Source organism: Pezoporus flaviventris, unplaced genomic scaffold (genome assembly GCF_033815535.1).
Source record: "Pezoporus flaviventris isolate CSIRO_AGI_PZ_B2104156 unplaced genomic scaffold, CSIRO_AGI_Pfla_v1 ptg000010l, whole genome shotgun sequence".
NCBI classification, from domain to species: Eukaryota; Metazoa; Chordata; class Aves; order Psittaciformes; family Psittacidae; genus Pezoporus; species Pezoporus flaviventris.
Genome location: NW_026892558.1, coordinates 2,530,001 through 2,759,664, shown reverse-complemented (window position 1 = coordinate 2,759,664; position 229,664 = coordinate 2,530,001). Strand labels below are relative to the sequence as shown.

General features: G+C 42.0%; 7 protein-coding genes and 1 long non-coding RNA gene across 37 annotated transcripts in view; 2 read left to right on the top strand and 6 right to left on the bottom strand.

Annotated features, from left to right (window-relative positions):
* Nucleotides 1–6,438: 6,438 nt before the first annotated feature.
* ST8SIA5 (ST8 alpha-N-acetyl-neuraminide alpha-2,8-sialyltransferase 5) lies at nucleotides 6,439–86,858 on the bottom strand. Of its 8 annotated transcripts, none has more exons than XM_061450560.1 (12): nucleotides 86,709–86,858; nucleotides 86,136–86,222; nucleotides 83,156–83,321; nucleotides 80,066–80,148; nucleotides 51,584–52,289; nucleotides 37,691–37,798; nucleotides 26,106–26,198; nucleotides 22,987–23,073; nucleotides 20,853–20,997; nucleotides 18,472–18,584; nucleotides 14,547–14,639; nucleotides 6,439–13,541 (listed from the first exon to the last, which is right to left on the bottom strand). In XM_061450560.1, the coding sequence occupies exons 5-12, from the start codon at nucleotides 51,712–51,714 to the stop codon at nucleotides 13,073–13,075; spliced, it is 1,239 nt and encodes a 412-aa protein (XP_061306544.1). In that variant the 5' UTR covers nucleotides 51,715–52,289; nucleotides 80,066–80,148; nucleotides 83,156–83,321; nucleotides 86,136–86,222; nucleotides 86,709–86,858; the 3' UTR covers nucleotides 6,439–13,072. The 8 variants fall into 8 exon arrangements, with proteins under 8 accessions (XP_061306544.1, XP_061306546.1, XP_061306542.1 ...); XM_061450562.1 differs by lacking the exon at nucleotides 86,709–86,858 and adding an exon at nucleotides 86,332–86,487; XM_061450558.1 differs by lacking the exon at nucleotides 83,156–83,321.
* Nucleotides 86,859–92,337: 5,479 nt separating this feature from the next.
* Nucleotides 92,338–97,963, top strand: LOC133267861 (elongation factor 2-like). Of its 3 annotated transcripts, XR_009742895.1 has the most exons (4): nucleotides 92,338–93,142; nucleotides 93,578–93,778; nucleotides 96,986–97,173; nucleotides 97,732–97,963. XR_009742895.1 is itself a non-coding variant. In XM_061450537.1 (3 exons), the coding sequence occupies exons 1-3, from the start codon at nucleotides 93,065–93,067 to the stop codon at nucleotides 97,879–97,881; spliced, it is 429 nt and encodes a 142-aa protein (XP_061306521.1). In that variant the 5' UTR covers nucleotides 92,338–93,064; the 3' UTR covers nucleotides 97,882–97,963. The 3 variants fall into 3 exon arrangements, 1 of the variants encoding a protein (XP_061306521.1); XM_061450537.1 differs by lacking the exon at nucleotides 96,986–97,173; XR_009742894.1 differs by lacking the exon at nucleotides 93,578–93,778 and having other exon boundaries at nucleotides 92,613–93,142.
* A 6,752-nt stretch (nucleotides 97,964–104,715) lies between these two features.
* On the bottom strand, nucleotides 104,716–137,449 carry PIAS2 (protein inhibitor of activated STAT 2). Of its 5 annotated transcripts, none has more exons than XM_061450531.1 (14): nucleotides 137,327–137,447; nucleotides 125,270–125,735; nucleotides 122,474–122,558; nucleotides 121,805–121,855; nucleotides 121,594–121,684; nucleotides 117,245–117,379; nucleotides 114,347–114,452; nucleotides 113,688–113,761; nucleotides 112,382–112,542; nucleotides 111,641–111,774; nucleotides 111,044–111,212; nucleotides 108,755–108,894; nucleotides 106,931–106,968; nucleotides 104,716–105,529 (listed from the first exon to the last, which is right to left on the bottom strand). In XM_061450531.1, exons 1-14 carry the CDS (start codon nucleotides 137,348–137,350, stop codon nucleotides 105,359–105,361), a joined length of 1,845 nt encoding a protein of 614 aa, XP_061306515.1. In that variant the 5' UTR covers nucleotides 137,351–137,447; the 3' UTR covers nucleotides 104,716–105,358. The 5 variants fall into 5 exon arrangements, with proteins under 5 accessions (XP_061306515.1, XP_061306516.1, XP_061306517.1 ...); XM_061450532.1 differs by having other exon boundaries at nucleotides 111,086–111,212; XM_061450534.1 differs by lacking the exons at nucleotides 104,716–105,529; nucleotides 106,931–106,968 and adding exons at nucleotides 106,989–107,453; nucleotides 108,225–108,280 and having other exon boundaries at nucleotides 137,327–137,448.
* A 3,616-nt stretch (nucleotides 137,450–141,065) lies between these two features.
* On the top strand, nucleotides 141,066–172,474 carry KATNAL2 (katanin catalytic subunit A1 like 2). Of its 16 annotated transcripts, none has more exons than XM_061450519.1 (17): nucleotides 141,066–141,265; nucleotides 148,410–148,480; nucleotides 149,079–149,245; nucleotides 150,610–150,652; nucleotides 151,061–151,184; nucleotides 152,227–152,322; nucleotides 152,819–152,917; nucleotides 153,565–153,642; nucleotides 155,825–155,923; nucleotides 156,406–156,469; nucleotides 157,757–157,875; nucleotides 160,803–160,894; nucleotides 162,746–162,856; nucleotides 166,522–166,671; nucleotides 169,518–169,680; nucleotides 170,801–170,903; nucleotides 172,188–172,474. In XM_061450519.1, exons 1-17 carry the CDS (start codon nucleotides 141,215–141,217, stop codon nucleotides 172,325–172,327), a joined length of 1,770 nt encoding a protein of 589 aa, XP_061306503.1. In that variant the 5' UTR covers nucleotides 141,066–141,214; the 3' UTR covers nucleotides 172,328–172,474. The 16 variants fall into 16 exon arrangements, 15 of the variants coding, with proteins under 15 accessions (XP_061306503.1, XP_061306502.1, XP_061306514.1 ...); XM_061450518.1 differs by having other exon boundaries at nucleotides 152,227–152,337; XM_061450522.1 differs by having other exon boundaries at nucleotides 141,113–141,265; nucleotides 148,337–148,480; nucleotides 152,227–152,337.
* Nucleotides 172,475–173,451: 977 nt separating this feature from the next.
* Nucleotides 173,452–183,920, bottom strand: HDHD2 (haloacid dehalogenase like hydrolase domain containing 2). Its single transcript, XM_061450513.1, has 7 exons — nucleotides 183,785–183,920; nucleotides 183,039–183,143; nucleotides 179,891–180,099; nucleotides 177,906–177,990; nucleotides 176,279–176,495; nucleotides 175,899–175,962; nucleotides 173,452–174,841 (listed from the first exon to the last, which is right to left on the bottom strand). Exons 2-7 carry the CDS (start codon nucleotides 183,137–183,139, stop codon nucleotides 174,738–174,740), a joined length of 780 nt encoding a protein of 259 aa, XP_061306497.1. The 5' UTR covers nucleotides 183,140–183,143; nucleotides 183,785–183,920; the 3' UTR covers nucleotides 173,452–174,737.
* Nucleotides 183,921–187,678: 3,758 nt separating this feature from the next.
* IER3IP1 (immediate early response 3 interacting protein 1) lies at nucleotides 187,679–191,722 on the bottom strand. The gene is made up of 3 exons (XM_061450512.1): nucleotides 191,570–191,722; nucleotides 189,731–189,832; nucleotides 187,679–188,880 (listed from the first exon to the last, which is right to left on the bottom strand). Exons 1-3 carry the CDS (start codon nucleotides 191,658–191,660, stop codon nucleotides 188,825–188,827), a joined length of 249 nt encoding a protein of 82 aa, XP_061306496.1. The 5' UTR covers nucleotides 191,661–191,722; the 3' UTR covers nucleotides 187,679–188,824.
* Nucleotides 191,723–198,409: 6,687 nt separating this feature from the next.
* On the bottom strand, nucleotides 198,410–199,918 carry LOC133267856 (uncharacterized). The gene is made up of 3 exons (XR_009742892.1): nucleotides 199,828–199,918; nucleotides 198,923–199,117; nucleotides 198,410–198,834 (listed from the first exon to the last, which is right to left on the bottom strand). It is a non-coding gene; the product is annotated as an uncharacterized LOC133267856 (long non-coding RNA).
* Nucleotides 199,919–209,103: 9,185 nt separating this feature from the next.
* SKOR2 (SKI family transcriptional corepressor 2) overlaps nucleotides 209,104–229,664 on the bottom strand; it is a 33,895-nt gene continuing 13,334 nt past the window's right edge. For both annotated transcript variants that reach the window (XM_061450511.1, XM_061450510.1), the window contains exons 5-9: nucleotides 224,824–224,889; nucleotides 224,335–224,433; nucleotides 218,958–219,025; nucleotides 211,319–211,383; nucleotides 209,104–209,391 (exon numbers count right to left, since the gene is read on the bottom strand). In XM_061450511.1, the coding sequence (XP_061306495.1) occupies nucleotides 211,321–211,383; nucleotides 218,958–219,025; nucleotides 224,335–224,433; nucleotides 224,824–224,889 (296 nt within the window). In that variant the 3' untranslated portion in view covers nucleotides 209,104–209,391; nucleotides 211,319–211,320. The remainder of the gene's footprint in view (nucleotides 209,392–211,318; nucleotides 211,384–218,957; nucleotides 219,026–224,334; nucleotides 224,434–224,823; nucleotides 224,890–229,664) is intronic.

Below are 229,664 nucleotides of genomic sequence, written 5' to 3'. Positions count from 1 at the left end.
GTCAGTCTGAGTTAGATACTAGAGTTTAATAAAGAATATGATATATAGCAACATGGATTTTTTAAACAGGGAGGATGCATGACTAACCTGAATTCTCTCCCTGATCATTGTCTACTTTTGAAGAAGAGGAAATGTGCCAGCTTTCTTATATTTGTAAATTAGTCTGTTATGGAATAATCTGCAAAGTGGAAAATTATTTGATTCAGCTACAGAAGGTGTGTTCTAATTCAAATATTGTTGAGTAGTGAAGAGGAGACATAAGGAGAATAAATGAGCTGAAGTTTATCAAATGGAAAACAGCGTTTACGTGTGTATGTGAATGAGAGGCATGAACCTAATTAATTTTCCTTCTATGAAGGAAAAGGTCTTTTCATTCCTATGGATGAAAATATGCTCCAAGCACATGGGGCAAGCTCCCAGCACCAGCCCGCCCACCTCATCCTTCTCACCCTGGGCTTCTTGTATATGGCTGACCATTGGATTGGGCTTGTTTGTATTTATAGGTGTTTTTTGTATCAGTCCAACTGAATGTGATAATGAGAAGGAACATGCTACTCAGATGCTGCATTAATATCTTCACTGAATAATACAATTAATGCTTGGGAAATTCCTAAAGTTTTAAATGTGGTTCATTTGGCATCCCTTTGATCTATCAACAGCTACCCCTCCTAGATATATATATAGGCACCAGCAGAGGAAACTCCCCAAAACCACGTAAATGTGGAAAAGTGTGTGGACTACCCTCATTTAAGCCAGAGAGCAAGATAAAAGTGGGGTGAAGATGTTTCCTCACACCAACAGCAAGGCCATTGCAATCTTGAGCTGTTGAATTCAGCAAAGAGCAGAGGAACTCTGCTGCACCACCCTCATTTATACCGAGCACCCACCTAAATCACAGAATAGAATCCCAGATGGGTTTGAGTTGGAAGGAACCTTAAAGCTCATCCAGTTCCAATCCCCTACCACAGGGAAGGACACTTTCCACTAGAGCAGGTTGCTTCAAGCCCCGTCCAACCTGCCAGTACAAACACAGTAAAACTGACTGGCTTGGGGAGAATATCTTAGATGTTAGCTGGATTTTAAGCTAATGAAGTTCCTACACTTCCTCCCAGGCCATTCCAGACTGTAATTTCACTTTGAAAGAAATCAGACTATCTGAAATCCCACACCAACATTTTTCTGCAGGGTGGTATTTATATATATATATATGTGATTTCTGGACTGTGGGTTGCAAAGGTATTAACCTACTCTACTGAGAGTTCGAAGACTAATGTTGCCTCCGTCACTGTTGATCTCATCAACTTTGGGGTGTGTGTCTTGCTCTGTCTTCCCTTCAAACCCTTCTCCTGAAGAAATACGTAGGAAACACTTCAGATACATCTCTGTGTTATAAATCAAGCAGCAATATTAACACTCAAAGTACTTAATAATCATGTATCAAGATATGGCAATAAAGTAAATTAACTCCAAAGTCCTGATTTGAATCTCACATTGGTGTTACAGCACTAAAACTATTAGTTTCAGTTGGGTCATTTACAGACAAGTAACAGGTTAGACTGACCTTGCATTGCCCTAATAAATACGTTACAGTAACAACAGATCTGGAGTCAAAAGGAGTTTGCCACTGGTTACAACAGTAGCATAGTGTAAATAATACATGGATATCAGAAAAGCAATTACATCCCAATATCAGAGCTCATATGAGCACAAACTGCTCTGCAACACAAGCTGGCTCTGTTGGGATGAATGACCTTTCTTAATTACAGTGTTACAGCTAGATATTCACTTTGTTCCTGTAGTTATGCAAAACGGGAGACTGTTCCATGTTCAAGGTCAGACCAATTTGACTTCGGTTTTTCTCTTTAAAGATAGCAGTTCATATTTCGGAGAAAACAGAACTTAACCTTGGCCTTGGACAGGGGCTGGATGACATTTCCTTTTAGCTCTAGTCCTTCCAGGGTGCTGCGGAGCGGGGAGAAGAAAGACAGGATGTGGCATGCTCAGGAAATCCATAATCAGTGTGATGACATTTTGGACGAACAAAATCAACACTTGGCCTAAGCTGGCAAATTAAGGGCACGTTTCTACAAAGAGAGCCTTGGCAAGGAGCTCACCTGTAGGCTTTACACTGAAGATGCCTAAAATTAGTAAAAATGAATTTCATACTAAGTATTGCTGGTTTGTATTTGCAGGAGGTGCAGACTCAACATTTCTCTGTCTGTTTTTCCATTTTAAACTGAGAATATGAATAATATTCAGCTAAGTTCATTAATGCTACTCAGACTGCTGGAAATCAATGGCCAGTCAATCACCTCTTCATTTATCAGGGTCTTAACACATTGGGGTTGTATCTCAAACTGTCAACAAGCAAAACCTTGACCTCAGGTCTGGATAAAACCATTTTCTGCTAGGCTGAGATCCCATTTGTCACTTAAAAATGATGAAACTTAACAATGAGATGAGCCACATTCAGTTTTCTTATGCAGAGTATGGTTGGATTTAAAAAAGATGGTCAAGGCTAACAACCCAACCAGACCCATCTAAGTCTTTATGATTTATGGATGGATGAAGACAGCCTTTAACAAATAACTGTCTTCCATAGCAAGCCACTTGAAACAGCCATAATCATGGTATAAAATTAGGTAACAGAAAATAGTATTTTTAAGTTAAAATAATATTGGCTAAGGTAAGGGGATGGGGCTAAACTACTTTAATGTCCTTTGAAGCATCCACTGTAAAAACATCTATTTGACTGCTCAGCGAATGAATCTTGTTTTATTTTCTTGCTGGTTATTAGTATAACATCAAAAATCAAAAGACTAATAGATGAAAATGAGTTGTTAAGGCATAGGTTAATTAATCACCAGAAATTAAATCTTTTGTTCAAGCAGCTACAAAGTTTGCTAATTACAAAAATACATTTTTCAAGCAAAAGCTTAGCAATACTAAAAATCTGCATTAGGGAAAGACAAAAATCCTCAACACGGAAGATGAGAATGAGCTGTGCCACAAAGCCCCACTGCTGATGAGACCCCTGCAGAGGACAGTCAGCATCTGGTGAGCTGATTGAAAACTCACCCCAAAACTTTAATGATAAGAGCTTATAAAGATGCAAATGCTTGCTACTTTTCCAAGAGAGTCACTGAGTTAATTTATATGTGTCTTATCAGCCTCTTCCCTGTGACAAACAGTTTAGCATCAGCTTGGAAAAGTGTCTGCAAATCTACTAGGATAAAAAAAAGTATTAACAGAGCAGTTATTGGGCAAGTACTTACTATTTGGGGTCAAGAATGTCTGTTGACGTGATGTCTTATAGAAAGGGCTGTGTAAGCCCCTGCCTGTTGTCTCTCAGTCCCTCCCTTCTGCCTTACAACTCCCGCATTAAGTTTCAGTCAAGGCTGAGAGCAAGTGAGTGCTCCCACAGACAATCTCTTCCTAGAAGGTTTCTGGAACTTTTTAAAGAAATAAAGAGCTATCATGGATCACAGAATCACCGACTGGTTTGGGTTGGAAGGGACCTTAAAGCTCATCCAGTTCCAAACCCCTGACATGGGCCCAGACACCATCGTTCAAAGGGCTTACTTCATCAGTGTCCACACAGTGAGATACTGAAATCCACCACTGTTGCTTAACCTTTACCAAATGCAGTTTCTGAAAGGCTCATTAAAGATGTTATTTGGGAGATACTTCTGAAACAAAATAAAAAACAAACCCAAAACATTCCCAGCACACATTACTTCATGAAACACCCATACAGGAAGTTGAAAATGCTATTGATCTTTTCAAGTGAAAGAGATTCATATTCCATATTTATCGTCCTGTGCCACATGCTCATGGAAACATTCAAAGAGCACAGCATTACAGACTCAAGTATTCCACTATATCACCCAAAGGCATTTGCACTGAGCAGCAAAGATGGTAAATAATTTGCAAAATTATCGGACTCCCTCAGTGCCTCAGAGCTTCTCAAGGGAAATAAGGTGCCTAGAAACACAGATGTTACCAAGATTAACTTCCACTGCCTGAAAGGCATTTGCCCACCTGACCTGACTGCAGCATAGAGTTTATCAACTGCCACTAAGCAAACAAGCTGTGAGATGAAACGCTCCCGTGAAGCTCCAGGCATCATTTCATTCACCTCATCTGGGGAAAGGATGAACTTCATTTTCCAAAAGCTGACTCTAAGTCCAGCAAGGCAGAAAGAGTGTAACAACAGACAGCGTGACAGCCTGGGCTGTTAGTACATCTGATGAGGTTGATTCCATGCAAAAATAAACAAAAGATGCCCTGTAAAGGAAAACAGTGGATTTTAGCCCATATTGTTTAAAGTGACAGAGAGTAGATTAGATTACATATTAGGTAGAAGCTCTTCAGCGCCTTCCCTGTGAGGATGGTGAGGTCCTGGCCCAGGTTGACCAGAGAAGCTCCATCCCTGGAGCTCTGTTTTGCATCTCTGCCTTTCTACCTACAGATGTCTACAGAGGTTTATCACAGTTACTAGCAGACATCTAGTGAGATGCCCTCATGTAGTATTTGTGTGGATTCAGTGGTAGAATTTGAGGTCAATACGATTGTCTCCAAGGTCTACACAAACATCTGCTTCTTCAACAGAACACTCATGCTCCCAATTATTGGTTAAGACCTGAACTTGCTAACTCATTGTTTTCAGGTGTAGGAAAGAATTAATGAGATCTGAACTTCTACACTTAGGAAGCTTTGGCATTGGCATCCTTACTACTAGGGTGTCTTCTCCATTCAAAAAAGTGGCAGCAATAATACACACTTATTGGGATATTTTCATAAAATCATAGAATGGTTTGGGTTGGCTGGGACCTTCAAGATCATCTAGTTCCTACCACTGTCACTGGCAGGAACACCTTCCATTGGTCTCCTCTGCTATTGGTAATAGCTCCTTTATGGATTTAAATCTTTTATTCCTCTAGTCAGACACACTAGGAGAGCTTAGAGATGACTGAAGCCTTAGAGCAAGGAACTAAATGATAAAAATTACCTGACTGCTAGCACTTCATCACCTGGGAGTAGATTATAGTTAGCAGTGCTCACCACAGCTCTAGAGCTGGATGGGAAAAAAAAGGGGAGAGATAAATAGAGACTCATATAGCTTTTACTCCAAGAGGTAATGTCTGTAGTGGAAGAAGGGAGGCCAGTATCTGCCCTGGCTTCATCTAAGCAGGTCCCACAACACAAAGACAACTTGCTGGGTGCCCTCAGAAGAACGCAGCAGCTCACAAAAGCAAAAGGAACCACTTATTCACACAAGCACAGAGCTAAAGTCTGATCCTTGGTACCGTATCACATTGTTGTGGCCAAAAATACAAACTGGCAAATACCTCTCTGAGGGAACGCCAGCAGAAGGGTCATTTATTACTTTCCCTATTTCTCCTGCTCTTTCCTCTAACCACCCACCCCTGGGCAGTCTCAGAGAGAGACTGTGGTAAAACAACCCTGTAATTCACTATGGTTTCTTGCTGAGACTTTCTCAGAAGAAAGGCTGCAAACGCCACTAAGGAAAATGACAGATGCTGCAGTCTTTAGGAAATGAACCATTCTTTGATTGCTTGCTTAGCTGAACAATTTGCAATGTGATAGACAGCAATTATGCCATCCAGTGTCAGTTTGTCTATTCATTTTTCCCTCTCCACGTTTCCTCTTCTTGATTGAATAATCACTAACAATAATCACAAGCAGCTGGGGGAAGGAAGTACACCCACCAGTTTAAATGTCAGCAAGAATGAGAACTGATTCCTCCAGCATTCACCACAGCTTTCCCTCTTCAAAGTCATTCACGTTTTACATTTTCCCTATACCAGTGCTAATATCAAGATAGTATTATTTCTATTACCTACTCCTATTTGAGCTTATAATCTAGGAACAATAGGAATGCCATAGGAATATACCCAGTTTCAAAAAATATATGGTTGTTCCATCTGCTATTTTATATCCCTATAAATATTCTTACATTTATAATTTAATTCTCCTGATGCTGAGAATATTGATGGAAGTCTAAGCTTGTATGACTGCAGCTCAGTAAGACAGACCAGACCCAAGGAAGTTAGTAAATGGTAAGCAGGCAAAACCCAGGGATTGCACAGGGTTCTCAAAGGTTGTCTGTGCACAGACTGCTACTTCCAATAATAAATTACTCTCTTCTGCCCATACATATTTTAGGCTACAATCCAGGAATGTACATTGTATGTCCAGTGATAAAAACACCAGATTCTGAATTTATACAATTGTATAGCCCTACATAGATTTTTATATATCTGTAAACATATATGATGTTATATCATCTTCTCTACTTACATGAACCAATTTCTATCAGCTGAGCTTCCAGCTCTCTGTTCAAACACACAAAACAGCAGAATATACAAAATGAGTTTGAAGGCACAAAAAGTGATGCAAAGATTTTCTTTCCCATAAAACTGTTAAAGTGGTTTATTCAATAGAATTAAATCAGCTTTCAAACACAGTGACACAGACCAAAAAAATACCCTGATTACTGCTTTAGTTATGGCTTACATCAACTGATAGGCTTTCTATTACAACCACAATACAGCTACACAAACAATAGGCAAAAACTACAGGGTAGTAGGCTGGAAGAAAAAGGTGAGTGTATGGACATGAGGGATTAACATCAACATGAAACAACCATGACTCTGCTTGGATTTCTCCATCCCCACCATCACCGCCTTAAAGGAATAATAAACATGAAATAAGCTTTAAATTTGTAATAGCCACAAGCTCCTCTGGCATGAAGACACACAGTTTTGCTTCAGTATTTCCATGGTAAGCATTTGTTTTCCACTAGGGGATACATTCAACAGGCAGCAGCTGTCCAACACAACTTACATGGGCTGAATGCAGAGGTTTGCCCTGGGACCTCATGGTTGTCGATAAGGAGGACCCAGAAATGAAGCAGTATCCCCATGTCCTGTCCCACAAAGAGCAGGCACAGGCAGTTTTCCTTGTCTCTAAGGGGACAGCTTTAGTGTCACACCTAAGTGTGTGATCAATTGACCAATACATGGTTAAAAAACAGAGATTAATTCAACTCTGCTTCCTCCCCATTGATAAAATAGGTAATAACCAGAGTCTTCATAAGCCATATGGAGCACTGGAGAGACCTCAGTGTCTTGGTCCATCAGACAGTTTCAGACAGAACAGACATTTCCAGAACTAGCCAACGCAGCATCTGGTTGCGCTGGCTTAATTTGTCACCATTTTACATGCTAACACATTTTACAGTGATTAGTACAGTTAAAAATGTACATCAATTTACCCAAAGATCAAACACCAAGAACATTTAAGGTTTCTAAATGGAAAGTCAGACATGTCAGTAACATATTTACAGCTTTCAATCCTTGAAGCACTGAGGCAGTTTTACCTTTCTTCAAGTTTCCCACTGTGGCCCAGTCCCTCTTTTCTCATGTTTCACAGATGCTCAGGGCTCTGGGGAGTGTTGGAGGTGCTGCTGGCCTGGGGCCCAAGCTCCCTCACTTTAACACTTAGCATAAATTTAGATTTCCTTTAACTTCATTTAAAAGAAGCTCTTAAGTACAACTGTTGATTCTGAATACCATGGACACAACACAGGGATGCCCAACAGCCTCACCCACATTAGACAGGATGATCACAAGACATAAAATGATAATATTCTGGGAGGCATTCTGGGGAGATGCAGGTTATTGACTTTACTTACAGGCACTGGACCCGATGTTTTTTATCTATTGAAGCCAAATGTGAATGTTGTGGTTTCAAAGGGGATGGGATGAATCCTGCCTTGAACACATTCACATCACTGATGAATTCCATGCTGGTATTTGAAAGTAAGCAGAAAAACCTCTTTTCTCAAGGCATGTGATGTGCATACATACAGTCATGTACAGAGGGTTCATTTCTGATTTCATATGGTGATTTACACTATCACGATGAGATGCTTTGCATAGATGAGTTTGAAAAGATGAAAAGTGCTATAATCTGGAAAGGAGAGTGATAGTTACAACATTTCTGCTTCCAGATATATTTGTTCTTTACACACACCATTAAAAACACAGTATTACTACTGCACAGTATCTACAATATATTAAAAACCATATCTGAAATCAAGTGAGTTATGAAAAAAGAGGCTGATCTTCCTGACCATGTTTAGCGTGTTTTCCAGAGGCTTGCTCTGAACTTTCCACAGGCTCCACTGGATTTTGGAAAAAGCCCAAAGCATAAATGCTGACTCTTTTATTCCTGAAAACCCAGCTCACTCCAGAATTTCCAGGGAATTTGGCCCTTAGGGACTGCTGAATTTGCTGTTTCCTTCTTCATACACTTGTCAAAGCTCCAAAGTTCTCTGCAAACTTGGATGCAAGCGAGATAGGGCTAAAGGGACACTTCAGAGCTCTCCATCTTCACTGCTCAAGTTTGTGCTCTCTACACCAGAGCTTTGCTGAGGAGCCACCAGCCCTCAGAAGATGAAAAAGGACAGATTCCCTCTCACTCCATATCTCAGTGTGTTACCCACCTTGGTTTCCCTCACATGCAAACCAGAGATTGCTCTTTGGAGAGCCAAGAACAAGCAGCACACCCACAGAGCTGTGTCACCACCGGCGTTTTTGCCTTCAAGGTCTGAGCAACATTTCCACTGATTCACCAAACCCCCACAGAGTGGACTATTCCTAGAGTCGATTTCCTTCAGTCTACTACATTTAACCATCCCAAGTGAGCATAACCTTTAATTTATCATCAGTCGAGGCTGTGGGGGGCAGCTTTTGTCAGAGACCAAAATAGCTATTCCTGACTGTTGCAAGCTTGAAACTTCATCTATCATCTCTGTGGTGTTACTCCACAGTGCTAAAGGCTCTGGAATCTCCTGTACCCCCTTTACATCTCTTTTCCAGGAAACCATGGTGTCTCTCCTCTCTGGAGCCGCAGCAGGAGGAGCTGCCAAGGCATGTCTCTCCTTTTGCAATTCATGAGCTGTCTGTGACAATTTTGTTGCAATCACAGAAAATATGCTAAATTATAATGGCCCTTTCTCTATTTAATCCATTCTGTCCATCAGCAAAGTTGGATTTCAGAAATCAAAAGCAAGCAGCTAAACTATATCAACTAAATACTTCCTTCCCTGTGATGACAGCACTGGAAGATTCATAAGCCTCCTCATGTGACCTGACAATAAAGGAGAAGCATTTCTGCTCTAAAAAATCCAAGAATTTGGATTTTCCAACTCAATTTGCATTGCCAGTGTATGCAGATCTCAGGAATTTCCTAAGAGATTCTTTTAAATAATATGAGGAGTTGGAGATTAAACCATGACATTATAATTTTCTCTCTCCCTCTCTCAGATTTAATATCCTCAGCAAGAAAGCCATGATTACACCTTGAGCTCAGGATGTCATACCAGACAGCTGACTGCATTTCTTCTTGGATGGATCAGATTTTTGTACTGAGGGATACCTCTGGAGTCTGCAGCCTTTTCTGTGGGAAAGCACAATATGCTATGCATGCCCTTTACCTGTCATAAGAGTGTGCAGCAAACACACCCGGCCTCCTTACAGTCATTTCTTATCACTCATGTATCCCATTGTTAAAAGAAGGTTAAGATTGGACATTTGGAGTTTTGACGGCATGGGAGAAGGAAAACCAAAATAGCCCCAAATTCAGATATATTCTTGATGTCAGAAGAGTATTTTCATATGCTCATCACACAAAAGAGTGATGGCAGAAAAAAAGGAGGGTCCTTCTTTCTGCAACAGCCCTTCTTTTCACCCGTTTAAAGAGGACAGGCAGAAGCTCAGGCTGGTCAAAGGTGGCTCACACACCCCACAGTGACATGGCACAGGTAGTGACCTCTGAGTAGCTAAAATCTCCCAGGCAGTATTTATCTACTACCCATGGAGAAGAGAGCAGCTGGTAGGGTCCATCCACAGACCCTCAGACCACACTGTTTCCACTCGGCCCCACAGATGCTGCAGTACAGCAGCAGAAACCTGATTTTCCATCACCCAGTGCAAAGTAAAGAGGCCAAAAAGTATCCGAAAGCTTCTGCCTGTGGCATTTCTGACAAATGCCACACTTTTTCAATCATCTTTTAAGTAAAACCTGAAAAAAACAATCAGAAAGTAAACATGCTGCAACATGCATTTCATCTCAAGGAATATTTTATATATATCTCTTTCTGCCCTGCAAGTCATTCCTTACACCTAATCATACACCTATGTACACTTTCATAGACATGTCTGGGCCTGTTTCTGCAGTCCCTACACAAATAAAATACTCACCCACTTGAATGGGAGCTCTTTTCTAATAAATGTGGCAAGATCGTGCCTTTGTTGCATATGTGCATGTATCCTGCACACACATTTTAAAATCATTAAAAAAATATAGTAGCTATAGATTTACTACCAATCAAAATCTAAACACGGTAAACCTGCACTTACTATGGTGTAGCCTAGGTGAACTTACATTGCTCATTTATATGAAGCAAATAAATAAAAGGAAGTGTCAGTGACCTTGTAATTAGAGTTTTGCTTACCCTTTTGCCTGGCCAAAAAGCCCAAAAGGATTTTTGCAACTACAAAACAGGGATTTGAGCAATTTCTTTCCAACATACGGATACTTCTCAAGTGCCTTCCAGTATTTTCTGAAGTATCTTTCACAACATACCAAACTCCTTTCTGCTGTTTTTCTTCACTTCGACCACCATAGTAAAAAAAAAATCCTGTACTAAAGAAGGTAACCTTAGCAAAGCAGCAGCAGCAAAGCAATAACTGAAGTCACTACTAGTCCCATACTCAGGCAGAATAAGGAGTAAGGGCTCTAGGTATCAGCTCCAGCATCATTACTGTTATCATAAAGCTTAATGCACAGCAAGATGGCCAACCCTTAGGGTCACATTGCTCTCTAAATACCACTTTCATTACAGCACTTCATTATCAAAGCCCTTTGCACATAAATGTACAAAACACAGCAAAGACAAAGATCTCTCTTATATATAAATCAAGGAAGCCATTTCCTCTACAAGTTCATTCTTAGCAGGCTGCATATTTCACAGCTAGCCAATACAAGGTGGTGTTCAGTAACACACAGTATACCTCTAAGACCAAAAGCACAACACCACAAATATATAAAGCTTAAGCACAGGTCCTTCACCTACCCCTGGCTGCTATTTCTCAAGTGAGTTCTAACACCTTTATCAAGGATATGGGTTGCTTTTAACATAATCAGACCTCTGGAGTGTTGTGTAAAGTTAAGGAAATACACTCTCACATACCATCCAGGTCACTGCTGGTCAGCAGGAACTTCTGAAACGGTGACCATCGTGCTTCACTTCCTTTCTGATCATTTTATCTGTAACGTGAGCAACATTCACAGCTCTCAGCACAGCACAAAGGCTTTTACAAGAAGCTTTGTGAATTCATGCATTACAAAATCAAAATTCAAGTTTAGCTCTGGATTTATACCCTCTTCTCTCCCCGCCCCCCCACCCCAAAAAAAAAAAAAAAAAAGCATCCCTCATATAGAACTAGTACTTTAAACTCCCAAATCCTTGATCAAAGATCTTGTAATCTAAGACATGACAAGGCACTGGACAACAGCCCAAGTGCTTCACACTAAGAACATACAAGAGGAAACTCTGTTCATTTAACTATGCCAGCAGAGCTGAAACAGCAAACCTCACCCTTGTGTGTAGGCAGTCATACCAGTATGAAAAAGGATATACCAGCAGCCTACAACACCATGGCTTGGCAGCCAAAATAAAATCCAGCAATATGTGGCATCTTTTCTGCATCAGGATTTTGCCAGTTTAACTGCTTCAGATGGAAAATTAAGCTTGGCAAAACTGGCAGAGTAACTTTCTCAAGAATACACCAGCCCTTTTACTATCCTAATAACATTCTTAACATAAGGAACTGCCACGTTAAGACAACTAACAACTTGAGATAATTTTAAAATAAGCATCATAATCTAAACCACAAAGTATTTTCACTATATTTTAACTTCATTTCCTGAACAGATACCTGAAAGTGTCTAACTTGACCTGCACATCAGCAAGTCAACTTTCGCATACTCATGAAAGTCTTTAACAAAAATCAATGAGAAAATGCTTCTTTCTATCTTGTATTGTGATACCTGAACCAAAGAAATCAGCTCAGAAAACATAACTACATAATCTCGTTGCTATTTAGCCTGAGAAAAGCACACAGAAGTGTGAAGGAGCACGTTTCGTCAACAAGAACTACATTCTGAAGCTGAGATAGTCACTGCAGAAGGAAGAACACACATGGTGCGTATGTTAGCTAGAAGGAAAGCATCACAGGCAATGAAAAAGGAAACATGATCTGCAAAGGAGACCAGAAATACAAGACACAGGGAGGATGAAGAAACTCTACAACAATTACACACCATGGTCAACAGAGTTACCTGTTGCAGTGAATGGGAATTTAATTCTCTTCTATCCTCGCTGAAAATATGCATAAAGTGATCTTGTTTATTCCTATCAATCACATCTATATGCTAGTTTTCACCAATATTTTGTGACATTACGGAAGAAAGACCTCAAGCTATAAACTTCCCCTTAAAACTACAATGCTAAACAGTATTTTCAAAAAACCCAAATGACAGAGAACAGTGTTTTCAATAAAATCTGGCAATGCCCCAGGATACTCGATTCAGAAACCTATGTAAAATCATTCAGTTTACACCAAAATTCTCGATCACTGATTCTCCTCAAAAGTTTGGTTCTTTTCTTCTTAGTGAAATGATAAATATATCAATGTGCTCTGTTTATCCCTAAACCTATTTGGGAATGTGCTTTTTATCTGATTTGCTTTTCAGGGCAGTGTATACCCTGGTGCAGAAGAGTTTTGCTTCTCCTAAACTATTACGGACCCAACTCTGCTAGCAGGAAAGATGCTGGTATCCTAGATCCTATGGGATGCAATGCCTTGAATTTTTATCAAACAATTATTGCATAATCTCAGGGTGTAATAAAATATTCTACACCATACATAGGCATCAAGTTATTGTTAATTTTATGTCAAAATAAGAAATGCCTCCATCAACAGCAGCTGCAGGTGCCAGTATGCACCCGCAGGATCCCCTTGCTGTGCATGTGGAGAAAGTTGAAGATTTCTGAGGGCATAGCATGAAAACCAGGGCGAGGTTTCACGTTGTCATAGTAGTGATGAGTTATAAAAATCCCTGAGGGGTTCATGGGGAAAGCCCAAAAGCCAAAGAGGTGGACCTCTTCACAGAGCTCCAGGGCAGCAGTTACCAAGATCAGTCCAGTGCTAATCCGCTTGGCCCGCACCCCTTGGCCAAGCCAGTAGCGTGAGACATTGATGAGATACTGGGGATGAAAGTAGTAAACAGCTTGCTGAGATTCAAAATCGTCTAGGACATATTTGACCCGGATTGAAACATCCGTGTTGCGAGTGTTGTAGAAAGCTGGCAGCAGCACAGAAGCGTTCTCATAGACCTGGAGCACGTTGTAGAAGGGTTTCCTCCATTTTTCCAGCTTATGAAATCTAAAGGGAAAAGGATGCATGAGATTGTGAGACCAGCATGGACTCAGTCTGTATCTAGTAGACAAGAAACCTCCAGTTTTACTGAAATATTTTACTGAAATATTTCTGATGAAGAGATAATTCTGACAAAGAGATGATGTTTCAGCTTTAACAAGAGGAATATATTTAGATTTCTAGCTAAAACATCAGTGTCAAAAATAGTGCAAAAATGTAGGGTATAAAAAAATACATATTCTTCTCCTTGCAATATATTCATTAACAGTTGACAAACCTTGGAAACATTTCTGATCATGTCTCATTTCTTGTTTTATTATGAGAAGGATGTAAACTGCAGCTGTATACTGCACTATGCAGTGCAGAACTCTATTAGAAAGCAGCAAACACCAAAGCAGAGTAAAAGACTAAAATGTTTAACTGTAGCATTTAAAAGAAATCCAAAATGCAAGCGAATTATTTTAGGTGGCTTGAGAAAAGCAGCACGTTCCCCCAGCAATAAAAGAAGGCACTAATAAGTCCCATGATCTCAGACCTGTCAGCAAGGTATCATTAAGGCCTTAACAAATTTAAAATCACCCAGACAATCCTGTCTATGAAGCTTAACCGGCTTTTTTAAAAAGCACAGGACAATGTGCATTACTTTATTTAAACATTTAGGGTGAGATTCAGTTGCTTCCACCCTGAATGTTTCTGAGACATTTGCCAGAGGCTTGCAAGCACGGCACAAACCTTCCAGGGGAAGGATGGCTCTGCTGTTCCAATTTTAGCTCATCGGCTTCCCACTTTCTATCACCAATGTGCAAGTTGAAGTGTGTAACAAATTTCTGTCAGTTGTTACTGATTCCATATACCAATTCAGCATGAAATGTATGATTCCTTGTGTTAGTTGAAAGTAATATTGGGGGGAAGAAAAATCTGTAACAGACAGAGTTAAGTGAAAAGTAGATTCGGAAAAACAATAGAGACAGAAAAAAAAACAAACAACCCACCAAACCAAAACAGAAATACCTCTCAGTAATTATACTGGGATTGACAGTCACAACGTCCGTCTTCACTCCAACATCTGTTAAGTATTTCTCAGATATAGGAGGCAAATTGCATCTATAAAGGAAAGAAATTAGTAAGAAAGTTAGAAAATTCCTTGCACCTTTTCAGGACTAGAAAGTAGAGTTGATGCAAGCATTTCTTCCAAGCAACAGATCTAGAAACAGACTAAGAATTTAAAAGTGTATCAAACCACCTTGATGCCCAAACTGTTCATTAAGGTAACAAGTTAGATGGAGCTAAGATCTCTCATCTTCCCTGAGTCTTTTTGAAGATGTAGTGATAGGACAAGGGGTAACGGGTTAAAACTTAAACAGGGGAAGTTTAGATTGCATATAAGGAGGAAGTTCTTTACCGTTAGGGTGGTGAGGCACTGGAATGGGTTGCCCAAGAAAGTTGTGAATGCTCCATCCCTGGTGGTGTTCCAGGCCAGGTTGGACAGAGCCTTGGGTGAGATGGTTTAGTGTGAGGTGTCCATGGCAGGGGGCTTGGAAGTAGATGATCTTAAGGTCCTTTCCAACCCTTACTATTCTATGATTTTATGATTCTATGTAGCCAGTGCTCACCCATTTTAATTCCTTAACTATATATTTATGCTATTTATTTTGACAATTTAGGATGAGAAATGTGTGAAGCCTCAAGGATAATCACCCTATAAAATCAAAGACTTCCTCAGCAGCAGCTGAGCTGTATTCAATAATTAATAGACAAACCATAACATTGCCTTTAACATGCTTTACTTCATACCCAACAGAATTTAGAAGAAATGCTCCACAAATCAGTCCAGTCCTAATTAACCCAAAACTATTGGCTTTCCTTCCTTTTCCCTATATAAGCATCTCCCAATGCAGTGTAAAAGTAGCAATTCAGACTCTACAGATTCACCAGAGGATGTAAAAGCTAATAGGAGCAAACTTGTGAATATTTGCAAACCTTGAATTTGCCCAACCTCCACTCAGCTTGGCCTTGACCTAGATTCATCATACACAATTTAGAGCATCCCTCAGGAGATGCTGCAGTTACTGAAACACACACATGTACACACAACCTATCACAGAAGCTTCACTTCTATAGGAAACCCAAATTAAAAAAAAAACCTTCAGTGTGTTTTATCAGAGGCAACATAAGTGGCTTTGCTACTAGTTTTACACTCATGTTAAGCCAGTTAGATACTTGCTGGCATTTTGAAAACTTCTGATCTACAAGCCTCTATAAAAGCCATCACTGTTAAAATCACCACATATCAAAAATACTGCTGTGCCTAATTCCCAAACATGTCCATATTTCTGAAGATCAAAGCTGAACAGGAGAAACCCGTGAAGGCATTTAGGGTAACAGATGCTCAGTGTTTTCACAATAGCACTATTCAGCTGTCAGCATCACTTCTTACTCACAGGGACAAGGTGAGTGGGGAGGACAAGAAAGCACAAAAATCCTCCAAAGTCCTCCTCAGACTCAGCAGGTTCCCATCTACTTTCCAGAGAGTCCCTCTTTATCAGGTCAGATAATTTTTTTTAGCCACCTCATCCTTCTCATCCTTCTTATAGGCAATGCTATTTCCAGTACTCTTCTCTCCTAGGTCATGCAACATCCTTCTTAAGTCCTCTAGCATCCCCAGTTCCACCTAGGAATGTGCACTGTGTTCACTAAATTATATTTGGAATAGGTTTTCAAATACTTCGCTTCAATATTTTTGAACCGTAAACTCTGCCCCATCTCTGGCAATGTTCAAGGCCAGGCTGGATAGGGCTAGGAGCAACCTACTCTAAGTGGAAGGTGTCCCTGCCCATGGCAGGGGGTTGAAAGTGGATGAGCTGTAAGGTCCCTTCAAAGATAAACCAGTCTGGGTTTCTATGATTAAAAAGACTGAATTTGTTCAAAGTGATAATTCCTCACAAAAATGATACAATCTTCATAAACAGCACTTTTGTCCTAGGACCAAAAATTCATCCCCGCATAGAGGATCTCTAAATGCACCCAGCGTTCCACCACAGATCTCTACTCTGGCCAGTAGATGGAGATAGACAATAACAACCGGTAAATGCAGCTCATGCGTGCGCAGTTTATCTATTCCATTGTACTATAATTAATTGCTATCAGAATTTATTTCATAGAAAAATACTGTTTGTATCCTTCTGGCCACGATCTTCTGGACTACAGAAGACTTTTGCAGGTGTCCTGAAGTTATCACCAAATGTTAGCAGTGCCCCATGGGCTGTTTTTGAAATCTTTCAAATAATTATTTCACTGGTGACCAAGATAGTGATTCCTGACAGTTCGGTGGACTGGTTTTAGACTGGAAGGTAAATGTGTACAGACCTAACATTAAACACAGGCCTTGCTTTAAAACTGATGTCAGCAGACCTTAGGCTTTTAAACACAAGCATGTCTTTGTGTACAATGCTGATTCCATGCGTTTTGGAGATGGGGAACCAGGGATTTCTTTTGCATAAGTCTGGATGTATTTATTAATATTTCAGTTCTACTTAAGCCTCTGTTTAGTTAGTCACTAGTACCAACAGCAATCCGATTTCTAAGTAAGTTCTATAGTGATTCGATCAGCTCTTTTTTAATCTGGTTTTGGTACAGTTTTAGGAAGAGTAACAGTGGTAAAAAGGGACCTCCACTGAATGTTCTTATACAGGAATTATGACATTTGCTGCCCACATTTCCACTTCTAATCAGCTTGTCATTTCCATGTGTAACATGTACCACTCCTTTCAACCATACTGATAGCTGTGTGCCAATACCATAGAAGGGAGTCTACAATAATTATGTGATGTATATGGGGTATACTAGGCTTTTAAGAAGCAAGTTACGTAAAGCCTGGACTGTTTCACAGATTAAAACTACAACAATAGCTCCATATAAAGTAATCACAAGAGGAAATCACAAGGGTCTGAAAACAATGAATAGTGAAGGGAAGACCTGTACAATTCTATTTATCATTTGATGCCAAATTAAATTAAGAATGCAATGAGCCAAAATATGTCCTAATTTTTGCCGGTATGAAATCAGATAAATTCACTAATTTATGCACGGTTATTCTAAACTAACAGCAACATAACGAAGATCAGAAAATAGGCCAATATTATTCTCTTCTACAGAACAGGTCATGAATCTGTGATCTATCTGTCATATGGCATGACCCAGGCAAAGAGCTAAACAGGATTTAGAGATGGATTAGTCATGACTATGAATAATTAAAACATCTTTCCCATATATATTAAGGATGATAAAAGTGCTGCTGAACTCTGCTATCCAGGGACATATTGTAGGACATCCTAGTTTATGCAAAACCTGGATAACTCCACATATCTTGGGGAGCACAATACAAAGACACAGCCTTCAAAGTTATTCAGGCATCCCTGCACACCCTGGAGACTCCAGTTACTGAAACACCCATTATCCAGCTCCACTCCAGTGGAGCTCTGCACCACCTCAGAAGCACAACTCTGAGACATGTGAGATGCTCAGCATGGAGCAATTTGACCAAGATGTTATGTGCTTGTCACGTAACAGGGGTTGTGCCTCTGGTTTAGCACTGCACAATAAAACCATCATGTCCACAGGATGTTGCTTACAGGCTGAAGTCCATGGAAGGATAAATCATAACCTGAGCACAGGGGATGTTCCAAAAGAGGATATCATGCTTTATCAATAAACCAGTGATTAACCATACGGAATCAGGGAGAAATACTTCCTCAAATTTTAAAATAAATATTATACAGTAGGTGGGTTTTTTTTGAAACATTACTTTTTGTGCAAAAAGCAGGCTTGATACTGCCAGTCTGGCAAATCTCATGTTTCCATGTGAGAGAGAATAACTTTTCAGTCCTTTATTTGTCATTGAAACAGGCAAAAATGAAATTGGTGCTGTGGTGATTACCGAAACACGAAGTCTGCACTGTCAATCTCCCGGCCACATCCACTGTTCTTTAGAATTCCTCCATTCCCAACCACTGCACATTTCTTAAACTGGGACCGGTGGTACGGCATATCCTGCAAGATCACAGCAAGGAATCAGTTAAATATCCCAGAACATGGAGGCAATGAGTTTCTGTTTTACTTCTTCCTTTTTTTTTTTGGTGCAGCTGCATCTTGCTGCAGACACACTAATCACAGGAAGTTGACACTGGTTCTGTCCCACAATATTCCCATGATGTACATATGAATAGGATTGTTTTCTCTGCAATTAGATATAGTATAGGCAAATAACTCAGAGGGGGGAAAAAACAATAACCTGATTTTGTCCAGACTTAATAATGGATGGAGTAATTTTAGAAACTTGCTTTCCCTTTTGATTTCCACATGAGGGCATGAACCATAAAATCAGCGTACCACAGGAACTGCCTTCTGAGCTGCCTACAAATTGCTAGCTCCTCGGGCTCTGATGTCCTGCTTTTGAGACATCTGTTCACTCCAGACCAGCTAGTAAAGCCCAAGAACACTGTCAGACAGCAGGCCACACCTATTTATCAGAACCTAGACCAGATTTCAGTGTTTGCTAGAACTAAGTGTCCTAATAGTACCCATGATTATTAATCAGCACTTGTACTACCAGCAGTGCCTATAGCCCAAAATCAGGCACCTTTCTGGACTTGTGTAGGATGCATCCTTCTGTAATCTTCAAGCAAAATTCTGTCTTCATACGCAGACATGCAGCTGCTGCTGAAGCCAGAGAGAGTGAAAATCACATCTCTGAGAAGTGGGCCGTTAGGGTGAGAGGGCTGTGACGCAGAATCGAGCCATGCTACACCTTATGAATATGTAGAGATGTGCTTATGTAAGCATGAGAGCACTTGTTTCAGTACATACATATTTTATCAGTAATTTCATACCACAAACTACAGAGAGATGCGATAGTGGGATGACATTTCTGGGTGCATATTCCCAGTATCTTTCCACAGCATTCATAAGCCATGAGGCAAAAGGGCATGCAATTACACCTGTCTGAGAAAAGCAGCAGCTGCCTCACAGAGAGGAAATATAGAGTTGCTTCTGCTTTATCCGGGGATTTCTTAACACAAAATGCCTTTGCAGTACTGAAAAAGAGGTCAGAAGCTCAGTCTCTGCACTAAGCACAAGGCTCTTGCCTTTAAAGTCTTGCTCCTGTCCTTTCAGCCCTTCATCTCCTACATTTACCATGCTACAGCCATGCTCCTACACAGAGGAAGGCTTTAGCTACATAGGAGCTGCCCAGGGAATCCCAAAGGTAGTTCGGCCCATGGTAGCACCTTCAAAGCACCCTGAAGGCATACCTGGTTAAATATAACTGCAGCTGTAAGAGTCCTAACAAAAAGTGTAGGCAGGTATGTAGGCTTTCATGCATTCATCTGTGCAGTCAGGCAGGGTTTTGTGGATAATACTCCTAGACTTAGATGTATCCATTCTTTGCATGTTTTCAGATGCTAAAGTGCTTTCCTGGATATAGGCCTGTTCCCTGCTCTGCTCCAGTCCCCCACATGTACATTTAGATAACAGCACTACCCTACCTATTCATAGTCCTCAAAAAGCAAATGGATTAGAAGTGGTTAGACCCTGAAGGACAACTTTAATGGCACAAATTGAAGTACTTAACTTGAATATTTTTCTGACTTTCTGAAAAGAATAAATTTCAGCTGTCCCCTCCAAATATGCCATTTTAAATTCATGAGGTGTGCCCCATGGTAAATCAGCAGTCACATAAACCCATTTCTGCGTATCAGTCACTATGTGTAACGGGAATTGCCACATGCTTATAATTTTGAATGGCCCTAATTTCAAAGATTATTTGATGAAAAAATTTTGAATAATCATAATGATGAATATATTTAAAAATTGTGCAGCCTGTTCACAGATAAACTAGAAACAGAAATAAGTATAAAAATAGTCTGTCTTTGTGAATATGAACTATAAAATAATCATGCCCTCAAAAAAGCAGGTCTACCCCAAATGTTGGATTTACTGTACATGAATATTACCCTTTAAAAAGTTGTGATCAATAAGTGCCTCTTTTATTCAGCTTTCTTAACTTATTTCATTAGCCATTTTGCTACTAGGTCAGTAATATACTGCAGGAAAATATATCTATATTGCATACTAGAGCAGTTGACAAATAGACAATAGGATAATCAACTAAAATATCATATAAAAAATAAACATTTTCAAAGTAAAAGCAATGAAGTCTGTAGAAATGTCAGCCAGCCAACTGCTAAATGCTTGGCTATAGTATCTAATGCAGCAAGTAGAGTGAAGTTGATTCTTCAAATGGGCAGAAGAATGAGGCACCTTCGGAAACATTTTGAAGATCTCCTGGTTGATGTGGAAGATTCCACTAGTATCCACCTCATACTTCAGTTTAGTTCCCAAGGGAGTATTTTTCTGGGTGGTGAACAGAAAGGCAGGGGCATTGCAACACTTTGACAAAGTAGACCTGTAAAATTAAAGAGAGAAATAAGATCAAGGATGATTTAGGATTTGCAATTACTACTACTCCTAACAAGGCTGAGAAAGTTGGGGCTGTTCATCCTGGAGAAGAGAAGGCTGCATGGAGACCTCATAGCAGTCTTCCAGTATCTGAAGGGGGGCTATAGGGTTGCTGGGGAGGAACACTTAATTAGGGACTGTAGTGATAGGACAAGGGGTAACGGATTCAAACTTAAACAGGGGAAGTTTAGATTGGATATAAGGACAAATTTCTTTACTGTGAGGGTGGTGAGGCACTGGAATGGGTTGCCCAGGGAAGTTGTGAAAGCTCCATCCCTGGCTAGTTTGCTAGATTTTCCTTTAGAAAATTTCAGATTCCGTGACATTTTCCCTGAGAAAGTAATTTATGGGAAAAAAAAAAAAAAAAAAAAAGAAAAGGAGAAATGAGATCTCTATACCTGCCTTTTCTAGACTGAAGGAAATACATGTGCAAATTATGCCCTGCTCCAGACCTGGAAGCTGAGCTTCTGCCTCTACAAACCATCCTAATGAATTAGTCCCTCTCTGCTTTAGAGGTCTTTCACCTCTTGTAAACTATTTACTCATCACTGGGCAGCAAACGTAGGGGTTAAAGTATTCATCTGGGAATGTGGAAAACTTGGCAAGGCAGGGACTTAAACACAGCAGTACCTAAAGACACTACCCCATTTACCAGACAACTGTGAGTTACAAAAACTGTGATTATAAAAAAACTTTAAAGTTCTTAGTTTTGCCTTTGACCTTGTATATACGCATCAGGAATATGATGTGGCCCCAACAGATGGATGCTAAGCAGACAAGTCTCAATGCACTGTATAGGATGTATAGCACAATGCACCCTGCCTAATGTGCTAGTGCTAGTGGCCTGAGACAGAACGATGGTCCTCCTTAGATAGTCCTCTTTGACTGTCCCTACCTCTGCAGTGGCCGCCTTATTTCAATGTGCTCCTCTCCACACTTTAATATGCTTCATTCTGGGTACAATCAGTAGTTCCCTTACTCCAAACAGTCTTCAAGATGGTAGGCTCTAATCCTGAATGGCTCCTGTCTTCAATACGGGCTCTGATAATTGCCCATCAAATCACTTCCAGAAAAAAAAAGTATACTAAAAACCCTAAAAAAACTCCTGTGTGGCGCTCACGTTGGAAAAACTGTTATGAGCCTGGGACTAACAATTAGTTATTTTTAAAGATGTTAATGACTAACTCAGGACATGCATTTTCACATTCTCTCATTAACTCATGACAGCTAGTTCCTGGAATCATGTAAGACAATTCAGAAGAAAATTGTGGGGCCTTATTCTAAACAACAGCACTGGATCTTGCCAGTGACTTAACCAGTCTATATTCCACTTACTCTGAAATAATGTGTTTTCTCTAGATCTGCTCAAATTTGGCCTCAAATATATCAACATTCAGCATTCAAATATGGGTTTGGCTTCATTCTACTATTGCTTTCACAACTCCAGTTTCAAAAGTTGTATTTTGAAAGCACCATGGTGGATCTTCAGCAAAGAGGAAGTCACATGAAGGAAGACAGAGTGCTACAGTAATTGGCCACAGAGGTCTCCAAAGACCAGTTAACATATCTAGACAGTCAGGGAGTAACAGCTTTTAATAAAAAAATAAATTAAAAAAGTCACAAACAGTGTCTGACAGTATCTAAACCACAACAGGAAAATCCCATTTGAGTATTTTTAGGGACAAATTAGATGTCTTGCCAATGATGTTATCAATTTTACACCACCAGAGAGTTAGGCTGATGCATTAGGCGCAGCCATTAAGGCTTGGCTTCTTCCTCACTTCTGCCTGAATCATACCTGGAAGTCTTTCCTATACCAAATTCCCTGCCTCTCCTGGTAACACTGATCCACATGCCACACAAAGGTATGGGTAGCTACAGGAAGCTAAACTTAAAGTAAATCTTACTCAGCCTTATTAATGTGGACAATTCTTACTTTAATAAATTAGCTTCTGTGACATTCATCTCCCATTTGCACATCTGTAGGTTCTTCCACCTGTCAAACAATTCAGTCTGTTTCACCCTAAAATATAAACAGAAAGAAAATTAAATTACAAAGGCTTCATTTCCTAAAACAGCTGCAGCCAGGGGACCATGCTTTTGAAAGTGTAGTGAAAGCAACATCTTAGTATTTTTATTTCCTCTTCTGCTCAGATGTAGTATGAATGAAAAACCATGAAAACACAAGTATAGATGGACCTCTTCAGATATTTGGGCCTGGTTTCTATTCCCTGACAGGCACTCTTCATTTCTTCAGGATAAAAAAAGCAATATAAAGCAAGAAGCATCTAATGCATGTCTGTCCACAGTCTGCTGGGAAGCTAATGAGTGTCTGGCAACTACAGCAGCTTTGGGAAGGAAAGTTGCACCTAGCAGATGGGTCCAGCAGAGGAGGTACTGGAAAAGAGGATACTTCAGATAATTTGGCCAACTACCATTACATTTTGGTGAGGTTATCTTAATCTGTGAGATGCTACAGAACAGCACAGTTGCTAAATCCATTTTATAAACTGCAAGAGTACACATGTAGGGATAAGCATCTGTGACCGCAAGAGGACATGAAAAGCTCTTTACATAAGGATCTCTCCCTCCCTCTCTGTTAGCAAACATACTTTTAATTATATCCAAAAAATGACATTCCTATGTCTACTAGGCTGATATGACATATTTTTGGTGATATCATCAATTCCAACCACTTCAACCTTAGAGTTCATATATGTATTTAGACAACAGGGATAATGAAGGCCTTGGAAATATCTAGAGTTAGGGAGCAATTTCATAATCAGGCTAGGAAATTCTGAAGTCTGAAATTACTTTAAGACTGATAGGTCTTAATGAGTTGTCTTCTGGGAGGGCTTTGGATGTTTGAATAAAGCAAACACTTTTAAGATAATTATATATTTAAAGTGAGTAGAACTTAGGAATTCCCAGGAATTAGGTCATACTGTACTTTCTGTAGCCCACCAGAGCACATTAACTTGGAAATCTTCCATTACTGTGAGGACTGAGTTAGGAAATGTAGCACATTAGAAGCAGGCACATCAGAAGAACCAAGCATAGTAAAAAAGCTTAATGTCAAATGGCATCTCCATAAAAGCAAGGCTAACTATAGCTGAGCAGGAGTGTACTACCTTCTATGTGCCAGTGGATAAAATGAAGAAGAAAAATTAGTAATTACTGTACCATCTGATAAGTATGCAGAAAAACAATTAAAAACTCCCCATCTTCAGCAAAACACTGGCAGAAGTGTGACATTCTCATTCTTTCTATTTATGTTTAAGTACTGCAAGTCAGCAAGCAGTGCAAATTTGTTAGTTGTGTATTCCCTCCATCCAGTACCAAATGCAGAAGATAAGGACATAACCTACATTTTTCTGTGCATGAAATCAGTGAGGGAAACATGTTCTAAATCATGCACACCTGGAGAAACAAATTGATTTTCTGTAGCCTCCGTTGCTTAATGCTATGCACTTGCATAGCTGCATTTTCAGCTGAGATTCTCAGTGTGTTTTACAGAACTTAATAAAGTTTGTAGATTGTAAGATTACTAACCCAGTGGTTTTAGATATGTAAGGGATTAGGTATAATTCCAGCACCTAAACTCAGTGCAATGCTGAAAATACAAAAGGACAACATAAAAAATACTTTGCTATGCTCTGCCCAATGAGTTTCATTGGCAACCTCACTTTTTGGCCCTATTCCATCACTATGGCTTCATGGATGCATCTCATTCAACTCATTAGTTTCCTGATGAACAGACCACAAAAGACAAATTCCAGGTATTTTGTTGTTTGTGTTAATTACATTTTCATCATTTTTACTGAGTGTTATTAAGTTGTGGAACTCATTGCTGGTCGAGGCGGTCAAAAGTACAAATGGCCTCAGAAAAGATCTAAACAAATTAACAGAGAAGTCTATTGTCTGCTCTGATTACTGTAGTCTAGTCACGATCTACCACCCAGCAAGTCCCCATGACGCTATATGTTATCAGGTACAGCTAACCTTTTCATTTAATTTCATAGCCTTTGCTACTGGCCATTGTCCTTGATAGAGCTATGAGTCATTCTGGCTGTTCTTACTCTTGCTGTGAGTCATTCTGGCTGTTCTTATTCTTTAATCACCTGGTATTGAGTATTACACTGGTTTTTATTCCAAAGAATGATAACGGGCCTGATTAAAATGCCTCAATGTATGTGAAAAGCCTCCTTTTTTTTTAAATGGACCTCAGGTCAAACTTTGATGTCACTACTTGTACATATAAGATAACCTCAGGAATTTCTGATGCAATACCTATTGATGGGATCTCTTGAGCCTTGTATGTTTTGACAATGTCATTGTAAGTTATAATTTTCATCCTACCTGAAAAGTAACCTTTGCATTTGGGTCATGACAACCCCATTCAATGCTCCAGGCTTGGAGAAAAGTGGCTGGAAAGCTGCTCATGGAAAAAGACACAGGGATGCTGACTGACAGAGCTGAACATGAGCAGCTTGTGTCCAGGCAGTCAAGAATGCCAGCAGCATCCTGGCCTGTATCAGCAACAGTATGGCAGCAGAGCCAGGGCAGTGATCATCCCCCTGTACTGGGCACTGGTGAGGCTGCTCCTCAAATCCTGTGCTCAGTTCTGAGCCGCTCACTACAAGAGAGATATTGAGGTGCTGGAGAGGGGCCAGAGAAGGGCAATGGAGCTGGAGCAGGGCCTGGAGCACAAGTGTGATGGGGAACGGCTGAGGGACCTGGGGGGTTCAGTCTGGAGAAGAGAAGGCTCAGGGGGGACCTGATGGCTCCCTACAACTGCCTGACAGGAGGATGGAGCCAGGAGGGGCTGGGCTCTGCTCCCAAGGAACAAGGGATGGGACAAGAGGAAACGGCCTCAAGCTGCACCAGGGCAAGTTTAGACTGGAGTTTGGAAAAATTTCTTCATAGAGCAAGTAATCACGCATTGGAACAGGCTGCCCAGGGCAATGGTGGACCTGATGATCTTCAAGGTCTTTTCCAAACAAGGTGATTCTAAGATTCTATGATTCTTTTTAGCAAGCATTCATTCATACTTACATAGATAAAACCTTCACCTCAATGATGTCATGCCGTAATTCCAAGCATTTAGTAGAGTTGTATTCCAAAGGTCCTTCATAAAACTCAAAATACCTGAAGAAGAACAAGAAGAAAGATTGCAAATAGGGCTTAGACTAGCATACTTCTTTACCCATCAACAACAGTTTGCTTAACGTTGTTAGTTATGATTTTTGCCTAACTTTACACTATGCTATCTGGCCCATAGGCACGTTATTACTTCACATTGAAACACAGATGTCATTGCTGATGGCAGAACAGCCACCCATGTATGTCCACTTTGGCCATCTCTACAGGAGTTCATCTCTTTTATAGGCACCAACAAGGATCAAATACCTTTCCAGCAGTCAGCATGTGACAGTTGCCACTGCAAGTCAGGGAAAAGCACCGAGGACCCGAGGAACACTGCTCCCATCATCCTTTGGTGTCTGAATATGCTGAAAAGAGTACCTTAAAGTTTGCTCCTGGGTAGAAAGCAAAGTGCTGGAGGTTGCATCTTGTCTGTGGAGACTTGCATAGCTCTATGCATTTGAGAATTTAATTGGGATTTACTCGTTTGGTATATTTGGAGGGGATGGGAACCTGGGATTTTCTTCTCCAAAAAACTGAGTTGGCTTTGAGAATAAAAGGATTTGAATGCTCAGAACAAATGACAGTGCTATTCTTAATTAAAGTATTGACATTTTTTTTGTTGTTGTTGTTAAATTCCTCTACCTTAGCCATCAGACTGGAGTGAAGAGGAAACAAAACACAGTGGTAGCTACTCATGTTTAGGGGACAGAGAAAGCCCAGGCTGTGCAGTGAATTCAAAGAGATTGTATTCAAATGACAAAAAATATTTAGGGTTTAAACCAAGCTCTGTATCAGTTTCACCATTTATCATTAGAAGTCTGTATTAAAACCTAATACCTAAAACCTGTGCATACCCACATAGCAGTTGTGAGCATAATGAAGAAATACAAGGAAACAACCTGGAGGAGTAGGTATTATGATAAAGGTTAGAGCAAGTTATTTTGATGAATCCTTTAAATTCTCAGAATTCATGAGGCTGTAACTCCAAACTATGCTTTGGATTTTCAATATGAAAGAAAAACACAAGATTCCTGGAAGAGCTTTATTTAAACTATCACTGGAAATGTAATATTTTGGGTTTCTGTCATTTTAAAATAATACCATGTTTGACCCAAATGTCTGTTCAGTTCTGAATATATGATCCCTAAGTAGGAAAGACTTTTTAGCTTCCTTATTAGTTCATGTTTGTAGTTAAGATCAAAATTTCGGGGAATTCAAAATTGATCTGTTCTGGAGAAGTGTAAAGCACTTACACACCCCCCAGGAACTGTAGGAAGGGAGAGTGTCCAGAAAACATCTCCAGGTATCTGCAACAGGGCATCCAAAGGCCAGAAGCATCTAAAAGCAAGCAGCTTCTGAATTTTGCCCTCTAAGTACATCCAGACACCAATGTGATAAAGCAGGGAAGAGAGAAGCCCATAAAAGGGAGAAAGGGACTATAGTATTTGACTGGAAGAAGTCAAAGAGCCTCCCAAAGCAATCTGCTACCAACTAGGAACATCTCTGTCTTGTCAGAGGCTGCTTTAGGAAGTGTCTCCCTCACCTCTTCCTGAGGTTTTCACCACCTCAGCTTTTAAAAATCCCAAACCAACCATTTCTGTGATCCAGTGAGGGGCAAAAACCTTGAGACTGAAAGGAGGAAGCCTATGCCTAGAATCTGGCAGGAGGAGAACATCATAGATTCCTAATAAAGAGATAATCTGATTACTGTCAGAAAAAGAAAAAAACCAAACCAAATAGCTCAGCAATCTTTAAAAGACGTGACTATTTGGAAATTTGTTGGCATATTCTTCAAGGCAATGAAGCTGTGGCTGCCCCATCTCTGGCAGTGTTCAAGGCCAGGTTGGATGGGGCTTGGAGAAACCTACTCTAGTGGAAGGTGTCCCTGTCCACGGCACGGGCTTGTAGCTAGATGAGATTTAAGGTTCCTTCCAACCCAAACCCATTCCATGATTCTATGAAATTATAGTACTTATAGCACTCCACAAAAGTGACAAATCTGTGAGAAGACTTCCAGAGCCTCCAGAAAGGAGATACAGTTCACGTAACATGAACCTTCATCTGGACTCTCACCAAAAGGCTTGGGTTCTTCTTCCAACTCAATCATTCACCTGGGCATTCAGCCTTCACTAAAGAGTAGCTGAGACCCATTGCACTGGCACATGTTCTGTGTGCATGGCTTGTTGAGCTGGACTTGAGCAACCTCTGTACTCGAAAGCTGCTCCAACTGAGATTAGATTAAAAACTCACCAGGCTGCACCAGGCCAAAGCCTTGTGTGGATGTACTCCAGATAAAATTAACAGAATAAACTAAACTGAAATCTCTCTCTCAGGAGCCAACACCACAGGACTTATTCCTGGTCACAGAATTATACAGCGGTGAAGGAGTCCCCTCTGGCTACTAGTCCAGACAAACTTTTTTGTCCTTCTGCAATACTGTTTTCCTACTGTATTTTGGCGTAACCATTCTTTATTTCTTTCAGTCAGACAAGGCTGGGACCCTGAATGTGCATGTTCTACATGTTAGCTAGTGGCAGATATACATCCAAATGCAACACTCAGCACATTACACACCACTCCTACCTCTTGGGACATAAGCAATATCTGTCAGCCTTGACTTTGCCCTTCCACATACCTCTGGATTTCAGAACCTGTTTGTGTCTAAGGACAGGTAAGAATGGAAGAAATCTAGATTAATGTGTATTTTTATCTTTCCTGCGCAATTCTTGCTCTGCTGCTTAGAGAACTGCAGCTCAGATACTAGACAGCACATGCTATCATATGGGAATGCTGCAGCAGGGGAAAGCTGGCTTCAGGCCGTGGTACTGGAGACAAAGATGTCATTTTATGGAACAGAGATGAAATTTCCTGAGTCCCAGGCATTCCCTTTGATCACTGCCTGTATACCCAAGCCACAAACTGAAAATAGAAATGAGAAAAGACATGTTACCACAGAGGCAGAAGGGTAACGATGAAAGTACAAGGTAAAAATAAATCACTTCTGGGTCTGAAAGGAAATCTACAAGGCAGCATTACACTTGTAGGAGAGTTATTCCATTACGCTACAGCTTCAAAAAGCACAGAACTGTCCTGCAAGTCTCTAACTCTCACAGTAGCTCCAGCTTTTCCAGCAGAGTCATTGGGAGTGTCAAATTGACCATTTGCCACATTAGGGAAGTGCAGGAGGATCCATGAAACAGGCCAGATGACACACTGCCAATGGGACACGTGCTTCCTGCAGCTGCACTGAGTGCGGAGAAGATGCTACTGGCCACAGGGTAAGCTCAACTGAAAATAACTCAGTGTGCCTAAGCCATTGAATAATCATCATCTGAGCTGTCATTCATAAGCCCCAAAACCACATCTGAAGCAGACAGTCAGGCACTACGCCTCCTTAGTGTTAACGCTACTGATGCTGCAGCACCAAGGTTGCCACCATTAATGATGCTACATCAGCATCAAGGAATTCGCAAGACAGTATCTGGTCAACAGACTATTAGAAAAAGGTTATTTTCTTTCTCCTAAGAGAGCTGTCCATGTATTTATTTGCTTCACAGCAATCCCCCCTCTCGCTACAGACACTGAAGCAAACTAGTAGAGGTAGGTTCCTGGAGCACTGGCCAACCTTTTCCAGCAGAAGTGCTTCATGTTGCACTTCTCCAGAACACAGCTTTTGCACACCAGGTTCTAGCACAAGGAACACGGGTTCCCTCAGCCCCTGCGGATGTCCTTTAAACACAGCTCCTCCACTCAGCAGGGTCTGGTCCTGCTGGGAGTGTTTGGGGACCAGCCCCACATGCTCTCCCAGAGGAAGCATCAGTCTCACCCACTCCCTAGGCTCTGAGTGCTGCTTCTGCTTATTAACTCCCACTCTAAACCATGTAGCTCCCTGTGAAAGTAGTTGCCTGTCAGAAAGCTTAATTAGCACAAATGGGAACTGTCCTCCTCATCATCTTCCTCAGCGTGATATCCACCTAAGATATAAGGGTGTAGTGCAGTTTATTTTGACTTATGCTCTTGAGTAGTGACAAGTGACAAACCTGACTACACTACTCCTTGTGCTACAGAAAAGGGCTGTGTTTCACTTTTATCACAGTCATGTTTTATATCCATAAAACAGAGTTGATGCGTCTCCAGCAAAATATCCTGTCGCTGCACTGCCTTCACTTCCCCCGCTGAGATCTAAACTGCTTTTACCCATAGAAGGTCATAAGCCTACTGGAAAACCAACACAATAATCCATGATTCTTCATAATAGGGAATCGCAGCAAATAGCACAGTTGCATGTGGGACTGCGTTTTCCCATGGCTCACTGCTCTGTGTCCATGCAAGTCATTTGTTGCTTTCAAATCCACATTAAATCCAAGCATCAGATGCTCTATCTGAACACCACACAAGCTGCAAGTGCTCAGAGAGGACACCAGTTTTTTATGGCTCTCAGCACTGAATGCCCAGAAATGAGATGCTATTCACTCTGTAATTTTCCTTTTTTTGACTGAGCCTTACTTCTTTTCCAACCTTCATGTCTCCCATTGCAACCTCACTTCCAGCTGAGCAGCTTACTGAGCTTGCTAGCGAAAGACATATTTGGTTTCCCAGTACACCAGCTAACTCTTAAGTCTTTGATCATCTCCAGCTGGGTTACTCCTGCTTTGATCAAAAGTAAGCTTTTCTTGATCATGGCTACATGAACTTAAAAGCCTGGGACTTCAATCCTGCCTTAAAGTGACACTTGGATTGAGGCACTGATTTGTCTGATATATTGAACAAAGGTTTTAAAATACAATTGGGTGTTAAGCATCTTTTAAACAAGAGCATTTTCTCCTGCACAAGCTGCCTTTCCATTTTGTTCATTCCTGCAGTACTAGTTCTGCACGGTTTGCAGTGAGGCTGCAGCACTTATGCTGCAAGAGAACAGAGTGTAACAGGAAGGATTCCACCTACCCTGCAGGAAAAACAAAGATCTTTCCAAAAATATACATTATCCAGTGACTAAGAGATGAGAATAAATGAACCAAGTCGTGCAGGCTTCTGCTAAATACTAAGAGTACTGTCCAATTAGCAATGCCTGCGCTCATCAGTCTGGGCAGATCCATGGCCAGCCGCAGGTCTAGTTTCACCGCCACTACTCAGGTACATAGCAAGTGTTCCAGAGCACATTCCCCAAAGCACATGGGGATTCACATTCATCTGACTAGGCTACAATGGGATCTTCAAACTGCTGTAGCTGAGGTGGAGCATATCATCACTATAAGGGCTCTGGAAAACTCATCCAGAGCAAAGCAAATTAGGCATTGAAATCAGTTCATCAGAGAGCACATTGTGACTAAATCACTTTGCTTCTACTAATATTTCTATGTAACAACTTCAAAACCTACAAGATTTAGTCAAAAGGTTTAAGGGTCTGACATCAATATAGTGAGCTTTCTCCCCTCAAAGAATGGATCCTACCACTTCACATGGCATATTCTCCTAAGATTACTTTGACCTCGTTTGGAAGGCACAATCCCAGTTTGGTAGATAAAGAAGTTGATGTAGAGGCTCTCGAAGGTCCTTTCTGACCTAAATGATTCTGTGAGCGGCAGGTAAGTCCATGGCAGGCAGAAACAGGGACCTTGGGCTCTGCTCTCATAGATGCTGCACAGTGTCTATGACTACCACCAAGAACAAGAGCAGTCTCTGAAGTTGATGGAACTCATAACAACCTTTCATACTGTACCTTGCAAAAGAAAACACCTGGGCATACCGATGTTAAATGAGATCCCCCTGCTCTCACAGTTGGCAAGTGAAGCAGAAATGTTCTATGTCCTTAGATTAATTTTCACTTCACTCGGGCTGCAGCACAAAAAAATCACACTGCTGCATGTGTGTTTCTGCCATTTGAGAGTTGTGTTGACTGGTCCACTACAAGATGGTGCTTGAAAGACAGAGCTGAAAGAGAAGGTGCGGTGGGCACAAAGAAAGAGGGAGAAGCAACAAGTGTTCTGTTACGTAGGTTCGTTAAATTATTAGACTACCTCCTTGGCGACAACAAACACAAAAAAAAGATGGTTTTCACTTCTCCTGGTGACCAGCCGTTGATGCCAATGTCACTGGAATTAAGTGGTTTAAACCACTTTACCATCTTCATCTATAATGCTACCTGATGTAGTAGATGTCTAACTGATCATGAACTTTCAGTATATGGTTGCAGTTGTGAATAAAATGTGTCACTATAAACTGTCATGTAAAAAAAATAAAATATAAGCAAGAGAAAATGGTCATACATCTTTGTATGCACTATGTGGTAATGGCTCTTCTGAATTACTGCATCCGGTTCTGATATTTCATCTCTGAGGGTTTGAGATGTTGGTGGGAGTTACAAAAGGACCTGCAGAAATTAGTTGGGTTCTAAAAAGTATGAGAGGCGTATGAAGCTTAATCTAAACATATGGTGACTGAGTAGGGCAACACTGTACCAGGAAGCAATTAGTAGCGACAGGAAGCTTTTTAATACAGTATAGCGAGGAAAAATAAAATCCAGTGGCTGGAAGCTAAAGACAGAAATGGCATTTCTAATGCAAGGCTGGTTTTCTTTCTAGAAGAACCAGAGTAATGAAAAAAAAATAAAATCAAGAGCTGTAATTCTTGTACAAGAGCTCATGTATCCCGGGAGATTCAAGCAATTGAGGTTAAAAGCTATTAACCCATGAACCTCCTGATTATCCACCTAGGATATTTTGAAAGGCTTGGCTAGATTTGTTTCTTTACAGTGTGACAAATCTGTCTGGATTTTCATAATAAACAGCATCAGAAATGTCCATCCACCAAGACAAAGTCAGCTTCCCAAGATAGCCTGCTTATCTTCCAAATTGAAGATTTTTAATTAGAAAAAACAAAACAACAAAAGTGTTTCCATGAACCAGCCCTAAATTCGTGTGATCTTCCAGAGAAGAGGAGTGGCTTTCATATTTCTGTCCTTTAAAAGCAGTTCATTGATACCTACATGTACCTCACAAGTAACCTTAGAAAAGTGTATTCACCCATCTGTCAAATCTCAGAGGTGCTCCATTTCTAGATTTCCTGTTTGATCTGCTCCCCTAACTTCACAGACAGTTTACATGTTTGTACAGTTGACCATAGCTGTGATACCCTGAGGATATGTTTTTCATAATGACTTTGACAGCTCCTGGCAAAGTGGCACTGACATTCTGATCTTGATCTGTCTTCACATCTCAACACACAGATCACAGAATTAACAGAGTGGTTTGAGTTCAAGGGGATCTTTAAGCTCATCCAGTTCCAACCCCTGCCACGGGCACGGACACCTTCCACTAGAGCAGCTTGCTCCAAGCCCCTGTGTCCAACCTGGCCTTGAACACTGCCAGGGATGGGGCAGCCACAGCTTCTCTGGGCACCCTGTGCCAGCGCCTCAGCACCCTCACAGCAAAGAGCTTCTGCCTAAGAGCTCATCTCAGTCTCCCCTCTGGCAGGTTAAAGCCATTCCCCTTGGCCTGTCCCTACAGGCCCTTGTCCAAAGCCCCTCTCCCTTTGTAGACCCCCTTCAGGTACTGGAAGCTGCTCTTAGGTGTTCCCAGAGCCTTTTCTTTATCATTTGAGGATTGTTTGGCTCTGCTACCCAATACCACAACAGCAGTATGAATTGAGCAAACAGCCACTCCAGCTAATCAGCTAATGCTAACGCTGTTCCCTTCTCATCTGTCCTCTTACTCTCTCTACAACTGGTCTCATATACTACCCAATACAGCTCTGCTGCAACAGCTGCAGGTGTAACAGCAGGAGCTAAAGCAGAAACAGCCCTAAATGACATAGCAAAATCCAGGGTACATCTGCAGGCTGCTCACCCACATCTGATAAGCCCACCTTGCAGACCATACTTCCAAATCAACACCACTACCCCCTGTGCTTTCTAGGTCATCTCTCCCACAGATTGCCATGCATCTTTGTTTAGAGGTTTTCCTACTGTAAAATGTGTCACCTAGAATGATTTATTGGAGAGTATACCGAATTCTTGTTTTAGGTACACTTTGGTGTTTTTTATTTTCACAGTAGCTGTATCAAAACATGACCAGTTGCTGACAAGCAGCAGTGGGTACATTTTCAGCTGCTGTCCTGGCCAATGAGGTCTGATGGCCCAAGGCCTTACTGAAAAATGCGATTTTGTCTGAAAAATGTGATTTTGATGAATCCAACTGATTAGACATCTATTTTGTAGCCACTGGGGACAAAGCTCCAGATTTGTCATACTGAAGAACTCACTGTACAAATTGACAGGCCCAAAAGCATAAAGCTCATGTCTTCTCTCACCTGTGAAAGGCTTCTGTGGTGTCAACACCTAAGTCTTACATTGAAATCTTCAACTCGGACCAGTGGCAGAGAACATCATAACCCAACCAATATAACAGAAAGATCATCATATCACTAAGACAGCTTCTTGGCAGCAGAAAATGCTTTAAGCATGAAGACTCAAAACCCCAGTAAATTGTAAAACATTAAAAAGACAACAGAGGAATCAAGGCTCTAGGACTGCACCAGGTAGAACGTTTTACCTGATTTCCCATGTCCTGGGTTCAGCAGAACTAACCAAAAAAGTATTCCATTCCACAGCACGTCATGCCCAGTATATAAACTGGGGGCAGTTACCCACAAGGGCTAGATCACTGCTTGGGTCGGGCTGGGTATCAGTCGGTGGGTGGCGAGCTATTGTATTCTTTTCCCTCATTATTTCCCTTATCATTACTATTATTGGTGGTAGCAGCAGTGGTTTGTGTTATACATGCTACTGGACTGTTCTTATCTCAACCCATTGGAGTTACATTATTTCAATTCTCCTTCCCATCCCTTCGGGACTGGGGGGAAGAAGACGGGGAGTGAGCAAACGGCTGCATGTTTTCTGGGTTGCCAGCTGGGCTTAAATCATGACACCCCACAAGAATGTTGTAAGATTTGTAATACATAGTGAAAGATAAAAAGCAAAAGGTATTTTTGCTTGAGCAATGGCTCAAGCAAATGGCACAAAAAAATGGCTCATTTTCTGAAGCTGTGTAATGAACTCCCCTGCACAGTAAACACATTCCAACTGCAAGCCACTCTTTAACTTTGTACATCAGTTAAGGTCTGAATTAGCTTATCTTGAGATCAATAACATGACATTCTTTGTTTCTTTCCTACTTACAATTTTCATGCGACGTTTAATCTTTACTGTTCTGATATGGACACTACTCTTGTGAAGACCGGCTATCTTGTAATTCTAATGCACTTTTATTCTCTCAGTGTGCTTTTGCTTTCAAAGTCCTTCATTTTTATCCAACAAATCACTCCTACAGAATGAGTTGTCAGTGTCTCTACACTATATATTAAGTTACATAATTAAAACATAAAGAGTAGTTGTAGAATATACATGGGTTAATACCACAGACGTATAAATAGTTTTGTGCACTTTAGACATCTCTCTGGAGACCTATAAATATATACAAGTAAAATCAGGTCAGTAAAATGCAGTCTGCAAGTTTTCCATTTGGTTGAAAGAATTATTCATCACAGGAAGGCTTGTTTTCAATTCATTTCAACAGCCTGAAGTGGGGTGTCAGATTAAGACCCTCAGAGGATGTCTAGTGATGACACAGCAAGAAAGGTGATTAAAGGTAAATAGTAAACAATTTATGACACAGTACTCACCACACTCTCACCTCCAGTTCTAATATATATATTATATATATATAAAATTATATATATAATATATATAATACAGTTCTATTTTATTTTATTATATTCTTGGCTTTCAGACAGTAGGCAAATGTATAAATAAAATCCACAACACACTTATGTGCAATGTGTGTTGCAGCCTTTAACTCAAAATCCCCCTCTTTCAGATCCATAGTCATTAACACGACATAGACTTTGAAACTGACATCTTTTATTGATGTTATAACCTTTGAAATTTTTGTCTAACTTGTGCAGCTTGAGCCTGTTTGTATAAAAAAAACACCTGCATCCTGAACCTCTTTGTCTGTCAAGAGGCTAAACATATTAAGAATAGTAGTGGCATTCAGTGCCTTGCACATAGTATGTATTTTGCAGTCAAGAGTTTTGCTTCCCTATCCTGCAAGCAATGATGCTTCACTGTTTCTGACAAGAAAGAGTATATAGAGGGGGAAATCTATACTTATTAATATTCTCACATCTTTATGCTACATTCACTTCTTTTATATGCCAAGGGCCTAAACTGGAGACTTTACAGACTACACAAAGAAGGCAACAAAAGGATAGATGATAGATAGATAGATGATAGATAGATAGATAGATAGATAGATAGATAGATAGATAGATAGCAACATACATAGATAATTAACCATTTTTCCCTTCCTCTGAGTGAAAAATTGCAGCCTACTTTGGTTCATTTTCTAAAGAACCTTAACTAGTTAAATCAGCAAGTACTGTTCATACAGGATCAGGTTACAGCAACAGGAATTGCAGCATTGCTGTGATTCAGTGACACTGGATGGGTTTTGGCAGGTCAGGCTTTGCACTTCTGCTTGCCTTTGAAATGCTATCAACTCCACAGCTACAGTGGTGTACAGTTAACACAATGAAGGTTTTTTAAACAAAATATGTCATTTAACCAGGGAGTGTTTTATTTACACATAGGTATTAATTGTAAACTTATTTTAATTCATTTTATTTGTTCTTTCACCTACAGTCTTTCTAAAATATCCCTGCTACTTACTGAACTTGATACTATACATGACTTAGGACTTTTAACTTCTACAACTGAGGTTCCAGGAAGATACCCCAATTATTCACCCTGTACCTGTACCTGTATTTATGCAGATGGCCTGTGATAGCTATGGAGCTCTTGAGGCACGACTATAGCCAGTTTCCTCACTATGCACATGGCTCTCCATGACCCTTCAGATACATGCCAGTCAAAAGGATCCTGCCACAAATCAGTACAAAAAGTTCAACAGCACATCAGTGCTTCTCAGATTTTAAAAGCAGTGTCAATAAAGGAAATACTACAGTCTTATCTATATAGAACATTTTTCTCTACTAGGCCCTGGAAGGATTTCAATTTAAACTATGGGTATTTTAGAATACATATTCTCTTATAAAGGAAGCCTTGGGCCAGTGTCCTCTGTGTGCATCAATACTGTCATGTTGGGACATTCTTCACCCAAGTCCCACCCTCCCAAACTGTCACTGTCACATTGACACATAGCATTGGTGGGAGAACAGAAATAGGAGAGACCAGGACATGGAAGTCCCCATCCTGTGTACTGCACAGGTGAATATGGCATATTACAAAATGGCCCCAAAGCCTTGAAGGGGTTAAACAGCACAGCGTGTGTGTATCCCTGGCATCTTCTGTGCCATGGGGAGTAGTACCAAGCAGCCAAAGAAGGTTGCAAATCTCATTTTTCATACAGCCTGCACTCAAGTTATGCTTTATACAAACAGAGAGAGGTCTCTTTAGTCATTCCCTCGGGTGTTGGTACCTGGTGCCTGTGTCACTGCCACTCTTCACTGCTCCGTCATCCGTGAAATTAAAGGTGCCGGTCCAATTTGCCAATTCCTCACCATTCTGCCAGCTAAACTGCAGTCCTCTAACAAGAAAACGAGGCAGTTTATATTTGATATCATTCATTAAGTCTATCAGCATGAGTTCTCAATGTCCTTTTTCTTAACACAGAAATGCGACTATGACACATTCATCAAAACCAATAACATATCAAGAACCAAAAGACATCATCTCAAGGTGGAAAGAACCAATTTTCCCCTCCCATAGACTTTACAAGTCATTGGCTGAAAACAATACCAGACTCCCCAGCCAAACTGGGAGGCCAGTAATCATCTGTGCTCATAAACAACATACATACGCATGGAGTGGAGGAAGGTGCAAAAAGCTGGAGACATGGAAAACTGCAGGGCCAAAGAACTAAACCTTCCAAACTTCAATTTTACAACTACAGTAGTTAAATGTGGTGGGCACTGGGCCATTCCTCTGACTTTTTGGCCATGCTAGCAAAGGAATTTTCATTTGACGTCTTCTCTGAGTCACAGTATATTGCTTCTCTTCTTTGGGAAGATGACATTTTTAAGTCAATGCATATCACAATCATCATCTGTTTTCCAAACTTTCACAAATTCATTCCAAGACCCATGATGCCTATAGTCATCTGGAAACTACACCTAGAGTTGGGAGGAAATTTCACATGAATTTAAAAGGCTGAGTCTGAAGAAACATTTGACAACACAAGTCAAGTCTTTCCCTTAGCTTAGAAGTCAACGAAAAAGAATCCTGCAGATTGTTATTTTTAATCTTCTCCTTTTTAACCCAATTTCATGATTTCAGAAGCCTGGCAGCTGAGTTGTGAACATTTGGTGCTGCCAATACTGAAAGTTAACTTCCCGGTTGGGCTCTGCAGGGACAGCCAGGAAGCAATCTGCCAGCCTGCTTTGCCCACATGAAAGGGCATTCAGTAGGACCCCATTAGTTTTCATGGTCCACAGGCTTATTACAATGGCTGGAAAATTTCTCAGACCACATCCATCCTCCAGGCCAATTGGCAGCAGTTACAAACACAGAAAATTAAGACGGGACAACAACATGAGGTGTGAAAATAATGACTCCTGGCTTCCTGCAGCAGAGAAGTGGAGCGGCTCTAAACAGCTCCAAAAACATATAGTAGGAGTTCATTTGTTCTGTATTGTGGAAATGTATGCATGTAACTTCTGGTTGTCAGCTAGTTTAAGACAACCTTGTCTAAATATCTGCAGTGCGGGCATTTTCACATGACCTAGTTGAACTGGTTCTTAAAAATCACAGAATCACAGACTGGTTTGGGTTGAAAGGACACTAAAGCTCATCCCTGCCACGGGCAGGGACACCTTCCACTATGAACTGGTTCTTAAAAATCACAGAATCACAAACTGGTTTGGGTTGAAGGGACACTAAAGCTCATCCCTGCCACGGGCAGGGACACCTTCCATTAGAGCAGCTTGCTCCAAGCCTCTGTGTCCAACCTGGCCTTGAACACTGCCAGGGATGGGGCAGCCACAGCTTCTCTGGGCACCCTGTGCCAGCGCCTCAGCACCCTCACAGGGAAGAGCTTCTGCCTAAGAGTTCATCTCAATCTCCCCTCTGGCAGGTTAAAGAGCCATCCTAAGCTGTTCCCCTCCCTTCTCAAGCTGCCTCCCACAAAAAAAGGTAGGAGAGAAGCACTATGAAAATCTTAAAAAAGCTTCCTCTGACTCTTCCAAATGCATTTTCATTTCTTGCATGTTCTCCTGTAATCTAATTTTGCTTTTAAGTGTAAAAAAGGAATATTTCAAATTACAGAAGCCAAATTTTTGCTCATGGGAGATCCATTCTTATTACTTCTTACTTAAATACATTAATGCAATTTTCCTGTTTTCCAAGAAAATCAAAACAAGCCAAAGAGACTGTGCTGATCCCCATAAGAAAAATGAGATGATATTGCATACTTACACCTTCACTTTTAGGCTTGTTGAAATAAACACTTGTGATTATCTACCATGTACCACAGTCTAACACATTTTTTTGCCATACTGGAACTGGTATGGAAAAATATTTTTTTGAATGTGCATGTCTCTTTAAAAGGCATCTATATATATGGCCTTAAAAATATGTTTTAATTGCTAAGGCAGCACTGAATAATACATGGGGAGAAAGGGTAGAAGTGTGGGAAAAACAAGCTGGAATTGCACTTTTTAATTGGTTTTAAACTAGATATTTTGGGCTTAGATATGAAACTGTATTAATCTAGATTAATAGCTGGTGTCGTTGTATCCTTCAGAGGTGAACTTTCCTAAAGCATAGCTAACATCCTGGCAAATAACAGCAGGAGGTAAAGCTCCAGGGAGGGGGGTGAATCTGTCCATAAAGCAAAAGAGATGATAAAACCACTCTATTGCCTTCCTCTCATCAAGCCTTTTTTGGGAACAGGGCGTACTGCAGCTGAGGCTTCAAGTTTAAAGGAGGACATGCACATTTTGGGTAATATCCAAGAGGAGATCAGGAAGACTAACACTGAGGAATGGTAGGTATGTCTTATGATGAACAGCTTAAAATACTTAGCTTTGAAATGGCAGAATACGGGATCCAATTGAGGTACAAAAATATTTAACACAGGCAAGAAAGGGTTGAGGTATGACTCTTCAACATGGTAAGCACAAAGCACAAAGTGCTGAGCTGAGGTTAGGGTCAGGAGTAAGCCAAGTGTCTGCCCCTGAATGTGACAGGGAAAGGGGTCCACAGGGTGCTCTTCTTTCAACTCCAGATACTCCAGAGGTTAAGAACACATAGACTTGAGTACACACAAAACGCACTACCAAAGAAGCATTACACAGCTTATAGGACTGAGGCTGAGACCAAGCTGCTGCTCTGCTTTTTCTGGCATGGTGGAACAATAAACTTCTTCCTCCTAGTAAGAACAACTTCCATGAATAATGGTTTGTAGTATACAGACTAAGTAGAAATCAAGAATGAGACATTTAAAAAGCACTGACCTGAGTTAATTCTGTTTCTAACAAGATTACTGAGAGTTCTACCATTGATTTCAATCAGCCTTGAGCTGGGAGATTTCAATTTAAAAGTATAAAGTTTTGTAATCCTCTCAGCTGTCAGTAGTAAATGTTCATAAAAGCTGTCTGGCCAAATCTGCAACAGCCTGAGAAAGTAGGAAACAGACTTCAACTGCTCCATCAGTATATTTCTTTGGCATATTACTGTAGTTAAATTCACTCTCAGCAGTAACTGCATTTAAATAGGTAAACAAAGAAGAGGTGAATTAAACTGTGAATCAGAATTGCATTAGGAAAGCACATGCAGGATGGAAACAGAAAAGGAAAAGAAAAAGCAGCAGAACAAATAAAAGAAGGAAAGCAGAGGAAATTACTTAGACATAGATGTCTCCCATGTAATTTAGACAGTGCATGTCAAAGAGTTTAAAAAACAGAAAAGCTAATTTTAAACGTGGGATCATTACCAATGATTACCAGTGATGGAACTTCGCCATTTGCTCAATTTGCCCTAATGCTATTTCCTTCTAAAATTAGTACATTTCCCCAATGTGTGATGATGATGATGACAAGGAAAGGCTTTTTAAAAAATGCAATAACCAGAAACACTCTTACTGCAGAGATGCTATGTCCTGCCCAGTCACTGTAAGCAAATTTCTCATTAAGGTTTATGGGCATCACTAAGCACAGGACTTACCCCCAACAAATAAGAGTATGAGTAATGTGCCTTACATTAGAGAAACTCTGTGAAGTGGGATGTCTTAGCAACAAAGACCTTAAGTTTCAGGTAAATGTCAAAGCAATATTTTGATCCTAATTAGGAATGGTAAATGTTGAATCAGTATGTGGTCAAATAAACACTGGCGCAATGTAAGTGTAGCAGGAGAGGGTGAAAAAAAACAGAAAATTAACAAAACAGCAGTAATTCTGAAGTGCTTGTCAAGACCAGCTGTCAAGAAGCAGCAGGAAGCAAAGCAAAAAGCCTGTTGCCACAATTCAAACAAGAGACAACTCCTGCAGAAGCGGAGATTTTAATAGCAGAGGATATCAAGCAATTATGAGTCTTTTGAACTGTAAGGCAAGAATGAACAAGTGGATAGATTGCAGCATGAAGACTCATATCCATGCTGCCATCCCACTGAGATCCCACCTCAGGGTTGTCTCACCACCTTTCTAAAGCACGGAGGGAAGGTGACAATTCAGCTCAGACAAGAAGCAAGGCTTTTAAAAGGGAGCTATTCTACAGTTAACAAAGGGGGAAGACCCAACAGACTTCAAGCTCAGCTGGCAGTCCTGTCTGGGCTTTAACCAGAGAGCAGGCCATGAGTATGCAGCAGAATTTTTTCAAGAGAGACCCACTTGCTTGGAAGGTATAAGAGCAGTTTGGTGGACACGGCTGAGTAATTAAGTGATCAACATCTGTGGGTAACAAGGACCCAGTGACAACAAGGGCATTACACAAGTGGTGCAAGGAGAGGGCATGGAAAAGTACCCCTGCCACTCCAGTGCCAACACATTCCCCAAAAACCACCAGCTCATCTCATATAATCCCAGCCAGCAAGCTCTTTCCACTCATCTTTGAAGGTGACAGATACCACTACCCCCATCCTGCATCTGCCAGAGGAAGACTAAAACCAGAAGCAAGCAAAACCAGATAGAAAATAATGTCATTTTATATTGGTGAAATTAAGCCAAAATCTGACTCAGCTTGCTTGACTACCACAGATGGTCAAGCAAGGGGAAGCAGAGGAGTCTACAGACTCCTTCTCTGGAAAAGTGAAAGGAAGATATAAATGTCCCCAAGAGAAAGACAAATTACTTAATTTTCTTTCTGAGCTCCATCTCTTACTTGCCTTCACTAGTCCTACTCTTTATTTCTAGCAATTCTCATATTCCTTCTCTATATACAGTCTTCCTATCAAAAAAGCCTTTAGGAGGTGACAGCAAGCCCAGTATTTTTGACGCCAGCTCCTACTTCAGTTAAAAGCTAATAAAATACAGATTGATTCTGTATATACCATTATACTGTAATAATTACATTTCTATAGGCCTGGTCATGTTGTTGCATTACAGGGTTTCGAACTACCCAAACACAGGAAACACAGACAGTCCAGGTCATGCATAGGCTCCCTAGAGTCAATGGAAAATCACTTCCTTTTCACAGTATCTCAGTTTCCCTGTTTCATAATTCTCATGCCCTTAAGAGGAGGAACTGAAGACTTCAGTGTTAAATGATCATACTACTCTCTTTGCAAATGGAAAGCAATGCCTCTAGCCTGTTAACAGCTAGGTATTAGAAAGTCAGGCGGTTAATTTTGCTGAAGATCCAGTTCCTTCTGCGAAATAAGGAAACTATGACTCACTGTGCCCATGGGGTGTATGGAAAATAAAATGAAAACAGTGGTATGCATGACTGACCTGCAGATGAGCATAATTGAAAACACTCACTAAAATGGATCAGAGAACAAGAGGAAATTGGATAAGAAATGGGAATATCAGGAGTCTCCAATGTGAGAGACTACTGTGCACAAGTGAAGAGAAGCATAATGGCCAACAGAGATAATAATAATCATAGAATTATAGAATGGTTTTTATTGGAAAGGACGTTAAAGCTCATCCAGCTCCAACCCCTGCCACGGGCACGGACACCTTCCACTAGAGCAGCTTGCTCCAAGCCCCATCCAGCTTGGCCTTGAACACTGCCAGGGATGGGGCAGCCACAGCTTCTCTGGGCACCCTGTGCCAGCGCCTCAGCACCCTCACAGGGAAGAGCTTCTGCCTAAGAGCTCATCTCAGTCTCCCCTCGGGCAGGTTAAAGCCATTCCCCTTGGCTTGTCCCTACATCCCATGTCCCAAGCCCCTCTCCAGCTTTCCTGCAGCCCCCTTAGGCACTGGAGCTGCTCTAAGGTCTTCCCTTCAGGAGCCTTCTCCAGGCTGAACCAGCCCAGCTCTCTCAGCCTGGCTCCAGAGCAGAGCTGCTCCAGCCCTTGCAGCATCTCTGTGGCCTCCTCTGGCCTTGCTGCAGCAGCTCCACATCCCTCCTGCGTTGTTGCCCCATAGCTGGATGCAGGACTGCAGGGGGGCGGGTCTCATGAAAATATGTGGCAGAGAAGGAATGATATATTCACTGAAAAGAAAGAAATCCAATAATATAGGTCCCATGAGAAGAAAAATATGGATAGAGAATGTTGGAAACAGGTACATCTGATTACATCACACATTTGGCCATATTATATCAGGGACAAGCTTGGCTCTGCATGTTACAGGAAAATGATAGTATTAAAGTGGTGGAGGAGTATATTTTGACTAGCACGAAGAGCAGATTTGGAAACATAGGTGGGAAGCTTCTGGATTCTAACCACTATTATAAAGAAAAGGGGTTTGTTTCATGTAGCACTTTTCACGTTTGGGTTAAATTTTGAATCAGATATCCACATCCAACATCTGAAAAACCTGATATAAAATCACTTCCTAAGAAAGATGAAACACACACAATGGCAAAACTCAAGTGGTCTGCTTAAAATGGGACACAGTGTTGACAAGGACATCCAGGACATCAAAGGATACCTTTCAAAATAATATGATCTTTCAGTTTCTCCTCTATGGCTGGAAGATAAACATCCAATGAGTAACAGATTATCTGCATCAATTTTATTTGTAAGAATTATTCATGATTAAAACATTATTTGTAATAATTAGGGGCAACTCAAATGCCACAACAGAATGATATGACAGCGAGGCAGATTGTTTTCTTTACAATGAAAAAATGACAATCAAGCCAAACATTTTAAGATAGATACCAGCAAATTCTGACATTTGGGATCACAGCTCACTCCAAAGATAACCTGATGCATCATCGGTACCACAAGCAGTCTCACCACAGCATTAGCAATCTGACTGAGCTAATCACTTTGCATCTCACTTTTCCAGAACTAATATGTTCAGTATCAGGGCAAATGCCCCTAAACTGCAGTATATTCTTCAGCATACCCACAGTGCCCCATTTGCACTAAGGGCTCATGCTGAAGATGATGAACAAAATGCCATTTAGAGTTGATGTGCCTGTACCCAGCATCAGTCACAGGGGTAGGTAGTGCTCCCTCTCTCCGTGGACAGAAGCGAATGGCTCAATCTCCTCCTACCTCCAAACTGCTGACTGCACAAGATTTTCAGCTAGGACAATGAAAAGCCTAGCTTTGGCTGTGGTTGTTCTTATGGAGAATGCCATGAAACTACCAGTGACAGAGACTGCTTTTAAGGTTTTCATCGTGAGCATTAAAGCATAGAAGTAGCTAAATAAAGAGAACGTAGCAGGACAGTGACTATCTGCGGGACTGATGAAAAAGCAAAATGGATGCAAGCAACAGAGGGCAAGGATGCCTCAAAGAAATGAGAGGTTAAGTTCACAGTTTGCCTGAGGGAGGAATGGACTGCTGAGCAATGAATACACTTGAATTAAAGAATGAGAAATGAAACGAAAAAGCTATCAAGGGTAAGAATGAGGAACAGCGAAAAGTAAGAAAATGCAAAGCTTTGCACAGTGTTTATGTCTAAACCAAATCCAGCAAGTGAAAGATCAGGACACTCCAATCAGGTCAAAAATAAAAAACTGGATTACCAGGAGGTCTGCAACACCGGCCGTGGAGGTCAGTGATTGAGGATGTGATCATGCACAGGCTGGTGGGACATAGGTTAACACAGCTCAAATCACAAAGAATGGGTTCTGGGCTTGGCTTTCTGCGTGTGTAGCTGAGATTGAACTTTGTACCTGCCCATACACAGAGAGAGAGAAGAAGCAGCTAGTTTTCCCAAAATTATGGCATGTTGTAACAGATGGTTTTGAAGGAAATGTCACAGGGTTTAAACCACTTTGGATGACAGGCTTTGATTTACAGGTGTTGAATGCTAAGGCATTCGCATAACTCAACCATTACCTTGTCATACAGAGGCAACAGATCTGGGTCAAGAGCAGAAAGCAGATTTGGCCTAGATATTCAGCCAAATATTAAGAAGAAGCTGTTCCCATGGACAGAAGTAGGCCTAGATCCCCGCACAACAAAGTTGAAGAAAGCTGTCATGGGGTATTATATGAATTAGAATTAGGATTTACTTTTCTCTGTATTAATCAGTAAGCCGCATTTTGGCTGGTAAATGGGGCACCTGTAATTCACTGCTCCAGGTCAAGAAGCTTCTGTAGAGCTCCTAAAGCCCAGTAAAAACTCATATAACCACAGACTGATTTGGGTTGGAAGTGACCTTAAGGCTCATCCAGTTCCAAGACCCCCCGACACGGGCAGGGAGACATTCCACTAGACCCGGCTGCTCCAAGCCCTGTCCAACCTGGCCCTGAGCACTGCCAGGGGTGGGGAATAAGCACTAGAATGCTTCCATGGTTAGAACTGGATGAGTTTTAAGGTTCCTTCCAACTCAAAACATTACTGTGATTTTATGATCTTAATGGCAGAGGTGCAACACAACAGTGCTAGAATAAAGCAAATCTAGAAGGAACAGGCGCACAAACCCTGCCTGTTTTCTGCATCAGAGCCAGGGAACACAAGAGAGGAAGTAACATACTTTCATGCTCTGGTACTAAAACTTCAGCCGCTTGATGCTTTTCTTTAAAAGTGTTTAATACTACACATCAGGAAAAAAACCTCCAAGTATCATATGACAAAATTTTGGCTTTGGAACAGTTTTCACAATGAAAGCCTCTGTTGCAGCCTGTGGTAGAGTTGTGATTGTTTACAAATTTTGTCAGAGCTTTAACTCAGAGCTCACGTCTTGTGATCTCTTTTGCTGTAAGGAGACAGGAGCTTTACATAAAGCAATCAATAGCAGCAATGAGAAAGGAAAGGGGATGACTAGAGGGGATGACTTTGCAGACAGCTGAGTTAATCTATCAGCTCCCTGTTCATTCTGCCCTCTTCATCCCATTGCTGCCTCTCCTCTGAGCTCTCCCCAAGCACGGCCTCCAGTGCTCCTCATATCTCTCAGAAAGCTGATTCAGTTCCTGGTCTTGGCAAGGTCAGTTACGCAGGATGGGGATGCCAGCACCCTGTGCCCCATCCCCTTGAAATGCTCTTGGGAATACCCTGTAGTAAGAAAAGCATGGCTGGAATCTCAGCTTCTCCAGTCACTTTATGGTGATGACCATATCCAACAGATATACATATTGGTGTATACAGCCTCAAGGATTTACTGTCTCCTGAAGTTTCCAGCGCTCTTTTCCTCTAAAGAAAACCAACCAAAACCAAGACCTGCTCTGCAGCCCCATCAGGGATTCATAGAAGTGACTCACGGGTATCATGGTATTTTGCTGGGATAATATTTCACTCTGGTGAGACATGGAAAGGGTCACAGAGCTGTATGTTGAGAGATGACTCACAATGTCACCTTCAGCTTACGCTGCCTGGGAAAGATGCTTTAATGGAAAGAGACTTTAAACACTGGAATAGATCGTCTTAGGACATGGTTAGCATCTTCACAGGGTGTTATGAACAGGTCAGAGGAACACACACCAGGTATGGGGCAAGATATGGCTGTAGTTCCTCAAGAGCCCAGCTCAGGACAAAATACAACTTAGACCACATGCAGCCTCCATGTCCACACTGCAGCTACTGCTGTCACATGATCGTGCCTTACAGCATGGCACAGAATAAATGATCTCTCAAGTCACAGCCCAGGTTTATTTTCTGTGGGTTTATTCTTTACTTTCCTACTCTGTGCAAAAGAAAAAGAAAAAAAAAGCTATCTTTCTTGCGTGGGTAAGGAAAAGGGTAAAGATGTCTGAGGATTGATTTAAAACTGTTGAAAAAAATCTGCTCCAGAAATACCAAAATGGCGGTATAACCTCAAGTTATGAGCAGCTGATATTAATTACAGGGTACACACGCATAAGAGAGATGTTTTATTCTCATTTAAAAGATGTAAGGCTTTTAACTAACGCAGGCTGCCTGCATAGGAAGGCTTGCTGTTTCTTCCTGTGTGATTCTTTGAGTTATTGTACATGCCCCCTTTGACAGACCTTAGGGTAATCTCTGTTTAAAGTCTTTAATAGCTTTGAAAATGTGTTCTCCTCACTTGGCTGGGAAAAAAAAGAAAAGCAGTTTTGAACAGGCAGATTCCCTTCTTCAGCTGACTCTCACCCTGTGCAGAAGTTAGGCTGTTAAAAAAAACAGCATTCAGTGAATTTCCCACCAATAGAATATCAGTATATAACGAAGTATTGCTCTGATACTTTTCCCCTGCCAAAGCAGTCAAAGGACTGTCCTATTGATATCTCCTATGCTACAGGTTGGGAGATGAAGATATGGACCCTTTCAACATTTTTTACTGTAGAGGCATTTTCCTGATGTAATCCAGGATTACTCCCTGCTGGCCAAATATGAGCCCACAAAAAAAAAGGCCAGCAAGCCCTCAGCTGAGCATCTGATTCAAAAGGAAATTCAGCTGAAAGCTGAGCATTGGAAAGATGAGTCAATACAAAAGCAAGCGGCAGCTCTGGATTTAAGCAGAAGTCCACAGCATTTAACCTACTTTAGCAGATCAATGCAGCGGATTTTTAATCATCACATTAATCCTAAAATAAAAATAATTACCCCAGAGATCCGTATTAAAGTCCCTTAATTATATCTCATTTCACCATCCTTTTTACTCAGGATCAGGGGCTACAGAGACCAGAGCTTTCCAATGCCACTCTCCAGCTTGTAATTTAACTCTCTCATTAGGATACAGTGATAAGGCACTGGCCTTGCTGAGAGCATCCACATCCATCCCACTTGGGGGACAACTGAAAAAGGGGAAAAAAACATGGGAAAGATTCTGCTTCTAATGGCATAGTACCAAACAGCAGGGGAAGGAGCAGAGAACATTATATGGAGGGTGAAAAATATGTGAATACTCAGAAATTCAATCCCTACGTTCTCCTTCCAGCAATGCCAAGAACTCATTAATAGCTCATTAAGGGGAAAGAGAAGACTTGAGAAGAGGCTGGGCCCCTTATCAGTTTTCACGGAGCAGAGTTTATGTCTTGCAGCATCCCTCTCCTGTCTGCAGTCCTGCCACCCCCACAGCCAGGTTTGGGAGCATGGCAAACACAGGACCACAAGCCTCCATGGCATCCTCCATGGGGAGCTTCAGGTGGGTTTTTATATCAATAAAACCAGGCAGTTCCACGCTTGCAAGGACAAGTGTCATAGCACAGCTTACACCTATGTAGTGTTAATTTTTCCATCTTTCTCCGAGAAAAGGGTGGCTTTGTCCACACAGTTTACTGGGACCATTCCCTAGTCTATACTGTCCACTGCTTGTTTTAGGTCATATTCCCACTGCTTTGCTGGCCTTTAACCATTTCCATCATGTTCTTGCAGAGAAACAAGCTATCCCTGTGTTAGGCTGGACAATTTTCATGTTTCTCTAAATATACTGGGGAATTTCTTCCCACTGCCTTGGGAAGAGGCCTGTTATCATTGCAGATGTCGGGATATAAGCAAAGGGTATCATAAAACCGGCAGCATGTTGAATTCTAGTGAGTAAATAGCTTTAGGTTTAGGCAACGTCCCCACGCTCCAGCTTGGCCAGAGGCACCAAAGCTATAAATATCCCACTTCCCCTCTGCAAGAATGCTCTCCAAAACCACCAGCTCTACTGTGGCCCCTGGAGGTACAAGCTATAATGTGTCCAAGGAACGTCACAACTGGCATCAGCTTCTAGCAGGGGACTTAACACCGGAGGTTTGTGAAAGGAAAGAGTAATTCAAAGGTTACAGCTACCTCTGCATGGAGTAGACTGGCAATCAAACTGCCCGGGAATGGTCACCATCATGTACTGCAGGGCATGAGATTGAGAGAGGGAAAGAGAAAGCAGAAAAGTACCTTTGTGATAATATTATGGTAATGATGTAGGCTGCTGTGTAAATCTCCTTTCTGTCATTAATAACTGACAACCCAAGACTGCCACATCCTGCATTTTTATTTCCATGAAAGATGAGAACTACCACTTCGAAGAAGAAAGGAGATAAAGTGCTTTTTTCCCTGCACTGAGCGGGGTGGGAAACCTCTTTAAGACTCTTTCATCTGATAAAAAAAGAGGAAAAGAAACAATTATAAGCTGGAATCAAAATAAAATTAAATACAATTAAATAAATAGTGTTTTCCATTCAAAGTGACAAAATGTATGCACATCTCCCTGCTCGAGCACTCTTGATGGCAGAGTGCTCAGAATCAGACTGGGAACTGGACATCACCCTTTCTTCATTTCCTGCAGCCCACTGACAACAGGAGAGGCTCCCAGGGCATGAGGCAGGACAGAGACCGGCCACAGAGGTCACCCACTGGAATAGTTTTAGTTGCATCTTCTCATAATTTTACCTTTTCCATTTTTCATTTCAGTCTATACTTTGTCACTACTCCAATCCTGCTGCAGTCATTTTGACTTAGAAAAGCAAGTGTTGATAGGGCTGCAAGACCTCCAGGTCAAATGGAAAAAACTGAGAAAATAAGGCAACTGGTCATAAAGTCATTGTCTCAACACCCAGGAAGATCAGTATTATCTACCTAACAGGTTCCTGACGCCCCCAAAGATGAAGATTTTGTAACTCCTGGGTAGCCATTTTCTTTAGAAGTTTCCATTCATGGTTAGATTCCTTCCTGCTGCAACTTAAGTCCATGGCTTCTTATCATGTGGTGAGTCTTTACAGAGATGGGTTTAATATCTTCTTCTTCATAGAAATAGTTTGGGTATTTCAAGACAATTATATCCCCCCTCAGTTTTCTCTGAGCCAAACAAACAAGTTTTCTACACTTCTGTTCATTCTTGTTCCTTCCAACTGAGTCACACCTTTCTGCAAGTGAGGTGCCCAAAAAAAGCGTCCCCCAGCCAAGGCTTCACTTCTATGCAAGGCACACAAATTGTTTTGTGGATAACTACAACACTCCTGTCTATACATATTAATATTATGCTTGCTGTTCCCTCCCAGCAAGAAACATTTGCTGATTTGTCAGCATTTTGCTTGCTCCTGGCACAAGGCAAACAAGTGCATCAGTTGAAACCCAAGCGAGAATCAAACCATTGATCTCTCCTGGCATAAAAAGCAGCTAAAATCCAGTAAAAAATTCCACAGCAGCTGCCTACGCTACTGAAACCCACTTACCTCAAAGCATGTGAAAGAAACATTCGCTTTTATAAAACTGTACAAGCCGTAACAACTCAGACTAGATTTAAGTAAAATACACTCTGCATGGGTCAAGGTTAAACACTTGAAGATCCCCACCGGTGTTTGCTGTAAAAACAGCAGCATCACTTTTAGATCAAAGACCGATGTGCTTTACAGCAAGGCAGTCTCAGCAGTAATTCATGAGAACACAGCAGTGAAAAATAAAGTGCTCCCACTGTTACCTGGAACATTAATATCACCACTTTGATTTTAGGAATCACATCCACGTTTGTTTCTACAGACATGAAAGTTCAGGCAATGAGCAGGCTACCTTAACCTCTCAAGCCATTTCAGCCTAAACTTATATAGGGTGAAAAGCCTCTGTGTCAGGGTCTGATCAGGGGCAAACACTCAGGTGGTGCAAGTCAATCTAGTTTAAGTTAAGTAAAACCTGGACTTTTACAACAGCTGAGGGTTCAAACACAATCTAAGAAACACAGAAATCACTATATTCTCCCCATCATTTTACTTCATTAATAATCTAACAGACATTACAGATGCCTGATGCAGTGACAAGATATTGTCAGCACAACACCCAGAAGTGATCTGAACTGTTATAATAGTGCTGCTGGATCTCTATCTCAGCTCAGTCCAGTCAGACAACTTTTCCTATTCCATAAAATCCCCCCCTTACCTTTTGAGATAGTTTCTCCCATAGAGGATCTGCTGCAGCAAGGTGACCACGGCAAAGGCGCAGATGAATATGAAGAACAAAGTTCTGTTTCCCAGCAAATCCCTGCTTGACGAAGGGTCAGAGTATCCCATCCTTAAAAGCCACTGAAGTGTTACTGGGGAAAATTCAGTTCATTGTCACCTTCATGCCCTTTTTGCTGGGAAGCGGAGAGGAATGCTTCCTGGCTTTTCTGTGAGCAATACAAGGACGAGGTGTCCCATTGTTTAGCCCCGATGCCCCTTCCTTGCCCCTTTGGATGTTTACTTCAGGACTGTGCGTAATGGCTTGCTTCCATGGTAAAGTTTCCAGGAGATTCAGATGTGGGTAAAATCTGAAATCGTCTCTCAGTGCTCTTTCAGCACAAGCAGCCTGTGCTGTGCAAGAGGCATTCTGTTCCCTCTAAGCCTCTCTTGAAAACCCGCTGCTAGCAATTATCTACTTCAATCCCATTTTCAAATTCCAGATGGGGGAAGCTGCAAATAAACCAGGGAACTACAGCCAATGGCAAGCACAGGGCTCCGGCAACCTGCGTTGGAAGCACATAGTCGTCAGCTCTTCTTTGCTTCTGCTCAGTGATTCCAACAAAATGTGCTCGCAAGGAGACGTGACTGGGGTGTGCTATTATTGAACAGGCATGTAACGATCATGAGGATTTCGTTCAGTCTTCCTGCAAAAGAAACAAAAGCAGCAATCTGGTCAGGCTAGCAGGAAAGCTGCAGTTTGTGTAGCAGCGTGCTGTTCGTGCCATCCCTTCGGTACTGTAGCATTTATATGCAGAATGCACTGCCTTTAGTCCTACACCGCTCACTATTTGGGCTGCCGTGTTTCCGCGGGTTATTCCTTCAGAGTAAGCACAAGCAAGGTCACTATGCATCTCTTCAAGGACAGAGATCTCAGCTCCTGCATGCTGATTTACTGGAGGCTCCGACTAGCCTCACAGCCGCAGAGAGGGAGCCTGCCTCTCAGTGCAGGCTCTGAGAACCATTCATTTAAAGAGACAATTATTCTGATTGTTCCTCCATCAGAAACAGTCCTCTTTTGAAAGCACAAAGCAACAAGACCTTGTCCACAACCACCGTAACTCCTCTAAAAATTTCCCCATTGTGAGGAGAGGCTCAATACAGCTCACGGGGAAATCAATGGGAGTTTTGTTGCTGATTTCACTGGGAGCAAAATCTGGCCCCAACCCTTAGCTTCTTTACAACAAGTTCCAATGAAAGCTTTATCCATGAATGAAACACCCTGGCTAGGAGGTTGTTTTGCCCCAATAACAGATGAGAAAAGGATTTTGACAAAATTGGGGGGGGGGGGGGCGGGCGAGGGGGAATCCTTTGTCTATGAGAATGGGAAGATTTTCGTATGAATAAATTTTCCAACAGTTAAATGTTGCAGCATGCCAGCAGCCCAGCTTCTGGACTTTGCTGTAATTGGTGCTGCATGGCAAGAATCACAGAATGGTTTGAGCTCGAAATGACATTAAGTTCATCTAGTTCCAACCTTCCTGCCATGGGTGCAGATGCCTCACCCTAGACCATGCTGCCCAAAGAGGGGACAAAGGTAACTTTGTACAACCCTTTCATCACGGTTCTTGAAGCCAAGGCTAGTCCTCAGCATGACTTACAGCCATTCAGGGAAGACAAGTAAGGGCTAAAGCAAGCTTTGCCTTACCTAATTTTAGGCAGCAAAAGTAACAAAAGTGTTTAAGGTAAGCACATGGTCACCCTGAACTCCTGCAGACAGGAACCCCCAGGGGAGAACAGCCCTTTAGACACCCTTAACTTTAAGGGAAGGTTAGGGATCCAGCCTCTGATAGATCCTTCTTCAGTCCCTTCTGAAGGTCCCACACACGCATTTAGAACCCTGCTAAATGCTTCAATTATCACCTGTGCATATAAAAAGAGTGGTTATACTGGGTCAGGTCAAAGATTATCCAGCCCAGTGCCTTGTGTCTGACAGTGGCTACAGGGAAGTAAGTGGAAGAAGAGAGCAAGGACAGAGAATCACAGAATCATAGACTTGTCTGGGTTGGAAAAGACCTTAAGATCACTCAGTTCTAACCCCCAGGCATGGGCAGGGACACCTCACACTAGACCATGTCACCCAAGGCTCTGTCCAGCCTGGTCCTGAAGACTGCCAGGAATGGAGCAGCCACAGCTTCTCTGGGCACCCTGCCCCAGCACCTCAGCACCCTCACAGGCAAGTTCTTTGTTATATCTAACCTAAACTTCCCTTGTTTTAGTTTAAACCCATCACCCCTTGTCCTATTGCTACAGTCCCTGAATACTGAAACTTCCTTGGGAACACTCTTACCATTCTGTGGTTCAGCATCTTCTTCTATCAATGAAAGAAACACAGTATCTTGGTTAGAAAAACAACAAGAGTTGGATGCACTCATTTGTACTGTACTGGGAATAATACACATACCAGGGGACTGCAAATTAAATAGCAGAAGCAGTTTCATTGCCTCTTGTAAGAGTCATCAGCCATAAGGCCAAATATGTTTCTTGCAACAATCAGTTCATGTAAGCCCACATAATATGAGCTTGTTTCTATATAAGAACTGTACCATTTGGACGGATCTAACCACATACCCTTCTCTGTAACAGAAAAAGCAGTATGGCCATCAGAAGTCACAGACTGGGACCCCACAGGATGCTATACAGGCAGATTTGTATGGAGAAACTGAGAGGTGAGGTCAGTAGGGCAGACATGAATGTAAAGGTCCTTAGGACTTTGATTTCTTAGATTTTCACTGAAGCCTTTGAATATCCTCTCCAATAAATTTGTCTCAGTTGCTCCAGGAGTTATTTTACAATAACAGCAAAGTATTAGCAGAATCTGGCTTCTTAGGACCTTCTAAGGGTGTGATGAAGTTTTGCAGATTTTAGTATCACCTAGGTTTTGGTGAAAATTCAGCCTTTCTTCCTCCATTTCCCTCTTTTTTTCTGGAGCTCTCTGTGCTGTAGTATGCCAAACTCGTAAGCCTAGCAGCTATTCGTTCTCCTGGTGTGATGGTCAGCCTGAGCTGCATTAAACAGCCTGGAAGCACCACGCATTCTCAGTCAGTCTTTGATTTGCTGTGTTCTCTCATCCTTCTCTGCTGTATCAGAGCTGGCTAGAAGATACAGCACCTGAGAGGCCTATGTGTAGGAGAGCTGCAAGCCTAAAGCAAAAAGCAGAGAGGCTTTTCTGTGCCAGATCTTGCACAGACACCGTTCCTCATGTCATATGTAAAACAAATCTGTTTTCTGCCTTCAGCCCAGTCCTACAGTGACACTGCAGAGCTGGAAGCAGAGCAGCTCTGCGCAAGCATAAAGAAAGAGGATGTCTACCAACAGATTTTCAAAGGATACTCAAGGTTGCCTACAATATTTGTTGTGAGTGAAAACAGTCACACAGTGCATGCAGAAGGGCTGAATAAGCAATGCCAGCACTCATTCCCAGGGGCCCTTTGAGAGCTTGACTTACCAACTACAGGCCTTCTGAAAAGCATCATGCCTCTGCAGAGATTTTACAGCCTGCACTTAAGGGCAACAAAAGAGCCCCTCCAGAGTTTGAGAAGGGTTTGGGGAAAAGGACATTAAGATGTGTGGCAAACATGTTTGTTGGACATGACTGGGGCCCAGATGCCGTGTACACTACTGAGCACTAGTCATGTAGGCATTGACCCTGAAACTGGCAATGTAGCTACAATGGCACTAGTAACATTTATAGAGTGCAGGCCACATCACACTAAACTCCAGTTAGCACCATGCCAGAACACAAGAACCCAGTAAATAAGATCTCTCTTCCATCACCAAAGGATCAAGTATCACTTATATCAGCCACTCAAAACATCTCTTATGAGATGTTGAAAGGGAGACGGATAATCTTCATGACAGGCACAAGCTCAGAAAGGGTATTCCTATATTTTTTCTTGGAGCATAGACCTCAGAGGCTAAGGCAAAAGTGGCAAAATGGAACTGCTCACAGCCTATTGTAATATGAAACTGCCAGAAGCAGTAAGTCTTACACATTGCTGGCCTTTATTTGTTGTATGTGAGCTGCTTACTAAATATCGTCAGAGATAATCTATCACAAGAAAACTCCTCCAGCTGAGCAGTGAGACTCTGAGTCTTCTAAGACAAACATGAACATGTTTGTCTATGATTCTATGAACATGTTCCAGAGAGTCATAGCCTCCAATGGGACTTCATTGTTTGCTCTTAAATAAAAATGAAGCAGAATTTTTTTTTTTTTTTTTTTTGAGAAGTTAATATTGAATCTCAAAAAGCAAGATATCTTGGCCAAGGACCAAGACACACAAAGAAAGCTGAATTACCAAAGGCACAAAAACTGTTAGGAGTAAGACTGTTTCTCTTGTGCAGGGAACAACCACATCTCTGCTGGAAGGACAATATGCAGCCCTTAATTCTAAGCTGCAGTTTATGTTCTAATGCAAATAAAACAGGTAACTTAATTTCTGATGGACAGGTCTGACGGGGAATTTCCTTTCACTGAACCTCTCATTTGAATAAGTGTTTGACTGATTATGCACTCTAATTCCACCTGAAGGCAAGGTCATTTAGTAACTCGGATAGCAGGATTCTCTGTTGGTTGTTTAAACCACTGAACAATTTAAACTCACAGTATTTTACAGGTTCAGAGTAAAGCAAAATGTGTTTCACATTCCTCTTCAGAGTTTTTTCTCTCCCTGCTCAGCCACTCTCCATTCCTCTTCATGTCTGTTATGCAAATTAAAGAACTTCACACACAGCATAGCAGAATAATACAGGCTGTAAGTGACTTTAGTAGAACACTTTTTACATCTCATTCTTTCCCCTAAATTAAAATCAAATCAAGTCAATTTACAGTTTCTATGATGCTTGTGTCAACTGCTAGATGCTAGATTTTTCAAAGCACTGGCACATAGGTATATGCCTGAAAGGGTCTGCTGAATATGAAACTCATAAACATATGCTTATCAATATTAATTCTTATGCAGATATAAAACATGAATTCATTAGCATAATCTAGTGCTTAACACAATGTCTAGTCCCCCCTCACGGCCACAAATCCATATGTCTTAAAGTGAAGGAAGCTGAAAGGATTCAGCTAAGATGTAAATATTTATTTCCTTCTGAGTTGGACTAAGCCATGAGGAGATGACAACAGCTAATTTGGCACCAGGTCTCCTACCTGTGGAGCTGCCTGAATTGGAGGAAGTGTTCTGAAGATAACATATGGTCTGTACACTGAATACACATTACATCATCTATTGAATAGTGACCACTCTCCTTCCAATTACGGATCGCATAGGCTCTGGAGGAGAAATGGCCCAGTGCATAATATATCTCTTTTTTACACTGCTGACACCACCTCTGTAGGAAAAGGAATGGGGTCTTCCTCTTACTGGTAGGAAGCTCTGATGAAGGGCTGCCACAGCTAGAGAGCTGTTTAACTTTTAAAAGTTCCTTATAGCAGAGCTTGCTAAAACATACAGCAAAATGCAAAATTAAGCCAGGCTCAATGATAGAGACAGCTTTGTTTTCCCAGTGGTGTTTCCAGATTCCTAGAAAACATAGGAAGCTTAGTGTGATTGTTATGATCTTGTACAGGCTCACAACAACCCTGCAAATAACTGAGGGCAATGGAAGCTCAGTTTCTCTGTAGGGAAAAAGAAACAGGACCAAATTGCTTTTACAGGAGTCATCTGCTAAAAGCATTAGTTTGATTTCCGAGCACTGCATGGAAGCCCAGGATTTAGCACCAAATCAACAGGACTGAGATGTTGGCAGAATCATGTAGGGTTCAGAGTGTTTTCAGAGCCAACACTTGCTCTCATAACAGGAATGTGATCTTGCTTCTGTCCCACGCAAGTTGTAACTCCCACCTACTTCATCAAAAACACACTTAGAGCCTTCTAGTGAAAGCCTGGAAAGTGCTGGACTCAGGGGCACTCACTTCACAACTTTGATGGCAGATGAAAACTTTGATACTTCTTTTTTGCTGAAAATACTCTAACATTAACACCACAGTGAACAAATATTTCCGATAGTAAAAATAAGGATCACACATTACCTAATGCTGCCCATTAATAACTATTTCACTATTTTAACAATGCATTTTTATGGCAAAAATAAAAACTTAATCTGAGATACTGAAAAAAAATGTAATAAGGTATATGAAATTAGATTTAATTCAGAGAGACAATGAATCTGATATTGGAGTATGTTTTGCTCTGTCAATAGTACTAATCAAAATGGGGGTAAATACAAAGAAGAAAAATATTCCTCTGAATAATGAGTTAATTAATTACTTCAAAAAGTTTCTGTTATGCTTAAAATCAAGATGTAGAATAGACTTATTACAGAAAATGATTTAGAAAAAGTTACCTTTGCCTTTTTACCATAGTACTGCATTGATTTTGCATTTGAAGGAATAAAATATATTCCTCTTGAATTAACCATCAGCTCCAATTCATATGAACTTTCAAACAGCCCAGACATCCATCTTTCAAATCGCTCTTCATCATGTCCTCCTGCAACATTACCAGCTGCACACCTGTAGGCAACAAGTCTTATCTTGGATAGACTACCGTTTACCTGAGTGACTCTTCTAGGCAAAGCCAGTATGTTTTCAGAAACACCATGATTTTTAAATAGCCCATGGTGGTCCATGCTTAGCTCAGTGTGTAACAAAAATTAAAAATTTCAAAAATAATACTACAGCTGCTTTCTGCATTCTTCAAAAATCCCCCCTCTTCCTGAAATAGATTTTGTTTCACAATTCTGGCCCTGTGGAAGTGCTCACTGGGAATCTGGTCAACTAAACCTAGAGAAAGAAATCTCTATCCCTACAGTACTGTGCCCAGGCACAACTTTCTGCTCCTCCTGTGATAGTGTAGACTCAGCTTTTAAGCTCTGCAGTGTCCAGTCTGACCTGCATGTGGTTACAGAGATGGCTATTAATAAAAGTTCTGACCTTTCCAAATTCCTTCCTCTAGATCTGTGATCTGCCATGAATTCTGGGTCATGCTTATCAGTATTAGGGTAGCAGAGACCACTCCTGGAACAGGACTGTTCGGTACTGCAGCTGGGTGGAGTACATTCACTTGGTTGTGTTTTTCATTTAAAAACCTAAAATGGGAAGACAGAGTGGTAGTTTGTCCACAGCCTATTATTAATCTCCAACAGATGGAGTTGCAATAGCATCTGGCCTACAGGACCCAGTACTTTACATGAAAACATTAAGGAAATGCTTTTGAGGAGAGACATCCCCAGGAGAGCTCTCCTCTGAGGAGAGGGAAGCACAGCATGGCATTTAGACATAACAGGGGCATTTTTTCATAACATTCCCATCATCCTCACCTTTAATTAGACTTCACTTGCAATCAGCTTTTTTACTGTTTTCCATGTGTGCCCAGAAGTTCCTCTGGAGCTAAGAAGTTTGTGTGTGGGGCTTTTTTCTTGCAGTGTGGGTAGGAAGATATGTGGGAACTGTAATTCAGTCACTTTTAATCACATGAAGATGAAGCTTGAAAGGAAAAAAATAATAATAAATGGTTGAGATTGTCAGGCTCAGTGCAATTCTCAATCAATTAAAGCTTATTTTAGCATCAGGGCAGTTTATTTTTAAAAAGTTCTCCTGGCACTTTGATGCTTTCATATTACTCTGCAGCTAAAAAGGTCTTGCTGGGAACAAATTACTCTTGGGAAAGCATTTTCTGAACTGCAGCTTTAGTTTCTGTCAAATGAAAATAAGTAAGATTCACATGAGCAAACAACAGCAAGAAAATAGCTAGTGGCAGTGAGAGAGTTAGGCTTTGGACCTGGGTAAAGGAGGAAAATCAGCCTGGAGCTCAAGCACAGTAAAAACATGGTGGTCTGGGCTCAGAATCTACAAATGTATTCAACAAATCTGACTTTCAAATGTGATTCAGTATGTGGGGACATTAACAGCAAAAAGTCACTAATGAAGATGTTCTGTATCAGATAGCTGCTTTTTTCATAATCAGTTTAAATACTGTATCTGCATTTTGCATCCTCATTTTGTGACGTTATCTTGGTTACCATCTCACAGATGTGAGGACACAGGAACAACCAAATCATTGTTCCTCTTTTGCAGTCCATGCAGCACTGAAGAAAGTGAACCATGGTGTCAGATTCACAGAGAAAGATTCAAAGGTCCAAAAGTTGGAAAATCAATGAGGAAAACACTTCCTTGATGGTGATAACAAAAATCATTAACTAGTACTGTCTGTGGGTCCTTGCAGTCTATGACAGCAGCTGGCAAATAACAGATACGCTGTTAATTCAGCTGTGCTGGATTCAGAGACAAAGTATTCGCTGTAGAAAAGGGGCAATAACCATGATAAATTCTCCATTATTTTCTCCTGTGACAAAACCAAAGAGATTATGGAGGATAAATGCTATATGGTTGCATACTGTCATTATTAACTTGATTAAACTTTTGCTCTAAAGCTTAAAAGACAAGGAAATTAAAATAAAAGTATAAAGGCTGTATGAAGACTGCCCCTTAGCCCTTTTTAATTTACAGCTTTCTACCCTCCACCTTTCTCTTGCTTCTCCTCCTTCGGGCCTGGAGCCATCTCTCACAATACACTGTCCTGGGTAGAGTTTTTCCACTTTGCTCATCTGGAAGAATGCACCATTTCAAATACAAACCAACAGGTAACTTAAGGCCTTTCAGCATGGCAGGGAACTATGGTACTGTCATCGATTCCCCTGTGACAGCTTATGTTCAGGTGCTATCCCCCTCACCTGGGATACATACCACTACAGGTTTGGCTTGGGATTCCAAGAGAGCTGTAGTTCAGGTCTACACATATAGGATCGATCTCTGGGTGAAGGAAAGACATGCCTTTTCCTCAGCATTGGTCCTTCCAGTTGATGAAGTAGAGGAATTGACTAGCACTGCAAAAATCATTGCTTTCACAATAAACACTGTGCTGTGACACATCATCTTCATTTCAACAGCCACCAGCTTACCAAGAATATGTACCTTGCTCTAGGCCACACACATGGTAAATCGCTGCAAGCTCTGACAGGCCCTACACAGAGCACAGCTTGACTTCGGAATGTTAAATACATACCTGAATTCATCAGCCACTGCCAGGAACAAGCACAGCACCCTTCCCTGAAATACGCAGGGAAGCCACTAAGTCCACATTTCACGTCTCTTGCCCTTCTTTGCAATCCCCACTCTTCCATTAAGGCATGTCTTTGCTCCCGTTAAACGTGTTCTCTTCCCAGCAACTATTAAAAAGGTACAGAGCTACAGAAGAGCTACAGTTCAACAATACCCATACAATCTGACTCCAAACATGAGCCCCAAGTGTTTCATACCCCATTCACTGTAATACGTTATTAATATTAAAATATATTAAATTAAAAAATCATTAACTATTTTGCTATTTTTGCTGAATATATAGCCCTTTTTTTAACATCAAACCCTAACTTCCTTCTAGCAAGCCAAAAGCTGAGTTCATCCTTATCCTCATGCCACGGGGAAACAACAGCCCTAACCTAACTAACGTTTGCTAGTTAGGAGGAAGCTCGGGCTCAGCTCCATATTTTAGCAGGCTTTCTGGTGCAGATGAGTATCTTTACCCTCCTCAGCATCTCTTCCCTCACTTCTGAACTACCAACCATAGCATTTCTTGGCCTTGCAGGTGTATTGGAGGAGTAACAAGGACAACTGTATGAAGATTTCCAAAGGCAAAATAACCCTCTCTTCCCTTTTAACATATGACTTAAGTCATTCTGAGGACTGCAAGAGCACCTGCCTGTGCACAGGATTCAGTTCCCTAAGCACACCATGCTCGACTACCTGACATGCCCCAGGATATTCTTGTTAAGACAAGCAGATATCATACGCACCTCATGGGAATCAGGAAATCTAGGTACTAATAGCACTAAACTTAGATGTATGTGCCTATAAGCCTACTGAAAACCTCCATGCAGTTATTAGCTTAGATCTAGTCAATATGCTCCGTGGAGACCAACAGTTCTTTTCACCCTGAAGTAAATTTCTAAGCTATGTCAAGTGACTCACATCCTAAAAATACTTTTGTTTTTCCTCACTATAATGAGAACTTGAGATGACCAGCTCAGTTGCAGGTATCTGGAGTTGTTATTTATGTGCCATGAGATGGCTGAGTTCGAGATCCTCAGGACAGTGAGAAGCAAGCTCACTGCCCTGGACTTCAAGAGAGCAGACTTTGGCCTCTTCAGAAACCTGCTTAGTAAGGTTGCATGGGATATAGCCCTAGAGGGCAGGGGGGCCCAAGACTCTTGGTTGATACTCAAGGATCACCTGCTACAAGTGTTGCGTCCCAACTAGAAGGAAGTGCAGCAGGAGGGCCAGGAGACCTCCATGGCTGGATAATATGATGCTGAGGAAACTCGGAGGGAAAAAAAGAGGCTTATAAAAGGTGGAAGCAAGGACAGGCAGCCTGGGAAGAATACAGGGATGTTGTCTGGGAAGCTAGGGACCAGGTCAGAAAAGCTAAGGCCCAGTTAGAAGTAAACTTGGCTACAGATGGGAAAGATAACAGGAAGGGATCTCTAGGTACATTGCAAGTAAAAGACAGACGAGGCACAACGAGAGCCCTCTCCTGAAGCTATTCAGGAGAACTGGCTAACCTGGATTTGGAGAAGGCTGAGGTTCTTAATGACTACTTCTCAGTCTTCACTGGCAAGTGCTCTGACCACACCACCCAAGTCTTGGAAGGCAGACGCAGGAACTGTGAGAATGAAGATCTTAGGCCCACTGTAGGAGAGGATCGGGTCTGAGACCATCTTAAGAAATTGAATGCGCACAAGTCCATGGGACCTGATGAAATCCATCCATCGGTCCTGAAGGAGCTGGCGAATGAAGTTGCTAAGCCACTGTCCATCATGTTTGAAAAATCATGGCAGTCAGGTGAAGTTCCCGACGACTGGAAAAAGGGAAATATAACCCCCACTTTCAAGAAGGGGAAAAGGGATGACCCAGGGAACTACAGAGCAGTCAGTCTCAGCTCTGTGCCTGGCAAAATCTTGGAGCAGATTCTCCTGGATGGCATGGTAAGGCACATGAAAAACAACAAGGTGCTTGGTGACAGCCAGCAGGGCTTCACTAAGGGGAAATCCTGCCTGACCAATTTGGTGGCCTTCTATGATGGGGCTACAGAACTGATGGACAGGGGTAGAGCAGTTGATGGCATCTACCTCGACTTGTGCAAAGCTTTTGACACTGTCTTACACGACATCCTTGTCTCTAAATTGGAGAGGCATCAATTTGATGGATGGACCACTCGGTGGATAAAGAACTGGCTGGATGGCTGCACGCAAAGAGTTGTGGTCAATGGCTCAGTGTCCGGCTGGAGACCAGTAACGAGTGGTGTCCCTCAGGTATCGGTGTTGGGACCAGTCTTGTTCAACATCTTCATCGCTGACATGGACAGTGGGATTGAGTGCGCCCTCAGCAAGTTTGCCAACGACACCAGGCTGTGTGGTTTGGTTGAGGGAAGGAATGCCATCCAGAGGGACCCTGACATGCTTGTGAGGTGGGCTGATGCCAACCTTATGAAGTTTAACCATGACAAGTGCAAGGTCCTACACCTGGGTCGGAGCAATCCCAGGCACAGCTACAGGCTGGGCAGAGAAGAGATTCAGAGCAGTCCTGTGGAGAAGGACTTGCGGGTGTTGGTCGATGAGAAACTGAACATGAGCCGGCTTCAGTGTGCGCTTGCAGCTCAGAAAGCAACCGTATCCTGGGCTGCATCAAAAGGAGCGTGACCAGCAGGTTGAAGGAGGTGACCCTGCCCCTCTACTCCGCTCTTGTGAGACCTCACTTGAAGTACTGTGTGCAGTTCTGGTGTCCTCAACATAAAAAGGACATGGAACTGTTGGAACAAGTCCAGAAGAGGGCTATGAGGATGATCAGGGGACTGAAGCACTTCCCGCATGAAGATAGGCTGAGGAAGTTGGGGCTGTGCAGCCTGGAGAAGGCTACGTGGAGACCTCATAGCAGCCTTCCAGTATCTGAAGGGGGGCTATAGGGATGCTGGGGTGAGACTCTTCATTAGGAACTGTAGTGACAGGACAAGGGTAATGGGTTAAAACTTAAACAGGGCAAGTTTAAATTGCATATAAGGAAGAAGTTCTTCACTGTAAGGGTGGTGAGGCACTGGAATAGGTTGTCCAGGGAAGCTGTGAATGCTCCATCCCTGGCAGTGTTCAAGGCCAGGTTGGACAAAGCCTTGGGTTACATGGTTTAGTGTGAGGTGTCCCTGCCCATGGCAGTGGGGTTGGAACTAGATGATCTTAAGGTCCTTTCTAACCCTAACTATTCTATGATTCTATGATTCTGTCTGTGTAGTGGATGCCAAAATGCTCGTGAGAGAGCCAAGTATAAAAAGAGCATGAAAACAAGTTGAAGTTAATGTCAAGTAAATAACATAAGGAAGTGAGCTATGAATGTTTTTTTCCCCCTTCATATTTAGTCCACTGAAACAGCCAATATTATAGAATCATAGAATCATATAATAGTTAGGGTTGGAAAGGACCTTAAGATCATCTAGTTCCAACCCTCCTGCCGTGGGCAGGGACACCTTACGCTAAATCACATCACCCAAGGCCTTGTCCAACCTGGTCTTGAACATTGCGAGGGATGGAGCATTCACAACCTCCCTGGGCAACCTATTCCAGTGCCTCACCACCCTATTAATTCCAGTGGAACTGTCACAGAAACTCACATTTCCAGCAGCCACCTACCATTGAAGGGGAACAAAGCCACAGAATTTCACCTACATTCCTAGTAATATTCTGCTCCTCTTTTTTCTCTCTCTCAAAGCTACTGTTGATCATCAGAAATGAATAAAATACACTTTCATGAAACAACATTAGCCAATTTTGCTGCTAGTGTTGTTTCCCCATGACTAGCACTACTCTTTGTAAACCTTCCTTCCACTTCTACTACTAACCCTCCTTTCACAGTGAAAAAGAAAGCAAGCCAAATCTGGAAGTCATGGTATTTCCTCACCCCCAGTAACATTCAAAAATGGCCTGGGATGAGGAGAGGGGGGAGTTACACTTCCAGACAATAGACGAAAATCAGATACTTTAAAATACCATTTCTTCTAGAACTGAAAGAATTTAAAAAGCAACAAAAATGAAATAATTTGAAATTAAAAGGAAATGTGCAGTTATATAGCACGTAGGTTTTGGAACTCTCTGAGCTTATTGAGACTCAAAACTCCTTTGATGACGCATGGAAAGGCTAAGAGCATTGACACATTATAGAGTCATAGAATCACAGCCTGGTTTGGGCTGGAAGGGACCATAAAGCTCATCCAGTTCGAACCCCCTGCCATGGGCAGGGACACCTTCCACGAGAGCAGCTTGCTCCAAGCTCCATCCAGCCTGTCCGTGAACACTGCCAGGGATGGGACAGCCACATAGATTGCATACTAACACCCCAGAATCACTGTGTAAGCTGTTCAGAACTTCCTCAGCTAGGCTATTCTGTAATCGTCTGTCAGGAAGGTGGGAGATAGGAACAGCTTGAGTGACTTGAAGCATTTATCAGTCAAAATTCCCTTATTTTCATGACCCTCACCAAGATGCCTGGCTTCCAGGCTCCCCCACAGGGATGGCAAGAAATAGTAATGGGAATATAAAATGAAAAAATACTCATGTTTGAATAATTCAGCCCCAGGATGAAATATAAGAGTGAAATCAGAGAAGCTAAAGACTGTGAAGAGAATCTACCCTGGTTTTTAGGTTACATTCATTGTTCGGTCATCTCACTTGGCTGCAGTTTAAAAACCTTCTATGGTAATGACAAATATAGTTTACCAGGGTTACCGTTCCTGGTACACTGCTTCATGTGCTATGAACATGTCAGGAAAAGCAATTAAAGTGCCTGCAAAAGAAATCTTCACTTGCTGCACCATTTGAAGGTTAGGAAAGAAACCCTCAAACAAGAAGCAGCTAACAACTGGGTAAATGCCAGATTTCACTGAGTTGTGCCAGGGATGTATTTGGCCATGTATTTTCATTTGTACATCCCCCATAAAGTTGACTCATCAAGCAAATTTTGCTTAATCAGAACCTAACACAGTACATGCTTAAATCAATAGGAGGCAAACTTGATTTCCAAGGGAGGAAGCAGAATCTAAATCATTTTATTATCAATTCTGACATATCTTTTTGTTGTTCTTCTCACAGCAAAATCTACTGTGCAAGTGGTTTTAACCTACTGCTAACATTGGTAATAGACATCCTTAATCCAGCAACTGGTTGAGTATACATGAGCTCTTTTAAAGCCCCAAGGAAAGCTTAGATCAAGGAAACATCCATCATCATACCAGACTGATATGTAGAACAGCAATTTCAGGCTTTTTTTTTTTTTTTTTTTCCCTATTTGTTACCACACTGGATAAAAAAAGGCATTAACTAATTATTTTAATTGCACTTTTTGTAGTATTTCTCATGGGACCTGGACTGCAGCTGCTTCAGTTTTATCCCATCTGGCTGGGGGATGGGAAGCCATTATAGAAATGTGTTTTTCCCAGCGTGAATAGGACTGTTTCCCACAGATGTCCTTTATGGAGGTGGGGAAGCTATTGGAAACAGGTGTATTGCACATAAGCACTTCCTGCCTTGACACTATCTAATAGATTCCGGCAGGAAAACCTCAGTCAACTCCACAGGATCAAATCCAGCCTAACTCCCACCCCCAACCCCCCTTTTTTGCAGAGAGGAAAGCACACAATGATTACTTTTAAAAGAACAAATACCTCTGTGGTCTGATGTCTTGAAAAGCTATTTATGGCTTTCCAACAAGAATTTTATTTATTTATGAGGGCAAAATATTGCAACTTTTTGGAACAGTCATGATCTTGCAGGAGATGAATTATCTGCAAGAATATTAAGATCACTTATGGAAAAATATGCTGCTAGGAATGAAGGAAAACACCCCCACAGAAACCTGATTAATCAAGTACAATTGGCAGCAAGCATAGAAAAGAAACTGTGTTCTTTAGGAGACATCTTTTAGTGCAGATGAGTTTTTGCTTGGCTTCAAGTGCCACTGCCATGTTTTCCTTGCTTCCATTCCTGTTTCAGCCCTTGTCAAAGGCTCAGTTGATATCCTAAGCCCTACATTGTCCTGACTCATTTGTTTGGGCATCATTTCCAGATACTTGGTGACAAGTAAAAGGAAAGGTAACTGGGATCTTCATTGGTTCCAGGCTATTACTGCTAAAAATCTGTATTTCTCCCTGAAAATCCTGCTTATGTTAAAGGTGAGCTATACTGGTATAACAGGCACTGAGCCAAGTATAAGGCAATCCCAGGAGCTGGTCAGACCCTTTTCTCCAGAGGATCCATGATAACATAACCTCCTGAACATGCTACTGGGAACCCATTTGTTCCCAACTCTTTTTGGGTGGGCTAGAGGATGAAGGTTCTCCCTCACAGCTGGAATTCGATAGCCAGAAGTAGGTATCGCTCCTTCTCCATGTTTGAAGTTAGGGAGTTAACTTTTTCCTCCAACTGTGTTATTCTAGCTCCTTCTCTGAACATATAACAGATGTGCCCAGAGCTCTGGAAAAGAGCTTTGGGAAATATTTCTGTTTATTCACTAAACAAATTCTGACAAGTCGAACATCCAAAGTACAACATCTCTCTTCCCCTCTCTGACCTCTGTCAAGGCCTCTTCTCCTCTCCTCACATTTGCTGTGTCCACAGCCTGCTCTGTGCACTGTATTTCCGCTCACTTACTACTCTGGAGTGACAAAGCATCTTCTGGCTCTGGAAGAGACTAAGTTATACCAATTTGGGTACAGAAAGGGTTGTCTTCACTTCTCTTACATCTGCACAGTTGCTTAATGAAAGTGCAGCGTCTGGTGCAAGAAGCCCTAATTTAAAAAAAGGGAAATATATATCATTTTCATAGACATTTCCAACTAGCTGTTCCAGACTACATTATTCTATGGAAATGTTCGTGATGTGCCAAGACAGAATTTTTTACAGTATTAACAAGTACTATGACCTGGCCTAAGCTGGTATTAACCAATGCAAAACATGAACCTGTCCTACCCTTGGCTACCTGTCTTTGCTGTTGCACTGCTCCTTCTCTTGCACAGCATTAGTGTTTGCATGGATGCATCCTGATTACCAGAGAGGTCATCCAGTGTAGACTAAAACCAAACAGAAAAATAACTTAATTTAAAAGGTTAGTTTTCAGGGGAACTGAAAGGGTGATAAGCACAGACTCTGGCAGCTGTGCTGGCTTTTGTCAGCTGCAAGTGTTTGCAGAATGATTGCCTGAATAAGTGACCTGTGGCATTTGCAAGAAAGCCCTGCTGAAATCTTTGGACATCATATCATGTCCTTATTTTTGCACATCACAGGCTGATCTTCCAGGAAAACCAGTCTGTTCAAGTAGGCAGAAGGATAAAGAAGTGTCACACAAGTGGCCAAGACAGAAAGCCACATGGAGATGGAGGATTTTAACTGCAGGAGGCTACAACCTCACTATGTAAACCTGAGAGGTGCTTGGCCTCACTTTGCCTTAGCTGGAAAGCTGGCAGGGAGGAATATGTGGGTGCATAGGCCTGACAATGTGACACTGAGGCTGAGCTAGATGTTGTGTAGCTGAACTTGATGTTGCATAGCTGCTCATGGTCAATTATGTACAAAATCATTACAGTGATGCTAGAAAGCTCCAGTCATCTTCACCAGCCTTTGCTGGCCATTAACCCAGCAGAAGCCTGCTAACGGCATCTGGCCACTTTCTTTGTGCTACTGCCACTCTGAAGGACACAAACTGTTCTGTATTTTACAGTGTGAGATTCAGGCAAAATAACCATGGGTTTCAGAGAAGGAGTTCTCAAAGTGACAAGAAACTAATGAGATGTGAATTTTATTTTTAAATCTCTAGCCATGAACTGAAAAGGAAAAAACTCTTGAAAAGCAACTCCCTCTGATGATAAATTAAATATCACCTAGTGAGAGCAGATGAAGAATTCATCCATGACACCTACATTACTCCTTTAGAACAACGCTCTGATTATGAACCCCATCCACTACAAAGCTCTACTACACTGCAATTCCTGTGTGTCCCCCTGGCATCACTGCACAAGGAGAAGAGCACACCATACACAGGGGAGTTCACAACATACCAGCGTGCAGCAGAGATTTTCAATAGGGATGAATCAACACAGGAGAATGAGCAGCCAGCAGCATCCTTCACATCATCCATGAACAGAGAGGAACAGACCTGCCATCTCCAGCTGGGCAAACTTTCAACTTACCAACACCAGGAGCTGGTATCAAGCTTACCTCTTTCAGTCCAGCCTTTGAATGATGACTTGTAGTGTGGTTATGCAATGGCCAAAACTGGATATGGCAGTTTATTACAATTTCTTCCTTTGCAGCAAAGATAACACACATATAATTCATCATCTGAATTTAAAAGAATTCACACAGCAACCTAGAGCCACTCAGTTCGACTACTGCTCAAGTGCTGGCCTAGTATCAGACAGTAACAGCTCTTTTTCAGAGTCTGGAGAGTCAACTATCACGTGCAGAAAGAGCAAAACTAGTGCCAAGCTGCTGAGAGAGGCGAGGACTATGCCTACCTTGACACCTGTGCAGCTCCTTTTAGCCTTTCTGGCTCAGAAAGGATGGTGAGCTTCACTACAGGGGTTCGATAGCACAAAGATGCAACTTCCCCTTAACTAAGACAATGATGACAAAATTGTGTCACTTAGCATGTATACCACTGCCTGGCTTCCAGTTTTTCTCCAGGAGAGATTAAGCTAGAAAACCAGTGTGATCCCTTCTGCCTTGCATAAGGAAAACTGAGGGAGTAAGGGAAAGAAGCCAGACTGAAAAATCCCCCATGCTATGAAACAGCTCCAATACAGGACTAGGTTAGGAACAATGACTCAGCCCTGTCCAGACCTCTTAAAAACACATTGAAAACAAATTCTAAAGCACCTAAAAATTGTGGTTTGGGTTTTTCCATTACAGACTAGTGAATGTCCAGAGGGAAAACAAATCAGCTTGAGTAGTGAGTCAAACAAACGCAATTTTTCATTTGGCTGGCAGTCAAAGGAAGATCCAAGTGATCCTACCTTCCCAAATACAGAGGACAGCAGTGTAGCTGAGAGCAAAATTTGACTGTAATTAAAGGAGTGAATTGGCCATTTCAATCACTGCTGTAAGCACTCCTGATTAACCACAGATGATAGTTTTAGAAGAGTAGGTCTGAGGATTAAAGTATTATGCAGGCTGAAAACACCACGTCACATCTCCAAAATTACTTTGCTTTGTATCATTTTGTTTCATACTCTTAGAATCAATTCTCAGGTCCTTATTCACTAATGGGAACCTTTACCTCAAATCTAGTTAATACTTAGGGTTACTCATTCCCTCTTAGTGGCTTTTATAAGAGATTTTGCCTCCAACTCTGCTTCATCATATTTTTACTTTTGTACCTGTCAAATCCTACCTTAATGGTTTCCCTGGGAACTAATGAATGTCACACACGTAGATTAAGAAGAAGTACAAGCCGTATTTTTAACTTACATGGATAATTCTTAAACCAAAAGTAATGCAATGTCCATTCACTTAAAATCTTAACTGTAAATAATATACTAGACTGTGAGACTACCTTCTGGAAAAAAAACCTGCACAAAAATGTACCTAGCTCCTAAAGTTCATGATCCAAATGTTCACTTTTTACATGTCCAAATTCCAGAGTTCAGGCAATGGACTGCTTTTCCTGTGGGTCTTTGCTCTGTTTACTGCAAATAATGTTTTATTCTTCTTTTCTGGGTGTCACAGTATATGAAAGAGAAAAAAAACCAAACATGTTATATTAGAATTGGCAAATAAAAAGTCTGATTAATGCTTAATACTGATAGAATTACATATACATCTAAGTATATACTGTACTGCTTCTGAACTGTAATCTCAAAAAAATTAAATCCAACTTTCCTTCTGAAGGAAACGTGAGCTGGCTTTTGCTATGGACCTGCTCAGAGTATGTGTGTGGTGTGTAAAATGCAGAATTAACTTGATTGAATGTTAGCTCTCTGAGTGATAGATGTCTAGAAGAGCTGCTCATCAAACTCCTGCTACAGACAGCAGATAAAAACTGGCATCTCCAGAAATGCTGTATTGCTTTTTAAGACAGACAGGCTAACCAGCCATTTAGGTGTGCCTCTCTCTACCCAGTGACTACAAAAGTGCTTAAATGACTAGGTTAGTTGAGAGCTTCGTTACAACTACAGTTGAGATGTATCACAGAATCATACAGCGGTCTGGGTTGGAAGGGACCTTCAAAGATCATCCAGTTCCAACCCCCTGCCATGGGTTCATACACCTTCCACTAGATCAGGCTGCTTGGAGCCCCATCCAGCCTGACCCTGAATGTTTCCCTGGATGGGGCATCTACCACCTTTCTGGACAACCTGTGCCAGGGACTCATCACTTTCATCTTAAAGAATTTAATCCTTATATCTAGTTTAAATCTACCACTGTTTTAGTTTAAAACCATCAACCCCTGTCCTGTTGTAACAGGCCATGCTAAAGGTTGCCCCCATCTTTCTTCTAAGCCACCTTTAAGTACTCAAGGGCCACAGTAAGGTCTCTCCTTAAGGAGCCTTCTCTTCTCCAGGCTGAACCGGCCCAGCTCTCTCAGCCTGGCTCCAGAGCAGAGCTGCTTCAGCCCTGGCAGCATCTCCCTGGGCTCCTCTGGACTTGCTCCCACAGCTCCATGTCCCTCTCATTTTGCTGTCCCAGAGCTGGATCAGGACTGTAGGGGGGTCTCCCTAGAGCACAGCAGGGGGGTGCAGCTCAGCACACAGGGTGGGGTCTGGGGTCAAGTGCACACTGAAGCCAGATCATCTCCAGCACTCCATTCATCCACCAGAACTCCAAGTCCTTCTTGAGAGAGCTGCTCTCACTCCCTTCATCATCAATACCTGATTTCACCTCCTCTTTGGGAGGGGATCTTGACATTCATCCCCCAGACCCTACTGATAACAGGGGTTGCCTCAGCCCATGTGCAGGACCTTGCGCTTGACCTTGTTAAATTTCATGCAGTTCACATGGACTCACTTCTAGAGCTGGTCCAGGTCCCTCTGGATGGTATCCCACTCCTCAGGTGTGTCAACCACAGCACTCAGCCTGGGGTCATCTTCAAACTTGCTTAAGGTGCACTCAATCCCACCACAGGAGCTCCTGGCTCATCTTAAGACTTCAAGTGTGCTCCAGTGTAGCTAGAATGTCTCGTAGCAACAAGCTGAGTGCACACCCTAGCCAGCACCTCTTCCCTCTCTCTGATCTTGGTGTGCCAGCCCCCACCTCGTCATGGGCAAGCCTGATATTATCCCCCTCTTGAGCTCTGGTTCTTTTTATTACTGAGAGGTGAATAAAGACTCATTCATTTCTTTTTAAAGCCCTGTATCAACTTTGACTCCTGCTCAACATCAAAATGAGGCACTATGAGTTTACACAATAATGCAGGAAAGCATATGTGTGTGTGTGTGTGTGTGTGTGTGTGTGTGTGTGTGTGTGTGTATACAACTGTAGGAAACAAATTGCAGCCTCCTAAATTGCTATGTACCAGGGTTCACTTCAGCCTTCCTCCACCTTTGTAGCCTGGTGGCTGGGCTGAGCTCAGCCCTCTTCGAAGTGAACTCCCACATTCCTGAATTCCAAGCTGGTTGATAGTCATAGCATAGATTTAATCGTAGAAAGCTTTGCTCCCAAGCCATAGGCAGGAAAAGGCATCCAAAGATAGTGACTTGCTCAAGACCCCACAATATGGAAGTGGCAGAGCCAAGATTACAATACCTAACATGCATTAAACCCAGTGTACAGATGACATTGTCACCCATACAAACCACCTACCTTCCTTCATATATTTCTGGTTTCATCTCTTTCCTCTTTAAAAAAGTATTCTAGTTCTTCTTGGTAGTGAGAGAAACCAAGAAAATAGGATCGTTTCTTTTAAATGTGATAATTTAATTTAAATGTCATCATTTAAAATTTCATCCTCACCCAAAAATTCCTGGAAGAAAGAAGAAGTATCAAGCCGGAGAAGTTTCATGGATAAATCATGAACACAGGAAGACAGACTAGGAGCATCAATACTGGCCAAACACTCACTGAATATGAAATGTGAATGAGGATCACGGTGACACATCCACTCAGCTAAAAGTAGGAGATTCTATGGCTAAACTGGGATTGAACTCTCACACTAGTAGAGCCAAAATCTCATATGACTGGAGCACCTCCCATATGAAGACAGGCTAAGAAAGCTGGGGCTGTTCAGCCTGGAGAAGAGAAGACTGCGTGGAGACCTCAGAGCAGCCTTCCAGTATCTGAAGAGGGCCTATAGGGATGCTGGGGACGGACTCTTCATTAGGGACTGTAGTGATAGGACAAGGGTAATGGGTTAAAACTTAAACAGGGGAAGTTTAGATTGGATATAAGGAGGAAATCCTTTCCTGTGAGGGTGGTGAGGCACTGGAATAGGTTGCCCAGGGAGGTTGTGAATGCTCCATCCCTGGCAGTGTTCAAGACCAGGTCGGACGAGGCCTTGGGTGATATGGTTTAGTGTGAGGTGTCCCTGCCCAAGCCACAGGGGTTGGAACTTTATGATCTTAAGGTCCTTTCCAACCCTAACTATTCTATGATTCTATGATTCTATGATCACAGATTACTTTATGGAAGTAGGAACTTTGGTAGGCACTCTAGTCCAGTGTGCTACTCAGAGCAAGGCCTACTCTGAAACTGTGACAGGTTGCTCGGGATCTTCTCCAGTGAAGTTCTGAGTACCTCCAAAGATGGAGATTCCACAGTCTTTCCTAGGAGCCTCTTGCAATGTTTGAATGAATGCTCCCAGTAGTCCGCTTAATAAATCTGCTTTGAAACTCTACAAAATAGTTCTTCTCACGACAGATTTTCTTCCCTATCTATCTAAGCAGCGCTGCCAGGAATTAACCTACAGTGAAAAAAAGCATGTAAGAAATAACTTGCTACATGACCCAGAAAATATGATGAGTTTTGAGGTCTAGGACCAGAAGCAATTTGCTTTCACCTCTAACTGAACCTCTGGTTTTGGTGGTTTGTTTTTTTTTGTTAGATAATGAAAAGCACTACAAATGGGATTAATTTACCTAACTAATAATACTTCTCGTTTTCTTCTAAGCCTTAACAGATGTCAAAAGCTTAGATGAAAAGCAAAAGGAGCCATGCCACTTTAGCTGAGCAAAAATTATTTTGCAAGAAACAATATTCCTGGTTTTCTGATGATTTTAATTCCAGAGCATAGGTCTCTGAAAGCTGTGGATTATGGCAACATAGACATCAGCAGTGTTTTGGAGTTTCATCATAAAGAATATAAACTTCTTGCACTGAGGTATGAAGGGGACAGATATCTACTGTACCTTGAATCTGCTCTTTGAAACTGGTATTTTCATTATTTTTGTTATTAGCTGTCTATCTGTGAAGTGGATCAATTGCAGCTGCAGGTCTAGTAAGCTGCCCATGCTAAGAAAATCCCACTGGTCTTACCACCAAAAATTAGATATCCATTGAATTAGTGGTTCTTACTGTTATCTTCACATCAATAAGTGCAAGCACAGACATACACTAAAATTTGATAGCTGCTTTTCTTTTCAGAACAGAATGTTACATTCTAGAAATGTCATAAACTACATGACTAGCAAGGAAAAATTTATAGATAAAAGCCCCTCACTAGGATACTGAAAAATATATCAGAATTGAAATATTAAAAGTAATAGAATTTTTAAATTAACTGTAAAATAAATATGATTGTAAAGTAAGAAATTGCTTTAAAAGAGGACATAGCAGCTTATGATTCAGGAACACTGAATGAGAAAACACTCAATGCTTGCCAAAATCACACAGAATCATAGAATCACAGAACAGTTTGGGTTGGAAGGGACCTTTAAGCTCGTGAGAGTTCCAATCTCCCTTCCACTAGACCAGGTTTCTCCAAGCCCCATCCAGCCTGGCCTTGGAACATGGAACATAGAGTCCCTCCAGCAAAGATCATCACACAGAATTTTTATATGTAAAATAGCTTATGGGGTATTGGCAGGAGCAGCAGCAGAACAGGACTTGTAACTGAGCATATAGTTCTCACATTGCCAGCAAAAACAGGCCAACAGCTATTTCCTTCTCAGATCTCAAGTCAGGATATATATAACTGAGTTCACAAATTGGAATTGCTGATTTGCCCAGTGTTATAGGTCCAAAAAGAGGCACTTTCCTCAAACCACACAAGTAGCTAAGTATGCAGAAACACTGTCAGTGTTTAAACTTGTCACACAGAAAGATGCTCTTCTAACTTAGCATTGAAGGGCAAAAACAGTAGGGTGCGATTTTATTTCAGAGGTTGTACTTCTCCTTCTGTCTTGAAAAAGAGAACTAAGAGCTCCTCAGGGGGTCTACATCCTCACTGGTGAGACCTAGAGAGACCCAGTGAGATTTTTAGTAAGCTATTTCTCTTGTACTAATTAAAGATAATTTTCCTACCAGAGACTGTATTGACGGTTATAAGCAATAAATTTAAGTATTTTACAACAATCCTTTGCATATCTTAATATCCAAATAGAAAGAATCGCACTATTGAGAGTTTTGTAAGGCAAATGCTTCCCAGTTCTTTAGGGAATCACTGGAAAGTTGGTAAATGAACACTAAGGGTTACAACTGATGATGATGAGCAAATGCAGTAAGAAGTCATCTTCTTGGTGTGTGACTGAGTGCCATTACAGCAATTCACCTGATCTGCAACAGCTCCTCTGGTACCCTCTTTCTCAAAAATGAGCTATTGATTACATCCCCAGTCTGTCACTTTCAGTGACCTAATACGCCTTCCACATCTCGATTTAAAAATAATTTCCAAGTAAAAGCTGAAAAAAGGAAAAAGGAGCTAGAGGTAAAATCAACAAAGTGTCACTCCCTGAATTCAGTAAAAAGGTCCTGTTCTAATTAAATCTTAAACCAATACTGTCTGTAGTGCTAAAGCGGTATTGATCCAATTGTCCACACAGACTTGAACTCTAAAAGCTGTCTGGAAACTTTGCAACAACTTAAGGTTGTCCCTTCCCTTATGCATGGTTGCCCAGCTATCACCCACAGCATAGCATGTTTATGGGTCAGAAAATGGACAGCTGACCTGTTTAATGACACAGGTGGTTTCCAATTTTCCCAATTTTCCATTCCTGTCTAAATCCTAGAGATCAGTCGCCTGGCTGTATCTTTGTCAGCACAGTCAGTGTAGTCAGCAAAAGATCTGCAAATACCACACAATCTTTCAATGAAAATTCCCTGAAGCTTGGTCAACTTGCTACTTTCAAAGTACTTCTACAGACTATAGATCAGATAATAGGAAGTTCTCCCCTGTGATGGTGGTGAGGCCCTGACACAGGGTGCCCAGAGGAGCTGTGGCTGCCCCATCCCTGGCAGTGTTCAAGGCCAGGTTGGACACAGGGGCTCGGAGCAAGCTGCTCTAGTGGAAGGTGTCCCTGAGGACATCAGGGAAGTGGAAGGCAGGGGATTGGAACTGCATGAACTTTAAGGTCCCTTCAATCCAAACCATCCAGTGATTCTATGATACCACATACTTCAGTATGCTGGCCTCCTGCCCAGAAACAAGGTGCCAGACAGTGCTGAGCACAGGGCTAAATGCATGGCTGGAGAGTCACTGAGTTCTCCAAAGTAAAGCTGTTGTAGGACATGGGTGATGAATCATCCCTGTGTAGTGCATTTAATTGCAATTACTGCAGCCTGTGTTTGTGGTTTCTGCATTCCTACAGGAATAACTAAGTATTTTTTTCTTTTTGCTCATGAATCAAGCTGTATTTTCTCTATTGGAGTTATTCTTGTAAGTCCCGGTCCACCATTTTTTGAAATCTTGGCTTTTATCTTTTTCTCTTTTCTGTGATGTTTCAGCACTCTTAGAAACCTTGCATGTAATTAGAGCATGTAATGTCAGAGAAGTGCTGTTCTGCTAGCAGCCTCCCTGGATTTGATGGAAAAATTCATTACTGCAATCTCTCAGCATATTGGCTGATAGTGAATACTGGATTGTGGATAAAAGATTTACTTGGAAACAGGAAGTAAAATCTTCAAGCAGAGCCAGTGTCACCTTTGTAAGGTCAGATGCTAAAATTCAGTTCTTGTCTTCTCCTATTCACATCCACACACTGGATGATCTGCACTAGTTTAACAGGATCCCATACGACCTACAGCCTCAGCAAATGCCCTGATCACTCATCCCTAAAACTCATGCTTGTGCTCAAATGATTGTTCATTTGATTAACCTGGCAGCATCTGCACAATGTTCAAATACTATTTAGGCAGCATAGGAAAAAACATCCTGCAACTCCACAGAAGTCAAGTTGAGGCAAATCATATCTGAGTCAGATTTAATAGGACTTAATTTAACTTCTGATTTGTTTACACTTCATCACACAGCCATTTTCAATTATGATCCCTCTTTATTTCCTACCTCTATAATTTCACACCATTCTCTTAATGTACAAAACTACTATTAGTTAAATTCTCTTAAGATTTTTTGGCAATTGTATGTTCAGTGCGGGTGTTAACAGCTTGCTAACACATCTAAAGGAAGCAAGCGAAAGCACAGGTGAGGTTCAGCAGCTAACTGCAAGTCATCTTTAGCCTGCAATCCCCCCTCCCATAACACACATGCATCTTACAGATGTGCCAGTACCTGCCTCTGAACTCTTACTTACTTCCATACAAATGTATCTTACTTAAAAAGAAAACAAAATAAATGCTTGAAAAACAAAAATTATTTTCTGTTTGGAGTTGATGCAAAGCTTACCACTATGGAGCTAGATTTCCTATGAAGGTTTGCATAAATGCATCAGAAATGTGCTGTAGTGAGAACAGCACATACCATCTCTAAGAAGTACAGCCAGGCCAGGAGAGCAGCAGCAACCAGGCATTTTTCAAACAAATCACTTCCTATTTTACTCTGATTACTTATTTGCCTTCTCTACGTGCTGTGGCTGCCCTCTTATTATGCCAGATTACCCATTTCTCTCAGTTTGTCCTCCACTGCCACACATGGACTCCTTCTTTTGCTCTTTCAATCACTCCCTCCTTCACATTCCCCAAGCGTCTAGCTTGATCCAGCCTTCACCTCTGCATCACAGCGGGCTTCCACCAATGATGGGTTTCAGCTTCCTCCTGATGTCAAATTTCAGCCCAGCCTACAAAACCCACCCCCTGCCTCGGCTCCAGCATCTCTAGCTGGAAAGCCCTCCTGCGATCAAGACTTCGTGAGGGATGTTTGCAGGGAGCAGCATTTTTATTCACTCTGTACTTTATTTCCTGTTGCAGCTTTTCTCTCTTACGTGACAAGAAACAGCTGTTTGTGTTAGGGGAAGCCTCACTCTTGAGCTAGATGCCTGATTTTAAAAAGCTCTTTCAGATGTGCCAGTGGCACTGAAATCCCCTGCAGCCAATAGAACTTCTCTAAGAAGCATTTCTGCTATCAAGCTGTCTTTGAAGAGGTAAATCTCTTAAAATGTGAACAAGGTTCTAAATCTAAAAGAGTAAATCAGTGCAACTTTTTACAGCTATGACTGCTAAAAAGGGCAGAAAATTTATTTCCTGCATAATTTTGAGTTAAATGCTGAATCTACAGGTTAATTCTGCAAACACTCTCACAAGTAACTTGACTCAAACACTGGCCTGTTTGGGGCCACTCACATGAGTAGAGTGGTAACATGAAATAGGTTGAAATTTGCAGAATCTGGGCTATTAGATTAATAGCTAATTGAGGCCAGCACTGCCTACTAGTGTTTTAACACATAGCACAAAGCAGCTCTGCTCCTGCTAAATGCCTCCAGGTAGATCTCCAGTAAGACTGAACTGTAACAGCAGACTGCAAATGACATCTGGAGCAATGTCCCTGCCTTATCAACTCTCCATCACATTTTACACCTCAAATCAGTTTTGAAGTTTTAAAGCTGGATGAATGTATGAGCTTGGTTAGATCACTCACATAAATATGCTAACACGCAAGAAGTTACACCGCAGGACTTCTCCATTTCTGGTACAATTTGCAATCTCTGTATTCTAAAGCTGCATGTTTACTTGACACTGTCACTTAGAAAGTGCTCTCCCCAAGCTCTGGGAAACTCATTCTGTTTAAAACACATCCCCACTAAATCTGGACTCTTAATACAGTGAAATTAATGACCATTCCCTACAGCAACTTTCCTACTGGTAGATTAAAACTTCCAAATCAGGCAAATTTGCAGGATTGCCTGAGAGAAGAGGGAATAGGAGGGATAAAATGTTTCTCTGCCACCCATGTATGTACTTGATGGAGAAGAGCTGGTGTCCATAAGGAGCTCCCTTTGGCCCCATAATAAGTTTACCTTAGAATAAAGGCAACCTCAGAACTCCACAGTTTATGGGAATATTTCTCAACATTTCTCATTAAAAAGTTGGGGCTTATCAGAATTGTGAAGGTTTGCTATGTATGTTTCTCCCTGTGCTTCTACTCCTTAATGTGTTTATACTTACAAAAACATACAGCTCCAGGATGACCTTAGAGCAGCTCCCAGTGCCTAAAGGGGCCACAAGAAACCTGGAGAGGGGCTTTGGACAAGGGCCTCTAGGGACAGGACAAGAGGGAATGGCTTTAATCTGCCAGAGGGGAGAAAGAGATGAGCTCTTAGGCAGAAGTTCTTCCCTGTGAGGGTGCTGAGGCGCTGGCACAGGGTGCCCAGAGAAGCTGTGGCTGCCCCATCCCTGGCAGTGTTCAAGGCCAAGCTGGATGGGGCTTGGAGCAACCTGCTCTCATGGAAGGTGTCCCTGCCTGTGGCAGGGGATTGTAAATGGATGAGTTTTAAAGTCCCTTCCAACACAAACCAGTCTGTGATTCTATGTGTCTGAAGCTTTTCACTGGATTCCACAAAAATGAAGACCCTGGGTATGCGAAGCTTGCTGTGTATTCCTAGACATGGCTGGCCAAGCATGGAAGAAAGAGCAGGATGATAGGAACTCAGGTTTTGCTAATGCTTCTGCAGCATCATGCCCTGAAAAGTGCACTGAAAAGCTTAAAACAATAAATAATAAATTCTGACATTCAACACTTTCCACACAGTCACCTACAAGGCTACGAAAGAAGCCCTGAGACCAAACCAGCTGAGCTCAGCATTACTGCAGGGGGAGAAAAAATTGGCTGAAGACCAGCACTATTTTCCTTTGGAGCAGCTACTGCTTTAAGATGGGGAGAGATTCCTTCTCCTGGAATTTCAGCATCCTAACATCTCCATTCAGGCAACTGAAATCCAAGCTTCCGTAACCTCTTCTACATTGCAATGGCGGTTCAGACAATTAGCGAGGAAATTTTTCATACCTTTTCTGTGTTTCTTCCAGAGTTCTCTCTGAAGTGGGACCTGATCTAACACATAGTTTTGAAGATGGAGGAGCACTCTATTCCTACCACAAGCAGAATAGTTGAATATATATTAGAATGACTTCCCAGAGAAGACAAAAGAAGGAAAATTTACCGTCAGAGGTGCAATATTATTGCACCATACGCTTTTCAAAAGCCAAGCACAACAGGGCCTCTCCAAAATCCTTGCCTTAATGCACCCTGTTGTATTTCCACCTGGAAAGACATATGGCAGTGCCTAAAAGAGAAATTCTGCCTTTTTCTTTTTTTTTCTCTGATGTTAATGTAATTTCCCAGCTTTAAAGGAACATTTGATTATGAAACACAGTCAGGCCAAGGATAAAAAACCAGTTCCTGTCTGTTCCACCTAATGACAAAAACAGGTACATGAACTGCTGGCATTCTGACCAAATGGAAACTTGAAAGAATGGCTTGGATGCTACTTTGTCTCATGCATCACTGACAGAACTGCTCTGCAGAAACATGATGCATCACAGCTACATCAAAGACACTGAAGAGTTTATTTTTCAGCTTTCAAGGGAGCACGGGGTGGGGGGGGAGAGAGACATTATAAAAACCCCCCTTCTGCTTGTAAAATGAAAAATACTGTTTTGTAAGGAACTGACCATGAAAAAATGTTCAGGACCACAACAGACGCTTTTACCCCTGATTACAGTCAGTTTTTATAATGCCATTTATTACTGTGAACACATTTAGCATTACAGTATCTGCTCATGTCTGCTGCTGCATGAGGGAAGAAGTAGTTATAAGATGGGAGTCCCCGGAAGAATCAAAGATTACACAAAAAGCTCTTTAACTATCCTATCAGATAAGCAGAAATATTTAACAGTGATGTTATTGTAGCAGTAATGCTTTTCCCTTCCCGACAGTAGGTCTGTGACAGTTATCTTGGCTCTATTCTGCTCTAGTCAGTTTTTCCCAAAAAAAAGTGAATAAAGCTGATTATTACAAGACTCACTGCAGTTATGCTATGAGAGGAAGATGGTGAAACTCTCAATTTGCTTCACCAGCCTGGATTAATAATGGTTTCATAGCATGGTTTGTGTTGGAAGGGACCTCAACACCCATCCAGTTCCAAACCCCTGCCACGGGCAGGGAGCTATTCCACTACAGGAGGTTGCTCCAAGTCCAATCCAACCAAGTCACTGTGGTCATTGTTCCACCCCCTTTAGTGAGACCGCCCTTCCTCCAGCCATCACACTGCGCCTTAGACCAGTGATAGCCATTGTCTGAAAGAGGCACATCTGCCTTGGCAGGCTGTAACCAGAGATGTAGTCTGAATGCCCCAAGGGGCTGATACAACTGGGCTTTGAAATGACAACTTCCCCATTCCAGTACTGAAAGTGCTCACAGTGGCTTTATCAAGGCACATGGATGCTGAGTTTGGCTCAAGCTGGGAGCTTTCAGTCTTAATCTGTTTGCTGAGTAATATATATTATATCTGCGTAATAAAGATCTAGAAATTCCTTAGAGACTTCAAACCATGTACACGTGGGTTCACTGAGACTGCTCATTCCTGACAGAGCTTCTTGAAATTGTATTTACTTCTGCACTGGGTTTGCTCAGGGCACTGCTATTGCATTGCCACTTGGCTTATACCTTTCTTTTCAATCAATTACGGAACATACCTTGCTCCAGATAAACAGATGTGACCTTTTCAGTGCAATTTGGCAGACGTTCTGAATGTAGCAAAATTATCAGGAAGCTGAGTGGTATCCCTTATTTAATTCACTGTATAAAGCCTGCCTGTATTCTTCCTGAAGCACAGAAACACTTCCTTCCTTTCATGCTATTTTATAACGAGAACTGAATGAACACTACAGAGTCTCTGATAAAACATCACTGCTTCTACACCCATATCACTGTATTCAATATTATTATTTAGCATAGCTGTACTTAATTATAAGATGCATCATAATAATGAATTATGATAAGGTAGGTAAGCAGTATCATTCACTTCCCAAACCAATAGCAATAGGTGCTCTATTTAGGAGACCAACTTTCAACTCAAATTAACTTGGTTCAGTCATGTTCTTGCTCATTTGGTGCAAGTACACAGGCAAGTATGTTTCACTAGCACAAATTATCACATGATCCATTCCAAATTTACACATAGTGATCTTTGCAGAAAAATCATTTTTACAACTTGGGTTTTCAAGAACAGTCATTTGGGCACAAACTATTTCAAACCAATGATAACCTCAGTCTCACTGATCTAAGGAGAACAGAATAAATGCAACACAAAGACAGTGCTTTTGAAAATCACGTGCTGCTTTTATGTGTTAGTATCAATATTGTGTATCCTTGCAAACTATTCACTGAAGGAGCAGAAGTAATACCATGTGGCATATTCTACTAGTCATTCAGCCACAACAAATCATAGGCAAACAAAAAGCTGAAATGCCCTCCTGAAGCGCCTGTCTCTTTCCATCACTAGGCAGGCCCTGCAACTCTGTTAAAAGTCTAATATTTTGTGAGACTGAACCAGGCATTTCTGGGGTGCAGACAAAATCTGAAGAGACTGCTTGACTACAGACAATGCATAATCGAAGGAAAAAAAGTAGCAAAAGAACGCATCAGCTTGCTGATTGATATTTTTAAATAAGTTGCATGCTGTTAGGAAAAACCCTATAAGGAAAATAAGTTAAAGTAATACTTAATATATAATATATAACCATGTACCCTTGGTTACCTAAGTTTCAGGATGAAATTCAGTTTAGTGGGATAGTCAAAAGTTCAAACCCACAGGCTGCTTGACATGAAAGGTTAGTAAGTCAAAAAAACCTACGGCAACAGATTAAGAAAACTTTCTGCTTTAAAAGCAGAGCTACCCTGGAAAATCCCCAAAACTTGTGGTGAAATTATTCTCTGCCTTTCAAGATTATTATATACCATTCAACTTCAACTTGCAACTAATAGGATTTTCTTTTCACAGTCCTAAAAATCAAATATTTTAGACTTTTTATGCTCTTTACAAGGTTTACTGGGCATCAGTTTCACATAAGTTCTAACACTCTATTGGCCAGGTACCTTTTTGCTGTCACAAGCACATCCATCAGAGGCTTTTAGCCATACAGAAATACTGCAAAGCAGAATATTCACAGTAGTATTTTGAGGAAATGGTCAACTGCTTCCTTGATGAAAAATCTGCAGGACTGGTCCCTGTTAGTGGTCCAAAAATGCTGTGAATCATCAGCTGTAAAGAGCGAGCTGTAAACCTCATCAGGCACCTTACAACAGTGAAAGCATTCCTTTTAGATTGGCTTAATAATAAAGTTGCGGTTTTGTTTTGCTTATGCATCATTACTAGAAATTGGATCCAAATAGGTAATATACTGAAACACGGATAAACCTGCTGCCTTCAGAGGATCTCCTCAGTGGTATTGATGGTTTGGTTTAGAGAAGTGCAATTTTAAATAAAATGGGCTACCACTCGATCTGAATTAACTGCAGTTTCTTAAGTGTACTAATACTGTGAATGAAAAAATATTTCAGTCAACACATTTGAATAACACACAAATAAGACCCTGGATTTACTCAACAAGCTAAGTTGTTGGTTAAGGTGGATAAGGTAAGATTCTTATCCAAAAAAGGTTCAAATTTGAACTGTTCTGGAAGAAAATCCTATATACAAGCAGGCAAAGGCAGACTTGAGCTCTTCAGATGCACTCAGAACTCCCAAGATCTGAGGCAATACCAGTGTGAAAGCTATACAGTAATGATAATAGAGTGCCACCCTGAGAAAAGAGGGACATTACTGGCTCAAAACCAGAGCAGATAGGCCGTGTGCCTTTACGTCAGAGCTGCCTTCTGCTTGGCTAACCTGGATGCAAGAGTAGGTCCTGCCTGCCCACACAAGTCTATGCACAAGTAACCTTTGGTAACATCCATCTTCTAAACTACTGAAAGTTACCAAAATTCATTTGTATAGACATTCTCAGTTACAGCCATGGAAAACCAAGTACTCCACGCACTACAAAGAAAACCAACTGAACAGAAAGCAGAATCTAGACCAAAGTGCATCAGGCACTACATACGAAGAACTTATGCAACATGTATGAAAAAGAGAGGACCCACAGCAAAACAGGTAAGCAAAAATGGACTAAAAACTCTAAAGAAACACTGGAAGTAGAAAACGGCTCCTCCTGTTCCATCATGACTGCTCCTGCTGCACAGATATAAAGGTATAAAGCCACAAAGCATCTTTTTCCTACTATACTGAATAAAGACGCTGCCTCTTTGTACCATTAATACAATGGTGAAGCAATAATGAGTGCATCTGGAGCAACTTCTTTTCATGAAGCTACAGCTTTTACAAACCTCTCTTTTCAGAGTTTTCCAAACCTCCACAATTTTCTACAGTCTACTGTTATTTACACCTCTCTAAATACAGAGCAATTATTATTAAGGAAATGATTTTAGATTCTCTAAGGCACATCACAACATATTAAAAAAAAATCAAGTTGGAATGCAGAAGCCAGGCAGAACAATAATGTATTGCTTCAATTCTACTTATGCCCTTAAAATTTGCACTGAATAGCAAGCAGCCAGCTATCTCTATAGGCACAACTTTAATTCTTCAGGCACTATTTAGCTGACTCTGTTGACTGGTTTTACTGCAGATACAATCAGACGAGGTCTAGTACAGCACTCTCTATATCCATGGCTGAAGGTGATGCTGTGAAGGTGAAAATAAGTAATTGCTCCAGAAATAAAAAAAGGAGGCTGTGTTCTTGGGAAAAACAAATGTGGGAAAAGGAAGGGCTGGCACCTATAAGAAGATTCTTTGGGTAGTGTACAGGCTGAAAAGTACTTTGTGTACGAGTTCTCATTTTTAAATGGAAAGGAGGTCATATACAGAATAAAATACCCATGAAGATGCCAAGCCAGTAAACACTGAGGGCCTGAGGTTTTAATTTTTTCAGGGAGACTCTTATATTGGAAACTTTTCAACTACTCTGAAAGCTTTGTTTTCTTGCAGAATTTGGCATAAATTGGAATGCAGTAAAAGATAAAGGAAAATGAAGCTAATTTCAATCCTATTTATAGGGTCACGGTTAAACACCAGCTGTGAAAATGGCCCTAAAATAGCGTGTATGCATGCACACAGGCACAAGGAAAATGTGGTTCTGTGATGAGCCCTCAAGTCTTCAGAAAGAACTGTACATGTTGACAGAGAACTGTCCACAGAGCTCAGTCTGCATATGGAAGCCCATGTAAGTGCTACCCAGATCTTCAGAACAAAACAACAGTGCTTTTCCTCTGCTGTGATACAACCTGATTCATTACAGGAGGACCTCTGACATCTGCTTCACAGTCCCTGGAAGATATGCTAAAAGAAAAATGAACCTTTGGGTAGAAAAAGCTTACCAGCAAAGTATCTGGTAAATATTTCTTGTTCAAGAGAAAGAGAGGAGTAGAACAGCAGTGTAAAGTCACAGGAGATGAATGGGAAGAATCATATAATCACAGACTGGTTTGTGGGAAGGGATCTTAAGGCTCAGCCATTTCCAACCCCCTGCCACAGGCAGGGACACCTTCCACTAGAGCAGCTTGCTCCAAGCCCCTGTGTCCAACCTGGCCTTGAACACTGCCAGGGATGGGGCAGCCACAGCTTCTCTGGGCACCCTGTGCCAGCGCCTCAGCACCCTCACAGGGAAGAGCTTCTGCCTAAGAGCTCATCTCAGTCTCCCCTCTGGCAGGTTAAAGCCATTCCCCTTGGCCTGGCCCTACAGGTCCTGATGAATTATTCATTTGATGAATTTGGTAATCATCATTATTCATTTGATGAATATGGTAATATGCTTACATAACAGTTTGGTTCTACAGCCTTATCTTCACTTAGGAAGTATTATTTTATAGATTTTCCCTTAGTTTGATCCCAGAAGTTGGTGCTTTCAGTGAAGGTATTCTTGTGCTCACCCAGTGCTTGACAGTTTAATTATCCAACACTTCCAAGAGACATTTGTGACTAAACGTCTGTGTTAAAAACGTGAAGCTCTGTTATTACCTCAGCGTCTTCCATGACAGGAAGTTATTTTTAAAGGCACGCTATGTCACCTTCACGTTTCAGCAGCGAACCCATCAGTCATTTAACCTATTTTTAAAAGAGACTAATGAGGGGTTACGGCACCGAAGCCTGCTCAAAGCAAGACAATCAAACCTGCCGCTCCGACACTATAAACATCCGGAGAGGAAAAACCCACCGCAGCGGCCGAGCGGAGAACCACCATAGCCGCCTGGGCTGAAGGAAAGGAAAGAAAGGGAAGGGGCTCCACCTAACGTTTACCCGAGAGCTGACAAGAGCCCGCACGCACTAGCGCGATGGTGGCAATCGGGGCTTTCCTCCACCTCCCCGCAGCCACCGGGCTACCAACGAGCCCCGGGCAGCCATAACCCGCTGTGTGGCAGCTCTGCCTGGTACGCCGTGCCGCCCCTTCACGGTACCCCGGGAGCCGGCCCCCGTGTGAGGGAGCGAGAGACCCTCGAGGGTCATGGCGGCGTGAGGGTCAAAGGGACACCGTTGGAAGGGAGCTCCGAGGAAAAGCGGCCGGGAGGCTCGCAGCGGGAGCGGGCAGCTCACCTCCGGGGAAGATCACAGCGGGAGCAGGCGGCGGCAGAGCGGGACAGGCGCCCGTGAGGGGAGAGAGCCCGCCCTTCGGCACACCCCGAGCGCTCGGCGGGGGGAAGCGGGATCCTCGGGCTCGTTCCCTCCTCCCGGCTGAGGCGGCGGCGGCCGGTGGCATCCGGAGCCATCCGCTGCGACGGTGAGTGAGAGCTCCAGGGTGGGGGGGGGAGGCCAAGACACTGCTCACAGAGGTGCTGCGAGGCTGCCCGACGGGGCCACGGCCGCCATGTTTCCCACCGCGCCAGTCCAGTGCAGCCAGTCAGGCACGGCGGGCTGGTAAAGGGCAGCCGGGCAGAGCACCCCCGCTTGACCCTCGCAGGGGCACGGTACTTGTCAAGAGCTCTCCCTCCTTCCGCCTCAGTGCCGGGCTCCGGCTTAGGAGCGGGGAAGGCGGCTCCCGCCCTCTGCCGGTATTGACGGGAGTGCGGGCGGTAGCGCTGAGGTGGCCCTGACCGTGCTGTGGGACCGCTGAGATTATTTATTCGTTCTTGTCATACTCATGTTCTTTTGTTAGGGCGTACAGCTTTGTAACGTTTACAGCGGTAGGAGGACTGGGAAAAGGCCATGCATACCATAGAATTACAGAGTGGGTTGAAAGGGACCTTACGAGTTCCACCCCCTACCACAGGCAGGGACACCTTCCGCTGGGGCTGGTTGCTCAAGTATGTGTGAATACATGTATTACACTGCATTTATCTCTAGGTAGAATGGTCTGACCTGAATCAGATTAGCAGTTTCTCAGAGAAATCAGTCACTTTTAGAAAGACTGCAGGGTGAGTTGTTCTAGTTTTTAAATGTATTTTCCCCCTTAGCAAGCCTGCCCCATTATTTTAAATCACCACGGCTCTGATAGTGCGTTTCACACGTTTCAACTGGTTTGAGCCTTTTTTTTTTTTCTGATGAATCAGAATTTACCACCCTGTTTCTGTGATAAACAGATGCGTGTACATTTTTGCGTTTCTTGATAACGCCATTGGAACTCCTTCCTCCTTTTTTTTAAGTTCGTGTAATTTTTCACTGTATATGTATTACTGTTTCGTTTTTCTTTAGTTTTAGAATATGTGTCTATGAATTGAAGCCATGTAATGGTTTGTTACAGTACGAATTTGAACATCTTTAAGAGCAAGAGATGCCTTGGAGGAGAGAAAGGGAGTTACTCTGGAGCTGTTACTGATAGCGAGGGATAAGCAGCACAGTTTAGGCTACCTAAATGATGTAATGCAGTATTTAAAAAGAGCAAAGTCATTTTCAGGTTGTAGTGGCCATGAGACTTGAGGGTTTAGGCAGAAGTGATGTTCTGTTTATAATGAAGCAGTGAAGTTTCTACCTTCTAAAAACGTTGCTTTCATCTCCTTCATGTTTTTGTCCCTGGCTATTGCACACAGAAGAGCTTAGCCTGGTAGCAAGAATTTCACAGCAAGGTAACTTTGATCTGGTTGCTGACTGTCACAGCAGGGCAGAAACTCTGTAACAGCTCTTTAATGAAAAACATTTAAGATTAAAATAGCTATTAATTTTTAATGGGCCTTTGTGTTTTCAGTTCCATTTATGACCCAAAAAAATGTGATGCCAGTGCCTCTCTCTTAAAGAACAGCACATATGGTAAACTCTAGTTTGGCATTTATGTAAATGAAGTGGTAAGTAAAATGTTTGGAAGAGGATAGCATTTATTAATACATAATCCCAAAGTTCCTGCAAGAAGGTCTGGTAAGACATTAATATTAATGCTTGATTGAACTCTTTATCTTTTCTAATACAGTATATTTTATTAACAAGCTAATTAGCAGAAACTTAAAGAGGGTTCACCCAGTTATATTAACAAGAACAGCTACTGTGATATAACAAAGTGAATTAAAAGCGCGCTAGCTCTTAAAAATACTCATTTAGGCCAAGGGATGAACCAAGAAATAATAAAGGAGTGACACTTAGCTAAGTGTGGTTCTCAGTATTAACTTCTTACAGGCTGAAAGTGTAATGCCCATGTATGATATATTGTCATAGACCTGGCAAAAAGTACTAATGCAGCAGTATCTAAGACACTAGACCTTCAGTTTCTGGGAAGAGATGCAGTCTTGTGATTGAGGTGGAAAGTTGGAAATGAAAATAAGTTCATGTTGTTGGCATTGACCTGCCATGAGACTTACCAGAAGAAGCTTTGAGGTCACTTATGGAGGCCTGCCTCTTTACTTCCTTGACTGTGGTGATTTCTGCTTAGTTGTAATACTGTGGAGCTTTAGGTCCCACAGTCCATCTAACCCCTTAAACTTCGTTGTAGATTCCCCTTGTCTTTCTCTTCCCACCCAGCACTGTCTTACCCTGCTCTAGAGCTTTTAATCTCTCTTTCCCATCACCATGACGTAGCGATTCTTTTCCATCTAAAACCCATGTTACTCCAGTCCCATCACAATGTAATATTTTAATGACTTCTTGAAACACCGAGCAACTAAAGTGCAAAACTAACATTTTCCATCCATGTCTTGTATTACAGAACCTCTGTGTATGTCTTTTCATTCTACTTTTGTAACATTGAGAGAGAATTAATCCAGATGGAGAGCTCCATCATTTTTAGACACAATTCAAGGTTTTACAAACCTGATACCCTCCTTTCTCAGATTATATTAATTGCATAAATAGTCTGTAGGAGAACATCCAGTTCTGTTGAAGGAACATGTGTGTGATGTTTACATCTAGAATTAAAATACATGGTCATGCGTAGGAGGCCTCTGTGCTTAAACTGTGAGGAAGAAATGAACCATTTTGGTCATCTCTGCTCCATACCCCAAAAGAAAACTGCAGTGTAGCCTGTGTATATAAATGTGCTGGGAGACAATGAAAAAAATACAGGTTTCAGTTCAATATGTGGTATCTGTGCTAGTTAAGCATTTACCAAAAGTAAACTTCACTTGATCCATTAAATATGTAATTAGCAAATACAAAGAGGAGGTATACACAGGCATACTTCTTATACTGAAGTGTTTATTTACATTATGAATTAAATGTATATGGTGCTTCTCTAGCACTGAATTGTCACTAAAAATACTGGGTATTTTTAGCACAGCACAATTTAAAACAGGAAAGGTGATGAAAGTAGAAAATAAAAGTAGTGGTGCTGTTTAAATAGAAAAGAAAGAGAAGAAAGGAAAAGCAAGATGTATTTCCAGGTATCAGAAAAAATATGTAAATTTTGCTGGGAATGAGACTTTGGATGCCAGGACACACCTGAAGATTCTAGAAAAAGAAATATCAGTGGCAGATTAAAGCTAGAAATTAATTTCCTTCATTTGAGGTAGATCACTGACAAAACCATAAGCATACTCTTAAAAATTATGTTTGTACTAAATTTTTTTTAGCAGAAAAAAGATGGGGGTGGGTTGGTTGTTTTCTCCGTTGCAGACTTGGAGATAGGAAGGAAATTGTAAATGTAGGGAAGAGCAGTGAAATAATACGTTTTGGGGGGAAGAGGCCAGGCTGCTGCTTATTTTGGATATTTCTCACCTCTAAAAGAAACTTGGCTATCTTAATGTAATTTTAATTGAAGTATTCATTTTCTTAATAAGAACAATTTTCTTGAGAAAACATATAATGAAAAAATCGAACCTAAGATCCAAAGTTAGTATGAGATTATGCAGTAATATGATATATATCAGAATTGCATCTGTTCATGCAAAAAAACAAAAAAAAAAAACAAACTTGTTTTGTCTCCTACATATATTTTGAGTAGGGCTGAATTGTTGGGACTTTCTGGGTTTTTTTTTAATTAACCTCTTATCCTTGCAGGAAGACAAGTTCTCTGTGTTCAGATGCACTTAGTAATACCCAGACTGTGTTGAAAACCTTTGTTCGTGTTATTTCTCTGTCATTTGCAACTCCAGCACAGATGAGGAGCCTGTTTAAGTCTTTTTTACAGTACAAATTTCTTACTTGAGCAATTAGTATAAACGACTGAGGTGGCATAATGACATCTGGTTTTGTTTATTTAACTTTCCCCTTCATTTTCTCCTCCCAGTTCTGTCTTTTTCCGTGTTCTATGAAGGACTTCATACATTAAAGGGACTGGCAAGAATAACCACATTAACTGTACTCCTGTGACCTACAGGTGACTCATTACAGAATGAGGCAGACCGAGATTAGTACGATCTCATCTTACTTTGCTAAGTTGTCATTCTGCTCAATAGATAATTACCAATGCTTCTGAAGGTCAAGATGTTCTTTCCTGCAAATTGAAGGAGAATTGTTCTTAGTACAGAGATAGAACAATAGAACGATTACAGAAATAAGAAAAAGTTCTTTCTGGGTTATCATCTGTGAGAGGAGCTCTACAAATTTTGCACTTGGATAATAGAAGTCTTAAAGGTTTTTTACTTCAGTTTCTAGAGTATATTGGCTACAGAAGGAGAAAACCCAGCCTCTTCCCGAAACCAGGAAGAGTAGATCACCTGGAAAACCATGGGAGATGGAGGGCAGATGTGTAGGATTTCTGATGAGAGCTGCAGCTTGCAGCTGTGTGTGCTAACCGGCGTGTACCATTTGGTAGGGATGAGCTGTTCTCTCTTCGCAGGTGGATTCTTCGGTTTTGTGATGGTTGACATTTTGTGATACAAAATCTGAGCTGTGTTTTAAGTTATGCCTCCACACTTCATACTTACAAAAACATGCCAAAAATGTGAACAGCTATTTATAATAGTAAGCTTTAAAGTATGAGTAACTTCATTTCTTCTTTGAATTTAGAATTTAATAACAAATAGTAAAAGTTTAAAATTACACATAAACGTGTATAGATTTTAACAAGAAACAGTAGCTGATTTTGTTGTTGTTTTTTTTCTCCCACATCCAGGTGAATTTCACAATAGACCAGATGCTACCAATCCTGGATAAGGCCAAGATCAGGAATATATGGGTGGTTGCTCATGCTAATCATGGCAAATCAGCCTTGACAGACTCCTCGGTGTGTAAAGCAGGCACCATTGCATCAGACAAAGCCAAAGAAACATGGTTCACAGACACACAGGAAAATGAGCAAGAAAGATCACAATCAAGTCTACATAAGAATTTTCTTTCTTCCTCCCTCTCTCCTTCCCTCCCTCTCTCTCTCCCTTCCTCCTTCTCTTTCCCCCTTCCTCCGTCTCTTTCCCCCCCTTCCTCCCTCTCTCTCTCTCTCCCTTTCTTCCTTTCCCTCTCTCAATCCCTCCCTTCCCTCCCTTCCCTTCCTTCACTCCCTTCCCTTCCTTCCCTTCCTTCCCTTCCTCCCTTCCTTCCCTTCCTCCCTTCCTTCCCTTCCTCCCTTCCTTCCCTTTCTTCCTTCTCTTCCTTCCCTTCCTTCCCTTCCTCCCTTCCTTTCCTTCTTTCCCTTCCTTCCTCCCTTCCTTCCTCCCTTCCTTCCTCCCTTCCTTCCTCCCTTCCTTCCTTCCTCCCTTCCTTCCTTCCTTTCCATCCTTCCTCCCTCCTTCCCTTTTCTCTCTTTCTTTCACTTTCTTCCTTTTGCTTGCTTTCTTCCTCTATCTTTCTCTGTCTTTCTTTCTCTCTCACTTTCTGTCTTTCTCTTGCTTTCTCTGGGTTTCACTCACTTTCTCTTTAATGGGAAGACAAAAAAATAGTTTGCTCAAAGCATTACATCTTATCAGGTCTTTCTTAAGTTGACATGTAAATCGAGCTGTGCATTACAGAAGTTCACAGTCTTTGGAGTGCAATCTGTCCACTGTTGGAGTAGAGCTTTTAAGTGATACCTAGCAAACCTTCTTACCTGCTTCTGACTATGGAGAAGGGTGCTTTCAGAAAGTTTCTTAGTAGTAACCTTTTTTATTTTTACTTTGTTTTATTGGTTTGCTTACAGGCCAGCACCCTGCCCCCCAAGCCACTGCAGTGGGCTCTGTTATTATGACTCTGAAGTCTGCAACTGCAAAGTTAAGAAGTTGCGAAGTGATTTAGAGCGTGACTTTACAAGTGTCTGAAAGTGGTATTATTCTGTGAGTACCATCTCGAGGTGCTGATTTTGAGTAAGAGTAAAACCTACTTAAACCCAAAGCAGAATTTTAGATCCTAAAATCTTTAGAAATGGAAATATTGGAGTCCTGTAGTTATTCCTGTAAATATGTCAAAAAATATTTGGACTGTAACAGAGCAGGTTTGTTTGCCTGACCAATGCAGATTTTAAAATCAGCAAATTATGAAACCTTATTAAATTATTAAAATTAATTGTCTTCTCTTACAGGGCGATTTCTATGTGTTATGAACTCTCAAACAACAACTTGGCCTTCATCAAACAGTGTAGGATGGTTCAGGTTATCTCATTAATTTAATTGGCTCCCCTGGACATGTTTGTTTTTCCTCTGAAGTTACAGCAGCTTTCCATGCCATTAATGATGTCCTTGATGTGGCTGACTGTGTTTCAGGTAAGCATACTCTTCTAATTAGAAAGGCCTCAGTGTATTTTCTTCCCCTTAAAAAAAAATAAGAATTGTGAGTGATGAAAGAAGCTTCTTTCTCTGAAAGTTTAACTTCTAATGGTATGAATTCTGATTTGCAGTCTTAGCCCATGGCCCTTCCTGTACCTTGGAGGATTATATTCACTTCCTATCATGCTTGTGGGTTGTATGCAGAGTAACTGCATTTCAGTAAAATCTTAGGTACTGGAGCTGCCTGTCATTCTTTCCCTCCTTCAGCTAGAAAATTGAGCGATACAACTGTGTAACAACCGTTTCAGGGAGCACTGAGACAACCACCATATTCCCAGTCTGAGTTTCCCAGTCACCACTATACAAAGTACAGTGAGACCTTGGCCATATATATAGTTAATGTTTTAGTTGTGCTTACATATTTTTTTTAAGGGTTTGTGTACAGGCAGAGGCTGTTCTGCAGAGACTGTTGCAGAATGTATCAAACCAATACTGATGATGGACAAAAATGGATCGTGCTTTGCTGGAATTGCTGCTGGAGCTGCAATGAGAAAATTTAGCAAGACGTTTCAGTGTGTTGTGGAAATTGTCAGTGTCATCATTTCCACCTACAGAGAGGGTGAAACTGGACCAGTGAGTAAAATTATGGTAAAGAAAACTAAAACTTTGCTGTGGTTGAAGTCATATTTTGGAGAATACCAGTCTTGATATGAAACAAGTGTGAACATTTATGCCAACCCGAAGGAGCTGTTCCTCAGTCGCCTTTCACCCCCAGTGTTTCATTCCTTTTCTTCTGGGAACATATTTCAGACCAAGGAATAGGGCAGCAAAAGCAACTAGGAGAGAGAATTCATAAAGCAGAACATCCTGAAAGTAATGTTACTTTCTCAGTAACAAAACATGTAACCTGAAGCTATTGCTCAGTGTCATTCAAACATCAAGTGTCAGACATTTGCCTGGGGCAAACTGCTAAAGGGAAGGAATGATTTGAAGTTCAAGGCAAAGGATTAAAAGCCTAAGATTATCTTTCTGTGCCTGAGTTTGCTGCTTCTGTCACTTACACGACAAGAAGCACGGCCTTTCTGCTATTCCTGACTGGTAAGACATTTAATTTGCTCTTTTTCTGATCTAAAGATGTAGGTCTCTGTTACTCTACCATTAATTATGTCATAGTGTGCTGGATATGCACATGATAAAGGGGGTAGAAGCAGATAATCTTTCCAAGATTTGGTCCTTTCCAACCCAAACTATTCTGTGATTCTATGGTATCTCTGAAAGGATGGTTTTAAAATAGAAAGACAAATACTATTTCCTATATCATAGCTGAGAATTGTAAATTAAAGTCAACTGTAAGTCTTCTTTTGGTGGTCCAGCTGTTAGACTAAGGAATTGTCAGAATCAAGGAGCTTCAGATATTACTTTTTCCACAAAATAGTTATAAAATTTCTCATCAGAGTTTTCAGACCCTTTGTTTAAAGATCACCATCCTGCACGAGCTTGTTTTATGGCTAAAATTGTCTGCAGCTTAATCATTGAATCATAGAATAGTTAGGGTTAGAAAGGACCTTAAGATCATCTAGTTCCAACCCCCCTGCCATGGGCAGGGACACCTCACACTAAACCATGTCACCCAGGGCTCTGTCCAACCTGGCCTTGAACACCACCATAGATGGAGCATTCACAACTTCCTTGGGCAACCCATTCCAGTGCCTCACCACCTTCACAGTAAAGAACTTCTTCCTTATATCCAGTCTAAACTTCCCCTATTCAAGTTTTAACATGTTGCCCCTTGTCCTATCACTACAGTCCTTAATGAAGTGTCCCTCATCATCATCCTTATAAGCCCCCTTCAGATACTGGAAGGCTGCTATGAGGTCTCCACGCAGCCTTCTCTTCTCCAGCCTGAACAGCCCCAACATTCTCAGCCTGTCTTCATACGGGAGGTGCTCCAGCCCCCTGATCATCCTTGTGGCCCTCCTCTGGACTTGTTCCAACAGTTCCATGTCCTTTTTATGTTGAGGACACCAGAACTGCACACAATGCTCCAGGTGAGGTCTCACATGAGCAGAGTAGAGGGGCAGGATCACCTCCTTTGACCTGCTGGTCACGCTCCTTTTGATGCAGCCCAGGATACGGTTGCTTTCTGGGCTGTGAGCGCACACTGAAGCCAGCTCATGTTCATTTTCTCATCAAGCAACACCCCCAAGTCCTTCTCCGCAGAGCTGCTCTGAATCTCTTCTCTGCCCAACCTGTAGCTGTGCTTAGGATTGCTCTGACTCAGGTGTAGGACCTTGCACTTGGCATGGTTAAACTTCATGAGGTTGGCATCAGCCCACCTCACAAGCGTGTCGAGGTCCCTCTGGATGGCATTCCTTCCCTCCAGGGTATCAACCGAACCACACAGCTTGGTGTCATCGGCAAACTGGCTGAGGGTGCACTCAATCCCACTGTCCATGTCAGCGACAAAGATGTTGAACAAGACCGGTCCCAACACCGATCCCTGAGGGACCCCACTCGTTACTGGTCTCCAGCCGGACATTGAGCCACTGACCACAACTCTTTGCGTGCAGCCATCCAGCCAGTTCTTTATCCACTGAGTGTTACATCTGTCAAATTGATGTCTCTCCAATTTAGAGACAAGGAAAATCTAGTTGCTGAAACAAAGGACTCTCAGCTACGATTGTATTATATTTCTATTCCATTCTTAAATCAGAGCCGATTTATCTGTGTGGCAGGAATAAGCCAACTAGATTTTAATTTCCAGAGAATGTTCTCTTAACATTTCAGTCAATATGATAGACTTATAGAATCCCAGAGTGGTTTCGGTTGGAAGGGGTCATAAAGCTCATCCAGTTCAAATCCCCTGCCGCGGGCAGGGACACCTTCCACTAGAGCAGCTTGCTCCAAGCCCTGTCCAACCTGGCCTTGAACACTGCCAGGGATGGGGCAGCCACAGCTTCTCTGGGCACCCTGTGCCAGCACCTCAGCACCTTCACAAGAAAGAACTTCTGCCTAAGAGCTCATCTCAGTCTCCCCTCTGTCAATTTAAAATCAGTAGGTGTGTCTGAGATCATGACTAGATAAAGAGCACGTAGCTGAATCTGATACAGGGCTGTTAGTTTGATATTGATAGGGAGGAGTTAAGTTTTGAAGAATTCATCTGTACTCTAATCATCTGTAATCATCAACTTGAGTATTTTCAAGAGGATTTACTCTTTTTACTTGTGTAAATTTGTCACTTCCCTCAGAAATCAACAAATGTTGAAATAAATCATATTTGAAGTAATTTTCAAGTCCAGTATTGTCAAAAGAGAAGCTGATCTGTGATGGCACATGCGTTTAGTCCTCCAATAAACTAATACCTTTTTACGGCAAAACCAGAGTAGGATTTATGGTTAGAGATCCTGCTTCTGACCATGTCTTCCATATGATCGCTGAGGACACAAAATACTTCTAGTGCTGTATTTTGTGTTCTAGATTCTAATGGATTCCAGAGAATCTTTAAATCCCGCTGTGCAAAACTTCTCCTGGTACTAGTTCATATTAGGAGAGATGTACTGATACCATGGATGCTACCAGAAGAGAGGAGCATGGGGGAGCAGGGAACATGTACTAAAACAAAGGTCTCAGTATTGAAAGAAAGAACAGTGGTGATGATTCACAATGAATCATTGATAACTACCATAGCTGTAACACATCTGTCCACACACATTTGTCCTTTACTGACTTAGAGAGGAGCTGTTAGTAAGTTTCACTGAGTTTTGGAATAATTTGTATATAGTTCTAAGTTTTGATGTCTCACAGAAAATATGTCTGATACAAGTACATATTTTATTGCAGGTCTCAAAAACTGTGATGCCAAAGGCCCTCTGATGATATGTATTTCCAAAATGATCCCCACATCTGCCAAGGGGTGCCTTTGGGTGAGTATTCTCTGGTATCACTTCTACTCGACAGAAAGGTCAAATTATGGGACCAGATTACACACCTGGCAAGAAAGAAGATCATTACCTAAAATCCATTCAAAGGTAGATGGAAATAGAGTATTTCTTTTGAAGAGCAATACATGCAAAAGCAAATACTTGCATTTAGTTTTTGGAATCTTAATGAAATGAAAATACTGTTTCTTTGTAAAAGTCTTCTCTTCCTGTTTAATAAAATCAGTAATCCAGAGGGATTATAGGCAAATAATAGGCAATTTGGCTTTGTGTGAAAAAGCTTACCATTTTGGAAATACTGAGCATATACAGTTGCTCATCCTCTGGTTTTTTTTAGAAACATTCTGATGTTTGAATAGGAAGATCCTGAGGAAAAACACAGCAGCAGCACTGGGTTTTTGAGCAGTACCTTTTCTTCTGCTTTTTTTAATGCTACTTCAGTAGAAACTGTTTAGTGTGAGAGTACCCAGTTTTGTTGGTGAGGAGATTCCTTCTGGAGCATTCCTGGAAACCATGTAGAGGTGATAATCTGTTAAATTTTGAATACTTGGGGCTGAGCTCTTTTGCAATCTGACATTTTTCTGATTTAGTCTGTGTTTCTGTTAATAAATTCTTAAAAGGTTTACTCCCTACCATTTCTTCTTTTAGTGCAATATTGAAGAGTTTTGTGAACACATCATTGCTGGAGAACGGGCTCTGCATCCAGAAATCTGCCTTAAAGATCTGGAAGATCATGCTTGTATTCCAGTGAAGGTACTCAAGGATTTTTGTGGACCACAGTGTATAGAATACGACTAAGTATTAACCTTTGAAAATATCATCTTAATATGCTGTTGCTGGTTTCCTTAGAGCATCTTCCTTAAAGCAATTTGAAACCTTTTAGGAATTTGACCAATTAAATAATATAAGAAATCTTTTACATTCAAAGACCTTAGAATTAAGACAGAGATGTGAAGAAAACCCAGTGAACCCAAAAAATAACTTGAACAACAGTGGTAACCACAAACATGTTGTTGAAAATGTTTCTCTTGATAAAGCTAGCAGAGCATGCCTGGATGACTGAGTGAACCTGCCATTAACACACTGCCTTAGGAGGAGAAGCTGCAGTTTATTGAATGGCATTGGATTGGTGTTTGGAAATGATCAGCTTTATGCTTGGTATGGTTTTGTCTTTGATCTGCTTGACAGAAATGAGACCCAGTTGTGTCATGTTTACATGAGGCTGTTGGTGCTGAGTCAAGCCAGGAGTGCTCATCTATATCTCCGAACACAAAGGCTGCATACGAAGGCTGGACCTTTTCCTGATGGCCTGGCAGAGGGTGCAGGCAAAGAGGAAGTCGGTTACTCTCAAGAACTGGAGCAGCATACACATTACCTGGCAGAGAAATCAAGTGGGATGTGTCTGAGACATGTCAGATTTGGTGCTTTAGACTTGACGGTACTGGTCCAGACATCCTAGTTGACATCACAGAAGGAATCTAGTATCCAAATGAAATCAAAGCCAGTGCTGTTGCTAATTCCCAGTGGGCTACAAAAGAGGCAAGTGTAGTTCTGTGTATTGTACTTGTATCGTGTGTTACTGAAACACATCGGAGCAGTATTCATGTGAAGCCTTTAGAAACTGTTGATAACTGGTAAGAGCAGGGTAGTGGGCTGGTTGGGATAAGTCCACACTGAACAATGCGTCACTCAACCTGTGTAATGAACATAGTGTTGTCTGAGGTGGTGTGAGGCCATTCACTCACTCTCCCATGGTGGGATGTGTGAAAGAATCAGAAAAGTGAGAAAAAAATGTGGGTTGAGATAAAGGCACTTTAAGAGGGAAAACAAAAGCTGTGCACACAAGCAAAGCAAACCAAGGAATTCATTCACCGCTTCCCATGGTCAGGCAGGTGTCCTTCCTTCTTTCTGACAGCTTTACATGCTGAGCAGAGGTAATACGGTCTGGAATATCCTTTGGTCAGTTGGGGTCAGTTATCCTGCAGTGTCCCCTCCCAGCTTCTTGTGCACTAGCAGTAACTAAAACATCCCTAAAATTACCAGTACTGTTTCCAGCACAAATCCAAAACATAGCACTATACTAGCTACTGTGAAGAAAATTAACTCTGCCCCAGCCACAGCCAGCGCAGTGAGTACCTTAAATGTTTGTTCCACGTGTGAGTTCTCAGATGCTGTTTTTCCTGGAAGGACTTTGCTGTGTGTATAGCATACACTGCCTTGGTCCAAATCTAACTGTTAAGCATCGGCAGGAGTGACTTAAATCAGGCCAGAATCCCCGTAACTGAAGATCAGTGTCTGAAATTCCTGAGGAGTATCACCCCTTTGATTTTTCCTGCAGGGTGTCCTGTGTGAGGACAACACGAGAAGTGCATTGATAACCCATGATCTCACTCTGCATGATGATGCTATTTAGTGTGGTAGTGGGCAAATTGTTCCTGCTGCAAGGAGGGTTATGCATGTCTCTAAACAGCATAAACCAGGCTTATGGAGGTAATCTGTCTGGTAGAAAGAAATACAGGTATGCAACAAGGTGTTGTTATATATGAGATCACAGAATCATTCCGGCTGTAAAAGACCCTTAAAATCATCAAGGGTCTTTTACATCCAGCTGTAAACTGGACACTGCCAACAGCAGAGATGCAACAGGTAGATACATAATCATGTTTCCACAATTACTTCCAGTAAACCGTGACGGCTCTGTTCCATGTCCATTAGATCAGTGGTGGCAAAGAGTGTTTGGGAAGGGGTTTTTCATTCCAGAGTTAAGAGACAATTAACTAGAACCAGCAAAATGTAGGTGGGGAGGTTAGTTATGCTGTTCTGTATGAATTGCCTGTACCTTTGGGGGGAAAGTTATGATTTGTGAGGGTAGTGTTTCCCCTTCTTCCTTTCTGTGGCTGTAAACATTCAGGGGAACAAACAAAGGGTATCCTAAATAACCAGAAAAAGCAGCAAGGATTTTTTAATTTTTAGAAATAAGCTTTTACTTTTTTTTTTTTTTTAGCTATTTAGACATTAACTTCTGTGCTTTGAACAACTGTTTTTCTTGGTAAATTAAATTCTTCTGTGAAAAAGCTTGGAAAATACTTTCCATGCTAAAAGTATTTATCACCCAATACAGCTGTTCACATACCAGTTTGTCTTCAAAACAATTGCAAGATTTAAAACTTGCTTTAAAAATAATTCCAGACTACAGTGCTGGGTGGTGGGCAGGAAATCTAGCAGCTCAGTTACTAAAAACATGACTTGGCCATGAGGGCTGAAGAAGACAAGAACAAGAAAGGACGAAACAGCAGAATGGAGAGAGCCTTTTCACTTTGCTGGCATGTGAGACCTATGGTGACAAAGCAGGAGAGCTTTGGAGCCTCACTAGTATGGTTGTAAGAAAATGCGGGAGTTTTTAAGAACAGTTTTCACTGGATTCCTTGTCAGCCACATTTGAAGTTCTAATGGAAGGTACAGTGAGATCCCGTTTGTGTAAAACTTGCATCCTGTAGTAAATGCATTTACTACAAAGCACTAGAGGACTCTACTTGCTTTCCCAAAGACTGCTGAAGGTATTCACTGAGCATATGCACTTTTGTCTCACTTTGTGTATATAAGCTGCAGTCTGGTACTTGGAAACTTCACTGTCACATGAGGCAGAGAAGGCAGGCTGAGCTCCTGAAAGAGATCTTGGAAGCAAGAATGAAGGCACTTGTTACACAGGAGAGAAATTTGTGAGGAGCCACCATGAGAAAAATATCAAGAAGAGCCGTCTGGAGGGGTTGTCTAATGCTGCCTGGCTGTATTTTAATGACTGGTGATCTCTTCCTTTTATGTAACTTGACTTTTTTTTTCTTATAGTGCCCAGAACTAGTGGCTAGTGGGCTGAACACAAAAATGGGACGTGTTTCTGAAGAATCCCAAGTGGCAGAATCTCCAGCATTTGTGGTCAAGGCATTATCTACCTGTAAATGAGTCATTTGGTAGGTATCTTGTTACCCACATGCAATTAAAGACCTTGGCAGCATCAGAGACTGAAGAGTTCCTGTTTTATTAACTCCAAGATTGTTCCTATTGTCCCTTTCACATCTTCAGAACAAAGAGTTTACTCCTTATTTTCCTGCTGCCTCCTTTATTGGGTTTCTGTGCCAGCAGAAGGTGCCAAAAAATGTTAATGTTTTTCTGCATATTAAGACTTTCCAGTCTACACCAGATTCAGTTTCCATAATTATAAATCAAGGTCTTCCTTTGAAAGCCTGAAGAATTCATCTTCAGTGGCAGCAGGATAGAAAATTTGGTACCAATTTGAGTCTTTTAAGAGAAGAGCACCAGCCTGAGTATCATAAATGTCATCACCCCCTCTTGCTAATCTGTCTTTCAAATGATAAGTCTGATCCTTCTTATGCTGTACTGAAACTTCTAACATCTCAGCATGGTACAGAGCCCTTAGTCTCGTGTTGTGGTTTGTATATTCCCTTTCCCTTTTCCCCACTCAAAATGCTGTTCAGGAGTATCCTGTGACCTTGTGACAGACATTTGCCAGTTTCATGAGATGAGTTTGGAACTCCTTGCCCATAAACGGTAATGCTGTTTTATTTTGGAGGAGGTTTCTTTGTCAAAGGACATAAGTGTGCTAACTGCTGAAATCATTTACACGTGTTTGTGTAAATGTTTTTATTTGGGTTTTGAGTATTTTGGGGTTTTTTTCCATTCTCCAGGTTTCCTTAGAGCTTAAAACAACTTCATCAAGAGACCCATTTTCCAAACATGGAAAAACAGTGTTACAGCTCAGCCTTGGTGGGATGTTCGTTACGCTGGGCTTGCAGTCTGAGTTTACATAGCATAGTAACATCCACATTTCTTGAAATCTGCCTTTTTAGTGCTTTGCCAAATTGATTCTTGCTAAATCAGCAATCTAAAGACACAGGAAAGTATCAATATTCCTATAGACTCATGGTTAAACATGGGTCTACAGTAGCAAAGCCTCAAGTCACAGCAGCAGCTCTTCACAGGACTGAACACTCAGGACAAGGGGATGACACTGCATGCAGATGAGGAAATGGCACAGGAAACACCTAGAGTTAAATATGATGGTCATTTAGTGTCAGACTAAATGCTAAGTTAGCCCAGCATCTTGTTCATGGCAGTGACTAAAGTGGAAAATGCCCAAATTCTTGCTGCTGGATGTGTGCAGGACACCCTGGGGCTGTACTGTTGGACAGCAAGGTCCTGCCCGTGTGGCTCTTGAACGTTTCAGACCTATGTGACCTGGAAGGAGGAAAATCAGCAGCTGGCTCAGGCTGACAGGCCTACAGGTATACAGTTCCAGCCTTTATGTAACCAGGATTTAGCAGCCAGCTCACTGCCAGAAAATGCAGGAATAGAGGCAGCAAATGGATGGGTGAGGGAAAGAAAAAAGGCCAGCTCTTGCGGCATGCCGCTCATTTACTTCCCTTCTGCAGATGGTCAGAAAGGCTATTTGCTATAGTTCATTACTGTGAGGGTGGTGAGGCACTGGAATGGGTTGCCCAAGGAAGTTGTGAATGCTCCATCCCTGGTGGTGGTCAAGGCCAGGTTGGACAGAGCCTTGGTGGCATGGTTTAGGATTAGGTGTCCTTGGCCATGGCTGGAAGATTGGAACTAGATGATCTTAAGGTCCTTTCCAACCCTAACTATTCTATGATTCAAAGCAGTAACCAGATGGAAAAAAAAAAAAGAGGTAAGACAGTCATTGAACCTGATGCACTTTAGAACCTACTGAAAGAAAAACAGACCAAAAAAATCATCTAGCTGTAATGGACAGGTTTGTTCAGAGTTGGGCTAATGGGGTACAGACTTGATTAAGTCGCACCCCCTGGTCCCCTGCGTAAATTCCTGGTTGTGACATGGCTGCACTGGAGTACTCCAACCCTCGATACAACCTCAAGTGAATGAAAGCATTTAGGGCTACCCAAGCCTTGTAATCACCTACTGCATGTACATCAGCACTGCAGGAAAACAGCATTGTTCACCTCAATGTCTTGCACCACAACCTAGGACAGGATAGCACTCCTCTGAATGGACAAGGCTCAAACGGCTGGAGTTTGCATTTGACATTGCTGTCATGGCACTAGAAGGTTTAAAGATAAATGTAGCTGCAAAGTTCCTACACAACCCTGCCTTAGCCATGAGAAGTAACTGCTACACAGGGCATAACAATTACTAACATTACAGCCGTATTTCCAATACCCACTGTCTACAGCACATGTCCTACAAATGGCACTTGCCCTTATTGAGCAGCTGAATGCTTCAGTTGGACATTAGGAGCACAATTAACATCTTCCACAGTAGAAATCAGTTTGAAACATATTATTCAGAATGAATGTGGAACCTCTTTCCATACTGTAATAGTTCAAGTCACTGTGCAACTGGGATGCAGAAAGCACTGATACACCACCAGCCATAAGCAGAAAAAAAAAAAGCTTCATGAGCAGCATGGCTTTACTAGAAACAAATCATGCTAGAAACTGATTTGTAACAGGTGCAAAAAATTCAGCAGATAAGGAAAGAATCAAAACCATAGGCAATATTAAGACCAACATGTCAACTGAAGGCTGCTGTGGAAGATCATAAACCAAAAAGCAACAAAAAGCCCCAAGACAAAGACAAACTATAATGCACTGTTAAAGGCACGACTACAGGGCAGACAACAATTACAATAGATCCTGCTTCAATGTTTCTTATCCATGTACTTCAGATACTGGAATAGTAATAGAAGGCAAAAAGCACCAGACATCTGACTAAAGAAATAAAACAGGAACACAAAATTAGGGAAAACTGAAAGCTGGCCATTACAGAAGGAATAATCTCAAATATGATTACTCTGCAGAAACACACACTTGGAAAAGCTGCTATGTCAGCCTACACAAACAATACTACTATTCCAGCTCTGTGAATACAACTTGGTTTTCCTGGAACCTGTTCTGCATACAGCACTTCTGAGGCTATCGTGAGAGGGGCATGGGGAGACACACAGCAAAGCAGCCCATTTGCAGAGGAGTAAAACAGGAGGACGGTGTTCCCACTGAATTATAAAAGCCATGATAGAAGGCTGTGTAAAGTGGGAAAAAGTGGCACTGCACTGTAACAACAGTTTCAGTCAGATGGGAATATTGTGCATCTATGAACAGCTTTTATCTTCCTCCTAAAACCCAAGCCTCCACAATGGCAAGCAGGAGTGTGGTGTTCCCAAACAGCATACAGCAGTTCCTGCAGTGACCAGAAACCATGAGAGCAAGAGATCCTAGAAAATACTCCTGCACTGGATAATGGAATTCCAGCTTTGCCTCCTTAGAGTTCTAGAGGAAGCATGCACTTCCCTTGGTCATCTGGTATGGGGCAGCAACTTCAGAAAGGGCCACCGAGGACCTCATTATCTAAAATGGCATTTAAAGGTGGGTTTTTGTGTTTTAGGTTGTTTTTCTTTTTTACTATCACCTCTTAAATTTAATCAAGCCAGAAATTCAACTATAGCTCAATGGTACACAGTTTGGAGATTTTGGTGGTGGGCAGGTGGCCCAATTCTGACAATGCAGTGCAGAGGTCACATAAAGCAGAGTTTGCATAGTCTATCCCCTCCCCAGCCCAAAGAACAGTACAAGGAGAAGCCACAGCTTAGGATTTTATTACTTTTATGAAAAACATGGAATCAGGAGCAAAAAAGGAGAAACAAATCTCTTTTACAGAGGCTTCCCCTATATCCCCAAGTTAAGGGGGAAGCCAGGAACAAGAGACATACAATTCAAGGCATGGCTATTTCACAGAGCTCCACTGTCTGAAATTTATTACAGGGGCCAGTGAAAATACTAGAAGTTCACTAACACATACACTTGTGCACTTAAGTCCAGGTCATGGTGGTTGTTACAGAGTGGTTAAGTGCCTTTTCATATATATATTAAAAAATGTTTGTTTTTACATTATTGCTGTCTTTTACAACAAAATTGAAAAACATTTGTTAAATCCACCCAGCAACAAGTCATCAGTTTCCCCAGAACAAGCCAGAAGCATGAAAGCATGATCAGAAGGTACCTTTTCTATACCAACTATTCAGTGGGCAACAGGAAAACTAAGAAAAGATCTATCACTTATGGTCCTAATGGAGGTGAATTTATTCCATTCCCCACAAGGCAAATCCTTTCAATAAATATCAGAGTAACCTGCCAGGTGCTGAAGTTCCAGAGAGAGAGAGAGAGCAGCAGCAGCAGCTCTGTGCAGTGCATCCATCCCACAGTCCAGCATGCTGTTCCTTGCCTCAATCCAGCGAGATGATGTCAGGAGCACTGGTTATCACTCCTTCCTCGCTCCTGCTGGAAGAGCTAACCTGCGTGCTGCTGTCGTGGTGACTGGTCGATGTGATGATGCTGCCAGGTGTGCTGCTTGTTAAGGTTGAGGAAAGAGTATCCAAAAACATAGGACGACAGTACTGCTTGAAACAAGCAATGAAGAATTAGGATACTAACTGCAATAGGGAAATGCATGCTCTAAAGATACATCTTCCCTACAACAGGCACAAAACGCATTACATAACACATGCACAGCAAGGACCAGAGTTCTGCAAAACCAGCAAGTGAGCAAGCAGACTGTGGCCATGACTTCTCCCTCTTCCTCCTCTTTTTGGTTTTCCCTTACTAACTGGTTAGCTTGAGCACTTACTAACATGTTAAAAAACACTGCCACATCCACAAGAAAAACAAACTATTATTTGGAAAATGTTCTCTGCCCACAGCTACTGGGCACAACCACCTGTGCCTGCTCCTTTCATTATGAAAGGCAGCAGAGTGCTTTTTGCTACTTCAGTGGAGGTCAGAGTAATTTCCTTCCCCTCGGGGCAGCAGCTGCATTTTCAAAGTCTATGCCATGATGATGTGTTCAGGTCTCTAAACATTTTAGTTGTGATAAATGAGCCCTGATCAAGTCTGATTCAGAAAAATTACTAAGTTGGTTTAACCTCCCTGAGGTGGAAAACAAGCCTCCTGAAAGCACAGCTGAACATCCTGAGCACTCAGAAACACAAGGCTGCCAGGTGTCAAAGAGGAGGGCAGTGTAAGGCACCCCCTGCGTGCACACACACAGGCTTGTCACATCTCACTTTCTCCTAACCCTGTGGGTTCCAACTGGGGGCATATGCATGGAACTGAGCCTGAACGGTTTGAACTGTCCGAAGTGGACACTTCATGGCAGCGTATCTGCTTCCAGCCTCCCACGTTACTCCCACATTTGGCAGTTCAGATCTCAAGGTGAGGCACAGAGCATTGCAAGATGCAGTTAAGTGGGAAGGAGGAAGTTCAGCCTTTGTTTATAAAGGCACAAGTAAGTCCTACTGCTGTTGTGTTCTAGGGACAAAGATAAAGCAGAAGGTCTGCTTCAGATCCAAAGCCAACAGATCGGGTTTGAGTGTTAAATACAGGGATTATTATAAAAGTGTGCAGTCATGTGCCCATCAAATTAATGAAGATATTTTCTTTAGAACTTCCTCTCCTACTATTATCAAAACTAACAGCTGGTGAAGTATATCTGCAAGCTCCATCTGGCCTACAGATGCACAGTAGGAACTAAGAGTATGTGATGGGTGTATTCAAATCAGTTTCCACTTTAGAAGGGCAAACTATTGATAGAGTTTTGATGTCTGGATTTATCACACTACAGCTAAACAGAATCCTCCTATGATGTGTCCTCATTACCACCTCTTGGACTGTCCTGGGTTGTGGTTAGGTCTAGGCAAGTGGTCTCAAACATGGTATGGACAGTGACTGTACCCTGAGAATTACTTGAAAAGTATGTCACAAAACCCAGAAATTAAACCCCCAGCAGTTCAGAAACATACCTGAGAATCTACTGGCATAAGCGAAAGAAAATCCAAACCTAGAAAACAGAAAAGGATAATAAGTGGATGAGCCTTTTATTTATAAACCACAAATTTAAGGAACTGTCTATTCTTTGTGGTCATAGAACAGATTTTGTTACAGTTTCTATATGGAATATACCACTGTGACACCACTCTCAACGACTACTTCAGGCAGCAGCAAAACGAGTTATCTAGTACAAAGTGGCTCTTTTTAAGAATGAGAATGACATAATGATGTATTATTCACTGGATATTGCAGGGTGGTTCAATGTGGTTGCTTAGATGGAGGTTGCCATTTGGAGCTGTTGGTTCATAATGCAAGTTTCACTGCATATTGTACCTGACTTGGCCAAACTGGGACATGAAGAGTGTCATCACATTAAGGATGCTGGAATGAAGTAAAGTCACAACATGCACAAGTCCAAAAACAAGCAGCAGGTCTCTTCCTCCACCCACGGGCAGCCAATAAGGAAACATTTCTAATATCATCCCCGTTTTGTGTCTAGACAAATAAAAGGAATGAAGAAGAGGAAACTACAAGTAGTTCAAGGTATATCCTCCAAGAGCAGTGACAGCTAGCGTCCATCTTATACACCATTAGCGTGTAAGCATTTAGGGCAAGATGTTTAAAATTACTAAATCAATGAGAAATTACAGCCTTTTTTGTTTTATTTCTAAATATTGGCCTTGTGTTTGCTATGTCAACAGAAAGACATGGGAAACTTACTCCCTCCCTCTCCCTTCACCTCCAAATCTGTTCAGACTAGTGGCATCTCTCCTCCTCTTCTCCAGTAGAGAAAAAAAAGTCATAAAGGAGGTTTAAGCTCAGCTACTTTTGCAGAATTGGCAGCGTCTTTTATTCTTGCACATTCTAGGGTTTCAATTGGCAGAGATGGGCAACAGTTCTAGACTCCCATTCTCTCAGCTTACTCTGCAACTTGGGAAGACAGCCGAATTCTTAACAAGGGAGAAGTGGAGGGAGGGAGCAGTAAGGGAACCAAAATGGACAGAGAAACAAGGGGAATTACATCCATCCCACTGCCAAACTGGTGCTGAAAGAAGAGGAAAAAACCCAGAGATGTTGCAGGGGAGAAATGGAGACAGGCAATGAAGGGAAGAGAGGGAAGTACAGGAGGCCAACGTGACACCTGTCACCACAAGTCACCATTTCCTTGGCTCTGGGTTCATACAGCCAGCAAACAGAACCCCCAGAGTCCCTCATATACAGTGTTCTTTTCAAAGAGCCACAATAGAAAACAATCAGTATCCCCACCTTGTCTGATATTTAGCAGCAGTGTTGAAGAATACATCATAGGCATTTAGGTTTGTCTAGATAAAGAAAGTCAATAGAGGTCAGCTTACATATTGTAGCTCACCTTAACCTTTTTCATACAGTCTAGACAGAGCACCATTAGAATCAGTTAACAGAACTATCTCTATGTCTAGAATTGGGATGAGTCAGTGCCATCACACGTCTATAACTTAAATAAGCACCTACTCTCCCTTTCATCTACAGTACGTAATATCAGGATGTTTACTCAAAGTCTAACTGAATACAGCAAGAGCATTTCCGGCTGCTGTTCCACAGCGCCGATTTGTACCCCAGAAGTAATGTTTTTCATATCAATGTTGCCAAGTGCAATCCGAAACTGGAAAAAACAGCCTCTACTGGACTGTCTTACACATCACATCAGCACAATACTGCATATTGTCTTGTTCCATTAAAGAAGAAACCAGTAAGTATTAATTCTCCAATTTCCACCCACCCCACAAACTCAAACATTATAAACAGCCACCACCTACTTGGCAGATCTGATGAAATATTGGAAATTCGTGGATGATGGAATGGTACCGGACAGTCTGTTAATGAAGGAGGAATAGCAGCAGTATTCACCGTTGTCACGCTGGGCACTCTGACCGTAGATGGCTGGTACATGAGCACCCTGTTTTAAACAGCATGGGAAATAACAAACAACCTGGCCGTTAGTTACAGAGCAGAAAGCACACGCTCTTACTCACAAAAATCACTCTGTGATAACACAGCACGGCTACTCACTACACAGTATTCCACTCCAATTTCCTTTTTCATAACAGTCTTCATAATAACATAACTGTATCTTGGATCTCAACAGCAGCTGTGACATAAGAGCAAGCTGGCATTAAAACAAAGTACAGTGCTGGAGTCATGTAGAGCAGTCTACCATTCAGACACAGAACTGGGTATCTGTATCTGAGGAGCACCCTTGGAGGGATTTGCAGGTAGACAGAGCCAGCAGCAGACTTCTCATGTCAATTTCTCCCCACGAGTGTTCCTTGGTGCTATCCCATCCCACCAAGGGCATGACTGGGCATTGTTCAGCCCCTGGAGCACAGATCAGAGTTAACCACCAAACCCACCTTTACTCAGAGGCTAAGCCCAAGCTAAGTTCAGCTCTCCAGGAGCTTGCAACCAGTTTAAACCCTTCTGCATCCCCACCTTCAGCCCGATTACTTTGCAGCACTGTTAAAGACAACACACTCATTCAGCCACATGCATAGAGTATTTCATAAGCTCCAAGTCACGTAGAAACACCCAGAGTCTTACTCCTGGCTGCTCCACTCTAGCTGTGAGTATTACTCACGTTCTCCTCCCCACACTGCTGCATTGGTATATTTATGCTGCTTCTGATTTCAGAAGCTTGGATTTCAGACCCTCCTTCTCAAGCACCTCTTACACTTCAGCCTACATTGCTTCTGCCTACACGAATGCATCCCACAGTTTTGCCAAAACCAGCATTCAGGCAACCCTGTTCACAGGAGATAAGCTATTTCCCAAAAGCCTGGCTTTGACTTGGATTTGAAGAATGAAAACATGCCATTTCCATACCCAAACAGCAAGGAAAATACATCGGTCACAGACACAAGAAAACTCAGTCCTCCCACAATTATGGTTGCAGGTAGCCATCTCAAATACAAGAGCATGGAAGAAAGTCTTGATGCCTTCTGAAACTTCATTAAGAGATGTGTTTGTAGCTATTTTGTTCTTAGAAAATAAAGCCTTTTGCAGAAGGACTACTCCACAATCCTCACAAAAAGCAACAGCATGTCAGCATTACTGCTGAAAGTTGTTGATGACCAGCTATTTGCTCACCAAAGACCACACATTCTTGCAGACTAGAAACACAGCACACCTGCTAATTACTTCAAGAGCTAGCAAAACAGAAGGGGTTTGGGTTTTATTACTATTATTTTAGTACAAGACATAAGCCACTATGCTGCGAGACGCAGACACACACCTCATGCAGGCAGCAACACTAACTACTAAGCCATGACTAGCACCGCCTCATGGAGCGGTGACTGCTGGTGAGCCTAACCAGTGCCCCTCTCTCCCTGCAGGTCTCCTGCACCCAAAAGGCCAAGAGCAAGAATGTTATGGAAACCACAAACCAACTGCATCCAAGTTGCACAGACTGCGACAAGACAGAGGGCAGCACAACAGCAAAGAAGCTAGTTAAACCTGACCCTGAAGTCTGGCACATCCACAGAGACAGATCAGTTGACAGGGGACTTGAAGCTGTTGACTGTGCTGAGATGCAGGACTGACTGATAACCACAGCCAACAGCATCCACAACATACCAGATTTTAACAGAGGGATGGAGGAAAAACTTGTCTTAATTCAAAACAGCAAAGCGCCTCCCTTCCAAGACCAACAGGATGGATGAAACACACAATGCAGCCTCGTTTCCTGGGCACCACAGCAGATTCAAGGGTGTAACAGACAGCAAAAGAAAAGCTTTCAAGATGACACTAACTTAGCAAGAATGCACAAAACTCCTCCACTTGGCATAATCTGCTTTCTCAGGAGAATCTCTTTTTCTATGGAGAAATATCCCTGCAAACACAGCAATAGTCAGCGCAAGTCTTGATAGTGTTTCACCTGTACAAAGGTACTGTATCAGAGGTACTGTATCTTCTACAAGGAGAGGCCTAGAAATTCTCCTCTGGAAGTGTGGAGCTGGATCCCGAACAGAGATTGCAAGTCTGCCTGTCTATGCATCAGTTTATCTGAGACATTACAGAGTTACAACTATCTATCTTTAAAATTGACAAACCCTCTGGCTTGGCTTCCACGTGATCCGGACTTATAAGCGCACTTCCTTTTGGGAGGAGCATCGTCTTCATCAGAAGAGCTTTCTTTTGTCAAGTCAATAACATCAGCTTGCTTCTTGTTTGCCTCACTGGCAATTGTCGCAGAACACTGTTTGCTAACAACACTGGAACCTAAACGAGAAAATAAAGTATCACTGTTGTTTTAAAGGCTGTTGACATTAGCAGTTTCTATCTGCAGACCAGAAATGCAAATCCTGTTTTAGCTCATCTTCCTGGCTACTGCAGAGAATGTTATGTCCCAGGAACTGTTTTATTAGTATTCTGTACCATGCTGAGATTATTAAAGCACAAACTGTCATCTTCTTTTATCAGTGTAAGGACCTTAAATAAGGGAAACCTTCCGTTCTCTTAACGGCTATTATGAAGAGCAAAGACCCAAAATGCACATTGTTTGAGAAGCAACCCTTTCTTTTTTGTTTCAATGGCAAGAAGTATTAAGCCCTCCACAAAACAAAACGCCAGCATCCATAAGAATTATACAGGATGCAATTAAGTCTCCAGGACTTTTGTCAGTACATACAGTCACCAGATGTACATACTGTCTATGTTAGTGCACTGTGGACCTGAGACTTTCACACCATCCGTCTTTGGCCTCATGGGGCACCAAGAGCCATCTTCTTGGAATTTAATCTCGTCCACATCAGAACACTCATTAAGGATTTCCATGAAGAGCCTGAAATATAAAGGTGAATGGTTTTATTTTTTGACTCCAGGTAAGTTTTTTTATCGTAAGTGAAAAGGAGGCACAGTTGAAAAGCTAATTATGATCACACCTTCAACCCACTGCATGTACTTTCTCCTTAGTTAATCTTACCTGAAAGCCTGTAATTACAGCTGTCACAGACAAAGCCTAGAAGAGCAACCTGACCTACCAATATTCCACTCTGACACTACTGCAATTCACAGAATTCATAAAAAAACAGAAGTTGCCATCCTCTGAATCAAGTTTGATACTTGTTTGTGAGTTTAAGTTAAAATTTAAAGTTAACAGCTTAAGAGTAATGGTTATGTAAAAAGGAGATCAATCCTTAGATGTCACATTTGGGTTTCTCCAGAAGAAATACACTGAGGATCAGGAGTTTGATGATGCAGTCTGGAGATAAATTTCTGTAGTTTGTTACATGGGAATAGAAACATAGTTTAATGATACCTCCCAAGCCAAAATATTTTGATGAAAAAAAATGGTATGAAATGGCTAAAACTCACAAAAGCTGCAAAAGTAGCCATCACGTGCAGAACGAAAAAAATTAACTGTGTAATCCCCAAGCCCAGTCTCTTACCCATCCAAGATCAGGCTCTCATAGGCTGCCTTTTTGTCACAGACAGGGCAGATCCAGGTGGGTTTCTTCTCATTCATTTGAAGATAAAGAGCAGCATCAAAACATTGCAGATGAGTGCAAGTAACAGCCCGACATGGGATTGTCAGTCTCATTTTTCCCAGCTGCAGGAGAGGCATTTAAAGAATGTCAGAACAGAAGGCAGTGAAGTAGATCTGGATGGCTAACAAAGTCAGAGGCACAGAATCATGGAATAGTTTGGATTGAAAGGGACCTTCATAGGTCATCTAGTCTAACATCTCTGCAATGAGCAGGAACATCTTCAGCCAGGTTGCTCCAAGCCCTGTCCAACCAGGCACGGAACATCTCCAGGGCTGGAACATTCACCACCTCTGGGCAACCCATACCAGTGCCTCATCACCCTCACAGTAAAGAATTTTTTCCTCACATCCAGCCTGAATCTCCCCCTTTTAGTTTAAACCCACCACCCCTCACTCTACCACAACAGGCCCTCCTAAAAAGTCTCTCCCCATCTTTCTTAATAGGCCCCTTTTATAGGCAATCCGTGTGTCTCTTTTCTCCACAGAGGTGCCCAGTGCTAAGGATACTGCAGGCAAATCCACCCTTCATTGTTCTTAAACAGTAAAGCCATCCTCAAAGGCTTCACTGAACTGAAAACAGCCAGAAACATTCCTAATGGATCTGCTAATAACTAATGCCCTTCCAATAACTAATGTGAATAAAAACTGAATCCTGGAAATAAAAAAAACCTACTGAAGTTCCCACTTTTGGAATACTTGGCTAAAAAATGGCAAAGGGGAGTTTGAGTTCAGGTTACATTAGAATGGCATAATACCTATTTTAACATTTAGTTTAACAGACCAGTCACAAACACAAGGCCAGTTATTACCCAAGAAAAGAAACCCCAAGGCAGCATTACCCGTTACACAGTGATCATTCTGTCTGTCATAGCAGCTGACAGTATAAGCAATACCACCAAGATGAGGGTATCAGAAGTTTTATTTATCACCAAATCCTTTAATTATTGTCACCCTACCCAATTAAGTCTCAACACCTCAATATGCAAGATTACATCTTCTACAGGCCTCATTACACACAAGAAGCAATTTGATTCTACTTGTATTACACCAGCTGCATTCAGTTGTTTGAATACTGCTATAATCAGGTGCTTATAGATGCACTCTTCTCCCCAGTGCTTTATTTAATGAAGCAGTATATAAAAAAGTGGGGCTGCTTTTAGAAAGATGAAAATACAGATCTGCATATGGTAACTTCCAGCCATACTTACAGGACACATCAGAGACACACGCAGACTGGTGGTGGCAATCTCACTATCGGGGTCCGCAGTTAATTTTTCTTTAACTATGAAAGAAGTTACAACAGACATTATTTAAACTGCTAATCTTGATTTGCCAGTACTTGTACTTTATTTCAAGCTATCTAAAAAAATTAAGCACCTAGGAAACTAGATCATAGCAATATCAAACCACCAACAGTTTCACTATTTATAAGCAACTGGCAAACACTGTTCATTGCAAGACTGTTTGATGTGCAGCAGATGCATTAACAGCCACAACAGTTAGTAGAGCAAACTCAGCCCAGCATACAAAGATGAATAAAACAATCACCAGTGAGTGAGGGACAAAGACAATCAGCAAAACATGCAAGTGAAGAGAGTTTAGAATATCTGCACCTCACAACCCACCTCAATAAGGGCTGCTCATAGAATTCTCATAAGAACATTTTGGACAGGATCTTTAGATGTGCTCCCAATCAGCACAGCTACCCTCACTGAAAGCATGCATAATGCCCCAGCAATAGCAAAGGGAAATTTGATAATCCAGGCATGGACTTCTTTCAGAATGCTGCAAATCCCCTAAGGATTAACAGTTAAAGAGCCACCAACCACCCTCAAGAAGTACAGACAGGCAAATTAATATAACTTACTTAGTGCTCTGGAATGATCAGGGTTCCTGATGCCTTTAATTTTTAGTCTCTGCAACAGCATTGCTGAAGTGAGCTGGCGGACAAGATATACAGACATGGAGTAATTCTACAAAGAGAGTGATGAAAGATTAGTTTCATACAGTACTTTCACCATGACAACAGATCAGTGTTTACACTAGTTGTAGCATACAGAAAAAAAACAAAAACTTGCCCATTTTGGGCTTCACAGTTATGAAAGCCTTAAAGGATGACTTCAGTACTGTGAAAGAGTCCAATACTCTGCCAGAACTCTCCTGTCAATCCAGTCTGGGCTCTTTCCTTGGAAAGATGATTTAGAGTGAAACACACCTGCCCATGCATGCAGCCTTTGAGAACTTCTCACACCTGTCTCCTAAATCCTTCCCTTTTTTCAGTGTCAATCTGTTATGGGGAGCTCAAAGTGACAAAAGATGAATGGTCTTTCAGGTACAACCACAACACCTTCACATGGCATGCAGCTGCACCAACTTCTTTGCACCTGTTCTTCAGCTTGCTCTGTACTGTTAAGTCAAGCCTCATTACTCCATACCTACTCCTCCTAGGCTGGCTACATTCCCTAGCATTCACTTCTCTTCCCTAATTCACACCACTTGCCAGCTTCTTTTGTTCGGTCTCCCTTCAAGGTCACTAGGGAAAATTCTTCCAAGTCCCACTGCTGCAGAATAATAATGATTTCAACAGTATAACAAACACAACCTGTGATCTCTTATTATCACTCCCTGCCAGCCATCTTCTTATATTTTCTGGTACCACACTACTCCTCCTTTACCACCCAGAGGAAAACAAGCGCTTACCCAGATGAGCAAATAAAGTAATCTAAACACATGGGAAACCTCCAAAACAAACTGATAATTTTTTTTCATCCTTAAAGAATGACCATACACTGCACTGTTTACCGCCCACAGAAAGAATTTTATCAGCTCAAGGCTGACCACCTCTGTGGGGTTAATGTCTTCTTTGATCAGAAGCCCTCCACTATCAGACAACAACACATCCACAAGTCCACTCCAAACTGTTCCTGGGGGTTTTATTTATGAGGATGAATCCTGACAACTCCCTTGTAAGTTCTAATACTTACAGCAAAGCACCAACAACCCAAAGAACTCACTCTACCTCTCAGTGCAAAGGGAGATGCAGGGACAACCTCCAATTCATCTCCTTCCAAGACAGTATTGTTTTGCAATACAGAGGGGAGAAAGAAAGCAGGGATCAGCAGGACAGGCCAAGACCACACAATGCTGCTGTCATTTCCAGATCCTTGTGCTTTATGACTGGAAAACAATGGCATAGATCTTTCCCTCCACCTCTGAGAAATGAAACCTTTGCCGTTTCCTTCACCTGCTTCCTGAACATTAGCTTTCTCTCCAGTTTCTTTTTGAAATAGTATTTAGCGTATAAAAGCTTATACTGGAGTGTCACTTTGAAATGTGGCATGTCTCCAGTCCACAGGCTTTGATTTTGAAGAAAAAAAGAAGTAAACTGCTTTGATAACTGAATGCAGATGGATTTACACTAGTCACAGACAGAGCTGGAAGTAGTTTTTGACTTACCAACAGCTGAAATGCTGCTGCAACAGCCACCCATACCTAGGAGGAACTCAGAAATTCTTCACATTCTCCCTTCCTTTCCTTACTAAATCCATAGGAGGATTTCTAAACAGACACACAGTCGTTTTGAAGGCTAATCCCTTTTCAATTATGACTAATGACTGCAGGCACTAGGAAGCAACAGGTATGTTTCAGTCACCATCGCCTTTATCTCCTGCTACCTCAAGTCTAGCATGCTTCCCCTCACTGCAGCTTTCCATGAAGTTTAGAACTCTATGAAGAAGCTTCAATTTTCATTTCTTCCCCTCCAACTCTGCATCCCTCCCCACATTGAGTCACTTCTCCCTCAGGTCACCCAAACTTCCAGAATACTCTTCATTGGAAAGAACACACATGATGTATGGTCATTTCTTAAGGAACATACTGCTCAAACATCCTTCTTTAGAAACACACACCTGCACAAGTAGGGTCCAACAAAGCATGTCTGAAACCCATCAAGTCCAGAAACAGCTTGGCACCTCCCCAGGAAACCCTGCCTGCCTGTAAATTCCACCCCTTTTTTGGTATATTTGCAAGTTCAATTTTAAACTGACTCAGAGAGAAACCATTTTCATGTACAAAAAAAAAGGGAATCTCAGAAGAACAGAGATGGAAACATCCATTGAGCAGTTCTTCCTATGAAATAAAAATTGCTTCAGTGAAGCTACTTATTACTTGGTTAGAAAATACAAAGCCCTCAAAAGCAAATGCATGCTTCCACTCTCATGGCCTTGGCACATCCACAGTTTAAAAAGCCTTCTTTCTCTGGCTTTTTAATGGACAGATATTGTGAAACATGCCTTAGAATACAGAATCCCAGACTGGTCTGGGTTGGAAAGGACCTCAAAGCTCCTCCAGTTCCAACCGCTTAGACCAAGTTGCTCAAAGCCATTTTTTACACTGTGAGGCTACAAGGAGGAAAGCAGGTTTTCCTTTTGTTATTTTGTCATGTCTGAACTGTTTTGTACTGTTCACGCCACAAGTAGCTTCAGGTAGTTTTGACACACATTTCAGGCAGCCCCTAACAGCTGGCCTTCTAATGTGTATTCCATAAGGAGGTCATTGCCACGTGTATGTGAATCTTATATATGTTACTGTAAACTACCATACTTCTAAAGCAAATCTTCCCTGACACTTATTCTAAGTTCAGCCACCTAATACTAAACACTTGCTGGTGTACACCTGGCCAGCAATACTGAGTTTTCCTTCTCAGGTTATTATTAAATGAGGTTATTTAGACAACTTCCCACATCCTACAGAACATACAGTTTACCTTCCCAATTTCAGAAGCCCAGGAAATGGAAATCTGGTTTGGCACAGCTGATGAGAGCCTAACTAGAGATGTTATGTTCAAGGGACGTCCAGGTCGCTTCTGTTCAATCCCGTTTTTTGGTGGTGGAGCATATCCCTGTGGAAAGGACAGACAATAAGAGTTACCAAGTTTTCCCACTGTACTCTGAAACCTGATGAAGCAGGCTTGTTAGTTTTAAACAGATCTATGGGAAGCAAGTAAACCTAGAGGCTCTCCAGGCTGGAGTCCAAATTCAACACTTACTCTGAGAAATCCTAGCCTTTGAAGTCTTAATGCCACAAGTCAACCATAATTTTAAAGCATTGTTTTGTTCTAAAGTGGTTTTAGGGACATGCTAAAGAAGTGGGAGAGAATGCAATTTAAGGCCAGGTGTAAGTTTACTAGAAGAGTAAAAAGTAATGTTGATGCTTTCTGTGCTTTTTTTTTTTCACCCCACTGAAAGAGGAGAACAACACAAGGACACAGCCTTTAGTGACAAATATAGCAAGTAATGAGGAGTTAATTTAGTGTTTCACACCCAGTAAATACCTCAATTATTTAAGAAACAAAGTCTTGTTCCAAGAGCTCCAAATCTCCTCAATGTGTGCTTTCAGGAGCACTCCTCAATGTGCACCAGCTACACCTAGCCTCAGTAGTGATAGGTTGTACTCTACCAAAGGCCCTGAAGAAGAGCTCTACACAGAATATCAGCTCTAAGAGCTAATAGGCTTAGCTGTTGTCTGCAGGAACCAAAAAAACTAGATTTTATTTGCTCAGCTTTGATGATGATTTTCAGAACCTGGATGACTTCTCTGTAGTTTTATTTCCTTTATGATGTTTGCAAATTAAATCACAGAATAGAATCTTAGAATACCAGGTTGCAAGGGACCCTCAAGGGTCAGGAGCCAGTCGGTTCCCTTTGCTTCTAGGCAAGCACACACTCTCCAGCATATCACAGACAGGAAGTACCCATGCTCTGTGATGAAGCACACAGCTCATTCATCTCATCCTACATCTGTCACTGTGAAACAAGCCAGTCTGCAGCAGGAAATCTGGGAATCTGTTCTGAGCTCACACAGCCAGCCTGCAGTCCACTCCTCAACAACCCATCCCGCACCAGAAGGATGCCACCAAAAGATTGCAGCCCTTTGTCTCTGACAGAACTGACTGCCAGATCTCATTTAGTTCAAGAGAAATTTTTCCATACAAGAAACTCTCCCAGTAGGGATGTGCCAGAAAACACACACACATACATTTCTTTTACCCAGAGAAACACACAGCCTGGTGCTTGGAAAAAAATTAGTTACTCTGAGAGATGCTCAGTCTGAAAATAAACAGAAATAAGTAGCCTCTGCACTCCCTCAACCAAGTGTACCAAAGAACGCTCACTGCTTTTAATCCAAGGAGGATGACAGTGGTCATAATTTCCTAGGTTTCCAAACCTGCTCTATTACTAATCCACATGTCTCACCTGACAACCAAGCCCTGACTGTGCCTCCCCACTGCCCTTTACAAATGTTAGGCAGGACTCTTCCTTGCAGTGACAGCACAGGGACATGGAGCTTCTACAAGCAGGTCTGCGAGGCCAGAGCAATAGACAGCAATTGCTGAAGGACCCTCCCTGAAATGGTTCTCACCCGAGAAAAGTGACCAGGAGTTACGAGGAACCTCGCTGTGTATGCCTTATTGCAGAACAGAGGGAGCAGATGTATGGGGACTTAAAAGAATGACTGATTTGCCATTTCTTTAATCAAACAGAACAGCTGCAGTCATTTATAGACTATATATCCCAAATGTTTTGCTATAGAAGGCCTTTCTTTACTATGGTGACTTTATAATGAGTTCAAGTGGATAAACACACTATCCCTGCAATACTTAGGAGATTATTTCCACACATACTGTACCAGCCACAAACCTGCTGGTCTCCAACCTCAAATGAGGCCATCTTGTTTTCAAGAGAGGAAAGATGCAAGTTCTCTTATATTTCTTTTCTTTTTTAGAGACAGATTCTGCTGCACATATGCTTCATTTCAGTCAAGCTTTTGATGTGCTCTTCCATAGAGCAACAACCCTGTGATAAGATTCAATCCTGTACTCCTAAAACACTTTAAACGTTCCCTTTCTAGTCTTCCAAGACTTAAGTAAAGAGCACTTTACCTGCCTATCACAACCAGCACTGTTTAATCAGACTGCCAGTTGTAGTGGCTAGCAAGTGGCAACATTATCTGGGTCTTCAAGTCTCCCATGCTTCTTGTAAGAACCATCAGTCAAAGCAGGTGGAATCTGCTGTAACCAGGAAAACTGATCAACAGGAAGCAGAACTGCTCTCCTACTTGGCCTTTCCAGCCTGCCCTGACATATTTGATTCTGTCCTTTGAAAGAGATGTACAGTGGTCTGTGGCAGTCACCTGAGAAGAAAAGCAATTTACCTTTTTGAACTTGCACATTTTGTCCTGCCTACAAAAGAAGTCAGAAGAACCACCTGCTGTAGTGCATTATGTGTAAAATCCTTGTTACTTGCCAAGACACCAGCAGGTAAGGTTCTGCATTTACTCCTTTTAAATCAGAACCAACACTGAAAAAGGAGGAAGCAGACAGCTGTAGGAATACAGGAAAACACCGTGTTAACATGGGTTGGCATGACCTGAAGCAGTGCTGGCAGCATTTCACTGAAGTTTCTGGTACATATTGCAGCCAACAAGATGACAAAGAATAATATGCAGACACCTGCAGTGGCATGAAATGCTATATCAGGGAACAGTACTTACTCATGTAAGTACAGACCAGTTACTGTTAAAACAGAGCAGTTCTTACTTCAGAATTGTGTAAGTTGGCAATTGAGGCTGGCAGCACTGATTAATTACCTAACACCAACACTACCGAGCTGGACAATAGTGGTCTTTGAGGCAAAGAAGTTACCTTACATTTTCTGCAACAAAAAGGAAACACGAGAGGGATGCAGACATCGACCAAATCTACAAAAAAAAAATGCTTGCAGGAGCACTAAGACTGAGACTACATTTGCCATTCAGCTCACAGTGAAGGAGAGAAAACAAAGTTACTAAGACAATTGTCATTTATTCACTTTCTCACCTGAAGTTTCTCTCTGACAGATTAAGGAATCATCTTACGATGTGCAAGAAGAACTTACAGGATTTATATCAAAAGCAAAGCAACAATCCACGATTACAAACTATTTTTGCCATGACTGACATGTTATGCATAGAGGATGTAAACTTTCTTAGCAAGACTGAGAATCATCAGACATTGATGTCCACAAGATAACATTAGACCCAATTCTTCTTGGTGGGTAGCTTATAGGAAGAGAATCTAAAGAAGGAAGGAGAAAATCCTCAATTTTATCACAGAGAACGTAACTGGCACTTGCAGGAAATACCCAAAAACACTGAAAAGAAATCCTTTTACACGCTGAAGACAGATGGAAGAATAGCGATGCAATTGCTGAAGTAGGGGGAAGAGAAGCTAGAGAGTCTCATTTAAGCTGAGTAGAGGCAAAAAAGCAGTCATGGTTGCATATGTCATGATATAGGACAACATATCTGACACCAATAAGGTGATAAACATTTGGAAAAAGTTTGTCACACCTCCTTTCTTTATACAGCATTTTTCAAAACCCAGTGCTGAAAATAAGCCTCTGTACTACTACTTTTTCCATTTTCTATAGCTTCCAGAATGAGTCATGTAAGTTTCTCTGTTCTTTTGAGAGATACCCATTTCAGAGATCCTCCAAGAAAGCTGAGAGTGTTTTTCCCTTTTTCTAGAATATTCAAGCCTTGAGGTGACCCTGCTCACATACTTTTACAACATCAGATGCCACTGAAGTGTAGCGCTATCAACACTGCTCTGTTCCAGTACCATCAAATACTAGGAACCATCAGATGTGTCTGTTCTTCATCCCCACAATGAATTCCACTCTAACCAGACAGATGCTGAGCAGCATAGAAACATGTACTCAAGAGGGTGATGACCATTCCCTCGTAACAAGGAGGAACTCAAGCTAATCATCAAGGTCTCCTACCAGTCAAGTCAAGACTTCTGATGAGGACTCCCCATGCAGACACTGGTTTCTTTTTGACATATTTTGTTGTGTTAACTGCAACAGATGACGTTTGCTGTAGGTGGCTAAAACACAATTAATCCGTGTAGTGGCTGTAGCAAGATTAATAACAGTAATGTCTATCTCACACAGCATATGCCTAACATTAGTAACTTGAGAAATTTGTGTGATAACAATAAACAGCTTATTGTTTTAGCAAAATACATACACCACAGGTCATAAAGCAGCCACAAATACGTACAAACAAGCTTACCAGCAATGGAAACAGCTTCCCATTTACTTTAATACACAAACTACTAGGGTAATTATCTTCTTGAGGGCAGCTTGTCTCTGCTAGACAAAACCTACATCCCAAAAAAGAAAACATCATTTTCAAGTGTCACCACATTGATATACCCACACAAACATCTAGACTTCTGTTACATTAGCTAATTATAATTAAGGGAGCACTATCAAAAAAATACCTTAGCTGAACTTGGACTGTGTAATCTCTCCTGCCCGCTGGCATGAAGTCCCTGTGACAAAGAGAAGTACCTATTTAGACAGCAAAACTTACATTCCAGTTGTACGCAAAAAGAACTGGCACACCTGCCCCAACATCATTAAACTTTGCTTTTATTCTTTTATTAAGCTGTGAACAGACCTTATAAGCAATCTGTTACAGATGTGTTATAAGCACCTCTGTTTAGCTACTGCAATTTCAGCAGAACTTCAGGATCAGCACCCTCTGTCAAGAGTTTATAGTGACAATGAAATATGATGTTGCCAGAGAACAAAATACTCTTTGAATTCTCTTGGCTTACACCATAGGTCTTGCAACAACATGAAACCCAGGATAAAAGATAAAAGCAGTGTTCCATTCCTGCAGCCAGGAAACATGCAGGGAAGAAAAGCTTAGCACCCCTCTAAACAGTCACAATATTATTTGGAACCAAGTAATTGCTATCGCTTTAGTGGCATAGGATTTCTCCCTGATGCACATAAACTCTGTGCACAGTAATTCCTGATGAAAACAGAACATACAATCCTCTCCAAAGTTATACTGACTTTATTACTTTATCTCTGAGCTTATGTGATGCATTAATGGACCAAAAATCCACACTTTCTCCTTACCATGACATACTCTTACTTACCTGGAAAGACAGATCTCTCTGACCTGCTGAGGTGTTAAAGCAAAGATGAAAAACTTCTCTTGGAACCTCTGAATACTGCTGTGTACTAGAAAACACAAAAAAGAGAGATTTAAGCATGGTGATTAAAGTCATTAATTAAAACAGGATCTGCAATTGAGTTTTTTTTCTGGAAAAAGGCATAAGTCATTTAATACAATCAAATTGTGGTTAAACTGCATGTAACTGTCAAGACGAAAGCAACGGAACAAATAATTCATTCAACCATATTCAGGTGGCTTAATATCACATTACACTTCAGTACTAAAGCAGTTTGGCAACCCACATTATAATCCCTTTTCCCAAAGGAGAAAGGTTCAAACAAACATGTAACAAATGTAATACTGAATACCTGACAAAACATAGAAGATGTTTGTTTTTATGTACTACAAGAATGTGCACCAGAACTTATAAATGAGCAGCTGGAAAATTACTCAATTCAGAAACAGCTAAAGCCTTTGGGGAGGAAGGGGAAGAGCACAACCCCTATTGCCAGAGAAGCCAGCTAGACTTCATGTCTGGGACTTACCCCTCAGAAACATTTGGCAATAAAAAAAATTAACTAAATACAACTTTTATATCAGAATCCTACTTGTCTGTCATTGATGGGAAGCAGAAATACTTTATTATTAAGAGTCCACAGGATGCAGATGTTACTTTTCTACTCTGTTCCGACTTGAGAAGTTAGAGATCTTGACCTGAAATAAAGGCAGATTGGACTTGTCCAACAGTTTAAAGTAACCAGCAAGGAGGATGAACACAGGCATAGCACAACTAAGCCAGGAACATTTGGAAGAGCCAGACTGCCCTGTACACTGTGACATTTTGAAAACAAGGTCTCTACGCCCAGAACACACACACAAAAGGAACACAAACATGAAACAGGACCCAGGTGCAGCAAATACACACCAAGTTCCTCAAACAATTCAAAACAGCAACATTGTGCACAGACACACACACACACCACAGACAGCATTTTCTATTTTAAAATATTACTTGAGCACACGCAAGAAAGATCATGGAAATATTCTGGTACTGAATTGAGTGTGGGTTAAAAGTAAACCCCACACCTACACCTGGTCTTGTGTTCTGATGTTAACATAAAAGAATAGCTACACTCATCCCTTTTAAAGAGTCGCAGTGAAGCAGACCACACTCCTAGCTCTCTGATCTACCTATTTGGTTTCTGAAACTTTCATTCGCAGACACATTATAACATGGTGATACTCCCAAGGAAGTCTTCTCTCAGAAAAGGAAATTACTCTTTTCAGATGATTTCCAAAGTTAGGAAAACAGCTGTTAGAGAGATTTCTAACCACCTCTACAAATCACTGACCAGGAAACAAAAGATAACTGCACAGCACACAGCAGAAATATAATGTGCGGCATATGCTGCATTATATAGAATGGAGTGACTACGTGGCCGGCAACCAGTCCAGTTAATTATAAGCCAGCAGCTGTCCCACAGCACAGAATAATTCAGGAGGCTAATTCAGATACTCTGCTACTGCGCACAGCGAACGCAAGCAGGAGTTAGCCAGGGCACTGTGACACTGACACATTATCTCTGTAAAGGTTGAAGCAGCATGAGCTGTCCAACACCAAAGCAGTGATTGTACTGATACACAGGTACAATACAAACTCTTAACAGGGTGTCAGAACTCACAAGGAGAATTGACAGCAGGCATTGTACATAATGTTAGTAATGTTTGCTGCTTAGGTACTGGGGGTGACCAGTGATCAGAGTATACCTCACTGAGGTACAAATCACAGCTAAAAGACTATCAGATAAGAAACTAAAATGTTTAAAAGAATGAAGACAGCTTACAAAATGCTGAAGTGTTTCTAAACTACATTACTAAATAGGTAGGCAACCATGGAATGTAAGAAAGGTTGAATTTCAAGACAAAACATAATTCTAAAGAATTATGCTTGAGTGAAGTATTTAAGAAAGCTAAACTGAGACTCCTGTTTATTCAGAAGACAAAGGTCCACTCTGCCTTTTAGCACACAGTACAGCAACAACCTGTAGGCTGAGGAACTTCCAGCCTGTGCTGAGCAAGGTACTAAACTTTGCTGCGCTATTTCAGTGCCACACACCAGAACCTGCAGAACTGTCACAGTGATCTGCATGTAATGTGCATGCAGTATGTGCAGATACTACATTAACAAACCACTGAACTTGTTCTCATTATGTTATTGCAATTCGTTAATTACTAGCAATTACTGAAATCCTTTTCATTTGGCCCCGACAGTTATTCCTCGCTTGTACCAGGCAGAAACTTAATGTCCAGATCTTTCAGCCAACAGTGGAGGTTCAGGCTAGACACTACAAAGCATCTTTACTGAGAGGGTGGTCAAACACTGGAACAGGCTTCCTAGAGAGACAGTCAATGCTGCAAGCATGTCAGTGTTTAAGAGGCATTTGAACAGTGCTCTTAAGTTTTACTCTTTAACTTTTGCTCAGCCAGTTAGACGACCACTGTAGGTACCTTCTAACTAAACTATCCTCCTCTATTACTTAATATTCAAAAAGACAAAGATCTTTAATCATCTAGTATTTAAAAAAGAGCACACTATTTTCTGAAGCATGGCTTGGCACTTTCAGGAACAAGTGTTGAGGAGAAAGCAAGGCTAAAGAGGAGAAGGGAGTTTCCCCTTATCCGTGGCTGCAAAAGCCATTTAAGCCTGGAGTTAGTGCTGTCACAAGCAAGACCTATTCCATTAATTAAGCAACACACAGAGCCAACAAACACTTACCCAGACTTGTAGGTTTTATGAGCACATCGAGCACATCGTAAAAAGGTAGGCTTTTCAGCTGGACGTCGGGATGAACAGGTGGAATCGGAGAGGATGGCCGCTGCATGTGGGATTTAGTGTTTCGGAGGAGCACAGGACTGACAGGTGAGGAAGGAGACTGAGATGCAACTGAAGTAGAAGGGAGCGGGTGAATGGCGGCAGCACCCAGCTCAGGCTCGACAGAGGTACTGCTATCCAGACTGAAAACAGCAGGTCTTATAGCCGATGAATCCGGAAGACCTTCAATTGTCCTTGGGTACCTACGTCTGTAGAGTTCTTTGATTTTTATCTGAACTGCTGGGCTGCAGCCGCTCTTCAGTAAGTGCAGTGCTCTCATCAGGAGGTCATGTTTCCGCCCACTTTTATTACGTCCAGCAAACCCCAACAATACTTGTAGTTCAGAAACACGAAAACTTGATACCATATTCTATAAAAAGAGGAATAAGCAGAAGTGAACAAACGGTACCCTGAGCAGAACACTTTGAGGACCACAGTGAAGCACCTGAGCTTCCATCATTCTAGTTTCACACTTGGTATAGGATAGTACCTGAGATAACATCTCCCAGAACAAAAATACAGTTAGTTTAAAACACAGAAATAAAGTTTCCAGGCTGAAAGTTGAGTTTGGTTTTATTAAATTACATTTTGTTGTATTTCAAAGACTTCTAATTGTCTCCACTCTCAAGCAAGAGCAACAAAACCTTAATGCAACCCAGGCAGTGCTACTTTAAATTCACAGGCAAGAAATATAAGCTCTAACACAAAATATTTCACTCCATTAAATAAAGAAAAACCAAAATTATCAGCATTATCACCACTTTCCCACATTTTAAGAAACAAGGAAGTATTTAAGTACTGCCTAGTTAATTTTTTATTTTGGGCAATGTGTTGAACACATGCTCGAACAGAGACAGGCACATCAGTTCTCATTCCTGAAAGGATGCCAAAAACAAGGTGGACAGTTTTTAAGAGGTACATATCACATTAAAAAACTGCTTAACCAACATAATTAATTTTTCCAGAAAGTCACAGTAAGCTTCTTGTCCTTTTCATACCACATTCTGGTATTGTGGAACACAAAGATCTCTTCAAAATAAAACAATACTATTTACTTTATCAGAGTTTGTTGTGGAAGACTGAGGATTGATCTATAAAGTTGATAAACAGAAATATTCTCATTTAAAAACAAAATAAATTAAAAAGCAAACTCAGAGAAGGTGATTTTCTACCCCCATTACTACAAACAAGTAATTTGGTACAGGCACATGATCTCACATTTTTGTGAGACGGCTCTCTTCAGAGGTGTAACATTATCCAGAATTCTTCTAATCCATCCACCTTCTTATTTCTGTGTGACATTTCCACTATAACCAGGAGATGACGTTTTAAAGATTAAGGAACATCCAACCTTAATCTATACTGCTGTACTGTACCAGCTCCACATTCAAGGACTGGCATATTAAGACCTTAACAGAGAAGGCAGGCATTAGCAGACATCTGGCATGGTAAAAGATACTTTTACAAACAGCTCAGAAGTGCATTGTTAATTTTTAAACTGTAGTCCAATGCAAAATATTTAAAGCTTTGGGCGCTGATTTCAGAAGGAATACATCTCACAGTGGAATGTTTAGCGTTTACCTTCCCTAACCCTTACTATACTACTGTAATGTTTACAGCCATGTATTCCAACATAAATGGGATGTCAGCTGAAGTTGTAACACAACCATGCAGTCAGATACCAAAGAGTCAGAACTCCCCCTGTGCCCTCAGCTGCTTGCTCCCTTTTTTCTCCTTAATGTTGAGAGAAGTGATCCTGCCCCTCTACTCTGCTCTCCTGAGACCTCACTTGGAGCATTGTGTGCAGTTCTGGTGTCCTCAACATAAAAAGGACATGGAACTGTTGGAACAAGTCCAGAGGAGGCCATGAGGATGATCAGGGGACTGGAGCACCTCCTGTATGAAGACAGGCTGAGGAAGTTGGGGCTGTTCAGCCTGGAGAAGGCTGCATGGAGACCTCACAGCAGCCTACCAGTATCTGAAGGGGGCCTACAAGGATGCTGAGGAGGCACTCTTCCCTAGGGACTGTAGTGATAGGACAAGGGGCAAAGGGTTAAAACTTAAACAGGGGAAGTTCAGATTGGATAAGGACGAAGATCTTTACTGCAAGGGTGGTGAGGCACTGGAATGGGTTGCCCAAGGAAGTTGTGAATGCTCCATCTCTGGCAGTGTTCAAAGCCAGGTTGGACAGAGCCTTGGGTGGCATGGTTTAGTGTGAGGTGTCCCTGCCCACAGCAGGGGGGTTGGAACTTGATCTTAAGGTCCTTTGCAACCCTAACTATTCTATGATTCTAACTGATTTTACAGAAAGACAGATCAGAGAACTGAGCCAGATGAAAAATGAACTTCAAATCATATAATCACTGATGTTGGAAAAGATCTATAAGATCATCAAGTCCAACCGTTGCCCAGCACCACCAAGGACTCCACTAAGCCATACCATTAACGGCTTCACCTACACAGTTTTAAATACCACCAAGGATGATACACTCCTCTGCTGTCCTGCACAGCCTGTTCCAGGGCTTCAAAACCCTGTCAGGAAAGGATTTCTCCTGATACCTTGTCTAAACCTCCCCTGGTGCAGCTCAAGGCCACTACATCTTGTCCTATCACTTGCTACTGACTCCATATCGCTACAACCTCCTTTCTGGTAGCTGTTGATTCGGAAAGACAGCCTCCTTGTCTCAATGCAGAGAGCAATAAGGTCTCCCCCGAGCCTTCTCTTCTCCAGACTAAATCACTCCAGGTCCCTCAGCCACTCCCCATCACACTTGTGCTCCAGGCCTGCACCAGCTCCACTGGCCTTCTCTGGACCCGCTCTAGCACATCAATGTCTCTCTTGTAGCCCAGCACTGAACAGGATTTCAGGTACAGCCTCACCAGTGCCCAGTACAGGGGGGATGACCACTGCCCTGGCCCTGTGGCCACACTATTGCTGCTACAGGCCAGGATGCTGCTGGCATTCTTGGCTGCCTGGACACAAGCTGCTCATGTTCAGCTCTGTCAATCAGCACCCCCAGGTCCTTTTCCATGAGCAGCTTTCCAGCCACTCTTCTCCAAGCCTGGAGCGCTGCATGGGGTTGTTGTGGCTCAGGTGCAAGACCCGACACTTTGCCTTGTTTAACCTCCTACGATCACCCACAGCCCATCTATCCAGCCTGTCCAGAACTTCTTGTGCCATTACCAGACAGCAGGAGCAAGCAGCCTTCTCAAGGGCCACATTACTCATGCAAATCAAGACCACCACCTAAAATACTATGTCAGTACTCTTAAGACACGCACCCTTTCCTTATTGCTGATGGGATGAGGTTTATCCTATTTCAACATTTCTAGACAGCCAGTCTGGGAACTGTGATGCTTCTATCAAGTAGCTATCAGGGAGCTATCCCAGCAGTCTGGTATTCCCCCTTATGTATAAATGCACCACAGATGCAATTATCAGTGAAAGCAGCATCTCATGAGTGTTGAGTGGTTCACCTCAAGAACAGGCCAACAGCAGATGTCACCTTAATTTCATCTCAGCAGCTTCTCTCAACAGCACAATACAAGAAAACAGGAGAGAGAAACGGAACTCAATTCAGTTTGCAAGCTGCTGGAGAAGGCTACTTTCCACCTGGCAATCCCCTGCCAATTTTCCTTAGTTTCACAGTCAAACAGGGTGAAGAAAATTAAGTGTTTCAGTATTCATAAAAAAATAGCTTAAAGTACTTTAACAGCTTTATAGTCATGCCACATAAGAAATTGTGTTAAAAGACAATCCTGAAATTCAAGAATTTACTGAGAAGTTCATGTTACCTGCTTTGACAGCATAAGCTTGATAGCAACATCACCCCCTTTATTTCAGAGGCAGGCAGTAAGCATGATTCTGGATTCCATAATCAGAATGCATATGAATAAAATCATCCTTTACACTGAGATTAAGGGAAATAGCATGTACTGCAAAATACTGCCTCTTACCCTGCCTGCTACCTTCTGTGCATTCCTGCAAGTTAATCAAGGTGAAATGTGCAGTCAATCATGCCTTGAAACAGCTAACATTTTATGCTGAAACCCCACAAATTAGCATTTCATTAGAAGATGGATTTTATTTTATTAGAAGACACAGGCTGGCTTCAATACCAGAGTCAGCAAGATTTTAAATTAACACCTTCATTAAAAATGAAGAGTATAAATAAGGATATAAGAGTATAGAAGATATAAGTATCTTATATAGGTATACTTATCTTCTATAAAATAAGTATAAAATATGTAAGAGTATAAAAAAAACACAGTTTTGTCCATTAATGCAAAAATCTTATACATGCTTTTGGAAGAAGTCTTACAAGAGTGAGTTTTACTGAAGTTACTAAACAACAGCTTCTGCAGCATTTTCTCCTGAAGCTGACAGTATATTCCCTTTAAGGCAACCACCACATGCATGAAAACACAGCTAATCTGACCTACGAATCACACATGACCAATTTGGTGGCCTTCTATGAAAGGGTTATGGCATTTGTGCACAAGGGAAGAACAACTAACACCATCTACCTGGACTCCATTTATTTCCTTGTCTCTAAATTGGAGAGAAACTCCAATTTGATGGACAGGCCACTCAGAGGGTAAGGTAGTCAAGGGCTTCATGCTCAAGTGGAGACCAGTGACAAGTGATGTTCCTCATGGGTTGGTGTTGAGACCAGCACTGTTTAACATCTTTGTCAGCGACATGAACAGTGGGATCGAGTGCACCCTCAGCACATTTGCTGTTGACACTGAGCTGTATGGTGCTATTGACTGGTTGGAGGGAAGAGGTGGGATCCAGAGGGACCTGGACAGGCTGGAGAGGTGAGACCATATGAACCTCATGGAGTTCAACAAGGATAAATGCAAGGTCCTGCATATGGGCCAGAGGAATTCCAAGCACAAACACAAGCAGAGGGAGACCACATGGTGCAGCCCTGAGAAAGAGTCTGGGGGTTTGGCTGATGAGCTCCCAATGACTTGGCCACATGCACTTGAGGCCAGAAACCCCCTGTGTGCTGGGCTGCACCCCAGAACATGAGCAGCAGGCCTGGAGACATGGAGATCCTGCAAGGGCTGGAGCAGCTCTGCTCTGGAGCCAGGCTGAGAGAGCTGGGCTGGGTCAGCCTGGAGAAGAGAAGGCTCCTGAAGGGGAGACCTGAGAGCAGCTCCAGTGCCTGAAGGGGCTACAAGAAACCTGGAGAGGGGCTTTGGACAAGGGCCTGTAGGGACAGGCCAAGGGGAACGGCTTTAACCTGCCAGAGGGGAGACTGAGATGAGATCTTAGGAGGAAGTTCTCCCCTGCAAGGGTGGTGAAGTGATGGCACAGGGTGCCCAGAGAAGCTGTGGCTGCCCTGTCCTTGGCAGTGTTCAAGGCCAGGCTGGACAGGACTTGGAGCAACCTGGTCTAGTGGAAGCTGCCCCTGCCTGTGGCAACAGATTGGAACTGGATGAGTTTAAAGGTCCCTTCCAACTCAAACCATCCTATGATTCTTTACACATTTTAGCTTATTACTCCACTTACAGATACATCAAAGTGGGCATTTGTTACGATCAACATTCTTTCATGGAGACATAGCATATGTTTAAGAGCATTTCTGATCATGGTGAAAGACAGATAATACTTCAAACAAACGCTACCAAGTTACTTTCTTTTGGGAGTTCCAGCAATATTGTAAAAGACTGCAGCCTAGCTATTAGCATGCTTTTCACACCACTGAATTAAGATTAGACACTCAAGTTGTGTCATGTAAAAGCCATCAATTTTCTCTTGAGAAGTTCTTTACAGCTGTGCAGCCCAATAAAAAGCTTTTTTAACACAGCTTTAATACAGAAGACCAGAGCCATTTCATTTTTAATGTTCCTCCATGAACACAAAGAGTAGTTTCACAGAACTTTAAGGAAGGAAATCAAACTAGATAATTCTTCCATATTCCAGAAACATTTTTTCCCCTCAAATTGGTACTTGAAGGTCATAAGAATTTTCACAGGGCTTTTTTTGTTTGTTTGTTTCTTACTGCTAAAGTATAGCAGGCATGATTCATAAGCAGAAATATTTCTCTAAAGCATTAAGCCATAGGTTTATGTAGAATGGCATTCATTTCTCAGGGGTGATGTTAAGGAGTCCAGGAAACACTGACATGCCACCGAAATCAAGGGCAATCACGTTCCAGAGCACAGTAAAAGAACAAAAGTCTCTCTCAAGAGATACACAATTCTCCACACTCCCCCTGCAAAACTACCTGAAACAGCCACTGTACTTACATATATGAATGACAGGTAACCAAGAGTGTCTGTTAAATTCTTGACATGTCTACAGTAAACAACAACTGTTGCTTCTAGGGCAACAGCAACTGCTCAAGTACTGAACCCTATACTTGAACCAGCAGAAGCAATTCAAGAGTTCTCATCAGTCTCCCCTAAGAGCTCTGCTTCAGCCCCAGCAACTTCCAGACGTTTTCTGCAGAGTATGAAGGCTATATCGAAAGAACATAAAAAAGTCCAACCCCACAAATCCTCAGTCCTGGCTTTGAGACCTTTTGTGGACACTCAGCAGAGAACTGTATTTGTGACATCTTTTGCAACAGATTTACATACATGCTTATTTACAGTGGGCTAGAGATGTCTAATAACAGTAAGAAAGAACAACTTCTGTCTTGAGGTGGTCCTCAGTATTGTAGGGATTTTTCTTTGAACTACCTCTAGCCTGGCTCCTGAATTAGCCATTAATTTTTCAAGCTGTATGTACTTAATGTAACAGGGAAATCCTAAATCAAATGTTTATATTCATTTCACATTAGACACTCCAAACAAAGCCTGACCCATTCCACTGCAGACTCATTTTTTTTTTAAGTACAATAAGCTACATTAACTCCTTCCTCACCCCATCATTGTGTCTCAGCAAAATCATTAATTTTTAATTATTCTAGATACAACAAACTTTAAGGTACCACTCACTGCAGCCTCACTGGTCTGAAAAAGTGACTGTGCATTCTAGGAGGAACAGGAGAACTATGTATAGATACAAAATAACAATATCTTCTCATAGGTTATTAACCGTATTTTATCACAGGATATCTTATTTAATACATGCAACATTAACTGCAACTATATCACTACATCACCAACAGAAACTAGGTATCTATTCTATCCATTTTTAAGTTCGCCTCAAACCAACAAAAGATATTTGATTTTTACATCAAATGAAATGCATATGCAATACAATGTTATTAACACAGCTAAAACAAAACAATACAATAGAGGGTCTGGCAATGAAATCTGAAAAGGACACAAGAAAACTGATTTATTGTTTACCAATTTAGCACTAAGCACTGCTTCACCTGGTAAACGGGCAAATACTGTCTTTTCAGACTGGAAAAACAAAGCAAGAGGAGCAGAAAGCTACCAAGTCTTGTATGAAAAGATCCAATACACAAGAAGGAAATTTCAATTTCTGTATTTTAATATGGCATTCAAACCATATAGCTCTTCACATTTGAATCTCATGACTTCAGTACTGGCTGTGCAAGAGCAAAAATTAAAAGTAGGACTTCTTTTCACCATATATAAACCCTGATTTCCAGAAAATTCTGTATAATCTCCCCTTTTGCACAGGAAATATGAGCACACATCCATCTCTTCTCACTGATGTTTTCTTCCCACAGTGGCCCTGAAACTGATTGCCAGGGTCACAGAAATTAGATTTGGCACTGTTGTTGTTTAAACCCAGCACCACATAGCCTCTCGCTTACTCTCCCCCTTTCCCTTCCCACACAGGGGAAGAGAATCAAAAGAATGTGAAGTCAACAGGCTGAGATTAGAACAGTTTAATAACAAAGTAAAATACAGTTAGAAAAAAAAAAACAACAGTAATGACAAGAGGGAGCAGTAGGAAAAGAAATGAAAGCTATGAACACAAGTGATACACAATGCAACTGCTCAGCACAGGCTGATACCCAGATCGATCAGAGCAGCAATCTGCCCTTCTGGGTAACTGCTCCCAGTTCACATACTGGGCACGACAAGCCATGGTACGGAATATACCTTTGGTACTGGGAGCTAAGTAGCTATAGTGTGTTGCAGGGGTTGAAGCAGCCAAATTCCTTGTCAATAGAGTTCTGGTCCTTTTTCTCCTTTGAGCCACAGCGCTTTTCAGGCAGGTTGGAGCTGCCACATGTAGCTTTTAGCCCTAAGCAAGATATGAACCATATTCAACAACATATCAACACCTAGCAATAGGGCCAGGCTGGTTTCAGCATCCCAAGAACATTCAAAAGTTTTCAAACTTCTAAACACTGCTCTAAATATCCTAGTGGGGGAGATGGGGGGGAATATCTCCTTGATGAGAAAAAGGAAGAGGTATGATTATTAATAGTTCCCATTAGATGCTCATAAAGTATAGAGGTGGTGGCAATGCTGGGAACAAACCACTATTTTAAAGTGCAACAAAATACCTTAGCCCAAGCCCCAACAGCAATAAACACCAAAACAGGGAATGCATACTGCAAGCAAGATATGACATAATGCCACTTTGAGACCAATACACTGGGTGTGACATGCTGTAGTATGGAATACCCCTTTGGCTAGTTTGGGTTAGGGGTCGTGCCTCTGCTTCCTCCTGGCTTCTGGTGCCCCTCCTCACTGGCAGAGCATTCAACGCTGGAAAGTCCTTTATCAGAGTAAGTGCTACTGAGCAACAATTAAAACATCCTTGCATTATCAGCATTATTTTCAGGCTAAAGCCAAACCACACCACTGCATCAGCTACTAGGAAAATTAACTATTACAGCTGAAAGCAGGACACACAAGCGTATTTGTTTGCGTATAAAGAGATTCTTTTTGTCCATAAAGATGAAACTAACATATTACTTCAAAACCCAACTAAACACAAACTATTAGACTGAAGTTCTTATCTTCTAAACTAGGGATCTGCAATGTTTCAAGGATAACATATTATCTGTTTCCAAATTAGAGTCAGGATGTCAGCAGAAACTTACAGGACCCAAGAAACTGTCTTTCTCTCCGAGCAATAAATACAACCTATCTTCTTAACAGCAGTATTTTGCTGTGATGCAAACTGTAGCTTCAAGCCAAATCTTGATCAGAATTTGCTTGGAGCTGGAATTGTTGTCTCACAGATGGCTCTCACAAGGAGCTGTAGTTCCCCTCTCCTGGGCCAATTCTGTTCAAAATTTGTGTTCACATGCCAAATCTGGCCTCCACACCATACTACTGACTTCTGTTCCATGTCTGCCTATGCCCATGTAACCCCTTTGACATCCACTGGGCTGCCCATGAGTGCAAATTATGGATAAAGTTAAGAGCCACGTTTAAGAACACAGCTGTGAACAGAAGGTCTGGTAACTGTACCTTAAAAATACAAGAAAGCTACAGTTGTGCTCACCAACGCTTCTCAGCTACTCACTAATATTCCAGAAACCAGTAAGCTACAGAATTCAATAAGCATTACTAATTAATCAGCAGTTAATCTGAAGGTCTGGAGGGGTAAACCTTATAATAGACATTTTCAGCAATAGCGTGAGAAGCGGTGACTGTGGTTACAGCTGCTTCCGAATCCTTTAAGAAAACTTAAGATTGTCAAAAGGCACAATGTAACAGCAGGTTCCTTTGAGTCTAGTTTCTTTCACTGCAGTCTCTCAGTAATAAACTTTTAGTCACAGTTCCCCAGAACTTTTACTCTGAAGACCCAGACTATAGCAATATTCTAACAAGTACTAAAACAATCCCTTGTCCTGAGAGCAGAAAAATGCTGCCCCTACAAGTTTCCCTCATAAACAGGATTTAAGAGACAACTCTCACCTCCTGCCTTCAGTCCTTAACAATATACTAAAATAAATTCAACTGTTTGAATTGCCCCAGTGGCTTTTTACAAGGCAGGTAAAACTCGCATACGAAAGGAAGTTACAATCAACAATAGAGCAGCAAACAATACTGCCATAAAAACGTCCCGTACCTTAACCTATAAAGCAGCAGTTTAAATCATTTCAAAAGGTCAATTAATGAAATCTATTGGTGGGGGAGGGAAGAGTGTCTCTTCTTTGGCCAAAAGCAGAAATAATTGGCACTATGGAAAAAAAAAAACCCAAACCAAAAAACACAACAAAAAAAAAACCACCCGAGCCCTTAAATCTGCAGACCAAGTGCCTGGTATTCAAACAGACACATTCTTCCTTAAAAAGAAAAAATAATGGCAGTAAAGACCTTGAAGACGTGAGGCAGTCTACTATATTCTCTTCCAAAAACATCTAGAACTTTCCCAAAATGGACCATGAATTATTATCAGCTAGATGTTGAAGCTTAGAGGGGCTCCAGGCTAACATTCATTTCACAGGCACCCTAGTTCACAAGTAAGATGAATAGGAACACCAAGAGACACTTATCCAGACTAGTATCTTTAACTACTAATACCTGGGGTTTTTTTTGAATGATGAAAGGGCACTCCTGTAGTTGGCCTGAAATCCTCTTTTCCCTCCATACTTTCTCTGTTACTTCTAGCAAGCAACTCAGGTGTATATATAATTTCAAAGGTATTTTAGGTACCCAATTCTCAACCAGAGTCCACCAGTACTATCAGTACTCAGTACTCTAGATAGTACTACCAGTACTATCTAGATAAGTGATCACAGCACCTGGAAAATGTGGATCACTGCTCTAGCTCAAGCCTGGAGAAGAGGAGACACATCAAAAAGAGTTATCCCTGCTACAAAGCTTACACCAGGATTTTAGCCACCTGCATAGCTAAAACCCTTTGAGAGACCTTGGAACGTAGCTGAAAATGAGTGAGAACACTAAACAAGAAGATGTACAAACATAAAAAAGTTTTTTAAAAAAAGTTTAAGATAAAATAAGCCAACCCTCCTTAAAACTGAGTTAGAGAACTAATCAAATAAAGAAACTCAATTCTTTCCATCAGATTTTTATAACCAAGCTCCCAAGCTACATTACAGCCACTTCAACCCAAGCAGTGCAAGTGCTGGAACAAGGCTTAAGTGTAAGCGATTCTCTGGCAATTGTGTATTTCCCACTGTTGGCCAGACTACAGTCAACTCAGCCATGAGACCTCCCTTTGCACTGAAGCCTCGCTCACAGCCGTTCCTATTTAGCTGACTTTTATTCCTTCTGTAGGGAAGTCCAGCTCGGGGCAGGGGGGTGTGTTCAGTGTGCATGCAGCATCCCCTCGGCAGCACTTCTGCAGGTGTGGGTGCTGCAGAAGGACAACCTGCTCCTTCTGAACAAAGATAATCACAGATTGCTCACGAAACACGAGGAAAGGCAGAAACGATGCAGTCAGCTCTTTGTGCACACATCTTAAAATACGAAAGGCCACCACACACACACAGAGAAAAAGCTACTACATAAAAGTCCACGACTGAAATATAAAGCCATTGAACTGCAGATAAAACAGGTCTGGAAAAGGAATACAAGATTTTACGCTTCACAGGCGCAGCTCTCCCGGTTAGAAAGCGGTTAATGAATTTTAAAAAACTCAGTAATCATTAGCATGTTCAAGGATCCGGTAATTATTCAGCATTCTCCCTTCGGTTCGCCCCGCTGCGCCCTCCTGAGGCCGCGAGAGCCCGGCCCGTCGCCATGCGAGCCCCAGTACCGGATCAGGGCCCGGCTTCCCGGGCGGTTGGGCCGCATGGAACAGCTTTTAAGATGTCGGGAGCGGGATTGGGGGGGGGGGGCAGAACGGCACCGACACCACACGGCGGGAACGGAGAGCGGGCTGGCCGGGGTCCCCCAGAGGGGTGCCGAGGGGGGGGCGCAGTCCGAGGGTTTCCTCAGACAGCGGTTCCTCCCCGGGGAAGGGCCCCGGTGTTTCCCGGCCGGGCTCACCGCTCCTCCTCAGGCACGCACCCAGGGATGAGGAAAGGCCGAGGGACCGGGGGTGGTAGGACCTCAACCCGCGCCGCCGCCACCGCCGCCTCTCCCCCTCCTCACCCGCAGCTCCTCGAAATCCGCCATTTTCTACCCGCTGCTGCTGCTGCTGCCGCCGCCGTCGCCGGGCCCCGCCGCCACCATCGTGCACCCGGTGCGCGCCCCCGGCACGTGACGGCGGAGGGCGGCTCCGGCGAGAAGCGGGGAAGGGGTGGGACACGGAGGGGGCTCCGTGCCTCCGAGCGGCGGGGCGGCCCTGGAGGGGGTCGGGGGAGAGGGATCGTGAGGTAAAACCCGCCGTTTTCTGTACGTACACACACACCGCGTACCGAGCCGGGCCGCTCGGACCCCGCGGGGCTGAGGTGAAGCGGCGGCTCAGGTATGCAGCGGACCCCGGAGGGGCGTGAAGGCGAGCGGGCCTGCGCCCCTTCAGGGCCGCCGCGCTCCCTCCCGTCATGGGTAACAGCGAGGAGGACGTACTCAGCCGTTAAACATTATTATTATATTCATTTAAAAAGAAGGAAAAACAAATAATATAGCCTCGCTACTGCATTGCGTGAAATGGAAAGGTCAAACTTGCTGCGGTTTTATAGCTTTCTTAGCTTTATCCATCTCATCAAGAACGTTCTCATAATTTGCATTATAACGGTGATGTGACACGTTTTATTAATAAAAAATGAAGCGAAAATGTCACTGGCTGTAAGCTTCAGAACTTGGATAATGGGTTTCCTGCTGTAAGGGAAATGTTGAGACATTTACAGAAAAATAAACATTGAGGTGCAGCTGAGAATATTATTTTCAAAAGCAGCGAGAGATCATTATCTAGTCACAATAATTACCTAGTCACAATATTCAGTTTCATTGGCAACAGTGCCATTAAACCAAACAACCGGTTTATTGCAATAAAATAGAAATGAAAAAGTAAAAACTGAGCCAACAAACAGGCAAACAGCCAAACCAGCCCAAACACAAAGCTGAAGAGACCTTTGGGGGGAAGAGAGGGAGAAGATCTGAAATGCAAAATGTATTTGCCCATATTAACCAAAAGGCAGCAATTTTTGCACAGTCGATGGATTTGGAGTGACACCTACAGCCATAGGACAAGTCAGAGCAAATGTGAGGATGCTACACAAGTTTCTTCATGGGCCAGGGGAGAGGACACATTGGCAGAGTGCTGTGCTAGAGAGGGATTTGGGCAAGCAATGCTAGGAACAACTAACTGAGCTTGTCTAGAGGGTACTAGCACCCACCTAACACAGTGGCTATGGTCATTCAACATCACTACAAGATCTGGAAATGTAAGAACTAGATAATTAACATAATTAGTAGTAATTTTGCAATGGCCTTCCTTCTCATTTACTACCAGCTAGTCCAAGATAAACCCTTATTTCTGCTAGCCATAACCACAGAGAGCTAGTCCTTCTTTGCATAAACTGATTCTATGCTTGGTCTTGCAGCAGCCATTTCTTTGAAAATTTAAACATAGGGAATTTGCTCATTTTAGACCCCCTTTGTGAGGCATCTGCAGCCTAACAAAGCATGCTGTCTGCAACACCACTGCAGAAGTTGAGCTCTTAAGTCCATCAGATGCGTCTTTTTGACTGCAATTCAGTACCAGACCAAAGGGGCAAGCTGCAGGTGAGGATCTCTTTGATCATTAAAGCATATACCAGCACAGGCTGGACAAAAGCCTTCTCTGAACACACCTTCACATGTTTCTTTCTTCAAATACATTGAGACAGCCATCAAGTGTTCAGGCTCATGCCAGAGCTTGGCGTTTCTTCCTTACGTACACTCACTTCATAACGTCTTTCAACTTTCCCATTCATCTCATCCCAAACATCCACTAGCATAAAACAGACCATACTTTGTATTTTAACACCTCACATGTGCAAGATGAATTTACATATTATCCTAATTCCTATGCTTGACAGTCCTCTCTTCATCATATTTTGTTCTCCCATAGTTTTCCCTTGCAGCCTGCCTTCTACTCAACACTGGGGACATGCCCACAAAAAAAAACAAGTACTCAATACTTACATTCCTCCCCAAGCTTTTTCCTGGGTCCTATCCACAAAAGCTCAGGCCTAGCCTCTCCCACTCCATTAACTTATCTCCACACCAAGATTTCGTCCAAGTCTCCCTCCTTTATTCTTTTCAGTACTTACAGTCAGTCTCTCCTTTTGTTCTAGTTCTTCAAAATCTCACTGTTTTTTCCAAGAGTCTTCACACACGTCAACTCCAGACTTACACTCCTCAGTTAACCACACCATTTTAGCAGCTTACCAAACTTTCAACCTCTCCAAAAATATCTCTTCCTACCAAACTTTCAAAAGACTTACCTCCAGTATTGGCACTTCAATGGTCCATACTTCTGCTGCTTCTTCTTACTCCCCTGCTTGCTGTAATTCTTCCTTTCTCTACACTCCATCTCAGAATCCTCTGTTGCAGCTCCTGCAGCATTTCCCACTCCCTCATTTTCCTGGTTTACAGGACAAGCATCAACATCCAACCCAGAACTAGCCATTGTAGGAACAGACAACTTGTTTTCAAAGCAGTCATGCTTTTATGTGAGAGGCTGTTACTGCAGCTATTCCTGTGCTTAATTTTATCCCATTAGGCCCTAGTTAGGGTAACAAGGGAGCCTATAGGTGCTAATCACTCTGCTCCCTAAATTGAGTTAGGCTTGTTGGGGAAAGAAAACCCACCCAGAACATCTGATCTTCTAAATAAACTCTCCCTACTTCCCACAAAACATGCAACAGTTAAAAAAAAAAAAACACAAAACAAAACCAAACAAACCAAAAAAGCCTAACAACCCATCCTATAACTGCTCTCAGCATTGCAACAATTACACTCATCAGCATTACACCTCAGCAACCTCCTGTGCTGCTAATGGACAACTGGATATGATTTGCAAGCAGTGAGAAAACTGGAGGGGATCAGCTGAGATGAGTAGATTTTATTTGTGTATATGTGCACTGTTTTAAGGAAGGAACTTTACAAGGTCAGCTGGAGGCCAGCCTTAGGCTTCTCCATCATCTTTCCTAACCCAGAGCCATTTACTTTTTAATGTAACACTACAGGAAGTGGATGGCAAAAATGTGAAGGGGTGGTGCTGAGTGCCATGCTCTCTAGAGCCGTCACAGAATCTTGGAATCGTGTAATTGCTTAGGTTGGAAAAGACCTTTAAGATCAAGTCCAACTGTTCCCCAGCACTGCCAAGGCTACTACTGAACCACGGGGGTTGGAACTAGATGATCTTAAGGTCCTTTCCAACCCTAGCTATTCTATGATTCTGTGTTACTAAGGGCCTCGTACATGGTTTGTGAACATGTCTTGTCTACATGGTTTGATTCCACCACTGTCCTGGGCAGCCTCTTCCAATGTCTGATCACCCTTTCAGGGGAGAATTTTTTCACTTGTGCAGCTTGAGGCCGTTTCCTCTTGTCCCATCCCTTGTTCCTTGGGAGCAGAGCCCAGCCCCTCCTGGCTCCATCCTCCTGTCAGGCAGTTGTAGGCAGCCATCAGGTCCCTCCTGAGCCTTCTCTTCTCCAGGCTGAACCCCCCAGGTCCCTCAGCCGTTCCCCATCACACTTGTGCTCCAGGCCCTGCTCCAGCTCCATTGCCCTTCTCTGGCCCCGCTCCAGCACCTCAATGTCTCTCTTGCAGTGAGAGGCGCAGCACCGGACATAGCCCCCGGTTCCCCTCTACCCTGCTTGCCCCAGCTGTTAAACGGCGACCCTCTGCCACTCATGATTGGGCAGTTCCTCGGCAACTTTCACCCCTCCGCCTCTCGATTGGCTGGCTGAGGGCTGTAGGGCGGGCCTCTGCGTCACGGCGCCCGCTGCCCTCCGCCGGGTGCGGGACCGGCCGCTATCCGGAGCTCGCCGTGACTTTCCCCGTTGGCTGCTGCTGCCGTGGCCGGGCTCTGGCCCGTTGCCTACCCCGATGGAGCTCTCCTGCGAGACGCTGAGAACCACCTACGAGGCGAGGGAAGCGGTAAGCACCGGTGGGCCGCGCGTTACTGTTGCTATAGAAACGGCGGGGGGGGGGGGGGGGCGGTGGAGGGAGGGAGGAGTGGCGTAGCACTTTCGCGCATGCGCTGCAGGGGAGTTGGTTGTATCATGGCGGCCCGCGTGAGGTCGGCCTGGAGTTGGACGTGGGGCGTGGAGGTCTCGGAGTCACCGGGATGATGTCGGTCCTGCCTCTTAAGGGTGGGCACATGCAACTTCCATTTCTGGTTTCCCTTCCCTTTGCAGGATGGAAGTGCTTTTGTCCTGTTCGCCTCTCAGCGCAGGGCCTCTTGCTGCCCCCAGGTCTTGTATTTGCATGGTTATAGTAGGAGCACATACAGCGAAAGGGGACAAGTCCATGTTCCTTCCCCCTTCAGCTTCTTTTCCCACAAGTTAAGGCTGTACTGCCTCGCCATGCTTTTATCCAACGGATCCAGGAAGCCCAGAAGCAGCAGTTTTCTGACTTTCTTAACCTGTTCTTTTGCTTCCATCTGCTGGTCAAATATAGCCAGAGTAAGACAGACTGCAAGACTGTTGAAAACCTGTCCCACAAAGGTGTTGGGTGCTTTGAATGCATACAGTAAATCCACGTTCCTGCTGTGTATGAATGGGACAGGATCGGTTAGTTTGGGGAGGGGGTCCTAGGCTGAGTTTTAGGTTATGCCGGACTCTTAGATTAATAGGTTATAGATATACCTGAGAACAGGAGCCTACAGCAGTATCCTTCTGAGCCCTAAAGTAGGTTCAGATCACAGCCACTGAGAATGGTGATCTAAGGTGTGGTATTGAAATCGTGTTAATGTGCAGAAGGAAAATGAGAAAAACGGGACTGATTAGTAACTTCACCAATGGTGATTTGGCTGGCCCTGGTCCCAAGGATGGTTTTGACTGCTAAATGCAGAAACATTTTTGAGACTAGAACCTGGCGCTCAAGAATCCTTCCCTGTGAGTTCTCTCACTGGATATGGGTTGGTTTGCTTTGTAGTCTGGCTTCTCTGTAGGCTTTTGGCAGGACGGATGTGAAGATCAGAGTTTATATTTGGGGTACAGAGTACAGGGAGTTATTCGCAGAGAGGCAGAAGTTTGGAGCCTGCTTTTTTAAAGTCAGTCAGTGTCTAAGGAACAGCCTGAAACTACAAAGAGGTTACTTTAATTATTGCTCTAAGGTTCTTGACTTCTGTGGAGGGAGCCTAGGTATTTAATTTCTGTTTTCTGAATCCCAGTATTGCAGTGCAGTATGTAAAAGTTAGGCTGCTACATTTTTAATTTGTAGCAGTAAATAACTCAGTCCAGTCCTATCCTAAGTTAGTCCTATCCTTATCTGTACTGCATTTTCCCATTGATCTGTGTTACAGAATGGAAATTATTATTTTCTAGTAATTATGATGGAAAAGTGTTTTAAGAAATAAATTCCATTGGAAATACAAATTCTTACATGCATTAAAACTCTGTAGCTGTTTACAGTTACTATCCAGTGTAGTTTTACAGTCTTTTTTGTGAGGCATTTCACTGTTGAATATGTCATATGTTCTGCAAATCGGTCTTGACAAGTAATATTATTGTGAACTGCAGTACAGTTCTTACAAATGAGTGGGAGAGTTAATGCTTGTTAATTAATTTGTGAATTCAACATCTTTAATTTGTATTGTTTAATAATTCACCATACTTCATGTCAGTTAATTTTTATGTGTTCATAACATGTATCACTTCAAATTAGTGAAGTCTTGACAGCATAAAACCTGGCTTCATCAATGTTCCTCTTGAAAAAGGGAGATAATAGTGATCCATGAGTGTCTTTTAGCATTGAAGCATGACTTAATGAAAGATGGCATGTAAATATTGGAATGAGTGGAGAAATTGGAAGGTTTCTGTTTTCAGAGCACAAAACTCAGACTGTAAATATCTTTACATTTTAAGTGTAACACCTTCCATATGCATCCTAGTGTAATTACTAGGACAGCTGTAACATCTGTGTGAACTTTCTGTATGTCTTTAATTATGAAAGCTATTTGTAATCCTTCTTGAGAAACTGCCAACTCTTATTGTTTGTAGCAAGTTTGTATAATTTGGAAGAGAGAAGAAAGTAAAAAAGTGCCTTTTCTTTGTGCTGGGAAATTCTGTTCACAGGCAGCCAAGTTACACGTTGGCCAAAACTCACCATTTCCCTTCTCTGCTTGTGTTTCTCAAGAAATACTGTCAGCAATCCAAACAATAATTGAACGTCGGCCTTCAAAGGAGCCTGACGAGGCTGCAAATATATCATATTAGGGGCTAGGGGAGAGGGAAAGCTGTGGGAAACTATGAAAGTCCATCATGCCTCAGTGACTCTCTCTACCCTGATATGATGCCAGTTTGAGGAAGCCTATACTTCGCAGACATCTGGGGATCTCAAAGGCAAAAGAAGAAAGGGACAATGCATGTATTATTAGACTACCCTGTGTGACTGTAGAGCAAACTTCTTGCCTCTTGTCTGAATTCCTAACCACAGATCCCTTCTTGAATTCATCTTGACTGCACCAGTTCGATGTACAAGGGCACAGCACTACAGTAACACAGAATCCCAGACTTGTTTGGGTTGGAAGGGAACTTAAAGCTCATCCATTTCCAACCCGTACCATGGGCAGGGACACGTTCCACTAGAGCAGGTTACTCTAAGCCTCATCCAACCAGGTCTTGAACACTGCCAGGGATGGGGCAGCCACAGCTTCTCTGGGCACCCTGTGCCATCACTTCACCACCCTTGCAGGGGAGAACTTCTGCCTAAGAGCTCATCTCAGTCTCCCCTCTGGCAGGTTAAAGCCATTCCCCTTGTCCTGTCCCTATAGGAGCTTGTCCAAAGCCCCTCTCCAGGTTTCTTCTTGTTCATGTTTCCGAGCTTACTTACTCTGTATTTTTTTTTCTTCATTCTATCCAATATATTAATGCAGAAATACAGAATCAAATTATAATAAAGCATTATAGGGTTAAATTAATCTTTCAGTATTTAATGGAATTATGCAGGAGACCAGATTGATTTATAATGTAAATGCATTTTTGTAAAAGGTATGGGAAAAACTGTGCAAACAATGGCATTTAAAGATGCGTAGCTCTAATAGTTTAATTTTAAACAGCTCAAAGAAAGGAATACATACACTTTTGTTAAGCTGGAAATAACTAAAATACACTACAAGTGTTGGAGCTAATTAGTTAAGTGCTCAACTCTTTAGTTTTTAAAACAAGATCACACTTAAGTGCCTTAAGCTTTTATTAATTGCATGGACCCCAAAATCCCCTATAGTAATTGAAAATTTAATTACATACATTTTTTGTTCTTTTGAGAACGGAAGCTTATTAAACTTTAAACATTTAAACATCTATTGAAACACCAGTGGCTATAAACAACATGCAATTCTAGATACTAATTAAACAGGAAGCCTAAATCACTATAAAGCTAAACAGAATTTTAAGTAACTTTGCACTTATAAGTGCTCCTATTTTTTTCATGCTGTATAAGATTTACCATTTCCTCTCTAAGCACAGCAGAAGTCCTGGGCAGTGTTATAAAATCATAGAATCATTTTGGTCGGAAAAGACCTTCAAGATCGTCAAGTCCAACATTACCCCAGCACTGCTGGCTCCCCACCAGTAAGCCATGACACTAAGGGTCTCATCCAGTGTTTCAGGCACATTGTTATGTGGACATACTTGCAGTGGGGGTCAGTCCCTAGACAATAAACTGGAGTCAGGACAGGAGATCCTATCTCATTGGCAGAGTGGTCTTTTGGGTGGACAGCTGAAGCTACTGGTGGCACTGACACATGCAGAGGTTCATCTACTTCATGGAAAGAGTACATGGTAAAATAGGAGTGGTGAATGGCTGGGAGAGGTGGCTTTCTGAGACTGGTCAAGCACCACTGACTCTCAAGACCTGTAATTTTGTAAGGCCCTTAATTTTTTGTTTTATAGAAACCTCACAGAACTGGGACTGGATATACTAGTATCTTGGTTCTCTTTTTCAGATCCAATCTCATGGAATTCTTTGTTATCAACAGGTTAACATCCAGCTAATTTTCTTTGAACACATATCTGACCTCTCAAAATTAGCCATTGTTGTTTGCATTCTTATTAACAAGAGATAAAGACAGAATGTACCTCTCTGTCTAAACTCTGTTCTGATTTTTAGATGGGTCTCTCCTTTGATGTAAAGGTTCACTTTTGTTTCTGCTTGGTCAACAGAACAAGAACATTACCAGGTTAAGGTTGAAGTGGATTGCTCATGGATAGGCACAGCATTATCCTATACCCAAAGCAAATCTCTGCTTACAGTATTTGAGATGCTGCCCATCACTGTAATTTCAAATGCCCTGAGGGATAGCAGAAGTAACCTAGTTGGATGAACAGCAGCAGAAGATACACCAGAATACAAATTCTTTTCAAGGAAAGTTCCAAGCATGGATTGTGAGCCCTGTCAGGCAGATGCAATTCATCTCATGTCAGAGTATTAATGTAAATACTTGAAACGCTTGATGTGTTTGTCTTCTGTTGCAACCATTGTGTTCTCACAGTATGTTTTAAATATTCAGAGTAGCTGTGATCTTGCCCTTTGATATGTGAGTAAACACAACAGCTAATTTTTCTCAGCATAAAACAGCAGAAGCAGTTGCATGTAGAACATACAGGTGGGACTGTCCAGGAGTGATGATTCCAGCTTCCTTCTTGCACCTCCAACTCTGCTTCAGAAGATTCAGATCATCCAGGAGAAATGGTAAAAGGTCCACAATTCAAAATCTGTTTTCCAAACACCAAAGAACAGTAGGAAGGAAAAGATCCTTTCCCAGGAGTAAATGTTTTCTCTTTGCTAATGACGGTTCTCAGAATTGGTTCATTTCTTGTTGCAGCACCTCTCATGAGCCTATCTAGTTCACTCAAGCATTTACACGGCACTCTTACTCCCCCAAATGGTTTAAAACAATCATCTCTGTACCACTGCTGAAAGGTAAATGGTCTTGTAGCTTCTTGTGGAGTCAGAAGCAGAGTGACCACATAACTTTCAGGAAGGGGGTATCAAAGGTCGTAAAGGCTAGAAGTGCGATATGATTTCTTCCCTTTTCTGCAGCTAGTTTGAGTTTTATCACTAGAAAACCAGAATGAAGATTCTACTAGTCTTTTTATTTGTAAGTGAAATGCAAACGCACTTTCCACTTCCCAGGAAACACTGGTAAAAGCAAACCCCAGCCCTTTCTTCTTTGTGTCACTAGATGGCCCCACGTCTGAAGCAGGCATCCCAGAAAACACCTGCTAGACGGAACTTTTGCCTGCTCTACCCAGTGCTTTTTACAGGTTGGCAAACACACGGAGAGCTATTAGTTTTAAAATAAAACAATAGCTGATTGTGCTATCTCAAGTGTTTAAATCGGCAGCAGAGCACTATATGATACCCACTGCTGTGTCCAGAGCAGAGGGAGCAGGTAGGTCTAATCTGACAAAGGAGCAGCATGCAAAAAGATGAAAGTTGGTTTTGCAGCAAATTACATCACCCAAAAGCACCTTTGCACCTTAATTCTTCAGTATCTGCAATTTCCAATAAAGATGCTTCCTTCAAAGAGACCAGGAAGGATAGAGAAATTGTCTTTCCATGTGAATATTTCTTTTAGGCATCTTGTGGGATTTAAAAACAAGCCCAGTACTAACTCTTTGGCTTGTTTGTGTGCCAGGCACTGTCAGAGAGCAGCAGAAGCCATAGATACAGATGCTGGGGCTCTGCTTCCAGTATGAAGAGGACAAAGATTTGTGGGTTTGTCACCTGTAGTTTCCTAACATTTGGGCTAGGCTTTTTCTTGGGAATGGATGCAGGCACTGATTGATTTGGAACAGAAGGGAGGGAAACTCGGTGGAATTGGGAGTCTGTGTATGCATTGCTGTGCAATGTGATGAAGTATATACGTATGTGCTCTGCAATCAACAAAAACTACTGCTCTTTCCCTGTTCACTGAACCCTTTCATGCTCACACTGGGTCCTTGTAAGTAATCACAGAATCATACAATGATAGAATGTCTCAAGTTGGAAGGGACCCATAAGGATCATCGAGTGCAGGTCCCAGTGCTGAATGCCAGCACCCTAAAAGGGAAAGGAAATTATTTATTATCGTAAATGCGGGTTTGGCCATACCTGCTTTTCCTGTGGTCACAGCTTCAAATCCCGATGAGGCAGATCAAAGCCAATATGCTGATTTTTAGAGCTCTCCTTATAGCAACTTCAGTTGCAACCCTAGAGTCTCAGGGTTTCTCTACAGACACTTGGCATATATGGCATGTTTCATCAGATTAAGGCTTTATTCTAGTATCTTGCAAGATTTCTGTTTCCACTGCCCCTTTTGTTGTACTCAATACAGATGTGGGTTCTCTAAATGATGGTGAAGGTATTTCATGCTGCCTTGTTTTAACACTGAGCCATTTGTGAATAACTTTGGATTCTCCAGTCAGTGTGGAGAAATCCAGGGACTAATTCCATATTAAAATTTCCGCATGTTGGGACCTGACTTTGTTCAATCATATGTTAAAATCAGGCAAGTATGGTGTTACCCCAAACTACAAACCCCTCACGTGCTCTATTTCACATGTGTTTATGTATCAAGGCCTGTGAAATGGGAGGTGCCAGCAGCGTTACAGCTGGTCTTTGTAGTGTAGTCATGCAGATCCCATACCTGTTCTCCATCCGCACTTCTCCAAGCACTCAGAAGGTGTGTTTCTAGTTGAAAGAGAAGGACACAGCCAAACTGGAGCATGAGGTTTCCTTGCACAGCCCTTGGAGACACTGTGCATGAGGTCTGCAAGAGTCTTACCCTGAAATCCGCAGCAGCCTGGACATGGTGGAAATCCACAACCATAGTAAGGGAAGTAAGTTATTTTTGCAACCTCAAAGTAATGTTCTCTTCCCTAGGAAAAGGTTTCTACCCATTCAGTAGCCCTGATAATGTGTAAGAAAAATTACATTGAAACCAGCTTTCCTTGTGTTTATTAACAGTGAGTTGTTTTACAGTTCTTGCATGCTGTTGTCTTAATTTGTTTGTTTCCACAGGCTACATTTAGATGCTGTTTACAGCAATAAAGAGAATATTACATTTGATCCAGAGCTTTGTGTTAATTCACAGGATGAGATGCGAACAGAAGCTCGTCGAAAAAATCTCCTCATTCTAATTCTGCATTATTTAATGGAGAAAGGGTATGTTCTTTTTAAAGAATAATGTTGTACATTTGTAGGTTTGCGCATGTTTGACCTCTTGTGATGTGTCCTGTCTTCTGTTGGGTGGGTTCACAGCATGGCCTTTTGGTTTCATATGAGGAAGAGTTAAACTACTATTACATGTCTTGGCTCTTTACTTTGCTAAATTATTTCAGTTTCTGGACCAAAAATTTCCTATATAATTTAAAAATATTTCAGATGAATCAGCAAAGGTTTTTTTAATGGGGTTTGTAGATTCATAAAATAGTTAGGGTTAGAAAGGACCTTAAGATCATCTAGTTCCAACCCCCCTGCCATGGGCAGGGACACCTCACACTAAACCATGTCACCCAAGGCTTTGTCCAGCCTGGCCTTGAACATCGCCAGGGATGGAGCATTCACAACTTCCTTGGGCAACCCATTCCAGTGCCTCACCACCCTTACAGGAAAGAACTTCATGCTTTTATAATAAACGTAGTTGGGGACAGGTTAAAAATACCATACGCACACTAATGCCATTGTTTGCCTTTTCAACAATCAGAGTAAGATAATGACTCACAGTTGTTGGTTTCGTTTGTTGTTTTTATTTAATTACCAGGTACGTTGATGCTGCATATGCTTTGGAACAAGAGACGAAATTAAGTTTACGTGGCTTTGAAGTTTGTGACAACATTGATCTTGAGACAATTTTGATGGAATATGAAAGCTATTACTTTGTAAAATTTCAGAAGTATCCTAAAATTACCAAAAAGGTCCCGGACACTGGTATGTGGCTGTGTTCCAAAATGAAAGACTGTTTCCAAAGCCTAAAATGTGTATTTGCCTGATGTGCTCACCACACTTCTCTTGTATATCAGCATTTAATGTTTGAACTCATACAGTTACAGAGTTATAGTTCTAGCACATATGATGTAAGAATTGAGACATGGGGCTTTGAGCTCTTCTGCTCTTCCTTCTCTCTTTCTGTAGAGGAACAAGAAGGTTGTATTTTTCTGTCTTTTTAAAACTGCTTTGATCATGGAAAATGCCATGTAAGTGCAAAATATTGTGCCATAGATGTATTCACTTTCCTTTCCTGGGAAGACCGTAGTAAGTCTGTTCTATTTTGGATTTAATTTTGAAATTAAACCACTTTAATGAAATATTATAACTTAGCTCATCCAAGCTATTGCTTAAAAGTTTATCATCACTCATCTCGTTAACCATCTCTTTTGCACGTTTTCATATCCTAAAGGTAATGTGCCAAAAAAGTAATAGCTTTATTTGCTCCAAAGGACTTGAAGTCTGAGTTATTAATGAATGATACAGAATAAAGCAAATCAGAATATGAGCATTCTGTTATGAAGCTGAGAGCCTGAGTGGTTTTGTACTTGAGCACAAAATGTAACTTATAGAAGCCATAAGAACTACTGTGTAAGAATCAGTTTTGAAAAGCTTGAAAGCTACAGAGAACACCAACATCTGTACCTGTTTGTCTTGTAAGAAAAATACGAGTTATCAGAGAAGGGGAAGATTGACCAGAGAACATCTCTGAGCAGTTGTCATTGTTTCATATGGCTTCCAACAACTTTCAGATCACAGGTAAATGAAATGTTTGATAAACACAAAAAATTTCCTATATAGGTAAAATGACTTAGAAACAGTTTGATAACCGCCATTGTAATGTGGCATTTATACTGTCTTGGTATGTTGAACCATGATAAAATCAGTATTAAGACAAGTAAGGCAAATTCTTATTTCCCAATGAAAAAAAAAATATTTGCATTAAATAGGTGTTCCATGTGGTATATTAAATTAGTTTAAGTTAGTGTTTAATCTGATTTCTGGTCGTGTCCATCTTACATTGAAAATGATATTGGTTTTAAAATGAAAGAAAAGAAACCAAAGACTGAATTGAACCTAAAATTTAACAAGCCCGAAGCCAAACTGCTCTCTCCAATATCATTTTTTTTTCAAAACACTTTTGCAAGCTTATATTGCTTATAATCATGCTATTCCTGTTTATGCAGTATTTCCAAAGTCGTTACTGTGTGCTCAAAAGTATGTTTGAATGGGTGAGGGAAATGAAATCAAGTTGCTCTTTTTTATATCCTTAATTATTTTCCATTTTAATATTAATTTTGTCTCAGCAGAAAATAAACAACAGCTGAGAACTAGGGGAAGACCAAGAAGGTAAGAGAAATATATGGTTTTCTTTCCTGTGCAGAAAATTTTCCTATAAAAGCAATATGCAGCATGGTTAAAATAATGTTGTGGTACCACTGGAATACTAAAGTGTAGAGTCACACTGCTGACTCTGTGGCACATTTTCCTGTATCTGCTAGAGGAAAGCAGAGACTTATTTCCCAAATGGAGATCCAGACAACTTACAGAGTTTTTGCAGTGTAGCTGAGGTGGGGTGGCGTATTTGCAAGCAGTAAGATTGAACTTCGCTGTGATTGAAATTGATGCTTTAACTTCAGTGGGAGCAAAGGTAGCTAGACACTGCTTTATTTGAAATCTCTGCCTTTTAATCTTGGTATTTTGAAGGAAAAAAGTTGTGAAAGTCTTTCTTTTTTTTTTTTTTTTTTTTAATTTTAGGGCAGCAAGCTCTTTTCATAACCTCCCAAGGCTCAGACATCAGACAGTGCAACAACCATTGTTAACAACCTCCTCTGGAAGTGCAGCAGAATTCAAATCTTTCACCAAGAAGAGCCCCAGCCAGGTTTGCATGTGTTTTATCTTGGCACTGTCGTTGAAATTAATGTGAGTTTATTTTGAGAGGCTATAGGCAGCGAGAGGATGTGAGTTGCTCAATTAATAATTATGTTACTAATACTTTTTACTAATTATGCGATTTAAAGATTATGAATGCAAGACTGATGCAAGGAGAATATGCTTCCTGGCTGTGATTTGGGGAGCATGTCACAAGCAAAAATTAGAGAAAAAAGAGTCATATAATCCAGCATATATGGAAAGCAACCAGAGTTTTCCCATTAGATTCATCCTTTAGTGCCAGAAAGCAGGACAAGCCAAGCAAGTAGAAAGTCTGCAGTCAGTTTTAAGCATCTTCACAGTGCATAAGGTGTGAGATTGGGGGAGTAATTTGGCTCTGTAATTTCTGGGTTTGTGAGTCTCATTTTGGTAAGATTGTGTCAAAACTACTTTATTATCATCCTTTACAGAGGATGGAGCAGGAACAGCAGGTTGGTGGGCGAGCACCATGTCTCTTACAGCTTTTGAGGAGCTAGGTGAAGGACAACCTCTGGGTTTTTTTCAGGTCCTTGTCTATATTCCTTCACAGAGAGCACCTCATCTCTGACCAGTTCTCACCCTTCAAAAAAAAAATTAAAAAAACAAGCATTAGATTTTTGATTTTACAGCAATAGCTGCTGTTGGGTATGTCAAAATAACTTCGGATCTGAAAAACCTCTTCATTTCTGAGTTGACATGCTGTGCCTTATATATGGATGTCGTTTCCACTGTTTGTGTTTCTTCTCATAGCTATGTAAAATGCAGATACCTGCAACTTAAACTGGGAGCTCCATGCATGAAATAGCTTGAATGCTGAGCTCCAGAGACATAGTTTTCACCACTGCAGTCACCAGTTAGAGGAAGTCTAACTAAATGCACTGTGGTGTTTGTCTGACAAATATGGGATTACTCTTGCAATTTCCACATAATGATATGGTTTGTCTGGGCATGTATGAAGAGGTGAAACTCATCTATTTGGTAACACGTCTGGTTTAAACTTTACTTTTCTCTAGAATAATGACAGTGCAGTTACTCTGGAGCAGTCTGACTTTGGCTTAAACATCTCAGCAATCAGCAAAAGTGGAGGAGATGGCACTCACACAAGAAGGGTTGGTGGAAACCTAGTATGTAATTTATGATAGAAATATGCTTGTAGAAAGAAACTTATCTTAGAGTTTTTCACAAATATTAAATACCAGCTTTTTTATGTAATTTTAGAGAAAATTTTCATATATAATTAGCCAAAGGGTGAATTTTATTATTTGGGCATTAATTCTTTGCATTAAATAGTGTTTCAAACATAATCAAGAAGAAGAAATATTTCTGGTTTTAAAACCCAGTGGTAATAGCTAAAATTGAAGATAAATTTCAGATTCCTGAATGAGATGATAGGAGGCTCAGCGCTTAAATGGTTGTATGACTGAAATGTGTGTTCTTTTCCCATTGCTACCATAGATTCTGGGGGCAGTTTTTTCCATATTTAAAACCATATATGAAGTAAGGAAATTCATTGCTGTAATGGCAAGCAAAATTTGGACCAGTGCAGTTTTAACAACATAGTTACCATCATTGTAAAGCCTATCACAACATTATTTTCTCCTTTAGGGCCAGGTAACTGACTTCCATGGGATGATTCAGGATGCTGTCAAAGTATCATCAAATGGAATAGTCTTGAACAGCCTTAACTGTGACCCGGATCCATCAGTAAGTGTTTCTGTTCATATTTCCAATGAATGTGAGCATCAGTTTTACATAACAAGGAGCAAAATACCACAACAATGTTGTCATTGAACATGAAAGAAGATAGCAAATACGAATGATGCCTTAGGGTTCATCCCAAAAACATACTGCAGAAACATGCAGAACTTCTGAGGGTGAAATACTGGTTCCTTTGAATTCAGTATGTTATTTAGTGTCTGCCTTGGCTGAGATAAGAACAGAGTTTGGGTGGTTTAGAGAAATTTTCACTGATAACTCCTTGAAACAAGCCATTGGTTCTCAGACGGTGCATCCAACTTGGGTGGTGGCAGTCTGCAGACTGTCAATACACAGAATGTGATGATGCAGTGACCCCTAGTGACATTTTTCAGTCCTCTTAATATATGTAGGGCATGTTTAGGACGTGTGCAGTAAGAGGGCTGCTCATTTTAACGTTACTTCAGGGTTAGATTCTTTCAGATGAGAAGAGTTACTGCAAATACGGCTTACTTCAAAATCTTTATTATTATCTATATTTTTACAGCCTTCAAAGCAGATATTATGATGTATCAGCTTTTTTGAAACTATTTCATGGTTTATCTATTTCAAAATAACAGAGGTCTGACAAGAACTTACATTTGTCTTCTTTTTAGGAACGATTATTAAAACCCCTTAGTGCTTTTATTGGCATGACTGGTGAGATGAGAGAACTTGCAACAGTTGTAAGCAAAGTAAGATTGGATCTCCATTTTGGTTTTATAGAGATTGTGGTTATCCTTGTCATCTGAGAATTCTGTTTGTTTCTTTCTACTGTCACTGATAGTGTTTATTCGTGAATGTGCAGGATATTTTCTTATCATGCAACTCCCAGCAGGTCATTTCTTTACGTAATGATGTTTCTTTCTGATTCCCAATGGGAGAAAGTAATTAAGACCATTCCTTTCTAATGGGCAACATGTAATCTAATCATGCTGTACCCATGAGACTGTCATAGCTTTTCCCTTTGTTCTTACTGCTATATACAACACTGAAAAGAGATATTTAAATATATTAGCTAATATCAACTATTATTTAATGTACCTGGAAGGAATTCCAATATTGTCAGCCTCTTTTCATTTCACTCATGAGTTGAGGTGCAGTCTAGCAAACACGCCCTGGGCTACTGGGGATCAGTGGCTATGAAGCAGGTAAATGTTTTGCATGCATCACTTTCCAAAACCCAAAAGGCACTTGTCTTTGGAGTATCACAATATCTGATAGTGTTATGACTCTTACATTCTATAAGCATCAGAAATGGTATCAGCTCTTGCTCACACATACTTAAAACCAGCTGTAAAACTTTTGCTGACTGATTTTTATAGCTATATATGGCTGAAACTGTTGGTCTACAAGTTTTGCGTTTGCACTTCAGTAGAATTGACCTCTTAAGAAATTTCCAACCTTAAAGTAAGAAAATTCTCAGTAATTTCAATTCAGTTCTCATTACATGAAATTTAATTAAATAAAATTTAATTAATGGTCTACCTTTAGAAGTATGTTGTTCTTATTACTACTTTATAAAGAAGCAACAGGCTTGTTTTAAACCTTCATTGTGGTATGTTTTGTAAACTGTTTTAAACCTTCATTATGGTATGTTTTGTAAGGAGTGCTAGTATGTTCCTAGTTGCTATGGTAATCAACACTGTGTAAATCAATAAAAATAAATAGCACATGGTATCTATTTTACAATACAATCTAATTTAATTTGGAAACAGTTATGGAAGTCTCTACTTAGTAGCAGAAATTTGATTCATCTTAATTTGCTGTTAATAAAAAGGGAAAGTGTAATCTATATAAATATTTTCCCTAATTGTATTAAATCATATTTTCCCCTTGGATATAAGCACATAATTTTTCTTCAGTCTCTGGGGACTGCCTGTTTTCATTGGAGAGCAGAACTTATCCAAAGTATTTGTACTGAGGATAGGATATTCTGTGCAGAACAATTAGTCTCTGGAACTCAAAGCCACAGAATATTGCTAAGGCAAATGTAAAGATTCATAGAAGATTTGGAAAGTTTGATGAATTAAATGAAATTAATTTAGTGAGTGCTTCAGGGCATAGACTAATTACCGACTATCTTTTGATAGATGCTTAGGGGAATATTTTCCTGCTGTTAGAGTTTCTCACAGCTTTTCCTGCAACATATAAAGTCTTCTATAGTGTGAGTAAATAGCAGTTTTTTACTGTTACTTATAAGTAATAATATAAGCAATAGGTGCAGCCATAAAGTTACTGAGTGTCAAGTTTAAACCAAACAAAAGTACTTTCATATTGCACATGATTAAACTGTGGAACTCATTGCTACAGAGTAACATGTTCAAAACAGAGGTAAGAGAAATTCACCTAAGAATGAATGTCAGAGGGTGTTTGAATTCAAAGACTAAGATGTAATTTTAATTATCAAAGTCCTTTGGTTGCAGATTTTTGGTGAATGTAAATATGAACCAACATGTCACTCCTGTTGCTTACACTTGTTTTTAAACATCCAATACTTGCCAGCGTAAGAGACAAAATATTAGGGTTAGTGAAGGTTCATGTCGTGGTAGCTCTTCATGTGTTAGTTGGTTACTAAAAGCAACTATCAGAAAACAGATCTGAGAAACAGATCTGCTCAACATATACATTTAGCAGTATATATACTCTTAGGGAAACTAGGGGCTTGAAGGGAAGCAAGGCACAATGAAGCAGCTCTGTAGAAATGATTGCTGTGTATGCTTTCCTTTGGGGAGGTCTCCAGGACATAAGGTTAAATAATATGGTTTCTATCACTTAAAAGCACTCTTTATAGCTGAGTCAATTCTTTTACTTTGCCAGAGATTATTATCCAAATGCACAAGAAATTTTGCTAACAGGATGTGGTGTATGTTGCAGGACATTTATCTCCATAATCCAAACGTGAAGTGGGATGATATTATTGGGCTGGATGCGGCTAAAAGACTGGTCAAGGAAGCAGTTGTTTATCCTATAAGGGTAAGGAGCAAAATAGTTTCGAGAAAACCACTCTTTGGCTCATTAGCATTTTCCTTGTAATTATGGTGGTGTTTTAGGGTTCTCTGTTTCTGTGCTTTTGTAGGCAGTTATGTTAAAACTGTTTCTGTTCCTGTTTCATCTGACAATGGCATACCCATTCTCCTACAGGAAAATGGCCTTTCAATATTAGAATTATTAGTGTTGGGTGTTGTTTTTGGTAAGAGGTGCTGGATTTGGCCTGTATTAATTCAGTGGAAAACGGCTTAAAGAAGAGAATCTCAAACCAATTGCATTTGAAGAATTCATTTAAACCACATTTCAAATAGCAAACACAGATTGTTTTGGAGGGGTTTTATCCCCCTCTCTTCAAATTTCTTACATTTCCTGAACACGTTAGGAGCAGTGGAGGTAGGGGTTAGAGTCCCTTGCATTTTTTATAATTGCTGCATTTTTAATCCTCAGTTACTTTTCTGTTTCCACAGTACCCACAGCTGTTTACTGGCATTCTGTCTCCTTGGAAAGGATTATTGCTGTATGGACCACCAGGTATGGAGAGCTTTATACCCTGTTTATCACTGCTTCCTGTTTTGTCCCATGGATAAATCATTGATGCTAATTAGATCAAATGTGTTAATGAAGAACATGTTCTCTAATGTGAAATAAAAGGAGATAGTGTTGAGTGATTATGTCTATCTCTGGCACTCAAACCTGTCCATTTTCCTTTCTCACAACCCTTGATCATTTCTACACCTTAACCTTCCAAAACCAGTACTTGCGCTAACCATTCAGAGGAGGGAGAACTCGTATCTCTGTTTTCACTCAGCTTGGACCATATTAATCAAGTTTGGCTTGACCTGATCTTATGAAATGTGAATAAATCTGGACTCACCTCCTTAAGGAGGTGTCCTTTGTCCTTTCTTTCTTTCTTTTGTGTTTGGGGGTTGTTTTAGAAATGGGGTGAAAGCCTTGCTCTCTGCTGTGCTAGCTGAGTGTTGTTCATGTCAGCACAGTTTCACTGCTCCCTGTGTTCCACTCTGACACAAGCATTATCACCATGAGTATGACTGGAAAGAGACAGAGGGCACACGTACCTCCAGAGCCAGGTTGCAAAGACTGTCACTGCAGTAAACTCCATTTGTTCCTGTAAATCTTAAATGTACTTGGCAGCGAAGACATGAAACCATTTCAGCATGTAGTACTTCAGAATTTGAGGAATGCATTTCTAGCGCTGTATTACCTGAGCTTCTCCAGGCAATCCTAGAAGGGCCACAGAATGATCTGAGGGCTGGAGCACCTCTGCTGTGAGCACAGGCTGAGAGAGCAGGGCTTGTTCAGCCTGGAGAAGAGAAGGCTTTGGGGAGACATTATTCCAGCCTTTCACTACTTAAAGTGTTCTTACAATAAAATGGGGACAGAGGCTTTTTGTAGAATCTGTATGACAGGACAAAAGGTAATGGTTTTAAATTGAAAGAAGGGAGATTCGGGCTAGTGAATGACTCTGAAACACTGGCACAAGCGGTAGACATGAGGTGGTAGATGCCCTATCCCTGGAAACACTGAAGGTCAGCTTGGATAGGGCTCTGAGCAACTTGATCTAGTTGAAGATGTTCGTGATCAGCTTGGAGGGGATTGGACTAGATGACCTTCAAAGCTCCCTTCCAACCCACATCATTCTCTGTTTCTATGACTCCTATTTTACTGTTTCTATCTGACTGGTAGTATAATGAGGGGAATTATTCAAACGTTTGCATTGTATTTCTTTAAAGACTGAATCAACAGTCTTTAGAGTCTAAACAAATCTTCAGAGACTTTCTTCAACACTGTTGTTTGTAGGTACTGGGAAAACTTTGCTTGCTAAGGCTGTTGCCACAGAATGCAATACAACTTTTTTCAACATATCAGCATCCACCATTGTCAGCAAATGGAGGGGTGATTCAGAAAAACTTGTCCGGGTAAGAATTATTCTGTCATTTCTTGTACTTTAACAAACATCAGGTTCCCACTTAAAGAACTGGAGTTTAACACAGAGCTGGACAGTGGAGTATTCATCTGATACTCCTAATCTCTCCTGTATTGGACAACGTATGTATCTTGTTCTTCAAATGGGAATAACATGACTTCTGTAGGTGTCTCACAATGGATTCTTGCTGTGGAATTCTAGTTCTGTAGTGTAAGATGAAGCTGATGAAGGCAGCAAGGATGCTGGAGAGGGCTCTTCACTAGGTACTGTAGTGATAGGAAAAGGGGTAATGGGTTAAAACTTAAACAGGGCAAGTTTAGATTGGATATAAGGAAGAAGTTCTTTACTGTAAGGGTGGTGAGGCACTGGAATGGGTTGCCCAAGGAAGTTGTGAATGCTCCATCCCTGGTGGTGTTCAAGGCCAGGTTGGACAGGGCCTTGGGTGACATGGTTTAGTGTGAGGTGTCCCTGCCCACAGCAGGGGGGTTGGAACTGGGTGATCTTAAGGTCCTTTCCAACCTTAAATAAATATTCTATGATTCTGTGATTCTATTCTTGACTCACTGAATAACAGACAGGCAAGCAGAGCTCCTGAGTAAAGCAGTGTCTGCTTAGCGACTGTTTCAAAGCACTTCATACCCTTTCTGCAAGGGTTGGCTCTTAGGCTCCTTAGAAAATGTTACTTAGATTCCCAAATTCACTACTATTCTTAGTTCTTAGGGCACAGAATTGGCAAAGAATTCCTGTGTCACAGAGATCTTACAGTCAAATACAGATGTGATGATATTTTAAAGAAGGTAGTTTGATGGTAAATGGGCAGATGTATTTTTGCATATAGCCTAGCAATTAGCATGCATGGCTGTGCTGTGGTACAGAAACATTCAGGGATTCAGGTGTAGCATCCTTGCCCAATATAACATCTCTGTTATAAATGTCCACCATTTTGGTGTGAGAAATCCATAAGCTCTTTGCCTTCCCTTATGCTTATCTCGTTGGCTGCACTTCGGATGGATACAGAACTCTTGAGAGTGAATAACCGTAACAGATTGCGCTTGGCAAATGGCATTGCAAGCATTGTTAATCTCTCTTGAATTTTAGGCAATGTCTGCAACATGATTACTCTTCATATGTCCTGTGTCCTTTAAAATAGCACATTTTTCTTCTGACATTAACCTACTGTGTTACTGATCCTCTTGAAGTCTGTCTCAGTAGCTTCCTAGAAGTTTCCCTTCTGGCAGGAATAGGGAAGGGACAGTCTGTTTTTTGACACCATCATCCAAAAGGTTTTTGCGAACATGCTGCAGCGTTTGCAGTGATACTGAATTTGTAGCATTTTACCCTTAGTTGAGTTTTTGGCAGAGTCCAACAATGAAATAAGATTGTCGATCAGGACAGCTCTAAGAGAAGTATTGTGTGAATTTATATCCTGAATTCACATGAGGCTGGAGCAGGAGTCTTCTGAAATTGTGTGAAGGATAAGTGAGCTTTTGTAGTCATTTGTGGGCATGTCCACTCAACCTGTTCTCCTCAGTTCTTGGCTGTATTGATGTGATTTTATATTTCAGATTTGTAATAAAAATATAGACTGGGCAAATAATTTAAACCCTGTGCTTCATATCCAACATGTAGAAGATACATATCATCTTTTTAAATTTGGGGGGTTTTTTTAAGTGTTCAGATTAGAAAGTGCTGAATTAATATATATTGTTAGTGATATTCATTTAAAAACTCTTAAGAATACTTCACTGAAGGACTGACAGTATGCTCTTACCTCTAATATAAGCCTGTCCACAGAAATACAGAAGAAATTTCTTTCTCCAAATGGCAGACCCAGATTTTTTGTGTCAGCTTTATACTCTATTTTTTAATCTTGATTAAAGATTATGTTTGCTTTCACCAGGAAAAACAAAAGAACTCTTGTTTCTTATCAAGAGAACCAGTCCGTTTTCTTTCATCATGGTTCAGATGACTTGTATTTTTTTCTCTTAAATCCATATTAAAAAAAAAAAAACGAACTACAAATGGAGCAACAACAAAAGATATATGTTTAGTCTCATAACAATTGAGGAGTTCCCAGAATTCTCAGATGATCATTTTATTCTATCCCATTATTCACAGGATACTCTGATAGGATTTATCCAGAAATATTTATAGAATCATAGCACAGTTAGGGTTGGAAAGGACCTTAAGATCATCCAGTTCCAACCCCCTGGCCATGCGCAGGAACACCTCACACTAAACCATGTCACCCAAGGCTCTGTACAGCCTGGCCTTGAACACTGCCAGGGATGGAGCATTCACAGCTTCCCTGGGCAACCCATTCCAGTGCCTCACCACCCTCACAGTAAAGAACTTCTTCCTTATATCTAACCTGAATTTGCTTTGTTTAAGTTTGAACCCATTACCCCTTGTCCTGTCACTACAGTCCCCAGCATCCTTATAGGCCCCCTTCAGATACTGGAAGGCACTCTGAGGTCTCCACACAGCCTTCTCTTCTCCAGGCTGAACAGCCCCAACTTTCTCAGCCTGTCTTCATACAGGAGGTGCTCCAGTCCCCTGATCATCCTCGTGGCCTCCTCTGGACTTGTTCCAGCAGTTCCGTGTCCTTTTTATGTTGAGGACACCACAGCTGTACACAATGATCCAAGTGAGGTCCCATGAATGCATTTATTATCTCTATATACATATAGAGACAGGATTACAGGGCTGTGTTCTTTATACTTCCTTTACAGACCTTTGAGAATCTGAGAGGACTCAGGGATGCTCAGCCTACCCAGAGCTTTTTCCCAGCAGATACCCCTTTTTGTCCTAGGAGTTTAGAAAATGGGTGCTGTTAAATTTATCTTCTGTCCAGTGGTCCTTAATGCCTTTTTGTGTAAGTTTATCTTCTCTTTCACATTTACTCTTCTCTCTAAACAGGTATTATTTGAGCTTGCCCGGTACCATGCTCCTTCCACAATTTTCTTGGATGAGCTGGAGTCAGTTATGAGTCAAAGAGGCACTGCTCCTGGGTAACTGATGAGACTACTTACTATGGCTTTAGGAGAATATTTTTCTCCCTTTTACTGTATCTTTTCAATACTCTGTGTGTGTGTTCAGGTGCTGACCAGTGTTTAATCACAGAGTGTACCTGTTAGAGATTAATCTTAGCTAAACTAGAGCCTGAGGCTACCCTACAGACTTCAACAGGAGCATGACTGTGTCCCTGAAAGACATGTCTTTCAGACTTTATTGACATTATAATTACTTTGAGTGCTAATGGTTAATTTTCTTGACTTTTTATTAAGCAATTTTTCTTTTGTTCTGTTGTCAGCTGTCAGAGCCTCACAGTGTGTTATTGTCAGAATGCCTATCATTCAGCTCTGAAAGTGCTGCTTCATGGAAGTATTGCATATGCTGTGGGGATTTAAAGAGCAAGATACAGTGGTTGTTCCATTCACAATAGATGAGATCAGTAGAAACGCAAGTGTGAAAGGTTGTGTAAGATTAACAAGGGACTATGGGTTCAGTGAGACTGGTAGAACAAGGGAAGTGCAAGAGTGTGTAACCAGTGGTGCTGTGTTTTAAAATGATGAGGGATTTGAAGTAGAAATGTGGGGGGGCAAACAACAGGTGACTTGTCTGAGCCGAGTAAGAAGCAGCTGATGTTGTGACACTGGACAGGCTTAGGTGTAACAGGGTAAGATGGGTGTACACAGTGGAATGACATTTCCACTAATGGGACAAATTTAGGTGACGTTCTTGTGACTTCCAGATGCAGGAATGGGAGGATGTCATTATTGTCATCCAGGGCATAGACAGTTTATTGTTAAAAACAGATTGAAAAGCTTTGGGATGAGGAAGAAGCAGGAGAAATATAAAAATACTGCTATATCCATTAGAAGCCCATTACAGTGGATTTCATGTACTGTAAATTATATACTCACAAAGATTTATAAATACAGTATGCCATATTGTAAAGATACAACTTGTAATACTTGTCAGTTAATTGCTATTAATTATGAGCCAGATTTTGGCTTCATAAATACTTTTAAACATCACTGGATTATGTATTTTAGTAAGGATTTTTATCAAAGATTATATAGTTGTTTTTACACATCCTTATTAAATACTGACTTGGCACTAATGTGTCTATGCTTCTGCAGAAGTAAGCCATTAAACCTGAGTTGTAGCTTTTACCATTTAAGACTCTGATTTTTTCTCTGAGTTTGATCCTGGAATTTCCAAGAACTCCACATCTGGGACCAAGAGTTCAAACTGGTTTCCTGCAAAATTGGTTACCTGGATCAGGGCCAGAGTTCTTATCACTTTGCTTAAGTTCCCCTTCTATTTTTGAGGAAGGATCCCTTCCGTGTGGTCTCTGCCCCATTTTTCATTTAAATATGGAATATTTTTCTGTTTGCTTTTGACAGAACATTTTGCAAAATACTGAATTCAAAATCTTCTTATGGCCACTTAGCATTAACTCACAGAAAAATGCCAGTAGTTGCCGTATGCTTGCCTTGTGTTAGTTATTTAATGGCAACTATCACATTAAAAATGTTCTCTTACATAGATCAACCAAACTTTAGCTGTTTTCCAGTAAATATCAGTGTTGTGTAGAGATTTATATAAATAAAAAAATAAATATTTTCTGTGGATTCTAGTGAGTTCTCCTCACTTTAATGCACTGAAGAGAGTCCATTTAAGTAATCATTAGAAAGCTTGATTTTTAATGCTTAGATGTTAGCTAATGGAGCTTAATCATGCTTTGAAGTGGGGCAAAACTGTGACAAGGGCTCAGTTGCTGTGAATGACACTGTATAAATAAAGATGATTACTTTAATGCACTGAGCAAATAATATTTCTCTGAATCTTGGTAGTGGTGAACATGAAGGAAGTCGACGGATGAAAACAGAATTACTGGTGCAGATGGATGGCTTGGCCCGATCTGATGATCTTGTATTTGTTTTAGCAGCTTCCAATCTGCCATGGTAAGAGATCCAGAGAGTACATTTTGAATACATTTGCATGAGCTTCTAAGCACAGATAAAGATTTTATTTAGACTTCTGCAGAAAAAGCCTTGATATTTGGTTAAAGCATTTAAAGATTAATTTGGAGCTTTTACTTTTAAACTCTACAATTCTTTCTATTTGTGTCACATGAGAATAATCCATAATAAAGTCAACATATGCTGGTCTTACCAGCTGCTAATATTTAAAATGGAGTATTTGACTTTATAGGCAAGTTATTTACTATGTTTAAGTTAAGAAGGGTTTCAGCCTGGAACTGTAAGGTGCTTAAAACATCTAGTACTTAGAAGGATACTCCATAAGTAGGAATGTTGGATTTTATTTGTGTGAAATGTGACTTTGAAAAGTTGAAGGACAAAATGGTCCAGTTTCTTTAACATCATTTAGAATAAAAGAATAAAAGTTTTAAGATTTAAACTATGGCACTTCATCACATTGTACTCAAAATGGGCAGGCCATGTATTGAGGGCAAGACAGACAGGAGGGGATGAGGTGGAAAGGTAATATTTGTAGTGTAACAACTGTGGATGCTCAGGGGAATCCAACAGACAGCAGAAAATGGCCAAGTCATGTGCCATGGCCACTGCCAGAGCCAGCATGTTTATCTGGCTTGGTCATTCATTTGAACTATTGTAAAATATCTTCCTCTTTCATACAAAACATCATCAAATTACAGGATTGTTAGGGTTGGAAGGGATCTGTGAGGTGTCCCTGCGCATGGCAGGGGGGTGGAACTAGGTGATCTTAAGGTCCTTTCCAACCCTAACTATTCTATGATTCTATGATCTAGTCCAACCCCCATCCTCTAGTCCAACCCCCAGTGGTTGCAGTTAGTACATGGGAATAACAATGGCTGTTGGTTAAAACTAGCACAGCTAGTTTTAACAATCTGATTTGTAGCTCACTCATCATTTTCCAGAGTAGAAGCCAAGAGCTGTACAGGGAATTAAAAGCACATTGATGACGGGCATGGTTTTGAAGTTAGTTTTCTAGTCTAAACTAGTCTGGGTTTCTGCCTGCCCCAAGATTCCACCTGTCCCTGGGCTACCAATACATGAAACCATTTTGTGGTGCTGTGAATCAAAGCAGGGGCCTCATCCAGGTACCAGGAGGGTAATTTTTAATTATTTCTCTCTTCTGAATGTAAGAAAGCCAAAGGGAAATGGCCTTTAGGCACAGAGACACACTTGCTGCATAAAAACAGGCAGTGTGTTAACCCTTCAGTATCCCTCATTAAAATTAGACAAATTGAAATAAATACCTAAGAACTCAGTTGAGAATTAGACAGTTCTTCTCTGATGTAAAGGCTGGAGTTTCTGTCCATCATGGGAAGACAGCCAGTATACCTCCTTCTACAAGCTTGTCTTTCCCTCTACATTTTCCTTCCTTACATAAGACCTTACTTTCCCATAGAGCCAAAGAGCAGTGCTTCTGACAGCCACTTGCTGAAATTCAAGTGCCAAAGTGGCAACATAACCAGAAGCTTTCATCTGCCACTTTCTATGGCCTGCCCAGGGCTTACAGGCCCTTTAACTTGGAGAATAGCTATATGGGCACCTAAAATTTATGTAGAAGTTAGATGTACAAGTTAGGGTGGTTCCTACCCTGACCTAACAGCACGAACACAAACCCATCACTGGCTCTTATAGCAGTAATAGCAGAGTCTGTGTGTTGGTTTGGGGGATTTATGTCTTGGACAAACTCATGAATTTAAATCAGTACAAAATCCACCCCATTTTGTGTTACAGTATCTACATGAAAGGAACTGAGCAGAATTTGACTCAATTGTGTTCCAGTTGTGTAACAAAATGCTGAAAAACAACTGTTCACACACATAGTAGCTGTTTAAGTTTGAAAGTAATATATTAATAATTCAGTTGGGTTTTTTTTTACACTATAGATGTTGATGTTACTGTAGTATCACTACCCTTTAAAAAGAGAAACTCTGGGCAGTGCTTTGCACCTTTCTGTTGTCTCTGAAATTATCCTGTGAGCACCAAAGCTTCACATGTAATGCTGCAGCATGGCAGTATTAAAAAGGATCAGATGTCTTTAGAGGATTCATGTCTTTCTACTCCTGCACATCGGTTTGAAAGGAAAAATTGGGTATTTGAAACCCACTGAAGAAGAGTTCAGAGACAGCAAAGGGTCTGAAGGTCAGTGTGTGGCTGATGCTGGATGTAGGGATCTTGGAGATGTGTTAATGAAAGCATGGAGCTGACCTCTTTCTGCTTCTGACAAAAGATATTCCTGTGTTTGAGTTGTTACCATGTGTCTGCCTTCTGCAGTCAATAAACTCTTTCTGGAAAGTCATGCAGAAATTGTAGAATACAGTTTGGAGTGGTTTACACATTTGATTTTGGACCCTTTTTCGATTCTGAAGTGCTAAATTCTGCAAAACTGCTTCTTTGAAACATAAAAAATGACACTTTTTCTTTTTTTTTTTTTTTTTTTTAAGGAAGATCCAAAATGACAAGATTTCTGCTCCCACAGAAAGCAATCTGTGTTGGTATGAGGGTGGCAACTGAGACACTGTGAGAAGCCAGGTCTGGCTTTTGACAGTTCTACACCTGAGAGCTTAGAATTTCCTTTTGGACTTTCACAGTGTTGCTTGTGGGCAGGTTGGGTTTTGCCCTCTCTTAAGGAGACCTAACCTCCAAGTGTAACAGCTAGAATGTCTGGCATAAATGTCCCTGCTGCAAAGAACATGCTTTAAGATGTGGCTGTGCATACGCTTAGAAAGGTGTTTAGGGGATGGAAAGCTAGTGAAAGCCATGAGCATCTTACATTGTCATTGAAGCTTAAACCTTGAGGAATATGGGAGTATCCGCTCCCAGAGAGGTCAGCGGGGTTTGAACCCCTTTTAAGATCTCAACTATGTGCTTACAGATTATTTTTGTGTACGTTAGGTGACATTCAGTCCTGCTGTAACACGCAGACTTCAGCTGCATAGGGATGTTTCATAATGAAGTTTCAGGATCCCTAGTACCACAGTCTGAGATTGTGGCTTCACAGAACAGCCGTGTGTTCTTGCAAACATTTGGTATTAAGCTGGATTTCAAGAGATTTGTTTAACTTGGATACTTATTGATCATGGAAAAAACCAAGCTGCTTTTAGATGAATGAAAAGAAGCCTAAACAAAGCTCTTTATTCTGTCTTTAAGCTACAGCTATTGATCTTCCTCTTCAGCCAGTGCTTGCTGCCCAGTCGCACTTCCTGCTACTCATCAGCAAGGCACTTTGTATTGACAAATTACTTGTTGAAATGGTTCAATGTAATTAAATAAAGGCCTCATTAGCAAAGAAATAAAGTGATCCTTAACCATGCAGTGAACGTTTCCTAAGGTATTAGTGCATTTGATTCAACTTCCATGGAGTGCTGCTTTCTTCTTCTTCCCCTTCATGGTGGGTGAAGCTTTGGAGCCGGCTGATAGACTCTTTGCTTCTGTCTGAGCCTAGTCCCATTGGAGCTATGAGCACATGGCCAAGATAGGTAGAAGGAGAGGTGGGCTGTGAAACCCAAATCAGATAGGTTGGAACTGGATGATCTTGAAGGTCCCTTCCAACCCAAACCATTCTATGATTCTATGATTACGCCATAACAAACCCATTCCTTCACTTTCAGCAGTGCACTCTGTGTGTGGTGGAGGACAGTGAGGAAGAAGAGCAGAGGATGGTGTGGGGAAGCCCTAAGAGGAGCCCTAAGACATGGAGTGAGACCAAGCCCTCAGTTTATGTGGATTCTGCTCAGGCCATTTGCACAGGAGGGTGGGAAGTAGAAAGGATGAGAAGTTCCCTTGTTCCTGGTGCCTTTTCATCTAGAGCACTGCGGTGATGATTGCACTAAGCAGGGAGTAATTATGGACCAGTCAGCTCTTTTTACCATTTTGGGTTTCATCTTTGGAGTTCTTGAGGTCTTTTAATTTCTGCCTAAGATACAATTGTTATGCTTTTTCTTTCTGGAAATGAAAATAGGTGTTTATCTTGTTTATCTTCGTGAAATTTGGGAGTGATAAAGTAGCACGATGCCTCTTGATGTCTATCTGGGAAAGCTCCATAAAGTCACCTGCTTTTATAGGTATCTTTTCATGAGCATTTCTTAATACTTCTGTTGGCTATTGTTTGAGAGACTATTTTGGTTGGCTTAGTGCTTATTATTGTATTCTCATTAGTGTCCCTTAACCTTGCATTTGATTCCTAACAAAACAATTTAGCAACAGCCTAAACACTTAAAATAAAAATATTCTGTCTTTATTTTCCTCTTTAGCCAACAAGCAGCTTCAGAGCACTCCTGGGGTGTCCCCCAAGATCACAGTTTCATGAACATCCTCACCAAGCCCACTGATACACAGAAGTTGCTCTGTTACCTAGAAAGGTTGCAATTTTACCCTGTTTATGCAAAGGATGATAATATGGATAAATAAGCCAAGGGGTTGGTCAGCCAGAGAGTAATTATTTCCAGACAAGTAAAGCAATTTTGAGAAGTTGAGCTGAAAAATACATTTTTAAGGAGAGTGGGGACTAACCTGGTTCTTTGTTCTGGGTGGGACCCTGTGTAAGACATGTTGCACTGAATGCTGGACAGCATCTTAAACATCTTTAAAAAAATCAATAATAATATCAGTATACGAACAGCCACTGATTAACAAACTATGATACTTACTTCTGGGGTTTTGAGCAAATTCCTGTTGTCCTCTGACTTCCTATTGATCTGGTTTTCTGATTGTTGCTTTCATTGCTTTTGGCTCAGCACACATGGAACAAGCTTTCCCAAACCAAGAGGTCCTTTCTGTGGGGAGGGATAGAATCATAGAACCATAGAATATTTAGGGTTGGAAAGGAGCTTAAGATCATCCAGTTCCATCCCCCCTGCCATGGGCAGGGACACCTCACACTAAACAGTGTCACCCACGACTCTGTCCAACCTGGCCTTGAACACCACCAGGCATGGAGCATTCACAGCTTCCTTGGGCAACCCATTCCTGTGCCTCACCACCCTCACAGGAGAAAATGTTTCTGCTCCCACTGATCTGAGAGCTGGGCATGCTGAGGTCTGTGGAATGCAGGCACCCATGTGCAGATTTGGGAGCCCATTTTGGTTTTCTTTGTCATGTGCTATGCCAGTAGAAAATATTTGCTATTAAAAAATAAGGACAAGTCACCAAAGGTGACAGAAATATAGTTGTTGGTGTGCTACAGATCCATCTTGACCTGGCTTCGAGCCCCCTGTAAATTAAAGAGGAGTTCCATACAAGAAGCGTTGCTTAAATATTGCCCTTGCTGGCAAAAAGATTTCACCCAGGGAATTGGGATATGGAGGCAGGTTTATTTATGTGTATCTGCAGTCACAGATTACAGACACAAACCTCCCTGGTTGCTCCTGCTCAGCCAACAAGGGTGGAAATGGTGCTTGGGGCTCCTGGTTTTCTGTCTGCACAAGACACATTGGAGTGAGTTTCCCCTTGATGAGTTTCTCAGCAGGTGCGAGGACTGAATTGTATTTTAAACAGAAATAACAAGTCTGTGACTGAATGGGGCCAATAGAGAAAGATGGGTACAGCACTTGGAAGGGTAATAGCTTGGAGCAGCTCCTGGAAGGCACTGGAGACTTATAACTGAGTAAATATTTACTAACAACTATTTCTTGCTGAAAATTGTATGGATGACTGGAGTACTCATAGACCATTCCCATGACACAAGTGGCAAGGGATGAACCGGAGTAGGAATTTGTATTCAGTTGTTTGGTTGTGTTACTGTTAGATGCAAACAACTGAAAATAATTGTGGGGGAAAAAATAGATTAGAATGAACTGTTTGGATGTGTGTCTGAGAGAAGTTGGCATGCCAGGCATACCAGGACTCCTGACACTTGGTGGAATCTGTGGACACTGGCCTGAAAGACTGTTCCTGGGTGGTGATGAAGCACACTGAGAAAAGAACAGAAAACCAGTCATTTTTCTTTCAAGCTTCCTTTTGGCATCACAAGCAAGCAAAAATGAAGAGTAGTCCCAATCTTTTGTATTTTACCTTTTTTTTTTTTTTTTTTGTAAAATACCTTTATCAGTGTTGATGCTAACGGCATCATGGGGTTTGGCTCACTGACACATTTATGCAGCCTGTCCACCCTTTTTATAAGGATATTTTCCTTTTGGCTTATTAGTTATAATCTATATTGCAGGAGCAGTCTCAGATCGATGTCTCATTCAGTCATAAACTGAATGCCCTCATATCCAACACCTCCAGTCTGTATTTTGTACCTACTAAGCAATTAATTAGTCCTGACAGTGCCCCAGACAGACAATTAATAGCAGAGGGAGAAAGGGAGAGGTTGTTACTGACTAGACTTCTTGCATAGGGGTATCAGAGCCAGGGAAGGTAACTAAAACTTCTCTTTCTTATTGTTCAGCTTGTTGCAAGCCAGCATCTCTTCACTAACAGACTGAAGAGGAATACACTGAATAATTAACCCTTTTCTTCTTTTTATTTCCCCAAATTAGGTTGACACAGTTGCAGGTGGGGTTGAAAAATGAAAAATGTCAGTCCCTGCAGCGAGGAGCTTGCTGCCAAAGCCATGTCTCCACAATGAGACGCACTGAGACAATTCTCCTCCTCTTTTTTGCAGGGAGCTGGATTCTGCCATGCTGCGGCGGCTGGAGAAGAGGATATTGGTTGACCTCCCAAGCAAAGAGGCACGGCAAGTGATGATCCAGCACTGGCTGCCCGCTGTGAGCAACAGCGGAGGAGTGGAGCTGAGAACAGACCTGGACTACAGCTTGCTGGGCCAGGTGAGACAGCGCTGCAGCTGGGATGATGCTTCAGGTCTTCCTGGGTGGGAGCCATATGGAAGAGTGACACTCGTCATCCACACTGATGGAATTACACATCTGTGACACAGGGAGATGGGGGAAGGACCTCAGCTCAGTTTGAGGCTCCAGCCAAAGGGTGAAGCACACCACTTAGTGTTTCACAGGCATGTTCCTGCCCATGGAAATCATTGGTTTCCCACAGCCCTGCTTGCAAAGTGGTGTATTCTGAACCCCTCAGTTGGGCCAGCTTTTCAGCCTTCAATACAGGGAGACTTCCAGTAGCAGTATATTTTATCACTCTTCTCACCAGGCTGGGAGCACTTCCAATTCATCAGGGTAATGAACAGTTAATTGTGTAGGGAAGGTTTGCCACAGCTCCACTGCTGCAGGAAAAAAAAGCATTTAGACAGTGAAGAGATCCACTTGATACCCAGGCTTTCTTCATTTAGCCCTTTGTCACATCCTAGGTTCTTCGAAAATACCTTGCAGCTTACTCAGTTGGCCCTCTTCATGCCTGTTCACAGACACAACACTGCTCAGTTTTTGTTTCACAGATGTTAATAAGGAAACACAGGTATTACATTAATAGGAAAGCCAGGAATGGACACAGAAAGGTGGGTTTTATTTAACCTACAGCAGATTTCCCTTTAGAAAGAAAATACTATTAAAATCACAGAATGGTTTGGGTTGGAAAGGACCTTAAGAACATCCAATTCCAAATCCCTGCCATGGGCAGGGACACCTCACCCTAGACCATGTCGCCCAAGGCTCTGTCTAACCTGGCCTTGGACACTGCCAGGAATGGAGCATTTATCACTTCTTTGGGCAGCCTGTTCCAGTGAATCCTGTTCCAGTATTTTCCTTGCTCTTAGAAGGTACTGTGAGGATTCAAAACAAGAACAAGCAACGTGATGTTGAAGGGAGGGTACACGTAAAATTATAGATGTGTGTATATATATATATAGAGAGAGAGATACATATATATTACAGACACTATAATTTACAGATATTTTATGTATATTTATATAAACCATAATCCCCATTCCTGTGCAATTTATACATCTGTAAGCTGTAACGTATCCTTCTGATCCCATCCTAGGAAACGGATGGGTACTCCGGCTCTGACATAAAACTCGTGTGCAAGGAAGCAGCCATGAGACCTGTGAGGAAAATCTTCGATGCTCTAGAAAATCATAAGCCAGGTACCACAGCTCTGAGAAGAGAATCCACTCCGGGAGTTGCTGCCGTAGCTCTGTAACTCTAGAAATCACCGTTAACCCCAGCAGGTGGAGCTCTGTCATCTGCGTGGAGACGTTTTAAACCCTGGATTTCTAAACATCTACCTAAGATGACCTTGCTGAAAACCAGGGCTCTATTTAAAGCTGTCAGTGTCTGTGCTCTGTGCACAGATACAGTTTTTAGTTCATATCACTAGGTTTATTCTGTTGTTTTCATATAGGAAGTGCTGCATTAGGCAGTGGGGTGGGTTGAGTCTGGCTGGAGGCCTTGTGGCCACCAAAGCTGTTCCATCACTGCCCTCCTCCTCTGGACAGAGTAGACAAAGCATCACAAAAGGCTCGTTGGGTTAAGGACAGGGAGAGATCACTCACCATTTACTGTCACAGGCAAAACAGAGTTGACATGGGGACATGAGCTTGAGTTATTAACATTCAGAACAGGGTAATGAGAGATAAACCCAAATCTTAAAAAACATCTTTCCCCCACCCTTCCCTTCATCCTGAGCTTACCTTTACTCCCTGTTTCTCTGCGTCCTCCCCCTCAGCAGCACAAGGAGATAGGGAATGAGGGTTGTGGTCAGTTCATCACACGTTGTCTCTGCTGCTCCTTCCTCCTCAGGAGAACCCCTCACACTCTTCACCTGCTCCAGCACAGGTGAACTTCTCCAACAGGAGTCCTTGCTGCAGGATGCAGTTCTTCATGAACTGCTCCAGCGTGGGTCCCTTCCATGGGTGCATCCTTCAGGAGCGGATGGCTCCAATGTGGATCCCCCGCAGGATCACAGCTCCTGACAACAAACCCACTCCAGTGTGGGCTCCTCTATCCATGGGCCACAGGTCCTGCCAGGAGCCTGCTCCAGTGCAGGCCTCCATGAGGTCACAGCCTCTTTTGGCATTCCCCTGCTCCACTGTGGGGACCTCCATGGGCTGCAGGGGCACAGCCTGCCTCACCACGGTCTGCACCACAGGCTGCAGGAGAGCCTCTGCCTCAGAGCCTAAAGCAGCTCCCACCTCCTCCTTCACTGACCATGCTGTCTGCAGGGCTGTTACTCTCACATGTTCTCACTCCCCTCTTGAGCTGCAGTTACACAGGGGTTTTTCCCCTCTTTAAACACATTATCCCAGAGGTACTACTGCTGTAGTCCAGCCACTACCAAAACCTAGTCAGGCAAACCCAACACATGCAGGGACATAAAAGAATGTCTTCTGGCAATAACAGCAGTATTTGATCAATTCTCTTCTTTTTAGGTAACCGTAACTTACCTGTGATCCAATTAGACACGATTACCACAGCAGATTTCCTGGATGTGATCACCCACACCAAGCCATCAGCAAAGAATCTAAGCCAGAAGTACGCTGCTTGGCAGAGAGAATTTGAGTCAGTTTAAAAAGGAAAAAATAAAACAACCCAAAGATTGAAAACTTCCAAGACTTCTGCTATCCAAGTGCTGTTGTTTCCAGGAAAGAGAGTGCGGACACAAAAGTCAAGGGGAATCTTTGCTTTCAAAAACGGTGAACCTTTTTGAAACCTTTTAATGGTGGGAGGTCTGGTGTTGGTTTTTATTAGCTCTTCTTAATTACCATTCCAGAAACATTCTTCATGGACTTAATGTAATGGCAGTTGCTATGTAATGAAGACTCCAGCCTTAATTTTATGTATAAAAACTTAAAAGATCGATTATCAGTCTTTATTCACAACAGTTGTTGACAGGTTTGAGGTAGAAAAAAAGGAACAGAACACTTAAAAATAATTAGATACTATATAAACAGTAAGACATGGAGAAGGCTCCAGTGAGACAGAGCAGCTCCAGTGCCTAAAGGGGCTGGAGGAAAGCTGGAGAGGGGCTTGGGACAAGGGCCTGTAGGGACAGGCCAAGGGGAATGGCTTTAACCTGCCAGAGGGGAGACTGAGATGAGCTCTTAGGCAGAAGCTCTTCGCTGTGAGGGTGCTGAGGCGCTGGCACAGGGTGCCCAGAGAAGCTGTGGCTGCCCCATCCCTGGCAGTGTTCAAGGCCAGGTTGGACACAGGGGCTTGGAGCAAGCTGCTCTAGTGGAAGGTGTCCCTGCCCATGGCAGGGGTTGAAACTGGATGAGCTTTATCATCCCTTCCAACCCAAACTAGTCTGGGATTCTGTGGTATTAGTGGAATTCTCAACTTCTGAGACTCACTAGAGCATCTTTGCAATGAAATGTTAACTGCTTTCAGTGAAGTTCAGCACCTTAGCAGTGCCTTGTAAATTTGATTAGTTCGACATTGTTTTCAGCCAAGATCAAAGCCTTCATGTGCCAAATGTGTTACCTTCCAGTTGGCTTGTCAGAAGTCTTTATGAGAAATGTGTTCACAGGACTTTGCTTACGCATCTCTTTCTGCAAGCCACAGACCTCCCTTCTGTACTCCAAGCAGAAACCAACCCAGGTTCAGAACTGTTGGCATGAACACAAGATGTGTGGATTTACTCAAAACTGTAGGTTAACAATTTATGAGGGCACACAAATGGTATCTAAAGATGTCTTATGTTTTTAGGTGGGAAGGTTTATCAGTTCTTGTGTTTCCACTGCAAAGTGTACTCCATTCATGTGTCCTGTCTCTGAGGGAGATTAAATGTGAGCATAGGCAACCATCCACCACGTGCAACTGCAGCCACACACTCTGTCACGTAAGGAAATTCATCCATCACGATGATTTTTCTTAACAAGAACAAGCATGGCTCATTAACACAAAACTGTATTTTTCAGTAAGGTTAATAATCCAGTAATGTATAATTACTAATCTGATAATTTAACACTCGGGAGCACTGTAAAACAACTGTAAAGGACTTGGATTATTGTGGTTTTCAAATGGACCAGAAAAGCTATTTACCATCATTACAAACTTGGTTCGTACTGGGGGATTTGGTGCACAGGAGAAGCACTGCATACTGCAGAATTAAATTTCATTTTACTGCTAACCAACTGTGTAAAAACTGGAATCTGTCCCCATGGCTTGTGAGGGATTTTTACCATAATGTTAAAAAGAAACAAAACCCTCCAATAACAGTGACATTTTGCAACTGTAGGATCGATAGGACCCTGCTGAAGTCTAATTTTAAAAGACACAGTCTCAAAGGCATTTAATACCAGGGCTTTGTTTCAGTATCATTCTTTTTAATAACAGCACCTAATTAAAACATCTGTAAAATGCTGACAGTTTTTATGTCAAATTTCCAAAACAAAAAACCCAGGATCTGTTCTTAATGAGAAGAAAGATACCAACAGTAATTATTATTAAACAATGGTGACATTTTCAAGTCACTTCTAAACATGCATAATCTCCACCTTTAAATTAGAGCAGAGCAGGGACATCCTCAGTGAAATCACTACAGGCTGACTGAGGCTCTGTTAGTCTCTGAGGTTTATTTACATGAGTACTTCCAGTGAGGGGGGAGTTCAGTTTAGCTCATTCAGCAGCAGAACCATGACACTTTCCAGACAGGGCTTTTCATCAGTTATTTCTTGAAAACTGAAAATAAACAGACCTCTCTGTAGTGCTCCCCATGTCATTCAGGAGGCTGCAGCCTGTCTCACCTGCGAGCGTCCACAGTCCCTTATCACATCCTCCTGAAACTACTACAGGAAAAGGGCTTTGTGGATCATCTGCCCTTTCACAATGAGAGTGGAAGGAGCTCACAGCTAGTTTTCTGATGAAAGGCATGCATTGATCCTGTGACAATTTTATGAAGCAAGAGTAAAGGAAATTATGTGAAACAGATGTTTCTTCAAACTAACTATTCCCTTCCTCATAGCACACCCCCCCAATTCTCATAGCAGGCGCTCCAGGATATGTTCCACTGCCTCTGGGAAATTCTCACAGGTTAAGTAAGGAGCTGGATTGATTTTGTCTTCATCTGCTGGTCGATATTTACCTGTAACAGATTAACAAAATAATGCATTTACCGAGGTACCTTGAGTATCCTTCTCTTCCCCTGAACACTACAGCCTTCTCAGATCAGTAACAGCCAGACACAGCAGGAGGAGTGTCCATCTCTTGAACAGGGTGCCCACAGCAGCTGTGGCTGCCCCATTCCTGGCAGCGTTGGACGGGGCTTGGAGCAAGCTGCTGTAGTGGAAGGTGGTTCTGCCCGTAGCAGGGGTTGGAACTGGATGAGCTCTTAAAGCTCATCTTAAGTTCCTTCCAACCCAAACCATGATTCTGTGATCTGAGGTTCTGCAACAAATACCCCACAAAAGTATTCCCTAAATGAATCATAGAATCGTAGAATAGTTAGGGTTGGAAAGGACCTTAAGATCATCTAGTTCCAGACTGAGTCTTCCTGAGGAGTTCTCCAGTGGTGACTCTGGCTCAAAGTTACTTATGCACCGGTTTCACTCTGCTGTACTGGCACTATTCTTTCACTGAGTATTCAGATACTCATTTTGCAGGTTCTTGAAATAATAATGTTACCATCTTTGCTTCTGGCTTTTTATGAGGAAGAGTAGGATCACTTGCTTCCATTATTAATGTAATGGACTCTGTGGCATGAGCAGCTGCCACCTCAGAAAGGCCCCTTCCCTGTCCACAGTACGTCAATAACACTGGTAATACCTGTCAGTCCCTTAATGTTCCACTTTTTTTCTGAAGCAAAATTACTTCTATAATTACTAGTGTAATTACTAGGGAATGTTACCAGAGCTCCTGAATGATCAGAGGTTACTTTGCTATGACTGATTTTGGCAATCTAAGATGTCGCAGTAGCAGTTCTCTCTGTTCTTTGATTAGTGCTCGGGATTTATAGTCATTAGAGCACAAAATTCACATCTGCAAGATCAGCCACCCCCACTGATCCTGACTCACCCAGAGCAATGACAGGAGTCTGCAAAGCACAAGCACCAGATCTTTGGGCGCGGTGGTTGCCAGCACCCAGGGTGAGACCATGAAATGCACCACTGCCTCCTGAAACAACTGATCTGTGGAGGACTTACCAGTCCGTACCAAAATCCCACGCATACCCGCCTTCTGAGCACCTCCAACATCATCCCTGCAGTCCTGGGGCAAACAGGAGATCAGCTGGTTAGTGGTCACTTAAGTTTTTCGTAACATTCTCCAGCAGCTACACTGAGGCAAATCTTTTGGCTACCTACTAGACAAAGCGTCACAGGAATGAATTACTGTGTGCCTTTTTCCTGCTCAGACAGTGACCCCCATGGACTACATATGAAATCCTGTGAGGTTGGATGGTTCCATTTTCACCCCTTGTTTAATCCCAGCACTTTTAGAAAGATCTCTCTGCAACATTTGGAAGGCTCCACACACAATGCAGACAAGTGCAGGTGATAATGGCACTCATACCCCCCATACGTACATCACCGATCATGACAGCATCCTCTGGCATGCAGTCAGTTCCCCGCAGAGCTTCCAGGAAGAAGGTTTTCTCTGGCTTCCCCACCACAGTTGCTTTGGTGTCTGTCGCGTATTCCAGCCCAGTTACAAAAGGTCCAGGTCCCAGAGCCAAGCCATCTTTTTTCTTGAAATACCTGGCTTTATGTATAGCTATAAGAGGAGCCCCATCCAAAATCAGTCTACAGAATGAACGAAGAACAATGTACAAAGGCTATGTTAAATTTACAACTGAAGGCTTTTGTTGAATACAAAACTCCCACTGACTTTCATGAAGGCCCAAATGGTAACAAAACCTAGCATTCATTCTCAACATATAAAGGACATGGAACTGTTGGAACAAGTCCAGAGGAGGCCATGAGGATGATCAGGGGACTGGAGCACCTCCTGTATAGAGACAGGCTGAGAAAGTTGGGGCTGTTCAGCCTGGAGAAGAGAAGGCTGCGTGGAGACCTCATAGCAGCCTTCCAGTATCTGGAAGGGGGCTACAAGGGTGCTGGGGAGGGACTCTTCATTAGGGACTGTAGTGACAGGACAAGGGGTAACGGGTTAAAACTGAAACAGGGGAAGTTTAGATTGGATATAAGGAGGAAATTCTTTACTGTAAAGGTGGTGAGGCACTGGAATGGGTTGCCCAGGGAGGTTGTGAATGTTCCATCTATGGCGGAGTTCAAGGCCAGGTTGGACAGAGCCTTGGGTGACATGGTTTAGTGTGAGGTGTCCCTGCCCATGGCAGAGGAGTTGGAACTGGATGATCTTAAGGTCCTTTCCAACCCTAAATACTCTATGATTCTATGATTCATGTCGGGTGTTAAATACAGTTCCTTCCTTTCCTTTCCACAGAAACAATTATAGAACAAATGCCCCAAATAAAGAGTTTATTATCTCTAGGATTTTAACAAGTAAGAATATTTAAATCCTGTCTACCCCTCCTGCAATTAGATCCATTGCTCTAAGCAGCCTCACTTCTCACTAAGGTGAACATTGTAGCATTAGAACCCATCTGATTTCCCCATGCAAAAATTTTAAATTACATTAACCAAAACATAACGCAGTGCTGGTCAGACCACCCCTGGAACACCGTGCTCAGTTTTGGTCCCTGCTATGCAAAACAGATGTGGATGGGCTGGAGAGGGTCCAGAGGAGGGTCACAAAGATGATCCAAGGACTGAGCAGCATATGAGGAAAGGCTGAGAGAGCTGGGCTGGTTCAGCCTGGAGAAGAGAAGGCTCCTTGAAGGGGCGACCTTAGAGCAGCTCCAGTGCCTGAAGGGGCTACAGGAAAGCTGGAGAGGGGCTTGGGACAAGGGATGTAGGGACAGGCCAAGGGGAATGGCTTTAACATGCCAGAGGGGAGACTGAGATGAGCTCTTAGGCAGAAGCTCTTCCCTGGGAGGGTGCTGAGGCGCTGGCACAGGGTGCCCAGAGAAGCTGTGGCTGCCTCATCCCTGGCAGTGTTCAAGGCCAGGTTGGACACAGGGGCTTGGAGCAAGCTGCTCCAGTGGAGGGTGTCCCTGCTCATGGCAGGGGTTGTAACTGGATGAGCTTTAAGGTCCCTTCCAACACAGGTCAGGCTGGCATTCTACAACTTACCGAAATGCTTTGTTCATCATCTCATAATGAAAGTGCTCTGGAGCCAGTCCTATCACCACCGCGTTGGGGTCATTAGTGGCTATCCCTGGAAAATCAAAACATGACTCCAAGTGAACTGAATTTTATTCATACCTAGCAGTAGAGTCAAAAAGAGCAATTAATCACTTTACAGGAAACATGACCATTTTCTGACACAGACACATCATACTGACTAGTTTTAAGTTTTTCTAAATGAGGAAAGCATCTGTGGAACTAACTCTGCCATCCTTCACAAGGAACACAGGAGTACCGGAGTTTTTCTTAGGTTATCAGCTGCATCCTGCACTTCATGGGGTTTCTGTTCTGCCTTCACACAGCACATCCTCTACACCTTTACTGAGACACCTAGAGCTCCTGGGTCTCTAGGGAGCGTTGCTGCAGCTGATGTGTCCTGCTGCCTGTCCTTCAGTTAACTCAGGCAGCAAAACGTACATGCAGAAATGCTGTGTGGATTTGTGACACCACTCAAGAGCATCTGGGTTCCTTAACCAAGGACGGATTACATTCATCCATCTGTGACCAACTTTATGGAGAGATTAGCCAAGAATACTTCAATAGCAGCCATTAACAGGAATTTAAAGCATTCTCCATTGTATTTAAATGTTTCAAGAGCAGCACTGAGAAAATATGAGCCAAACTGCTTAGAGCAAAAAGAGACAAAACAATCCATTCCAGACCCAGGCAATACAGATAATGCCTCCAGTGTACTTTGCCATCTTTTACAAAATTAGCACCAGCTACTCTGAAACTGATGGAAAGATCCCAAATACATGGAGATTAAACTGATTTACCTCCAGTGAAATAGCTGCTGTCTCTGCTGTTTCTGACCCAGGAAAGCCTTCCCAAGAACACAAACACAGAATATTGCTGGGGGCATATTTCTCTGGATGCCATGTTAGATAGAACAGATTATCAAGGTTTCACTGCTCACAGAGCCCACAGAGGCTTTTCTCCTCAACATTTACCCTTCTGAAGATTAACAATTAGCCTATGGCACTAAAATTTCATAGGGAATGTCCGGCTCCTAGCACGATTAGATTGTATGTAAGTTAAATTGCCACAAGGATTTCAGTTCATGAGGCAAGAGGCAGGGAGCAGTGGTAAACCATTCACATTTTTGAAGCTAAATGAAAGACTAGCAGAGTTTTCAACTTTGAGTATGTTAAAAATGTGGGTATCTTCACTGCTCTTGAAACAACAATGTAGTTAAGGCAATGACTAATTGCCATTGCTTCAGGCATCTGCCAGATTTGTCCAAGTTAGAATATATCGTCTTCTACTGCCCTTATTGTTGAGGGAGGAAAATGGGAACGGGAATATCTGCAAGTAAACCAAATTTTAACCAGGTCTTTAGGGAGGAGACTCTAAAGAAGTCAGCATGGTGAAGGTTCTGTCACCAGTTAAGGTATCAAAGTACATGGAGTGAGATAGATGTTCAATACAATGTAAGTAACAATAATTACTTTGAGATTTCACGCTTAATAATAACCTATTAAGAGAGAAATAGCCTCCTCTGTGTGCCTACACACTGGCTTTTTCAGCTCTTTGTGAGCAAAACCTCTGTACAATAGCTGAGGGAAAGTTTATTTCCAACAAATTGACACATCCTTGCTATAAAACAAATTAGCAATATATCTCCAATGATCTAATGATAAGTTTGGGGTTTTTTACACTGCAAAGTAATAAAAACCATCAAGTTTTACACAAATTCTAACTTTTTGAAGGCTCTGGCTACTATTTCCACAACTCCTCAAGAAGCTATGACTTCAGAATGTTTAATGGTAACTTAAAAAGAAGAAAGAACCCTTATGACTCTGGAGAGTTCCTTATTTCAGGCTTCATCATGGCCAGTAGTATATACATGATTGTCACTCTACAAAACAGAGGGCACTATGTTTCCTCAGCTGGCCAGTGACTTCTTCCATACTGTTTTCTGATCACCTTACCTGTGAAATCAGGCAGGGCCTTATCATCCACCAGGAGGAGTGGCCGCACTTGCTTTTGTTCCAGAAGGTTCCTGGCTGCAGTCAGAGATGTGAAGATCTCATTTTCTGCAATGTCAAAGCCCAGTTTCACCAGCCTCTCCAGCAGCTCTCTCTTGCACTCCTTCGTTGTGTTCGTCACAAATCGAATGGTAACCGGAGCACTACGCAGCCTGATAGTTGAGGAGCAAAGGCATATTGGCCACAGTATCTTTCTATTTACACACTCATAGGTCAATCTGGGACAGAAAAGGGACTGTTTATCTAAAGGATGCAGGTGAAAAGACTACACATCCCAGACTAACGGTGCCACACCAGAACCATGAGGTTGTTAAGTTCTGTGGACTGGAGGGTAATGTGAAACAGATGGCAAGAATTATAGCTAACAGAACAAGACCAAGGCCCCTCTGCATTGCTTCTATCAGGAGAAGTCTGGAAAAAAATGGTGATTCTAAACTCCATTTTCATAGCAGTAGCAAACACATCTATGATCAACAACAACTAGCATGAAAAGCCTTTTAATTCAAGCTAGATAATCGTAATAAAATCAAGGAATGGTTTGAGTTGGAAAGGACCTTAAAGTTCATCCAGTCCCAACCCCTGCCACAGGCAAGGACACCTCCCACTAGAGCAGCTTGCTCCAAGCCCCTGTGTCCAACCTGGCCTTGAACACTGCCAGGGATGGGGCAGCCACAGCTTCTCTGGGCACCCTGTGCCAGCGCCTCAGCACCCTCACAGGGAAGAGCTTCTGCCTAAGAGCTCACCTCAGTCTCCCCTCTGGCAGGTTAAAGCCATTCTCCCTTGTCTTACCACTACTTCCTCTTGTAAAAAGTCCTTCTGCAGCTCTCTTGTAGGCCCTTTAATACTGGAAAGCCACTATGAAAAACCAGTCCTGTATTCTGGATCTGCAGCATCCTGAACCAAAGTAAATACACAGAAGAACCTTGTTGCAAAAATAATGTATTGAACTCCACGTGCTGGGTGAATTTCACAGCACTATGTCTCATTCAGAGATGCAGGATGCTCTAGGAGCCTGCCTTACCCTTGTGGTGGTTTTGTGTCATCTTCTGAAGCCTTTTCTCCCTTTAATGAGGAACACCGCTATCACATAAACCCACATTATTGCCCTACACTGACAGTACGTGCTACCAAACAATCAAATAATTTTAAGTGACAGTTTCAACAGCGTTCCCTTTAATTATTCCCCCACCATCACTTTTCTGTTTGTTGCTATAGAAACAAATCCCAGCGTCAAGGCTGCATGGAGAACATCAGGATAAAGTTGGTCAATACTGCAGACTTGCTTGCACCTGCCACTTCTTGTTTCTCAGGTACACTGACCCTTCAGACAAATGAACTAGTAAAAAAAGTCTCCTTGTTGCTAATAAAATATAAATTCATAATTTTCTTTTTCCTTTGGACCTCAGTACTAAGAAGTAGCTCTAAAAATGGGATGTACCTATTTTTTCCCTGCCTGCCAAACATTCCGGCTTCTCTCTAGGAAGGACAGTGACATGAATTAGCAGAAAAGAATATGAGAAATTTTATTCAAACCTCTATGCAAAAAGATCTGCCCGTTCCTTGCAGTGCAATGGCACCCCCTCTCCACACTTGTGCCAGCAGGTTGAAGCTGAGAAACAGCACCAGACTGCACCTTGTATCTTCTCTGACCCCCTCACATGCCAAATCCATTACAGGGCCCACACGAGCATGTCTCAGCAGGAATCAAGCAAAAGACAAAGGAGAACTAGGGACTTTAGAGAACAGTGTGTCTTCTGATTCTACAGAAGCCATTTTTTATGTCCAATCTACTGCCTAAGGGGTTGGAGTAGCAGCAGACAGAACAGATACCAAGCTCTTCTTGATATATGACACCTTACATACATATATATATGTATATATATATATATATGGATTTCTGAAAATGTTGACTCTCACCTGGCACAAGTTATCCCTTTGCACTAAACACCAAGCAGACAAGGTTCAGTGAATGAGTGATGAATAAGTACCCAGGACTTCAGCAGTTTTTACTTCCTTGCAATTGGACACCTTCAGGAGACAACTACTTCCACAGAGCTACTTGTGAATAGAAACACAGTTTCCTAACCCCTCTGTGAACTATTCCTCCGAGCAATACCTTTATAAAAACTCTAAGCAGTAAATACAATTCCAGTAAAAGCTTTCTCATCCTCAAGTGAACCCTATTCCTCTCTCCTGATCCCAGCACCTTAAGACATCCACCCTCACTCACCACAACAGTATACATCACTTTGTGTTTTACTTCATCTATTGCAAGATGTCTTCTCCAGGCCAACAATCTCATAATACACTACAAGGATCCCTGGGGCTGGATATCGTATTGTGCCACAGACTTGGCCAGATGAAGTCATTTTACTATGTCTCAGTTTCTTTAAACACCCTTTCATCACAAGAAAGAGAGGTACTAAACTGTCCCGTTCATTAACACATTGGAATACCTACAAAAGGTGGGCTGTATTATCAGATGTTTCCCAGACTGAGGCTCTTTACCTAGCAGAAACTTAACAAATAATAAAGCAAAGCTTTGGCTGGAAGACCAAGCAAAATGAAAACTCTGCAAAGGATGCTCTGTTCATTAGGCCAAGTTATTCTATTATTCCACTTTAGCTTACCACAGACCTACGGACACAGACTCCTGTGATTAAACAAAGCAGCAAGGAACAGGTCAGCTGAAGTGACTGGTGTACATGGGATAATTTGGGTTAATTGAACGACATTCCACTTTGGCTGAGGCTGTACTGCCATCAGCAGAAACACTCTGAATACTATAGAATCATAGAATCATTTGGGTTGGAAGGGACAATATTTAACCTGACAGCGTCAAAAAACTTAGAACTACAAGACCTGTGGAACAACTCGGGAAAGCTGCAGGGGCTCAGGCAACTTTTCAGTGCCCTTCAGTGACTTCTCTTGGTACTGATACAGGTGTAAATAGAAGCAGAATTGGGCCATGTTTGCTTATCCACGAAAGCACAAAAAGCACAGAAGCTTCAGGCCTGTCTACTTGAAGAAGCATCTTTGTGCAAACAGTACTGCCATAGCCTATCAGAGGGAATCTAAAAAGGTCACTTGCCTTTTAAGAGCTTCCTGAGCGCCTGGCACAGCTGAGTCTTCAATGTGAAGTGTGCCGTTGAGATCCACCAAGACAGCTTTCAGCGCACGCCGAGCTGCCATCCTCCTTCCCCAGGGAGAGGGCAAATAAATGAAACAACAGAAAACTGGTTAGCAGACAATGGATAATAAAAATAAGGAACTCAGTTAAGCGCCTCATTTGTGCCAAGCCCGGCACTACTCAGAACATTACTCGCAGTATTAAATGGGCCCCTTTAGACAGAGAAATAAAAGGCAGTGTTTAAAAAAAAACCGTAATTGATGGGGTGGTATTTTCCCAAAGACTCTATATATGGAAATCAGGTGCTATTTGTTTTTAAAGTGCCTTTATTTGTGCATGTCAAAAAATTCTCTAAACAACTGAGACTGTTGGGAAGAGGATCATTAGGTCTGGTATTGCTGGTTCAAGGCCTCAGCAAGCACATTCCAGCAAGTCCCATTGACACCAACGGTGCTGTTCAAGTGAAAATTAATGCAACACTACTAAATGATGATACAGTGCTCCAACTGTAAAGCTCAAAATGCTCTGCAAAAGTGGATATTGTTAATTGTAATTTTGAAAGCAAGACCTAGGGTGATGCAGCCCACCACACAGTTCAGGTGAGCTAACTCAGGCTATCTGATGGTTGACTATGTGTGTGGCAGCATGGATTTTGCAGACTGTCAGACTGGAAGCGTTCAGGGATATTCAGCATCCCAAACGGTTACCCTCTCCTCTTGTAAAGGGGACAGTCAAGCAGTTTTTCTACAGCAGGCTTCTATGTCACACAAACAGGTCCATGAGACTCAGCCCCAAGGTGAACCCAGCATTCGGAGTGTAAAGGCACTGGGGAAGAAAAGAGCAAGGTCATGCGCAAGTCACCTGGCTAAAAAGCTGTCTTCAGAACTAGTACTTCTCCTTATGTGTGCTGCAAGGGCTGTATTTTACTTCACAAGCAAGTCTGCTGGGCTATTTCTTAGCCAAAGCCCACTGTGGAAGCTTTTCTCCTGTCTGTGAGACAGTAACAATGTGATCTGTCATCACTAGCAAGCGATTACAACTTTACATTGAGCTTTTCTGGTTACAGAACATGTAACATATATGTGCTTTTAAAAAACACACTGTGATTAGAACCTGCCTTAATAAGTCTCATTTTTTATCTGTACACTTTTATCAGTGATAAGATGATGTGAACTTGATGTCTCAGGTACAAGACACATGCACGGAAAACTTGTGGGATTCTGCTTTCATTATTCCTGCTGGTTCCCTGCAATAAGAAGAATAAACATGCTTATTTTATAGTATGTCTGTTGCTACATAGTCCAAGGTTAAACATCTATGATACAAAGCTGGTAACAGAACTTCTAAGGGAGCTTCATCAATTGCACGGGAAAAGAGGGCACCAGGTTTCTCAGACATCTTCTCTGATAAAATACTTAACGCCTGGACAGAATGGAATTTGCATGACTCCACATTATCTCCTTGACAAAAAACCTTTCTTCCCTCAGATGCTTATACCATGGCACAGGGAATTTTGATGCTGAGAAAGATGAAAAGAGGACGAAGAAAGAACTGAAGAAGGTGTTATTACATAAATTCTCTAGCTAAAGACAACGACTGCAGAGCAAATGCTCCATGCCCACATGGCCTGCACAGCTACAGATGGGGACAGAATATCCCATTTTAGCAGAAATCTGGGGGTGGGGGTTTACACCGCTTTTACCATCCATCTCCACTGGGTCTCCACAGTATATTTATTTGGGCAGTATGAAAGTTATTTGCAGAGCCAGTTTTCAGAATGGGCTAATTTTAAGTACAGAGCTCACAGCATAGCGGTTTTTATTAAAAACCCTTCAATACCTCAGTTTTCACAATGGCAGCCTAACACAAGTGGATCTTCACATTGGCAATAGCTCCCAGTGCCTAAAGGGGCTGCAGGAAAGCTGGAGAGGGGTTTTGGACAAGGGCCTGCAGGGACAGGCCAAGGGGAATGGCTTTAACCTGCCAGAGGGGAGACTGAGATGAGCTCTTAGGCAGAAGCTCTTCCCTGGGAGGGTGCTGAGGCGCTGGCACAGGGTGCCCAGAGAAGCTGTGGCTGCCCCATCCCTGGCAGTGTTCAAGGCCAGGTTGGACACAGGGGCTTGGAGCAAGCTGCTCTAGTGGAAGGGGTCCCTGCCCGTGGCATGGGGTTGGAGATGGATGAACTTTAAAGTCCTTTCCAACCCAAACCACTCAGGGTTCTGACACACAGGATGAAGCCATGCGGGACCTCAGGCTGGTCAGGACGCAGCAGCACAATGGGCAGTGAAGCAGGAGCCCCTGAAGCCACGGGCGAACCATAACGCACGTCCGGATCAGGCTGCCCTGAGGGGATGAGGCACCGGGCTCCAGGGCCACCCCACAGAGCCTCGTTGACCTCCCTGCTCCTCGGGACCGGTCCCTTGTCCCTCAACGTCTTCAACCACGGTTGCCCTTCCCTCCCCTCGCATACTGGAAAGGTTATGAAGCTACAAAGGCTACAACTGCCGTCCCTACCCCCAGACAAGGAGATGGTACCGCCTCTTTCGCCAGTTCCCAACGGGCAGATGGGCTGGTCCATTCTCTACCAGGGGAGTCTCCGCGCCCGCCGGGCTCCCCTTTCCCGTGACGCGATCGTTACGCCCGCCCATTCACGCCCCAAGAAGCCGGGCGGGCCCACTCGGGGGAGGCGGGGGTAGCGCAGCGTGGCGGTGACTCCCGCTCCCCGGCACTAACCTGCCTCCAGCCGCCCCACCGCTGCCCCACCGCGCTGCCCGTCGCCGCTCCGCCTCGCAGGGTCCTCGCGGCGCCGCGGCTGGCCGCTGGAGAGCCTGTAGCCGCAGCAGCGGCGGTGCTTAGCCTCCGAGGGCCCGTGTCCCCGACAGGCAACGCGGGCGGCGCCCCGCTGAGGGGCGGGCGGGAAGCGCGGGGGCCTCGCTCCGGCGGCGGGTGGAGCTGCGCTTGCAGGCGCCTGAGGGAGGGAAGGACGGAGGGCGGGCTCGGGAGGTGCTGTGTTGGAAGGGACCTTAAAGCGCATCCAGTTCCAACGGACATCAGTGAGTTAAGTACAAGAAGGTTTATGTTGTGATGGTACCTCAAAAATCCATCCTCATCCTGAGCTTTAAAGCGTCCTGGTTACTGTCGTTCCTGCACCAGGGATGAGTGGTAACATGCTGTTTGTGCTTCGAAATGACTACAGCAGCACAGGCTGCTTTTCACTTCCTACATGCTCCTGCTTAAGAGCCAGCTCTGAGGTGCTTCGCCTTGTTTGAACTCCATCACGGCAGCCATGCTTCAGACCTGGTCAAAGCCACTACCAGCAGTGTAGTTACTCCCTTTCAGTTGCTCTCTACGCCCCTTTCCCCGCCTCTCTCCTCGTTACCCTTTTGCCCTCTTCCCTGCTCATTAGCTGGGAAAGCCGATCTTCAGCTGCTGCCCCACTTTGAATCACTGTTCTGCATCTGCCTGGTGAAACGTGTCCCCGTTTTGCCTCAAACTCAGGACTGGTGCTGCGCTGAGCCACTGCTCCTTTATACTGCACATGCCTAAGATTCTGAAATCATCTGCCCATGCCCTGTCAGACACACGTTGACGCTTTAGTGTTCCTGAAAGGGCAGGAAGATGGGGGAACTGCTTTTCATCCATTTTTAAAGCTGTAGTTTGTAATCTAGTACTGGCTTTGTTTTAGAACAAGCTAGTCCTTTAACTGTCAGTATGCATGAAAAGGATAATGGAATGCAAGCTCCGCTTCAAAATTAGTGCTCCAGTCCAGTGCATCCAGCATGGAAACATCTACCATGGCTTTTTCTGCAATGATTTTTAAAAAATGCTTGTATACCTTCCATGTTTTATCTGCTCCACATACAAACTGTCCAGTTTCCATAATAGATATAACTGATTGAGCCTGTACCCTCGTTGCCACTGAATTACACAACGATTATTACAAATAAATACTTCATAATAGATCTACTTTAAAGACTAGCACGATCCTATTCTGCCTCAGGCCAATGTTACTATGGCTCATTAGCTATATAAACCAATATGCAACTATCATCTCTTCACTATGAAGCTGTAAGTGCCATAGGCATGTCAAAAAACAAAAACAGGAGTATTTTATGTAAGAACTGTATGTCTGGTATCTGGAAGAGGATGCAGCTGAGTTTTGAGGTACTCCAACTGTACACAGATATAAAGTGAGTTATGAAAGAGAGTGCTTAATTTAGAAATCCACAATTTATTGACCAGTTTTCACTAAAAACAGGAAACAACATAAACCTCTCCTCCTGGATAATCTTTCCTCTGCAGATCACTGAGATTGAAGATCATTTACACATTTCACAGATTTATCTTTGTATACAAAGAGCATATGCTTTAGTCATCAAGGCGCCGGAAGAAGGGATGATAAACTGCGTTACAATAGCTAAAACACTTCAGCACAGGAACAGATGTAAGAGTTCTAGCTTTTCTGAAAAGGTACATGAGAATTGTCCTTAATTTCACACTTCCTATGTAACATCGGACCTAACTTGACAGGCTTAACTCAGACAAGGTCTGTACCAAAGCAATTAGCAGTGTTTCTTCAACACAACTGCCAGATCACACTGTCAACTTCCAAGCTGTTCTTTAATGAAGATGGAGGGCAGGGAAGAAGCATCAGTAACAAAAGAAGCTGCAAATAAGCTCGTTTTAAATGAAAATTGCATTTGAAAAGGGCACAGTATTCTCCTCCCAAGAAGCTCAGAATACAAATGGTTCCCCACTTCCAGCACACTAATCACCACAAACAATTTTTTAACACACATTTTAAGAAATGTATAATAATCCTTAACAGAGCAGTAACAAACACTAGTCACTAATATCACTCGCTAGTCTAAATCAGCACAGTAACCCAGCTCCAGGTACAGCTTTTTTAGGTTTTGCATAGCAATTGCACCCAATTTCAACTTACTTTGCCACCATTACTGGTTTGAAAAGGTTATGAAACACAGAGGGAAAATCCTGGTCTCAATCAAACCAGGAAAATTTGATTTCCAATGTAAACTGAGTTAGGATTTTACCCAGTTTGATCTGTTCTCAATATCGCAACTGGAATTCAGAAATCTGTAACATGCTTGATCTCCTCTTAACATCACAACTGGAATTCAGTAATTTATGACATGCTTTATCTCCTCTCAATATCACAAATCTCTCTGTATCACAACTGAACTTCACTAATTTACAACATGTTGTAATATTGAGGGGGATAAAACTGGAATTCAGAATTTATAACATTTGATCTCTCAGTATCACAATTGGACCTCAGTAATTTATAATGTTTTCAGAGCCTAATTTGCATTCTTTTGAAAGTACTGTGGTAGCAAGTGGAATAAAACCCACTTTTTTTTTAATTTAACAACAAATTGTGAAGGATAATAAAGGAGATTCATCCCTGAGGAATGAGACATTTAAAAACCGCATATGATCGACAACCGCGGCAACACCCGGCGACGCGCACACCAACAGCCAGCGTTACGAACAGGCAGCAACAGAACTTGTCATAGTCCAACATATTTGCAGCGTTGTTGCATTGATCCCCGTATCTTGTGTAATGAAACTGCAATTAGGAAATAGGATAAATAGAAATAGTGTCTTTATTATGTTAAGTTGAATGTCAGATGGACAGCTAAACCGTGCCGGATCCCCAAAAACTCAGTGGTGATGGTTCATAACTTGCTTCTTTGGCCATCCAAAATGTTTTTCTCCAGGTGTCTTCAACCAAACAACAGGAGGAGAATGATTGTAATGGAGTTCACTGCTATGAGTGGCACTGCAGGGAAAGAAGAGGAGTAATTGTAGAAATTTCCTTTTCCACATCCCAGTGACAGAACTTTGCATTATCTCAGGAGACTAAGGAGCAAAATCAATCAAAATCTTGAAAATGCATTTAATTTTGCTGCCCAAATCCAGGATTAGTGGAAGGAGCCAGGATCAAAGCTTAGGAAGCTAAAAATTAGTAGGAAGCAACATCATTAATATTTTTCTGTGGCCCATCATGTTTTAACTCTAACCCAAACAACCCCTTCACCAAATGAAACTAAACCGTCTCAAAGTCAGTTTTCAGCCTTGGCTTTGCTCTGATTTAGAAGAAATGCATCAGCTCTGTGTGGGCAAAAAAATAATGATTTGTTACTTCCTCTTTATCATCCCCTTTAAAAAGAATTTTTGGTGTGCTTTATAGGGAAAAAACACCAGTAACTTACAAATTAAAGAGTCTTTTTTTTTCTTTTTTGCCCCTCATCTGTTGAGGTATATAAGCCTGGCTTACCCTTAAGAATACCAGGAATTACATTTCCCTCACCAGGCACTTCAAATGGTGAAGATAACTGCACTCTCTGATTGATCCTCCCCTCAAGCTCCCAAATTCCAAGGAAAAGACAAGATGCAGCAGTGGCACCACAAGCCAGAATAAGGGAACGTTTTAAACTTTATCCAAATTAGGGCACCTGAGCTGGGACCTGTGCCCTTCTACAGAGAATCCAGACGTGAAGGAAGGACAGATTGGGAATGACGAGCAGAAATAGCAACTCTCTGGTAGAAAAGAAGAGTGAAAACAATGATGGTACTTCATTAAAGCACAGAAACTTCACAGGCGGTAATATCTGAAACCAAAGCCTTACCTCTCATTACAGTTCGTATGGATCGAATGAGGTTCGTTAGCTGAGCTTTAATTCCTGGTTCCTCTCCAAATCCTCCAATCCCTTGATCGCTTCCCCAACCAACTGTGTCACATAAGTCCAGCCAGACATGTTAGAAGAAAAAACACCAAAACCACACAACAAATGCTGTCAGCAATATTAATGGGTTATCTGTCTTGAATAGGGTTTATATTAATTAACGTAAACCAATTCGTTTTAGTTCACAATCAGAATTTAATGCAATATACTGAAAACTTAAAAAACATTTTCATGAATGAAACACTAACAACAAATCAATGTTTCTCTGAAGGAAACCCTTACTTTTTTAATAGGCTACCATTCTCTTCATGCCAGAGGAACAAAGGAGTGTATCTGGGTTTAAAAATACCCTCCAAAATAAAACCAAACTACATCATGGTTGTTTACTAGAAGATAAAATAGCAAATATTTGTCGGGTATGAAATGATGCTTCAGCACTGAGAAAGGAGCTATATGACAGAAAAGGGTCAGCACGAATCCCAAACCACAATAGTGATTTTTGTGACTACTATTAAAAAAAAAATACAGTTCCTTAGGAGGTTTTCAGAGGGACATCGAGGTGCTGCAGGTCTACAAAGCCCTTCAAGGGAGAAACCCTTCCCCACCTGCTGCAGAAAGGCCAAGCATGTGGTCCCAGCAACGGGACCAGGGAATTTTGCGTCCCTTGACCATCTGGGAATGTTCAAGAGCAGAGCTGGGAGAGGCCTTTGACATTCGTAGAATCACAGACTGCTCTGGGCTGGAAGGGATCTTAAGGCTCATCCAGTTCCAACCCCTGCCACGGGCAGGGACCCCTTCCACTAGAGCAGCTTGCTCCAAGCCCCTGTGTCCAACCTGGCCTTGAACACTGCCAGGGATGGGGCAGCCACAGCTTCTCTGGGCACCCTGTGCCAGCGCCTCAGCACCCTCACAGGGAAGAGCTTCTGCCTAAGAGCTCACCTCAGTCTCCTCTCTGGCAGGTTAAAGCCATTCACAACCTCTGTGTTTTTCTCCACAGGTAACTTCTGAGAGATTGATTCCCCCTTTCCCATCTCCCTTGCTACTCCCAAATCACGTGGGGCCCACAAGAGACTTCACCCGTCCTGCCAATCCCATCTTCATTTCCATCGAACTGCTGCTCAACAAGAAAACCCCAAACACGAACTGAGCAGATCCCTCACTGCAAATCCTTCCAGGGAACAGGACAACAGGCTAACTGTCTGCACTCCTGCCAAAAACCTCACTCAGCCTTAGGGAAGTCTGGACTCTCCCCACCAGGAGACTGTGAAACCCTGGACCACAGGTCATTTGTCCTGGGGGTGTGCAGATCTGTGTCAGTGGCTTCTGTGTGCTTTGTGGGGCTTTGTTTTGAGAATGAGGATGCGCAGCCTCAGTAATTTCTCCAGTACCGCGGAAGCACAAAGGTGCCAAGACCGAGAAGTGCCATCTCATCAAGACAAGGGCAACGACAGGATGAAAGAAACCTCACGCTATCGCGACGTATGGCGCAGATGAGGGCGGAAGAATCAAAAAGCACAGGAAAAGAAAAAAAAACAAAAACCCTCTAAAATGATGGAATTAAAGAAAGAAAGAAACAACACAACGACAGGAGCGATACCCCCCGGACTTCAGGACCTAAACCCCCCCGACGGCATTCCGCGCAACTGATGCCCGACACCGGCTCGGTGGGGCGGAACGGGGTCCCCGCGAAGCCCGGAGGCCTTTCCGCGCACGGGCGGCGGCCGGGCGGTGCCGGCGGCCACGCTGCCGGCCCGCGGGTGCGCCCCGCTCTCCCGGGCTCACCGTGACGGAGGAAGCGCTCCTCATGCAGCACGGCCACGGCGTTGACGAAGAGCAGCGCGGCCTGCAGCAGCGAGTACAACGTGAACGCCATGGCCCAGCGCCGCCGCGGCGCGCAGAACGACGTGGCGGGGAGGTGGGAGCCGTGAAGGGGCGGGGCCTCGGGCGGGGCGGGGCCGCTCGGCCCGGTGCTGGGTCCTGCCGCGAGCCCGACGGCGGTGGGGTCGGCAGCGTGAGCCGCCGTGGTGTTATCCTTATGTATGTGTGCAGTTATGTATTTAGGTTTTTACAGTCTTACACATTTATATATTTTTACGTTTGTATTCTCATTTACGTATGTGTATATTTCTATGAATATGTAACGTTATGGACATAAATATGTAAATGCACACGTATTTGTCTGGAGAGGAGTAGGCGCAGGGGGGACCTTACTGCTCTCTACAACTGCCTGACAGAAGGTTATACTGAGGTGGGGGGTCAGTCTCTTCTCCCAGGTGAGAAGGGGGTGGTGAGGCACTGGAGTGGGTTGCCCAGGGAAGTTGCAAATGCTCCATCCCAGATGGTGTTCAAGGCCAGGTTGGACAGAGCCTTGGGTGACATGGTTTAGTGTGAGGTGTCCCTGCCCATGGCAGGGGGGTTGGAACTGGACGATCTTAAGGTCCTTTCCAACCCTAACTGTTCTATGATTCTAATAATAAGACAAGAGGGAACAGCCCCAAGCTGCAGCAGGGGACGTTTAGATGGAGATTAGGAGCAACTTCTTCCCCAGAGGGTGCTCAGGCATTGGAAGAGGGTGCCCAGAGCAGTGCTGGAGTCGCCGCCCCTGCAAGTGTTCACAAACTGTGTAGATGAGGCCCTTAGTGACATGTTTAAGCGGTGAACTTGGCAGTGCTGGGGTAAAGGTTGGACTTGGTGGTCTTAAAGGACTTTTCCAACCTTTTCCATAGTTGATTCTATGATATTTTATAAGATATATTACTTATATTTTTTTTATATTTGTTTATGTGGCTGCCCCATCCCTGGCAGTGTTCAAGGCCAGGCTGGAAGGGGCTTGGGGCAACCTGCTCTAGTGGAAGGTGTCCCTGCCCGTGGCAGGGGGTTGGAACTGATTTAAGGTCCCTTCCAACCCAAACCAGTCTGGGATTACATGATTCTATACTGTATTTCATAATATATATATGTGTATATACTATATCTATACACACTATATAGTTTGTATATATACTTCATATGGATAATATCAAGGGGTTCTTCCCTGTATATTTTCTATATATATTCCTTTACATGTTTACCTCAGATCCCAACTGTTGTTCATCCAAAACATCATGACAGCAGAAGTCAGGATTCTTAGGACAATCCCAAAGAAAACAGTTATATTCTACTGGTTTGATCAGGGCCTCTGATTCTGCGGCCAAATAACAATAATAACTGGAACTCAGGGATACTGTGTAGTTATCGATGCATACACATTTTTTTTTTCCCTTGTCTCTTTCAGTCCTATTGGCTGAAGGGGGAAATTTACACGATCACACTGATTTAATTTCTCAGGGATCTTACACTATGCAAACCTCTTCGCTCCTGATGGTTGGTGGCTTTTATTACTCCATCAGGGTACAATATTTGTATAACCACTGCGCTGTGATGGATACTGGGCTCATCACCATCATAGAAATGGTAACTTTGGGCTTAATGTGGTGTACTGACCCACCTCAGTTCTTCTCTCTGCCGAAGACTTGTGATATGATCATATGATGTGTGCAAATTATTCACAGTTTATCAATACTTTATCTCTGTGCTTCAGCTCTGGGTTCAGAGCTCCACTCACCAGCAAGCATGAGGTGACCTGATACTTCAGTGATTAATTAAGCATTGGGATCTATAGATGTTCAGACAGCATGCGAATTAGCCACGAAGAAACCCAGGCCTCAGCTTCTTCTTGTCTTCTCCTTTCCTTTCCAAAACACTTCCTTTAGTACAGCTGATGACATAGTACGGTCAATGATATAGTATAGCTGATGATGTAGTATGATGCCTCTAGATTATCATTACTATCGAATAACATCGTATTTTAACAGCTGGAACTGGAAGCAAGAGAAAGTGGTACCCGATCATCAGACCCATACCATATATTACTGTACTAACTTACCTCCAAATTACTACAGTTAAATAAGAGACATTGAACAGAGAACAAAAAATCAAACCTATTCATCAGAGCTTTGTCACCTGGTCGAAATTATTTAACATTTCTGTCTCAAAAAGGAACATAATCTCAGTTAAGGGAAGCAAGTAAAGTATCTATTGCAATTCCAGTGAGATCAATATTATTTAAGCACATGCTGAAGCTTTTATTATATGAAAGCTCAAAACATTCCCAAATGTTGGCTCTGATTCTGCAAACACTTTTGTGTAGGATTGACTTAACTCATGCTGACAGTTAGAGGGAACACTCGAGCACACCAGCACCATGAACACACACCTTGCAGGCTCAGGAATCCCAAAATAACTTCTGTATTCCTCATCTAGATTTTTAAATGTGGTATGGGTACAAACCTGCTAAATCCTGTCATCTTAACACTTCAAAATGGAGCCATTTCTACTTACCCAGGCCCACCCCAAAGTTTACAAAAAGCTTTTGTTAACCATTCAAACCATCTTTTTCTGGGTATCTATAAATAGAAGAAAACCTGATCCTGATTTTTACCAAACCCGCTACATGCAGAGAAAGTCAATATTGAAAAGATTTCATCCCAAAGGCCATTACAGTTTTTAAGAAGTTGTGAGTGCTGGCAGATAGTGGTCTCACAAATGGAACTACCTTTTGCTCTCAGGCATGACTTAGGGCATTATGGCAGTAATTCTATAATTAAATACAGATAAATATGATGGGTCACTAACAGGCACATCTAATAACCACCATCCTCAAGCAGCATTTCCTGGGCTATCTGCTTACCGTATCCAACTATAAATAAATACTAACCCCAGCAAAGAGCTAATGTTTAAAATTATGGCCCTGAGATAAAAAAAAATTAGGTTTTTAAGATAAGTATACAAGTTATGGCTTAGTATTTTTACCCATAATTAAGATGTATTTCCAAAGAGCAGCTGCTATCAAGCTTACATAAACCTGACTTGATTTTCCCCTTTGTAAAATCTATCATGGCAACTTAACGACCACACGGGCCTGATCTCTGAATCATGAGTTACGGGATCTCTGAATCGTGGTTGAAGGCAAAACCAGACAGAGTTGCTTGCATTAGAAAGAAAGCATTATATTTTTCATTCATTAAGATGTTACATTTCAGTGCAGTAAATTCCTGTGGTGTCATGTGGAGAGTGCAGTCCATCACCATAAAGGAGAGATTTAAACCACCTTACAGATGTCAAAGGATTAAACTTCAGGCTGGTGAAGGATTGTGAAGACCTCGGTGATTTTTATTCTCTGTTTATTGTTCCATAGCATCAGACAGAGCAGAGCTCCTCGGATATAACCATCCTCTACAGACAACAACACTTGATCTTGTTGCATGCAAGTTTTCAGGATTAGATTAGTTTATTCCTCGTGAGTAAATACCAAAGGGAGTAAATACCAAAGGAAGTAAATATCGAAGGAAGTATCCTCGTGACATCAGTCCTTACACCCTTTGCCTCACTTGCCACCATCTTTTTGAGTTTGTCTTCTGAACTGGCTTTGACAATTTCCTCCTTTAGATACTTTACATACACTATTATGGAACCACAGAATCACAGAATGGTTTGGGTTCTAGTTCCAACCCCTGCCACAGGCAGGGACCCCTTCCACTGGAGCAGCTTGCTCCAAGCCCCTGTGTCCAACCTGGCCTTGAACACTGCCAGGGATGGGGCAGCCACAGCTTCTCTGGGCACCCTGTGCCAGCGCCTCAGCACCCTCACAGGGAAGAGCTTCTGCCTAAGAGCTCATCTCAGTCTCCCCTCTGGCAGGTTAAAGCCATTCCCCTTGGCCTGTCCCTACAGGCCCTTGTCCCAGGCCCCTCTCCAGCTTTCCTGCAGCCCCTTCAGGCACTGGAGCTGCTCTCAGGTCTCCCCTTCAGGAGCCTTCTCTTCTCCAGGCTGCCCCAGCCCAGCTCTCTCAGCCTGGCTCTAGAGCAGAGCTGCTCCAGCCCTCGCAGCATCTCCATGGCCTCCTCTGGCCTCTCTCCAACAGCTCCAGGTCCCTCTTGTGCTGTTGCTCCAGAGCTGGATCAGGACTGCAGGGGGGGGTCTCCCCAGAGAGCAGCAGAGGGGCAGGATCCCCTCCCTGAGCTGCTGCTCACGCTCTGGGGGGTCTGGACTCAAGCGCTCACTGAAGCCAGGTCATGGGAAGCTTCTCCCCACCCAACACCCTCAAGTCCTTCTCCTCGGGGCTGCTCCATCCAGTCTCCTCCAGACTGTGTTTGTGTTGGGGTTGCCCCAGCCCAAGGGCAGGACCCTGCACTTGGCCTACTATCAGCAGAATATTGTTTTTAAGACACAGGAAAGGCTGGAAATGGGCCCAACCCATCCCAAGCTGAAAGTGAAAAGAAGTGTTCTGTTGGTGACAATTCTTTTACCCTTATTTGACTTCTCTAATGACTAATGAAGTCATTAGAAGTCTTAAGTTTTACTGGGAACACACCATTTTCAGTGCTTCACGTTAACTGGTTGATAAAAAATGTGTGTGTCCAGATGAGCTTTGCCAGTGGCCCTGGTCATCCCTCAATAGCTGAAAATCAGCAAACTTAAAATACCCACCTTCAGAGCCCAGAAAGAAGCTCTCTGTATTGTGGTTTTACCTTAATGGGTCTGTGAACAGTCACGAACCATTGTACTGTGTGGAACTGTATTGAATCAAGGAACTGAATCCTTAAAACTGCCTCCCACATAACCATCTCTACCATGAAAAACTCCATTAACTGAAAAACTCCATGTATGTGAAAAATTTAGGTTCTGTGTCTCAATTTGGTGTTATAAATAAACCCCTCTTATACTAAGGCCTTTGTCATCCTTTATTCATCATACTTGTTGCAGTGTCAAACCACTGCAAAGGTTAATGATGTATCCTACAGACATAAGGCATCTTTTGCAAGCACAAATTGAGTATGTAACCAGGACAGAACAACTGAATGTCAAGTTGTTTGCTTTAATTATCAAAACTGGGAATGCAGCATATTTTGTACATTTGAGAGTATGGGGTAAGAACCAGTACATCTGTTTTTTATCCTTGAGCAGCTACAGAAAAGATTTCTGTATTATCTGTGACATTAAATGTGCTGTGCAGTACCCTCTCTTCCCTTCCTAATTTGGACAGTGAATAGCTATTCCTTTCCACAACACAGCCTGCCAGCTTTGTGCCTTCAGAGGACATTAATTCACACAGAAAAGGACTGCCTGGGGATTGAAGAACAAGGGAAAAACACAGACAAAATTCTGAATTTACACCTGCATTTTTTGATGCCATTTCCTAAGTTTATTGTAGTAACAGCCTTAAAATGTCATTTGTTGTCTAGTGCGTGTGCACGCACACACACTGCTGCTCATCTTGGACTAATCAACAGATCAGTATTACATTATGTTACATTATATTATACTATGATTATTGGCATCTTCATCCCAGTCACCGCTGGCATTGTGCTCATGCTGAAACACACCAGTCCAGAAACAAAGCCTGCTGTGCTCCGTACTATATAGATACCTTTCTGAGATGACAGGAGTAGGTATTTTCCAGTCCATGTCTCAGCTGGAAGATGGTGGATATCAAAAGCAGGCCAACCAAGCAGACTTTATCAGAGAATTAGAAGCCTCTGCTTTGCCCTGCCTCAATGCTGTCAGACAGTCAGGATCTGCAGGCATTGAGGCAGCAGCAGGTCTTAAGGAGGGATTTAGAGAAGGATGAGGGAACAGCTCCATGAATTCTGAAAGGTGGGATTTTGTCTCTGTGCAGTGAGCAGCTTGAAGAGCAAGCAGGGGTATTAAGGAGAGCAAAGAGAAGGGGTGTCTCAGGAAACAGCCCCAGGCTGCACCAGGGCAGGTTTAGAAGGAGCTGAGGAACAATTCCTTCCCCAGAGGGTGCTCAGGCATTGGAACAGGCTGCAGTCACCATCCCTGCAAGTGTTCACACAGCGTGGAGACGAGGCCTCAGTGCCATGGGTTAGGGGTGGCCTTGGCACTGCTGGGGAATGGTTGGACTTGATGAGCTTAAAGGTGTTTTACAACCCAGCTGATTCTATGATGAGTTGGACAAGGCCAAGGAACACACTTATCCCTCTCCATACCAGATCCTAGACTAACCTGCTCCCTGTAACTGCCACCCGTACAGGGAGAACAGCCTGGCTTGTTCCTTAGCAAGCGGATGCCACACCAGGGGCAGAGGTCATCAGTGCCAGGAAGGTTGGAGCGCTCAGTTTAACGATTAATAGATGGTGTCTTCCTTGAGGCTGTAAAAGTGGGCAGATTAAAAACAAAACCACAGACCTGGTGCCTTAAGAGATTGGAGTCTGTCCAATAACTTCAGCACAGCCACAGAGTTAGTTGTATTATGTAGTAGGAAACCATGTGCAAAAGGTTAGGTCTCAGCACAGTGTGAGGGACTCACCTGTGAGTCAGAGGGATTGGGAAATCTTTGTAAAAATTACCAGAAATCCCCCCAGTCTTTTTTTCCTCATGACTCATCCCCCAGAAAGAGATAATATGGAAAGATGCATGTCTTTATGGTAAATTTTTAACACCACACATCACAGAGATAAGGTACAGAAGAGGGAAAAGTATTCAAACAAAAAAGTTAAAGCATTACAATTTTACAGCCCTTTGTTCTTCGCAAAGGCTACAATGAGAATTTATTGATCTTGTCAGGCAGAAGAACAGCAAAAGGAAAAAGATGGAGGGAAAGAGAAAACTAAACGGCTTGGCAAAAAGGAAGGCCTCCCTAGTGCCAAGGCAGCTGAGAAAGAAAAGAACCCCAGACTGGTTTGAGTTGGAAGGGACCCTAAAGCTCATCCAGTTCCAACCCCTGCCATGGGCATGGACACCTTCCCCTAGAGCAGGTTCCTCAAGGCCTGTCCAACCTGAACACTTCCAGGGATGAGGCAGCCACAACTTCCTTAGGCAGCTTTTTCTCCACTTTGATTAAAAAATTCCACGTTGATTAAAAAATTCCATTTTCCTGCATTTTCCAGTACTGGTGCAGTACGAGTTCACAGTCCAAATCTATGGTGGGTTGTGTCAGTCTGTCAGCTCCCCAGCATACACCCCAAAGTCCTTTTGTCTCCAGAAGAAAGCTACAGGTGGAAGAAGTTGTGGGTCATCACTGCTCTGGCACTGAATCGGGGCACATAACTGAGACATCAAAGGAGAACAATGGCTCACCAATGGAACTTATCCCGTCATGGATCGCAAACTCTGGCCGGGGATACAGTTCTCGTGCCAGAAATGTAACTGATACACACCGGGCCAGTGAAATCCACCGTTGAAATCTTATCAGAGCTTCTGTTTGCCACTGTTACGTTTTCCACCACCGCAGGTGCACTGAGATTTTTGGATGAGTAATTCGACGTGCACCACCTGGCATGGCAAAAATGGAGCAAAACAAGCCGTGAAGAGCTGCTTGTATTTTGGATGCGATTCAGTTAATAACAGGATATAACTAATGGCAGTACAGAACTAGCAGCTGGGATAGAGCTGATTTAAGTCATTATGGAGGTGACCTTTTTCTCTCCCTCAGTCTTCTGCCCTTTAGTATAAAACATGTCTTATGACCCCGTTGTTCTTCTCCATTTGGCTGGATGCATTCGTACTAAAGCTGAGCAGAATTTTTGTTGAAGAGATTTCTCAAAACATAATTTCTCATAATAGAAATAATTATCTCAGGGAACATCCCTCTTCTGTGAGCTCAGGTTGCTCTTGGAAAAAAAAAAACAGAAAATGTTGGCAGTAGTGAGAAATGAAGGGCCTGGGTCTCTTATTTTTCCTCAATAAAATTTCAGTCCACATACATAAATAAAGTCTGGGAATGGGGAAAAGAATTTGGACCAGATATAAACCCAAACCAAATGTCATTGCCTTAAACTGATACTCCCCAGGCACCCATCATAGCAGTTCTCCAGCCACCATTATTGCACCCCGAGATGGGCTGATGGAGAAGCCCAAGAAGCACTAGGGTTTGGCAGGCTGTTCCCGTGGGCTCCCTGACAACACGGGGCTCCTGCAGGAATTCCTCACTGCACACGTTTCCTTGGCAGCCCTGGGTCCTCTCCTACTGCCCAAACACTCACCTCCGGAGAACACTTATTGCTGCGCTGATGGCAACCAACAGTAAGAGGCTTCCACTGAGAGACACCATGATGATCTCGTAAGTAGATGGTGGTGAACCTTGAAGAGAGTATGGAAATTACAGGTGAGTTCTGCCAACAAACAGCTTTAAGAATCTAAAGTTCTTGCTAAATGACCCCAGGTTGCTACAGGCTGCAAATACTGACGGTCCTGCTGCAAACCATGGAGGGAGGGGTGCGATCCAAAAGGCATACCTGGGAAATACTTCTTCTTTTAAATATCACAGATCAGTTCATTAACTGATGGTTCTTTATCTACCAAGGTACAAAGCAAAACTGCTTTTCAGGTCTGAGACTGACACCCAGCCCTATGGATCTGAGGGTGGAAAAGTCTGCCAGGCACTGTCAGACCACAAAGTTACTCCGTATATTATCTACCTACTCACAGTAAAGACACAGCAGGATCCTGAATGAATCTTACTGCCTGTCTCGTCAGCACTTTCCATCCACTTCCACCCTTTTCAATCTGTTTCTGTTCTTTTTTGTTCTTGGATTTAATTCCAAACTTAAAGGAGTGAATTTTTTTCACTCCCTGGTGGATAGGTCTTACATCCCCTATCCAACCCTGTGCCTCCAAGTCTCCCACACTCTCTTCTGCTGCAACAGCATTTTATTTCCACCATTCTTCCCACTCTAAAACCTCAATAGAAACAGGTCTAACATGGCTGATTCATTCCTTTTGAGCCCATGCAACACTCAGTTTCTGCTAATCTTTCATGCTTGATAAGACTGCTTTTGCCTGGCACCTCTCAGCAGTGTCACCACACAGTCACCACACGAACACTGCAGAACTAATTTTAAATGCTAATGAAAACAAACAGGAAAGTGAAACACCTTCTTCCTTGGAAACCACCATGCTGTGGAAACCTTCATCGCCAGCACGGACCATCCTGAAAAGGAGAGCCAACAGACATTCGGATTGCAGTGTAACTTTGAAACCCAGCATATTTATTTTAGATCCATTTGTGACATCTGAGTCTTTCACCATCTCTAATGTGAACTTCCCTTGACAACTTCCTTGTGAGACAGATTCTGCCATTGCCATTTTGCGGACTGGAAACCAAAACAGGATGAGGTACGGGACATATCCAAAAGGCAGAATTTAATCTGACATGAAAACCCTGAATGTTTCCCTCGAGGCAATGAGCTTCCCCAGGTGTCTGAGTTTTGACCTTGTGTTTGTCTATGGCATCTAATTTTGGCATGGACAAGCATGTTGGCATCACGCTGTAGCAAGCCTAGCGCACAGTTTTACCTAACCCCAAACCAATTTGCCATAGGACACACAGGGATACTTTAGCAGGAAGGGTAACTGAGACCAGGTTCCTTGAGTGGAGGTTATACCTTTTCTTTTACTGCCCCCAGAAGTGGAATGCTTAACTCCTGTAAAAACTCTCAGCCACCACATAAGAAAATAGCTAGGAATGACCAACAGCTGGATGGAAAGATAATGGGTGTCCAAAATACCATTTCTTGCTTTGTGCAAATAATATTATGTTACCACAGAAATTCTGCCTGGTTCCAAACCCTCATCCAAGAATGCAGTTTCTAAAAATGATGAATGAAGCTTTCTATAACAGTAAGTATGTGAGGCAAGGATAAATCATGAGCCTAATGTCAAGTCGGGGAAACTGAGGGGAACAATTTGCCTCATATTGGTTAGACAGCCTGTGGCATGGCTGGGAATTTCAAGGGGATCTCCTGTCTCTTGCTTTTATGATAATATTCCTCTTGTAGAAGCTTAAAACTATCACACAGCTTATTACTGTAAAGTAAACGGGATAAAAATCAAGTGCTCAAGTCAGATTCAGGTGTGACCTTGTACTGATGCTGCCACACAGACACACGCAGCCCTATTTCCAGCTTGCAGTGTGGTACAGATTTCCAATCATTACTGTATTCTATTCTAGCTCTTTTTCTATAGAAAAAAAATGTGGAGTCACAGGATGTACCCTGATGACATTCAGTTAATAAACTCAAGAATAAATTGCCAATATGTTCTCAGAAATAAAAGGAGCTTCTATCTAAAGTCTTAGATGTTGCACTTCAGGCTCTCCTCTCTTTGCATCAACATGCTTAACTCAAAATGGAATTATAGTGGAAAATCTGTGTAGCCACAGGTTGCATTAGAAAAAAGCAAGTGACTGAAGAAAATGCAACCCTGTAGGGGAAAAGCCAAGCCAAATCCATACTCATGTTTATATGAGGACTAACACCAGCTCTGAAATGCTGCTCCCATGGAAATATTGTGTATGACATAGAGTCACAGAATCACAGACTGGTCTGGGTTGAAGGAAGCTTAAAGCTCATCCAGTTCCAAGCCCCTGCCATGGGCAGGGACACCTTCCACTAGAGCAGCTTGCTCCAAGCCCCTGTGTCCAACCTGCCCTTCAACACTGGCAGGGATGGGGAAGCCACAGCTTCTCTGGGCACCCTGTGCCAGCGCCTCAGCACCCTCATCATAAAACATTTCTTTCTTTGACCTAGTCTGAATCCTCCCTCTTTCTGTTTAAAACCATCACCCCTCGTCCTGTCGCTACAACCATCACCCCCCCTGTTAACATGAATCAGAGGGATCTGCAACAACTGCTGTTTTCATAAAGCTTGGACAGTAAAACCAGGCAGCATAATGTTACGGCTAAGCAGACTGTCCAGGCTTTGCCTCTTATCTATTTGTGCATCTGTCTGTGAATAAACGAAAAAGTTGGCCTAGATGCTGTTTCAGGATCTCACATTAAATCTCTCTGGTCTAAGGAAAGCTGAGCTATTACTGAAAGTAAAAGATCACGTGCTTACTACAGAATCCTCCAGCCCCCATGACACAATCTCTTTTTGGCACAGCAGTAAGATGTCCTCAGTGTCACCCTTCAGTTTGAGAAAAGAGAATAAACCACGGTGATTTAAATCTAGAGCAGAATAAGATTACAGATTTCTGGGTTACCTTGCGACTGCTGTAGATCCTTGCATTAGCATTGTGCTGCTGAGACCTTGCATGAAGGTAAAGCTGGTCTGAAGGGTTTCAGGCTAATTGCTCACTTCATTTGCCTCTGTTGATTACTTCCTTCTCTCTGTGGTTTTTGTTAGGGCAGAATAATCTGTTCCGTTTGTAGCCAATCAATAAGGTTTGGAGGTGGATCAAAGAGAAGCTTTACTTGCTGTCCTTTTGTTGCAGTTCCTTTCATGATCTTTCTGGTGGAGAAGGACACATGGCTGGTCTCCACTAGAGCACTGCCAGTGCTTCTGTTGTGTACTGGACCCTTCCTGATGTGCTGATTGCATGAACTCCTCCAACAGAACTGCCTTATTCAGAAGCATGCAAGAAACACACCCAAGAAACATGCCTTTGATGTGCCTTTGGGTCTCCTCCAGCAGGCTGGGTGAGGGCAGGCAGCTGCTTGGTCTGGGTGGTCTGCAGGTGAGGGACAAGGGACAAGGGCTGACTACAGGACCACAGTAAGTCTGAGCCCCATCTCCGTTCTTTGGGTGTTTGGCAGACCAGCCTGGGTCTTCACACCGAAAGCAAGGAGGCAGGAATTTAAAAAGCCATTGAGCTGTTAACTGGTGATGGGCAGTTTAGTGATGGGTTTCAAACATACTTTGTTTTAGTGTTTCTTGCAGCCTGGCTTAGCTGTTCTTCACTGCACCACAGGCACGAGGATACCATCAACGTTGTTCTGCACCTCTTTACATGCCTCTGTTAAGGAAGTCGCATCTCTACAGATGTGGACCTCATTTTGCTCTGCAGAAATCCCTCATCCTTGCTGGAGATTGGAGCTGAGCTGGCAACTGGACTGAGTTATCTGCTCAAAAGTGCGATTACCTGTGCTTTGTGACCAGAGAAGGAGTGGTGCCCCAGGGTGGGCACTCCTTTCTCATTCATGCCTTCACACACAACATTAATACACTTCGGGCTGGCACATATTTCAGAGCAAACAAAGGAGATTGACTCATTTTTGCACTGTGCCTTGATAGGGAGCTGGAAAACAATTTCAGCTCCTCTTGCCTCGGTACTGGTATCAAACAGGACCAAAACACCTCTCCAGGTCCCTGGAGATTGTTTGGCAGGGCTTCAGATGTCCACAGTCCAAATCACTGAGCGCATTTAGATAATGACCATGGCTGTGAATTTTCCTCTATGGTGTAAGAAAACAGTGAATGAGCTACATTAAACACATTTTAGAGAGGTGAAGAGTGGAGGAGAGGCCTGCAGGTAAAGGGAGGTACGTTCTTAGTTAAGGTGATCAGTGGTCAGTGATCCATTCTATACTATCCATAGGGGAGGACACTCAATAAATACCTTCTCCTGTCCTCCAAGGCATTACTGGCCTTTTATTTGGCTTCAAGTCAGAACAAGCCTGATGTTAAAAAACAGTTCCATGTTGTACATGCCACAAAAGGCATGGAAGGGAGGAGTTTTCACTCGGGCAGGTGCCAGTGCTTTCCCTCTTTATCAAACAGAAAGCTCAAAATTAAACAGAAATTGGTGCTGAGGCGCTGGCACAGGGTGCCCAGAGAAGCTGTGGCTGCCCCATCCCTGGCAGTGTTCAAGGCCAGGTTGGACACAGGGGCTTGGAGCAAGGTGCTCCAGTGGAAGGGGTCCCTGCCTGTGGCAGGGGTTGGAACTGGGTGAGCTTTAGGGTCCCAACTCAAACCAGTCTGGGATTCTGTGATTCCATAACTTCCTTGAAGATTTATTAAAAGTATTGGGAAAAAAAAATAAATTTAGAGTAAATCTGAACTTTAACCCCTCACAGTGGAGAAAAGGCACAGGAACAGTCAAGAGGTGCTCAGTAGCACAAACAACGCAAACATTTTGTTTACTATTAAATAGTGGAGCCTTGTCCTGCTTGCCATACCCTGTTCAGACAAAACTTCCAAATTTTCACTGTTAACATCTTTAATTGGCCAATTCATGCAGAGATAACTTTTTTATAATAATCAAGGTGTGTACTTGTTGGTATGGTCCATCTGAAGAGCTGTAAATGCTCACATATACTTTCTACTTCAAATAACTTGCTCAAGAGTCACTGGATTGCACCTCCCATCTTAGAACAAGGACAACAAAAGGTAAAAAAAGCCTGAGGGAGATGGTTTGAAGGTACCTAAAAGTATACATTCCCATAAGAGGTCCAATGCTCATGAATAAGGGAAATCACATATCTTCATGCTTTTTCTTGGTGCGCTATTTCTTCAACATAATTAACTGTGCTAAAGTATCTCAGAACCAAACTGGGTAGGTTCTGAGTCCTGGGGAAGCACTTTCATGTCTGAAGGACAGAGCTGGGTTTGGAGACATTGTGGGCAGTTCATGGAAACACAGCTTTGTGAGGGAATAATAAAAGGACTGTCAATTGCTAATGAGCCTTTTGAATCTGTTTATTGTTTATTCACGCAGCCAGGAAAAATCAAATCACAGCTCAGTAGCCTGTGCTGTGTTTTTTTTTTTGCCATTCTCTTGGGGTTTTGATAAAAGAAAGGCTAAAACTAAGGTGTGTAATACAGCTGCTGCCTTTCGCCTCTCTTGCGGTAGCAGCTGTAGAAGTGATTATTTGGTCAACCATAAGTGTATTTTAAAGGTGTTGTCAGGTGTAAGAAAATCTGAATGCTTAATTTCCACAGTAACTCTTACTTTATAGCAAGGACGGTACCCATATGGGCTAACCTGTACCAGTAAATTAACAGTGTCTGGGGCCATTCCCATGTGGCACCGAAGAGCTGTACTCACACCACAAAGCCCTCATCTTTCAGCTCAGGGTGGCCATATCCAAAGTGCCATTGGGAAGGGCTGCAGTATGGGTTGACTTACCAGCCATGCTGAGAACGGTGCTCTAGGATATCAGTGGGCTCAAGCACAACCCTGTCAGGGCCACTGCAATGCTTTAACTATACAGCTGAGTTAAGTACAGGGGACGCTAGTATAGACACAGCTTTGGGGTAGGTATAAGGCATAAACAGCCATTATCAGCTACTGGGTAAATCTTTCTGTACCCTTTTCTTTGTCTTTCCTTTATGATGCAAGGTGGTGTAAAGGTCGAGGGTTGAGTATGTGAAATACAAGTGTTTTATGGGAACCTTATCGCTTTAATGTGTGCAAACTTTGGCACAAGAGGAAAGCAAACGAAAAGCAAATGGTGATAAGAAGCTTTGTTGGCTGTTTACCAAAGTAGATTTGTCTAGGCGGTGGCTGCCCTGTGTTTGTTTTCTAGGATCATGTTCTTGAGCTTTATCAGTGCAAGGGATGATTTTTTAATTCAAAACACTCCATTCATGCTTAATTCTGGGACATATGTTCCATCATAATATTTGCAGCTGCGATCTGTAGATCAGTTACAAACGAGACAAGTGGTGTTTCCATTTACTGATTGGGGAGCTTAGCCTAACTGAGAGCAAATTGGTCATTTTAAGTTTGAATGTTCCATTTGAAACATATTTGTTGCATATCCACTCTGTCATTTCTGTGAACTGTGCATTTAATACACAGAGTCACAACTTCAACATGCTACTTACTCACTATTTATTTGCTGTTGGAAGTCACTGGGGAACATGATGGTCTGAACGCTGCTTTAGCAGGGAGTAGAAAACAAATCAATCTGCTGTAGACCCTCTGTGTCTGCTCTTGGGTCTGAACAGGCTGGTTCTCAGCTGGGGAGGGACAAGGGGTTACTCTGCATGTCTGACCACATCCAGGAGCTCTGGCACTCAGAAGCCATTAGCGCAGTTAATTTCTTATTGAGCAACGGGATTACTTTATGTCTGGGCAAAATTTTTGATCTGTAGTGGTAAGACATCTTACCACCACTCTACAGTCAAGTTCATTCATCACAGAAAGTATCATCAAGTCACTCTGTACTATAATCTATATAGTATCCTGCATCTTGACTACGTAGCCAACTCTCCATCTCAAAAAGCATATGGCTGATCAGGAAAAGGTGCATGAAGGCTACAAGCTGTGGGACTGCTTCTGTTGGAGGCATTAAGGAGGTGATCCTGCCTCTCTACTCTGCTCTTATGAGACCCCACTTGCAGCACTGTGTGCAGTTCTGGTGTCCTCAACATAAAAAGGACATGGAACTGTTGGAACAAGTCCAGAGGAGGCCACGAGGATGATCAGGGGCTGGAGCACCTCCTGTATGAAGACAGGCTGAGAAAGCTGGGGCTGTTCAGCCTGGAGAAGAGAAGGCTGCGGGGAGACCTCATAGCAGCTTCCAGTATCTGAAGGGGGCCTATAGGGATGCTGGGGACGGACTCTTCATTAGGGACTGTAGTGACAGGACAAGGGTAATGGGTTAAAACTTAAACAGGGGAAGTTCAGGTTAGATAAAATGAAGAAGTTCTTTACTGTGAGGGTGGTGAGGTGCTGGCACAGGGTGCTCAAAGAGGTGGTGAATCCTCCGTCCCTGCCTGTGTTCAAAGCCAGGTTGTACAGAATCTTGGGTAGCATGATCTAGTGGAAGGTGTCCCTGCCCATAGCAGGGGGTTGGAACTGGATGACCTTTAAAGTCCTTTCCAACCCAAATGATTCTGTGATTCTATGATTACTGTGACTCTTCAACCTGGAAAAAGAACCAAAAAAGTTCAATAGATGCCTTTGAAATCACAACTGGCATAGAAAAGTGGACAGGAATTGCCAGATGTCAATTGACAACTGGTCTCATCTCAGGTCATAAAGTGAGGCTGAAGGATGACAGCTCTGAACATCAGAAGCTGATTTGCTTTTCCCCCACCGCCTGTATTTAAGCTGTGGAGCTTATTGCCACAGGATACTGTAAGCTGCTAAAAGTGTGCCTAGGTTTTAAAAGTCACTGGATGAGTTTGTGTAAGTAAAAAAATCCATTGCAGGTTATTAAAAACAAGACATCATGTCTAGATCAAAAAAACCCACGAGCAGTAAATCATTAGAAGCTGAAACTACATTCTGGGAATATAATTCAAACTGCTTGTGTGCTTTCAGAAAAGTATCTGATTTCATCTATTATTGGGAAGAGGGTACTGGCACAGATGAACTTTTGGTCTGACCTGGTCCAGCTTTTCTGGTGCTTTCATTGCTTTTTCCATGCTCAAAAGCCATGATGGTGCCAGCTCAGAGAGTCTTGTGTTTGAGTACTGTCAGCTCACATACTGCGTGAGCAAACAATGCAGGGAAGGGCATGAAAACAGGCTGTGCCCTTCTTCCCCTCCCTGCCTTCCCGATCTGTTGGGATATAAGGAACTATAAAACCAGATGACTGAGTCTCCCAGGGATTTGCTGGGAATGAGGAGAATACTGAGAGAGCACCTCTGTGACACATTCAAATGCTGGGGGTGGCTGAAACTGCTTTCAGATCCGGTGGTGCTGCATTGGTGTGGACAACATTGTATGCTGTTGTATGCTCAGGGATGACACCATGGCTGGGACTTCCTGGGGCAGGAATTTCACACAGGAAAGCCCTAGTAATTGGGGTGTTGCACATCATGGACAAGAGTGTTGCACATTCAGGAAAAGAATTGGAAGACTGCTGCTGTGGACTTCAGAAGTCAACTGACTTTGGCATGTCTCCCTTTATTTCTGTGGATCCACAAGGAATATCCTGACATTTCACTATACGTACTTCCAAATCTTTTCTAAATAACCAAAGGCAGAGGATTTCTGCCATGAAATACTTTGACATGTTATTTGTGAATTAAAATACTTCTAAAAAGATGTTCTTAGGGATAAATTTCCCAGTTCTTTTCTTTAGTGGAGTAAGCACAGCATTAAATTACAGCGAAGCTCAACTATGATGTCATAGTTTTCTTTTTTTTATTATAGACTTTTTTCCACATGAATGATAAAGAAACTACAACAGAGTTAAATACCTTTTTTGATAACAGCGATTATATTCTTAATTACACTCAATATTAAATTGTAAAATATTTCCAGAGGAGTACAATCGTTAATTCATACAGCAGGCAAAATACCAGAGGAGGAGAGGGCCGAGGGAGAGGGGTGTGAGAATTTCCAGTCTGCTTTTAAAAAGCACTGTGTATGGCTAACTCTGCCCTATCCATCCATCCATCCATCCATCCAAACGTGGTGCTGGCCCATCTGGTAAGACACACATTTCTTTCCATAAAACAATCACAATTCAAAAGCAAAGGATGAAACTGACAGATGTCATCAGTGTTTGCGGCGTTGAAAGGAGTGTCAGTTCCTTTCACAGCTTATCCGTACGATTCATTGAAAGCATTTTCTCTATCAGGTTCAGTAGTCCTTCTAAAAACACAAAGACTTAAACTTTGGTACCACCAAAAAAGATCCAGGACAGGCATTTTTTTTTTCATTTTTTTGTTTTGTTTTGCTTTTACTAATAAATGGCTGCTACATTCTATTTTACATGGTTGTCCATGATGCTTTGAGGTCACTTGTCCTCGGGTTCAAAGGAACCTGTATCCCCAATCTTCCATTTTGTTTCAGTCTTTAAACAAGTCAGGTTTCTGACTGGCAAGTAATAACTTAGAAGGTTAACGGCTGCAAAAGATCCTGTGCTGCTGCAAATTGAGACAAAAAAAACAAGGAAAGAGAGAGAAAATGTTACAACACTAAGCCCAAGAGTGAGATTTCTTTACTCACAGAATTGTAACATTAATCCACAATCCCTGAAAAGGGGATACATGTAGATCACCTGCTCCAGAAGCATCCTCTGACAATTTGCTAGTGAGCATCTGTAGAGCCAGGTGGAAATACTTTTAAATTAAAGATGAAGTGCAACTTGTAACTGACTGAAGTACCACTAAACATAACAAGAACTGCTGTGGAAAGGAATACAAAGCCCAACAAGGGTAGCAGAGAAGCACTGAGTATTAATTGAGTGGTTGCTCTGCAACGCACAGGGTTTTCACCTCCTTGGTGTACAACGTGGGTATGTGTGTGCATACATGTTCCTTCTCGAGGCAACTCTCTTCTGCTTGGCACATGGAGAATCTGCAATTGCTTCTGAACAATGCAGTTGTGATTCTCTGCTTGACTGATTTAGCTTAGCAGTTAAGTAACAACTAATCTTTCAAAAACACTAGGGCCTACTTAGAGAAATCCCTGTTGTCTGCGGGGATGGTGTGTCACTGGAAACAAAAACAGCATGAGAAATACATCCATCCTCCACGCTCGCAGCAAATAATCAGGAAATGCTCATAGCTGTGATGCCAGCACCTTCCTTGCAGGGACTGTCAGCTGATGAAAGCCTGATGATGGGAACAAATGGTGCCGTTCATCTGATGCTGCCATCCTCAGGCAGACTTTTATTGTAGATCAGTGCTTTGGACAAGGCGCTCAGGGCAGGACCTGCTGCTTCTCATCTGGGAAGCGTACTGTTCTATTTGGGATATTAACACCACTGAATTTATTTTAAATCAGTGCTCAGATTAATGAGACTCAACTGGAAAATGCTGGCAGACAGTAATAAAGCATGCACAAGAGGCAAAACAGACCAACTTGATGCTTAGATTAGTCCCCTTATCTCAGCAGACAGAGCTCAAGGCCAGATACTGGTTATATGGTAACTATACTTACTCCTAATGTTTTAAGTATGCTTCTTCCATAGCTCAGGCAAACATCCATCATCTATACTATCAACACCTTCTCAGATGCTCCAGATTTTCTCTTGAGAGCTTTACTTTGTGCATTACTGAGGCCTCTACCTATGAATAGCTCTTTTCTTCTAATTCACCTGCTCTACCTCAGGGAACTTTCCAGTAAATCCACAAGCCATATTTTGTACCATATCACAGTAGCAGGGCTGCCAGCTTTCTGCCTCTCCATCTCTCGTTTTACCAGAAGAAATGTTTTAAGTGTTGAGGCTGTAGCACCTGAAACTGGAATCTCTCCAATCAACCACGATGATGGAGATGGTGCTTCTTTTAACTGAATGCTTCTAAAAACCACGCCTGAAAAATGCAGTGTTGGGTTTGGGAATATCCTGTACAAGGGCAGCAGGGTAACTTCCCTCTGCAGGAGACTGAGCTACAGAAGACAGAGAGTCTGTGTTGTTCTGTAAAGCTCCCAAAATACACTGATCTTTCTTGAGAAAAAGCTCCACTATGGACAGAAAACCTCATCTCTACCTGTCTGTGTGTGAACTTCCAGTGCCTACTGAATGCCAGGGTACTTCCCTCCTTCCACTGATGGTACATGACCTTTACACCACTATTCACCAGAGCTGAAGCACACGCTCAGGCAATGAGGCCTGGATTCACCCAGTGGTCAACTCTGAGCAGTATGTCCTACCCCAGTAGGAGTAATTTATGTGACATGTCAATTACCAGCTTTAGACAGTAGCACAACACCTTCACAGACAGAGCTTTTAGACCAGAATCAGTAACATCAAGCCAAAGAATGATCCCTTTAATCTTGCAATGGCTGCAAAGAAAAAACATGACATCCAGGTAAGACAGAATAAAGTCTCACCTTTCATAAGCTCACCTTTAGCTTTTGCTGAGGTGTGCGCCGAGCTTTTCTTTCCTGATCAAGCTTGCTGCATAGGGAATCTGCAATGACACAGAGACAAAGCCACTGCTTTAAGCCAGGTTTGGCTAATGAAACTTCTAAACTGGAATCCCTGCAGATGAAGAGTATTGTTTGCCTCCCCGTATCATTTTAGGAAACAGTGCCTTAAATGAAAAGATTGAGCTCTTTACAAAACCACAAGAATGTTGATGCAGAAACAAAACAAAAATGGCCCAAACTAAAATGACAGATCTTAAAATCCAATGTAAAAGATGTCTTCCAATATTTTGTTTCTAGCAGTTGCTGCCAAAAATTAAATCCACCACCCATTCTGCTGCCTGCAAGATGACAAAAATCAGCTGTTCATAACAGAGCAAGCAACATGCATTGATCTCTGCACAGCCAAAATACAGCATGTTGGGAGTATGAGGCTTCACGTGTTTATAGCACCATAATTGGGAAGCTCCTAATAGTTATCTCTGACTTGCATCAATCTGAGGGAAGCCACTGAAGTGGAACAAAAAATTAAAGAAAAAGAGAACATACATAGGCATATTAGAGAACAGAGATATATTTAGAAACAAGGTGGGATGATGTGCTTGCTGGCTACTGGGAATATGGTTCAGGGCTGCTCTTTTCCAGTGCTGGGCCTTTAGAAAGCAACAAAACTAAATTGCTTCGAGATTTCTCCATAGCTGGGAATCCAAGCGACTACAAATTCACTATTCCTTGATGCTGCCTTTTGGAAGGACCATCGGAGGAATTCAGGTTGGGATCAGAAAATCTATGTCCTTCCACTCCTAGACACTGTTGCACACTGAGGTGACCTTCTTCAGCTGTCAGGCACTCCACAATATATTCACAAATAATGTCAAATATGTTACTGCAAGATGACAAACATGATGAGCTTAAGTCAGGAGCAAGGCCTTAAGCTGCATGAACAGCAAAAGGAAGAGGCAGGCAAATGCACAGAGTTGAAGCAACCTACCCCACACAGCTGAAAACATGTGAATTTGCATCCGCATCCACTGACCATACACCTAACATGCATTCTTGTATATCCCTGTTTTGTTTTTAATTACATTATGCCCACAGTATGTGAGGATGTTTGTGTGAATTGTGCTCAGCATGTCTCCTGGCTGGTGTAAAGTGTAGTATCTGCAATTACATGAAGAGATGCATCCATACCCTGCCTGCCTTAATAATGAAAAGAGCAGGGAAGGCTCAGGATGAGAGGAAAGAAAGGAGCAGCTGCAGCTCAGGAGCTAACCCTTTCATCTCTCAGGGAAGGAGGTCAATCTGATTGAAAGCAGCAACACCAGGAAGCAGCAGCATCTGCAAAGATGAGCCGTCTGTCTGAACGAAACAGAAGCCTTTCATAGGGGCATGCTGCTTCCCACACTATACAGCCCTGGGGAAAGGGAAACATGTATGCATGAACTGAGAGGCCAAAACCACCGATGACCTGAGAAGACCAAGAATCCAGCTGTTTTGTCTGACTACTCTTATAACCCCTCGCTCTTGACAGAATTGAAGTTAACAGGAAGCATGCTGACAGATTCCTCCCCAAAAAACAGAGCTCTTTCCTCCACCGCATTCTCGAACAGAGCTGCCTTCAGGACAGCGTTTGCAAAGGCTGGAAAACTCCTGTCCAAATTGCAGCAGAGATGTCTGCAAAGAAACTGTTTACCTGATCACCCATTTCTACAGTTTAGATTCAAACAGGAGTCACAAACAAACTGCCTGAACAAGCACATTTCAGCTGAGATCCATGATGCTTCACCAACTGCTCTCCTTCTCTCTCCCACTCAGGACGTCCAACAGGCAACACCAGTTCGTGTGGCTACCAAGTATATAGGACATCTCCCAGGCTGTACTGACCTAGATAATACAATGGGGTACATTCTGTCAGAAATTAACTGTTTTAATCCACTTCTCTGATATATTTGGTACATCAGTGTCTTTTCAATGTGTGTTGGGTTATCCGTTCTCCTGGTAGTAAATGAAACTGGGAGAGATGGGTGTCTAACAGGGAAATAACTACATTCTTCATGAGTTAAATCATCTGCAATGTCATCTTATACATTTGAAGAGCATTTGGTAACTCCATTGCTGCAGTGGAATATATTTAGGGCTCTTCGTGACAATACATTCCCCTGTTGTGCATCCACGGTGTCTGTTCTGATAAAGACAGGCTTGTCCTACAGCACACTCCTAACTACATTCCTGGAACACATTCTTTTTGCTTCATTCAGGGAATCCAGTTTGCAGGCTCTGAGTCTGGGGCACAACGTGAACCAAAGCACAGATATGTGCATAGGATTTGGGATTCATTTCTAAAGCACACATTCATCCCTGCTACACTTGGACATCAAAGAAGCTTCACCAAAAAATCAAACACAGATAACTGAACATACAGAAACAGACCTGCAGTATCATCCCAACTACTAAAGCACAGGTGAAAACATTAATGAGAAAAAAAATATAAGTATCTCTCTGGGTTTGGAGAAGGGAGGCAAAGAAGTAAAATCTGCCTTGGAGTCTGCAAAATACAGTGAACATGTTTCCAGAAATGCTCTTCTATCTGTTATTATCTGTGTGTCTGTGTGCAGGCACTTCAGCACAAGATGCAGCTCAAAAAATCCAAGAGCCATTGTGCTGAACCGATGTTTCCCTCTAACATTCTTACCAAGGTCAATCAATCTAGCTGGACCACTTTAAGCAGAGGACCAAAACAGAAATCCTAATAAAGTACTGCTGTTTCCTATTTCCATTTTTCAAATATGGAATAATATGCATGCAGCGACCAGTGTCTCTGCACACAAAAATGTGGATATTCCTTGTTTGTATAATGAATATATTGGGTGTAAAAGCACCTGCTTTTTATATACAGCCTAAAATAGGAATTAAACCTACTAGTGCTTTTCTTAATTACAGTAGGACCCAGAGGAACATGATCTCATACCTCTGAAGATCTACCAGCATTACCACGTGGTACCTTTTTTTCTTCTTTTAAACACTCTTGTGAATCCTCAAAGATCAGGGTGAAACATGATGGAGAAATAGAAATCAATTTTGTAGATAGATAGTTCTAGATTAATTTTATTGTCTGCCTCTGAAGAACAGAGCTGATTCAAAGCAGCACTGAATCTTAGTAAGTAAGGCCATCAAATATCAGAGGAGCTCCAGCTGGATCCAGTTATGAGCTCTGAACAGTAATATCACCCCAGTTAGGCTTGGAAGGAGGAATGCAGTTCATGGGAGTCTAACTAAATTAAAAAACCCAAACAAAACCAAAACAACACTTTCTGCTAGAGCTGGATAGATAAAGGACTGCCCTTCTCACATTTCTAACATGCCAAAGACCTCCTGCTTTTTACCCTTATATAAAGTCAGTGGGATTGATCAGTACCTGATCTTAGTTACCTAAACTACAGGAGCAGCGTGATGAACACCACCTTAGTCTTTCCTGATGGATACATTACAACTGTGGTCTATGCTTCCTCGGAACCAACAAACTACTTGTAAGGGACCCCCAAAAGGAAATGAACATGCTAGCTTAGTGTTCTACCTATCTGTAACAGTGTTTTAGAGGGGTTTACCGAAACATAAAAGGAATAAAAAATCATTGTACTGGGAATGCTGCTTCTAATCATTCTCCCACCTGGCAGCTAGGAAGAAAGTTTATGCTTTTAAACTGTGATCCACTAACACATGCTCAGAAAACAATACCAGACAGATGCAGAAGCTCAGGCAGGAGTTGACTCAGTGCTTTGTTAGACTGGCTTGGCTGTCCTGACAGATGAGTTCTGGTCACCCTGGACAGAAACCAACAACTCAAAAGGCAGGTGAGCTCTTCTAAGGCCGTATCACATGCGCCATTTTTGAACTTACTCCAGCATGCTTGACATTTGTTTCTTCTTGGTGGCCCTTTCGGTATAGCTGAATAGCAAAAGCGAAATGTTCCATGCCTAAACCCATATATAAAATTGATATTTTATATAAGACCTCCAAATACACGCACTGTATGTAGCTAATTCGGGAGACAGCACTTTGAGGAAGGAGGAAGAGAAAAGTGCATTCAAAGATTTAAGACCTATTTTCTTGCTAAACATGATGATTGATTGTTTCTTGGCACTTGGCTGGGACCTTGGCACAAACAGGCTGCAATACTGGAATTACTGGCACAGGTGTCCAGAGAAGCTGTGGCTGCCCCATCTCTGTCAGTGTTCAAGGCCAGGTTGGACACAGGGGCTTGGAGCAAGCTGCTCTAGTGGAAGGTGTCCCTGCCTGTGGCAGGTGGTTGAAACTGGATGAGCTTTAACATCCCTTCCAACCATTCCATGGTTCTTTGATTAATACCTCCCAGCAGCTGCCCAAGACACTCTGACCAAATCCTTTCTCAACATAAATTGCTGCTGGCCACACAATGACCCACTGCTCCAGCTACCTACCAAGTAGGGTTATGTCCAAAGAAGTCAACATCTAGCACTGAGGATGTAACAGAACAGGACTCAACCTCCCATTTTCCCAACGATCTGAGCTTTCCTCCTGACTTTCAGGAAGCCATAAAATGTATATATATATATTTTTTTATTTTTTTTTCCGGAGCGGACAGAGCATTAAAACAAAACCCCATTGATTAAACGCTGCTATAACGGAGGTTTTTAATGAGGAGTACTGAAGCCAGGTGCCTCGCAGCCGGTGCTGGGGGTGCAGTGGCGGCCGGGGAGCGGCAGAGGGCATTCGGAGCCCGCGCCAGCGGCCCCCGAGCTGCTCCCCGCGCGGGGCCGCTCATCATCGCCTCCTGCACTACAGCTTCAGAGCATCACCGAGAACTGGGAGGAGAACGAGTTACTGGGAGGAAAAAACCCCGGCACCTTCCATCAGGCCTTCCATGTAAAAGTCAGGCGTTTGCACGAGGAAGTTTTCAAATGCAATTTATATTTCATTAATCTTTTCATGCTTACTTTCAGCTTTCTGTATTCCTGACCTTTCTGACACATCAAGCACGCCAAGGCAGTGACTACTCAGTTATGTAGCTTGAGGAATTCCGGTGCAGGGTGAGTGAAACCATCGCTGCTGCAAAACCTGCCCCTGGTAACTCCCTGTTAACAGGAGATGCCTTCAAGGTCACGCACAAGTCTTCAGAAAGGACTAAGTGAAGTTTTACAATCCTTCAGTGGTGAGAAGAGCCAAAAGAAACTGATTCTGTGCATTCATGCTGTTTGTAAAATAAACAAAGCAATTAAGCTAGGTTCTGCAGCTAGTTATACTAGTAAATTTTGAGTTTAATAATACAAAGGTATACAGCTGTGAAGTTGCAAGTAAAATTAAGATTTAAGTATTGTCCTGGGTTTAAACCACCACAAGTATACATTAAAGATTTCTGCTTTTATCTTTGGACTTCAATGATAACAAGAAAATGAGCTGTGGGCAGCTCTGCTAAAGCAATAGTAGAGCATCCCATGTACATACAAGCCAAAACAACCTGCCCCTTTTAAAAACAACAAATGAACAAAAAAATTTAGAAGTAACCACGCTTTTTGTGTATCTTGCACTAAAAGCTCTAACTCATCTATGCCATTACCCCAAAAGGCCAAATGAGTTAGCACATTCAGCTCAGCAACCTTAATTCTACATGTAAGCACACAAGGTATATTCACGTGAATGAATTAAAGTAACTGCAGCATTTATCACATCAGAAGTGCTGACTCCATTTCAGCTACCACCCAAAACATCCCTGAAGATTTCTGCACCAATCTTAAACAAACACACTTGTTATTTGCAGCAGTCTCTCAGTTCCTCAGATGCAAACATCCTTTTTAGTTGTCTCACTGCTACACAACCTGTCTCACCAGGAGGGATACCCAAATGTGAGCATAAAGACTTACGGATGATGTGATAACATTTCTATTAGTGACAATTAAACTTAGGCAGCCACAGTGAAGGGGTCCTGAACTGCTTGTACAGCACGTTAAATGTTGAAACTATTTACTGTAAGTACATTCAGACAGCTCTGTTCAGTGATCAAATGACTGCTAGTCTTTCTGTAGCATGCACCATAAAAAGGTGTGAGTTACATGATCATATGTCTTTTCTTGCCCAAGAAAAAGCACTACACTGAACCTTGTGATTTTTCCACTTCTTGTAGATCAGCTGGCTGGAGGTGGTGACATCCAGTTTCAGAAACAACTTCAGAACTGGACCACAAAGTGAATGGCAGAGATGATCCATTCTCTCCTAAGAGGGAGATTTAGCTCCGAGTTCGCCTGACACAAGAGATAAAGGCTGAAGTGGGGCCACAAACTTTGTGTTTAAATGTGCTTCACAGGAGGAATCAGACAGATCCCTGCCTCAAATCCAAAGCAGCAGGGGAAGTACTTTTCAGGATGGCATCTGAATTACCAGCTTCTGTGACAATGCAATTCACAGATCAAGCCAAAGTCCTTTCCTGGCATTGGGAGACAAAGGGGAACACCGTAACCACTGGACGCATTAAAGAGTGGAGACAAGCAGCAGAAAAAAAATCTCCAAAGATGTTCTGGACTTGAATTCCCTCCATAAAGAACCTCCTTCAAGCACCCTCCATCTCTCATTGAAATCCCTGAAGTCAGCAGGAACAGGGAGCAGGAATGTTTGGCAGCTCTAAAAATAAGGCCACTCCTAAAAGCCTCTAAACATAGGTGCACAAGTTTGACAATCCTGGCCTTCAGCTTTATTTTTATGTCCCAACCCATCAATTAGAAAATGACAGCACCAGAAGGCTGGACAATGCCTTCCCTGCACTAGGCTCTGTGACAACCACAAGGAAAATTTAGATGTTCAAGCACAGACTGGATCCAGGTAAGTGGGGATATTTGGCAAACCTGCTTCAAAAAAACCCTGTTAAATAACGTCAGACTGATCATAGAAAAAGCACTATTAGCATGCTGATAGCCTCCCATTTGTTAACATGCCCTGCTCTTACACTAAACAGTATCTGAGTAAGAAACAGTTTTATATACTACACCCCTTGCTTGTACTGGATTAAGTATGCCAAGTTTTCAAAGCAGCACAGTTGTTACAATGATACAGAGCTGCACTAACACACACATGCAAAATCCCTCTTGATTTTAAAGTAACAAGCAAAAAACCCAACAGCAACGTGTGCCTGCACTGAGCTGTGTTTGGCAACTCAATCCTTTACTGCCGAGTTAAGCACTTCTTCTAGCAGCTGAAATTTCACAAAGACACATCCTGAGGTTTATTTGCCAGTGAGAAGTTGGCCTTGCACAGGTTCCCTACCAAGGGCTGAAATACACCCCTTGACAACTTGTACAAGGTAGAAACATTTAACTGCTTAAGGTGTACTGATTCAGTCCTCACTTTTCACTCTGAAGAAGCACCTCTCAGCATTGAGTCAACGCATTTCGTTTAGTTGAAACATGAAGACCCATCTGGTTACCGCATGAAAGTAAATCTCCAGGTAATTAGACTCTAAACCAGCTGAGCTCAGGAATATGAGCTCGGGAATAGTACATCTGCATGGCTCACAAAGGGAAAGTTTGCGCATTGCATTGAAAAAACATAAAGCAACAGTTTATAACGTTTTTAGCAGAGAAAGCAAACTTACAATTTGTAATTGCTGTACCATTTCTTCTCTGTACGCCAACTCCCGCTTCATCTGATCTTGAAAATTATCTGTAAGAAGAGGAAAAAAAGAAGCAGAGGCAGTAGTTAAAATGGAAACCACACAGTATAATTCATATAAATAAAGTTAAATCAAACCAGATCACTAATAAGGAACCATGAAACACTACAAAGCCCTTCACCCAATTAAAACATGTTCCTAAGAGAAACTTATCTAGTAGAGGACACTTCAAACAAGAGATGTGGAAAAACTAGATTCAGTTATTTCCCAATTAACAAATGTATTCTGCTAAGTTTCTGTTGCTAGCATTTATTCCCACAGTTATTCTTCTCAATGGACAAGGCTCTGCAGTCATTAGTCAAACGTCTACCAATGCTGATGAGAAGAGCAAAAGCTGTTCCCCTTTGCTTTGGCATAAATCTGTTGACATCAATAGCGATGTCCAACGTGTGAGAAGAGAAAGTGTTCAAGGATGCACGATTTGATTTGTAGTTTGTAACATCGTGCTGATGGCTTTGAACAAAACTCAGACTAAAAGCTCCATAAACAGTGACGTGGAAGCAGAAGGGAAAAAGTCTTTGAAAGACTGATTCTTGACAGCTGGGTTACAGCACAGACCAGCCTTCCTGCTTCACTATCTCCTCTTTCCCTTATTTTCCTCCTCTCTTATCCATTTCAGACAAAACTTAATTTGGTAGAAAATTAACTGCTGGTCTGTTTTCATAACAATGCTGTTGGAGGGAGGGAAAAATAAAAATATGTACAAAACTATCGACAGGAAGCAAATAACATGGAGAGCTGCATGATGGAGACCGGAGTGCAGTGGTGGATTATTAAATGGAGGAGGAAAGAAAATCCATTCCATCCAGTATCATTCTGAATCAGGAAACAAGTATAGAAAATAGCAAGGTGAATGCCAACAGAAAACAGCATGGAGCATGTGAACACACAGAGCTTGGAGAAGAACTACAAGACCAAGGCAGCTAAAAAGGTTTATTTACAACTAACCAATTAAGAGAATTAAATAATCATGCTGGGACACAGTCACACAGCCTTGCAAAAACTTCTCAACCCCAAAAGCAGGAGCAGGAAAGCAGTGAGCAGGCATGGCATGATGCAGTGTAGAGGAAGGATGTTATCTCTCCTGCAGGGGAAGAAGACATATCGCCACCAAGTGTGGGCATAGGAACACGGTAGAATAAAGTACAAGGCGGCAGAGCTCTGTCCTCTTTCACACAAGAATTTTGCCCCTCTGAATGATGACCAAAAGCTGTTGTTTATAAAGCATGGGGGCACTTCAGGACAACAAAAAAATAGCAATTAAAGAAAGAAAGAATGAGAAAATTTATTTGGCTGAATCCATCAGGAACCCAGCTCAGTCACAAGGAAAAGGATAAGACAACATTATCCTATAAAAAGTTTCTCAAATTTCAAGTAAATGCCCACAGAATTTTTCAGGCTATTCCTTTTAGTCCAACTCAACCGGGAAAAGAAGCCAACAGAAATAAACCAGGTTTGCAATCCCGTCTTCCTAGCTCCAAAAAAGCTGTGCAGTATAAAATGGTGATCGCTTCCTATCCTGGTCACTAAAGGCTGACATATCTGTGCCAGCTATGACTGGGGTCCTCCAGTTTCACTATGAGTAGGCTACATGGAGAAATATTCCTTCTCTCCTTGACACTTTCCTCCTCACTGCCTCCTCACAGGCTCATCACCTCTCAGAAAAAAACAGCTCAGAAATCTTGCTCAATCCTGCACTGAAAATGTCCAAGCTTGCAGTGGAAATAGGGTGTTAATGGTAAGGATAGCCGGGTGTTTTTTTTTCTGGCAGCATTTATCTGAATCTGAATGCTTACAGACAAAGCCATAAGCAGTACCCAAGAGAAAAGACATGAATATTTAAATAGCTTTCTTAACACAAAATTAAATACTTTAACTATCCAGACTATGTCTCCACCATTTTATTGCCACATTGTTAAAAGCACATGGACAAAATGCGTGCCAGCCTACACCAAAGGCAGAGAACAGAAGAGGGTTCTGGGGGAACACGCTATCATCATGCACAAGTGCTCATATTTGTATCAGGACAGCAAATTCTTTGATTTTCTTCAAGTGATCTGACCTTTTCATTTTTTTATTTTCTTCAAGTGATCTCTGCATTGAGAGATGTTACAGGCAAAGGAAAGCCCCATCTGTAGCTTTCAAGTACAACAACAATATAAAAAATAAAGGTACAAACAGCAGAAGACAAGGTCGGCTGCTTTATAAATTATCATGGTCCACATTTCAAGCAGGTACAAGAAGACACAGAGAAGCGCGCAGCACAGTACTGCTAAATGAGTTTGCAAATAAGATCAGTTCTCATTTAGCAGTGATTTCCATGAGGAGACGGTGGAAACCAAACACCATTTACACACAAGACTGCGTGGCACCACTGCGGGTGGTGCTTTGAGGCTATTAAGGTAAAACACCCCAAATGTGCTCAGTTCCAAATGCAAGACCCAAAACAAAAAGGTGACTTTGGAGTTAACTACACGTAACCCAAGAGAGGCGTTTTCTAGAGAGATACAGTGATACCTTCCACATCTCACATAGCTGAATAGCGAGGCACTTCCTTCCTTTTAAATAAGGTTGAGAAAACTTAAAAAACAAAGGCTTCTTATTTTCACATCAAAGCACAGGGAGAACCACCACAACCTGTGGGATTGAGAATTACCCTGGTAGACTGCTCCTGTCCTCAGCAGCTTTAGGGATGGGACAGGAAACCAGTCCCCACTGCTGCTCAGCCTGATGGTGTGGTGAGCCAGAGTGGGATAGGATATTGTCCTGGGTTCAGGAGTAGCAGACATTTTTCTCCTTCTTAGTAGCTGGTGCAGTGCTGTACTTTTGACTTTTGGCTTGGGAACAACGCTGGTAACACCAATGTTTTAGCTGTTGCTAAATAATGTTTACTCTGACCAAGGACTTTCTGAGTCTCATGAGTCTCATGGCAGACGAGGGAGGAGGGGAAGCTGGGAGGAAGCAGAGACAGGACACCTGACCCAAACTGACCGAAGAGGTATTCCATACCACAGCACGTCATGCCCAGTATATACTGGGGGGAGTCACCCGGAAGGGCTAGATCACTGCTGAGGTCGGGCTGGTCAGCGAGTGGTGAGCGACTGTATTCTCTTCCCTTGTTATTTCCGTTATCATTATTATTATTGGTGCTAGCAGCAGTGGTTTGTGTTATACCTTAGTTACTGGACTGTTCTTATCTTAACCCATGGGAGTTACATTCTTTTCATTCTCCTCCCCATCCCTCCAGGAGCAGGTGGAGGAAGAACGGAGGGGAAGTAAGCGAGCAGCTGTGTGGTTCTGAGTTACTGGATGGGCTTAAACCACGACAAATATAAACCCTGTTACCTGTCTACTCTCCGCTCCCTCCTACAGCCTCAGGTATTTCCAAGCCATGATAAACCCTTCAACACAATTTTAATTTTACCTCAACATTCCTTTAGCTGGTTCTCTGAAGACTTCTCTGTCTAGCTTCTCCCTATCCAACATCACCCCACACAGATACTGACCTGGGAAACCTTGGGAAAACACTTTCTAATACTTGACCTAAAGCAGCAGCCCCATCCAGCAGCACGAGCCTGGCACAGACCTCTTCTCTTTTGCTAGGACATGTATTGTTCTAGAAGACAAACCACTTTTACCCTGGATTTTACGCTTCTTTGCTTTACAAAGACCCTTCTTCTTGTTTTATTATATGCGGAGGAGGGGTGGTTTTTTTTGGTAAATCTAAATCTGTAAATAGGTTTTACGGTCACTTGTATATATTGTTTATTGCACATTATCTGGTTTCTATTTTAATCCTGAAGAAAATTGACCACTACTTTGTGGTACATTGAAACCACATATTTTTCAAGCCAGCATACAGTTGCCACTTCCTTGGTCAGCCGTACGTGTTCTTTTCTTTTATTTGAATTGTATTTCATGTGGTTTAATTGCAGTGTTTATTTACATGGCAATGACAGAGCATTAATTTTACTGTAGAAGAACAAAAGGATAAATAAATGACCTGAATGGCAAAATTCCAAGATGCCATTTCACCAATACCACACATCAGTATTTTGATCTACACAAATTATTTTAAAATTACCTCACTCCCAAACCCAAGTAATGACTGAATTTATACTGAAGGATGAGGTTATCCTCCTTTCATTAATATCCATATCACCTCAGGCAGCTCTTCTCCTTTATTTATGAAGCCATCTACATCTTTCAATATTTGGGCTAAAGATGGAGTCACAGTTCTCGCACTTCCTTGCTTCCCTGAACTTACCCTATCTGATGCTAGAGAAAGGGGACAAATGTATTTTCTTTAAATAACAGGAGAATGATGTCTGTGCTCCCAAATTTCCTGGGAGATGCAACACTCATCAGCTTGCAGCAGTGGGTTCTGGCTGACCTGCTTACTTTGTGGGACCTGGCAACACCGGGTTTTGTCCCTGGAGTTTTTATCAAGGGACCTAGAGGTCTAACAATACTGAGTTTCTGAACTCTTCAAGAAATCATGACACACCAACATGAGGGCAGTTTCGTGCTGCGTGCTGGTCAGACATTTCAGGCACATATGAGTTAACAAATGTCAGGACAGCCTGTAACATTACATTCATTGTATGTTGTAAGAGCCCTTACTGTGTCTCCTACATTGTCCTGACCTATGTGGGATTTCTCATGGAAGCATATTTTTCCCAGCTGATGCCAGCGTAATTCAAAAAGTCTCAGTCAATGAGCCTTTCTCCCTGTGCATGCAGTGTAACTTTCTGGCAGCTTCATGAAAACCCTAAGTGTCCATTTTGTTTTCTCTTATTTAACACGTGCCAGGCACATTCCATCACCCCTGGACAGCAACACCCTGCTCATCAGTCATGGTGGAAGGGCCATCTCAAATAGCCCATCTCAAGAGGAAAAGTCCAAATAGGTATTTCTGTCTCTTAAAGAGGGGCCACATCAATTCTCCATCATCACCTAGAACTACCTAAAGGTAACTATCAAGTACCTTGTCTTCAAAAGCCTCCAAAAAGCTGCTTAAGACCACTGACACTGCTGTACCCCAAGAAGCCCCAGACATGTTTCTGTCTACTCACTGTATTCAATGTTATCAGAATCAGTAAAATACACATTAAACAGACATCCAGCTTCAGATTTTCCCTACAAAAGGTCTGAAAACCCAAGGCAAAAGTGCCATCAGATTCAGCAGAACTAAGCAAAGATCCTGGCAACACAACTGAGAACACACCTTTCTCACTTTAACAATATGACAAACCCAACCACCCATAAATAACACCAAAACCACAGATGTGTATCTTACTGAAGACCGGGAAAGACGCATTTCCTTTCAACACCTGGAACTCCTGTTCTAGTCTCCTCCGTAAGTCGATCTGTTCAAACAAAACCTTCTGGAGTTCCTCTAACAAAGGGAAAAGAAAAGTGGTTTTGCTAATCTGTATAAATAATTCTTGAAAGAATAGTTGCAGAGCAATTCATTATTACAAGACAAAATATTTAAGCAGTTATAAAAAAAAAAAAGTGTTGCATAGACCTACAATAGATTTTGTGCAGAAAGCCATGAATATAAATCAATGTAATATATTATTTTAAAGTATTATATTACAGTGTCATGTATTGATTGATATATATGCATTAATCTCAATTATATCCACCCAAAGGTCCATATATTATTCATATGTTATTTGACAAGCTTAAAATATGGTGCAGAACAAAAGTGCCCCCTATTATCCTCATATTCTATTAAAACAAAGAGCAGTTTTATAATGTAAGGGGCCCTTATTTATTTTACCTTTCCCCATGTTTTCCACATCCTTCTTCAGCGAATGAGGTGAATTGGTTTCTTGGGTATGTTCACCTTTAAAAAAGGAGAAAGGAAAAAGTTAGTGATTTACTGCTATTGCTTTTTATCAGTATTGCCCTTCCTTTACGTCTGCTCCAGAGAATCTGGAGGGGAAAAAAGAACCCCAAAAACCAACAAACAACAAGAAAAAATATTCTGAAAGTGTAATATTGAGGCTTATCTACACATCTCCATGTGCACAGCACTTGGACTTGTATTTACTTCTACTTTAGTAAAGTATCCGCCCACACCATGGCCTCCTGCAGGCAAGACCCCATGTCTCCATGTTACCCTAGGAAAGCTCCTCTTGCACATCCTCTGCCGAACAGATCCCTTCTTTCCCTCTATCCCTTCTTGAAGATGTGCTAATTATAGAAGGACTAGAAACAAGCTGAAGACGGGTTAGGTAGAGCCTTCTCCATTAAGGTTTCGTATCTTCTCCTTATAATGGAAAGTCCATGCTATCTAGCTGGGCAGGACCCTGGTCCAAAATCCACAGGCAAAATCTTCTGCACACCAGCCTTTATCATCTCCTATAATTCTATGGCATGGGCTAGCTGTAACTAGATATAGTTCATATCCAGCTGAGATAAAATTGACATTAGTGGAATTTGCATCTAAACGATACACCTCTGAGGTCAACCAATTCAAAGACTTTTGTTTTAGACTGCTCACATAACTTTTAATCATACAGTAGTAAAGAATTTTCTAGGTAACAAAATTTTACTATCTCCAGATATATGAATACTACTTCTTTTGGCCTTTTTCCTTTTAAAATAAAATAAAACAAAATAAAACAAAGTAAATCTTCACAAGGTGCTAAGTTCATCTGGATAAGAGTTTGACCTAAATATGAACCTTCAGAGAGAAGGTGCAATTTTCATTATCCTCTGGAACTGTGAAATTTTCCTCTAATTTATGTGAATAGGGTTCTGAAACAAAAAAGTTTTTAAAAAAAGAAAAAAATATTACTTTAGAAGAAATTAATGAGAGAATTTCTATTATTTACAGCTGAAGTAGAAATGGACTCTCAGTAATTAAGGAAGTATTTGTTAAATAACCAATTATTGAACTAATTGGACTAATTCTTGTTTTAGTCCAGCCAGTAAATACACATCATTAACTCTACTGATGAGTAATCACAGACATACAGGTAAAGCTACTCAAGTGTTTATGTGTTTGGAAGGAAGAATCATGTGGGAAATAAGCTGGGTTTTTTTGAAAATAAAAGGCCGTAGCACTAAATAGGTCACCACTCATCAGATAAGAAAGCAGTTAGTTAATAAACTCATCCTGTCATCATGCATTTCCGAGTAGGTCATCACAATAAGCTAATTTAAAAGTTGAATCGGGAAAGTCTTGCTTTATATGCAGTCAGAAATCTTTTTGCAAAACATTTCTTTTTTTTAAAAATTAATGCATTCCTATATCCAGTAAACCTTGAAGTCACAGTATATGAAACCTATCCAATAGCTGTGCATTTTAGCATCTGTTATCTTTTCAGTCCTTAAAAAAAAAAAGGCAACCACTCATTCAGACATACCCATTTATGCAACTGATTTCTGGTGCCAGCAATTCCATTTTAAAATATATTTATGTAACATAAGGATTAAAAAAATATTTTTTGTACAGTTCTTGATAAAAACAAAGCATTTTCTACAGGTAACTTGTCTCATCACACTAAAAGAAACAGCAAGCTTAAAAATACATCACTTTTTGGGCAGTGGTTTCTGCTGTTTCCTCAATATAAAATGGTCTTTGTTTGTTTGTTTAGTTAATATAATTGTGTTTTAAACAGGACTGCTAGAAAAATATATGTTTTGTTAGAGGAATTAGGGTACACAAAATCAAGAAGAAGGAATTAAAATTTAGGAAGGATATTTATTGAATTATAAATACTAGTATTTTTCCCAAATAATTTATTTTATTCTTTTCTGTATGTTTAACTGCAATTTTGAGGGATAACAGACTCACAGACAGAAGGATTTTTCAAGGGGGAGAAAAGAAAAAGGGGAAGAGACTAGATCCTATCACAGAGCATGGCGGCAACATCTCCCACTTGCTCGGCTGAGCTTTCAGGGCTGTATGTTTGAGGCTACTGACTCGCTGGGACTGAAAGTACCACATCAAAATGAAAATAAGGGCATGCAGCATGAAGAATAACTTCTCCAGCCTCTGCAGCCTCTCCACTAAGACACTGAAAAGACTTACTAGAAAATCCCCCATCCTTGCCCTCAAAATAAGGAAGAGGATGGGAAAACTGAAGGCACTTAGAGGCAACACTTGGCACATAAGGTTCTAACAAGTAACGGTATTTTTAAACTGCTGATGTTAAAAACAAAGCTTCACCATTATTATTATTAATGTTAATAATAATCAGATGGGTTTCACCTTTCCAGTCCCCCTGAAAATGATAATCAGGAGGCTGCTCTTCTCTGTTTTTCCATACTTCCCAGAGGCCTCATCATGCATTGTGTACTGTTCTACCTTAATTGAAAGGGAGGAGGTATTGAATATTTAACCAGCTTCCTTTCTCTTACATGTTAATTAAAAGCTAAATAGGTATTTTAAAACAAACAAACAGAAAGCCCAAAGAATTTTAATCAGTCTAAGAAAAAAAGAATCACTTCCCCTTCTAATAGCTTCACCATAACTCTCTTGGGCCTTGTCTACACACAAACTTGCAACAGCATTTAAACACTGAAAGCTGTGCAGCCCCTTGGTACAGACACCTAGGTTTTCTTTAAGAGAGGCCTATTTCAGTTTATTCAAAGAAATCAAACTATATCTCAGCTGTCTGTTGGGTAAGGAAAAAGAGGATGAAGGACTTATACCCAGTTTAAACCGTCTCAGCTGAAGCTTTTGGTACTTCTTCTCTTTCCGATTAGCTCAGGTGCACAAACACTGTTATTTTGGAATAAAGGTATGTGGGTTGTATTGTTCGCAAATGGCTTTCTTACCCTGGAATGTGAACATCTGCCCATGAAGGAAAGAAGATATTATGTCTGTGAGTAGACATACCTCAAATTACTTTATCAGTACTCTGAAAAACAGAGGTCCCAAATTGCACATTGACACAGCCTCATCTCTTGTGATGCCACCATTTTATTAGCTCTGCACCCACTGGAATAGTTAAGATTTGAATTTTTAACACAAGAAACAAACAGGAACATTCCTAAATGTATTCTTCTCAACAGAAATGCAGGTTCCCCTCCTCGTACAAAACCAAACCAGACATAGCCAGGTTACCTCTTCATGATGTGCCATCTAGAGCAACCTCCTTCCTCAGGAAAATCTCAAGGCACTTTTCAAACACCAGCTAAAAATTTCCACACTGGCCCAGGCAACAAAATGACATCAGCAGGCAACAGATTTGCCCAACACAGAGGTCTGATGGATTGGGAATGAAACTCCACTACCCTGACTCTCACCCCTGTACCTTGTCCCCAGCTTGTACCCTATACAATTCTCATATGTGGTGCCAGACGACATCAACTAAAATCATCTCTCCTGTACCTCAGCATTGGTCCTATTAATCCTGGTCAGTAGTTAGGTATTGCAGAGCACACCATGTCTGTCACCCAGCTCTGCAGCTCACTCCTACCTTCATGAAGTTCACAGCACCGATGCTGTACTGTAACTTAACATCCACTGGTATTTTAGCTGGAGAGAAGGCTGTCAGCAGACAGGAACACTGCAGCCCTGAAGATGTCAGTGTCTGGGTATAAATATACATATATATATATGTATACACATATATCCCTCCATTCAAAAAATATAGGCAGATGTGAACTGGCAGACTTTCAGAGCTTCAGAGTCTCCATCTGTATTTGAAATTAATTACCTGCTTTAAGACATGCACGGTTCTTGCAAATGTCCTGAAGAAATCCTACCTTTACTGAAAATTTTAATTATTTGTGCATATTCATGCCACTTGGGGAGGAATAATCAATAGAATAATCAGAACTTGAGAAAATACGCCTATTTTAGGAACTCAGTAAGCATCTTTGAAGTGTTTTTCCATACTGGGGTAACACATGTGTCTGACAAAATCTGGAGCTTTGAATGTGAATTTGCCCTGAAAGTCACTTAACTTTTAAAACAAACTAGTTCTTTCTTTTGCATAAATAAAGCTTAATTTGTAACACTCATTTAAAGTTTAAAACATGAACACCTGATTTAAAAAAATCTGCACTTAAGTACTAATGGATAGAGAATTTCACACAAAGCATTCAAAAACTGCAGCCAACATAAACACATGTAATACTTAATCAGTCACATCTGTTGGCTTTTGGTCTGAATTTCATGTCTCCATCTGGTAAGTATTTCATAACTTTATTCTAGAAGCATGAGAGCTACAAAATTTCTAATTCTTAGTTTGTTTTAAATGGAAGGTAATATTCTCATCAGGTTCCAAAACATAGGGTTTAAAAAAAAAATAAATAAACCAACACAACTGATCTTCTGAAAGGTGTGAAAAATACAGAAATTCAACAACGTTTCACCCGCTTCTAAAAATTCAAAGAAAATTCCTGAGGTCCTTAATAATAACAGGTGAGAAAAGAGACAGGAATAGTAAATAAGGACCCAGTCCTACAGTCCATCTGCAGTTTTGTCTGTCGTGCAGGTCCATGATGTATTCATATACAATTTTATGTACTAATACATGGTGCTGGGTCCCACATCTGAAACTTCGCCTTGTCTTCCCCCATTTCAACTTTAACTTCTTTTCTTTTTTTTGGCAAACACCTTCTGCAATAAAATTTCATGTCATTTAACTTATGGATCCA

Excerpts from the sequence above, each read along its gene's own strand:
- ST8SIA5 (XM_061450560.1), bottom strand. The coding sequence starts at position 51,714 with ATGGGATACTCTGACCCTTCGTCAAGCAGGGATTTGCTGGGAAACAGA. Across the intron at positions 26,199-37,690 it reads GGCAGTGACACAGGCACCAG|GTATTTTGAGTTTTATGAAG; the intron begins GTACCAACACCC and ends GTTCTTCTTCAG. Across the intron at positions 23,074-26,105 it reads GAGGTGAAGGTTTTATCTAT|GGTGAAACAGACTGAATTGT; the intron begins GTAAGTATGAAT and ends TTTATATTTTAG.
- LOC133267861 (XM_061450537.1), top strand. The coding sequence starts at position 93,065 with ATGTTTGTTTTTCCTCTGAAGTTACAGCAGCTTTCCATGCCATTAATG. Across the intron at positions 93,143-93,577 it reads TGTGGCTGACTGTGTTTCAG|GGTTTGTGTACAGGCAGAGG; the intron begins GTAAGCATACTC and ends ATTTTTTTTAAG. Across the intron at positions 93,779-97,731 it reads GAGAGGGTGAAACTGGACCA|TGCAATATTGAAGAGTTTTG; the intron begins GTGAGTAAAATT and ends TTCTTCTTTTAG.
- PIAS2 (XM_061450531.1), bottom strand. The coding sequence starts at position 137,350 with ATGGCGGATTTCGAGGAGCTGCGG. Across the intron at positions 125,736-137,326 it reads CGGATTTCGAGGAGCTGCGG|AATATGGTATCAAGTTTTCG; the intron begins GTGAGGAGGGGG and ends CTCTTTTTATAG. Across the intron at positions 117,380-121,593 it reads GGAAGCTGTTTCCATTGCTG|GGATATGCTCCACCACCAAA; the intron begins GTAAGCTTGTTT and ends TCCTTTCCACAG.
- KATNAL2 (XM_061450515.1), top strand. The coding sequence starts at position 148,042 with ATGAGGTTTCCTTGCACAGCCCTTGGAGACACTGTGCATGAGGTCTGC. Across the intron at positions 148,156-148,409 it reads CCACAACCATAGTAAGGGAA|GATGAGATGCGAACAGAAGC; the intron begins GTAAGTTATTTT and ends GTTAATTCACAG. Across the intron at positions 170,904-172,187 it reads TCTAGAAAATCATAAGCCAG|GTAACCGTAACTTACCTGTG; the intron begins GTACCACAGCTC and ends TCTTCTTTTTAG.
- HDHD2 (XM_061450513.1), bottom strand. The coding sequence starts at position 183,139 with ATGGCAGCTCGGCGTGCGCTGAAAGCTGTCTTGGTGGATCTCAACGGC. Across the intron at positions 180,100-183,038 it reads GCTCAGGAAGCTCTTAAAAG|GCTGCGTAGTGCTCCGGTTA; the intron begins GCAAGTGACCTT and ends CTCAACTATCAG. Across the intron at positions 177,991-179,890 it reads GGCCCTGCCTGATTTCACAG|GGATAGCCACTAATGACCCC; the intron begins GTAAGGTGATCA and ends TTGATTTTCCAG.
- IER3IP1 (XM_061450512.1), bottom strand. The coding sequence starts at position 191,660 with ATGGCGTTCACGTTGTACTCGCTGCTGCAGGCCGCGCTGCTCTTCGTC. Across the intron at positions 189,833-191,569 it reads GGAGCGCTTCCTCCGTCACG|TTGGTTGGGGAAGCGATCAA; the intron begins GTGAGCCCGGGA and ends TATGTGACACAG. Across the intron at positions 188,881-189,730 it reads CATACGAACTGTAATGAGAG|TGCCACTCATAGCAGTGAAC; the intron begins GTAAGGCTTTGG and ends CTTTCCCTGCAG.